Below are 288358 nucleotides of genomic sequence, written 5' to 3' on the forward strand. Positions count from 1 at the left end.
CCCCCTACCAATGAGAAGGCCCCCACCCCAACCTCCCCGCCCCCTGAGGTGCCTGTCCATTTCCAACACAATGTCCCTGAACAGTGGAATCCCGATGTTGTCAGGAGTCAAGTTGGGGCTTGGACTTTGCCCTGTGAGCATTAGTGACTTTGAACTGGCCTTTGGGCCTCCATGTAGATATGCAGTTGTGTATTTTTTGGGATTTTTAATTTTCACCCAACATAATTTCGTTGGATGGAACAGCTGTATGTGTCCTGGCTTTCTTTGTTCCTGGGTACTGCTACTGTCGATTTACTCTGGATCTGGTTCTCGGTATATGCTGTGCGTGTATGGTTTGTGTTGTGCAGGTTTGTGTCACTCTCCCCTCCCTCACTCCATCCTTTGTGTGCTAGGAGGCTTTACTCACCGTTGTCGTCTTCGTCGGCATTGGTGCTCCAGGATGGCCATGGCGTGGTACAGCATCAGGAAGACCTGCAGTTCACGTTCAATGGCAATCGTGGACTCCTCTGTGCCCCGGAGGTGAGTGTCTCCTTTTATATGATGTGTTCCCGACAGGCTTTAGGTGTTGTTGCTACCGCCCCAGAAATCCTGGCAGTGTGCTATGTCATAATATGATGGATGAATCCTTGTTTTTTGCCTGCCTGTTGGTGGCTACCGCCGTGTTCAGTGGTCGTACTGCGCTGGCAGTTGGTGTGGTACATTGACTGTCTGTGGGAGGGATCACCGCCATGGTCATTATTTGGCGGTCAGTACTGCTGGACTGGGGTTGGTACTACCGCCAACGCCGGCATGGCGGTAACCTGGCTGCCAAGGTCATAATGACTACCTATATGTTTTACATCAGGTCGAGCTGCCACCGGCCACACAGAACCACTTCTCCCTGGATAAAGCCATCAGTGATGATGATACTCCTAGATGTCTGGATGTGGAGGACGGTTCTGGCACATTTGGGCAACCTGGTCAAATGCCAACAGTGAGTCTCACTGTGTCTACTACATCACCTCCCAGCCCAGTTGCCTCCACATCACAAGCAGCCCTTCTCTCCCCCAACCTGTTCCCTAGGACAGTGAAAAGCATCTTGTGTCCCCCAGTTCAGGATCCTGAGTCACAGCACAACTCCTCTGACAATGATGGTCCAAAAGCCAGTGGGAGAGGGAATCCTGTGGCAAAGGCACAGAGCAGTGGGGGAAGGGTGCGTGGGAGGGATGCTGTCATCCGGTGGGATGAGGCCACTGGGGATGCTCCTGGCCAACACACCATCAGCCACGCCATGTGGGCCTATTAGGAGTCCCAAGGCATGATTGGTCAAGTACTTGCAGAACTCTGGGAAATGAAGCAGCTGCAGAGGGGCTTTCATTGTGAAATGGATGAACGGTGGGAGGCTCACAATACCAACATGGCCTCCCTACCAAGGGTGCAGAGGGACATTAACACCACCCTGATCAGGGATCAACAACAACACTCTACCCCTTACTTTGGAGCATCTACACCAGGCCCTTCATCAGTGCCAGCCACTGGAAAGGAGGCCCTGTCTGGAGAAGAACACACCGCAGACACCCCTGCATTTCTTGCAGTAGATCCCCCACAACGCAAGGGTTGTGTCCAGCAAAGAATACAGGAGATGCAGATGACAAGACACCCACCACTGCCAGCAAGTGACCTCTTCTAAAATGACTTCCTTTGTGTGACACACATTCGCTCTGGTGACTGTTCTGCAACCACCTTCCATTTGCAATGGGAGGAGTACACTGGACTTTGGACTTCCATTGGTGTGGCATCTACCTCAATGATTTTATCCACCACAACTGAACCATTCACTTTTCCTTTCCATTATGCCCCAATTTTTCTTTATGCACACATTTTCAATAAATCTACCTATTACAAAGCCATTGTCTACTTGCTTCTGTTCCACATTTTGCTATGTAGAGATGTAGGACCACGTGAAGCTAAAGAGAAAGATACAAGAGACTAATGAAAAGATGGATATGTTACAGGTACAGTGTCCTGCTAAGGATTGCTACCTACACACACAGACAAATAGCTACCAGTCTCTGGTCACACCAAACATTTTATTTCACTGTACTGCTCATAGGCTGTTGAAATGTTTGTACTGTCATAGCCAAGAATAGCTGACTTATATTGTGTCAAGGTACACATACCAAGGTAAAGCTCCCCAAAACATGGAAGAAAGGTCCTTGTCAGACATTGTCTTGAAGAATAGGCAAAAAGAAAAGTGGATGGTCTTACCAGCTTGAGCCGTGTCACAACACGCACCAAAGAAAAATCCAACATCACATAAACCACGGTACACACAGAGGGCAGTACAACGGTCCCTGATCACAGGTCCATCATTATCCAATGGCCATGCATCTGGTGGTATGGCACAAACATATGTCAGTGTTGTGGCACTGGCACTGTGGCCTGCGACTATGTGAAGGGTGAATGCCTTGCTTGCAATTGCTGACAACATATTCCATGCCCACATGATCACACATAGTGCAATCGGCTGAACACAGCACACTAAAGAAGTCCAATATGCACTTTCAGACCTTTCACCCAAACACTGTGCAAGCCACCTTGGCACAGGTCTTATATACCCCAAATCTGTGTTCTACATTACCTGGAACAATCCATGTCCACTTCCTATGTCAGAACAGTATTCAATACTTGCCAATATCACAACTCTGAAATGCCCACAGGAAGATGTCATGGTGAAGGTACCTGTACAAAGACAAAACAAGACGTATGGACGTGAAAACATACCTATTACACAAACCACATAGCAAGCATCTAGAGATTGAATAACATTGCAATGAGACTGTAACAAACAAAGCATCATCATCAAGGTCTGGATATGTCAAAGTCTAACTCATCGAGCACCCTTACGCTGAATATTGCAGAGTAACAGAACCCTAGGTGTTGGCAAAACACTAAAGTCCACACATTTTCAGACCTACAGTACGTTGTACAGTCACAGTGATGACATCACATGACATACTTACACTCATGGGAAATAGGTATTGATGAGATCTTCCTGCAAATCATTTCCTTCCTCTTCACTACTGTCATCCTCACTTGGCATTTCAGGAGTCTCACCCGGTGGCACTGCAGGCCTCTCCTCCTCTGGGATGTATGGTATGTTACTCCGCAGTGTGAAGTTGTGGAGCATACAGCATGCCACAGTGATCTGACACACTTTTCTGGGTGAATAGAGGAGAGCTCCACTAGTCTGGTCAAAACTGCGGAATCTGACCTTCAGAAGCCCAAAAGCTCACTCCTCTATCCACCTTGTTCTTCCATGGGCCTCATTGAAGTGGACCGACCCTGGCGTAGTTAGATTCCATATTAGCATCAACCACCAAGGATAGTTTGCACATGCAGAGTCTCCTGTTAAAGAATGGGACATTTGTGCAACATTGAGTCACTCACTTCATCACTGGAGCACCAGACATTGAACCCACACACTCACGACCGATGTGACTAACGAACCAGCCGAGCCCTCTCTGGGTACAGTTGTGACATCAGCTGAGGTATGATGATGTTCTGCATTGTGAAGGAATCATGGACTGAACATGGATAATGGGTACAGACCGCTCAAATTTAGAGATCCGCTAAACCTACAATTTGCACAGTGATGGAATGGAAGTTCTTTATGTTTTGGTATACTTGTTAATTGGCCTGCTGTTGGACCAAACCAACCTTTGTGGCATCAATGTCCCCCACTACATGTGGAATGCATGCAAAACCATAAAAGTCAGCCTTCACATGGGCTAAGTCCCCACGTTGGGGAAACTGGATATAGCTGCCCAAGTGTTTCAACATTTCTGAGAGGGCATTCTTCAACACCAGACTAAACATAGGTTGGGACATGCCAGCTGATAGGGCCACTGTATGTTGGACGGACCCTGTGGCTAGGAAGCGCAATACTGACATGGCTTGCATACTGGGTTGTATGCTGGTTGGATAAATATTAGCTGACATCAGATCTGGCTCCAACTGACTACATAAGTCCAGTACGTTTGCCTTTTCAGACGTAAAGAAGGATAATATGGCATTCTTCCATGGTCTGAAGGTCTGGCAGTGAATGGTCAACAAAAGGTTTTTGCATCCTTCCTCTCCCTAGGTACCTATGTATGACAAAACATGATTTCTAACATTAGTCAGTGTGTCCAAAGCAACATATATTAGGCATGTCAATGATATTATGTGACATGATATTTATGATTGGATAGACTTGGCAACCAGTACACATCACAGCTGCAATCAACACAGGGCGCCCATGTGATGGTGGTGGTTTTCAACACATGCGTCCACAACATGTATATAGACCAAATTTAGGGATGTGCAACACAATGGCCCCTTGAAATGTGACTTGATATCCCTACAGCCAAAAAGACCATTGGTGGTGATGAACTGTGCCCCACTGTTAAATGCCATCTGTGCCTTGTAACATACTACCATGGTGTTTGAGTAATAGGACCTATATGACAAGGTTCGATAAGTACGCCTGTGTGGTCAAAAATCAATTTTCTGAGGTGTGATACACTTTATAATGCACAAATACAGCATTTCAGGCTACCAAAATGGCAGCTGCCTGATCTACTCCACTGGACTTTAGGAACCACTGCGACCGATGAGAGATGTTGTAATGGCGATAGGCGGTTGCAACTGCTGCAGACACAGCCATAGGCTAATGGTGTTGCCAGTGGCATTCACTGGCCAATAGATGTGTCTACCCTCGGTGACAGCCACATACATGGTTGACGTGAATGCCTTGTTCTGCAGATTTATTCTCTTGACTCCTGCCACTGCTGTCAACAAGACCTTCATCACCCGAACTGCTGTGTACCGCCTCTAGGAGCTATCATGCCTCATCCAGCCGGTGGTAGGGCCCCTGCATTTTCTCAAGAGGAGCTGTAAACTATCTAACTTCCCCACTCTCCACCTCCTCCTACCTACCTATCTGTCTATCTATCTATTTCCCTATCTATCGACTTCTCTATCTATTTTCTCTATCTATTTCTCTATCTCTCCCGCCACACCCTCTACTACCTATCTCCCTATCCTCTCACTCTACCTCTCTCCCTCACCCACCTATACAACCCCCCCTCCCCTATCTTCACAACCCTACTCCTATCTCTCTCCCTAATCTCCAAACCTCCTAACACTCACCCTCCTCCACCCTAAACCCCCTCCCCCAGCTCCTCTCACTCTACCTGTCCCCCCCCTCCCTCGCGCTTTCCCGCTGCGACCTCCTGCACGCCCCCGCCCCCCAGCTCCCATTCGCCCCCAGCTGACCTCTCCCCCCCCCTCCTACCTCTTATGGCGGCCGCTGCGCGACAGTGGTAGCGACCCTTGACCCAAGGGTAGGTCGCTCCCCCTGCCGCTGCAGCTCCTCCAAGTTCCCGAGTTCCTGTGTTCCTGAGACCCACCTAACTGTAAGTACCCCCCTCCTCCCAGCCCCTCGCCCTGCCCCGCGCCACTCACCTTCTCTCCTGCTCCTGCTTCTTTTCCTCCTCTCTGTCTCTTCCTCCTCGCTCCCCCTCTGCAATCTTCTTCTGTGTTCTTCTGTTCTTCTCTTCTGTTCTTCTGTTCTTCCCTTCTGTTCTTCTGTGTTCTTCCGGTCTTCTGTGTTCTTCTTCTCTGTTCTTCTCGGTGCTTCTGTGTTCTTCTTCTCGGTTCTTCTCTGTTCTTCTCTGTTCTTCTCTGTTCTTCTGCTCTTCCGATCTTCTGTTCTTCTGTTCTTCTGTTCTTCTGTTCTTCTGTTCTTCTGTTCTTCTGTTCTTCTGTCTTCTGCTCTTCCGGTCTTCTGTTCTTCTGTCTTCTGTTCTTCTGTCTTCTGTTCTCCTGTCTTCGGCTCTTCTACCTCCTCCGTCTTCTTCCCCCGAGCCTGCCCTCCTGCTCCTTCCTCATCCCCCTCCCTCACTCGCCTCCCCCTCTCTCACCCCTAGCTAACCCGTTCGCTATCTACCTCCCTCACTCCTCCTATCTTCCTATCTCTCTAGCTCCCTATCTCACTATCTAACTCCCCCACTCTCCACCTCCTCCTACCTACCTATCTGTCTATCTATCTATTTCCCTATCTATCGACTTCTCTATCTATTTTCTCTATCTATTTCTCTATCTCTCCCCCCCTCCCGCCACCCCCTCTACTACCTATCTCCCTATCCTCTCACTCTACCTCTCTCCCTCACCCACCTCTAAAACCCCCCCTCCCCTATCTTCACAACCCTACTCCTATCTCTCTCCCTAATCTCCAAACCTCCTAACACTCACCCTCCTCCACCCTAAACCCCCTCCCCCAGCTCCTCTCACTCTACCTGTCCCCCCTCCCTCGCGCTTTCCCGCCGCAACCTCCTGCACGCCCCCGCCCCCCAGCTCCCATTCGCCCCCAGCTGACCCCTCCCCCCCCCTCCTACCTCTTATGGCGGCCGCTGCGCGACTGCGCAGCGGGCGCGCGCAGCGGGCACGCCGCTGGCGCGCCGGAGGCGCGCCAGAGGCAAGCCCGTCTGAGCCCGTCCGCGCCTGGCCCGCGCCCAGCGCCATGACCCCTGGTCCCCAGCTCCCCCAAGCCCCGCTGATCCGCTACGACCCCACCACCCTCCACGCCCTCAACCCAGGGCGCTCCAAAACCTGCTTCCTAGCTCACCCCAAACGCACCCATGGACCCTTCGCCTGCAACTCCTGCAAACGCATCTTCCACCACGCAACTACCACGACCACAAGCCCACGCGCCATCAACCACCTCAAGTGCATCCTGATCAACGCTCGTACCGTCCACAAGCACGCCGTTGAACTTTGGGACCTCCTGGACTCCACAGCCCCGGACGTCGCCTTCATCACGGAGACATGGATGAACGCCTCCTCTGCTCCAGACATCGCTACCGCCATCCCCGAAGGCTACAAGATCTCCAGAAAAGACCGCACCAACCAAGTAGGAGGAGGTGTCGCCATCATCTTCAAAGACTCCATCAGCGTCACCACCTCCACCGAAGACCCCCCCCTCGCCGCTGAACACCTGCATTTTCAGATTCGCACCGACCCAAGGACCACCCTCAGAGGATCCCTCGTCTACCGTCCTCCCGGACCTCGCGCCTCTTTCAGCGATGCCATCGCCGACTTCATCTCCCCGCACGCCCTCGCCTCACCGGACTACATCCTCCTAGGCGACCTCAACTTCCATCTGGAACAAAACAACGACCTCAACACCACCACCCTGCTCGACAACCTCGCCAACCTCGGCCTCAAACAACTGGTGAACACCACCACCCACATCGCCGGACACACGCTCGACCCTATCTTCTCCGCCAGCAAACACGTCTTCTTCAGCCACACCTCTGCCCTACACTGGACCGACCACAGCTGCGTCCACTTCACATTCCGACGCGAGACCTCCCACCTCCGCACTCAACCCACCCCTCGTCGACAGTGGAACAAGATCCCTGAAGAGCAACTCTTCTCCGCTCTCGCCGCCAACCAACCCACCCTCACCACCGACCCCAACGACGCAGCTCTCAACCTCACAAACTGGATCTCCAACTGCGCTGACAACCTTGCTCCCCTCAAACGCACGCATCGACAGAACAACACCAAAAAACCTCTCTGGTTCTCTGACACCCTCAAAGAATCAAAGAAAACTTGTCGTGCCCTTGAGAAGGCCTGGCGCAAGGACCACACCGCGGACAACATGACCGCCCTCAAGAACGCTACACGCGAACACCACCACCTGATCCGCACTGCCAAAAGGAACTTTTTCACCGACAGACTAGACAAAAACAGCCACAACAGCAGAGAACTCTTCAGCATCGTCAAAGAGTTCTCCAACCCCAGCGCCAGCGCCAACGCCGTCACGCCCTCACAGGATTTGTGCGAATCCCTCGCCACTTTCTTCCATCGCAAGATCAGCGACCTCCACGACAGCTTCGGACACCAGACCCAACCATACACCACTGAACCCGCTTCCCCGGACATCACCCTCAACAACTGGACCCACATCAACACGGAAGAAACCAAATCCATCATGAACTCTATCCACTCCGGCGCCCCTTCGGACCCCTGCCCGCACTTCATCTTTAACAAAGCCGACGACATCATCGCCCCGCACCTCCAGACCGTCATCAACTCTTCTTTTTCTTCTGCTACCTTCCCCGAATGCTGGAAGCACGCTGAAGTCAACGCCCTACTAAAGAAACCTACGGCTGACCCAAGCGACCTGAAAATCTTCCGCCCCATCTCTCTTCTACCTTTCCCAGCCAAGGTAATAGAAAAGACCGTCAACAAACAGCTGACCACCTTCCTGGAAGACAACAACCTGCTCGACCCTTCACAAACCGGATTCCGAACCAACCACAGCACGGAAACCGCCCTCATCTCAGTCACAGACGACATCAGAACCCTGATGGACAACGGTGAAACAGTCGCCCTCATTCTCCTCGACCTCTCGGCTGCCTTTGACACCGTCTGTCACCGCACCCTAATCACCCGCCTACGCTCCACCGGGATCCAAGGCCAGGCCCTGGACTGGATCGCCTCCTTCCTCGCTAACCGCTCCCAAAGAGTTTACCTCCCTCCGTTTCGCTCAGAACCCACCAAGATCATCTGCGGCGTACCTCAAGGCTCATCGCTCAGCCCGACACTCTTCAATGTCTACATGAGCCCCCTCGCCGACATCGTACGCAAGCACGACATCATCATCACCTCCTACGCCGACGACACCCAACTTGTACTCTCCCTCACCAAGGACCCCGCCAGCGCCAAGACCAACCTACAAGAGGGTATGAAGGACGTCGCAGATTGGATGAGGCTCAGCCGCCTAAAGCTGAACTCTGAAAAAACGGAAGTCCTCATCCTCGGCAACACCCCGTCCGCCTGGGACGACTCCTGGTGGCCCACGGCCCTCGGCACCGCACCGACCCCCGCAGACCACGCCCGCAACCTCGGCTTCATCTTGGACCCTCTTCTCACCATGACCAAGCAAGTCAACACCGTGTCCTCCGCCTGCTTCCTCACTCTCCGCATGCTCCGCAAGATCTTCCGCTGGATCCCCGCCGACACCAGAAAAACCGTGACCCACGCCCTTGTCACGAGTCGCCTGGACTACGGCAACACCCTCTACGCCGGGACCACCGCCAAACTCCAAAACCGCCTGCAACGCATCCAAAACGCCTCGGCCCGCCTCATCCTCGACGTACCCCGCAACAGCCACATCTCCGCACACCTGAGACACCTGCATTGGCTCCCAGTCAGCAAAAGGATCACCTTCCGTCTTCTCACCCACGCACACAAAGCCCTCCACAACAAGGGACCGGAATACCTCAACAGACGCCTCAGCTTCTACGTCCCCACCCGCCCCCTCCGCTCCGCTGGCCTCGCACTTGCTGCCGTCCCCCGCACCCGCCGCTCCACGGCGGGTGGGAGATCTTTCTCCTTCCTGGCGGCCAAGACCTGGAACTCCCTCCCCACCAGCCTCAGGACCACCCAGGACCACTCCGCTTTCCGGAAACTCCTAAAGACTTGGCTGTTCGAGCAGCGATAACCCCCCCTTTTTCCCCCCTAGCGCCTTGAGACCCGCACGGGTGAGTAGCGCGCTTTATAAATGTTAATGATTTGATTTGATTTGATTTAAAGGCAGGTGGCAGAGGTCCTACCCCTGTGTGAACAGCTCAATGGTTCACCAGAAAATCAAGTTAGCACCTCATGTGCACAATTTTCTCTGTACTTAACCATCCTTTCCCTCCTCACTGGCTAGAATGTGGCCATGTGTGCAGTTTGACTACTCATGTGCCTGTTGTTGGAGTCCGTGTGGCATCAAGGAGAGGTACAATGTGCAGGCATTGGTGGCCAGTGCCATATGTTAAGTTCAGTCACATTGTGTTGCGTGAGGTTTTTGGGCTCACAGATCCTCCTTGTGTTCAATGCACATGACTAGGTAAGGAGACATTACTGCCATCCACTGACATCTCTTACCTCATGATTGTTTTAAATGTCACATAACATGTATGTGCATGACAGCATGAGCTGAGTATGCATGTTTTATCAGTCATTTGAGAGTAATGTGAGCAATATATATGATGCCACAGATTACTAGATTACTGAACACATCTGCCTTTGCTAAACCGTTGTGTGGAAGGCATATCATGAGTCACTCTGCCCTTTAGGTTGCCACACACACCACATGCAAAATTGCTGATGGGCATATGATGTACTGTCATGCAAGGAAGTGATGGACATTGAGTGTCAGGTAGGATCTATATGCTCAGCCAGCAAAGACCAGGGCCTCTCACACGTATCTCCCAGTATGGGAACTAGTCTAGCCTGTGGTAGAGTAACTGTGTCTATGTGATGCTATTGATTATGTTTGACCAATGACTTTGTGTTTCACCACTGCGCATATTAGTTGCTCAATGTTCACCAGTAGCACATTGCATGTTTTGTTCAGCCTAGCCGCCTATTGGCTTTGACATGTGTAAAGAAATGGCTCCCTGTTGCAGTTACCCCCCACTTTTTGCCTGATACTGATGCTGACTTGACTGAGAAGTGTGCTGGGACCCTGCTAACCAGGCCCCAACACCAGTGTTCTTTCACCTAAAATGTACCATTGTTTCCACAATTGGCACACCCTGGCATCCAGGTAAGTCCCTTGTAACTGGTACCCCTGGTACCAAGGGCCCTGATGCCAGGGGAGGTCTCTAAGGGCTGCAGCATATCTTATGCCACCCTGGGGACCCCTCACTCAGCACAGACACCCTGCTTGCCAGCTTGTGTGTGCTAGTGGGGATAAAATGACTAAGTCAACATGGCACTCCCCTCAGGGTGCCATGCCAACCTCACACTGTCTGTGGCATAGGTAAGTCACCCCTCTAGCAGGCCTTATAGCCCTAAGGCAGGGTGCACTATACCACAGGTGAGGGCATAGGTGCATGAGCACTATGCCCCTACAGTGTCTAAGCAATACCTTAGACATTGTAAGTGCAGGGTAGCCATGAGAGTATATGGTCTGGGAGTCTGTCAAAAACGAACTCCACAGCTCCATAATGGCTACACTGAATACTGGGAAGTTTGTATCAAACTTCTCAGAATAATAAACCCACTCTGATGCCAGTGTTGCATTTTTAAAAAAAATGCACACAGAGGGCATCTTAGAGATGTCCCCTGTATTTTACCCAATTGTTCAGTGCAGAACTGACTGGTCTGTGCCAGCCGGCTGCTGAGAGACGAGTTTCTGACCCCATGCGGTGAGAGCCTTTGTGCTCTCTGAGGACAGAAACAAAGCCTGCTCTGGGTGGAGGTGCTTCACACCTCCCCCCTGCAGGAACTGTAACACCTAGCAGTGAGCCTCAAAGGCTCAGGCTTCGTGTTACAATGCCCCAGGGCACTCCAGCTAGTGGAGAGGCCCCCCCCCAGGACACAGACCCCACTTTTGGCGGCAAGTCCAGGAGAGATAATGAGAAAAACAAGGAGGAGTCACTGGCCAGTCAGGACAGCCCCTAAGGTGTCCTGAGCTGAGGTGACTCTGACTTTTAGAAATCCTCCATCTTGTAGAGGGAGGATTCCCCCAATAGGAATAGGGATGTGCCCCCCTCCCCTCAGGGAGGAGGCACAACAAGGGTGTACCCACCCTCAAGGACAGTAGCCATTGGCTACTGCCCTCCCAGACCTAAACACACCCCTAAATTTAGTATTTAGGGGCTCCCCAGAACCTAGGAAACTAGATTCCTGCAACTTACCGAAGAAGAAGACTGCTGAGCTGAAAACCCCTGCGGAAGAAGAAAGAAGACACCAACTGCTTTGGCCCCAGTCCTACCGGCCTGTCTCCTGCCTTCTAAAGAAACCTGCTCCAGCTACGCTTTCTCCAGGACCAGCGACCTCTGAATCCTCAGAGGACTGCCCTGCTTCAAGAGGAACAAGAAACTCCCGAGGACAGCGTCCCTGCTCCAAAAAGACTGCAACTTTGTTTCAGAGGAGCAGATTTAAAGACCCCTGCAATCCCTGCAAGAAGCTTGAGACTTGCAACACTGCACCCGGCGACCCCGACTCGACTGGTGGAGAAACAACGCTACAGGGAGGACCCCCAGGCGACTCCAAGACTGTGAGTAACCAAAGTTGTCCCCCCTGATACCCCACAGCGACGCCTGCAGAGGGAATCCCGAGGCTCCCCCTGACCGCGACTGCCTGACTCTAAAATCCCGACGGCTGGAAAAGACCCTGCACCCGCAGCCCCCAGCACCTGAAGGATCGGAACTTCAGTGCAGGAGTGACCCCCAGGAGGCCCTCTCCCTTGCCCAGGTGGTGGCTACCCCGAGGAGCCCCCCCCTTGCCTGCCTGCACCGCTGAAGAGACCCCTTGGTCTCCCATTGACTCCCATTGGAAACCCGACGCTTGTTTGCACACTGCACCCGGCCGCCCCCGCGCTGCTGAGGGTGTACTTTCTGTGTGGACTTGTTTCCCCCCCGGTGCCCTACAAAACCCCCTGGTCTGCCCTCCGAAGACGCGGGTACTTACCTGCTGGCAGACTGGAACCGGGGCACCCCCTTCTCTCCATTGAAGCCTATGCATTTTGGGCACCACTTTGAACTCTGCACCTGACCGGCCCTGAGCTGCTGGTGTGGTGACTTTGGGGTTGCTCTGAACCCCCAACGGTGGGCTACCTTGGACCCCAATCTTAACCTCGTAGGTGGTTTACTTACCTGCAAAAACTAACATTACTTTACCTCCCCCAGGAACTGTGAAAATTGCACTGTGTCCACTTTTAAAACAGCTTATTGTGTTTTATGTAAAAAGTATATATGCTACTGTGATTATTCAAAGTTCCTAAAGTACTTACCTGAAATACCTTTCAAATGAGATATTACATGTAGAATTTGAACCTGTGGTTCTTAAAATAAACTAAGAAAATATATTGGCTGGATTTGTTTCTGAGTGTGTGTTCCTCATTTATTGCCTGTGTGTATGTATAACAAATGCTTAACACTACTCCTTTGATAAGCCTACTGCTCGACCACACTACCACAAAATAGAGCATTAGTATTATCTCTTTTTGCCACTATCTTACCTCTAAGGGGAACCCTTGGACTCTGTGCATACTATTCCTTACTTTGAAATAGTGCATACAGAGCCAACTTCCTACAACATGGCATTAGCCATTATTTTCTGTATTCAGTTTAGCCGCCTATTGGCTTTGACATTGCATTAGCCATTACATTCTGTATTCAGTTTAGCTGCCTATTGGCTTTGACATTGCATTAGCCATTACATTCTGTATTCTGCCTATTGGCTTTGACATATTAGACATTATATTCAGCTTAGCTGCCTATTGTCTTTGACATGATATTAGACATTACATTTTGTATTCAGCTCAGCTGCCTATTGGCTTTGACATGATATTAGACATTACATTTTGTATTCAGCTCAGCTGCCTATTGGCTTTGACATGATATTAGACATTGCATTTTGTATTCAGCTTAACTGCCTATTGGCTTTGACATGACATTAGACATTACATTTGATATTTAGGTTAACTGCCTATTGCCTTTAACGTGGAGTTAGACCTTGCAGTTGAGAATCCAAGCTGTATTTTTCCAAGCTGTGTTTTTGCACAAGATGAACCAAACTGATTTCTTCACACAAGACTAGACATGATAAGAGAGAGTACATTTGGTGTTTTCCTTTCTGCTCAGGCTTGGGAAGAGGAGAAGTCTAGGAGATCTGGCCAGTCTCCAAAGGCTTGCTTAGTTTTCCCGAGTCTGAGAGGAGGGGGCACGCTTTTGTAGGGATGACTCGGGCTTCAGAGAATTAGATTCAAATCTGCTGGACTTCGGGCTGGAACTTGGTGCCAGTTGCCAGTCTCCCGTGTGGGTAGATAATCTCTTTCTCGCAGTTGACCAGACTCATCAACTTGCAGACCCCAGAAAGATGAAGCTGTAAATAGTTTCTCACACGGTGAAGTATTTGTTTTGCTTTTCATTCAATATCTTATAAATATAACCTGCTGTGTACATTGCAACTGAGAAGTACTGTGATATATTTTGTTTTCATTGCTGTGATACTTTTACTCATTTGAATGTGTGCTTGAAATCTAATAATTCGTCTCTCACGAACTTGTGGGTGGGGAAGAATTAACAACAATAAAGGTCTTCTTTGAACTCAGAAATGCATTCTTGATATGTTCTGTAAGCTCTGATAGAAGATAAGAAGGAAAGCAGAACATTTTGGTACCAGAAGTGGGGTAGGGTCGAATTATAGATTTCTACGTGAACAATTTAAAAGTGTAATTGTTTTTTGTTGTTTGGAGAATTACAGAAGCATGGTAGACCATGTTTGAAAATGCATGTGTAGTTAAACTGCCTGATGGTGCTGTGAGAAACATGTTTTGTTGTTGGGATAAAGCATATTTAGAAAATGTGCCTTTTGGAAGCAATGATGATCCTTTTGTTTTTGACAGAAGGGTGTGGATACTTTTATCTGCTTACAGAGAAATGCAGGAGAAATGTAGGCAGTTGGAACATGAAAATAAGAATTTACGTGAGCAAATTAGCCAGAATACATTAATGCAAGATAATGCTGAAATGTATAAAAATGCTGTTTTAGAAGAATCTGTCTTTTCCTATTCCAGTAATGAGGGGGTTAAGACAGCTTCGAGATACTCTGAGCCTCCGTGTGAGCCAGGTTTTTTGGCAGTCAAAGTGCATTCCTTAACTAATAACACGGAGAACGACGGACCGTTGCAAAATGAAGTAAAACGAAAGATTTTAAAGTTTCTTACTGTTTGCACTAAGCAAGAGACACCAAGTTTCATTAGCTTGTTTGATTTTTGGAAACAGAATAGCCCTCATTTGAGTGAAATCCTAACACTTTGGTACAGAGTCACAAGGAAAAATTATATGCAGGTGCGCGCTTGTGATTTGGCAAATGACATAATGCAGACTTTAGGTTTCTGCGCAGTGCAAGAGGGAAATACTGATTTACATGTAAATAAGGAACAGGGGAAGAAAAGAGTGCCCCTAGCTAGGATCATACACTGGATCTGGTACCTGCAAGACAAGGCTAGAGTACCACAGGTAAAAGAGTCACCAGTGAAATTGAGTGCACCATTTGAATTCGTGTTCACTGAAGATAAAAAGCATGTTTGTTTGACTAATGATTCATTGACTGAAATGTTGTTTTCTGGCGCAGGAGAAGGAACAGCGTTGTACAATGTGTGTCAGATTTTAAAGCAAGAGCTGCGTGAGATGTGTCATTTTTACACTGATTTTTGGTTCATTGCCAATGGTTTAGCTGTTTGGTTTTCCACATGGCTTGCACCTAACTGGTTCAATTCCCTTGCAGATGTTAAAGAGAATAATTCAGAGAGAGAAGTGTTCACCCAGAATTCTGACTTAGTGGGGATGGCTAAGTGGGTGCACCAGAAATGTGAACAGCTGGGAGAAAAAGCCACTTACAGGTGGGCAGAGATGAGAGAGACGCACATTCCCCTAGATTTGATAAAAACTGTGCAGTACGCACAAGAGAGATCTGTCCCACAAGCAGTCACAGAGCAGTTGGGGAGAGGAAAGTTACCAGGACAGATTTGGCAAATTGATCAGGTTTTAGGGGGAGTGATTGCTTCAAATTACCAAGGAAAAATTTAAATTATGCTGATAACTGGAAAAGAATATGATTCATTCATACAAATTGGAGACAGAATGGCCCAAATTGAAAAAAGTGCAGTGAATGGAGGTTTGGTAAAGAATGAGTCTGCCCCAGCCCTTCTGACAGTGCAAGAAAAGGGAAGCTGTGGTGCAGCAGATAAAAACCTCAGTGCTGAGGTGTGGGTTGAAGCCTCAGATGACCCTCCAGAACCTTCAGAAAATATAATAAAGGGCCCCAAAAACGTCCTGCTGATTATAAAACAGGGAAATAAAGAGGAAGGGTACATTTCAAATGACAAATGTTATTTGCAAGAAAAGTCATACTTTTTTCTTTTGCAGATCCTACCACGTTTCGCCACTGTCCCTGAGTGTGCTGTGTGGTCCCCCTTCGGGTGTGTGCGTGTGGGGTCGGGGAAGGGACCGAACCCCCAACCTGAACCTGAAAGAGTAAAGTGGCAGCACCATGGATCCATTTTGCGCAAATGGCACCTTCAGTTGAAGTTCAACTTGTTTGATTACATTCTTCCGCTGGAACTAAGCAACCTTAACAGTTAACTGTCTGTGTTTTTTCGTGTAGAACTCTGACTTTCACTTACCTTCCAGCAAACCTTTCAGGTGGACCGTGCACCTTTACATGAGTAGTACTCATGCTACATCAAATTGCTATTTTAGAGACACTATCATCTCAATCAGAGTATAAAAGTTTCAGTCTTTTCTGTGTAGATGTATCTGATGTGAAAGGTTATGAGATCAATATGTTAATCCACTTCCATTGCTTTACAGTGATTGCTTTGATCATTCAAATCTGATTTGCTGATAATGTTTTTTTTTTTGTGCTGATGTTTTTTTCTTGTTTCAAACAAGAGATATGTGAAACAAAAATTCATTGGTCATAGGGTGGAATGTGATGCTATTGATTATGTTTGACCAATGACTTTGTGTTTCACCACTGTGCATATTAGTTGCTCAATGTTCACCAGTAGCACATTGCATGTTTTGTTCAGCCTAGCCACCTATTGGCTTTGACATGGCATTAGCCATTATTTTCTGTATTCAGTTTAGCCGCCTATTGGCTTTGACATTGCATTAGCCATTACTTTCTGTATTCAGTTTAGCTGCCTATTGGCTTTGACATTGCATTAGCCATTACATTCTGTATTCTGCCTATTGGCTTTGACATATTAGACATTATATTCAGCTTAGCTGCCTATTGGCTTTGACATGATATTAGACATTACATTTTGTATTCAGCTCAGCTGCCTATTGGCTTTGACATGATATTAGACATTACATTTTGTATTCAGCTCAGCTGCCTATTGGCTTTGACATGATATTAGACATTGCATTTTGTATTCAGCTTAACTGCCTATTGGCTTTGACATGACATTAGACATTACATTTGATATTTAGGTTAGCTGCCTATTGCCTTTAACGTGGAGTTAGACCTTGCAGTTGAGAATCCAAGCTGTATTTTTCCAAGCTGTGTTTTTGCACAAGAAGAACCAAACTGTTTTCTTCACACAAGACTAGACATGATAAGAGAGAGTACATTTGGTGTTTTCCTTTCTGCTCAGGCTTGGGAAGAGGAGAAGTCTAGGAGATCTGGCCAGTCTCCAAAGGCTTGTGTAGTTTTCCCGAGTCTGAGAGGATGGGGCACGCTTTTGTAGGGATGACTCGGGCTTCAGAGAATTAGATTCGAATCTGCTGGACTTCGGGCTGGAACTTGGTGCCAGTTGCCAGTCTCCCGTGTGGGTAGATAATCTCTTTCTCGCAGTTGACCAGACTCATCAACTTGCAGACCCCAGAAAGATGAAGCTGTAAATAGTTTCTCACACGGTGAAGTATTTGTTTTGCTTTGCATTCAATATCTTATAAATATAACCTGCTGTGTACATTGCAAATGAGAAGTACTGTGATATATTTAGTTTTCATTGCTGTGATACTTTTACTCATTTGAATGTGTGCTTGAAATCTAATAATTCGTCTCTCACGAACTTGTGGGTGGGGAAGAATTAACAACAATAAAGGTCTTCTTTGAACTCAGAAGTGCATTCTTGATATGTTCTGTAAGCTCTGATACGAGATAAGAAGGAAAGCAGAACAGTCTATCCAACTGTGACACTGTGCCCACACCCTGTACCCCATCAGATATTGTCAGGTGGCAAATATGAGGCACTGGTGGCAAATCCTGCCAAGAATTCCTCCTTCCATTGAGTAGAATACGAATGGGTACAGAGGTAAGTCATTAGTCTAGGCCATCTGTGTATTTAGCACCATTGTCTATGTGGGCCTCTGACTCATGACAGGTCCCTTAGTCCCCCAGCTCTGTTGTCACCTTCCAGCAGGTCATATTTGCCCTGTACAGGCTTATTGCACAAATTTCAGTCCCACAGTGCAGACAGTGTCATGATTCCTGGGAGGCCATGATATGTGACTCAGTAGCTTGGCCGCATAGTAGAAACTCTACAATGCATACCTTTATTTGTTGGTTGCAATCTCTGTAGGATGGACACATATTTCTAAAGGAGTGTTCTGTGGTATAAGTACATGGAACAGAACCCCACCCCCTGAAGTGGCATGAGCCTGCATTTGTTATTTCACATGTCCACACAAGGACAGGGAAGATACTTATTGTACACGCCATGCTTGTCGCTTCATTGTTACTCATATGTAATGTTTGAGTTTGTACTCTGACAGTTGCCTGTGGGGACTGCATGCAGTCAGTCATCCTCACAGAGTGTGAATGTGTTGTTCCACTCATGCCTGAGGAGTTTATCCTTCCGAAGCCACATATGTGTGATGTGTGTCATTGTGGCTCACATCACAGTACAGGTTGCTAGAGCATGGGCTACCTGATATTGATAAGCTTGCTTTGTCCTTCTAGGCCCTGCGCAGGGTAGTGGGTTAGTCTGCAGATGAGAACATTTATATCTGTAGTCAAGTCCCTATATTTGTAGGCTTGAATGTGTCACACTTGGGCGTACTTACTGACATGTATGTGACTCAACCATTTGCGATAAAACTTGTGATCATTATCTCTTGATTCATCCTTTCCATCCGTGCAGGTCAATGCCCATGAAAAGAATGGATTATGTAGAGCCATTACCAAGAAGGTGCAGACCCTGGGGGTCATCAGCTGGTGGAGTTCCCACTGCAGGAAAAGGTGGGAGGAATTGAGATGCTGGGCATGGAAGATCTCAGAGGCCCAGCTGGGGATGTCTTGTCAGACCATGGCCCCCCTCAGTGCCTGTATTCTGGTGGTAGCCTATCCAGAGCTTGATGGGCAGTTGAGGGCAGCACAGCAGCCATAAGGGGGTGAGTACAAGGCATATTCCTGCCTATCACATTGCCAAGGGAATTAGTTCTGACAGCTTCCCCTGACAATTAGGGATGTGTCACTTAGTAGTTGAATGTTTGTTTGTGTACACATGTCATGTGGTGTATACCGATGTGCCTTGACTATTGGCCCAGGCACCTAGGACACAACTGGGTAGACTCCACAACCCACTTGCTTTCCAGGGACCACATACCACTGGGAGCATTGATCTTTCAAGTATTGTTTGTTGTTGTAGTGTGTGTAACTTCTATGCAAAAGACCAGTACTCCTCAATGTTACAGGCCAAAGGTAAGTAAGTGATGGATTACTTTTCTTAGCCATGTGTCTGGATAAATGAGTATATTGTCATCTGCCACCAAAAGGCTAGTTGTCCTCAGTGTATGATTGTTGCTGGTGCCACACTAAAGTCTGTAATGAGAAGATGGCCATCACACATGAGACAGAGCCAACATTGTACTTTGAGTGCAGCTACTGATCAATACTTTTCCTTGGTAAGTGGGGAATGTCCATTGACATGATTTATGTGCCATAACATTGTCCAACATTCCTTGTGGCTACATGTCCGCATGTGTCCCTTTCTCTTTTGAGTAACATTTGTATGTTGCTGTTTCATGCATTGTCTAACTGTGTAGATGGGATGATGTCTGTATTCCCTCACATATATGTGCACAACAAACTGTGTGTGGACTAAGCCATTTACAATGGGGGTACATTTCATGTTGTGCCAAATACAGGAGTGTGTCACCATTGTTTAATAGCTTACACATTCCCTCATGCATCTTAGCATGTCATTTGGCATTTACAACTTCAGTAGCAAAGAGGGACATGACAGGTAAGCCTAGAGTTTTTAGATACAATATGCATTTCTATGTTCATGATGTGGCAGCATGCAGCAAAGTGCACTGCACATGTGTAATGGATCAGGTTTACGACCTGAGTGTTGGCCAAATCATGGAGTGACTTGCAGCTATGTAAAAATCACATGTGTTTCGGTAAAAGCATTCATCAACTGACATACATCTGGGTCTGCATGACCACAAAGGAGACAATAATGTTGCCTCCAATTTGCCAACTTGTTGAGGGTCTTATATGAGCACTTGCAAATCTCTAGGCCTCTCCAGAGTATGTCATTGTAAAGGGTGCCAGACATTAGTGGCGATTAGCCTGGTCCTTGCTAATTCATTGTGTTGTGGATTTTGGTGACATCTCTCCCCGACATATTTCATATGATGTCTAATTTGTCCATTTCCATGCGACCTGTGTTGCCTATCTGAGCAACATTAACACTACGTCCGTGACTCTATTGGGACTCATTTCACTTTATGAAGTGTGCAGTGTGGAACTGCTTTCAATGTTACATGAGCATTTCCATGTAACCTTCTCCATGCTATTGTACGTTTGTCAGTGATATGGCCTGGTTTTGAAGCATCATTTCTTATTGTTGGATCATTATGTATTTTTCAACTAGATGTGTGCATAACCTTGTGTGGAATCAGTGGAAATGCATCTGGCATTGGCCTACTATTGTATCCTACTATTGTATGACAATAGGTAACTGAGGTCTGCTCCATGAGGCAATTATTGTGACTGCACAACTTCAGCCATTCAATTGTAGTTGTGTGAGATCCTGATTTTCCTGTGGGCAACTGTTGACAGTTCAGATGGCATGCATTCATGTGATATGGCACATGTATGGGCCACTGAGGTGGAGATTGTTGCTGGGGCCTTTTGATATCATGGTAATGTTTGCAAATCAGAGGTGTTGTTCAAGTGTGATCATGGGCATGTGATGCCCCTATTTCTCTTTGTAGTTGACGCATCAGCACCAGCAAGTGAAGGGGGCACAGCTGAGTAGGGAGAACCTGGCCACAGGACCTTGGGTCAAGACACAACTGGCACAGAGGGACCCGTTGACCTCGAGGGCGAGAGGAGTGACATGGGGAAGACTGGAACATCCTCTTCATAATTATATTCTTCCTCCATTGGCCACTCCCAAGTGGTGGCAGACCATTGGGTCATCTCCCTGTTCCATCTTTGGCCGCCAACCCCCTTTCTATTACCACCCTCCCTTTTGCTCCCCACCCAGTTGGCCGTGCTTACTCACCCAAGAGGGTGTCATCTCATATGTCGCAGGCACTTCCTCCCTGGCCCTTGTTACTACTGCTGCCCTCAGTGAGGAGGCTTTGACCTCCTAAAAAGTATCTCTGTGGGTCAGTCAGCCATCCAGTGAGGTGTAACCCAACTTATCAGACAAATGTATTTCTGGAAGGCATTCATGGTGCAATGGCTGGCCAACCAAGAGCTTTGCAGGCTCTGGCCTCCTCATTGATGGCAGCCAATCTCTCCTATCTTCCGTCCTCCCTCCACCTTCCTCTTCCTACTCATAATGCCCCTTTCCCCTACCTACCCAAAGCACACAGACATATCAGCACACATCCACCGCAACACGCAAGAGATATACACACAGACACAAGCAACACAAAACATACTGGCACACAAACAAACAACAGACACAACAGTCACCACTTCCCAGACAACTCCACCACCCCCTGCGTTACACACACAACATCTAGCATATCCATAGGCACCACAACAACAGTCAGTAACACACCCACCACACTGAGCATACCCGCAGACACCATCACAACAGACACCCAGACATCCACCACAAGCACCATACCCACAGCCACAATGCAAACAGACACGCATACATCCACCACATCCAGCATAAACACAATCACCATCCCAACAGACACACACACATCCAGCACTCCATTCCCTAGCACCTCCACCTCAACCTCCCAGACACCCAAGTCATGCAAGCGCACTCACTCACCCACCCAACAGATGCCAAACACAAGCATACCTCCCAGAAGCATGCACTCACGACATCAATAACTACTCAGCAGACCACTCCCTTCACCTCCAATTAAAGCTCCCAAACCTCTCCGCCCAAGAAGAAGCCCATCGTTCTCAAAAAGAAGACCACCCCTTCCAAACCCAAGACCAAACCCCTTCCAAATCTGATCCTCCCAAGGATGATCCATGAGGTGCCTCTCTGCCCTCTTGATGCCCCTCCCTGGCAGTTAGGAGGCAAGTGAAGGCACAACGAGGTGCCTGTGTACCTATGTATGGACTGGCCTATGGCATTGGACTTTGAAAATGTTTGATTTAATAAGCCCAAACAGTTTTTTTGTTTTTTTTATAAATGTGTTCAGCAATTCCTTTTCTACGTTTATGTTGTTCCTGAGTGACTTGTGTTGTGTGCCTACAGCTGTTCATGTTTCAGCCTGCTTGCTGATCCATTTGCTGTTGGTTGCAGTATCTGGCTTTGTGGGCAGTGTTGTTGTCCCCCATATGCAATGTATTCATATGTGGGTGTAAATGAATTGGTGGTGTCATGGCATTGTGCAGTGTTTGCTATGGTAAGTATTTCATCTTGTGTTGTCCAATGTGAGCATGTGCGGTGTTAGACTTGTCCCCCTGATATGGATTATGTATTAATCTTATATGTGCCAGCTTGAGTTTTGTTTGTGCATACATGGAGTGTATTTAATTGCTCTACCTTTGCTTGCATTTGCCTGTGCACGTGTCCATTTAGCTGTGTGTACCTTGTAGCTAGTTCATGTAGAAGTATGTCCCTTGCAGTTGGAGTGTTTTGCATGTGCTTTGTTGACTTGCATTTCCACATTGTGCAGATAGGCATGTTATTTGAGCCTAGTATTGGTTGTCCAAGAGCGACCTAAAGGATCAGTTCTGAGAGATACTTGAAGTGCCAGTTCCTGTACAATAATTGTTTTATGGTCAGTTGCAGGGTGATGTGTGTCCCAGTGGAGCTTCTGTCCCTGGGCATGCCTACTGGCCCCATCCCTATTCTACAGGTATTGTTTGCATAGTGATCTTTGTAGATTAGTGTTTCAGACTATTGTGTACTTGGTGCCTGTAGCATGACCTCCACCTCATGTAGACAAACACACAATGATCTGTCGAAACAGTTAATAACACAGGTAGGTGTGTGTACTTACGGTCAGTTAGGCCCACATCTGCGTTGATTTTGTGCTCCCTCGATGATCAGCAGCAAGATCTGTGTGATGGGCTCCATAGTGGCACCAGACATGTAAGGCTGTCTGCAGGTGAGTGTCTACCTTTAAAGTCCGGTCCATGGACTGCCAAACTCGTAATGGGGCCCCATGTGCCAAGGTAAAACTTTCAACGAGGCCAAACTTGGTTGGTGTACCTGATCCAGGTTCCCTTGTGGTCAGCCTCAAATCGCAAACAGCAACCAGTCTACTGTGACCACTAAATACCATGGTGGTCCCAGTATTTTTTTTAATGCAAATAACTCCAGTTCCCTTTATTGATTTTATTACATTTGATGTAATTTTATTTAATAAATGATACTCCTGTTTTTATTTCCATCTGGGATGTTTACTGCTTGATGTTATGACTTTATTATTTTTTTGGTACTGCATAGCTACATTACATATTGCTCTAAGTTAGGCCTGTTTGCTCTCTGCCATAGTTACCAAAGAGTTAAGGGCAGGTTAATTGAATGACTTTGACGACTTACTCTGAAAATCATTGTCATTATTCCTTAAGGTGGGCAGTCACCCTTCTCAAATGATAATCTAATTTCTTACAATTCCAAAAATCACAAGATTGTTCTCCACCCTTCTTTTTGAACTACAGTGCTGATTAATTCCCACTCCAGCCTATAGCAATTTATGCAGATGAATGTCTACAACCATTAGTAACAGTCTAACAGAGCCACAGTGGAATTTTGATCAATTCAAATTGGGCAGCTAAATATAAAAACCTAGAACTAACCATGTTCGTCTATGTCAAAATCATGCTTAAAAAGTGCATAATGGCAAACTCAGGAGGTCCAGTGCTTATTTAATGTAAGAAGTAGACTTCACAAATCTCTGTGGTACCTCCGGTGGTAATCACTAGGATTCAACCAGAGCTTCCTGAAACATTGGTAGCTTAGGTAAAATAAAGGTAATAAAGAATGCTTCTATGATACATAACTGTGCTGATTTAACTGAGGGCTACTGTGCTATTGCTAGTCCACTTGATTACTTTCAGGCTTTGGTGGTGGACCAGTAGTACGACACACTGAAGTGAGTGCTAAATGTGGGCATTCAGTTGTGCAAGATATATGTGGCATTATACTTTTTGTACCAGATCTACACAAGTAAAAAGAGCATATGTGTTAGACTTTTCATCCTTGGCGTGGTCTCTGTTAGCTTTTTGCCTCTGTTCCCCAGGTTGTTGATGTGTGCTGGACTCTGATTTTACTGTTTTTGTTACTCTGTGCACTTTACCACTGCTAACCAGTGCTAAAGTGCAAGTGCTCCTTTACAAAATGTGTATGTAACTAGCTTATCCATGATTGGCATATTTGATTTATTAGTACGTCCTTACAAGAAGGACACCCAAAAACACAGACTTTAGAAACCCTTCTGGAAACAAGAGGAACCTCTGCCTGGAGAAGAGCTGAAGTGCTGATAAAGAAGAGCTGCCCTACCTATGACTGTGCTTTGTGGAGCTATCCTGCAGTTGCTGCTTCTGCCACAGTCAGAGGGCAAAGACTGGACTTTGAGTGTCTTCCATCTTGAGAAGAAATCTCCAAGGGCTTGATTTAAAGCTTGACTCCTGTTGTTTGAAGTCTCAGGGACACAAAGACTTCTCTCTGCCAGCACCTGGAGTCTCTGGAGAGACTCCTACTCTGCCCTGTGGTGCCCATCCAGTTCATGGGACGCTGAAAGGAGAAGCTGATAGCCTAAAGACAAGGAAGTCCACGCACAGAGTGCTGTGTGGGGAAAAGATCGACGCTACTCAGATCTGCAGCTGATGAAACGACGCGCTGCTGGCTCCACAGCTGAGAATCAACACTCGCCGGAAACGTGCCCGAAGAATTGACACACTGAGCATAAGAAATGATTTGCAGCATCGCTAACGGAGGCTGGGAGATCGCAACCCACGGTGCAGGGTTTTCGGATCATCGTGCGGTTGGATTTCCGACTCAAGTACTGCTGGACATGTAAAAACAGCGCAAGGCCTGCCGGGACCCGAGAGTGTTGCCCGGATTGACCCATCACTCTCCTGCGGAGAGAAGAAACAACAAGCCCCGAACCAGCAAAAGGAGAAAAAAGCAAGGTCCTGCTCGTGAGAGGAATCAACGCATTGCAAGCCCTTTTTGCTGCGCACTCGCCCGTGCAGGGTTATTTTTGATGCACCCAAGGCACTTTTTCACGCTAATAGTGTTAGCGTGTGTTTAAAACTACTTAAAGACTCTTTGTGCATTTTTATGGATAATGTGACTTGTATATTGTAGATTTGTATCCTTTTGGTCTTGTTTTGTTTAGATAAATATTTCCTATTTTTCTAAACCTGTGTTGTGTCATTTTGTAGTATTTTCATTAAGCTACTGTGTGTGTTGGTACAAATACTTTACACCTAGAACTCTGAAGTTAAGCCTACTGCTCTGCCAAGCTACCAAGGGGGTACGCAGGGGTTAGCTGAGGGTGATTCTCTTTTACCCTGGCTAGAGTGAGGGTCCTTGCTTGAACAGGGGGTAACCTGACTGTCAACCAAAGACCCCATTTCTAACATTGGTGATCAGCGGTTGGGATTTGGACTTGTATTTTTACTTGACATACAGTGATAAAGTGTACACTACTATTTTTAGTGCAGACCACTACGTGAGCACATACTACTTATTTGGTGATCTTTTGATTTCTTTCTCTTTGGGACTGCTTTTGTTCTACTTCCATTTTTTTCACTGATTCCTTGATTGACTTTCTGTAGAACTTCATATGGTAACAATTTTTTCTTCCTTTGGAACTTTGCACTTATTTTTTAATCTTCATCATGTCCCAAGCTGGAGATGCATCAGTTGGAGCTGACTTTGACCTTGAGAAATTGGAGAGTTATACCGAGGCACAGTTGAAGGAGTTCTGTAAATGTTTTGACTGGCCCATTAAGAGCTCATCCATGAAGGAGGAGCTGCAAAAGGCGCTGAGGGCCTGGGTGACAGCCAACAGCACTGAAGGGCACACAGAGGATGAGGGAAATGAGGAGGAGGAGGAAGAGTGTTCCGTACACAATGGTACTGTGCGTGGGCCTGTTATGTCTAGGGAGAAAGTCTCCAGGGCAGGTAGCAGAATCTCATCTAAGGGTCTGACACCTGAGGAGTTATAGGACAGACAGGCAGAAAGGGAGTACCAATTGGAGCAGAGAAAGCTAGCCCTTGAGGAGAGGAAGTTAGCAATGGCTCATGAGCTCAGCTTGAGAACAATGGATCATAGAAGCCAGTCCAGTAGAGATGGTGGCAGCAACCCTACAGTGCAGGCTGAGAGGAGGGGTATGAGTCTGCTCTTCTCATGAATCTGGTCCCTGAAGCTCTTTGGGGGGCGGGTCTGTGGAAGCACTTTGAGGAAGAGGGGAGGGATACACTAACAGCCTTAGGGGATGCTCAGAATCTCACCTACTTAGCATTAAGGATGCCTTGCTTACAAGGTATGGTCTTACCCCTGAGCAGTATAAGGATACGTTTAGGTCCTACTAGAAGAAGGAATCCCAAGCATGATTGGAATGTGTTGATTCTTATTGCAGGTCACTGGATGGTTGGGTGAAGGGCAGTAAGGTAACTACGTATGAGGGGCTTTACAATCTGATTGCTTGGGAGCACTTGTATAGTTTATGTTTTCCAGAGCTGCGCCAGCACTTGATTGCCAGCAAGCTGACTGGCCCCAGGAAGCTTGCGCAGGAAGCGGACCGGTGGGAGAGCCCCAGGGTCCAGAAGAGGTATGGGGTAGACCACGCCAAGAGTAGGCAGGGGCCCTCTCAGAAGAAAGAGGGTGTAAGGGTAAACAGGGGGAGGTCTCTAAAGGGCCCCAAACTGATTCCCAGGATAAGGATTCCCAACCCTCCCAGTGAAAAGAAGCCATGGTTCTCCAAAGGGAAGCCAGTGGCAGGTGATCCCCCATGTAAGTGCTATGCATGTGACCAGGTGGGTCATGTGAGGGGGGACCCTAAATGTCCCAAAAGTAAACTGACACCCACTGGTGCGCCATCCCAGGGTTTGGCCAGTGTAGCGCTTGGGGAGGAGTTGGTTTCAGGTGGGTGGGAACCAGCTGAGATGACCCTTGTCTCACTAGGGGGCAGTGAGATGGTCCAGAGAACCCTAGTGCCTGAAAACACTAAGAAGTACAGGCAGTGGGTGACCATCAATGGACAGAGGGTGGAGGCTCTGAGAGACACAGGAGCCAGTGTGACTACAGTGAGGAGTCAGCTGGTGTCTGAAGAGCAGATAGATCCCCAGGTACTTCACCAAGTAGTTGCAGTGGACAACTCAGAGTGCCTGTGCAGAGTGTCACAGGTTCCCTTTGAATGGGGTGGTCTCAGGTTCCTTGAAGGTAGCTGTGAGTCCAACCCTGCCTGTTAATTGTTTGCTAGGCAATTACCTGGAGAATTCCCCTTGGAAGGAGGTGGAACACAGTTCTCACTTGGAGATGTTGGGTCTGCCTGGGTGGGTATGTGTATCCACCCGGTCAATGGTAGCCAGTCAGGGTAATCAAGAGCCCCTGGAGCCTGAAACAGTGGCCCATTGGACTGCCAAGAAAAGGAAGGGCAGGGGGCGTGGGAAACCAGCCCCAGAAGTTCCCACAGTCCTGGAGGAGGCAGAGCCTGAGGGTGACGTCCCGCAGCCTACAGGGGAACAGGTGGCTGAACTGGGGAGGTCCCTGAGCTGTCGCAATGGCATCTGGAAGGGGGGCCCACCAGGGAAGCATTCTGTGCAGCACAGAAGACATGCCCTACTCTGGAGGGTTTGTGGCAACAGGCTGCAGACCAGGCGGCTGGCAAGGAGCCAGGATCACACCTGATTTATTGGGAGGATGGCCTCCTGTATAGCGAGCCTAAGGTTCCTCAGCCTGGGTCAGCCCGTGTGCTAGTGGTACCCTAGTTCTTCAGGGCCTTCCTACTGGGGTTGGCTCATGATGTGCCTTTCGCTGGACATTTGGGGCAGGACAAGACCTTTGAGAGGCTTGTCACCCACTTTTACTGGCCCCTAATGCACAGGCACTCAGATGCACATTGCCGGTCGTTTCAGACATGTCAGGCAAGTGACAAGAGTGGGAAGAAATATAAGGCTGCCCTCCAGTCTTTGCCTGCTGTCAGTACTCCCTTAGAGTCGGTAAACATTGACATTGTGGAGCCCTCTGGATCCCAAGACAGCCATGGGCAACAGGTTTATCCTGGTCTTAGTGAACCATGCCACCAGGTACCCAGCGGCCATTGCTTGGAGATCAATCACTTCCCCTGTGGTGGGTCCTGCTTTAATGAGGGTTTTTACCCGTATGGGGTTCCCCAAGGAAGTGGTATCTGATAGGGGTACCAACTTCATATCCACGTATATGAAGCCTCTGTGGAAGGAGTGTGGGGTAACCTACAAGTTCACCACCCCTTAACACCCCCAAAGTAATGGTCTGGTTGAGAGATTCAACCGCACCTTGAAAGGCATGATCATGGGCCTGTGAGAGCCCTTGAGGTGGAAGTGGGGCGTCCTCTTGCCATGCCTTTTGTTCACCTACAGGGAGGTGCTTCAAAAGGGACTTGGGTTTAGCCCCTTTGAGCTGTTTTATAGCCACCCTGTGAGGGGACCTTTGCGTCTGGTTAAGGAAGCTTTGGAGAAATCTCCTAGTAAACCACCCTAGGATGTATTCAGTTACATGCTGGCTTTGAGAAACCAGACTGCCCGCTTCACGAGTCTCGCTCAGGAGAACCTGGAAGCAAGCCAGGAGGACATGAAACGCTGGTATGACCAGAATGTCACTCTGGTCGCGTTTCAACCTGGACAAAAAGTGTGGGTGATGGCACCAGTGGAGCCTAGGGTGCTCCAGGATAAGTGGACTGGGCCATTTGAGGTGGTGAAGCGCAAGAGTGAAGTCACCTACCTGGTGGACTTGCAGTCTCCAAGGAACCCTTTAAGGATCTTGCATGTCAACCACCTCAAGCCGCACTTTGAGCGGACTGAACTGATAATGCTCCTTGCAAAAGATGAAAGGGTAGAGGAGGAGAGCAAGCCTCTTCCTGACCTCCTATCTGCAGGTGAAAAAGATGGGCCAGTGGAGGGAGTGATCCTCTCCCCCTCCCTGACTGAGGAGCAGCAGGGTGACTGTCGCCACGTGTTGGACAGTTTTCCTCACTGTTTTCCCTGATCCCAGGACTCACACACTTGTGCACACATGATGTGCACACTGGGGACAGTTCACCCATTAAACAGAAGGTTTACAGGGTGACTGACAGAGTCAGGGCATGCATTAAGGATAAGGTATCCAAAATGCTTACCCTAGGGGTTATAGAGCGCTCCAGCAGTCCTTGGGCCAGCCCAGTGGTATTGGTCCCAAAGGCTGCTGCACCTGGTGCCACTCCAGAACTCAAGTTCTGTGTGGACTACCAGGGTCTCAATGTGGTCAGCAAGACTGACGTACACCCCATCCTCCGAGCTGATTAACTCATTGACCGGTTGAGAGCTGCCAAGTACCTCCGTAAGTTTTATTTAACATCTCAGGTCTGGCAGATTGCCTTAACTGAGGGGGCCCAGGAGAGGTCAGCATTCTCTACCCCAGATGGACACTTTCAATTTAAAGTAATGCCATTCGGGATGAAGAATACCCCTGCCACCTTTCAGATATTATTCAACCAGGTGTTGACTGGGCTGGATGAGTTCAGTGCTGCCTACCTGGATGACATTGCTGTGTTTAGTTCCACATGAGAGGAACACCTGCAACACCTCCGGAGAGTGTTAGAGGCCCTACAGAAGGCAGGCCTCACTATTAAGGCTAGCAAGTGCCAAACAGGGCAGGATTCTGTGGTGTGACAGGACACCAGGTGGGGAGTGGCCAGGTGGCACCCCTACAGCCTAAGATTGACACAATTCTGGCTTGGGAGCCTCCCAAGACCCAGACTGCAGTGATCGCCTTTTTAGGTCTCACAGGAAACTACAGGAGGTTTGTTAAGAGATATGGTACCATTGTTACTACCTTAACTGAGTTTACTTCTAAGAAGCAACCCAGAAAAGTGATCTGCACAGAGGCTTGCCAGAACGCTTTTGATTCCCTGAAGGCTGCCATGCGCACATCACCTGTGCTGAAGGCACATGACTACTCCAAGGAGTTTGTTGTGCAAACAGACGCCTCAGAGCATAGTATTGGAGCAGTACTCTCACAGCTTAATGAAGAGGGCCTAGATCAACCCGTAACCTTCATTAGCAGAAGGTTACTACACAGGGAACGTAGGTGGAGTGCCATAGAACGTGAAGCGTTTGCTGTGGTCTGGGCACTGAAGAAGCTAAGACCCTACTTGTTTGGGACTCACTTCCGAGTTCGGACCGACCACAGGCCACTCAGATGGTTAATGCAGATGTGGGGTGAGAATCCAAAACTGTTGAGGTGGTCCATTTCCCTACAGGGGATGGACTTTACGGTGGAACACCGTCCTGGTACAGAGCACGCCAATGCTGATGGTCTGTCCTGGTTCTTACGCCTTAGTGAAGAGAACTCCCATGAGGTTGGGTAGTTGCTCCCCACTTTCAGCTGGGGGGACACGTATTAGACTTTTTATCCTTGGTGTGGTCTCCCTTAACTTTTTGCCACTGTTCCCCAGGTTGTTGATGTGTGCTGGACCCTGAAACGCGACCGAAGACTCGACGCACGGAGCAGGAGAAATGACGAGCAGCATTGCTGAGGGAGGCTGTGAGATCGCAATACGCGCTTCAGGTTTTTCGGATCATCGTGCGGTTGGATTTCCGACTCAAGTACCACTGGGCGTGTAAAAACAACGCCAGGCCTGCCCAGACCCGAGAGTGCTGACCGGATCGACTCATCGCTCTCCTGCGGAGAGAAGAAACGACACACCTGATCTGGTGAAAGGAGAAACGACGCAAGGTGCCGCTCATGAACGGAATCAACGCATCGGAAGCCCTTTTTGACGCGCACTCACCTGTGTGGGGTTATTTTTGATGCACCCAAGGTACTTACAGTGTTAGTGTGTGTTTAAAACTACTTAAAGACTCTTTCTGCATCTTTATTGATAACTTGACTTATGTATTGTGGATTTTTGTCATTTTGTTCTTGTTTTGTTTAGATAAATATTTCCCATTTTTCTAAACCTGTGTTGTGTCATTTTGTAGTGTTTTCATTAAGTTACTGTGTGTGTTTGTACAAATACTTTACACCTAGTACTCTGAAGTTAAGCCTACTGCTCTGCCAAGCTACCAAGGGGGTAAGCAGGGGTTAGCTGAGGGTGATTCTCTTATACCCTGACTAGAGTGAGGGTCCTTGCTTGAACAGGGGGTAACCTGACTGTCAGCCAAAGACCCCATTTTTAACAATATGTAAGTAATGATATGGGTGGGAACTGTCATAAAGAGTAGCACTACATTTTGCTTTTGTTCATAATGAGGATGTTCTACTTCAACAAAAAGAAAGTGTTTGCTACGCAGTCTGGTATTGCAGCAATTAACAAATTATTCATTTAGCACTTTCTGCATACATCTAGACATGAATGTTTCAGATCTTGAAGGCCTGATTGTTCACCATGAATAATAACACAAGCAGAGATGTTCTCTAGGCCAGCCTTCACATGCCATTTCAGAAACATCTACCATAGATCAAGGACTGATAGTCTAACTTATTTACATCATGAAAAGGCAAAAGCTTTTAAAATATCCAGCCAGAGCTGCCATCAGATCTTTGTGGTCATCTGCATACACAAATCATGTTTTTCTTGATGAACTAAGTATATTCTGGGAATCAAGGAGAATATAGGTAACATTCTAGCACCCACAATAATTAAAAATATTCTCATGCATTTTTCTTGACCTTGGTAAGTTTGATATTGGGCTCTAGTTGTGATTACTTGGGCTTGGCTCACATCTGGCATTTCCAATCTCAGTGCAGTTGAGATGTAGTGGGAATGCTGCACTGTTTGAGGCGTTTCGCATGCCGTAGAGTTTCCATTCTGTCTTTAGGTTCCATGAATATTTCTCACTTTTGCTGCTGATGCATGCAGTATTTCTCTCTGATGCCGCTGTCACAGATTAAACATGGAATGAAGGCTATCGAAGTATCCACACCAACAGCCACGGCATTAGTGCCAAGGTGCACTGCCATATTCTGATTAACAGTCCTGTGTTGCAGCATGGCAGAGACTTCATATTGAGGGATCTCAAGAGAGGGCAACCTTCAGTGATGCATGCAAATTCTCAACATGTAGTTGCAAGTATCCAACAGCCCACAATTCAGCCTTTCTCCTGTCAGACATTGCCTCCCCCAGCTCCCCTCTTGGTAAATCCCAGTAGTGTTCTTTCAGTTTAATAATTTAATTTTTACAATCTAGTGAAGTCTACCTGTGGACATTGGCTAGTGTTTGTAATCTTTAATAAGGTGATCTCTTAAAGAGGATTCCTTTAAAGACAACTCAGCATTCTTTAATTTGGATCACCTGATAAATGTGGACAGACAGTTGGACCTGGGATATTGGCAGAATAGTTTTTGTTCAGAAAGGAGCAACATGAACCTCGAGCTAATGGGATAGAAGAGAAATTAGACTGACAACCTGAATGATAAGATTTGGTGTCCAATCTTGGAGACTCCCTTTACCATCAATTGAGCCATGTCATCACCTGGAAAATGTCAATAGCTAAAAAGGCTGCTCTACATTTTCAAACCAGATTCCACAACCTGTGTATTCACCGTTCTACAGGAAAGAGGGAAAAAGACATGGGTTTGAACAAGACATTGGTAGAAAGGAAAAATCATATTCAAAGGAAATTTGCTGGCCTTAATGCTTTTCCCCTTCTTTAACTATAACCCATCACACACACACATTTTTAACTGCTCCTGGAATGGCAATATAAGCCCAGGGACCTGGAAAGCAAGGAGAAAATAAATATGGTTGACCTCCACTCTCAAATTGAAATTACGCTGCCCAAGTTGATCATTGAAGCTAAGCCTTCATCAGTAACAAACCGATATTCGTTAGAGGCTCACTCATATGTTGAATTGCCACTGATCTGTTGGTCAAAGGCCTTCCCCAGTACGATTAAGCACGGGACTGAGCAATTTTGCAATGGTGACTAGGTAAATTTAAGCTGGTATTTGTAATGCCCATTCATTGAAAAATTAAATTTGTCCTGACCAAACACCCGGTGCAAGAATAACATATTTTTTCTCCCAAAAAATTACATTTTATATGTGTCTGTCCGTGCAAAGTTTGGTGCAAAATTGCCTAGTGGTCAGTAAAATAAACTTTAGTCATTGAAGCAACGCATGCACTTCACCCAAGTGGGTCAGCTGGCAATTCCTTCTTCTATCATGACAGTGATACGTTCCTTGGACTCACCCTACCTGAAAGATTTTACTCTCAGGAGCAACCCCATAGAAAATCGGCCACGTTCAGCGATCAGGAGTTGTTTATAAATCCACACTCTATGTGAAACATAGTGGGCCATCTATTTAACAGAAAAAAACACACAGCGATTCCTGCACTGTGAAAATTTAAGACATTTCGAAAATAAGTGGCTAAGCCCATGTATTTGTCTGTGACACTCTCCCTTACAATGAACAATGTCCTCCCTAGCCTTGGATATTTTCTTTTGCTTTGTTGGACTCAGATATGTAATGAGCCACAAACCTTTTGTAAGCATTTTTTCTCGCAAGTGAAAAAACAGTTACATTTTGTAGTGGTTTGCTGGTTTTGTAGCTGTTGGGAGGGCGGAATACCCAAAACACGACAATCCTCCCCAGAAGACTTGAAATTCTGCCAAGCAAAACACATTTCCTAATAGTGGCAAATTCGATCTGCAAGCACAATTTTCTGTGGGCGAATTATGTTTCACTCACCACTACCGGAACCCCACTATATAAGTATGAAGTTATCAGCCCAATGAAATTCGGGCATATCTGTATGGTCAGCCTGGCTTCGAAAAGGCTTCTCAATTGCGTGCTGCAATTGTTCCTTTGCATTTGCTCCTTTAGAATCTCAAATGTTATTCAATTAAATTACAATTTTCTACCAATTGTATAGCAAAGGCGTAAGTAGCCAAGTGCACACAGAAAACATTGTTACTTAATGAGTCTGTCCTTATTTCTAGCTAGCTTCATTGATTTTCAAGATTCATTAGAAACTGTAATCTTTACAGCCTCAAACCTGAAAAGGGAAATAGCAATTACTCTATATGTAACTAATATGATTCTTTAAATCATATACTGAAACACACCTGTCCTAAGCAATGCTAATAAACTATTCATTAAGAGTCAAAACGAATTTTCAAAATAACTTCCTTAGTCTTTGTTTTTAGAGTTCTGGGAAGCTTGTGAGGTACAGTGTTAACATTAAAGCCGCATTTCAGAAGGGCCTGGAGACAAACACTGTAAAAGGGATGAAAACAAACATTCCTTGGAGAGCCAGTGAAAGCATAAATGTGTTTACAAACCAAACTGTGACTGAAACAAGCTTGTATTTATTAAAGTAGCGAAACAGTACAATTTCCACATCTCATGTAACTCAGAAACATATTTTCCTTCACTGGGCAACCTGATGAATGTGCATTCGTTTTTCTCTTTCCTTTCATTGTTATGTATTGACTGCACATTATAATATGCCTACAGAAGAAGTTACAAAATAGAAGTGAGCTTTAGATGAACTTTGGTAAATATTGCAGACTATCTAAAATATTACTGTACCGAGATATGGAAGATTCCTATCAACTGTAACATTCAAAACCAAATAAAGTAGATTGCACTTGAAAGGGAACCAGTGGGACCTGGAAGCTACCAAGCAGTGTGTTTTTAGTGCAGAAAACCTCCCACTAGAAAACCTCGTAATGGTACTGAGAAATCAAATTATAACTCACAGACAATTCTAACAGAACAAAGAAACACAAGGTAAAAAAAATTGAAAACATATCTGTTAACTTTTTTCTATATTTTATTCAAGTCAACGACAAAAAATATGCTATACTCCATCTCCCCAATACTTCATCACTGAATGTCTATCCTTTCACAACCTATGCAATTGGTCAGCTTGTGTTTAGGCCTGAGCATAGAAGTCTGCTTCTCTGTTGGAGTTTGCAGAATTCAGGTACTTAGCTCTACTTTAACCTAGACATATTTTATTCAGTTTTGTTTTATTATTTTAACAATAGCCACATTTGCGGTCTTGTTTTATTTTCTCTATCTAGCTGTTCTTTGCCTAGGCCAGCACTGGGTTCTTAAACAAGACATTTCTTTCACTCTGTGCTTTTCTCAAGGCTGCAGTAAGATAGGTTGCCGGCAAAAGTGGTACGTTTTTGTCTCTAATGTTCACCAAAACATACACACTCTGACGTGGGGATCCTTTTTGGAACATCAGCTGTTTTATTATAAAAACACTACTTTGACCCGTGTATGTTACAGGAAGATTCCAGCCAGATGACCATGACTGTATGCTGACTGCTGAGTGCTTCACTGCAGCTGCTTATATAGACTACAGGCCTCTTGCTCAGGTACGAGGGATGATGTCTTCCCAGGGGAACCTGAAGGGCAGAATTAGAGCTTAACATGCTGTGCTCTAACATAGCCTAGATAGGGCTAGTCTTAACGATTGTAGTGACAATATGGTAGCGTTATTTTTATGCTTTACTCTCCTTGTCACAATTTTTATCCTGTCATGCTTCATCGTCCTAGTTATTGCAATCCATGCTTTATTATCTAAGATGCAGTTACTTCAATAAAAGCTTATTGAACTATGTTCTGCCTCTGATTGCCCTTGCTTATGTGAGACTAATGTAACTGAGAGAAACGGATGAGATCTGAGTTACCACGATTTCCCTGAGGAGACAATTGTGTCATGCGCTTGGTAGCCCAATAATCCCTGCTCTTGGGTGGAGATGAAGCACTGCTAGTGAGCCGAAACAAAACCCGGATTAGCCCGACAGGTTTCACCTGTAGTGGGTTCAGACTCAGTCACCCTCAGTGCAAGAGATTCTGTCAACCATATCCAGTAGTCTCATTAGGATAATGAGAACCTACGCGACAGCATGATCTTCACATTTACCCTCACTGCTTCTGGCTGTGACAGCAGCCAAAACAGTCCCACTCACGAGGGTGAATGTACCTGGGGTAGATTTGCTATTCCACCCACATCTAAATGTAGTCAAAATGTTATTTTGGAGTGGATTTTCTTCTCCAATGGGCCGTTCAAGTTGTTTTTTTAGATTTAGAAGCCTTTTTTTCAAACATGAAGGGAGTGCCCCAGAGACTCCTACTTCCTGTTCCTGTCCAGAAGGCTACTCCCGGTGCTTTGTCCATCTCCTGGTCACTCTTCACTTGGATGTCAAGGTGGAAGTATCACTCTCTTTGTCTCCTGGATATACCTTTGTATTTAAGGGCTTTGTTTTAATGAAATCACACATGTAAGTTCAAAGCTATTGAATAAGCATGTTGCTTGTTTGCTTGGGCATGCATCATTATTTCTTTGTACTTTAATTTGGTTTTAAACATTTTCTAGTGATGTGTGGCCTTGAGTTGGGCCTAGTTATTTTTTATTTTGCATTTCAATGGTTATTCATCTTTTGTAAAGGAAAATTGTTGCATAGCTTTATACCTGTCCTTTTCTACATGTTTGTAACATTTGCATAATTACTTTACTATGTTGCCTAGAATTCCAAAGGGCTATCTAGCCAGTAGGCCCAGTAGTAGTAGCCATCGGTAAATGAAATAAAAAATATTTCAGTGGTATATTTTTAAAACTTAATTTACGGCAGGGATGGTCATGGTTTAAAGTGAAAAAAGGTAAAATTTTCTGCATTTCTTTTTTTTTGCAAAAAGTGTATACGTTGTGTGGTAGTATTTGATGGCATAGGAGGATATGTGTACTGTTGTTGTCAAATGTTTATAGCTCAGTTAATTTTCATGTTTTGCATTGCTGAATAAATGTTAGTGTTTTCTTCAGTGTTACCACCATGTTCCCTTGTGGCCAGTGTGTTTGCATGTGTGTGGGTGTGTGTGTGCGTGTGTGTGTGTGTTTGTGTTTGTCATTATCCATCATTTTTCTTTGTTCTCCATGTTGTGTAGCCAGGGGAGGGGACATTTTGTGTATTCTATGTCCATAAACATGCATGTGTCCTTTGTTCGCCATGTCTCCTTATTGGTAGTTGTTGTTTGACCATGTGGTTGGCAGCCATTTTGTGCATGCAGCCAGTGTTCCTTAGACATAGGCTTGCATGTGTTCTTTCTTTGCTCCCTATGCCTCCTTGATCATTGTTGCTGCTGCTTGACCATGTGGCTGGCAGCCATTTTGTGCAGGCAACCAGCGTTCCTTTACCATCGGCTTGCATGTGTACTTTCTTTGTTCCCCGTGGGTCCTTTCTCCTTATTGCTGTTGTTTGACCATGTGGCAGGTGGCCATTTTGTCCATCTAACCAGTGTCCCTTTGCTATAGGCTTGCATGTGTTCTTTCTTTGTTTCCCATTCCTCATTGCTTCTTGTTGTTTTTGTTTGACCATGTGGTTGGCAGCCATTTTGTGCCTGTAACCAATGTTCCTTTTCTATAGACTTGCATGTGTTCTTTCTTTGTTTCCCATGCCTCCTTGCTGTTGCTGTTAGACTATGTGGCTGGTGGCCATTGTATCCATCCAGCCAGGGTCCCTTTGCCAGAGGTTTGCATGTGTTCTTTGTTTGCCATGCCTCCTGGGTCCCTGTTGTTGTTTGACCATGTGGCTTGCAGCCATTACGTGCATCCAGCTAGTGTGTTTTTGCCGTAGGCCTACATGCAAACATAATTAATTATTGATCATCTTCTAGCTTTTTTTTTTATTTATATATCTTATTTAAATTTTTATTTTACTTGTTTGTTCTATTAGTTCTTAATTCAATTGTTTATTTAATTTTAAATTTTAATTTCATTTTTATTTTAGTTTTTCATTTAAGTTTTTATTTTATTTGTTATTTTAGTTTATTATTTTAAATATTTATGTTAATTTTCATTTTTTTTTTATTCTTGCTTTTATTAGAATTTTTATTTTAGCTACTTTACATTTATTATATTTTTAAATTGTAATTTTATTTAATTCTGCATTTGGCCTTGAGCCATCTACATCCATTCTTCCATCCATCCACCAAAGATGCACAGCCGAATGTGTGTATAATAAATCCATTTCCTTCTGGACACCCTGGCTGTGGAGCACTGCAGACAAATCAGCAGCATAATTAATATATTTAATGATTATTCCTTTCCCCTTGGACCACCTTGCCACCATAGATTTTGTAAAGGATTATTCCTTTTACCCATGCACCTCTCTCTGACTACCCCAAGTGTCTCTTTTAAAACAGATGGCGATAAAGCAAAGACATATATCTGCATGTTGCGCTGCCTGATTTGAAATAACATTTTATGGTGTGGTTTGACTTTCCAATGTTGATTAAATTGGCATTTATTACATGAGTAACCAACCGCACTATGATCCCATTTTCTGTACTATTTCAACCTGCAACAATGCCATGATTCACTAACTACATGTTTTTCTTGCTTGGTTGCTTTTAGGTGCACAGAGAAGAGACCTTACTTCACCAGCAGTACTAGCATTATTTTGTTACACAAATGTGGCACTTTATAACCCCTTGTTCCACATTATGCCTGTGCCAGGTATAATGTATGCAATAGGGGCATTTCCACACAGAAAGGCCTCAAGAAATGGCACAGTGAAATCTGCAAGATTTCACTGCAACATTTCTTCTGTCATTTTTTAAGCCTGCTCTGGACAGACCTTAAAGTGACCAGCCTATAGTATCCTATGGGCCTCCCTACTTCTTGCCTCACTAGCACCATCGTTTATGGTGCCAATCCATCAAAGCACCACAATAGCATCATAAATTATGATGCTATTGTGAAAACGAGCACCATGGTGCACCATATTGTAAATATGAAGCAACCATGGTGTTGTTTGTGGGGTAGGGGTGGAGCAAGAAAAGTGGCGCATCGGGACCGACATGCCACTTTCTTGTTTCTGGCCCTTAAAGCTTAAAATGGCCCCAAAGAAAGTTGCTTCCAAGAAAGTGGCCAGTGGGAAGAAGCAGCTTTCCACCAGTGGTGTGCCAACCGCAACCTTTTTCAAGTGACGTGTGCATGCCACACCAGCCTCCAGGGAGGAACCCGGAAGCAGCATCCTAACCTAGGCCCAGTAACTTGTCTGTTAGTGAGGCAGCCACTGCAGTCATGGCGATGCCGATGAGCAGTGAATTAGATTTGTCCCTTCCACAAAGTAGTGCCCAATCATTTCAGGAAACAGAGCAAAGTGGACTGCAGTTGCTGCCAGCAATAGTAGATCTTCTGGAAGTAGAAGCAGAATAGGAGGTCAAGCTTTCTGCTAAACATGAACCTCCTATTTTAGACTCAATGGCACCAAGATCTCCAGCAAGAAAAAGGAAAGGTACTCCTCCACCATTTTCTCCAAGCACCACTTCTGATGAGGATAGGGACATGGAGTGTACCCCAAAAGAGTCCGAGTGATGCCAGAAGAGGCAAAGGAAAAGACAAATTCCAGAAACAATCATGGAAGGGGATGATGATGAGGAGGATGATGATAATGAACCAGTCATTGTGGAAGGTGGCACAGAGGAATCTGACATTATTATCCAACCTGCTCCGAAGGATGTGGAACAGGTAGCACCGGAAGCTCACATAATTGCAAGGCACCAGCCGAGACCTGCACCAACCTGTACCTCAGTAGAAGTATGCACTGCAGAGATGCAATCAACATACCCACCTACCTCCGGTCCATCTTCAGACTTTGGCTCAATAAGAAAGTACATCTCCCAAGTTTGAGATGTATTTACAATTAGCAAAGAGGAGAAGAACATTGCAATGTTCGATTTGCCACACAAGTGTTTGTCGAGGGATGCCTGGTTCACATTATGGTTCTTGTTAGAAATGGGGCCTTTGGTTGGCAGTCAGGTTACCCCCTGTCCAAGCAAGGACCTTCACTCTAGTCAGGGCAAAGGAGAAACACACCTGGTTAACCCCCACTAACCCTCCTGGTAGCTTGGCACAAGCAGAAAGGCTTAACCCAGAAGCAATGTGTAAAGTATTTGTACCAATACACAGAGTAATAGAGTGAAGACACTACATAATGGGCACCACACCAATTTAGAAAAATAGGCAATATTTATCAAAATCAAACAACACCAAAATAACAAAAAATCTAACATACAAAAGTCAAGATATGAATTTTCAAAAGAATAAGGCCCTCATTATGACATGACTTACCGCCATGGTGACTGCCGCCAACATACCGCTACTGCAGAGGTATACCACTACCCATATTGTGACCCACACATAGCAATCCGTCACTATACGGACACAAACACAAGTCCTCCAGCCCAAATGGTCAGTGATAAAATGGCGGTAGCAAAACTCACACCATTATGCCAACAGAACTACGCCCACAGCATTATGACCCATGAATCACTGTGGTGGACATTCAACCGCAGTAAACCATTGGCGGTACATACTGCTGCACTCAAAATACACACACATACAAAACAACACTACATTGGACAATTCAAATTACACGCACCAGAGACACATACACACACCACACCCACACTACCCACAACCTCTTACGACTCAAAAGTTTTGGCAACTAAGAGAGACAGAACAACAGCACCAACAGAACCAGAGCCACAAAACACCATCACCCATACACCATACACGTACCTCACAGCACACACCCCAACACATCACCCCACACACCTGCACACACACCACTCACACTACATCCATGGCACCACAACGACACCCCAGATTCTCAGAGGAGGAGCTAAGGGTCATGGTGGAGGAAATCATGCGGGTAGAGCCACAGCTATTCGGATCACAGGTGCAGCAGACATCCATTGCCAGGAAGATGGAGCTATGGCGGAGGATCGTGGACAGGGTCAACGCATTGGGACACCACCCAAGAACAAAGGATGACATTAGGGAGAGGTGGAACGAACCACGAGGGAAGGTGCGTTCCGTGGTTACAAGACACCAGATAGCAGTACCGAGGACTGGCGGTGGACCCCCACCTCCTCCCCCACAACTAACAACATGGGAGGAGCAAGTCTTGGCAGTCATGCATCCTGAGGGCCTGTCAGGAGTAGCAGTAGGACTGGACTCCGGTAAGTAAAATCTTTACTACTTTCACCCCCTACCTGCATGCCATCACATACCCCCATCCTCACCCTCGCTCCCATCACTCCACCACCTCCCACACACCCCACCATCACAACCCACTCTTCACAGTACCCAGAACTGCATGCACCACCAATGCATGGATACCACTTACAGCCCTGCATGGACACCCATCACCACAGCATGCACACTAGAGAGAATCACCTAGCCCACAAAATAACTACTCACACAAGGCTAAACTAACAGGGCACTCACAACCGTAGAGACCAGCACCCCCATGCACAAGATGTCCCACGCAGAAACAATAACACTGCATTTACATCCCCACAGGTCCCCCACACAACGTCACCAGAGAAGAGGTGCCAGCAACATCCAGTCCCCCCACAGAAGAGGCCCATAGTGATGACAGCAGCTCTGCTCGCCTGGATCAGGATGACCAACCTGCCCATCAGGGACCTCCGGACAGTCGGTTACCCAGCCACAGTCCCATACCACCACAGAGCCTCCCCCCTCAGGAAACACCAGCACAGCACCCACTCTGTGGCCCATACCTCTGTCCCCAGGACATGTCAATCAGCAGTGTGTCCACCAATACAGGGACCCCAGGCAACCCCACAAACACAGGACGTTCAGGGACCTGAGGTCAGTGGCAGTGGGCACACGTTTCAGGGGATAGAGGCACAGGACAACAGGGAAGCTGGAAGGACTGCTGTGCGACAGGAAGAGGGCAGGCCCAGGGAACTGACTGTCCAAGAGCACTCACCAACATCCTGGGAGCATGCCACCATTCCCAGGAGACCATGGGCCAGATACTGGCCAAGTTGCAGGAAACCCAGCGGCTGCAGGAGGGACAGTACCTGGGGATCAGGGAGGACCTGATGGGCATCCACACCACCCTGGTCACCATTGCAGGGTTGCTGGCAGACATGGCCAACACCATGAGGGAGGCAGTGGCACATCAACGGGCCCTTGACACTAGCCACACTGATGAACAGCCCTCCACCTCTGCTGTCGCTATTGGACAGGAGGCCCCGCCACAGGAACAACAGGCCATCAGCACCCCTCCCCCTGCAGAAGGAGAACCACCCTGCTAACAGTCCCTGCGATCCAGGCAGAAGCCAGAGAACATTGCCAAGACCCCCGCCAGGAAATACGACTTTCCTGATTGTGACCCTTGTGTCCCACTCTGTCATCCTGTCCACCTTGAACTGCCATTGCTCCACTTCCTATGCCCCCTTGGACAATGCACCTGTGATACAAAGAGACTGGACTCTATCCTGGACTATCCGCCACCATCACCATTAAATTTTCAGCAATTAAATAAACACCATTTGAAAAAATTCAAGTATGCAGTATGTCAAATGATTTAAGTGTGTATTCCTTTAACAATCTGTAGACATTGCAAATAGACTGTACAGTAATGTATGCATAGGTATGACCTGTATTGTGCTGCAGTCAATACAACAGAAGACACCATAGGGCACAAATGTCTGTGAATAGACATGTCAAAGGGTGCAGTATGAGGCCATAGTAGTTGGAACCGCAGCCTGCCAGTGAACATTTTCAACACAAAACTGCAAGGGAAGGTGAAGTTACATGGTTTTACCTGTGTGTCATTGGAAGTACTGTTGAATGATAGATGTTCTGTTGTCCACATCCTCATCCTCTGCCTCCTCTTCGTCACTGTCCACAGGCTCCACCACTGCCACAAGCCCATCTGAAGCCTCATCTTCCTGCAGAAAAGGCACCTGGCATCACATAGCAAGGTTGTGCAACATGCAACATGCCACGATGATCTGGCACACCTTCTTGGGTGAGTACCACAGGAATCCACCCATTAGATGGAGGCACAGAAACCTGGCCTTCAGGAGGCCAAAGGTTAGCTCTATAATTCTTCTTGTTCGCCCATGTGCCTCATTGTAACGTTCCTCTGCTCTTGTCCTGGGATTCCTCACTGGGGTCAGTAGCCATGAGAGGTTGGGGTAACCAGAGTCATCTGTAAATATAGAGGGATACCTGTTAGCCAGACACTAACCCTTTGGGCCAAACCCACACCCATATACCAATATACACTGGGTGTGGACCATGGGCTCACCTATTAGACACACTCTGTGACTCTGGAGTTGAGCCACCACATATGACATGCTGCTATTCCTCAGGATAAAGGACCCATGCACAGACCAAGGATACTATGCATTCATATGGGAGATGTACTGGTCTGCCAGACACACTATCTGCACATTCATAGAATGAAAGCTCTTTCGATTTCTGAACATCTGTTCATTTCTCCGGGGGGGGGGGGACAAAGGCAATATGTGTATCATCAATTGCCCCAACAATGTTGGGAATATGTCCCATTGCATAGAAGTCAGCTTTCACTGTGGCCAAATCCTCCACCTGAGGGAAAACAATGTAGCTGCGCATGTGTTTCATCAGGGCATACAACACTCTGGTCAGCACAATTGAGAACGTTGGCTGGGACATTCCTTCTATCATGGCAACTGTCATTTGGAAGGAGCCACTTGCCAAAAAATGGAGCACAGATAGGACTTGCACAAGAAGGGATATCCCAGTAGGATGATGGACAGCTGAGATCAGGCCTGGCTCCAATTGGGCACAAAGCTCTTGGATTGTGGCCCCATTAAAACTGTAGGTGAGGATAATGTGCCTGTCCTCCATTGTTGCCAATTCCACCAGGGGCCTCTACACGGGGGATGTCTCCATCTCCTATACATCCTCAGCTGTTGTAATCTAGGTGGCAAAATGATGAGCAACAGGTCAGTTTCCGACATTTCCTCAATGTACAATTCATTGCATGTTGTGAAGGAAACAGTATGTTGATGTTTAGTCAGGAAATGTGCTTATGTCTGCTATGACACAGTTAGGTGCCATGGCCTGCCCTCCCCTGAAATGGCGGACCCCTGTCCTCTGTGGAGGGACAGGTGGAAATGAGGTAATGCCGCTGATGTTGTGCGCTGTTGCGGGAGGCGGTCGAGTACCCCCGTGCAACTCCTCATTTGTTATGATTGGGCCTTAGGGGTTACAGTAGCCAATGGTGATGTACGCCGGCGGTGACGGTACGCATCACTGCGGACGTGACCACCATTTTCTATCTGTTCACTCACTTTCTACCTGACCTTCAACAGGAGAGGACCTACACCGCAAGTGCTGCTGTGACCTGTGTCTGAAACCGACCATGGCTTAAATCACTGGGGAAAGGGCCCCTGCCTTCACCGCTGCGGAGTTAGAGAAACTGGAGGATGGGATCCTACCCCAGTACCGATTGATTTATGGGCCTCCAGACCAACAGGTGAGTACACTGTAGGCATGATGCATGGGGCATGAATGCATGGTGTGATGTATGTGAAGTCCTCATGCGAGCGGGAGGGGTCCTGGGAAGTGTGCAGCATGTATGGTGGGCAATGTATGTGCGTAAGGGGAGGGCTATGGTGGGCCGTGGGTGCAACAGGCCGGACGGTATGACTGATCCCTTTTCCATTTTCATTTTTCTGCAGGTCAGCGCCCATCAGAAAAAAGGTATATGGTGTGCCATCGCCAAGGGTGCTTGGATCCTGGAGGTCTACGGTGAGAGTACCTGAGATGCTCGGCAAAGAAGACAGCGAGTCCCAGCTGGGGATGGCGTCTCAATGAGGAAGCAGTGCTCGTCGAACACTGACCCCCTGATATTCCACATACTGGCGGTGGCCTATCCGGAGCTGGATGGGCGCTTCAGGGCATCACAGCAGCCACAAGGGGATGAGTACAGTTTCCTAATCTGCAAGTTGCGTGTGGTGGGGGGGGGTCTCTGGGTGGGGGATGTAGGCCTGTTTGTGTGCTTAGGCCAGGCCGGACATTGCAGGGTAGGTTCCATTTTGGGCAGGGGCTGATGCACTCCACCCCCAAACATGCTAGTGGGCATCTACTACTGGGCAGGGATCTGTGGGTCACATGTATGCTGCTATTGACGTTAGGTTTTAGTGTCCATGGCCTGGTGACTAGCACTGTGAGTGCTTGTGCATCACCAAGTGCATAGGGCTGTGTTCTGCTTTCCTACATATCTCATATCAGAGTTTACAGAACCTCTCTGGAATGCACTTCTGAGTTCAAAGAAGACCTTTATTGTTGTTAATTCTTCCCAACCCACAAGTTCTTGAGAGACGAATTAGTAGATTTCAAGCACACGTTCAAAAGAGTAAAAGAAGTCGCAGCAATGAAAGCAAAATACATATCACAGTACTTCTCAGTTGCAATGTACACAGCAAATATATAATATATTCAAAGCAAAGCTTAAAAGTCAAATTCATCACTGTATGGGCAAGGCGGCAGGGCCTAAATATTCAGCTTCATCTTTCTGGGGTCTGCAAGTTGATGACTCCGGTCAACTGCGAGAAAGAGATTATCTACCCAAACGGGAGACTGGCAACTGACATCTAGCTCCAGCCTGAAGTCAAGCAGATTTGAATCTAACTCACTGTAACCCAGAGTCATCCTTACAAAAGCGTGCCCCCTCCTCTCAGACTCGGGAAAACTACACAAGCCTTTGGAGACTGGCCAGATCTCCTAGACTTCTCCTATTCCCAAGGCTGAGCAGTAAGGAAAACACCAAATGTACTCTCTCTTATCAGGTCTAGTATGGTGTGAAGAAAACCGCTTGGTTCATCTTGTGGAAAAACACAGCTTGGAAGAATACAGACATCTGCGATGTTTCAACTGCAATGTCTAACTCCACGTTAAAGCCAATAGGCAGCTAACCTAAATATCAAATGTAATGTCTAATGTCATGTCAAAGCCAATAGGCAGCTGAGCAGATTACAAAATGTAATGTCTAATATCATGTCAAAGCCAATAGGCAGCTGACCTGAATACAACATGTCAAAGCCAATAGGCAGAATACAGAATGTAATGGCTAATGCCATGTCAAAGCCAATAGGCAGCTGACCTGAATACAACATGTCAAAGCCAATAGGCAGAATGCAGAATGTAATGGCTAATGCAATGTCAAAGCCAATAGGCGGCTAAACTGAATACAGTAAGTAATGGCTAATGCCATGTCAAAGCCAATAGGCGGCTAAGCTGGCCAAAACGTACAATGTGCTACTGGTGAACATTGAGCAACTAATATGCGCAGTGGTGAAACACAAAGTCTTTGGTCAAACACAATTAATAGCATCACAGGCTGTCCCCTGTGTGTTGTTTACGCCAACGGTGGTGTTGTTGCTGGCATTGACCAAATGTATCCTCTGTCTTTTCCCCCCTTTTTTGTTTTATCACCCTTTCCTTAGCATTATCTGGCGGAGGAGCCGAGGCACCGGCGACAGAGGGAACTGCATCCCACATGGCCCTGGAGGCCAAATCCACTGACCGTGAGGACACAGTGGGACAGAGGGTGAGGGGAGCACCACGGAAGAGACAGGAGGGGACAGTTCTGGCAGTGATACCTCCTCCGATGGAAGGTCCCTGCTGGTGGTGGACACCTCTATGGCCACCCCAACTACAGGTACAGCCGCCACCCCCTATACCAGCACCTCCCTCCCAGCAGCCCCTCAGCGAGTTTTCTGTGCCCGGTCATCTCCTTCGTCCCAGGCACCTCAGGCCCTACACCAGTTAGCCCTGTTGCCCTGAGGGATGAGGCTATTGTCCTCCTGAGATCCATCTCTGTTGGGCAGTCACCCATTGTGAATGCCATCCAGAGGCTGGCAGGGCATTTGAAACATACAAATGCATTTCTGGAGGGCATTCTCTCTGGCGTGGAGGCCCAGCATAGATCATTCCAGGCTCTGGCCTCCTCCCAGATGACATTGTCCCTGTCTCTAGCATCCCCCTTTCCAACCTCCTCTACCCAGTGCCATTCCCCTGAACCCCAACCTATCCCAAGCACACAATCAGACCAGCATGCACCCAAGACAACACACAGGAGTGACTCAGGCAAACACAAGCACCACACATCATCCCACAGCACTCACAAACACCATCCAGATGCAGATACACCAACATCCACTGCCTCCACGGTGTCCCCCTCCACCTCCTCGTCCCCTTCCGTCCCAGCAGCGTCTCCACTCACACCTGCATTCACTACATCCTCATCCACTACCTCCATCAACAGCACGCCTATCACTACATGCCCCTCACTGGCAGTCACCACCCCCACATCCATGCACACGTCCCCTGTGTCCTCTCCCACTGTGTCTGTGCCCCATCTTCCCAAAGTACACAAGTGCAAGCACTCAGACACCCAACAGCCATACACCTCACAACACCATCCAAACCATGCACCTGCACCCAAACACAGCAGACAGACACCTCCTACAACCACTCCTTCTTCCTCCACTACCAAACCTTCACCCTCTTCCCGCACCTGTGTCCCTAAGAAGCTTTTCCTCACCACCCTTAACCTCTTCCCTACCCCTTCCTCGTCCTTCACTTCGGGCCCGGGTGGGGAGAACCCAGTCCAGCACCTCACCCACCCAGTCTACGGCCCATGTAGTTTCGGCAGCTACTGCAGGTGTGAGAGCCACCAAGGAGACACCCATCAGCACTGGCAGTGTGCTGGAACCAGCTGCCAAGGGTAAGGCCAAGGATCAACCACCAGCTGCCAAGGGCAAGAAGGGACCACCAGCTGCCAAGGGCAAGGAGGCACTTCCAGCTGCAAAGAATAAGGAGGCACCACCAGCTGCCAAAGGCAAGGAGGCACCACTAGCTGCCAAGGGCAAGGAGGCACCACCAGCTGCCAAGGGCAAGGGCAAAGTGCCTGCCCTGCAGACAGGAGGGACAGGATGCATGGTGCTGTGACAGGATCTGAGCCCCTACCACCAACCATGCCGCTTCAGCCATCCAAGGCTTCAGAGGAAGAGCTGGAGCCTCCCCCACCACTGGCAGCACAGCCACCAGCACCGCCAGCAGTACTGCCACTAGCATTGCCACCAGCACCACCAGCAGCACCGCCAGCAGCACCGCCACTGGCACAGCCACCAGCACCACCGGCAGCAGCAGCAGCCCCTGTGGGCAGCTGTCCGAGGCTGCAGAGGAAGGGCTGGAGCCTCCCCCCACCAGTGGCAGCACCGACACCAGCACCAGCACTGCCACCACTGTGCAGCCATCGCCACAGGTGGGCAGACATCCAAGGCTGCAGGGGAAGGGCTGGAGCCTCCCCCCATCACTGGCAGCACTGACACCAGCGCCGGCACTGCCACCACTGTGCAGCCACCGCCGCCGGTGGACGGACTGTAGTCCTGCCTCCATGGAGTGTCATGCATCCTGCCTAGAGCAAATCTCATGGATCTAACACCCAGGTGAGAGACTGTGACCTTGCACTCCTCAAGAGCTGCATCACAGGGCACAAAGCCCCCTCCAGAACCAGTGGAAGAAGGCATCCACTCACCCCCTCCTTGCCAGGATGAGGCACACTGGGCACAAGGCCCCCTCCAGAACCAGTGCAAGAAGCCATCCACTCACTCCCTTGACAGGATGAAGCACACTGGGCACAAGGCCCCCTCCAGAACCAGTAGAAGAAGCCATCCTCTCACCCCCTCCTTGCTAGGATGAAGCACACTGGGCACAAGAGCCTCTCCAGAACCAGTGGGCAAACTGTCCTCTTGAGAGACTGTGGCTTTGCACCCCTCCAGGACCAAGAAGTGGGAAAACCACCCACTTGAGAGATTGTGGCTTTGAACTCCCCAGGATCAAGCAGTGGGCAAACCACCCACGTTAGAGACTGTGGCTTTGCACTCCCCAGGCCATCGCCAAGGGCATGTAGCCCCCTCCAGGACAAGTGGCGTTGTACCATATTCCGGCTAAGGTGCCCCCCATTCCCCCTGAGGTACCTGTGTATTATCAAACTGATGCCCCAGTAGTGTTCTCTCCGTATTGAGGCAGGAGTCAAGTGGGGCCTTGGACTATGTGATATGGCCCTGTGCCCCACAGACATTATGGACTGGGCAGTGTCCCTTCATCTGTACATCTGTAAATACTGTTTTGATTTTTGAGGACGTATTTCTAGTATTTTATAATATTACACTCACTTTCTTCAAATCATATTTTCCTTGCATTATTCCTGAGGGGTGGGGGTGGGGGTGAATATGTAATGTTATTGCATCTGGTTGTGTGTATGGTATTGGGGGTGGGGTGTTGCGTGTTGTGTGTGTGTGTCACTCTCTTTTTCCTCCCCCCACCCGTGTGCTAGGCGGCAGTACTCACCATGGTTGTTGTTGCCGGCGTTGGTATTCCTGGTGTAGGAGGAGGTATACAATCATGGGAAATATGTGCAACTCAGGCTCCATGGTGTTGTGGTTCTTCCCTGAGTGTCAAGAGGTGAGTACTTTGCCTTCTGTGTGCTGTTTCTGCCGTGCTTTTGATGGCGTTGGTACCACTCCAGAAAAGGTAGTGGGTAGGCCAGTTATAAGATTGTGGGCGGTACATTGTCTTCCGCCTGGCTGTTGGTGGTTACTGCCTCTGTGCTTCTTGCTACCGCCGTGGCGGTCGGTGTGTTAATGTGGCTGTATGTGTTGGTGGTTTCCACCATGGTTCTAATTCAATTTTTTTTACCGCCGGCCTGTTGGCGGTATTACGCCCACTTTATCACCGACTGCCAGGGTTGTAATAAGGGTCTAAGGGCCAGATGTAGAAACTTCCGCATTTGCGATTCGGAAATTGCGAGTCGCACAGACTCGCAATTTCCGAATCGCAAATGTGGATGCAGAACAGTGTCTCAGACACCGTCTGCAACTCGCTATGGGGTCGCATGTCTGTGACTGCTTTTTAAATAAAGCAGTTTTATTTTTTTATTTTTCAGCCCGTTTTCCTTAAAGGAAAACGAGTTGCAAAATAAAAAAAATAACGAAACCATTTGGTTTCGTTTTTTCAGAGCAGGCAGTGGTCCATTGGACCACTGCCTGCTCTGAAAGAACCTTTTGGGCAACATTCACAAAGGGGAAGGGGTCCCATGGGGACCCCTTCCCTTTTGCGAATGAGTTACCACTAGTGTGACACTGGTGTTAACTGCGAATTGCTTTGCGACCGCATTCGCGGTCACAAAGCAATTCTGCATTGCGATGCGAGTCGCAAATAGGAAGGGAACACCCCTCCCTAGTTGCGAGTCGCATTCACAATTTGCGAGTCGGTACCGACTCGCAAATTGTGAATGTGCATCGCAGAAGGCTGTTTGCACGGCGCAAACTGCGATTTTCGCAGTTTGCACCATGCAAACAGCTTACTACATTTGGCCCTAAGAGTCTCACTCCATAGAAAACAATGGAAACGTTGATTTTACATAAAGTACCTGGTTTGTATTAAAAATTAAGCCACACAGTTGAATGTGCATTGAAAAAGTCTGCAATGCGTCAATTCCTTACTGGCAACTAAGGCCGTGTGTCGTTTTCTTCTCCGCCCGGGTCGGCGATACATCATTTTTCTTCCTTGCAAGAGAGCGATGCATCGATTTTGGGATGGGCACCTAGAATCCGCGCAGGTTCACGAAGACTCTGACGCCCAAGGGAGATGTGCGTGAAATCAGGTTGCACAGTGTTGGAAAACTGTGCTGCGTGGAGTTTGCATCGTTATCAGCAGCTGCAAGTGGGTGTTGCGTCATTTCTCCAACCGCTATGCATTGATCTTCCAGTCGTGATGCAGGTGGAGCATCGATTTTAGCTGTGAGGCCGGAGCAGCGTCGTTTATCAACCATGTTGCAGATGTACATCGAAAATTTCCCTGCATGGTGTTCTGTGCTTGGATTTCAGTCCTTGTTCTGCCAACTTCACCTTTTAAGGGCCAGGGACTGGACAGGGCACCACTTGAAAGGGCAGGAGTCTCAGCAGAGAGTCCAGGTGCTGGCAGAGGAAGTCTTTGATGGCCCTGAGACTTCAAAACAGGAGGCAAGCTCAGCTCAAACCCTTGGAGATTCTTCTCAAGCAGGAATGCACAACAAAGTCCAGTCTTTGTCCCCTTTTTCAGGCAGAAGCAGCAACTGCAGAATAGCCCACAGTCACAAGCAGGGGCATCACTTCTCCTCAGCTCTTCAGCTCTTCTCTTTGGCACAGGTGCCTCTTGGTTCCTGAAGTGACCTTGAAGAAATCTAAAGTCTGAGGTTTTGGGTCCATTACTGATACCCCTTTCAGCCTTTGAAGTAGGCAAACGTCAAAGGAAAGTCACTGTTGCTTACAGGATCCTGCCTTGTCCAAGCCAGGTCCAAGACACACACCAGGGGGTTGGAGACTGTATTGTGTGAGGGAAGGCACAGCCCATTCAGGTGACCACTCCTCCCTCCACTCTAGCCTAGATGGCTCATCAGGATATATACCCCAGCTCCCTTTGTGCCACTGTCTAGAGGAGATTCACAAACAGCACAACTGTCAGGCTGACCCAGGCAGGGAATCCACAAACAGACCGAGTCACAGAATAGTTTAAGCAAGAAAATGCCTACTTTCTAAAAGTGGCATTTTCAAACTGACAATTTAAAAACCAACTTTACCAAAATATATATTTTTAAATTGTGAGTTCAGAGACACCAAAGTCTGCATTTCTATCTGCTCCCAAAGGGAAACTGCACTTAAAAGTTATTTGAATGCAGCCCACATGATAACCTATGAGCGATAGGCCTTGTAACAGTGAAAAACAAATTTGGCAGTATTTCACTGTTACGATATGTTAACCACATCAGTACATGTCCCACCTTTAAAATACATGTCACTCTGCCCATGGGGCTACCTAGGGCCTACCTTAGGGGTTCCTTACATGCATAAAAAGGGAAGCTTTGAGCCTGGAAAGTGGCTACACTTGCCAGGTGGAATTGGCAGTTCAAAACTGTACACACAGACACTGCATTGACAGGTCTGAGAAATGTTTACAGGGCTACTCATGTGGGTGGCACAATCAGTGCTGCAGGCTCACTAGTAGCATTTGATTTACAGACCCTAGGTTCCTTTAGTGCACTTTACTAGGGACGTACTAGTAAAACAAATATGTCAATTAGGGAAAAGTCAATCACACATATAATTTCTCACAGGGAGCACGTGCACTTTAGCACTGGTCAGCAGTGGTAAAGTGCCCAGAGTAACAAAAACATCAAAAAACAGAGTCCAACACACAGTCAACAATCTGGGAAGCAGAGACAAAAAGTTAGGGGAGACCACGCCAAGGATGCCAGGTCTAACAATATTGGAGGCCAGATAACGCATACATAAAAAAAATCACACAATCTTCTGGGAGGAGCACCTTAAAAAATTACAGAAAATGGTCGTTGTGGTGAAGGTGAGGAGAGCGAGGAACCATGAGCTTCAACTGGTTAAATCATGATTGAAGGTGAGAAAGAAGAGGCTGACATCGTCACTCAAAGCAGCCCTGACCCCAGCAGCGTGCTAGAATCACCCATCTCAGTTACCTCACTATGGCAGAGGATGACTCGGAGTCAGATACAGTGACTCCACCACAACGCATATTGTGCCTACCACCACCTACATCTCAAAAGTTACATGAGTCAGTGGCTCCACAAAAGAAGTAAATCCGGGCTACAATTATGGGCATTTTTAAGCAGTAGGGCCTCCATGACCGTAACCACCCAATGGCACGTTTGTACAATGGGAAGTTGGCAAACACGTCAGCTCTGAGCCTCCTCCCTTTTTCTTTTTTGGAAGGAGTGGATTTCTTAAAGTCTGTGGCAGCCATCTGCCCGAAATGGAAGGTTCCAAGTCGGACCTACTTTGCCACAGTTGCTGTTCCAGCACTGTATCATGATGTGCTGCAATCGTTTGGACAAGCTTTGCAGCAAAGTGTTCTCCACACTATCCACCTGACGACAGACATGTGGACCAGTTGTCAGGTGATGGATTACATGTGCATCACTGCGCACTAGATTTCTTTTGTGGGGGTAAAGCAAAAGCTATCTACTGGTCATGGCCCTGGAGAAAGTTTTAGAGTGTTTAGCAGCATGATGTAGTAGCCATGTACTCCATGGAGAAATCACACACAGCTGCAAACATTTTGGACAAATTTAATAGCAAGGTGTCAGAATGGATGTGACTGAGAGGTATCCAAATTGGATTTGTTGGCACGGACAATGGTAGTAACATAGTCAAGGCCTTTGCAGACGGTGGCTCTTTTAGCATCCTATGTTTGTAGAACTGCATCAACCTGGTTGTGCAAGAGTTATAAAAAAATACATTGGTCCTCATTATGATATTGGCGGTAAGTCCCGCTTACCGCCATGCCGACTGCTGCCAACATACCACGACCGCGGAGGTATACCGCTACCCATATTATGACACACACATTGCAATCCGTCACTATACAGACACACACATAAGTCCCAGCCCAAAGGTCAGTGATAAACTGGCGGTATCAAAACCCACACCGTTACGCAAACAGAACTACGCCCACAGCATTACAACCCAAGAATCACGGACATTCAACCGCGGTAAACCATTGGCGGTACATACCACCCCACTCAAAATACACACACACATACAAAACAACAACACATTGGACAATTCAAACTACACACACCTGACACACACCACACCCACACACCCACAACACTATAAAACACACACACACATTACTCCCAACCCTTTACAACAAACAAAAATTGCCACTAGAGAGAGATACAGCAAGAGCACCCACACAACCAGAGCCACAGAACACCATCACCCATACACCATCCACGCACCACACAGCACACACCCTAACATATCACCCCACATACCCTCACACACACCACTCACACTACACCAATGGCACCACAAAGACACCCCAGATTCTCAGAGGAGGAGCTAAGGGTCATGGTGGAGGAAAACATCAGGGTAAAGCCACAGCTATTTGGAGCACAGGTGCAGCAGACATCCATTGCTAGGAAGATGGAGCAATGGCGGAGGATTGTGAACAGGGTTAACGCCGTGGGACAGCACCCCAGAACAAGCGATGACATCAGGAAGAGGTGGAACGACCTATGGGGGGAAGGTGAGTTCCGTGGTTGCAAGACACCAGATAGCTGTACAGAGGACTGGCGGTGGACCCCCACCTCCTCCCCAACAACTAACACCATGGGAGGAGCAAGTCTTGGCAATACTGCATCCTGATGGGCCTGGCAAGAGTAGCAGGAGGACTGGACTCTGGTAAGTCAACTTTTTACTACTTTCAACGCCCTACCTGCATGCCATCACATACCCCCACCCTTACCCTTACTCCTATCACTCCACCACCTCCAGCACACCCCACCCCACCTCACCATCACAGCCAACCAATCCCAATACCCAGCACTGCATTCAACAACAATGCATGGACACAACTCACTGCCCTGCACGGACAACCAACACTAGAGCATGCATACTAAAGAGAATCACCTATTCCACAAAATAACTACTCAAACCAGGCAAATCTGACAGGACAGTCACAACCAGAGAGGGCAACACACCCATGCACAAGATATCACCTGCAGAAACAATAACACTACATTTACATCCCCACAGGTCCCACACCCAACGTCACCTGAGAGGAGGTGCCAACAACAACCAGTCTCCCCCTGAAGAGGCCCACAGTGATGACAGCAGCTCTGCTCACCTGGATCTGGATGACCAACCTGCCGATCAGGGACCTCGGGACAGTCGGTTACCCAGGCACAGTCCCATACCACCACAAAGCCTCCCCCCTCAGGAAACACAAGCACAGTACCCACCCAGCGGGCCCATACCTCTGTCCCCAGGACACGTCAATCAGCAGTGTGTCCACTACTATAGGGACCCCAGGACACCCCACAAACACAGGACAATCAGGGACCTGGGGTCAATAGCAGCGGGCACACGGTTCAGGGGACAGAGGCACAGGACAACAGGGAAGCTGGGAGGACTGCTGTGCGACAGGGGAAGGACAGGCCCAGGGAACTGACTGTCCAAGAGCACTCACCAACTACCTGGGAGCATGCCACCATTCCCAGGAGACCATGGGCCAGATACTGGCCAAGTTGCAGGAAACCCAGCGGCTGCAGGAGGGACAGTACCTGGGGATCAGGGAGGACCTGATGGGCATCCACACCACCCTGGTCACCATTGCAGGGTTTCTGGCAGACATGGCCAACACCATGAGGGAGGCAGTGGCACATCAACGGGCCCTTGACACTAGCCACACTGATGAACAGACCTCCACCTCTGCTGTCGCTATTGGACAGGAGGCCCCGCCACAGGAACAACAGGCCATCAGCACCCCTCCCCCTGCAGAAGGAGAACCACCCTGCAAACAGTCCCTGCGATCCAGGCAGAAGCCAGAGAACATTGCCAAGACCCCCGCCAGGAAATACGACTTTCCTGATTGTGACCCTTGTGTCCCACTCTGTCATCCTGTCCACCTTGAACTGCCATTGCTCCACTTCCTATGCTCCCTTGCCCTTGGACAATGCACCTGTGATACAAAGAGACTGGACTCTATCCTGGACTATCCGCCACCATCACCCAAGCCCACTGCACATCACCATTACATTTTCAGCAATTAAATAAACACCATTTGAAAAAATTCAAGTATGCAGTATGTCAAATCATTTAAGTGTGTATTCCTTTAACAATCTGTAGCCATTGCAAATAGACTGTACAGTAATGTATGCATAGGTATGACCTGTATTGTGCTCCAGTCAATACACCAGAAGACACCATAGGGCACAAATGTCTGTGAATAGACATGTCAAAGGGTACAGTAAGAGGCCATAGTAGTTGGAACCGCAGCCTGCCAGTGAACATTTTCAACACAAAACTGCAATGGAAGGTGAAGTTACATGGTCTTACCTGTGTGTCATTGGAAGTACTCTTGAATGATAGATGTTCTGTTGTCCACATCCTCATCCTCTGCCTCCTCTTCGTCACTGTCCACAGGCTCCACCACTGCCACAAGCCCATCTGAAGCCTCATCCTCCTGCAGAAAAGGCACCTGGCATCACATAGCAAGGTTGTGCAACATGCAACATGCCACGATGATCTTACACACCTTCTTGGGTGAGTACCACAGGAATCCACCCGTTAGATGGAGGCACAGAAACCTGGCCTTCAGGAGGCCAAAGGTTCGCTCTATAATTCTTCTTGTTCGCCCATGTGCCTCATTGTAACGTTCCTCTGCTCTTGTCCTGGGATTCCTCACTGGGGTCAGTAGCCATGAGAGGTTGGGGTAACCAGAGTCATCTGTAAATATAGAGGGATACCTGTTAGCCAGACACTAACCCTTTGGGCCAAACCCACACCCATATACCAATATACACTGGGTGTGGACCATGGGCTCACCTATTAGACACACTCTGTGACTCTGGAGTTGAGCCACCACATATGACATGCTGCTATTCCTCAGGATAAAGGACCCATGCACAGACCAAGGATACTATGCATTCACATGGGAGATGTACTGGTCTGCCAGACACACTATCTGCACATTCATAGAATGAAAGCTCTTTCGATTTCTGAACATCTGTTCATTTCTCCGGGGGGGGGGGACAAAGGCAATATGTGTATCATCAATTGCCCCAACAATGTTGGGAATATGTCCCATTGCATAGAAGTCAGCTTTCACTATGGCCAAATCCTCCACCTGAGGGAAAACAATGTAGCTGCGCATGTGTTTCATCAGGTCAGACAACACTCTGGTCAGCACAATTGAGAACGTTGGCTGGGACATTCCTGCTATCATGGCCACTGTCATTTGGAAGGAGCCACTTGCCAAAAATTGGAGCACAGATAGGACTTGCACAAGAAGGGATATCCCAGTGGGATGACAGACAGCTGAGATCAGGTCTGGCACCAATTGGGCTCAAAGCTCTTGGATTGTGGCCCCATTAAGACTGTAGGTGAGGATAATGTGCCTGTCCTCCATTGTTGCCAAGTCCACCAGGGGCCTGTACACGGGGGATGTCTCCATCTCCTATACATCCTCAGCTGTTGTAGTCTAGGTGGCAAAATGATGAGCAACAGGTCAGTTTCCGACATTTCCTCAATGTACAATTCATTGCATGTTGTGAAAGAAACAGTATGTTGATGTTTAGTCAGGAAATGTGCTTATGTCTGCTATGACACAGTTAGGTGCCATGGCCTGCCCTCCCCTGAAATGGCGGACCCCTGTCCTCTGTGGAGGGACAGGTGGAAATGAGGTAATGCCGCTGATGTTGTGCGCCGTTGCGGGAGGCGGTCGAGTACCCCCGTGCAACTCCTCATTTGTTATCATTGGGCCCTAGGGGTTACAGTAGCCAATGGTGATGTACGCCGGCGGTGACGGTACGTATCACTGCGGATGTGACCGCCATTTTCTATCTGTTCACTCACTTTCTACCTGACCTTCAACAGGAGAGGACGTACACCGCAAGTGCTGCTGTGACCTGTGTCTGAAACCGACGATGGCTTAAGTCACTGGGGAAAGGGCCCCTGCCTTCACCGCTGCGGAGTTATAGAAAGTGGAGGATGGGATCCTACCCAAGTACCGATTGATTTATGGGCCTCCAGACCAACAGGTGAGTACACTGTAGGCATGATGCATGGGGCATGAATGCATGGTGTGATGTATGTGAAGTCCTCATGCGAGCGGGAGGGGTCCTGGGCAGTGTGCAGCATGTATGGTGGGCAATGTATGTGCGTAAGGGGAGGGATATGGTGGGCCGTGGGTGCAACAGGCCGGACGGTATGACTGATCCCTTTTCCATTTTCATTTTTCTGCAGGTCAGCGCCCATCAGAAAAAAGGTATATGGTGTGCCATCGCCAAGGGTGCTTGGATCCTGGAGGTCTACGGTGAGAGGACCTGAGATGCTCGGCAAAGAAGACAGCGAGTCCCAGCTGGGGATGGCCTCTCAATGAGGAAGGGGTGCTCGTCGAACCCTGACCCCCTGATGTTCCACATACTGGCGGTGGCCTATCCGGAACTGGATGGGCGCTTCAGGGCATCACAGCAGCCACAAGGGGATGAGTACAGTTTCCAAATCTGCAAGTTGCATGTGGTGGGGGGGGTCTCTGGGTGGGGGATGTAGGCCTGTGAGTGCGCTTAGGCCAGGCCGGAGAGTGCAGGGTAGGTTCCATTTTGGGCAGGGGCTGATGCACTCCACCCCCAAACATGCTAGTGGGCATCTACTACTGGGCAGGGATCTGTGGGTCACATGTATGCTGCTATTGACGTTAGGTTTTAGTGTCCATGGCCTGGTGACTAGCACTGTGAGTGCTAGTGCATCGCCGAGTGCGTAGGGCTGTGTTCTGCTTTCCTACATATCTCATATCAGAGCTTACAGAACCTCTCTGGAATGCACTTCTGAGTTCAAAGAAGACCTTTATTGTTGTTAATTCTTCCCCACCCACAAGTTCTTGAGAGACGAATTAGTAGATTTCAAGCACACGTTCAAAAGAGTAAAGTTGTTGCAGCAATGAAAGCAAAATACATATCACAGTACTTCTCAGTTGCAATGTACACAGCAAATATATAATATATTCAAAGCAAAGCATAAAAGTCAAATTCATCACTGTATGGGCAAGGCGGCAGGGCCTAAATATTCAGCTTCATCTTGCTGGGGTCTGCAAGTTGAAGACTCCGGTCAACTGCGAGAAAGAGATTATCTACCCAAACGGGAGACTGGCAACTGACATCTAGCTCCAGCCTGAAGTCAAGCAGATTTGAATCTAACTCACTGTAACCCAGAGTCATCCTTACAAAAGCATGCCCCCTCCTCTCAGACTTGGGAAAACTACACAAGCCTTTGGAGACTGGCCAGATCTCCTAGACTTCTCCTATTCCCAAGGCTGAACAGTAAGGAAAACACCAAATGTACTCTCTCTTATCAAGTCTAGTATGGTGTGAAGAAAACCGCTTGGTTCATTTTGTGGAAAAACACAGCTTGGAAGAATACAGACATCTGCGATGTTTCAACTGCAATGTCTAACTCCACGTTAAAGCCAATAGGCAGCTAACCTAAATATCAAATGTAATGTCTAATGTCATGTCAAAGCCAATAGGCAGCTGAGCTGAATACAAAACGTAATGTCTAATATCATGTCAAAGCCAATAGGCAGCTGAACTGAATACAACATGTCAAAGCCAATAGGCAGAATACAGAATGTAATGGCTAATGCCATGTCAAAGCCAATAGGCAGCTAAACTGAATACAGCATGTCAAAGCCAATAGGCAGAATGCAGAATGTAATGCCTAATGCATTGTCAAAGCCAATAGGCGGCTAAACTGAATACAGAAAGTAATGGCTAATGCCATGTCAAAGCCAATAGGCGGCTAAGCTGGCCAAAACATACAATGTGCTCCTGGTGAACATTGAGCAACTAATATGGGCAGTGGTGAAACACAAAGTCTTTGGTCAAACACAATTAATAGCATCACAGGCTGTCCCCTGTGTGTTGTGTACGCCAACAGTGGTGTTGTTGCTGGCATTGACCAAATGTATCCTCTGTCTCTTCCCCCCTTTTTTGTTCTGTCACCCTTTCCTTATGTGCATTAGCATTATCTGGCGGAGGAGCCAAGGCACCGGCGACAGAGGGAACTTCATCCCACATGGCCCTGGAGGCCAAATCCACTGACCGTGAGGACACAGTGGGACAGAGGGTGAGGGGAGCACCACGGAAGAGACAGGAGGGGACAGTTCTGACAGTGATACCTCCTCCGATGGAAGATCCCTGCTGGTGGTGGACACCTCTATGGCCACCCCAACTACAGGTACAGCCGCCACCCCCTATACCAGCACCTCCCTCCCAGCAGCCCCTCAGCGAGTTTCCTGTGCCCGGTCATCTCCTTCGTCCCAGGCACCTCAGGCCCTACACCAGTTAGCCCTGTTGCCCTGAGGGATGAGGCTATTGTCCTCCTGAGATCCATCTCTGTTGGGCAGTCACCCATTGTGAATGCCATCCAGAGGCTGGCAGGGCATTTGAAACATACAAATGCATTTCTGGAGGGCATTCTCTCTGGCGTGGAGGCCCAACATAGATCATTCCAGGCTCTGGCCTCCTCCCTGATGGCAGCCATTGTCCCTGTCTCTAGCATCCCCCTCTCCAACCTCCTCTACCCAGTGCCATTCCCCTGAACCCCAACCTATCCCAAGCACACAATCAGACCATCCATGCACCCAAGACAACACACAGGAGTGACTCAGGCAAACACAAGCACCACACATCATCCCACAGCACTCACAAACACCATCCAGATGCAGACACACCAACATCCACTGCCTCCACGGTGTCCCCCTCCGCCTCCTCGTCCCCCTCCGTCCCAGCAGCGTCTCCACTCACACCTGCATTCACTACATCCTCATCCACTACCTCCATCAACAGCACGCCTATCACTACATGCCCCTCACTGGCAGTCACCACCCCCACATCCATGCACACGTCCCCTGTGTCCTCTCCCACTGTGTCTGTGCCCCTTCTTCCCAAAGTACACAAGTGCAAGCACTCAGACACCCAACAGCCATACACCTCACAACAGCATCCACACCATGCACCTGCACCCAAACACAGCAGACAGACACCTCCTACAACCACTCCTTCTTCCTCCACTACCAAACCTTCACCCTCTTCCTGCACCTGTGTCCCTAAGAAGCTTTTCCTCACCACCCTTAACCTCTTCCCTACCCCTCCCTCATCCTTCACTTCGGGCCAGGGTGGGGAGAACCCAGTCCAGCACCTCACCCACCCAGTCTATGGCCCCTGTAGTTTCGGCAGCTACTGCAGGTGTGAGAGCCACCAAGGAGACACCCATCAGCACTGGCAGTGTGCCGGCACCAGCTGCCAAGGGTAAGGCCAAGGAACAACCACCAGCTGCCAAGGGCAAGAAGGGACCACCAGCTGCCAAGGGCAAGGATGCACTACCAGCTGCAAAGAATAAGGAGGCACCACCAGCTGCCAAGGGCAAGGAGGCACCACCAGCTGCCAAGGGCAAGGGCAAGGGCAAAGTGCCTGCCCTGCAGACAGGAGGGACAGGATGCATGGTGCTGTGACAGGATCTGAGCCCCTACCACCAACCATGCGGCTTCAGCCATCCAAGGCTTCAGAGGAAGAGCTGGAGCCTCCCCCCACCACTGCCAGCACAGCCACCAGCACCGCCAGCAGTACTGCCACTAGCACTGCCACCAGCACCACCAGCAGCACCGCCAGCAGCACCACCAGAAGCACCACCACCAGCACCACTGGCAGCAGCCGCAGCCCCTGTGGGCAGCCGTCCGAGGCTGCAGGGGAAGGGCTGTAGCCTCCCCCCACCAATAGCAGCACCGCCACCTGCACCGGCACTGCCACCACTGTGCAGCCACCGGCGGATAACCTGTAGTCCTGCATTCATGGCGTGTTATGCATCCTGCCTACTGCAAATCTCGCGGGACTGACACCCAGGTGAGAGACTGTGACCTTGCACTCCCCAAGATCTGCATCACAGGGCACAAGGTCCACTCCACAACCAGTGGAAGAAGGCATCCACTCACCCCCTCCTTGCCAGGATGAAGAACACTGGGCACAAGGCCCCCTGCAGAACCAGTGGAAAAAGGCATCCACTCACCCCCTCCTTGCCAGGATAAAGCACACTGGGCACAAGGCCCCCTCCAGAACCAGTGGAAGAAGGCATCCACTCACCCCATCCTCCACAGGATGAAGCACACTGGGCACATGACCCCCTCTAGAACCAGTGGAAGAAGCCATCCACTCACCCCCTCCTTGCGAGGATGAAGCACACTGGGCGCAAGGCCCCTCCAGAACCAGTGGAAGCAGGCATCCAATCACCCCCTCCTTGCCAGGATGAAGCACACTGGGCACAAGGCCCCCTCCAGAACCAGTGGAAGAAGGCATCCACTCACCCCCTCCTTGCCAGGATGGAGCATACTGGGTGCAAGGCCCCCTCCAGAGCCAGTGGAAGAAGCCATCTACTTGAAAGACTGTGGTCTTGCACTCCACAGGACCAAGCAGTGGGAAAACCACCCACTTGAGAGACTGTGGCCTTGCACTCCCCAGACCCAAGCAGTGGGCAAACCACCCACTAGAGAGACTGTGGCCTTGCACACCCCAGGACCAAGCAGTGGGCAAACCACCCCCTACAGAGTCTGTGGCTTTGCACTCCCCATGACCAAGCAGTGGGCAAACCACCCACTTGGGAGACTATGGCCTTGCACTCCCCAGGACCAAGCAGTGGGCAAACCACCCGCTGGAGAGACTGTGGCTTTGCACTACCCAGGAGATTGCACAGGGCATGTAGCCCCCTCCAGGACAAGTGGTGTACCATCTTCCGGCTGAGGTGCCCCCAATTCCCCGTCCCCCTGAGGTGCCTGTTTATTTTCAACCTGATGCCCCAGCAGTGTTCTCTCTGTGTTTATACAGGAGTAAGATGGTGCCTATTTCTCCCAACTCCTGTGTGTGCTAGGCGGCAGTACTCACCGTGGTCGTCATCACCAGCGTTGGTATTCCTGGTGTAGGAGGGGGTAGACCAGCACGAGGAAGACCTGCAGTTCGTGCTCCATGGCTTCGTGGTTGTTCCCTGAGTGTCCAGAGCTGAGTCATTTCCCTTTTGTGTTCTGTTTCTGCTGTGCTTTTGTTCTCATTGGTACCGCCCCAGAAAAGGTGGCAGATAGGCCTCTTGTAATACAATAGGTGGAACCTTGACTTCCGCTTGGCTGTTGGTGGTTACCGCTGCGGTGCTTGTTGCTACCACCCTGACGGTTGGAGTGTTAAAGTGGCTGTCTTTGTTGGCAGTTTCTGCTGTGGTCATAATTCCATTTTTATTACCGCTGGCCTGTTGGCGGTTTTACCGCTGCTTTATCATCAACCGCTAGAGTTGTAATGAGAGTCATAGTCCGCATCATACTGACCACCTACAGACAAATCCACACTCATTTCTACCATTATTTTCAAGCCCAGAAACAGTTACAGACTATTCAGTGCACTAACAGAGTACCAGTCAAAGCCTTGATAAGGGAGGTGCCAGCACACTGGAACACAACCTATTATATGTTGCAAAGTCTGTTTGAGCAGTGTAGACAGATCAATGGCTGCGAGGGGATGCAATTGGGAAAGCTATGACCATGCATGTGGACAATTGGGGCCAAGTCAAATGCCTGACATAGATGCTGATCCCTTTTTTAGGTTTTCATGTGGGAGATTTGAAAAGAGGACAGTGCGATCGGCCATACCATCCCTTTGTTGCGCCTTCTACAGGTCCAGCTAAAGATGATACCTTAAAGGTTCGAACTTGGAGGATGCCTTTGTTAAGAGCCTAAGCTATTGCTTGACTTGTAATGCAAGGCTAGAAAGTGACATAATCTTTGTCAAAGAGTACATCTGTACCAACCTACTTGATCTACGCTGCATAAAAAATATTTTCTCTTTCATTCCTTTTTCTGGAGGGGATGTTTAAAAAAACAAGAGATGAGGTGGAGAGCTGGCAGAAGATTGGCTGGAACTTAATATCCCACTTCTCAGTTCTGGGGTGCCACCTTCAACTTCCAGAGAGGGATGTCTTGTCTCACAGCAGCCAACACCGGCAACACGAACACTGGCAGCAACAGCATCAGATGTATCTGACCCAGCCTCTGCATTGGCTTGGTTACAAGTAGCAGGTCTTAAGTCCAGTGCAGAGGCAAAGGCAAAAGAGGTATAGCAAGTTACAGCACCAATGACACTTCACATGATGTTCCAGGAGTATCTGCATGGCCCAAAAGAGGTATTCAGATCAAAAACAATTGGTATATTGGTATGGGAAAACCCACCAATTGCCAGAGCTCAGCAAGCTTGCAATAAAGTATCTAGTGTGTTTTGTGGCCAGGGTGTCTGCTGAACGTGTGTTCAGTGTAGCTGGTGCAGTTGTTGCAGTGAGAAGCACCAGTCTCTCACCTCAAAACGTGGGAGATTAACCATGATCAAAATGAACCAGCATTTTACACAACCTGATTACAGTGCTCACAAAACAACACAATAGGAGAAAGAGGGTGATTGGTCCGAATCAAGTGTGTTTGCTGACCAATTTCTGGGTGAACCACCTGAGTTTGAACATGAACTTTATTACCCAGGCTGAGTATGCCAGTGCCACAATAGAACTTTTTAATTATTTCTGATTAAACTTCTTTCTTCCTTTCTTTCTTTTCAAAAGAATAAAATTGCTAGTAAAACATCATGTTTGTGTCAAATGTATGCTGCTCCACCACTTTTTAGTCACATATTATTATATAGCTGGATTGGAGTTGGACCCATGTGCAGTGAAGAAGCCCCACATTTTGTTCAGGACATTGGAGACAATGCCTGCCTCCCTCACATGCCATTGCCTATCCTATTTTTTTAGGTCACCTAGCAGCACTGTCCCAGAATATCATTAATTAAAAGACTGCCTGTGCCAATGCCAAATTTCAATGTGTTGCTACTTGTTACTAATGGAGGAGGTAATATTTTGTTCAACCACATGCTTGGATTGGAAGAGGTAACTACTAACTATTGCACCATTGACTGGTGATATATTGAGTGATTGTGAGTGATGATTGATGATGCATGTGGTGGCTGAGAGTGAGGGAGGGAGTTCAGCAAATTTGTAAACTTGATTCTGATGATTTGCAATGCGTTGGGGCTGATGACTGATCATTTTGTCCTGAAAGTGATTGGCCTTTCAAACTTAGTGAAATTTACCTGCAGGGTCCACTCCTTTTTTCTCATTCCTCACACCAGACAAGCCACTTTAGTTACCAAACACAAGTCTGCACAAAACATTCCAATTCTCTTTCTCTATTTGTTCTTTAACAGCAGTGCACTTGACTACACAGATATACCTATCTCCGTTTGGAACTGTGATGGAGGTCCTCCAAATCAGGAGGAGGATGGAAAGAATCAAAGTGGGATTACCTCAAAGAAGAAAATTATCAAATTCAAAGAGAAACCTTGAGGATGGGGAAGACTTTGAGGCCTAGTACTCACTCAGATCTGTGGACTGGAGAGAGGTGCTGTTGAGTGTGTGTTTGCTGCATTGCTGGCTCAAATGTGAAACTCCTCTTTTTTTTTCTTGTTCTGCCTCTGAGTCTTCTTGGAATACTTCTGACTCCTCATGACCATTACCTTGATCATCTTGTCCTTCTTCTTTACGCAATAATACAGATACTGTCTTTTTCAATACATAGGGGGTCATTCTAACTTTGGTGGGCGGCGGAGGCCGCCCCCAAAGTTCCGCCGCCAGAACACCGCAGCGCGGTCAAATGACCGCTGCGGTGATTCTGACTTTCCCGCTGGGCGGGCGGGTGACCGCCAAAAGCCGCCCGTCCGCCCAGCGGGAAAGCACCAGCAACGAGGATGCCGGCTCCGAATGGAGCCGGCGGAGTTGCTGGTGTGCGACGGGTGCAGTTGCACACGTCGCGATTTTCAGTGTCTGCCACGCAGACACTGAAAATCAATGTGGGGCCCTGTTAGGGGGCCCCTGCAGTGCCCATGCCAGTGGCATGGGCACTGCAAGGGCCACCAGGGGCCCCACGACACCCGTTCCCGCCAGCCAGGTTCTGGCGGTGAAAACCGCCAGAACCAGGCTGGCGGGAAGGGGGTCGGAATCCCCATGGCGGCGCTGCTTGCAGCGTCGCCGTGGAGGATTCCCTGGGGCAGCTGGAAGCCGGTGGGAAACCGCCGGCTTCCCTTTTCTGACCGCGGCTTTACCGCCGCGGTCAGAATGCCCCCGGAAGCACCGCCAGCCTGTTGGCGGTGCTTCCGCGATCGTTGGCTAGTCCTTCTCCTAGTCCCCTCCTGCATGAACAAAACTTAGTGAAAGCTCAAGACTCCAGCATACCTACCAGACAGGTTCAGCCAGGCACCCAAGAGTGACAGACACTCCAAGAAGAATGGAGATGGGCCACCCAATTTGTCAATTACAGTATCATTTTTCTTCTAACAATCATAATTTTTAGAACTGGATAGGTTAACTTCAATCCTCTATAATTTCTATTTTCCAAACCTACTGTCTTGGCAAGAAGGACTGTTTGTAATGTATTTAAATTAACTTTGTTGTACTAATCTCTTCATTGTTTCCTTCTACAGCAGATTGATGATGAGGTGCTGCTTGGTACCCTGATGAATATTTTCATGGTTTCCATGTGTAGTGTTTGTCTTTGTGACACTGTGGGATTATTGGAAAAGACAGGTAAGTACCTACACCTAAAAATAGGGCACTAACCCCCACTAGGTTCAGTTAGGTCTCAATAAATTAACCCCAGCTCAACCCTTGGTAGCTTGGCAAGGAGCAACAAGGCTTAAATTAGGAGGTAATGTTTGTAAAGCATCCAAGTATCAGAAATTGGAATAAAATAAAACAGTGGAAATCCAAATCCAATTTATAATAATAGGAAATACTTGTATGTTTAATTTGACACCTAAATGACTAAAATCAGACAAGAGGAACCAGAGATATTATTTTTTTATAGTATTAATGTTTTCTAGCATATAGAAACAAAAAGGGCCAATATGATCATCTGGACGCACCTCGACCGCCGCAAAGTCAAAGTTTCAGGCCTACCACGATGGAGCCCTGCTTAGCTACAGCAAGCAGGAGGCCTCGGTCAAAAGTTTACCTTTGGACTTAGTTGTTTTCTTCAGTGGGACAAAATCACCAATCTGACCCGACCTCCCTGGAGCCCTCTTCGTGTACACGTCGCAGGAGACCTTGTTGAAGATTTCTATGTTCGAACTTGGACAATTTTTTGGGATGAAAATCTTTGTCCGGGCCAAAGCTGAATCTTGATCCAATGTCCCTAGATCCCTCCTCAAATATGTGCTTGGGGAGTCCCGGTCAACGTTTTACCTTTGGACTTAGTCACTTTTTTGGAACTTTTTCTCTCTGACATCGTACAACCCTCCACCGCAAGCTGATTTTGAGTTGATGTCATTGGATTGCCTTTCCAGGAGCCCCTGGTGAAATTCTGGAAGTTTAGGACTCAGGAGCTTTTCAGCCAAACAAACCTCCAAGTCCAGCTGGGTGGCAGTTGACATAAGCCGGCTTGACTCTCGACGGCTGGTTGGTCCCTTTATGGAGATTTTTCCAAAAAGTTCTCCAAACTTCTCCAAACTTCTGGATCTTTTTCTAGAAGGTCTTTGAACGTCCTTTAGGAGTACACAGCTCACCACAATGTTCTAGAAGCTCTGAGGTGCTCTTTGAGGGTTAGGACTCCAATTCCCAGAATGCACCTGGCTCAAACTCAAAAATTACCACTGGACAGTGGTCAGCTGGTCAGTTTCTTTAGAATTTGATGCAGGGAATTCTGGTTAGCTATTTATCACCTGAAGCAAGCCGGGAGTCCCTTCTTGAACCACTTGAAGCCAGCCAAAGCCCTTCTTGTGGTGAACTCCAAGTGTGCAGCTAGTGCAGTCCTTCAGAGTGCATTGTCCAGGTGTAGGTCATGGGTCTAGCAGGGCAATCCTTTTTCTTCTGATATTCTTCTTGTCTGAGGTGTGGGTACAGCTCTGCCATATTTATCCTTGTCCATGGGGTGAAAAGCAGGGGGGCTCGACTGTCCAATCACAGACAAGCCACTTCCCTTGGATGAGCCGTTCATGGGAGGTGTGGCAAAAATCAATCCCAGACAGCAACATTCGTCCAAAACCTAACATGGCTGAAACTGATTTTCGGAGGTTAGATCTGACTGAGCCGACCAACGGGTATGGCTACAATCCTAAACACACACCTTTCCTTACATCTCTTAATGTAATCAAGAAGGCAATTGTCTGGGATTGCAGGAAATAGGGAAGGCCCGGAGCTGCTCCAAATGTCCTTCCCTGCCTTTGAAGACCAGTTTGGCTGCTCCCCCAATCCTGTTTCACCATCTGCTGAGGCAAATATCCTCTCCCAGGTACATCCTTTGTACATCCTTTGTGTTCAGCCCAGACCACTTCACACCTCACCAAGGAAGCCTGGACAGGCTTCCAGAGGCTGGCCTATCAGAAAAGGGCACCACAGAGCTGAAGTTGGCAACTTTCAGGTAGAGTGCTAAAACTTTTGACCTGAACAAGTTATATTAAATCTAACAATGGCAAGTTGTGGGATTTGTTATCACAATTAATTTGATACCAAACCCAAGGTATCTGTTTTCTATGGGGACTTTTGTCAATTAAAATACAATCTCCCCATTTTAGCTTATAGAGCCCATTCACTACAATGAGGGAAAAACTAATTTGGTGATTTTACTTCACCAGGGTTTATAAAACAATGTATATAAGGTCCCTGTTCATAGTTACATGAGACCCAACCCTAGAAGCACTTAGTGCACACCTTAGGGGTGATTTATGTGTAAAACTAAGGTAGTATAAGACTTTGGAATTACTTTTAATTCCAAAGTCATATATTTATGTTCTTTTAGTTTAGTTTAAAAGCACCCAGCAAGGCAGGCATGGCTTTAGAATGATACCTATGGCTGTACTATCTATGCAGGGGTACCTACAGCAACATGTCCTACCATACACTAGGGACTTATAAGCAGCTATATACTGCCAACTATAATTAGCCTAATTTGCATATCCACTTTAGACAGAACACTGGCCCTGGGGCTGGTAAGCAGTACCCAGGACACAGCCAAGAGTCAGTAACCACCAGTACCTATCCAGAAGGGCTGGGGGTGACCAGGGCAAAAAGGAGGTCTTTCCTACAGACACCTTTCCCCAAATCCCCTTTCCCATCCATTCATCCAGCACCATAACTCTCTTCCCCTGGGCTGTGTGATATATTGAGGTGTGACTTAATTTTGCTCCATAAATTGATCACACATCTGCTGGGGTGGATGTGGTGAAAGCAACAGCAACTCACTGCATGACCTTCTATCACCTTAGCAATATTCCAAATTGTCCCCATAAACATCATCATTAAGGCCTGTTGCGCTGTGCTTTGCATAAAGGCATAAACTTGTCAATCACTCTTGACTCTGAGCAAACTTCTCCTTACTCCATGATTTAGTTTTTAAATACTAGCTCCCCACCATTGCTCAGAAGAATTTTATATTTCTACTTTTTAGTATCAGATCAGGCCTTCTTTGTTCTGTGTCAAATATTGTCATTGTAGTAGTCTGGTCTCAGTCATCTTAAAGCTTTGATATATTATGGCCCACTAACTCTCTGTTGTCTTTCAATCTAGTTGGCAGTGATAGATAACCCTTTGATTAATCTTGCAGTTTGAGTTTGCCTAGGTTGAAGTGGCACCCTCTTTCTTCCTCGTTACTACTACTACCTACTACTCCCTTAAGATGTCACCTGGGGAAAAACTCTGTAGTAAGAAGGCTCCCTCGTTTCATATATTCAGGTGAGACAAGAACTATGTTCTTGTTTAATTAGTAGTTAACTCCTTCTGAAGAAGATGTCTATGTTTATCTAGGTTTTTGTAGGCAAAATAGGCAATGGCAATAATCCCCTAATGGTCAATATAGTTGCAGAGGGCAGTAGTGCTGTGGTATAAGTAAATGACATACACTTTTGCAGATGTAGAAAACAGGCTATACTGAAAGACAGTTGTGCAGACTAAAACACTAAAATAATCATTTGAGGCATACATTAAGTTAAAATAACCTCCTTTTTATTTTCAGCAAATACAAATACCCACCCTTTACACCCACAAGAGACCCACCCCTCTCCCCAAACAAAAATCCCTGTCTCTGAAAAGTCCAACTAAAGTCCAAAGTGAAGCCTGATCCCAACTCCCTCCCCATCCTCTGCTCTTTACTCCCTAGCCAGCTTTCGAAGCGGCTGAGCCTCTGCAGGACACAAACCTGAATATCTTGTCTAAATGGGAGGAGGTGGCAGCAGTGGCAGTCAGGACCCTGACAGCTGACAGCGGCACTGATGATGTAGTGGCTTAGAGGCTGAAGGCTAGTACTGACAAACTGCTGAACTGGGTCAGGGGTCCAAGGCAGCTATCTCACCCTCTTCCTCCAGGACCCCAAGCTGCCGGTGTTCGGCCTGGATGTTCTCTAGTCTCAGCCGCCGCAGGTGGGCAGCTATCTCCTGCCTGATTGGTGGTCATCAAGCAGGCGTAGTTATATTGAGAAAAACAAAAATAAAAAAGACAAATTGTAAACAATGTTCTGCACAAACACTTCTTCAAAAGCAGATGCTTGGTAGCACAGTAGCACTACATTGCTGGCACCCTAGGGAAATTGGAATTTGATGTGATTATGATTAGGAGAGTCACGGCCAATTTTATTTGTTTACCCACACATGCCTCAAATAAAAAACATGGACTGTCTGTGAGAAAAGAACTAAGGCAAAACAACACCATATTAAAAAAAACAGTGAATTGTTTTCTTTTAAAGGCTTTTCTAGCAACTAAACCAACACTTTCAGTAGAAAAATAAAAATTAATTACCTCTCATTTAGGAGTAAGGCATTATGCACTATGGAGTACAAGTTTCTGTGCCAAATTAGTGGAGGCATGCTAGCCAGTACTTTGAGTACTTTGTTACTGATTGCATCTAGGGCACCTGTAGTTCACAATTATCTATCTTTAATTCCAAAGGCCATACTCTTCTTCAAAAGCCTTTCGCTTAGTTTTTACTTTGACTCCAAAGAGGCAGATGAATAAATAGGCAATGTCACATGTAGGTGGTGAGGAAAATGATGCACCGTACTACAGGGAAAGGAATGGGCTATATAGATTGCCTTTGGCATGCTCGTCACAGAGTATTGCTTACACTAAGCTTGAGATCAAATCGGGCACTTACTAGTCCCACTTTACTCACTGGTCTCACCCACCACTATAAATTCTTTCCAGCAAATTCATTCACTGGGCAGTAAGGAAAGGAAACTTGACTTACTCCACTGCAGAGGTAGAGGGATTAGGTGTGTAGGTAGAGCTTTTTCTAAAGAAAAGAGGGGTGTCAATGATAATCGATTCTTCATGTACCTAGGATTTGGCTTTTTCAGTCGCTTTGTAGATGAAGACCTAAAAGGAAAAATCTGAACAGGCATAAAAGAGGTCTGTTCTTGGAAACCATGAAAAATATTTTGGAAACACTTCACTTAGTGAGACAAATGAAGCAAATGCCAGGAATGGAGTTTATCAATTTACTTAGTAGGCTGGAAGAACTTAGGAAAGAATGTAAGAGTGAAGCACTAAGAGGTTACTGGGTGGGTGAAAGCAAAACATTACACCTTGTGTGTTTGGTTTGCAATGCATTGAAACTTTTGTAAATGCAGCGTTAACTAAAGCAGACACACATTGCACTGCCAACACTTCAGGCCCAAATTGAACCATACTGCACTTCTTCGGTCATGGGTGGCAAAATGCCATGGGCAGGGAGGGGGTTGATGAATGATAATGGTGTGTGGGATATATATATCTGCCTTGTTTAAGAAATACAGTGAGTCAAGGGATTAGAACAGAAATTAAAATACCCCACATTTTGAACCATAGCTTGATAACCACAAAACATTAAGTAAGCAAAGCAGGTGAGCAGCATGCTACTCTACAGAAGATCTCTCTTGTTTATTTATCCAAGCCAATATTCAATCTATCTTTCATTCTTCCCACCATATTATTTACCCATAACCACCATGATTTAGGCTTTACTTTCTCTCTTCCAGTTTGTCGCAAAGATTCACAATTCATTATTCATCCATTGAGTATCCACTACCCACCCTTTCTTTCAATCAGCCTTCACTCATCCATCCATTTACCCAATACTCACCCACGCATCCTTTCACCCGCCAACATATCCTTTCCTTTTGCTCATTTCACCCATCCTTTCTTTTAACCTTCAGTTCTTTCCCATTTCCATCAATCAATCATTTTTACCCTACATTATGTGTGATTTTTCTGATTTGCAGATAGAAGAAACCATAAGTAACCCAACCACTGCTGTAGCTGTAGTTCGGGGGGTTCACAATCACGGCAAAGCCCTTGTAGCCAGTGAGTAATAGTAGTTGTCAATAAGCAATCAATGTGCCTTACCATTCCCAGTTCGGCTGAAGCTTCTCCCCCTTCACCATCTGGTCCTGCATCAGAAGTTAAGCCAGCTCCACTGGTGGTTGGTGTGGCTAGAATAAATGACTATACTGTTTTTAGATGTGAGCTACACCTTCCTTTAATTTTTTAATAAAAAAGTGAAACCCCAATACAGAGTTGCAGTTCAGTTAGCACTGTAGTATCTGCCAACAAAATATCACTCTGGGCATTTTGCTGGTTCAGAATGTTAGAAAAGTCAGGCAGTCAAGTGAACCAAATGCATTGCATAATGGAGGTGCAGAGTTATAGCCTATGATGATGATGATGATGACGAAGAACCATTGAAGAGCAATGAAGGGTTGGAATAAAATAAAATAAAAATGGTCAATGAAAGACAGAAAGATAATGCAGGGATAACAAAAATTAAACAAAAATTGGATAGGGGAATTGGAAAAAAGTAGACTTGAAAAAGTAAAAAAGGCAAAATTAAAAGTAGTATAATAGTAGACAGAGGTAAAAGTCAATTAAATATCAATGATATTCAAAAATAGGACATACTGGGGTGGGAAGAGCCTGCAGAATTGGCACTGGTGGTCGGTGCCTCCCCAGCTCCTGCCAGTCCCTCCTCTGTGGTGCCCCTCTTCTTGCCCTTGGGTGCTGATATAAGAAGTAAAGAAGATACAAAAATAGATTAGTGGGACAGTTCATCTCCACAAAATTTGTATAACAGGCAAATGCAGTAACATTGTACTTAACTAAATCAGATCGCCTATGGTACTAGTATGATCGACTATCGTTGAGTTGGCTATACTTGAGTTACTATACTAAAATCTCTATCCCTACTTTCCTTAGCAAAAACTAGACTTGAGGTAATGGATTGGAATTAATCATCTTTGATCCGATTCTTATTTCTCAATCCCTTTGATGGTCCAACTCGGTTTCCCATTTTAGCAATGCATAGATGCATACTAGTACTACACATCACTGTGAAATTGCTTGGGGCTGTGCAAGCTAGATGAAGAAAGTAACAGGGCACTAACTCACTTTGGTAAAGCTGAGCACCTGCCTAGCTCAAAGTGGATCACATAATAATATTCTTAACATAAACTAAACGCAATTCACCTCTGAGGGTGAGCAGCATGCTATGTGGAAAAAAGCTTAGCACTGTAGAACACAAACACAAAAAATAATATAATACTCACCAGCCCCAGAAATTCAAAGCCTAGCAGATCAAACAGGTCCTGCTCGCTGTCAATGACATCTGCCCAACGGTGTGTGAACTGATGGGTGGCGCGCTGGACCTGGGTTGTGCGTTGGACACACTAGCACACCCTAGCTCAATGCAGCCAATGCGCCCACAGGGGATAACCGATACTAGACTGGTCATCTACGGCCAGCATGGTGGGGAGGTGGCGCTGCACATAAAAAAAACAGTGCTGACACCTTCTCCTCACTAAAGATGGGTTGATGATTCACCCATAGGTGGCTCCACTGCCCAAAAGGTGGGTGGCTATTGTTGGTTACCCAGAGTGGCCTGATTCTGCTCCTCTCCTATTCCCCATGGTGCTGGATGGTGGGGTGAAGAATAAAAGAGATAGGAGGAGAAGAAAGGAAGAAATGAGGGCAAAATAAAAAAAGTCACAAAAGCAGGAGAAATGGGGAAAAAAACATAAAAATAGTCGGCCACAAAAAGACACACTGATACAATAAATAAAAATGAAGGGTAGATTAATTAAAAGGATGGAAGATTAAAAATATTATTGAGAGGTGAAAAATACAGGCCCAGCACCATCAACAGAGTAAAAAAGTAGATGGCCACATTAATGCGATCCGTATGGTGCCGTTCACCTGTGATTTTGAATGTGAGAAGGTACTTCACGTGGCATTTGACGTAAAACACATCATATATGGGTGCGACAGGGAGGGAGAGAAGCAGATGTCCAGTGCACCAGAGTTACGTTGAAGACATCTGCCATGTTATCCTGTTGCTGAGAATTACTCGATGAACGTTTTCTGATATGGTAAAGGAGTGAGCAATGGGCCAAAGAATTTGTGATAAGGTTTGAATCAGAATAATATTAATCTTGAATTATCCTGAAATATACACAGGGACCATATTGTGTTTCTTGATGTGGATGTTTGTATTAAAGAAAGTAATGTCACCACTATCTTACATGGAAGTCTACCGCAGGCAATAGTTTGCTTCATGCTCAAAACAGTCACCCAAATTCATAGAGTGGAGTATCCCTGAAGGAAAGCTAGTTAGGGCACAAAGGAATTGTAGTGACAACACAGGCTTCCTCTTAGAACAACAGCTATCTGTGGCTTCTTCAATACAGGGATGACTAAAGCTTTCTTCCTGGTGCATGGTACTTTACAGGAAGATAAGGATTGATTACATACTTTCAGTAGGCCTCTACAGAGTTCTTCTTTGCGTTCTTTCAGGAGATTGATTGGAATTGGATCAAGTAGGGAGCCCACAGAGTTAGACAAAGCTAATGGCCTAACTCCTCTTCTCCAATAATTTCTATGTTATCTAGCATAGTAATAATTGAATCTGGTTGTGCCGTTATGTTCATTAGTTTCTCATTAGACCAAGGATCAGTCATCAGGGAGACATTTTCTATATCGTTTATGATTAGTTCAATCTTGTTATTGCACAGTTCTTGTGAGGGTTCACAGTTTGTTTTAGACAATCAGGATTTGCTAAATCTTTCACTATGCTAAAAAGTCTCCTTGCTTTGTTAGCTGCTTCCGTGATAACTTTAGTGTAATAATTTTCTTTAGCTTTCCGAACATCATTTTTGTATTTATTTAGTGCAATCTTTGGTAGCAGCTTATCCTTTCCTGATAGGTCCTATTCCATTGCCTCTCAATTTTCATTCAAGTAATTCTGCTTTGTTTCAGGATAATTGAAAACCATGGTGCTGACGGTCTGGATTTCTGTGTTAGGGTTTTTAACAGAACAATTTTATCTAGGGTCTCTTTAATGGCGATCTATAAGTGTTCATAGTTTTCATCCACTCCATCTTCCTCTTGGTATCCGTTTGGATGTTTTGTCTTCCTTCTGTAGCTTTATCATATCTAGCTCAAAATGGAGTTAAGGAGTGGTCAGACCAGCTTACCAAAGTCAGATCTCTAGGGGCCAATATCAAGTCAAGTGTATGTCCTCCTTGAAGGGTTGGCCCTTCCGACAATTGTTCTCTACAGTGACTCTTAGCAGTCACCTCCACCCATATGCTAAAATCCCCTATTATGAAAAGTTGACAGTGGCTTAGTGCCCAATTTTTAACCACTTTTATAAATGGCTAAATTTCTTATGTACCATTGAGGAGGTTTCTGGGATTTGTGATTTGCATTATTTATGTTTTGCCTTTTCATACACATTGATCCGAAGGCCAATGGGAAAAAACAAAAATCACCTACTCACACACTATAGCCCTACTGTGCACGACCAAAGGCCATGTGCAGTGTTGGGTTGGGGGCATGTGGAGGAATAGGCCACAGGCTCTGTGGCCAAGTACCGCAGTAGACGACTGAAGGCTGTGCAGTACAGTAATGTACAGTATATATATATATATATATATATATATATATATATATATATATATATATAGCAAACATCTACTTTATGTTAAAAAATGGAAAATCACTGAAAAAAAACAAAGGTTACAGGGACGTTATAGCTAGGTTCACATTTTACCCACACAAAACCACACGAATTCACTATAAATTATAGTTATTTATACTAAAGTAGCTGTAACTCATGCTGCAAAGTAACTTTAGGCTAGAAGTTGCTGATACTTTCTATGGTTTTGTTTGCGTAAAATGTGACCATATGTATAGATTCACTTAAAAAACCAAAGGTAACAGGGGTGTTATTGTTAGGCTCACATTTTAAACGTACAAAACCATATAAATTCACCTGTTATAATTAGAGTTATCTCAAGTGAATATCACTAGTGCCCTAACGTAACTATAGCTCACTCCCCCACCATAATGTTTTTTTTTTGTCAAAACCTTTACTTCAGATATTACATTGATATTATCAGTGATGTTTTCAAGGATTTCATGAGTGCCATAGTTTATGGTGTAATTAGCAGTGCATTGCAATGGCACAAGTTGTAATTACCTTAGGGCACGAGTTATAGTTACTTTAGATAACTCTAACTAGAACGGACACATTTCTGTGGTTTCGAACATCTGAAATGTGAGCCTAACTATAACGTCCCTGTAACCTGTAAATGTCTATGTTTTTTTTCAATTCTATTTCCTAACTTTAAGGTCCCTGAAACCGTTGTTTTTTCAGTGAATTTCAATGGTTTTTGTAACATAAATGATCTTTTATTGCTATACGTTAGTCCAATCACTGATGCGCATGGCTTTTGGCCATGTGTGCAGTGGTTGGCCACAGGGCCAAGCCTGTGCCCAGACCCTGCGGCAAATCCCCTAATCACCCAACCCCACCCTGAGCATGGCCCTTTGGCTGTGTGTGGTGGGAGTTAGCTGTGGCCTGTCTCTCTGGGTGTGAAAATAGGTGTGAGAGGGTGCATATGGGGTGAGAGTGTCTGTCTGGGTGGGAGAGTGGGAGCATCAGTGCCTTGAAGGGTGTATCAGTGTCTGTGTGGGTCTGTGAGTGGGTGAGTGAGGGTTTCAGTGGGTCTGAGAGTGGGTGTGTGAGAGTGTGAGTAGGTCTGTGAGTAGATGTGGGAGTGTCTGTCTGGGTGTGAGAGTGTGTTTATCAGTATCTAACTGGGTGCGTCAGTGTCTGTGGGTGTCAGGGTCTGTGTCTGTGGGACAACTTAAAAAACAAGCACAGGAGCATTGTTGAAGTGTTGGCAGCCAATCAGATCTCCGCATGATATCTGGAGGGTTCACGGAGCCTTTGCATTCATATATATATATATATATAAGATATACAAATTTGGATTTTCTTTGATTTCTCTAAAACTATTGAATGGATTTCCACTAAATCCCAAAAGGCTGCCTTCTGGTCCAGGCCCTAGCTTTCTGCCAATTTTGGTAAAATTCCGTTCAGTGGTTTCTGCACTATTGCTGTTCAAAATCCCTATGGGAAAAGGAACAGGGAAAAAGCGTTTTAGGACCCCCCTCCTTTTTCTCAGTCCCTGCTGGACACATTACCTCGAAACTTTCCAGACAGCAGCTCACATGAGCGTCAAATTTTGGGGAAAATTTTGGGTAGACTCCTCAACTGACACCAAGGACATAGGCAAGTTAAAAAGCACTTCTTCCATAGAAACAAGGTACTAATTATAACTACCTATCTGCCACTAGGCAATATATATATAGATACATAGATATACAGATATAAAACATAGTACAGAAGCGCAGATTGGTCTTTCCATAACTGATTGCAGAAAAGGCAGATTAAAATCTGTGCAAAAACGCATGACTTAAAAACATGAAATCCAAGCTTCGTTGACCACTGAGCACTGTAACAATAGCACCCGTAGCCCCTGAAGCCCCAGCAATGCGAGGGGGTCCGAGGTCCAGGGGACCCCCTAAGCACAATACACTATGCACGGGCGATGGCCCCCTGGGTGAGGGAGGGGGCCCCTACATGTACTTTGCAAGGGGCCTCCTCAAGTTTCATTACGCCACAGCCACTGAGAGGCCATGGATCACAGCTTTGGTTTACGAGCAGCATAAAATAGGGTTATATTGTTCGCATTCAGTGTGCGTAAATGTACTTTCCTTACATACATATGCCATCACCTCAAAGGTACTATAATTTCCATTGCACTCGAAGGTCTCCTGCAGCATTATTCCAAATCCTTCAGTAGCCATTGAGAGTGCCCATTTTTGCTGCTTAATACGTGTTTTGTGACCTTTCAAAATAATATCCGTCCACGCTTCAGATGACTGTAACATTCTCACGTTTGAATCAACGCAATCAAGAAAAGGAACAGAGATGCCGAAAAGATCCAATTTATAATAAATCCCCAAAGAATTCCGTGACGCATGTTCGAGAAAAATTTAACACATTCTACTCTACAGTGGATTCTTCAAGGAAAATAGCTGTAAGCAGCAATGTTCCTCCTTGGTGGGAGACTGGTTGTTGCTGGATGTAACTGTTTTATTGACTCTGAGCTCTCAGAAATTAGGAGTATGCAAATGGAGTAATAATGGGTACAATGGACCATCGTCAGGGCTGGAATAAAGTGTTAACCGGGGTACATCAACTATTCTTGAGCCACAGCTGATCTCTTGGCTGTCCCTGTAGTCAATGTTTTCTGCGTTAAGGTGAGGTTACAGGTCGGATTACGCACACCTGGCACCTCACACCCAGCAACCTATGGAGCTACTTCACGAAGGATGCATATAGGTAAGTTGCATGTTAGAGACGATGCTCTAAAAAATACATTAACTCTATATGCTGCTTTTAAGATCCAAGGTTGTGATTAGAAATTGCATACAACTCTCGCAAGCATGTGCATTAATCACCTGAGCTAAGTAGTTTCATACACAGTATCATACACTGAAAAGTGCTGCATACATATAACTCTAGATCAGGTGCTATCAATACTTAAGCTTTGGGATCAATTAAGTGACCCAGACAGCTTTAGTAGCTTTTGCCTTATTGACAATTTTTTGAGGAGCATTTGTTGTAAAACAAAAAAATAACACTGGCTAGTTACTTACATACCATGAGCTGTCTTTGACTGACTCACTGAATGTTCTCCTACTCACAACACTGCCCTTCATCATAGCAAAGGCCCTCAGGATTCCACAGGTCAAGTCTGTAAATCTTATTTGCCTCTCCTCCCAATTTCTGTTTCCGGAATATATTATTTTCCATTCCAAGCAGTAGTTTAATTACATTGGCCTGCTCTGGTTTTTTCAAACTGTGGTAGTTCTGTTTCTTGCTATCTTCAAAACAGATCCTCCTGTGTGTTGCTCAATGGCAGCTCTTAAGTGGAGTGCACTTAAGAGTGCATGTCAGTTTGGCCAACCATCTTAGGCAGGCCAAATAGACATGCACACTTAGATTTCTCAAACCTGGCTGTGTTGCACAGCCAGGTTTGGAGAAACAGCTCAGACGTCCATGCACTTTCAGAGCGGCAGACCAAGCCACTCAGGCCAATCTTGGTGCTGCTCCCATTCAAGGAATAGCATGAGAGCAGCACCAGGACTGCATGGGGAACCTGTGCTGGTTGGTGTCCCATCCCATCAACCTGTGCTGGTTGGGACACCATCCCATCAAGAGCGAGAAGAGGAGTGAGGAGGCCAGCAGCGACAGGACATGTATGTTTTTTAAAATTATTTCTCCCATCCTTGTTCTCCCCCCCATGCACCTCTTTGAGATTTGTAGTGGCTGCCACTGGTTTTGCTACTAAGGTCAAAATGCAAATAAGAAAGAAAATGTAAAATGACTCAGAAGAACCTACAGGACCCAGAAACAATCCAACGAACATAGGTGGTCATTACAACCCTGGCGGACGGTGTTAAAGCTGCGGTAATACCGCAAACAGGCCGGCGGACAAAAAAAGGGAATTATGACCGTGGCGGAAACCGCCAACATAGACAGCCACTTTAACACTCCGACCGCCACGGCGGTACAGACAAGCAGCGCGGCGGTCACCGCCAACAGACAGGCGGAAGATAATGTACTGCCCACAGTATCACAACCCGCCAATCCGCCACCTTTTCCGGGGCGGATTCACCGTGGATAAAAACACGGCGGAAACAGCCATTTCAATGGGAAAACGCTCACCTTAACACACTCCACGAGGAAGAAGGCCACCATGGAGCCCGAACTACAAATACTCCCTGCGCTTGTCTTCCTGCTCCTCTACAATCACCAGCAACGTAGGCGCCGAAGACAACGGTGAGTACTGCACCTACGACATAGGGGAGGGGGGAGGCAAAAGTCAGGGGGACACACACGCAACACCCCCACCCCCAACCCGACCCTCACCCACTACAACACACACACCAATGCATTTCCAAACAGCACAGTAACAACCCACAACCCCCCCCCTGGAAGAATGCAAAGACAAAAGGAAATCAGTTCAAACATTGTAATGTATCAAAATACAGTGAGCAAATATATACATATATATATATAAACATTCTAAAAATCATACATCACAATTAGTATTGCAGGTATGCACATATCAATGTCCGTGGACCACTGGGCCCAAAATGCATTGGCGAGGCCCACACTAGATACCTGTCCACAAACGGAGAGTACACTGCAGGGGCATCAGATAAAAATACAACAGGCACCTCAGGGGGAAGGGAAGGGGAGGGCACCTCAGCCGGATTACAGCACCACGCCACATCCACGACGGGGCTCCATGCCCATTGATGTATCCTGGGGAGTGCAAAGCCACAGTCTCTCAAGTCTCTACATTGGGTGGTTTGCCCACTTTACATCCTGGGGAGTGCAAAGCCACAGTCTCTCAAGTCTCTACAGTGGGTGGCTTGCCCACTGTACCATCCTGGGGAGTGCAAAGCCACAGTCTCTCAAGTCTCTACAGTGGGTGGCTTGCCCACTGTACCATCCTGGGGAGTGCAAAGCCACAGTCTCTCAAGTGGATAACAGTCTCCACTGGTTCTGGAGGGGGACTGGTGCCCAGAGTGCTTCATCCTGTGAAGGACAGACAGAGTGGATGCAGGTCTCCACTGGTTCTGGAGGGGGACTGGTGCCCAGAATGCTTCATCCTGTGAGGGACAGACAGAGTGGATGCAGGTCTCCACTGGTTCTGGAGGGGGAATGGTGCCCAGAGTGCATCACGCTCCCCGTGACGGTCCCAGTTCTGTCACTGTCCCAGCTGAACATGGGCTAAAGATGCTTGATTTGGCGGTCTTTGCCCTGTTCAGCAGTCTTCACTATGGCGGTCTTTGCCCTGTTCAGCAGTGCTTGCCTTTGCTGTCTCTGACCTGTTCAGCGGTGCTTTGCCATGGCGGTCTTTGGCCTGTTCAGCGGTGCTTGCCTTTGCTGTCTCTGACCTGTTCAGCAGTGCTTTGCCATGGCGGTCTTTGCCCTGTTCAGCGGTGCTTTGCCCTGTTCAGCGGTCTTCATCATGGTGGTCTTTGCCCTGTTCAGCGGTGCTTGCCTTTGCTGTCTCTGACCTGTTCAGCGGTGCTTTGCCATGGCGGTCTTTGGCCTGTTCAGCAGTGCTTGCCTTTGCTGTTTCTGACCTGTGCAGCGGTGTGTGGCATTACGGTCCCTCAGTGCCCAGCAGGGCTGTGGCCCTCCAGGTCACTGACTCTGGCGGTGGTCTCCTGACCAGTGACGATACTGCTGCCCTCCAGGGCACTGACTCTGGCGGTGGTCTCCGGACCAGTGACAATACTGCTTCCCTCCAGGGCACTGACTCTGGCGGTGGTCTCCGGACCAGTGATGATACTGGTGCCCTCCAGGGCACTAACTCTGGCGGTGGTCTCCTGACCAGGGACGATACTGGTGCCCTCCAGGGCACTGACTCTGGCGGTGGTTTCCTGACCAGTGACGATACTGTGGCCCTCCAGGGCACTGACTCTGGCGGTGGTCTCCTGACCAGTGACAATACTGCTGCCCTCCAGGGCACTGACTCTGGCGGTGGTCTCTGGACCAGTGACTATACTGCTGCCCTCCAGGGCACTGACTCTGGTGGTGGTCTCCTGACCAGTGACAATACTGCTGCCCTCCAGGGCACTGACTCTGGCGGTGGTCTCCGGACCAGTGACGATAGTGCTGGCGGTGGCGTCCCAGCCGGCAGGGAGGATGGCGGCCTTCTCTGCCGTGCTGCTCTTACCAGACTTTGGATACTTCTTCTGCCCCTTCACCTCCTTGGGAGGAGTCACAGCTGACTCGGCACTCCCCCCGGGACCCTTGTAAGCTGTTTTGCCGGCAGGAGTCTTCACCCTCTCCCGTCGGCCACTTTCCAACTTAAAGTGCTTTACAGGGGGTGGACTGGCAGTGCTTTGGCTCCGTGTCACACTGGCTGCCCTGGTGGCTGGTGCACTCCACACACCTTTAACACGCACCACTGGTACTGTACTTTTTTGGCTGAGGTGCTACTACGGGATCTATGAATTGGAGGGGTGGTGGTAAAGAGGTCAATGTTGCTGAGGAAGAGTTTCTGACGAACACTGGGGTGGGTAGCTGGAGGGGGTCTGGGATTGGAGGAAGAGGATGTGGCTGTAGGAGGTGTAACTTTAGGTGATTTGGGTGCAGGTGCAGGTACTGGAGGTTGTCGTGAGGTGGATGGATGTTGGGTGTGTGGGTGCCCGTGTTTGTGTACTTTGGGAGGGGGCGTCACAGACACACTGGGAGTGGACACAAGGGACGTGTAAATGGTAGTGGGGATGGTGAGTGCAGGTGAGCGGGTGTGGTGCTGGGTGTTCTGGTGCGAGTGCTAGTGCCTGTAGATGTAGTGCATGCAGGTGAGAGTGTAGACGACACTGGGAGGGAGGAGGGAGACGACGAGGAGGGGGACACAGTGGAGGCAGTGGATGTTGCTGTGTCTGTATGTTGGTGATGCTTGTGTGAGTGCCTGTGGGTTGTGTGGTGCCTATGTTTGTCTGAGCTACTTTTGTGTGTTGAGGTGTGTGCATGCTTGTCTGATGGTGTGCTTGGGATAGGCTGGGGTACAGGGGACTGGGTTCTGGGTGGAGGAAGTTGGAGGGGGGAGGCTAGACACAGGGACAATGGCTGCCATCAGTGCTGAGGCCAGAGATTGCAGGGTTCGATGAAGGGCAGCCTGACCAGAATGAATGCCCTCCAGGAATGCATTACCGTGTTGCAACTCCCTTTCAACACCCTGGATGGCATTCACAATGGTAGACTGCCCAACAGTGAGTGACCTGAGGAGGTCAATGGCTTCCTCACTGAGGGCAGCAGGGGTGACTGGGGCAGGGGCTGAGGTGCCTGGGGCGAAGGTGATGCCCACCCTCCTGGGTGAGCGGGCACAGAGCGAAGGCTGAGGGGCTGCTGGGAGGGCGCTGCTGGTAGGGGGGGTGGCGGCTGTACCTGTAGAAGTGGGGGGCATAGATGGTGCAGCCACCACAAGGGAGCTCCCATCGGCGGACGAGTCTGTGTCGCTGTCTGCTGATCTGGTGACCGACGTGAAGCTCCCCTCACCCTCCGTCCCACTGGTGTATTCAGAGTCTGTGGTGTGGCCCTCCATGGCCATGTGGGATGCAGCTCCCTCGTGCTCCGGTGCCACTGTACCTCCGCCTGATGATGCTGATGCACAAAAGAACAGGGAGAGCACAAAAAGGGGGGGGGACGACAGAAGAAAGACAGGTTGAGTGCATGGCTTACCGCTACTGTTGGCGGACAATACAGACACAGTAGCCCCCTGCACTACGCCCTGCTCTTGGCCTCTACAGATGCAATTCCTGGGATCTGGCCTACACGGATATGGTGGACATCTGCACACATAGATGACACAGGGGCATGTATACCTGTACTTGGCACTCTACAGAGGTGGGGTGGCGTGCCACATGGCCTGCATTACGGAGGGGCCTAGCCTACGGAACTCGCCCTGGCCTAGGGAAACCCACAGCCCTCCTTCCCCACCAGACCCCTCCACTGCACGCAAAGTCCGCAGAATGAGAGTGTACTCACCCCCTTGTGTCTGCTGTGATGCCCTCAAGCGCCCATCCAACTCCGGGTAGGCCACCACCAGGATCCTGAACATTAGGGGGATCATGGTGTGACGGGCACCCCTCCCACGTTGGGAGGCCATCCCCAGCTGAGCCTCCGGCATCTTCTAGCTCCAGCGGCGAATGTCCTCCCATCTTTTCCGGCAGTGGGTGCCTCATCTCTGGTGGACCCCCAGGGTCCGGACGTCCTTGGCGATGGTACGCCATATGTCCTTCTTCTGGTGGGCGCTGACCTACATGACATGTACAGGGGAAGAAGAGAAGTCATTACCAACTGCACCGTCGAAGTGAGTGGCCCCCATCCCTACCCTTGCCATGTGGCACATGCATTCACAGTCCTTCATGGTAGCTGAACTCTGCCCCCTTCCTACTGACATCCAGCCCTCTCCACCCAGCATAGCCCATACAACGTGCTCCCTGTGTACTTACATGTTGGTCTGGAGGACCATAGAGTAGCGTGTACTGGGGGAGGACCCCGTCGACTAGCTTCTCCAACTCCTGAGCAGTGAAGGCAGGGGCCCTTTCCCCAGACGCAGCAGCCATTGTCTCTTCCAAACCGAGGTCACAGCAGCACTTGCAGTGTAGGTCCTCTCCTGTCGAAGACCAGGTATCGAGTTTTTGAACAGATAGAAAATGGTGGTGACGTCCGCAGCGGTGACGTCCGCGGCTGTGTGTATCATCACCGCCGGCGCACTTCATCATTGGCTCCTGGGACCCATAGGATCCAATGTTAACCAATGCAGCATTGCGCCGCGGTCTACGACCGCCTACCACGACGGTGTACAACGCCAGCGCAGATACCTCACATCCCATTGTCCCACTTTAGAGGTCAGGCAGCCGCCATTTCAGGGGCCCACATAGCTTCATTTACTACTGCGTCACACATACCTAGGCCTACACTCAACACACATACAGGAAGAGTTTTGTATTTTGTGTCGTGTTCTGTGGGAATTTGTTGACCCTGTGCTCGCTTTTGTCGTTCTTACGCACCGTCAGATGGGACATTTGAGGAGATGGCAGAATCCTCCGGTGTACCGACCGCTGGTGGACCTGTTAACAATGGAGGAGAGACATTTGATCATCACCTACAGTTTTGACCGTGTCACAATCCAGGAACTGTGTACCCAGTTGGAGCCAGACCTGATGTCACCAATCCGCAATCCCACAGGAATACCCCCTGAAGTGCAGGTGCTATCAGTGCTCCATTTCCTGCAAGTGGATCATTTCAAACAACTGTGGCCATGGCATCAGGGATGTCCCAGCCTATGTTTTCCAACGTGTTGTCCAGAGTGTTGTCTGCCCTGCTGAAACACGCAAGGAGCTACATCGTTTTCCCTCAGGTGGAGGATTTGGCTACAGTGAAAGGTGACTTCTATGCCCTGGGACATATCCCCAACATCATAGGTGCTATTGATGAGACCCATGTATCTCTGGTCCCCCCATCCCGCAGGAGTGAACAGGTGTACAGGTACCGGAAGAGTTATCATTCGATGAATGCACAGATGGTATGTTTGGCAGACCAGTACATCTCCCAGGTAAATGCTATGTTCCCTGGCTCAGTGCATGACGCCTACATCCTGCGGAATAGCAGCATCCCGTATGTGATGGGTCAACTGCAGAGGCACCGTGTGTGGCTATTAGGGGACTCTGGTTACCCCAACCTGTCATTGCTATTGACCCCAGTGAGGAATCCCAGGACCAGGAGGAACGCTACAATGAGGCCCAGGGGCGGACTAGGAGGGTGATCGAACGCACCTTCGGCCTCCTGAAGGCCAGGTTCAGGTGCCTCCATATGACAGGTGGTTCCCTATTTTACTCACCTAGGGAGGTGTGCCAGATCATCATCACCTGCTCGATGCTTCACAATCTTGCTTTGCGACGCCAGGTGCCTTTTCTGCAGGAGGATGGTCCAGATGACGGTGTTGTGGCAGCTGTGGAGCCTGTGGACAGTGATGAGGAGGAAGCTGAGGAAGAAGACATAGACAACAGGGAGTCAGTCATACAGCAATATTTCCAGTGACACACAGGTGAGAACAATTGTTTTTCTATTACATTCACTTTCACACTTCTACCTCTATCCTGTCTGTCAATTAGTAGCAGTATTTGGTAACTGAGTTGTACATTTCCATTACGGTTTCACAGGTGTGGTTACCAAAGTGTGTCATCTGCTTAGATTCCTCATGGACTTGAGATGTGTGACATAGGTATGTTGGCATTACAATTGAAAATGCATTTTGTCACTGTCATTGCTAATACACATTTTCTAAATCACAGACTGACTCCAGATTGTTTTGTGGTTCAAGGGTATTTATTGATGTGCTAATTATTGGAGGGGGTGGCAAAATGGTGATGGGTGATGGTGGAGGAATGTCCATGGCAGAGTCCAGTCTATTAGTCACACAGGTGCACTGCCCATATGGGCATAGGAAGTGGAGCTGGGGCAATTGCAATCTGGACAGGGTAACATAGTGAGACAGTGGGAGGAAAATCAGGGTGGTCTCATTTACTGGCAGAGGTCTTGCCATCTTGCTCTGTCCTGTTCCTGGATCTCAGGGACCGCTTGCGGGGTGGTTGTCCGTCTGCAGGGGGTGGGGTGCTGGTGTGGTGGTCCTGTGGTGGGGCGTCCTGTCCACTAGCGCCGGTGGAGGTGGTGGGCAGTTCATCATCCATGCTAGTGTCAGGGGCCCCTTAGAGTGCCACGGTGTCCCTCATGGTCTTTTGTATGTCCTTCAGCACCCCTACGATGGTGCCCAGGGTGGAGCTGATGGTTCTGAGCTCCTCCCTGAACCTCAAATACTGTTCGTCCTGCAGGCGCTGGGTCTCCTGAAACTTGGCCAGGACCGTAGCCATTGTCTCCTGGGAGTGGTGGTATGCTCCCATGATGGAGGAGAGGGCTTCGTGGAGGGTGGGTTCCCTTGGCCTGTCCGCCCCCTGTCACACAGCAGCCCTCCCAGTTCCCCTGTGTTCCTGTGCCTCAGTCCCCTGGACCGTGTGCCCACTACCACTGCCCCCAGGTCCCTGTTGTTGTTGGGGTGGTGGGTTACCCTGGGTTCCCTGTAGTGGTGGACACACCGCTGATTGACGTGTCCTGGGTACGGAGGTATGGGCTCGCTGGGTGGGTGTTGTGCTGGTGTTACCAGAGGGTGGAAGGTCAGTGTTGGGCTGTGCCTGTGCAAGGGGAATGGACTGTCCCGAGGCCCACGATGGTCCGGGCTGGTCATCTGGATCCAGTTGGCAAGAGCTGCTGTCGTCACTGTGGGCCTCTTCTGTGGGTGGAGTGGAGATGTCTGGACCCTCCTGTGTGGTGATGTTACGTAGTGGTCCTGCAGGGGTATAAGAGCATGATTATTGCATGTGTGTGTGTGTCATGGTGTGCAATGGGTGGGTGTGCGTGTACCCCAGTGCAAGCATTCCTGTGAGGGGGCTTGTGTGATGATGGTTGGGGGGGTGTAATGGGTATGTGCAGTGGGCATGCTTTAGTGCTGGGTCTCCATGCTTAGTTGTGTCTTGCAGGGCTTGGTGTTGGGATGTGTGGTTTGTGTTATTAGTACATTAGTGAGGAGTTGGAGTGATAGGGGAGGGGGTGAGGATGGGGGTGTGTGATAGTATGCAGGTAGGGTGGGGGATGTGAAGATTTGACTTACCAGTGTCCATTCCTCCACTAACTCCTCCGAGCCCTCTGGATGCATGATGGTCAAGACCTGCTCCTCCCACGTTGTTAGTTGTGGGGGAGGAGGTGGGGGTCCGCCGCCAGTCCGCTGAATCGCGATGTTGTGCCTGGAGACCACTGAACGCACCTTCCCCCGTAGGTTGTTCCACCTCTTCCTGATGTCCTCCCGATTTCTTGGATGCTGTCCCACAGCGTTGACCCTGTCGACGATTCTTCGCCATAGCTCCATCTTCCTGGCTATGGAGGTGTGCTGCACCTGTGCTCCAAATAGCTGTGGCTCTACCCGTAGGATTTCCTCCACCATGACCCTGAGCTCCTCCTCGGAAAACCTGGGGTGTCTTTGGCGTGACATGTGGTGGTGTAGGTGATGTGTGGGGTGGTGTATGTGTTGATGAGAGTGGTGATGTGTGGTGGTGTGGGGTGTTTTGAGCGTGGATGTTGTATGGGTGATGGTGTTGTGTGCCTCTGTGTGGTGGGGTTGTCTATTGCTGTGCTCTCTCTCTGTCGCCTTCGTCTATAGTTTTTGGTCGTAGGGGTTTGTGGGTGATGTGGGTGTGTGTTTTATATTGTATTGGGTGTGTGGGAGTGGTGTGTGTATGTGTATCAGGTGTGTGTATTTGGAATTGTCCAATGTGGCGGTGTTTTGGAGATGTGTGTGTATTTTGAGCGCGGCGGTGTGTACCGCCAATGGAATACCGTGATTGAAAGACCACCGCGTGGATTCCTGGGTTGTGATAGCATGGGCGTGTTTCTGTTGGCGTGACGGGGGAGGTTTTGTTTTCGCCAGTTTATCACTGACCTTTGGTGTGACGGACTTGTGTGGGTGTCTGAATTTCGGCGGATTCCGAGCTGTGGGTCATAATAGCTGTGGCGGAATTCCGCGGCTGCGGCAGTGTATTGGCGGTCTTCTGTACGGCGGTAAGCGGCTTTTTCCGCCACTGTTGTAATGACCCCCATAACGCTGAAACAAAGTCTCTTAAAATGTATGTATCTATATATCATCCATGGGAACCTGTAATCCTTAATCTCTCATTTCCTAGTTACATTCAATTTGTACTAATGAAACCATGTAGCTACATAAATGTACTCAATTATTGCACCTGGGTTGGCATGTCACAATGCTTGCTGCCCAAACAAATAAAATGGATGAAGGGCAGACAATAGAGGTAAAATTACAGCTACATTTCAAACGATAAAAATGAGAATTGGATTTCATTATTCTGGTCCCTTTTTCTAAAAGTAGCACAGATCAGAATAATGGAAATGTTTAAGACAGCATTTAGATTTGTTTGCATGCTACAGATCATTATAGAAAAGAGAATCTGCTCATACACATTATGAGCTGCAGCATTTTTTAAACTGACTTACTTTAAAATGATTCTAATAGTTTTCACAACCAACTACCAACTGCTTTATGGTGTGTTTCATTTTGCACAACAGATTGTATTTGTATTGCTCATTTCTGCAACTGTGCTATCACTTTCATATGAAAGAGCAAGACACCAAGAGGCACATTTATCAAAAAGTCATGCAGCACAGCAAGTCACTTTGCTACGCTGCATGACAGGGAAAGGGTAGGAAAGTGCCATTTCTAGTAATATGGGGCTCATTCCTGCCTTTTGCCAATGCTGGTGCACAATGCCCTAGATATCGCTTTTGCTGGCACTCCTACACTATGGTGCAATGGTGCCTGCATTGTAAGCAGGATTATTTCTGTGCAAGATGGGGCACCTTCTTGCACAAAGACAATTTCCTGAGGCATTCTTCTCTTTCTGTGTGCTGCAGAATGCAGCACACATAGAAAGAGGGAAAAATGAAGAGAAGTAAACATATTTTTCCTCGCTACGCTTCACCTGGGAGGCATTATAGTTTTGGCGCATTCCCAGGACTATCACTTATGGTAAATCTGGGAATGCATCAAAATTCATGTGTGCCTCATGGGAACACAATGCGGGGATATGCGCTGCCTTGCATTACTCTAGATTAATCAAGCCACTCAGGGCCATGTATGGTGGCCTTGCATGGCTTGATAAATCTCACTTCAAGGGTTGTGTTGCAGTTGCACCCCGTTGTGGGATGCAAAAGTGGCACAACCTTTTAATAAATCTGCCACCAATAATATGAATAGTCTGTGGGAGGGATGATAGTGTGATCATGTATTATAAGTAACAAAGGACTCTGCTGTAAGTTAAAATACCTCTCTAACCATAATAAGCTGGCTGGGAAAATGCATTGAAGATGATCAGATATGTAAGGATTTCAATAGGTTTGAGCAGGGATCAACATTCTAGACATCAGGAAATATTTGTGAAGGTAGGCGCTTCTAAAAGGATGTCCGCAGTATTTGGGTACAAGGTCAGCTGACCCCAAGAGTAACCTGCTTACCTTAGACATTTCTAAAATGGAGTGAACCAGTGGAAGGCAGGTTGATGTGATCCCAACATGATTGCTTCCCAGAATGCCCTAAAATTCCAAAGTATAGAAAAAGAAACCACAATTTCTTCAATTTCCTATTACAAAAAACTCTAGAGTGTCTGAAGAATGCAAACACCTCATCATCCAGCGGTCCTACACTTCTAATAAAAATGGTAACTCACATGTATGGGTGGGCCTCTTGCACATGACAGGGATATGCCAAATATTTGACCATGTGAAAATTAAATTGACACTACAGTGTTTATTCATATTTTTGTATCTGTTCCTGCAAAATATGATAGGTACATGCCCGCATGTGAAGCACTGATAGATGTATGATAGCGGTGGGTGGTGGTGCATTTACTGCAACCTACAAACTCAAATACTTTCCAACACTGGAATATAAGGAAATTCAATTTCTTGAACCAAAGTATAAACTTTGCAGGATAACTCCCTAGCAAAGGGTGGTGTCACCCACACAAGACACAGGCGCACACACTTTTTGTGACCTTAAGGGAGTGTAGCACACAAACTGACGTCATGGACTTTTTAGGAACTCTATATTGGCACTTTTGTGAAATCACCAACATAAAAGACCACCCACATTGGAGAGGGGTAATTCTATTCCCCTTGCAACGAGTTTCATAAAGTAGAGAAAAGCAAAAATGGAAGTATGCAGAAGCCCTGTAGACCATTTAGAAAGCCTTCAACATTTTTGTAATAAATATTGCTTGAACAACAAACTTAGGGAGCACAGGTTAGCCAATGGACTTTGATGCACTAAAATGTCAAGGCAAGAGGAAGAGAAATCTCTCACATTTTCTTTTTTTTATGCTTTCAAAATTGATGCAGGGTCAAGCTACAGACAACAGTTATCACTCAGTTTACATGCATTTTGAAGATTTAAAATCTGTGCAGTCACTGAATGGATGTGAATGTTGTCATAATTTTAGGTAATATTCAATAATATTTAGAGACCGGTGAAATCTTCACAATTCAAAGATACACTAAGTACATAGCTATTAAGGGGCATCATGGAATGCATGGCATAAGTAGCAAGTCCTTGCTGTTTTATCCCCAAAACTTTGTATTTGACTTAAGCTTGAACCTATAATCAGAAAACATGAAACAATAGAACTTCGAATGCAAAGTTGACTAAAGAGGCACTACTGTCTTATTGTGTCAGGCATGGCTTTGTCCAGCTTGGAAGCATACAGTACATTATGGTGATCATAACAGTAAACATATTTATTCATTTTCCGATAGCAGTATGGAAAACCTTAAATAATCAAACTTCTTGATGATAGCATTTTGTTGACTCAATAACCTATGGTAGGTTTTCATTCCTTTTTTCTTTCTGGATAACATTGCTCTCCACCGTACAAAGGCCCTAATAAATAAGGAGCATCTGTACAACAAATTGGCATAGGGAAGCACTGTAAGTCTTTTTGCTGTGCTGCCCTATGCCAATTTGAATGGGCAGGAATGCACCATATTTACGTGGTACAGTGCATTCCTATCTCTTCAACCAGCGCTGGTGCACAATTTGTTCCCAGCACCAATGCAGGCACCCCTTGTTGGCAGGATTGTTTTTGTGCACCTTCCTGCACAAAAACAATCCATGGTGGCATTTTCCTCTTTCTATAAGTGCTGCATATTGCAGAACACATAGAAAGGGGAAAACAAGGCAAAATAAACATATTTCTCCTTTATAGGCACCCCTGGGGAGGCGTATGGTTTTATTGCACTTCCAAGTTTACACATACTTGTAAATCTGGGAATGCATCAAAACCCATGGGTGTTGCATGGGAAGCCCATGCAATGTCTATGGAACTCCCCCCTGATTACACCCTATCTACCAGGCCATAAAAAGCCACGCAAAGTGGCTTTGTAAGGCCTAATTGTTATGGGTCTGCTCTCTGCACCACTGGAGCGTAAAAGAAAATGATGCTTCATGGCTCAAGGGGCTTTTAAATATGCCCCTAGGTATACGACTTGTCAACCTTAGGGTAGTCTTCCCACAAAAGATTGCCTTACTCGTCAATTTTTTTGCTGATCTTGTTTTTGTTGGTCTTATGACTCTGTATGCTCCACCACTGCTTTCCAGTGCTAACGTGCATGTGCCCACTCCCTAAAACAGTGTAACATTTGCTTGCATCCAAATGGAACATTTTTAATTCAGTTGCTAGTAAAGTGGTACTACCTGTACAATCGGCCTGTAATTAAATGCTACTAGGAGTCCTGTTACCCTGGGCCCGTAATTAAATTCTACTAGTGGGCCTGTTACCAACTTGTCTCAGGCCTGCCATTGCAGCCTGTTTGTGCAGCTTGTAAACTAACATTTCGACCCGGCAAAATAAACCTATCTGCCAGGCCCAAACCTTCCTTTTTAATAAAAAGTAATCCATCCCTGGGCTAGGCCCTAAACACTTTAGAGGGAAGGATGCAGTTGTTTAAAAAGTTGGTGTGTACTTTTGAGTTGTACATGTCCTGGTAGTAAAAAAGCCTTAAATTTGTTGTTCACTACTGCAAGGCCTAGCGCTCCCATAGGATAACATTGGGCTACTTAATTACATTTAATAAGTGCTTAATTTCCATTGGGAGCAAATAGGAATGTCGAGTTGTGTGTCTAAAGAATTGTAATATAAAACCCTCCGAATCGTAGAGTCAGATTTTAAGTTACAATTCCAAAAATGCCACTTTGAGAAAGATGGCATTTTCTTGTCCCAAACATTTGGTGCCTTAGCCTGTATTCTGGGTTACATGACTAGATGTTGCTGGCAGTTGATCTTTGTGTATTACTCCTAGACACTGAGATTTTTCAACACAGGTGGTTGATGCAGGTCGCAACCGCATTGAAAAAACTGCCTCTCATTTCCAAAATCTACTCGGGCGACAGGAAGAAGCAGCACTCATATGACAATCTGCATTTTGCCATTCATGCTGATTTTACATCATGAAACAAGTTCCGGGTGCTAAAAATCAGAGTGAGCAGTGTTACATGCCCGAATTTCACCTGCTTGCGGAACTCCATGGATTCTTGCAGAGGTTTAATGTAACTCTGTGGAATTCTGTAGAGTTAACCTCTGTGAGTTCCCACCATCCTTGGTTTCACACCATTCTATTGTATCCCCAGACAATATGGAGGCAGGAAATTCCAAACACATCTGGGGGTGGTAGAACGTTTGCCAATTTCGTAGCTGGCACCATGTAAAAATATTGGACCCTCAGTTTCAACCCTTCCGTTCACGTCTGAACCTGTGGAAGACTCAGATGAAGTACTGCTGTGCTGTCAGAAGTGTTGGTCCTCTGCTGCCCAGCTGCCCTAATGCCCTGCTGCCAAAGTGAGAAGGACTGGACCTGCATCTTGAACCCAGGACTACAGAGTGACTCCAATGGCTAGTTGACTAGTCTCTTGTTAAGAGCCTTAGCGACAGAAAAGGCTCCATTCAACCAACCAACAACTTGAACCTAGCACATGGACTCTGCTTGCAGGACGTCTTGCCCAGAGGTGATGCCACCCCAGTCCTGGACCTTTGCAAGTGGGCCTAAAGGTGCTCTGCCATCCCAGCTCTGGTCTCTTGGGCATAGCCAACTCAGCGCAATGCATCTCCTCACAGCTTCACATCGGAACCACCTCTGCAGAATGCATCCTTGGCGATGGGTCTCTTAACACTCCGCAACCAGGATTTAAGGCACTTTGTTCAGCAAGCCTTACTTGGTCCTTGTTTCCAGCCCACACTCCATCATGGTCGGCCTGAACTTATGACTTTATTCTAAACCAGGGAACCACATAACCACAGTTGTTGCTTTGTGCTTCTAAACACTGTTTTCACTGGAATATTTAAAATTGCATGTCTCCAGTTCTACTGACTGGATTTTTGTTGGTGTGGTCTCAAATAATTTGTTAAATTTTACCCTATTTTTCCAAAGTGGTGTGAGGTTTTTCTTGGGTTGTGTAGTCACTTTATTACTGTTTAAAGTGCTGCATAAATATTCCATTATCTCTATTTTAAGCCTGACAGTTTGTGCCAAGGTACCAGCAGGTTGAGCATAGGTTATATTGTGGTTTGCTTGTGTTTTGCAGTGCATGTATTGTGGTTGCTGCTTTAGTAGGGCTTCACTTGTATCAAATAGTAACCTAACTTCTTACAGTAAGGGATCCATCCTTTCTTCCATGACAGGTTGTTGCTGCTGAACATTGAGTTACTACTAAAATAAACCTCTGCTTAGCCTTTACTGAGGGGTGGAAGAGTGAGATAAAACTCCCAAAGAACATCAGTCCCACTTCCAAAATATTCAGCCTTTCTTACAACAGAGATGCGTAACAAGTCTGTCAACATTGAAGGTTTCATTGTAAGAGAACAGCATGCATTAATGTTTGCTCATGTGTCTTTGTTTTAATCTCTTGAGTGGCCTGTTAATATCTATGTGTCTTAAGATACTTTTGTGATTTAATATAAGCTTACCTATATCTAATTTATTTGTAGAACTAGAGGAACATACATGGTTCATTTCTATTTACTTAGGAGTGGTGAAATCACATTTTGCTCCTTTTCATTAAATAGCGCTTGTTAAGCCCTATTTTAATAAATGGTTAAATATGATATACAGTAACCAAGTATCTGAGATTTAACAATTTTGAATTTTTTTAAAATACATTTTGATATGAAACCGCAAGTTTCTTTTTTTTCAAAATTAGCTCACATTTTTTGTGTGACTCTCTATACTTTGCAATCATTGTGAAGGGCATTTCAGTCATAGTTAAACAGAATAATAAGATGTCACTTTATACTTTGCCAATGTAGACTCTAATTTAAACATTGTTCTCCCCACCTGGAGCCCTATTGTGAATATGGTACACTTAACCTGTATATGCCATGGCACACCTTTCAAAAGGTGCAATGGGTGCAAACAGGGAAAGTGTGTTGTATCACTAAGAATTTGCTGCCACCAGGGCAACTGTGAACTGACCCTGCCCAGCTGATTAAAAGCTGCTCTCTGTTTCACAGTAAGAAAGGCAACCCCCTGCACTTTCAATAGGGGAGAGAGGTCCTCTTGCAGATGGGTGCAGTAAGTAATTGCACCTGTCTGCAGGGTGATATCTGGGAGTCAATGAGACTCATTTTCTCCCCTCAAGAGAGCTGCCTTTAGGAGGTGCATTGAAAGTGCATCACAATTTTGTGGCCTAAAGGCATGCTTGCCTCAGGCCCCTTGTCCATAACACTGTGACTGCTCAGAGGCAAAGTGATTCTTTCATTTACATGGGGCCAGGTCCCAATGCAAATGAGTGAATACCCATGTGTGAAGCACTGGAGCAACATGTGTGCCAGTGTTATTAGTATTGCAGAACGGGACGCACAACTGTCTGCTTCCCATTCTGTAATAACAATGTGCCCCGGGGTGCACAAAGAGGGTGCACATGCCCTCTATGCCCCCGGGGCACAGTGTATAATTTGACCCCAGGACAGCAGACATATAGATACTGTAGGTATGCATGATTTCTTGGTCATTTTCAGAAGTAATACATGCACTTTGACTCATAAGCCTGCAGTACACTGGGAGAAAAACTGCTGACACTGAGCAGAGATGTGGGCATGGATAATGATAAAAGAAAATAAACAACCATCTTAAAGCCCTATTTACATTCTGGTTGTACTCCTTCTGCCTCTGAGGCCAGGGATCTCACTGACTGTGGGAAGGGTTGCAAAAGGCAAGCCATGAATAATAGCTACTACCCATGGTGCAACCTAGTTAATGCCCATGGCAGACCCACCAACTTGTCTTCCAGTACTAGAAAACAATCATAGCACTACCCCACTCCACATCATTGACATGCAACACCCACTATTGTTCCACCTGTGCTGGGGGACACCGACAATGGTAGAGTGCACCTCAATTGTGGCCAGCAACACTCCAACATGTTCCATTACTTCTCGGACTCACAGATGAGTGCCCAGCAAGCCAGGGCTGCATCACCTTACCAATGGTCATGCAGATCAGGGGCACACATGCAATGCACATTATTGCCAGCATTGAACTGACCTTTCAGGCAGTCTTGCTTTATCAGATGTCCAGAATTAAAGGGCCAGTGTGTGATATTTTTGTAGTCCCATGGGCCATGATAGGACCAAAAAATCAGGTCACATATTGGTCCTTTAAAGCTGGCCCAACTGGCAGTGCTAGACTGCCTGAAAACCTAGTCCTGTACTGCACAGCCCTGTTTCCCCAATACTAGGAACCACAAGCTGAACTGTCACTGACCTTCAGCACCCACAACTGTACTCCAGTACTAGAACACACATTAAACTATGTCATACTCTGTTATACACTATATACCCACCTTCTGTTCTGCCAGAACAGGTACCCAGATGCAGATATATCATATACCTCAATACTAAACTGCAACACTCTCCTGCAGCACTTCTAGTGCAGATACGCAGATTCAGCATATACCTTAATCCTGATATACAGCACCCGCACACCTGTCTTCTTCTACTGAGAAACACATGAGCTCCCCCATACTCTTCATTACTGACAAGCAACTAGTACTGGATCTCCTAGCAGTACCCCAATACATCTTAATCCTGACCTGCAGCCCTACCCCCTGCGCTTCCATTACTGAGACATACACATAGCTCTGTCACACTCCTCAATCCTGACATGCACCAACATACACTGTTATTTCAGAAGCAGTGAGACCTACAAGCAAATCTACTATGCACCAGCTGCAGCTCCTCCGTTTGGGAGGAGGAGCGTCCCCCCCAGCAGCAGCAACCGCTGCAAATCCTTTTACAAGGGAAAGATAATAAACTCTGTTCATTATCCTTTCCTTGTGAAAGTGGCGGGGCATTGGAGTGACGAGTAGAGGGGAGTCTTTTCCATTCGTTCACATCAATTTCGACGGACAGCACCAGTGTGTGAGTTTCTAAAGAGTGCACGTGGTCAGTGTATTTCAGTGCACCAAGGCCCATATTTATACTTTTTTAGCACCTCATTTGCGCTGCTTTTTGACGTAAAAGCGGCGCAAACATACAAAATATAATTGTATTTTGTAAGTTTGCGCCGCTTTTGCGTCAAAAAATGACACAAATGTGGCACAAAAAATGTATAAATATGGGCCTAAGTGTTTTTTGCTAACACTCTGCTGAGCCACGAGATTTCTGTGTTTGGAAGAGTGCATTCGGAACGTGCACCCATCCAAGAAGTTTAAGACAACCGGACTCCTCTACCCTTTCTATCAGCCTCATCCTTAATTACCAAGCCTGGCCCCTATAAAGCAGCACTTTCTGCCACATTCTCATCCTCTCCCTCCTACTCTGAGAACCGTCATCTGATCTATGCAGTCAAACTCCTCCCAGTCCAGTGAGTGTTTTGTGAAAATATACGTGACTAGGCAAACAGCGATGGCCGAGCAGCTATCTTCCTTACTCCGCAGTGGGCAGAACGCCACAGAGTACTGCAGGGTTTTTACATAACTCAGCGGATTACTGTGGAGTAAAACTCTGCTATTTCCACCCACCTTTAGAGTACATGTGATATACATTATTTATTTGGTTTACCTTTCTGCTGTTGCAGGAAGAGATACATTCATGCAAGCCCCATAGATTATGAAAGGCGTTTTACTGGTCTTATATTTGTTTACTGAAGAATGTGGCTTCTGTTTTTTTCTAGGTGTAATTTATGGAGCAGCACCGGGGCAATCTATTCCTATTTGTCATGAATGAGGCTGACATGCAGCTATTTATGTTTTTCTGGCTCTAAACAGTCCTAGATGCTATCAGTCAGTGGTCAACGGCTGTGTTGTGGCACTTGAAATGGCTAGAGAAATTTATTTGGTTTTGTTGCCATATTCTTTGTGTGTCTGCTGGAGGTCTAGGATGATTAAGGGGACTTTTGTTGGCAAATTATATTTTGCTTCTCTTTTCTTGTGCTCTTTTAGGACTCACATTAGCCAAGAACCTCTGATTTTACTGAAATTATATACATAATATACTTAAATAAAGAGGCTTTCAGCCACCTCTATTTATTCCTTGGTCTCTTCTTATATTAAGCGCTTCTTCCCTCTGCCCACTGAGACACACAGCATGGGGCAAAGGGCAAGCCTAATTCAGTCACTCGCTAACTTCACTTTGAGTGACTACAATTAGCCCTTTCACAAGGCGCACATCCATACACAAGGTACTTCCCTTCAGTGCCAGTGTTTTTGTGTTAATATTATTATTAATTTAGTGTTATCTTTGTAAAATCTGATGAGGTAGCAGAAGGCATCCTACCATATGAGAGCACAGGGTACATTACAGCTATATCAGATCTGTCTCCTGCCCGAGCTGCTGTAAATGTGTCTATCAGGCTGGTAATTTTTCACACCATACCAGCAGCTCACCTGTACTCTGAATGTGTCGTCACATGTACTCAGAATATTGCAATCCTGTCTGTTACTCATTCCTTATTTCTGTCCTTTCCTTCTTTTCTTCCTTCCTTCTTTAATTTGTTTTTTTATTTCATTCCACTTTCTTTCTTGTCTTTATTCTTTCCTTCTTTTTTCCTTCTTTCCTTCTTTCCTTTCTCATTTCATTTACTTATTTCTTCTACTATTCTTTATTTCATTCTTCCTTTTCCATCCATCTTTCTCCTTCCTTCCTACCCCCTCTTTCTTCATTTTTTTCCCTTTTTCTTCTTTTTTCCGTCTTTCTTTCTTTCTTTCTTTCTTTCTTTCTTTCTTTCTTTCTTTCTTTCTATCTTTCTTTCTTTCTTTCTTTCACCAGACCGATTGGCTTTTTTAAAAGTCTTTGTTAGACAAAAACTTTTGATTTTACCTATAGGGATGTTCAGCTGGACCTTGTCCATTAATCGGGTGTCATTCACTTTTTTTATCCACCCACATCAGCATGCATCAAGGGGCAATAGGTCGGCCCCCTTCAGCTATAGGCAGACTTCCCTATGAGCTATGGCTCGCTGCCATTTCAGAAGCAGCACATCAATACACAAATTATTTCCCTTCAGTTCCAGGGAGTATTATGGCAATATGTGTTTAGATTGATTGCAGCATAGCAGCTTCCTGAACAGTAAAGTTTTGCAAAAACCATGATAAAACAAGAATTGTCAAAATGCTGGTGGTCAATCAAGACCTATTGGCTTTGCTAGTGCTTTTTTCATGTATGTATTAGGGCTCTGTTACACCTGACAGCTTTAGGGTGGTCATCCCCCAAGTGTTTGCCTCCCTCCCTCGACTCTTCTGACACTGATTTTGCTGGTTTAAGGACATGGTAACACTGGTTCATTCCCAATTTACATATCTGATTTACTTGTAAGTCCCTAGTAAAGTGCACTGCATGTGCCCATGGCCTGTAAATTGAATGCTACTAGTGGGCCTGCAGCACTGGTTGTGCCACCCACTTAAGTAGCCCTTTAACCACGTCTCAGGCCTGCCATTGCACAGCCTGTGCGTGCAGTTTCACTGCCACTTCGACTCGGCATTTAAAAGTACTTGCCAAGCCCTAAACTCCTATTTTTCTAAATATACATCACCACAAAGGTAGGCTCTAGGTAACCCATAGAACAGGGTGCTATGTAGGAAAAAGGACATGTACCAGTTTGTTTTATATGTCCTGGTAGTGGAAAACTCCTAAATTCATTTTCCACTACTGTTCGGCCTACTCCTTTCATAGGATAGCATCAGGACTATCGTCATATACAGTTTGAGTGGTAGATTCTGATCACAAAGGGGTAACCAGGTCAAATTTAACATGGCCAGAATGTTAATAGAAAATCCTGCTTATTGGTGAAGTTGGATTGTATATTACTATTTTAGAAATGCAATTTTTAGAAAGTGAGCATTTCTTTGCATTTAAAATCCATCTGTGCCTTACAGCCTGTCTCCAATCAACGTCTGGGCTGGTTGACAGCTTCCTTGTGCATTTCACCCAGTCAACCACAAGCACAGGATAGTCAGTCACACCTGCACTCATCCTCATACTGAACGTGTCTTCCTGGGCTGGAAGGGTGGAGGGCCTGACACTTACATTCAAAGGCTAGTGGCCTGCCCTCACACCATGGACTGCCAAACTCCCTATTCGGACCCTGGCAGACAGACCTGTACTGAAAGGGGAACCTATGCACTTTAAAATCACTCCTTGAAGTCTCCCCCACTTCAAAGGCATTTTGGGTATCTAATCTGGGTCTCAGACCCCACCAACTCAGACACTTCTGGACCTGAACCTGCAACTTGTCAAGAGGAACGTCCTGGCTGAGCAAAGGACTCATCTGGACTGCTTTGCTGAGAAGGACTGCTGCTGCCCTGCTACCTTGCTGAGAAGTGCTCTCCAAAAGCTTGGATTGAGCTTTCCTCCTGTTTTCTGAAGTATCAGGGCCAAAAAAGACTTCATCTCGTCAGGAAAGTTCTTGTGCACAAAAAATTGATGCACAGCCTGCCAGAAATCACTGCACAGCTGAGCTGGAATGATGCAGCCAGACTTCCGGAGTGAAGATTCAACGCAGCTCCTCTCTTGCGACTGAAAATGCGATGCACAGCCCCACCAGATCAACGCACAGCCGAACTGGAATGACACAGCCGATTCCCCGAGTGGAAGTCGACGCAGCGCCTGTCATGCAACAGAAAATTTGACGCAACGCCATACTGGATCAATGCAATTCCTCTGACTTCTTCCCACATGCCCAGGATTTCCTCGCATCGTCCCTGGGCACCAAAAAGATCCTGCACCGCAGTGAGGAATGAAGACGAGTGCTGAAAAACTATGCAAAGTCCCTTTCTGCATGGAAAGAAATGATGCATCATCTGTACCATGTTGGAAAATGCAATGCACACCCTATGTTTCCACACATCTCCTCCTCTTTGATCCCCATTCGTGTTATTTTTTATGCAAACAAGGTACTTTGGCCTATATTTATACTCCCTTTGCGCTGGATTACAGTTTTTTTTACACTAATCCAGCGCAAACTTAACTCCATATTTATACTTTGACGCTAGACCCGTCTAATGTCAAAGTATCCTAGTGTGCACCATTTTCTGGATGCATGAAATCACCTTGCATCAATGATATGCAAGGTAGGCGTCTAAAAAAAGACTTAAAACTTGCGCGCCATATTTATCCAACTGTGCAAAAATGGCACACATCTGGTAGGCGGGCCGGTAAATGGCGCAAATCCTGATTTGCGCCAAATTTTAACACCTGGGTCAGGGTAGGCATTAAAATGGGGCAAACACACCACTACTTAAGGAAAACTCACACAAGCAACATCATTACTCAAAAAGGAAGACATGGAGGTGCTACTCATGCAGCATGCACAAAGACAAGGGCACAGGAGCAACAGCAGCAGCTACCAGCACACCAACATGGACGCCAAAGGCAACACAGAAGGCAGGAGAGGATATTCAGGACCAGGAAAACCCTTCAGGGCCTCAGGGAACATGACATCATTCAGAGGTACAGACTAAACTGGCAAGCCATATAGCAGCTGCTGCAGCACATTGAGCCACAGTTGGCAGCCAGCTTGTAGACACCCCATATCATTCCACTGGAGACCAAGCTGCTAGCTGTCCTACACATGTTGGCAAGTGGCTCTTTTCAAACCACTGGTGTCCTGGTTGCCGGGATCTCACAACCCTCATTCTCGGCCTTCCTTCCCAAAGTACTTGATGCCATCATCTACCTCACACCCCGCCACATCAGCTTCCCCAACACATGTGCAGGCCATTGTGGATCACCGGAGATTGTCCACCAACATCATGGCAAAGTATCCTCGGAGTGTACAAGATTCATTCATCTTCCGCCACAGCACCATCAATTGGCACTTCCAGGATGGACGATATGGCAATGGCCTACTTGTTGGTAAGTACAGAAACCTAGTAATTTACACACAGCACAGCAACCCTGTAGGACACCCAACACACACACCACTACATTGATACGTGGCCAGGAAGACACTGAGGTGTGACACTGTTAGCCATGTTTGATATCTTGACCCAATGGGATACATACCTATGGACAAATGACAGAAGCAAATAACAAGAGATGCCACTCTAGAGCCACATGGTACCAATTTAAATCCACACAGTGACAATGACATGGCCTTAACTGGCAGTACAACTTGGAAGATGAACTTTCAAAATCACATCAGTAACACTCAATCTCACAACCTTTCAACCAATACGTACTGTGTAAGGGGTTTGTAATGTGTGTTGCTGCAGGTCAAACATCATGAGACACATAGCATGATGACGCTGACTCTAATGAAGGTGACTTGGAATTAGTGAGGCAGTACCAACATCTCACATCACTCCTGGGGTGACATTACCAGTTACAATAAGGAAGTGGACTGTGCTATGAAAACATGTGGATGTGACACTAATGCAAAGTGCACACTGCTACACATACAGATTGAGACAATTCCCCATATACATAACAGATGTGCAGGCAGATGGACCTTCCTACTCTAAAACCTTCACCCTCACAACCAAGTTAGCCAGCTTACCTAGAGCAAGTTCAGTAGTGTAGGTACACGTTTTCACATGAGCCAACTCAGTGAAGGCACAAAAATAGGTTTACATAGAAATTGTCACACGTGGGATAATTGTGCATTGTCAATTGTAAACAGTTCAGTACTGCCAACTTATGGAGATGTGTTGTGCATTGTCACCGAGCCAAATCAAAGGGCCTCACTGTTGCATTTCACCTGCATTATATATGTCAAATTGGATGGGATGTTCAGGCCATATAGTCCAACCATGTTACCACCACAGTGGAATCGATTGTGTGTGTGGAAGTATCATGTCACCTCCAGTGAAGGCACACGGACACTTCTTTCACATTACATAACGCATAGGTGACACTGAACAGTAAGTTTCTAAATATGCCAATGATATCATGTCAATCAGCCAAACACCAGTTTTGATAGTCAAACAACCCAATACAGAAAGAACATCACAGAAGCCTAGGATCCCACATAATACCACAAAAACAGATGAGTCACAGACGACACAAGATGACATCTGCTATGCAAAGTTACAATCTCGGTGCAACCAACAACAAAACACTTACCCTCATTTTCTCTTTCAGCTTATCAGGATTACAGGATCCAGCCATGGATCATGACCCCAATTGCCAACACAAGCACAGCAGCAGAGCGTGCCTATAATGAGGTACATCGTAGGACACGCACCATAGTTGAGCGGACTTTTGACATCCTGAAGTTTAGATGCAGGTGCCTGGACATCACCGGAGGCAGCCACCTATATTCCCCTGAAATAACCTGCAAGATAATTTTGACCTGTGCCATCCTGCACAACATTTGTGCGAGGAGAAACATTCCTCTCTATGAACCGGATCCACAAATGCCTGAAGAGGAGGAAGAGGAGAATGCTGTCCGTGAAAATGAGGGGGAACATACAAACACAGCTGCAGGATTGCGTTGGAGACAACACATCGTACAAAACTTATTCTAACATAGTCCCCATCACTACTTTGTTATCATATTTAATTAAACACCTCACTTCATCACTCAATCATGCTCTGGGTAATTATTTATGCATCACATGATCTCTAGGAATCATAATCAAGAGTTTTGCCTCATGGAGCATTGCAGAAATACAAATTCCACACAGAAAAAGCCACATCACAAGTGGTGGGTATGAATGTACAGCAAACATCACACACAGTGTTAATTACATATATCTTGTCTATTTCACATTTGAAGGGCAATATCAGAGAACCACAGCTATGAGACACATCCATGTTGCCAACATGGTCCATTGCAGCATATGACATCCAACTAAGACACCATCAATCATAAGGTAAAAAAGTGCATCATACATGAGGCAGTGGATGTGCAATTGCATTAGTAACAGGAATGTATGACCAGACCCTTGACAGCAGTAAGTGTGACATCAGCTATCTCTGCAAGGAGTATGTGTGACAAGAAGTGCTTCAAACCTGAAAATGGATAGCACAAGTGCCCCAGCTATGACAAGCATTGCTCACAAGACATGCCCTCCACAGTCCATCCCAGGTAATAAGTCCTGCCACTGCCATCTTTTAAGTCTCTACCCACCCTTTTCTAGGGGGCACTGTAAATGGATTATCAGTACCCTGAGAATCTTCATCTACACTCACCCGGACTCACACTTCTACTCATGTGTGATTCCCTCTTCAGTGTGGCATGCCATAGTCATAGATCATTAGTCTGCATGGACTTCAGGTCCGATAATGCACTGCCTGGTAGTCGGTAAGACCTGTAATCAGCTGTCCATTGCTTCCCATGTGAAAGGACCAGTTGGCCCTTTGAACTTGATTCTCAACTCCAGGACTTGTGAGAAACTGAAGGTGCATACACCTGTGAACACTTCCATGCAGACCAGCCATTTCAACCTGCCCTGCCCTTGCTGCTGCCTAGAACTGCTTAGAAGCTGCCATTTTCTGAATCTCCTTGTTGTGCATTGTTGTACAAAACACTTGTGTACTAGAGTCCTTGTGGGATTGTGTAACATTGCAGAGCATAGCACAAACATTTTTTTGGTCCCACAGTGTTGTTCCTGCTTGTCCCAGTCAGAGTCTGCTCACTGTGTATTTGCTTTGTTCCAGTTTGTTCCTGACAGAGCCTGCATCCTGTTAGCCAGACAGGTTCCAGTCTTTGCGTTAAACATAGAGGTTCCCTGTGGCTACATTTGTCTTATAGTTGCTTTCATGCCCTTTGTTTCTTCCTGGGGTATTGTGTCTGGTAGGTCTAAGATGAATCCTCAAATGTATAGTATAGTTTAATCAGTTTACTTATCATATTCTGTTCTGGGACATGTATTCCAATGGCCTAATCCAGCCCCCATCCCTTGTCTGGTTTTGCATGTATTCATTAGTGCCAAACAGTGACAGTGTGCTATGGATGTATGTCTGGATTTGGTACTGTGCCTCTAGCACAACAAACAAGGGTTGCTGATGTGTATGTAAGGACAAAACATGTTTGTGCCTTGATGGTCTAGACACAGACTCACTTCTGCCACCACCTTTTGATGAGGCTTGCGTTGTGACTAGCTGTGAGATTAATCATCACAGAGGCACTGATGTTCCCTGTTGCAGTGGGTATTTTAGAGCCCACCCTGTGTACAAATGTTGTGATGAAACCTGCCTGTTTCCTATTACTGATCCATAACGTATTTGAGCACACCAAGGTTGCTCTGTCGTCAGCCTTCGAAAAGTTCCTCTGTGTCATAGCTGGACTATCCCCATGTGTGTCGTTAATTGATCTTTGGCCTTTGGTCAAATCTGCTTTGAAGGATACTCTGTTAATTTAAGGGTTGGCTCCACTGACTCATGACTAGACCTGCATGTAACTGTGACAACATGGAGGCCAATACTGACATGGGGTACACATGGCCACTCACTTGAACTGGACACCTTTGTGAAGTGAACCACTGGAAATATGTGAACACATGCAGCATGGTCTGCTGCTCCTCCACAGCAACAGGAGAAACCTAGGTCATTTACATGACTCAAACTGCGGTGTACATAACAATTTGAGGATTGGATTTGAGACTCTGTGTCACAAACACTGTACCTACCTAGCATGTTCAAATGCCTGACTCAAGGGTAGTACACACAAGAGACCATGAAGTGGTATCCTACATTTCATGTGAGAGGTAACATATCCGACATAGCCATTATCAACTGTCCTCATTATTTCCTGTGTATAGTTTGTCATGGGAAATGCTTTGTCCCCAAAGTCAAGGAAGTATACACAGCATAAGACGCAACAGACATAACAAGCACATATCATGACTGATGTACCTCAATGAATGGCATCTGATGGTTATACACATTTCTAACACATTCATACATGCACATTACGCCAAAACTTTCTCATGACGTTCCCACAGAGGCACAACAATAATTTGAACAGACAATTCATAGACTTAAACACACAGGCCATGAGTCTATTTGTTTAGTAGCGTAGCCTTGCTGTCCTTTATTGATGCAACACCTACTCAAACTAGAAAATATCTATTTTATTTCCAAAGTTTATGTTGCTGTTGCGTCAGTTAAGAGTGCTAATCCTGCACAACAACATGAGTGTCATGGGCCACAGTAGTATGGCCTGCCACATGTGCCCAAACACTAGAACACACACTGCAGGTCATTCTATCTTTGTATAGTTATAGGCTGCATAAACGTAAAAAATTGGAAAATCACACAAACACAGGTTAAGACAGATCGCTTGACGCTAACGTGTAAAAAAAAGACGCATATGCGTCAAAATATAACGCATATGCGTTAAAAAATGACCCTCACACACGTTATACATCTATTGGTCCCTAGCGTTAATTCTAACACCGCACCCCAGGAAAGTGTTTATCCATTTAAAATGTATTGATCCTTGAATGCAGGGGAATTTTCATGCATATGCGTCAAAAAATATTGACACAAACCCCGTAAGCATCATAAAATTACACGCAATATAACAAAAACGGCCCGCAATTGAGACAGGAAGTGATGTAATAGGATATCCTGTTTACAGAAATGGTACAGTGGGTGTACTTTCACTTTCACTTTGCAGTCTGTGACTATTCTGGACTGTGTGGCTGTGTCTTGAGTTGTCTCTGTGAATATTGTGCATTTGTCTCCTGTGTACTATTGATATTGTATTTTGGTGTTTTGTAAGTGCCTGTGGTAATCTGTGTAAGCGTTTTTTGTCATTTATTGTAATTTGATTTGTCTTTATACTGTTGGGAGTCTGTTTGTGGGTATTGTTAGTTGGGGTATTGTTGGGCTGTCTGTGGGTTAGTTAAGTTTCCTTTACCTACCTCCTTTCCCTGTTTTTCCCTCTTTACCCTTTTCTCTCCTAATTTTGTTGATATGTTGGGAAGGCCACGTCTGGGGTGAGTTGGTGAGTAGGAGCTAGGGGCATTTGTGTGGCTGGTGTGCCACTTCCTCCCCCTGATGTTGGAGGCTGGGGGCCAGGTGATACAGGGTTATCGCACAGAGGCAACAAGCCTCAGGTGGGCAAAGGTTCTGTTCCACCTGCGGCACATATTCAACAGGACCTGCTGGACCACCTGGGTGTGGTGGCCCTATTGGTGAATACAAATTTAACTAATGTGTACAGCACAATGCTCTGGAGTGACAGTAGCAGATTTTGTGACATGCTGCATGCAATGTTTGTGGACATGTGGAATGCAAGTTGAACAAACTGTGGCACTGATATATACAATTTTTGCCATGCATTACCGTCATCGGTTGAAGCAAAAAGCTGCGCAAACTTGCAAAAGACAAATTTATCTTGTAAATTAGTGCTGCTTTTGTGTCAATAGATGGTGGTAATGCGGCACAAAAAAATTATGAATCAGGGCCTGTGAGTGTACCAGGAATGGGATGTATTTCACATGCTAATACAAGGAACCAATGTAGTTACCAGATTTTTTTAACCATGTCTGAACAGTATTCATAGCCATACGTACAAAGCTCTTCCTAACCTCTGCTAATATCTTAGGTCGATATTTCTACTTTGTTTGTGCTGCATTTGCATTATTTCTGGATGCAAAAGTATAGCACACTTGCTACATTCACATTTATTTTGCTAATTTCCATAGCTGTAGCGTAAACAAATGAAGCAAATGCAACACAGAACTAATGACACATCTGGCCCTAAGTTCATTAGTTCTGTGTGTTTACAGAAAATCATTTGCATGGCCAAACCCAAATGTGCCAGGATGCTACCAGATTGCAGTAGCACAGAACAGGTTAATCTCATGGCTTTTCTGAGTAGGCATTGAAATCCTATCATTGAGTAGCAGGGCCCAAGAACATTTTTTGGCTTGGGCGCAATTGCTGTTACTGAGCTAGTGCAGTTACCATCTGTGTCACTTTATAGCCAAACTATTTTGTAAAGTGAATGGCTCATCATGGAATCCCTGCTCTTTGTGAATGCATGGTCACAAAATATTTATTAGCATGATGTTGTGCAAGGGACCACTGACTGCTTCCATTATACCATTTAAGTGACGAAATAGACTGTTATTTTACTTTTTGTACCAGTGCTGATATAGTGCAGCATATGTACAATTATTAACTTCTCAGTATGAAGGCTGCCACAGATATGGTGGTATGCTAAGATCAGCAGGCCAGCATACCTGTGAGTGCTGCCATTCCCAAGGTGCTTTCAAATATAGACCTACTTCATCATGATTGCAGAGGTAGGACATTTGCTAACCCATGTTTTAATTAGCGGACAGTGTCAGTTCAGTTGTACTACCACTGATCACCCAACTTGGCAATTCTAAGTTAATGAATCTGGCAAAGTGTGATTTACAATACCTGATATAGGTATACAGGGCCCAGAGTAACACATTTCATGTGCAATGACAAAACCTGTGCCCATGCATTCGGTCAAGGATGATCAAATTAGACACTGTCAGCATACATCTTTTTGTTGTTTTGAATCAGAAAAGTGGCCAATCCATGTTTAGCGTAACATTGTCATCAAGCAACACACAGGATCCCTGCCATCATGTTGTCATAGGGGGCATGTACGGCTCTGGGTACACTGCCAATGTGGCATATGTAACCTACATACAACACTGGCACACATATAATGGACCAATGAAAGCACAATAATTCCTGAATGCAAATCAACAACATCACACTGTTACTCATTGTCCCTTGATGCACAAGCCACAATACCTGAGTCACTGGTATTGCAGTGCACCAGGAATGTGGCATTGCATGTGTCTCAATTACAAATGATGAAATGGAGTATCCTCTGGAATTAATTAAGCACAATATTGAGTAATCATGTTTGGCACCACATGATTGTTAGCGACTGTGCATGTGTGCATATGTGTGTCTATCACTCACTGGAGTGACAATGTCAATGCATGTTTGCAGTGGTATGTCTGTTGTTGTGTCTACATGCCTGATGTACACTCTATCATATAAAATGTCACACACAGTGATTTGTTGTTCCAAGTTTTGTACAGTGAGCAGACATTGAGCACATATCATCCTTCCATGTTTTACAGGTTGACCACCCCACTACACAGTTGGTAAAGTGGCTCGATTTGCGGACCCAGACTTATCCAGTAAGTGTTAATATGTTTGTTCTGTGTTGTGTTTGCAGCTGTTGTGTGATTGACTCCTGTGTGTTGGACTCATTGCAAGGTATGATGTACAGGCATGTGATCTTATATGTGACTTCAGTGGAGGTTGACATTTTGTTCCATGGTAGAGTTAGACATTCTGCGGCAGAGAGTCATATATTGGGAGTCGAGTGCTGTACAATAGGCAAGGGCAGGTGAACAAGGTGATTTGTTGCTACATGTATGCCAAAAATTGATTTGGAGGTGTCCACTGTCATAATTTAGTCAGCAAATCATACCCTAATTCACACAGACCAGTGATGCAGCAGTTTTACACACAGACTTGTGTATCCCTTTTATGTAATGAACATGTAGGACTGTATGGGTCACTGTCATGAAGCATCTAGCCCCACATGTTGTACTCCATTTGCGTGGCACTTGAGAGAAAAATGTCATGGGCGTGCATGCAGGTCAAGGCCAGATGGGTGCTTGCATTAATGTGCTTGATTTTGGAAATGTGCCAGTGAGATCTAATCATGTTGACAATTCTCTGCAATTAGAAAAATAAATGTAGATGTGATTGTCTAATGGTCGACTCAATCCTAGTTGGCAGGCCTCCTTACCTGTGGTGGACTGACTAAAACCCATGGACAGCTGTCCAAAGCTTTAAGGTTGTCCTTGATGTTTGAAAGTATGTGTTGCATGCCCATCCCCCCCGAGACACAGGGTTAGGGGTAGAAAATATATGTACCTACTTGTGATGATCACAGTGTAGATGACAGTTATGTAATTCAAGCATTCATGTGTTCCAAACACCAAGGCCCTCTCATGATTAGCAACTGCATACCATCCTAGCAGTTCCATATACAAATCACAGGTCTTGTGTGCCTTGATTTTGATCCTGAAGATAGTTATTAGTCAGCCTGGCACATGTTGAGTACTTGCAGCATTTGTTATGTGACTAATAGCAGTACAAATATGCACAGATCATTTAACTAAGTACACACCTTGTTGTGCATTGCTGTGCTGTTAGATAGTTTATGGGTAGGCTGCATTGGCATGTCATTCCTCAGGGACATTCTATCATCTGTTCTGTGATTTGGACTGTGTGTGCTATTTTTGATGAAGCCACAGGGGTTTGGAGGGCATTTAGCCAAGGGGGGGCAGCATTGCCCACAACTGCTGCCACCACCACAGCTCAGACCACAGTGGCCCCAGGGATGACAGCCACTCCAGCAGGTCCCTCAACCTCGTCTGCCGAGGGCCCGTAAGCAGCACCTCCTGCATCTCCCCCTCCAACCACGGCACCAGCACCAGCTTCTACAAGAGCCACCCAGACGACCTCAGCTGCTGTACTGGACATGACTGAATTCCAGACACTAAAACGTGACATGCAAAGTATGTTACACCGGATGAAAAGGCTGCAGCAGGAGGTGGCCTGCAAAAGGAGGAAACTGCGGGGGATTAAGAAGATCCTGTAGAGGGCCAATTTGTGACTTTTTGATCCTCACCCATAATTCCCTCCCCTCCCTCCTCTTTCCTCATTCTTTTCTTTAGTGGGTTTAGGAGGCTTAGTGTTAGGTTAGAGTAGGTTATTAGTTTAGTTAGGATAAGTTGATTGGGGGGTGGAGGGTGTTATATTATTATATGTTTGCTTGTGGGTGGAGGATGATGTTGGGGGTTAAGTGTATATAAAAAAAATACAAAAATATGTATTGGTTTAGGATAAGTTAGTATGTGTTTAGGTTAGTATATGTTGTCCTACACATGTCCCATCATATAAGGGGTGTGGGGGGTTGATGTTTAGAGTGTTTAGGTAAATGTGGTAAATAAGTTTAGCTTAGGGTAGTTAAGGCCAGTTGTGGGTAATGTATAGTTAGGATAGGTTAGGTTAGTTTAGGTGTTTCCCATAGTTTAAGTTTCCTTTCATATTGATATAATAAAGTTTTATGTACTCCTTTACAGTATGTGTCATATGTTTGGGGATCATGGCCTTTGCATGAGTGTACAGTGTAAATGTAGGATTCACAGTTGTGTTCCATCCTGCATCCAAATCCCAATCTTGACATGTTTCTTCCCACTTCCAAATGAGCTGTCACATTGGCAGCTACAACAAAGCTACTTCTCTATGCATCTGCCATTCATTGCACCCACCACTCAAGGTAACTATGGTTCCCAATGTGTTGTAAAGGTTGGTGTGATTTTAAATCTGTCATTGTTTGAGTCCTGTGTTGGAATCTTGGGCACTGTAGGACATCTGCCTTCAGCCTGATGTTCATGTGAACCCTGATAAGCCAAGTGACGTCATAATCTTATGAAGTTCTGTATACATAACTCACACCTATATTTCTTACATTGTACTCCCAGGTCACATAATTGTCTATACACTCATACACATCCATTCCTGCTGTATGGTGTGTGAGTGTGATTAAAGTTTAGAGTCAGATGTCACATACATAATGATTGTCTTGAAGGGAATGTGAGCCACATTGAGTTTCATCCTGTACATACTTTGGACCTGACATATTCAGTTCTACACAGCATTTTACTGTTTGTGATCTTTTAACTTCAGATATAAGCCTAAGGAAGCACAGATGATGATAAAATCCAGACCCCTGTGCATAGTTATCAGCCCACATTCTTTCTACACTGTTGTATTGACATTCTGTGGTCATAGACATGTTACATACATCGCAAATCTCCTACACAGTTGATGTGTCAAATTACACAGAGACAAAGTGGTTGTGTAAGTGCTATTTATTTTAAAGTGGTGTAGTGCAATATTTACATAGTCCTGGATTGCAAGTCCATTAGTGTGACGCCTTCTATTGTGATGCAACAATGACATTATCCACATGCGCATCCCCTGAAGGCTGGCTGCCATATTTTGCATCTTCACCCGCACCTCCTTGGCCAGCTCCTGCTGTACTCCCACTACTGTCCTCTCAAAGGTGGTACCAGTGTCATCAGAGTCCTCAGCTGGGTTGGAACAGGCAGGTCGTACTATTGGGGTGGTGGGTGGGTACTCTGTGATGGCTGCTGCAACTGTGCTCCTCCTTGCGACTAAAAGTGGGGTCTGCAGGGTTCCAAGGACATCTTGGAGCATTTGCTGGCTAATGGTTGTCAGCTTGTCATCCATGTCATCAGGGAGGTCTAGGACAGGAATATCCACAGGAGAGCCATCGTCCTCTGCAATGAGATATTGTACAATTAGTGTGTCTGTGTTGTGGCAGTTGTAATGTGACGTCACTGACTTCCTATTAGTGATACATTGTAATCTTGGTTCATGTTCATTGTTCCTGTAATTAATATCAGCATTCTCACAGGCCTATGCCCCACCTGCATGTCACATGTAGTGTGGGCAGTTTGGGGAATTGTCTGCGTCACAACCTCTAGGTGTAGGTTCTGTCCAAATTGTGTGTTTTCACCTTCTTGTTGTCCTACTCAACCCTCCCTCTACTTCCATTAGCATGGTGAAGCCTTGCAATGGCTGTGGGTGTTCTGATGCCACTTGCACCTCGCCTTAACAATATGGGACTGACCCAGTCTCTGATATTTCACATACACCTATACGTTGCTGAGACCAAGCACATACTATGTATAGCATTGGCATTGCACGATACAGGTGTCAGCAATGGTAGTGTGTCATGTTGATGTTTGAGAATGTGTGCTACATTGCATTGCACTGATGGGCCTGGCAGTGTTCAATTTCCTCTTATGACTGTGTGGGTGTGTTTAACTAGCTAGACACATATGTCCTCCCCCTCAATGCTGTTGTCTTAGCAGTATGACAATTTGGATGTTGCAAGGTGGCATTGCAGCTATTGTAACACAGGCACGGGGTGGACCCTGGAATGCTCAGCATGGGTATGACATTCCCGCTGTCTACTTCATAATGTAAGTAACAATACCTGATGTTTATTGAACCTATAGACATGAACATTTGACAGGATTTGCACTTTGGTAGGAATTAAAGGGGATTGATATCGTTGTCATCCTGAACCCTCTATTTTGGGTGTGTTCGATGCATGGGCTCCTAACTGCCATTTGCTACTTGACCAGCACACAGACCACAGGTGGTAGTGGTAACTGTTGTTAATGGTACATGCCACTTGTGGATATGGTCTGAGACTGAAAATTGAGCCCTAGTTCATGTTGTGACATTACCAGCTGTCCTGTGACAGCAGGCCAGTTTTACGTTCTACCCTACCCTCCTGGCCGGGATTGGCCTTTCAAACAGCCTTGGCATGGCAGAGTATCCCCATGCAAAGGTTGTTGGTGCAGTGTTGTGCTGTGCCCCTGGTTTTCCCTGCACAGCCCATGCACCCGTGCCATGCCCCTTTGCCCTTTCCACTGCCTGATTTCCCGTATGTACCTCCCCCTGCTTGCAGTTAAGATTTAGGCATTTTTGTCCCCCATGTAACTTACCCTGCATCAGTGTTGTTTCCTGGTAGTCTGCACTGTCCTGTCCTTGAATTCCTGTGATGATCTCCTCTAGGATGACGGCTGCCATCATCTCCGCCATCTGGTCCAGGGCCTCCTGTGGTGCTTGACTCCCACCTCCAGTCTGCAATGCTGCCTTCCTGTTCCTTGCCGTTTTTTCCTTGGTCCTGCGCTTGCAGTCATGCCAGCTTTTCTTGCACTTAGTGACTGTTCTCTGTACCTCTGCCACACTGTTGATCTTGTCAACAATGTGTAGCCAAATTGCCTTTCTCCTCACAATTGGCAAATTTTAAGGTGACAAAAAGTTGATGCTGGTGTTCTGTCACCTCTCTGACCAGTATTTCCTGCTCCTCTGCACTGAAACAACACTTCCTTTTCTTCTTCTCCCTCTCCTGGGTCTTGTCTTTGCCCTCCTGGTTGGTTCCTGGTCAATTGGGGTCTCCCTGGAGTCTCTCCTGGCTTCTGGGATCCATTTTGGGGCTCCTTAGCACTGTTTGCTGCGTTTGCACAGATTTTTGATGCTATTGTGGGGAAAAATGGCGCGTATCCGGTTTGCAACATCGTAAACCGGATTAGATTCATTTTCTTTGCGTTAACGTCATTCTGCTTTATGATGTGGCGCAATGGTTAGAGTAAAAACAAGCATTTGCAATGTAATGGGTATCACGTTTGCTCTAGTTAGAGCTACTAGCGCTGTAAATTCCTAACTGGACATTTCTTGCCATATAAATTGAAAATGAAAAGTAAAACAGTTGACATAAGCAAGCCATTTCAAAGCACCACAGCTGCTATCAGGGTGAGTGTGAAGGAGAGACAAAAAAAGGAAAAAGAAGTTTGCTTTCAGTGAAAAGTATTGGCAAACGTGCAATTATCCATGTAACAGGGTCGATGCCAAGGCGATAACAAAACTTCCCCAAGAAGGGACAAACATAAAGCATTTACCAATGAAGATAAAACATTTTAAAAGGCAAGCCCATGTTCTTGTAGCTCTGAGTTCCACTGTCCTGTGCCCCTCTGCTGCATTCTACCCGTGTGCTCTTTTCTACCCCCTGCCCTCGCTGCTCCACTTTGCCCCTTTCCACTCTCTGTCTTAGTCTCCCATTTGTCCTCATCAACCTCTGTAGTGGCTTGAAGCACCAGTAATATCATTAAAGACATAAATATTAAAATGTCTGCTCATTGAATTCTAGCAAGGTATTGTAGGATATTCAGTTTTCCGGACGTAGTAAGTAGGCCGGACAAAATGTGCATAATTTCCTTTGCAACCAACATGGTATAATGATGTAATTTGGGCATTATTTGTAATGAAAAATGCTAGAAATTATGCGAGATAACACTGGTACAAACACAATTTTGCCTGGACTTTGCAATAACAAAGTAGAAGCCTTTTACGGTGCAAACGTCACATTGAAAGGTTGTTGGGTTGGGAGGGCTTGACAGGCCCCGTCTGTCCTCGAATGCTGCGCTTCTGTGAGGCTCAAAGCAGCTGCATCTCGAAACAGCCTCTCAGTTGCCAGTAGAAGTGGGCAGGAGGGACTGTTGAAAGATAAGTTATTTTGGGCCCCTTCCCCGCGCAGCATTAAAGCCCCTGCAGGCCGGGCTCAGATGCCCCCTTGATGTGTGGGGCAGAAGAAGCCTGAGTGGCCCATAATTGGCCGCAGTGAGTGACGGCGGGGCACTGGCATGCCGCCGGTAAACCGGTGCCCCCGTGGGCGAGGCCAGGTGGGATTAGGTTGCGGAGGCACGGAAGCCATGGTATCCTTTCTAGTGGCGTTGTGTTACCCGCCACAATTCGCCGTCTCGAAACCGGAGCTGTGCAGAATGACTGCGGAGGACTCATCCGGCGTGCAGCGGCGCAAAAACAACAAGCATTTGAAATGCAATAGTCTCAAGTTTGCTCGAGTTAGAGCTCAGAGCGTTGTAAATTACTGACTGGACTTTTATTGCTACACAGATGGAAAATAACAAGAGGAAGAGAGCGAGAGCGAGCTGGCCCTGAAAATGCCCCCCTCTGGTGTTGGTTTATGTTTAAAGAGGGAGCTGGTGGGGAGGAGGGACTGAACACGCACCCACAGTGCAAGGCAAACAGGCCAATACTGAAAGAAAAAGTCCCTTTCAGAAGAGATAAACAGGACATAGCGTAATTACACAGTACTTTGTGCTTGCTCCCAAATGGAAAAAAGGCAGAACAAAGAGGCAGAACTGACCACTAGCAAGCAAGGATTTTTGAAGGACACTGCAACTAACAACTCAAAACGCTGGAACTCACTCTATTATATACTTTAGTATACAGCAGGCTGAATGCTAACGCTTGACCTAAAAATGCCTCTAACCCATGGTTTGCTCCACGGTCCGTCAAAGTATAAATTTGACGCTCGGGTGGCGCAAAAAATGGTGTTAGCCGGTGTTAAACTTTTTGACGCAAAACTGCCAATGGGGGTTGGGCTTGTGGAAACATGTGTCAATACTTGGGAGGGACACACTTCTTATACTGGAGGTTAGGGATCTGAACAAGTATGCCCCTATTAAAGCCAGTTGACTGTCAAATTTGGACTGACTCCTGAAACGTATTGCCAAAGATTCAGGGACAGTACCAAGCACTCCAACCAACACTGGGTAGACTTTTTTTTAACTTTTCTAGCAAAGCACTGAATAGATGGGTGCAGGGCAGAAAAGTAAATGATTATGTGAGGTTATATAATTTGTTCCTGAGAGAGCATATGCTCGGTATTTGCTTTACAGTGGTGTGCCAGCACCTGACTGACACTAAGCTGACTGATCCCAGGAAGCTTGTTGAGGAGGCGGACCTCTGGGCTAGCACCAGGGTGTCCACAAAGGTATCTGGAGGGGGATGCCCACAAAGGTGGTAAGGGTTCCCGCCAGAAGAAAGAGGGGGGATAAAAACTTAAAATAAGAAGTTTTAAAAAAGGCCCCCAAAAATAATTTCCAAGGTAGTAGTGGTAACAAGCCCCAGTCTGATTTCAAGAGAAAAGGGTTTCTTGACCATAAGACAGGAAGGTTTGTACCCTAATGTGCTGAGGGCTCCAAGTATGGTCACTCTAAGGGTCACTTCAAGTGTTTCCAAGAGGGCACAGCCCCCCACTGGAGGGCAGACACCTGAGCTGGCTAGTGTAGCGCTCAGGGAGGAAGTAGTCCCAGTTAGTTTTGGGCAACAGATAGAGGTAACACTATTGTCCCTGGGGGATGCGGAGATGGTGCGCACATGCCTGTCATTATTTCTTTGGGGATCACAATCAATGGGCAACAGGTAGAGGCGCTGCATGACACAGGAGCCAGCATGTCTACTGTCAAGGGTCAGCTGGTGTCAGCAGAGAAGGTCCTCCCGAACACATTCCACCAAGTCATAGTCACTGACAATTGAGAGAGCCACCTACCAGTAGCTCTGGTTCCCTTTGAGTGTGGGGGGGTCTCTGGTACTCTAAAAGTAGCTGTGAGTCCTTCCATTCCTGAAGATTGTCTGTTAGGCAATGACCTCGAGCACACTACCTGGAAGGATGTAGAGCTACTTGAAAAAATGTTGGGATTGCCTGAGTGGGTCTGCATGACTACAAGGTCCATGGCTGCCCGGGAGGGGAGTCAAGGGTGTCTGGAGCCTTGAAGAATGCCCGGACATCTACCAAGGAGAGGGGCAAGGGAGACGGGAAACCGGTCCCAGAAGTTCCCTCTGTGGTTGACAGGGTCCCTGAGGAAGAGGCTTCTAAGCCACCTGGGGAAGACTTTGCTGCCCTAGGTGACCTACCTGAGCTTGCTGGCTGGCAAGTTGAGGGTGGGCCCACAAGTGAAGAATTCTGCAACGTGAAAAAGGAATGCCCCACTCTTGATAGTTTGAGGCAACAGTCCTGAGCTCAAGCACCAGGTGAAGCTTCTGGTGATCACCTTATTTGTTGGGAGAATGATCTCCATAACAGTGAGTCTAAAATACTAGAGGCTGGGGCAACATGTGTACTGGTCTTCCCCCAGTGTTACCAGGCCTTTCTACTGGGCCTGGCTCATGACATTCCCCTGGCAGGACATTTAGGGCAAGAAAAGACCTTTGCAGGCTTGTCTCCCACTTTTATTGGCCCCAAATGTGGACAGCCTCAGATATATTTTGTAGGTCCTGTCCTACCTGCCAGGCCAGTGGTAAGACAGGGAAAAGGCTCAAAGCCCCCTTGATCCAATTCCACATCATTGGCACCCCCTTTAAAAGGGTGGGCATGGACGTTATTGATCTATTGGACCCCAAACCTGCACTAGGCAACAGGTTTATCCTGATTTGGGTGTACCATGCCACCCGCTACCCAGCGACCACCCTGGTGAAGTTTTAGCCTGGTGATGAAGTTAGGGTAGAAAGAGCCTGTAGAGCCTAGAGCTCTCCAGGACAGCTGGACTGGCCCATTTGGGATCAAGGAACATAAAGGGAGGCCACTTATTAAGTGGACCTCCAGTCCCCTTGGAACACCCTAAGTGTGCTCCCTTTAAACTAACTGAAGCCTCATTTTGAGAGGACTGAGTTCAACATGCTTCTGGTGACAGATGAGGGTGTGGAGGAGGAGAGTGAACCTCTCCTGGACCTCCTCTCTGCCAGCGAAGGTGATGGGTCAGTGTAGAGGGTTAGTGTCTCTGACTACCTGACCCTGGACCAGTGAGGGGACTGCTACCAGTTACTGGAGCAGTATCTTCCCTGTTCTCCATCACCTCTGAACTCACACACTTGTGTGTTCATGACATTGACACAGGAGACAGTCTCCCTGTAAATAACAACATTTACAGGTTGTCAAATAGGGTGAAGGCCAGCATCAAGAAGACAGTTGCCAAGATGCTGGCTCTTGTGGTGATTGAAAAGTCCAGCATTCCCTGGTCCAGGCCTGTGGTGCTGGTACACAAGGCTGCTGCCCCCATTGCTAAGCTAGAACTTAGGTTCTGTGTGGACTACTGGGTTCTCAATTCTGCCACAAAGACAGATGCTCAATACATCACCCAAGCTGGTGAACTTGTAGACAGGCTAGGAGCTGCCAAATTCCTCAGTACTTTTGATTTCCCATCAGGTTACTGTCAGATCGCCTTGACTGAGGCGACCAAAGTGAGATCTGCTTTTTCCACTCCTGAGGGACATTACTAGTTCATGGTTGAAACATGCCCTCGTTACCTTACAACGTTTGGTTAACGGGGTCCTAGCTGGTAAGAATGCGTTCTGCACTGCCTACCTAGACAACATTGCTCTCTGCAGTTCCAGCTGGGAGGAACAACTGCTCTACCTCCATAAGATGCTCCAGGCCCTGCAACAGGCAGGCCTGACAATCAAGGACAGTAAGTGCCAGATTGGGCAGGGTTCCTTGGTGTACATGGGACACCTAGTAGGTGATGGCAAGGTGCAGCCCCTACAGGCCAAGATTGAGACAATCACGGCCTGGCAACCACCTGGAACCCAAACGGAAGTGAGAGCCTTTCTGGGCCTCACTGGATACTACCATAAGTTTGTTATGAGTCATGGCACCATAGTGGCCCCCTTAACAGAACTTATGTCCAAAAAGCAACCTAAGTTGGTGAATTGGGCAGAGGCTTGTCAGATAGCCTTTGACTCTCTAAAGGAAGCCATGCGCACTGCACAGCACCCATGCTCAGGGCCCCTGACTACTCCAAGGAGTTTATTGTGCAGACAAAAGCTTCAGAGTATGGCATAGGGGGGTTCTAGCACAGCTGAATGAGGAGGACCAAGACCAATCAGTAGCCTTTATTAGCAAAAGGCTATTACCATGGGAACCAAGGTGGAGTGCCATTGAAAGAGAAGCATTTGCTGTGGTTTGGGCACTGAAGAAGCTGAGACCATACCTGTTTGGGGCTTCTGGGTTCAGACAGACCCTAGGCCCCTCAGATGGCTCATGCAGATGAGGGTTCTCTCCCGAATGTTCTGCCTTAGCAATCAGAGCTCCCAAGGGGTTGGGTAGCTCTCCCAACTTTCAGCTGGGAGGGTACCTGTTAGACCTGACAGTCTTAGGGTGGTCATCCCCCAAGTTTTTGCCTGCCTGCCTCCCTCCCTCCACTTTTCTGACACTGTTTTTGCTGGTTTTAGGACTTTGAGCACTTTACCACTGCTAACCAGTGCTAAAGTGCATATGCTCTATCCATTAAACATGATAACTTTGGTTCATTCCCAACTGGCATATTTGATTTACTTGTAAATCCCTAGTGAAGTGCGCTGTATGTACACAGGGCCTGTAAATTGAATGCTCCTATTGCGCCTCCAGCAATGGCTGTGCTACCCACTTAATTAGCACGTTAACCATGTCTAAGCCTGCCATTGCAAGGCCTATGTGTGCAGTTTCACTGCCACTTCGACTTGGCATTTAAAAGTACTTGCAAGCCCTAAACTCCCCTTTTTCTACATATAGGTCACCTCTAAATGCATGACCTAGGTAAAAGGCAGGACATGTACATGTGTGTTTCTATGTCCTAGTAGTGGAAAACTCCTAAATTTGTTTTCCACTAATGTGAGGTCTGCCCCTTTCATGGGATAACAATAGTAAAACCCTCATATACTGTTTGAGTGGCAGATTCTGATCAGAAAGAGGTAACCAGGTCATATTTATTATGGACAGAATGATGATAGAAAATCCTGCTTATTGGTGAGGTTGGATTTTACATTACTATTTTAGAAATGCCACTTTTAGAAGGCAAGCATTTCTCTGCATTTAAAATCCATCAGTTCCTTACAACCTGTCTCCAATCGAGTCTGGGCTGGGCTAGTTGACAGCTTCCTTGTGCATTTCACCCAGACAACCACAAACACAGGACAGTCAGTCACACCTGCACTCATCTGATTACTGAACGGGTCTTCCTGGGCTGGAAGGGTGGAAGGCCTGACACGTACATTTCAAAGGCTAGTGGCCTTTCCTCAAACAATGGACTGCCAAACCCCCTATCGGGACCCTGGCAGACAGATCTGTACTGAAAGGAGACTGGTGCACTTCAAAATCAACCCTTGTAGTCTCCCCCACTTCAAAGGCATTTTTGGGTATATAAACTTGGTCACTGACCCCACCAGCTTCTGGACCTGAACCTGCAACCTGTCAAGAGGACCTGCCTGGCTACCCAAAGGACTCATCTGGACTACATTGCTGAGAAGGACTACTGCCCGGTTGTTGCCCTGCTGCCCTCTCACTTTCCTGAGAAGTGCTGTCTAAGGTCTTGGATTGAGTGTGCCTCCTGTGTTCTGAAGTCTAAGGGCCAAAAATACGTTGACCCTCATTACAACCCTGGGTGCATACGCTGCTTACTGCTGTGCTGATGGCCGCCAACATACCATGTCCGCGGCAGTAATCCGCCACGGGTATTATGACCCACATATAGAAATCCGCCACTATACAGACACCCACACAAGTCCGCCATGCCAAAGGTCAGTGATAAACTAGCAATAGCAAAACCCATACCGTTACGCCAACAGGAATACGCCCACAGTATCACGATCCACAAATCAACACAGTGGTCTTTCAACCGCAGTAAACCATAGGCGGTACACACTGCCACGCTCAAAATACACACACGTTTACAAGACACCACCACATTGGACAATTCAAACTACACACACCTGACACACATACACACACCCACACACCCAATCCAATATAAAACACGCACACCAACATTACCCACAACCCTTTATGAGAAAAAAAGATTGCGAACAGAGAGAGACACAAGCCAAGTGCACCCACTCAATCTGAGCCACAGAACACTATCACCCATACACCATCCACGCACCTCACAGCGCACACCACAACACAGCACCCCACACCTCACCCCACACATCCTCACACATATCACTCACACCACATCTATGGCACCCCAAAGACACCCCAGGTTTTCTGAGGAGGAACTAAGGGTCATGGTGGAGGAAATCATCCAGGTAGAGCCACAGCTATTCGGATCACAGGTGCAGCAGACATCCATTTCAAGGAAGATGGAGCTATAGCAGAGAATCGTGGACAGGGTCAACACCATGGGACAGCATGCAAGAACTAGGGATGACATCAGGAAGAGGTGAAACGACCTACGGGGGAAGGTGCATTCCGTGGTTTCAAGACACCAGATTGCTGTACAGATGACTGCCAGTGGACCACCACCTCCTCCCCCACAACTAACAACATTGGAGGAGCAGGTCTTGGTGATCATGCATCCTGAGGGCGCCGCAGGAGTAGCAGGAGGACTGGACTCTGGTAAGTCAAAGCTTTACTACATTATACCCCTCTACCTGCATGCCATCACAAACTCGTACCCCCACCCCATCACTCCACCAACTCACAAATATCCCACTAACACAACCCACCCATCCCAATACCAAGCCCTGCATGCACCACCAATGCATGGACCCCCATCACAGACCTGCATGTGCACACATCACCCCAGCATGCCCAATAGAGAGACTCACCCAGCCCACAAAATCACCACTCACACAAGGCCAAGCCGACAGGGAAATCACATTCATTGAGGGAAACACAGCCATGCACAAGATGGCACATGCAGATACATTGACAATGCATTTGCATCCCAATAGGACCCCTACCCAACGTCCTGGGACAGGAGGTGCCAGTAACATCCAGCCCGCCCCAAAGAGGTCCACAGTGATGACAGCAGCACTGCATGCCTGGATCACGATGACCAACCTGGCTCATCAGGGACCTCCGGACAGTCGGTTGCCCTGCCACAGTCCCAAACCACCACTGAGTCTCCCCCCTCAGGAAGCACCAGCACAGCATCCACCCAGCGGGCAAATGCCACTGTAGCCAGGACACATCAATCAGCAGTGTGTCCACCACTACAGGGACCCCAGGCAACATCACAAACACAGGACGATCAGGGACCTGGGGTCAGTGGCAGTGAGCACACGGTTCAGGGGACAGAGGCACAGGACAACAGGCAAGCTGGGAGGACTCTGTGTGACAGGGGGAGGACCGTCCCAGGGAACCGACCCTCCACAAGGCACTCTCAAACATCATGGGAGCATACCACTATTCCCAGGATACCATGGGCCAGGTACTGGCCAAGTTACAGGAGATCCAGCAGCTGCAGAAGGGACAGTACGTGGGGATCACGGAGGACCTAACAAAAATATACACCATTCTGGTCACCATTGCAGAGGTTCTGGCTGACATGGGCAAGACATTGAGGGAGAAACAACAAAGGGCCCCTGACACTAGCCAAACCGAGGAACAGCCTTCCACCTCTGCTGGCGCTAGTGGACAGGAGGCCCCACCACAGGACCAACAGGCCACCAGCACCCCACCCCCTGCAGAAGGAGAACCACCCCGCAAACAGTCCCTGTGATTCAGGCAGAAGACAGAGAACATTGCCAAGACCCTGCCAGGAAATAAGACCCTCCTGATTGTCACCCTTCTGTCCCACTATGTCACCCTGTCCACCTTGAACTGCCCTTGCTCCACTTCCTATGTCCCATTGGACAATGCACCTGTGACATCAATAGACTGGACTCTAACTGGACATTCCTCCACCATCACCCCAGCCACTTGCACATACCCCCATATTTATTGGCACAAAAATAAAACACCCTTGAAACAAATACCATACTGGAGTCAGTGTCATTAATCAAAAAATGTATTAGTACAACATAATCAAAGCACTGCAACATATATGTTCAGTGAAATATACTACAGGATGACCTTTGGTGGGCAGCAGTACATATAGCAGGAGCCAGAATGGGACACACAGATCTGAGCTTAGAGAATTCAAAGGGTACAGTTAGTGTCCATAGACAGAGAGTAAGAGGCTGCCATGTACAATGTCCAAAAGATCACTGAAAAGTAAAGTTGAGTTACAGTCTCATACATGTGTGTCACTGGAAGTACTGCTGTATAATGTTTGTTCTGTTGTCCACACCTTCTTCATCTGCCTCCTTTTCTTCACTGTCCACAGGCTCCACCACTGCCACAAGACCATCTCCAGGCTCATCCTCCTGCAGAAAAGGCACCTGACATCTCAAGGCCAGGTTGTGCAACATAGAGCATGCATGTCACGATGATCTGGCACACCTTCTTCGGTGAGTAGTACAGGGATCCACCTGTCAGATGGAGGCACCGGAACCTGGCTTTCAGGAGGCCGAAGGTTCTCTCAATTATCCTCCTTGTACGCCCATGTGCCTCATTGTAATGTTTCTCTTCCCTTGTCCTGGGATTCCTGTCTGGGGTCAGTAGCCATAAGAGGTTGGAGTAACCAGAGTCACCTGTAAATATTGAGGGACAACTGTTAGACACACTCTAACCCTTAGGGACAACCCCATACCCAGACACCTACTTATAGTGGGTGGGGACCTAGGGATCACCTATTAGCCACACCTGGTGCCTCTGGTGTTGGCCCATCACATAAGGGATGCTGCTGTCCCTCAAGATATAGGTGTCATGCACAGAGCCAGGATATTTGGCATTCACATAGGAGATGTACTGCTCTGCCAAACACACCATCTGCACATTCATCGAGTGATAGCTTTTCCTGTTCCTGTAAACCTGTTCATTTCTCCGGGGGGATCAAATGCCACATGTGTACCATCAATAGCACCAATGATGTAGGGGATACATCCCAGGGCATAGAAGTCAGCTTTCACTGAGGCCAAATCATCCACCTGGGGGAGCACGATGTAGCTGCGCATGTGTTTCAGCAGGGCAGACAACACTCTGGACAACACATTAGAGAACATTGCCTGAGACATTCCTGATGCCATGGCCACTGTAGTTTGGAAGGAACCACTTGCCAGGAAATGCAGCACTGACAGAACCTGCACTAGAGGGGGTATTTCCTGTGGGCTGGCGGATAGCTGACATCAGGTCTGGCTCCAATTGGGCACACAGTTCTTGAACTGTGGCACGATCAAGTCTGTATGTGATGAAAATGTGTCTGCCCTCTATTGTCGCGCAGGTCCACCAGGGGTCTGTACACCGGAGGATGCCGCCATCTCATCATCTTCCTCAGCGGTTGTAGCCTATGGAGGAGAATGGTGAGCAGAAGGTCACATTTCCAGATACAATGCACAAATGTTGCTGAATTTAGGTCACACGAGCAGTATGGGAAGTTAAGAATCAGTTGATGGTCCAATGTCTGCTGTGATGCAGTTATGTGCTATGCCATGTGACCCCCTGAAATGGCGGCTGCCTGACGTGTGAGGAGAGACAAGTGGAACTTCGAATTGGTTATCTTTGGGCCCTATGGGTTCCAGGAGCCAATGGCGATGTACGCCAGCAGTGACGGTCGGCACCGCGCGGACATCACTACTATTTTCTAAATATTCACTCACTTGCTAACTGACCGTCAACAAGAGAGGACCTACACTGCAAGCGCTGCTGTGACTAGAGTCTGGAAGTGACAATGGCTACAGTGTCTGGGGAAAGGGCCCCTGCCTTCACTGTGGAGGAGCTGGAGAAACTGGTGGATGGGGTCCTACCCTAGTACACGTTACTCTACGGTCCTCCAGACAAACTGATGAGTACATTGTGAGTATGATGTATGGGGAATGCATGTTTGGAGTGGTGTGGATGTAAGCCACATGTTGGGGGGTGATGATGTGTCATGGCCTGAGTGGTGGTCAGTGTATGTGCATCAGGGCATGGGTGGGAACTGGGGGGCAATGAGTATGCCGGTCCGGACGGGTGAGTAATTCTTTTTTCTGCTGTATTTTCCCTCTAGGTCAGCATCCACCAGAAAAAGGGTGTTTGGCGTGCCATCGCCAAGGAGTTGCGGACCATGGGGGTCCATCACAGGTGGAGCACCCACTGCGCAAGAGATGGGAGGACCTGCACCGCTGGACCTAGAAACCTGCGGAGGCCCAGCTGGGGCTGGCCTCCCAACGTGGAAGGGGTGCCAGACGCACCATGACCCCCCTGATCTTCCGCATCCTGGCAGTGGCCTATCCAGAGTTGGATGGGCACTTGAGGGCATTGTAGCAGCCACAAGGGGGCGAGTACAGATTCTGAATCCTGACTTTGCGTGCTTTAGTAGCTAGCTGGGTGGGGATGTGGGCTGTGGGTGAACCTAGGCCAGGGTGATCAGGGCCAGGTAGGTCCCTTGTGTGCAGGCTCTGAAGCACTCCAACCCCAATGGTGTAAATGGGCATCTACTACTGGGCAGGGTCCTGTAGGTATCAGGTGTACAGATGCTGGTGTTAGGCATTGTACCCCATGGGCTTATGACTACTTTAGGTGACTGGTTGGGCATGTCCCACAGCTCCCTGTGTGTTGTGTGTGGCAACTGTAGTGTTGTTGCTGGCATTGACCAAGTGTATCCTCTGTCTCTCTCCCCCCTTTTTGTTTTGTCACCCTGTCCTTTTGTGCATTAGCATAATCTGCCGGAGGAGCAGAGGCACCAGCAATGGAGGGAGCTGCATCCCACATGGCCCATAAGGCCAAATCCACCGAGAGTGAAGGCACCAGTGGGATGGAGAGTGAGGGGAGCACCATAACGGGGACAGGAGGGGAGACCAGTGACAGCGACTCCTCCTCCGATGGAAGCTCCCTAGCGGTGGCGGACACTTCTATGCCCACCCCAACAACAGGTACAGCCGCCACCCCACTACTAGCACCACCCTCCCAACAGCCCCTCAGTGTGTTTCCTGTGCCCTTTCGCCCCAGGCACCACTGGCCCTGCCTCAGTCAGCACTGCTGCCCTCAGTGAGGAGGCTATTGTTCTCCTGAGATCCCTCACTGTTGGGCAGTCAACCATCCTGAATGCCATAAAGGGTGTTGAGAAGCATTTGCAACAAACAAATGCATACCTGGAGGGCATTCATTCTGGCATGGCGGCCCAACAGAGAGCATTTCAGGCTCTGGCCTCAGCACTGATGGCAGCCATTGTCCTTGTGTCTAGCCTCCCCCCTCCAGCTTCCTCTACCCAGTCCCAATCCCCTCAACCCCATCCTATCCAAAGCACACCTTCAGACCAACAATCACCCAAATCAACACACAGAAGTGGCTCAGGCAAACAAAAGCACCACACTTCATCACACAGGCATGCACACAAGTACCATTCCCATGCAGACACACCAACATCCACTGCCTCCACTGTGTCCCCCTCCCCCTCGTCGCCCACCCTCCTCCCAGTAGTGTCTACATTCACACCTGCATGCACTACATCCTCATCCACTATGTCCATCACCAGCACGCCCATCACAACACACCCCTCACGAGCAGTCACCACCCCACAACCATGCAAACGTCCCCTGTGTCCTCTCCCAGTGTGTCTGTGACCCCTCCTCCCAAAGTACACAAATGCAAGCACCCACCCACCAAACAGCCGTCCACCTCACAACAGCCTCCAGCCCATGCACCTTCACCCAAACTGAGCAGAAAGACGCATCCCACAACCACCCCACTTCCTCCACTCCCAAACCCTCTTCATCTTCCTGTCCCAGTGTGTCTAAAAAACTTTTCCTTGTAAACGTTTACCTCTTCCCTACGCCTCCCCCTCATCTTACCCCTCGGGCCAGGGTGTCAAGATCCCAGGCCAGCACCTCAGCCACCAAGTTGGTGTCCGCTATGGTACCTGCAAGTCCCAGGTAATCAAATGGGGCACCCATCAGGGCTGCCAGTGTGCCACCGACCCCTGCAAAGGACCAACCCATTCTACCACCCGCCAAGGTGAAGAAGGTGCCAGCATGCACCACAGCCAAGAAGCACGACCCACCCAGCAAGGCCTCCTCCAAAACTGCATCTGGCAGTGCCAAGGTCCCAGCAGCGTCTGCAAAGGTGGGGAAGGGGAAGAAAACCCAAGGCAAGGCATTTCGGGCCTCGGAGCCTCCAGGTGAGGGACTGGTGGCCACCATCAGTACCGACAGCCCAGCAACCTGTACCGCGGAAAGCACTGCATCACTGGGCACAAGGCCCCCTCCAGAACCAGTGGAGATATGCATCCACTATCACTTTCCTTGGCAGGATGAAGCAGACTGGGCACAAGGTCCCCTCCAGAATCAGTGGAGATATGCATCCACTATCACTTTCCTTGGCAGGATGAAGCACACTGGGCACAAGGCCCCCTCCAGAACCAGTGGAGATATGCATCCACTATCACTTTCCTTGGCAGGATGAAGCCCCCTCCAGAACCAGTGGAAGGAGGCATCCATTTGAGAGACTGTGGCTTTGCACTCCCCAGGACCAAGCAGTGGGAAACCCACCCACATGAGAGACTGTGGCTTTGCACTCCCTAGGACCACAAAGTGGGCAAACCACCCACTTGAGAGACTGTGGCTTTGCAGTCCCCAGGAGCAAGCAGTGGGCAAACCGCCCACTTGCGAGACTATGGCTTTGCACTCCCCAGGAGCAAGCAGTGGGAAAACCACCCAATTGAGAGACTCGAGAGACTGTGGCCTTGCACTCCCCATGACATCGCTGTGGGCATGTTGCCCCCTCCAGGAGCAGTGGCGTAGTACCATCTTCTGGTTGAGGTGCCCCCCTCCCCTTCCCCCTGAGGTGCCTGTGTGTTTTCAACCTGATGCCCCTGCAGCGTTCTCTCCGTTTTGAGGTAGGAGTCAAGTGTGGCCTTCACCCATGTTTTTTTGCCCACTGGGCCATAAACATTTGCAAAGGACAGTGTATGGCCTTCTGTACATATTGTTAATATTTGTATATACTGTTGTTTACAATCGTTAACTTTATCTGCATATTTCTAATTATCACTATTTGCACTCAATTCCTTTTGTTCTTGCATTCTTCCCGAGGGTTATGGGGTGTAAATGTAATGTTGATGCATGTTTTTGTGTGTATGGTGTTGTGGGTGAGGGTGGGGGTGTTGCATGTTGCGTGTGTGTGCCACTCTCTTTTTCCTCCCCCGTGTCCTAGGTGCAGTACTCACTGTGGTCATCGACGCAACCTTCTTTGATATTCCTGGTGTATTAGCAGATACACCAGCATCAGCAGGATCTGTAGTTCGGACTCCATGGCATTCTGGTTCTTCGTTGAGTGTAGAAAGATGAGTGGTTTCTGTTCTGGGTACGGTTTCCACTGTGCTTTTGATGGCGTTGTGATAGGGTGGGCGGTACATTGTCTTCCGCCTGTCTGTTGGCGGTTACCGCTGCAGTGTTTGTTGCTACCGCTGTGGCGGTCGGAGTGTTAAAGTTGCTGTCTGTGTTGGCGGTTTCCGCCGTGGTCGTGATCCCATTTTTTTTACAGCCGGCCTGTTGGCGGTATTACCGCCGCTTTATCTCCAACCGCCAGGGTTGTAATGAGGGCCTCAATCTCTTCAGGAACCTGCTTGTATGCCAAAAATTTACGTGCAGGAAATGATGCACAGCCATTTTGCAACTGAAAAATCAACACACAGCCGAGCTGGAATGATGCAGCCTGACTTCCCAAGTGAAAAATTCAACACAGCGCCTGCCTTGTGACCGGAAATACGATACACAGCCATTCTGGATTGATGCACAGCCAAACCAGAACAACACATCCGAAAATTTGATGCATTGCATACTGGATCGACACAATTCCTATGACTTTTTCCCGTACACCCATGTTTTCCCCACATCGTCCCTGGGTGCCAAAAAGATCCCTGCATCACATTGAAGAACCAAGACTGAGCGACAAAAAATTACGCAAAGCCCCTTGCAGCATGGAAATAAAGGACGCATCATCTGTGCCGTGTCGAAAAATCCAATGCACACCTATTTTTCCATGCATCTCATCCTCTGCGGTCTCCGTGTGTGTTATTTTTTAAACAAACCTGGTACTTTGTGTAAACAAGAGACAACTGTGGATTTCTAAAATTGAAATCTCTTTTTAAACCTACAAAAGTGATAGCTCAACTTGTGCTTATTAGATCTTTATTGTTTCAACCTTAATTTAACCAGATACATATCATATATTTTTCTAAACTTCCTTGGTGCATTTTTGTGGTGTTTTCACTATGTTTCTGATGATTTATTGCACAAATACTTTACACATTGCCTTCTAAGTTAAGCCTGACTGCTCAGTGCTAAGGTACCAGAGGGTGGGCACAGGATAATTTGGATTGTGTGTGACTTACCCAGACTAGGATTGTGGTCCCTATTTGGACAAAGGTGAATACCTCTGCCAACCAGAGACTCCATTTCTAACTGCCTCTGATAATGTTTAGAACATGGGGAGCACCAATACTTTATTATATTTTTCTTACATTTTCTCTATGTGCCAATTAAGATCCTGTGGCCGACTTAGGGGACTTGAACTGTTACCTTTTTTTTTTTTTTGTATTTTTCCTACATACCTTTCTTGATCTTGAGAAGTTTAGTGGGAATGAGATGGAAAAGTTCTCTTCTTTTTTAATAACACTTTCACGTTTGTTGGCTTTGGTTGATAGGTTTTAGTGCACCTGACATTGCCATTTTTTACCCATGTTTAATAAGATTTTACGCAGAATGGCATAATTGGTATTACTGTCACACAGTTGTAAAACAGCAGTATTGTCAATGTGGTGTGATGTGACTCATTACATACAAACAAATGCACATCATGTCATGGCAGTTCAAATTTAAGAGAAAAGAACAAATGAAAGGCATGAGCATCGAAAAAAATGTAAATGTCATTTAGTGAATAGCGGTGGCACTGGTGGCTGGTAACATATGACAGTGGTAGGGTGTAAACATTGGGTATAACTTTTAGGTAGTGAGTGAAACAAGCAAGCCTAATGGACAAACATGGAGTCCAGTGTGGGTCCTCTGCCCAAGAGAAAAGTGATTTATTTTTACAAATGGTGCATTTGAAAGCAAATTAATTCCGTGAGAAAACAAGGTTTATAATGCAGTGTGAATGTATAGCCTTGAAATATTAAACACATTAAAACTGACCCATATCTTCCTGCAATAAGTGAAACAGTTATTTTAATGTGGGAATTGTACAGCGTGACAGCTTCAGCCCTTTTGAAGTGTGTACTTGTGCAGTGCATGTACCATCAACATTGGGAGAAAATGTTCTAACCAGGCATTGGGAAGCACCAACAACTGCTGGCTGCAATCAGTCATATAGAAATATGTGCAGACAGGTCTTTAAAGGGGATGAAAAAAGTGGGGGCTTTCTAAAAGGAACATGTAAAATACATTTCTGTGATTCCCTTAGTGTGTCACCCGACCTGTATTTTGGTTTCTCTCTGTGATGTTATTGCATCCAAAAATTTAACGTAACAACTGACATACACCTAAAACTTGTCAGTCCTATTGGCTTTGTCAATCTTTATCTGTTTAAAATAAATGAATAACAGCAATTATTTCTTATAACTAATTAACAATGGAAATGTTTTAATTTTTAAATTGTGGGACTATGAATTAATTATTATTGATTCCTGTGGAAGGAATATGGCTTTTGGTTAGGTGTGTTTTATGTTAGATAAGTATTCCCTTTTTCTCTGCACCCCTCACCCAACTGCACGTTTTCAATTTTCTCTCTTTCCTCTTCAGCACCCTCTTTTCACTGATGCCTGAATGTACTTCCTTGCATCTCCCTCATTTTACTATCTCACACATGCACTGCACTCATACACATTTGAACACTTTATTTCCTTTTGCCTTCTCAATACTTTTACCTCTTTGCACAAACTTCACACACATTTAAACTGAATTTCAATTGTAACTGGAATATATGACCAAAGTTCTGTGTACTCTGCAGAGACCCCAACACACTGACAGGCACTTTGCTTTGCCTTCCGCCTCAGCACCAGCACTCTCAATCAAAGCCCCCATAAACACCTGGCACAAGTCAAAATATGCACTATACAAGAGTAATTAAATGCACAAAAAGAAATACAGAAACACCATGATGAAACAGCTATCTCTTTTGGTGAATGCAACATTAAGTAAAACGTAAAAAAAGAGAGGAACAAAATCATTGACACACATTACCTTGTTGTTTTTAACATTCATTGTTCGTAAATCAATCCATGCTTTTAGCATTAATGTTAAGGGCATTAAGATAGGGCCAGTTTTAGCCTGTACAGAAGATGATTGTCTTTCCTGTAAGCACATATTTCTTGCTTTGAGGTTGACTTGTGGATAAGCTTTGTAAGGGAAATCAGAACCCTGAGCATCTTTTGGAACAATTTAACTGAGGAATAAATACAACAGCTCCACTTCTGAAGGGGCCAGCGATCTGCAGTCAGGGTCTGGGTGTCAAAGTGGGGGAGATTAAGGTGACAAAGGGTCTTAGCACAATGTAAACAGCCCAAGATTAACATTATAAACACCTACCATTACCGAGTACAAGGCACTAAACCAAATGTGCTAGCATTCACTCCTACTGCGTGACCAATGGAAAAGGGTGGGATCCATGCTTGTCAATGACAGATGCCTGCCCTCACTCAGGGATGAAGACTCTAACGTCCGAACCATGATGCTAAAAGCCGTAGACCACAATGAAAATGAAGGGATTTAGAAAGATAAGTCCTGCGCCCAGCGTCAAATGGCAGAGAAGTTGATTTACTGCCTGGCTTCCATCTCCTACTTCAAAGCGGGGTGGGGAAGGCAGCCTGGGACAGACAGCCCAGGGTTAAATACATTGATTTGTCTAGAGATACGATCGTATCTCTAAACAAATGGATCTTTTAAAATATTTTTTTAATGTTGATGTGCAGGAATTTTAGAGGTGCATAGCCCCTTAGCCCTAGAGGAGAAACTGCCCCTGAGTGGTGGTATGTTTACTGCCTGCTGGCACGTTGAAGCATCCCCTTATACTTCTCCAATGTGCTTACAAGAGTTCTGGGGGTAAGTAGACACATTTTCCTTAATTATTCTTATATGTTCCTACGTCTTCACTATTATTCAGAGGCTGTTTGGATTGGGAATTTAGGGAAATTGAGATGACAACTGTGTATCATACGTTGTTATGTGTTTCATTTTAAACAAATTCGTATTTAGCATTTTTCTGCAAGTTTTATGATCCCGCCAATACCAACAACATCTGGGCTAATGTCAGGAAAGAATCATGCTATTGGGAATGGCTCGTAGTGATGCGGCCAATGTTTCACTGTATTCAGTGAAAAGTCTATGCATCTCAAATGAAAAGTAATGTGTGAGGAGAGGATGTTGAAAAGGCAACACCCATCGCTGACAGCCTTTGTAAGAGGCTTCTCTTAAAATCATTAATAAAATGAAAACATTCTCAATAAAATGATGACTTCCTTTTTCTCATTTCAGTGCCAGTTTTCTTGTGTAGACTGTATTTTTTATCATCCGTTTTAGAAATTAAATGCCTGCGGGCTTGGCTTTATAGTGCATTAATAAAATGAAGAGAAACAGACCTTTAAAAAGTAATTGGCAAAAGACTGCCATCAACCATTGGAGTCATGTCTGACATTCTGATGGGATAAAATGCTGTTCAGAATTCATACTGAATACATTGTCCTTCTTCCAGGTACATCTACATCTGTGTGTGCGAAAGGGAATATTATAAGACGGCCATGTATATCATAATTCATGCATGCATTATATATCTCATCAAAATGCCGGATGCCAGTGAAATGCGGTTGGAATTGCAGCAATGCACTCGAATAGTGAACATATCTAGGCTTTACCAGCGACTTACCATGTGAGAAACGAACATCATTGTTTACTCACACGTCATATAATACAATGAAGCTTTGAAATAATTGTAAAATATGTGGTATTTCTTACAGGGACAAATGTGATGTCAGTCGTAGACTTTAGAATCTGATAACTATCTAGGTTTGTTGTGAGAAGTATCAGGTAATAATATATAGCAAACTAGTGTACATATCAGAAGTATCCAGTTTGATGTCAACCATAACTTGTAATAGAATATAATGAATTAGTTCAGATGTGAGGTGTAGCCTAAATAACCTATGTCAAGCTAGGAATCAGACAGTGATGATTTCTTTCTCTCAAATATGGGTTTTCAAAATGTTCTATTTTTCTGGGAAATGCGCATTTTGGTGCAAAAATAAATATTATGTGAAACGTTCGTCCGCCTGAGAGGGTATACCTCATACAAAAAAGTTATACCAGTAGTAAACTGGCAAAGCATTCTTACCTTGAAATATTCTTCGAAGGATAATAGTCATGCAAAATTGTACTTCTTGCAAAATGGTGAGCTTTTCAGATATTGCATAATGCGAAATTCAGAAAGTATGCAAGGTTACGGAGACTTAAGAATTTAAAACAGGCCTACTTTTGAAGTGGGTGCCTTGTGGAATAATGTGCCTCTACTGCACAGATCTACATTTGGCCTCATGGTCATGGGTTCTAATCATGACTAGTCCACTCATCCTTTCATCTTTCTGGGATAGGTGGTTATTTCTAAGATGGGCTATACTGGATGCAAAGGTAATGTTTTCTGCAATCCCTACAAACACTACTGTGTCTACCAAACTCTAGATCAGACCGTTAGTGAGCCTCTGCTTTGCTTTTTTACTACATTCCCAATAGGTGGTCAAGACAGAGAAAGACACTCCTCAATCTTCTTCCTTAAGCTTTCACATTTACCATTGGAGCATGTGAATAATACATTGTCCATATCACGGAAAATCTGCACTCGAGCACTGACCTCTTAATAGTGAACAGAGATTTAAACTCTAGTTGTCAAAGTAGGAATTTGGAAGTGCAAAAATGGAAGAAGCCCATAGAAACGCATTTTTGTTTAACGTAGTCAGACACACTATAAGAAAAACGTGTTTCAAGTAATCAGTGAGATTCATTGTTAAAAGCCTAATCATTTGATAAAAAAACTAGTTGAGCATTAATAAACAATAATAATACTTCAGAAAGTATAGGTTGAAAGGATAAAAGACAATATGGTACGCGTGCGGTATATGTAGTAGATGTATCTATGTGCTACACATGTTTCATGCATTTCTTAATAGCAAAGCTGAGGATATTTTAGTGTAGTTTTCATGGGCTGGTCAGCTGCAATCTGTGAATCGTGCATTTTGCACACAATTTAAGAATAAACTTTACATTAATGCAAATTAGATTACATTCTGTTGTGCCTTGAATATTTTGTGCATGACTTCATTATAAACCACAATAAATGTATATTTTAGGCGCAGGCTGAGTCATGTGTGTCTTCACTGCACATTTTTCTAATTTTCCTATTTCATTTTGAATCTAGCCCTTACTGTTTACATCCATTATATGGCTTTCTCAGCACCACTGAACTGCTTCCAACATTTGATTGAAACATGTGTATTTGCAGTATGTTCATATGTGATATCTGTAAGTTAAATGTGCGATACTTCGAGCTATACCTGCGAGTGAGCCGGATGATGTTTTGCGATTTATAAAATAACCGTATTTTTTAGAAACTCTCTTTTAACAATGTATCAATCTAGAAATTGCTTGAAACTATATTAAAATATCTACGATCATGGGGTCGTTGCAAAGGGAAGCTGAACTAATCCAGTTCACAAAATAGCATACTAACTCCAGTGTAAGCAACACGTCTTCTAGGGGCTATTTACAAACATAACTACACTTGTTAGTAATTTATGTGTTATTTACTCCTTCATTTTTGAGTAACTTTACTATTTTTGGCTGTTCACAAAAACAGTGCAATGTTATCAAAAGTTTAGACTTACATGTTTGCAACCTTTGCAAATGGGACTGAGCTAGATTTACGAGTGTAAGTTACTACTGCCAAAAAAGAAACAGTATTAACTACAGCACTACACTTTGCCAACCACTTATACTGTAACACCTTCCCCTAGACTATAATGAAGGTAGAGAAAATAAAGACTGGTAAGAAATGTTATTAAATTTAATTAAGCTATTGAAAAGATCTAAAAATATAAAAGATATACGTTGATCTTAAAACATTCTAAAAATAAAACATTATTTAATTAGAAATTATTGCAGCAAACAATTTTAATGTATAAAGTAATGTAAAATTAACTTTTAATAAAATATACTTAATTAATTTTATTTACTTCTTTGCAACTTTTTAAATAATTATTAATGCATAATACAAATATTGGTGTAACAATATTTCATAGCTTGAACATCAGAAAAATATAATTGTATTAATTTAATACATTTGAATGATTGAATATTTAATTAATAATTTAGTTAACCATCATGTAGTATTTTTTTATTTTGTTCTACCTTTAAAATAAATGTATATAATTTGTTTATATCAATAATTAGCATAAAAATATTTTTACTAGTTTGTGATAAAGTTTAGTAAACTTTTAAAATATCCCTTATACTTTACCACGGGGATCTCCACTCAGACTGTGGGGTCACCCTACGGTAAAAAATAGAAAAAAGTAAAAATGTTGTTATCAGAAATAAAAGTGATAGGTATTTTACTATTTCTGGTTATTGTTAATAGCAGACCTTTAAGGGAATCTAGGTTATTTTAACAACAGGACTCCGAGTGATTCGCTGTACTTTAAGCATAAAGTGAGGACTGAATATAGGTATTAGCAAGAACATAAGCAATTTTATAGTAATTTAGAAAAAAGGAGAAATGTAATTGTAGCAGGTTTAACCCTTCCAGGCGTTGGTCCTTTTATCTCAGCCTACATAAATAAAATGAAGAGGCAGCATCGAAAAAAAGGAACATTTTTATTTGGGAAGATTACTACTACCTGGCTGTTCCACTAATAAGTGTCAGAGGTGACTGTGCACTGTCTGTTTTCGGTGATTTACCATCAGGATCAAGGCATAATTTCAATGGAGAAAGTGCATACTGTATAGGACTATAGACTACTAACAACTATCACAATTCACTTAGGTGTTCAAGAATATGTGCTTCTAAATGTATATTATTTGACCACATTTTTGCAAACTATTCTTGGAATATCACATCTTCATTATTCAATTCACATCTCATGCAGACAGAAAGATGTGCATTTAAAGGTTTTATTCAGTGGTGACACGTTCACCTACAGTAACACTGGCATGTTTAGAAATCTATGTTATTTTTGTGAACAATCACTACTTGTCAGCACTCTCACCCCGAAAATAGTTCCAGCTTCAATGATGATGTAGGAGTTTAACCTCTTATACAAACCCTCTAACGAAATTCAGCGCACTGTTGTAAGCACATACCCATCAGCAGTGGCTATATGCAGGGTCCTTGAAATGGCAGGGGAGGGCCAATATATTGGGCAGGCTTGAGTAAATTAGGAGGCAAGAAATGTCAAATTATGCAGTGTAAAGCAGCCCATTTTGTGATAGTATTGCTTCATTATTTTGGCATTTTTAAACTTGGTAACACTGTCTAGGCATTTGTTGCACCTCAATAGTAACAGTTTAACTCTCAAATACAGCAATAAGCAACAGAAAGGTGACCAGTCAACCTTTGCAAAACAACTTACACTGCTGCAGCTACACATGCTGCTGCAGTGTTAGTAACCTTTGAAATGTCTGAGTTAGAAACATATGTTTTTGTTAAAATCTGCAGATTATATGGTGGATCATGGATTATGTGGCAGCAATATCACATAAATCCAGTATCTCTAGCTATAAGACTTTATTTTAATGGTGCAAATCAATGTGCTCTATTTTTTTTAAAGATTTTGGCCCTCATTACGAGTTTGGTGGTCACCAGACCCTCAATGCCGGCAGTGGCGGTCGCACCACTGCCAGACTGGTGGTGCAGACCGCCATATTATGACCATAATGGTGATCCCACTGCAACACAGATAAGTCATCACCAGTACCACCAGTGAGGTTGGACCTTCGCCAATGGCAGTAGCCATCCCCAGGCTGACGGGACCAAATCACCACCCACCATATTACAAGTTAGCAGACCACCAGGGTTTCTAGGGCAGTCCAACTGCCACAAAAAGCCTGGTGTAAATTGCCTGTATAATCGGAGACACTCACCTCCAGGTACACAGATGCGTCTGCCATGGAACCTGAACTATAAGTCTTCCCACTGCTGTAGCTAGCCATACACCTCCAGGACCAGCGATGACGATGAAGACGACAACTGTAAGTACTCCCACCTAGCACACACTGGAGGGAAGGGAAGTATTACACACACAACACCCACACCCGGCACGGACAGTGAGAGCCACATACACACACACACATCAAATACACAAACGCATACTCTAAATACACACACCACGGCCAACAGACATGTGCCATTCACACAGCACACCACACACGCACACCACCGCCACTGGTAAACACATCCATACACAACACACAATGATAACAACATCACAAACACACAAATGCATTGTCAGAAAGGTACATTGTTGGACCTGGCTTTTTGACAGGGTCATCCCCAAACTTTTTGCCTCCTTCCTCCTATTTTTTCTGACCTGTTGTTGTTGGCTTTTGACCTCTGGGCACTTTACCACTGCTAACCAGTGCTAAAGTGCATATGCTCTCTGTGTAAATGGTACTATTGATTGGTTAATCCATGATTGGCTATTTAATTTACTTATAAGTCCCTAGTAGAGTGCACTATATGTGCCTAGGGCCTGTAGATTAAATGCTGCTAGTGGGCCTGCAGCACTGGTTGTGCCACCCACTTCAGTAGCCCCTTAACCCTGTCTCAGGCCTGCCATTGCAAGGCCTGTGTGTGCAGTTTCACTGCCACTTCGACTTGGCATTTAAAAGTACTTGCCAAGCCTAGAACTCCTCTTTTTCTACATATAAGTCATCCCTAATGTGTGCCCTAGGTAACCCCTAGAGCAGGGTGCTGTGTAGGTAAAAGGCAGGACATGTACCTGTGTAGTTATATGTCCTGGTAGTGTAAAACTCTTAAATTCGTTTTTACACTACTGTGAGGCCTGCTCCCTTCATAGGCTAACATTGGGGCTGCCCTCATACACTGTTGAAGTGGCAGCTGCTGATCTGAAAGGAGCAGGAAGGTCATATTTAGTATGGCCAGAATGGTAATATAAAGTCCTGCTGACTGGTGAAGTCGGATTTAATATTACTATTCTAGAAATGCCACTTTTAGAAAGTGAGCATTTCTTTGCACTAAAATCTTGTTGTGCCCTTCAATCCACGTCTGGCTAGGTTTAGTTGACAGCTCCTTGTGCATTCACTCAGACACACCCCAAACACAGGGTACTCAGCCTCACTTGCATACATCTGCATTTTGAATGGGTCTTCCTGGGCTGGGAGGGTGGAGGGCCTGCCCTCACACAAAGGACTGCCACACCCCCTACTGGGACTCTGGCAGACAGGATTGAACTGAAAGGGGGCTTGGTGCATTTCTTAGACACTCTTTGAAGTCACCCCCACTTCAAAGGCACAACTTAGTATAAAACAGGGCCTCTGCCCTACCTCATCAGACACTTGCTGGAGAAGAAACCTGAACCAGAAACTACATCCTGCCAAGAAGAACTGCCTGGCTGCTCAAAGGACTCACCTGTCTGCTTTTCTACAAAGGACTGCTGCCTTGCTGTTGGCCTGCTGCCTTGCTGAACTGCCTGGCTGCTCAAAGGACTCACCTGTCTGCTTTTCTACAAAGGATTGCTGCCTTGCTGTTGGCCTGCTGCCTTGCTGAACTCTTGTCTGGCTGTAAAAGTGCTCTCCAAGGGCTTGGATAGAGCTTGCCTCCTGTTCCCTGAAGTCTCAGGACCAAAAAGACTTCTCTCTTCCTCTTGGACGCTCCGTGCGCTGAAATTTTCGACGCACAGCTTGTTCCGCGGCAAGAAAAACGCCGCACACCGACGCTGATCGACGCGACGCCTTTGGGACGACCGAAACTTTGACGCACGGCCTCGCAAGGACAACGCCGGCCGACTTCCCGGGAGAAATCGACGCGACGCCTGCCGTGAGATCGAAACTTTGACACACGGCCTCGCTAGGACAACGCCGCCCGACTTCCCAGGAGAAATCGACGCGACGCCTGCCGTGAGATCAAAACTTTGACGCACGGCCTCGCAAGGACAACGCCGCCCGACTCCCCAGGAGAAATCAACGCAACGCCTGCCGTGAGATCGAAACTTCGACGCGCAGCCCCGCAGAACGACGCGCAGCCGGAAAACAAGCAGGAAAATCCACGCACAGACCCGGGACATCTGGTACTCCCCGCGAACCACAGAAAGAGACTGTCCGCGCGCCGGAAAACGACGCACGACTCCCCACGTGGAAAATAACGACGCAAGTCCGTGTGTGCTGAGGAGAAATCGACGCACACACCAGTTTTCCACGTACATCTTCTCCTGTGGCCCTCTGAGGAGAGTTTCCACCAGAAACCAGGTACTTTGTGTTTGAAAGAGACTTTGTTTACTTTCTAAAGACTTAAGACACTTTATATCACTTTTCAGTGATATCTTTACAAATTCATATTGCAACTTTGATCGTTTTGATCTGAAGATACCCAGATAAATATTATATATTTTTCTAAACACTGTGTGGTGTATTTTTGTGGTGTTATGCTATGGTGTTGTATGATTTATTGCACAAATGCTTTACACATTGCCTTCTAAGTTAAGCCTGACTGCTCGTGCCAAGCTACCAGAGGGTGGGCACAGGCTGATTTTGGATTGTGTGTGACTTACCCTGACTAGGGTGAGGGTTCTTGCTTGGACAGAGGGCAACCTGACTGCCAACCAAAAACCCCATTTCTAACACACATCGACAACTCCACCGACAACACATACTGGTAGCAATACATAGCAACATCAGACAATCAGTACAGACATCCTAACAAAGCCATAGGTAACATGCCACATCCAATCAACATAAAAAGAACATCACAAAAGCATCACTTCACACACGGGGGCACACACCACTACCAAACAATGCCACACACAACCATAACAACACATTACTATGAGCACATGGCGCAAGTCATTAACCCAGCGCATGCAGCAGCACACATACATCCCATACACATACAACACAAACATCAAAGTATACAGATAGAACACAACCATGTTGAAGGAAATCCAGAACAATTTCTCAACCTTGACATCCACATCTATGTGGGCAGATGTATTGAATACATAATTGAAAGCTAAAACTATGTACAAGTGAGGCCTACTGGCCAGTTTAGCAAATGTTTTAAGTACCCCAGTCAAATTGGGAACAGTCACATGCCCCAACTTGACTCCTGACTACAAATTGGCCTCCACGTGGCAGGGGCTTCAATGGGGCAGACAGGCACCTCAGGGGTTTGGGGTGGGGGCTTGGGCTTGGAATGGGGGTCCTTGGGATTAGGTTTTGGAGGGGTGGTTAGTCTTGGATTTTGATTGTGGGGGAGGGGGTTTGGATTTTGGAGTAGGACTAGTGACCTAATGCTTTGGAGGGGATGGTTTCTTTGCTGGTGGAGGGGCATAGGCACAAATAGGTGGGTTATGGAAGGACTGGGAGGTGGAAGGTCTGGGTTGAGGCAAGGAGACATGGCGCTTAGGAGCATCACGGGTTGGGACAGGAGCAGGAAACAGCTCAAGACTGGCATGGAACATTTTTTTAGGTACACGGGTGCGGTCATGGGTAAGAGGTTTAGGTAGAGGGAGTGATTATAAGAGGTGTTGGTGTGCTGGACGTGGATGTAGGTGTGTGCAATGTGTGCTTGTGTGTAGTGGGTTTATGTTGGGTGGGTGAGTGAGGGTGTTTATGTTTTTTGGGAGGGGAAGAGATGCAGGGAGATGGTATGCAATATGTGTGAGTGTTTGTTGGGGTGGTGGCTGCAAGTAAGATGGATGTGCTGCATGTGGTTGTGATGGTTGTCGTGGTGAGTGCAGATGTGATGTGTGGTGTGGATGTCTGCGGGTCTGCTCTTGTGGTGTCTGGGTATGACAGGACTGGTGGCAGGATCAGGGTGTGTTGGTGTCGTGATAGCTGGTGTGAGTGGTGATGGGACTGTGATGGAAGAGGTGGTGGGGAGTCAGGTAGTGACTGTCGTAGTGTCTGCAGGTGTGTGTTGACTGTGTGCATTCTTGTGGTGTGTCCTGTGATGCCTGTGTTTCTTTTTCCGCACCTTGTCTGTTGTAGTGGGTAAAAGCTGGTTTGTATGTGTGCTCTGGATGGGTGAGGGGAGAGGGGTGTTGGATTGGGCACAGGTAGCTGTGGAGGGACGGGATGTCAAAGAGGAAGCCAGAGCCTGAAACGACCCAGGTAGGCATTACTTTGTTGCGTCTGGGATGCCAGTCCCTGGATAGTATTCCCAATGGTTGACTTCCCTACAGAGATGGACCTTCGGAGGTCAATAGCCTCCTCAGTGAGGGCAGCAGGCCTGGCGGCGGTATGGGCAAAGGTACCTGCAGTGAAGGAGATGCCCATACTCCTGGGTGACTGGGCACGGCAACTGGGTGGGGAGCTACAGAGAGGGCGGTGCTGGTAAGGGGGCTGGCAAACAAGGATGGTGCTGGGATGGACCCAGATGGGTCCACCACCAACAGGGAGCTTCCATCAGAGGAGGAATCCAAAGATGATGTTGTTGTACTGGTCTCCCCCATGGTGCTCACCTCGCCCTCCATCCCACTGGTCCCTTCGGCATCAGTAGACTCTGCCTCCTGGGTCCCATGGGCTGCAGCTTCTCCACTCCCCCTTCTCCTTCGCCTGATGATGCTGATGCACACAAGGATAGCAGCGGACAGGGAGAGAGAGGGTGGGAAGAAAGAAAGGGAGGAAAAGGTCAATACCTACCCATCTAGTACACATACCCATCTAGCACACATACCAAAAAATAATCTACTCCTCCTCTGGCGTGGCAAGGAATGGCTATGATACATTGTCCTCAAATATTGGTCATTAAGACATAACCTTATATTCAAGCTGTTACCTCCTAATTCCAACAAAATGACTAGTTTGGACATTCTGCAGTCCATCATCACTCGTTCTATAATGGTAAAAACTACCAACTACCCACCAATACTTACCAATCTGACACTTTTGACACATTGCTTTACAAATGTCCTGGGTAGGTACATTGCACAAAAAATATAGAACAGGTTGGTAAAGGACTCATGATGTACAGACGTCCATTGACAATGCAATGATATCGCAATTGAAGTTCCCTTCTCACAGGACTTATTACCCAATATCAGCCCTAACTAGATGATATTAGCTATCTAAAGCAGACTCAGGGATAGGGAATTAAGGTTTTGAAATCTCTCAACATAGGAATGTGTTACTGTTTGCATGATAACACCACAGTGGGTACCCCTCCCTCGTTGGGAGTATATCCCCAGCTGGGCCTTTGCGGTCTTCCAGGCCCAGCGTCTTATGTCCTCCGATCGCTTTCTGCAGTGGGTGCTCCTCTGGCTATGGTCCCCCAGGGTCCACACTTGCTTGGTGATGGCTCTCCATAATCCCTTTTTCTGATGCACCCACTGACCTGCATGGGAGACACAGACAAAAGAAGATATTCATGTAGAGTTACAGTACACCTATTGCAGCGGTCTACACACAGCATGCACAACACATGCTCATACAGAGTCCACAATACGCCATTATCATTCATATGACACAACCCGAGCAGTCTATCATGCCATGTCTATATTAACACACTTGCACTGTCAAACATCACCCAGCTGATAAGTATTCCACAGTGTACTGACCTGTTTAACTGGACCTCCGTACAACTGTCCATACAGGGGTAGGACCCCTTCCACCTGTTTCACCAGTACCTCCGGGGTGAAGGCTCGGGGGCTATCTCCTGCAGGACGTGCCATTGTCACTTCCAGATACAGAACACAGCAGCTCTCACAGTGGAGGGCTTGCTTGCTCAAGTGTTAGGAGTCACATGAGCTGGGCTATAGAAAATGGAGGTCACTGCTGCCGCAATCATGACTGTCACCGCCGGCGGTGATCATCATTGGCCCAGTGTCCCATAGACATCTATGTTAACCAATGAGGAGCTGCACAACGGTTCTGACTCCTCCCGCCATGACGACTAACGCCAGTGGAATGAGGTCACTTCCATCTGTCCTCTGCAAGCAGGACAGTTGGCTGACATTTTGCATAATTTTAAGATCTCTATGTCATCCTAGTGCATCATAGCATGAAGTTAATCACTAGTTCTTTGATGTACGATGTCAACTCATGTTAAATGCACTAGTAAAGTGAGTGCCACCTGCCACAATATCTGACGTATTATCTTTTCAATGTGTGGACATTTGATAACTGTATCCAACTTACGGATGAGTTTACTATGTCTGACTTCCATCTCTGTGCAGAACCCTTGTGACAAGTAGAGACAGCCAGGATGTTGCAGTTGTATAGTTTGTGAATAACTGTTTCCCTGTGTCAGGTTTCAAATACCTTACATGACTTGTCCTCTTTAGCACTTCTAGTGTGTACTTTAGAAACAACAGTGTAACAGATCTCCTGAAATGTGTTCTGTCCTATTCCTAGATATCGTCCAATGGGGTGATTGAGAAATGCACTGGTCTACAGGCCCCTAGTCGACCTTGCTACCATGGAAGAAAGACACATTATACAGACGTATCGTCTGAACCAGCAGACCATCAGGGAACTGTGTACCCAGTTGCAGCTGGATCTCCTGCCAGCCATACGTAATCCCTATGCCATCCCACCAACAGTACAGGTGTTATCTGTCCTGCATTTCCTCACCTCAGGATCTTTTCAGGTGATAGTGGGACTGGCTGCAGAAATGTCACAGCTGATGTTCAGTTTTGTGTTACAGGATGCACTAGATGCCTTACTTAAGCACTTGAACAGCTACATCAGGATTCCACAACATGCTGATCTGTACACTGTGAAGTCTGCCTTTTATGACATAGCACACATTCTGCATGTCATAGGGGCCATTGATGGCACCCACATGGCTTTAGTTCCTTCCAGGGCCAATGAGCAAGTCTACAGGAACAGGAAGAATCACTATTCGATCAATGTGCAGGTGGTGAGTCTTTCCGACCAATACATACCCCATGTGACAGCAAAGTTTCTGGGATCTGTACATGATTCTTACATCTTGAGGAACAGCAGTGTCACACAAATTATGTTGTGATTATAGAGAGAGAGGGCCTGGCTTATTGGTAAGCGTACCACTGTCTGTGTCTAACTACTTCACAGTCAGCTCTATGCCTCTCATTGCTCCCTAATGATTTGTACCTTTGTGCACACAGGTGACTCCAGCTACCCCAACCTGCTCTGGTTCCTGAAACCAGTGATGTACCCTACAACAGATGGGGAAGACAGTTACAATGAGGCTCACAACCAAATGGGGCGTGTAATTGAGAGGACATTATGGCTACTGAAAGCAAGATTCAGATGCCTACATGGGTCCCATGGTGCCTTACTGCACAGATGGCAGAAAGTCTGCCACATTTTTGGAGCATGTTGCATGCTACACAATCTTGCCCTGAGAAGACACATTCTACTGTTGGATGAGGAGGAGGTGGAAGCTGGACCAGTGGCCAGGCTGAGGGCTTTGGAACTTACGAGAAGGCAGATGAGGAAGATGCAGCTGACTCTAGGACTTAGTTGATTTGACAATTCTTCCAATGAATGCCAGGTATGCGTGGTCTAAAGTTAATGGAACCTCTAACCCTGTCTGCCTAGTGACATTGTCCCTCCATGTGTTTTGCATCAGGGCATATGATTGCACTACAACCATCCATCTGTGTTATACATTTTGATGGGAAGCTGACTTACCATCAGGGGAGGTGTAACTGCTATACTGCCAAAGCCATGTGGTACTTGCTGTTGGCATGGCATGACTTTCCCATGTTGCATGATTTCAAAACTGCAGTTTGGATGTCAATGGTCTGGCCTAATCTTATCACATAACAGCCCAGCTACTCATCCACACTGTTCCCAAAGCTGATGTCTGGTACCTACCTGTTTTAGATATTGCAATATAGTTTTTCTGTTGCTGATGTTAGCAATGAGGAAGGGTTATTTTACTCTGCATGTGTGTGACCTACAGACCTACCTTGTAGATATGTGGTGACCTCCCCACTGTAACATGATTCCTGTGGATTGCATATCTTGTATGTGTTAGATGGGGAACATTGGATAAATCATTGAAGCTTTACCCTATCTTGATCTATCGTCAGGTCAGATGTGTGGTTCCACTCTGCTTTCTGACTTGACTATTGGCACCCTTGGCAAAGGATTACAGTACAGGAAGGAGGTCATGTCACACCTACTGGACATTCCTGCCACAGCTGTCCATCTTTTAGACTTACTGACATCTATATGTGCATTTCAATTTCTATTTTTTACATTAAATTGTACTGGTGACAAAGATGACACGATAGCCATTACTTTGCTGAAATCTATTTATTGTGATTCAAAGTGCAGTTGCTGAAGAGTGGGGTCATGGGGTTTGAAAGTATCAGAGTAGGTGGTCCAGCTGTTGGTTTGACAGGTCCAGTCTCCAAGGGCCAAGGAAAAGTAGACTTTTGGCAGTGGACAGTCAACTGGGTGCCTCAGTGGCACACAAAGGATTCCCACTGAGTTCACCCTGTTGATGATCCTCCGTCATAACTCCATTTTCCTGACTATGGATGTTTGCTGGATCTGTGCTCCAAACAGTTATGGCTAAACTCTGATGATGTTGTCTACCGTGACCTTCAAATCCTTGTCTGTGAATCGTGGGTATTACTGTTGTGACATGGTGGATGTGTTGAGGGTGGTGGAGTGTGCAATGTGCAGGTGTGCAGGGTGTGATGTTTGGTGAGGTGGGGTTGTGTGGTTTGGTGAGCTTGTGGTATGTGGTGGTTGTGTGCAGTGGCAACGTGTTGCTTGTGTGCATGGGTGCAGTTGTGTAGCGTGTGCTATGCATTAGGTGCGGTGGTGCCTATGTTATCCAGGTGCACTGTCTTCTATTTGTGCGTTCTTCCCTTTCTCGGTAATTAATTCTGGATGCAAGGGGTTGTGAGTATGTGTGGGGTGTGTTTTATAGTGGAGTGATCAGGTGTTTCTGGTGTGTGTATGTGTGCCAAGTGTGAGTTATTCGTACTGTCCAATGTGGTGTTGTGTTCTGGTGGGCTTGAGTTTTCGACCGCAGCGGTTCGGACTGCCAATGGATTACCGTTGTGCAAAGAACGCTGTGCTGATTTGTGGGTTGTAACCTGGAGGGTGGGATGTTGCCGGTGTGGCGGTGAAACCGCCTCTCTCCCGCCCTCGGTCAGGCTGACGGTGTCAGATTTTGGGCTGCTTTTAGGCAGTCCACAGTTTGTGACTCACAAACAACGGTCTTGATCCTGCCAACCTTGGTGGTATTTTGGCGCCCGCCACCACGCCGGTCTTCTGAGAAGTCCACCAAACTGGTAATGAGCAACTTTGCGTCTTTATTAAAATCTCTGGGTAACTAGTAAAATTCTTTATATGCAAAAATGAGTCTACAGTAATGATTTCATAACTGTTCTTTTCATTTTTGCTCTGGCACAACCATCCTTCTATAATAAGGACTGGGACAATTGCTTGCTCCATTCTATCTTAAAGAAGCATGGAAATAATGCAGATTGTACTTGCATCAGTGACACGCTTCTGTAACACCCTCCTTGCCATATCACCTTTAAAACAGTTAAACAAGTTCTCCTTCTTTTGGATTTTGAACTCTTTTTGACAGGACCACAGTGCCTTGTTTCTGAGGTAATTCTCACCAATAACTCAACTTCCTCAGGAATAGCTTTCAACATCCTATATGTTATAGTCCACATCAGCGGTTCGGACTGCCAATGGATTACCGTTGTGCAAAGAACGCTGTGCTGATTTGTGGGTTGTAACTTGGAGGGTGGGATGTTGCCGGTGTGGCGGTGGAACCGCCTCTCTCCCGCCCTCGGTCAGGCTGACGGTGTCAGATTTTGGGCTGCTTTTAGGCAGTCCACAGTTTGTGACTCACAAACAACGGTCTTGATCCTGCCAACCTTGGTGGTATTTTGGCGCCCGCCACCACGCCGGTCTTCTGAGAAGTCCACCAAACTGGTAATGAGCAACTTTGCGTCTTTATTAAAATCTCTGGGTAACTAGTAAAATTCTTTATAAGCAAAGATGAGTCTTCAGTAATGATTTCATAACTGTTCTTTTCATTTTTGCTCTGGCACAACCATCCTTCTATAATAAGGACTGGGACAATTGCTTGCTCCATTCTATGTTAAAGAAGCATGGAAATAATGCAGATTGTACTTGCATCAGTGACACGCTTCTGTAACACCCTCCTTGCCATATCACCTTTAAAACAGTTAAACAAGTTCTCCTTCTTTTGGATTTTGAACTCTTTTTGACAGGACCACAGTGCCTTGTTTCTGAGGTAATTCTCACCAATAACTCAATTTCCTCAGGAATAGCCTTCAACATCCTATATGTTATAGTCCACATCATGATTCTAGCACTTCAATTAAATTAGGTAACTCACAGCAGAGTCAAAGGTCAGATTTCAAAGGTAACAAAGCCTTTGAAGCTGACCGTTTGTGCAGAATGCTTGCCTTGGGGAGGAGGTGTGAAAACTCCGGCCAGGAAAGTCTTTGTGATCTGGTTCCTGAGAGCGCAGGCTTCCACCACAGGAGTCCAGAATCATTTCTGGTGGTGGCATGCTGGTTAGGACCAGTCAGCAAGTGTGCCATGGCTGTTTTACAGGGGGCACCTCTAAGTTGCCCTCTGGTTACATTTTGTAAAAACTCCAACATTGGCATCTGTGTGGGTTTATCATTCTGAGTTGTGTGATACCAAACAACCCAGGATTCAGAGATGTCATTGTGTGGCTGGGGTACTCATAATGGGCAGTGTCCAGCACATGCATTTGCTATGACTTCCCTGTGCACTTACTATGTCTACGAATTAGCAAAGACACAGTTGGGGCATACTGGTTTCTGCACACTTATGCATTATAGTGCATCCTGTTGTGGGGCTGCCAGGCTGCAAGAGGGGTGATTTCTCTATATTGCATGCAGTGTTAGTAGACATGACACTCTTAGTGAGTGAGAGGTTGAGTTTGCAACTTTGGATACACCTAGTCATGCACTTATAATGGCAGACTGCACAAGGCTGCTGTGTGGCGTTTCAGAGTAGCACAATTGGTGCTTCAGCTCTGGGGTCCCTCTTCAGTACCCATGCCCTCAGTACCAGGGGCACCATTGTCTAAGGACTTACAAAGGTGGGTGAAGTACCAAATATAATTCAGTTTTAGGAAAGAGATCGGGCTCTGGGCACCTGTTTAACAGAGGTCCAGGGCACTTACAGTCAGAAACCACATCATTTTTCAGGAGGGCTAACCATGTCAGAAGAGGCCCTTTTCATACTACCCCACCCCAATGAAAGGGGATGAAATTACCGTTTTCCTGGGTAGTCTTCATTCTCTCAGTTGAAGAACCTGGAAAGGCAATCTGCATTGTCATGGGTGGTCCCAGGTCTGTGTTCCACTTTGAAGTTCATTCCCTGTAGAAATATGGACCACCTAAGCAGTTTGGGGTTTTCACCTTTAATTTTTTTAAACCACCTGAGAGGCCTGTGGTCTATCTGAACTATGAAGTGAGAGCCAAATAAGTATCGCCTCAGCTTCTTCAAGGCGCAGACCACAGCAAAGGCTTCCCTCTCTATGGCCCTCCATTTTTGTTTCCAGGGGAGCCGTCTTCTGCTTATAATAGCAGCAGGGTGGACATGTCCCTCATCATTGGTCTGGGCTAGGACTACTCCTATCCCAAGCTCAGAGGTGTGTGTTTGGACAATAAACTGCCAGGAGTAACCTGGAGCTTTCAGGACTGGGGAGGAGCACATTGCATCCTTCAGAGTGTCAAAAGCCTTTTGACAACTCACTGTGAAGTTAATCATTTTGGGCATTTTCTTAGAGGTAAGTCCTGTGAGGGGGGAACTATGGTGCCATAATCCTTCCAAACCTCCCATAGTATCCAGTCAAGCCAAGGAATGCCCTGACATGAGTCTGGTTGGTTGGAGCTTCCCAAGCCTGAATTATCTGGACCTTGGTTTGGAGTGGCTGAACAGGAGCTCCACCTACCAGGTGGCCCAAGTATGTAACCTTTCCCTGCCCTATCTGGCACAAACTGGCCTTGATAGTAATGCCTGGTTTTTGTACAGCCTCATGGACCTTTTCCAGGTGGATCCGGAGGTCCTGCCAGCTAGAGCTGTAGGCAGCAGTATCATCCAGATAAACTGCACTTAAGGATTCCAACCCAGCTAGGACTTGGTTCACCAACCTCTGGAAGGTGACAGGGGCATTCTTTAAGCCAAAGGGCTTTACAGTGAACTGATAGTGCCCACTTGGGGTGGAGAATGTTGATCTTTCTTTTGCTCTAGGGGTCAGGCCAATCTGCCAGTACCCAGGTGTAAGATAAAAGGTACTCAGATATTTGGCTGCCTCTTATCTGTCCATTAGCTCATGCACTCTTGGAATTGAGTATGCATCAGTTTTCCTTACCGCACGGAGGCCGCTATAGTCCCTTTTCCCTCCATTGAAGTGTGGCTTGGGGTCTAAAACTACCGGGCTGGCCCAGGGGCTCTCAGAAGTTTCAATGACAATCAAATCCAGCATCTTGTTTACTTCAACTGAATGCTTTCTCTGACATGGTCTGACTGTCTATGCATTTTGTGCAAGATGTCTCCAGTGTGCACATCATGGGTACACCAGCTAGTCCCACAGTGGTCAGAGAGAGTAGCTCAGAATGCTGGTTGAGGACTTGCCTGTAATCAGCCTGTTGTTGTCTTGTGAGGATGTCTGACAAGACCGCTCCATCAACAGAACTGTATTTTGGGTTGCTGAAGAGGAGATCAGGGGGAGGTTCACTCTCTTCTTCCTTCCTCCCATCTGTAACCTTGAGCATGGTCAAACAGCTCTGTCAAAATAGAGCTTCAGACGGTTTACATGTTTTATTCTTTTGGGATTCTTGCAACTGCCAAAGTCAACTAAGTATGTGACCTCCCCTTTTCTTTCAAGTATAGGGTAGGGCCCAGTCCACGTATCTTAGAGAACCCTAGGATCCACAGGCTCCAATACCCAAACTTTCTGCCCTGGTTAGAATTCCACCATAGCAAAATTTTTGTCATTCCAGTGCTTCTCGAGCTCCTGGCTGGCCTGGAGATCTTTTTCCATATACTCAGCCATCCTGGAACAAAGGCCAAGTTCATAGTTCACAATGTCCTGTTTGGGCTCTTTGAGAGGCCTTTCCCAGCCTTTCCTCCCAAGGCTCAATGGACACCTAACAAGATGCCAAAACAAAAGTTCAAAGGTGGAAACCCCACTCCCTTGTGTGGCACTTCCCTGTAGGGAAAAAACATACATGAACATAAGACATCCCATCTACTTCTGAGTTTCTCAGGGACTTATCTAATCATGCCTTTCAATTTTTAGTTAAATCTTTCAACCGACCCATTGGTTTGTGGATGATATGGGGTATTGAACTTATATGTCACACCGCATTCCTGCCATATGCTTTTCAAGTATGCAGCCATGAAGTTTGAACCCCTGTCTGATACTACCTCTTTTGGAAAGTCAATCCTAGTAAAACTACCCAGGAGGGCCTTGGCCACTGGCGAGGCAGTGATGGTCCCAAGAGAACTAGCATCACTATATCTAGTTATATGATCCACTACAACTAGGTTATATATATTTCCTGAGCTTGTTTGAGCATCAACGGGGCCAACAATATCAAACCCTACCATTTCAAATAGTACCTCACTCACAGGTAGTAGGATTAAGGGTACCTTCAGGTGGCCTCCTACCTTACCACTGGCTTGACAGGAAACACAGAACTAGCCAAAGTCTTTCAGATTTTTGGACATCCCAGGCCAATTTCCTTTTGCTTGAATATTTTTATTGTTTTAGTTTTAAATTCAAAGTTGCAGTACAACATGTAATGGAATGGTAAACCTGTGCAAACAGCTTCGTCACATAACTGCATTCTGAGGTAGATATTCAGCATTAATTGTGTGCAATAACAGCACAATTACAAAACAACAGTTAACAACTTGAAGTCTGTTTCGAATGTCCCCGCCCCCTCCTGCCCCGCGTACCCCCCCACAGTCCCAGCATATCTCACACGTCCAGCATCCACCTCCACCGGTCAATGGGGGTCTGCCCCCTCTACTCACTCACTGCAGGGCCAGTCCCTGTAAGCAGGGACAAAGACAGTACATGCACGTTTCAACAGATGCAGTAATTAGCTCTTGGGGCAGACAGTTCATTCAGTGTATCATTGGCCACAGTAGTGCCCATGTTTCTCAGCTGCCCCTTCTCTCTCAGTTTATCAAGCACTGCATCCGAACTGGCGGCCAAGGGATATTTTTCGGAGACCCAGGCTGTCTACTCTATGCAGCACCATCCCCTCCGCACCGCCCGTAAAACAGGATGAGGCGGAACTTGGAGTTGCGGGGAATGTTAGTGTGGCTAGACCGCATAGCAGCCCATTTTGTGTCAGGGCAATGTCTAGTCAAGTATGCCTACCACTTGGCACATAGTGCAGCACAATTCTGAGCTGTATGTGACCAGATGGCATCGGTAAATCACCATACTGGGTGTCTGCCTTGCCCCATGACGTGCATATATTGTAGTAGTACGTGTGTTGGTGGTTCAGCTGTTATGTCTCCCCAGTGTCTCCTCAGTGTCGCTATCAGAGAACTATGCAGTAAGAATTGCCGCATGGGTAGACCTGCCTCCGCTGCCAACATGGTAAATGGGATGAGTGTGCCCTCCTCGTATAGATTGCCTAGTGTATGTATCTCTGCAACATGCCTGGATCTCAGCTCAGTGCTCCTTGTGGACTGTGGGCCATGTGGCATGCCCAGTAGTACCATGGCAGGTGCGTAAGGAATGCTGAAGTGCATGAGGTTCAAGCTTCTGCAGTAGTAGTGGTGCACTACGCCCAATAAAGGAGCTTCAGGTTGCTTTGGTTTTGTAAGGGGGTGGAGGAGGTGGAGGATTTCGGGCATTGTCCAAGACGGTGCTTTAGTCGCCGTGTCTGCCAGCTGGCCACCACACAGCCATCACGCCACCCACTGAAGCTGGGAGGCCAAATAATACTACTCCATACTCAGAACTGCCAGACTTCCCCTGCCCAGGAGCAAGTACAGCTTCTTCAGTGCTACTCTACAGCAGCCCTTACCCTGGAGGAATTCTTTGATCCTAGTTTCCACTTCCCTAAAGAATTTGGTAAATTAGAGAAATAATAGAGTAGCCGTGGGAGAACTACCATTTTTAGGAGGGCAATTCTGCCCATCACCGAGAGGGGCAGGGTTTGCCAGAACGTTATCTGGAGATCACTGCCTACTTAAGGTTACCATTGTGAAGGTCATCTTCTGTGGGAAATATGTTGATACCGAGATAGTGGAATGTTCTAGGCTGCCAGGGGATCAGCACACTGGACAGTCAGAGGCCTGGGTGTCAGGCATGTCAGGACCATGACTTCCCCCAGTTGACCCTAGCCCAGAAAGTGCAGCAAAGTTTTTTAACATATCTGCAATATCAGCTGGGATGTTTTCAATGCCTCTGAGGTATAAAAGGAGGTCATTCGCATATAACAATACAGTATGGGAGCCGTCCCCTAATGGGATGCCCCCAAAGTACCCCCTTCTGGTGAAGTTCTACCGCCAGAGGGTTCCATTGCAAGTGAGAATAGTAACAGAGAGAGGGGGCAACCTGATGGGGGTCAGAGATGTTTGCGCCAATCTTAACTCTGAGCTGTGGTCGGGTGTATTGTAGTCTCACCAAGCACAAGAAATGAGGGACCTGTCCGAAGCACAGCAGTGCCTCAAACAGGTAGGACCACTCCAGGGAATCAAAGGCTTTTTCTAGATCCAGCACTAGGCAACCCACCAGGGTCATGTATCGCATAACTCTGAATAGGTGCCAGATATTCAGAGACGTGCCGCAGTCCGTCACAAATCCATTTTGGTCCGGGTGGATCAGTTGGGATACTAATGGCACTAATCACATCACCAGGGTTTTTGCCAGGATTTTACAGTCTGTGATGAGCTTTGCAAGATGTCTGTAAGAGCCCAGTGTCAGATCCCTACCAGGTTAGGGGAGTGAAACCAACAGTGCCTCCTGCTTCAATGCAGGAAGAGTTGCGGTCCTCAGCACCTCTTTGTAAAGGCTGAGGAGGCGGGGCGCGATGGCAAAGGTGAATGTCTTATAGAATTCTGATCGAAGGTTGTCAGGGCCCAGAAGTTTGCCTGTGGTCAACTCACAGATACTGCCTTGTATCTTGAGAAGTGTCAGGGGTGCATCCAATTCTTATGTGCTCATCTGTCAAACAGGGGAGAGTGTTCAGGGAGAAGAATTAATTATAGTCTGTTGAGTTTGCTACCGCTAAAGAGCAATACAGAGTTCTATAGTAATGGGTGAATTCGGTATGTATCTCACTTGGGGTGTGGAGCCCACCCTCCTGAGCAGGTTTTTAGGGGCCTGATGAAGACTCTTTGTTTTGGTTCCCATCTTTCCCTTGGGGGGGAATTTTTTGCCTTTTTCCTTTGGTCTCCCCCACCAGTGGTAGTTTTGGTCACCCTTGTTATGACCCAGAGCTCAGCCTTCTTACCCAACTCTAGAGGAGAGAGTGGACCTAGGTCTACTTGGAGCTGATGTAGTTTCTCATTGCAACAATTACTCAAAAGATGTTCTTTCACAATCAAATAGTCAAGACCATCAAAATATAGGCGGTCATTCTGACCGCGGCCGGCGGCGGTCGCGGCCCGCCATGCGGTTACCGCTGATTGACCGCTCCGCGGTCGGGAGACCGCGGCGGCCATTCTGGCTTTCCCGCTGGGCCGGCGGGTGACCGCCAAAAGGCCGCCCGCCGGCCCAGCGGGAAAGCCCCTGCAACGAGGATGCCGGCTCCGAATGGAGCCGGCGGAGTTGCAGAGGTGCGACGGGTGCAGTGGCACCCGTCACGATTTTCACTGTCTGCCAAGCAGACAGTGAAAATCTGTATGGGGCCCTATTAGGGGGCCCCTGCACAGGGCCCTACGACACCCGTTCCCGCCATCCTGGTTCTGGCGGTGAAAACCGCCAGAAACAGGCTGGCGGGAAGGGGGTCGGAATCCCCATGGTGGCGCTGCTTGCAGCGCCGCCATGGAGGATTCCCTGGGCCAGGGGAAAACCGGCGGGAAACCGCTGGTTCCCCTTTTCTGACCGCGGCTTTACCGCCGCGGTCAGAATAGCCCAGGAAGCACCGCCAGCCTGTTGGCGGTGCTTCCGCTGCCCTCCGCCCTGGCGGTCAGAGACCGCCAGGGTTGGAATGAGGGCATAGTACCTTGTTACCGTCTAACCAGCGACCCAGCATTTGTAGTGAAAAATCCATAAATTCTACCCAGGACTGACTCTAGGTTTTTAAAGTCTCCCTGAATTTTATTCTGTATTATTCAGTGGTACGTCCAAAGCTCTCAAAAAGGGTAGCCTTCATGAGGTCATAGGGCTTAGCATCTGCTGCATTCAATGTCAGGAGTCTATCCCTCCATTTAACTGAAAACAGTTCCCACATTAGAGAGCTCCAATCTTTCCTATCTACTTCCTTGGCTATGCAGGCTATCTGATAGGCAGAAAACCATGTAATGATATTATCACCTTCTCTGAGGGGGGACAGATCCTTTAGGGAGTTTTAGATTCAAAAACCTATCCTTCCCTCTAGTTATTTGCATGCCGCCACCAGAGATGGGTCCCTGGCCCAATTCTCCTCTTTTCATCTGTATTTCCAAAAGTTGAGCATTTAAAACCAGCCTTTTGATCAATTTTGCCAGAGCTAAATCCTCCTGTGTAGGAAAGTACCCTCTTTTTGACATGTTACCCACAATTTCTGTCTGATGTCAGTGTGTTTGACTGTGTCACTGGGATCCTGGTAACCAGAACCCCAGTGCTTATGCTCTCTCTCCTCTAAATGTTGTCACTGCTTACTGGTAATTCAGTATTTCACCCAAAATTGGCATACAGGTCAAGCCTTATAAGTCCCTAGTATGTGGTACTTATTGAAGTTCTATGGGATCCCTATGGGCTGCAGCATTTCTTTTGCCGCCCGTAGGAATCCCATGCAAAGGCTTCGACAGGACTGCCATTGCAGCCTGTGTGAAATGGTCCATGCACCCTTTCAGTGCCATTTATACTGCACCATTTCACTTTTAAGTCACCCATATGTCAGGCTTTCCAATCCTGAAGGCAGGGTGCAGAGTACCTGGGTGTGAGGGCACCCATGCACTAGCAGAGGTGCCCCTACACCATCCAGGACCATTTTCGCAGACTTCGTGAGTGCGGGCACGCCATTTTACACATGCACTGGATAAAGGTCACTATCCCTGTGCAGCTTCATAACTGTAACTCCAAATATGGCCATGTTTGGTATCAAACATGTTGGAATCATACTCCAAGACTTTTGTAAGCATTGTTTGTATGATTCCATGCACTCTGGGGGATCCTTGGAGGACCCCCACAACTGTCATTACAGCCTTTTGAGATTTTCCAGGCAGCCCCGGCTGCTGCTCCCTCACAGACAGGTTTCTGCCCTCCTGTTGCTCAAGCAGCTCGAGCCCAGAAAGGCAGAACAAAGCATTTCCTTTGAGAGAGGGGTGCTACACCCTCTCCCTTTGGAAATAGGTGTTACAGGCATGGAAGGGGTATCCTTCCAGAGCGAAATGCTTTGAAGGGCACAGATGGTGCCTTCCTTGCATAATCCATTCTACACCGGTTCAAGGACCCCAGTTCCTGCTCTGGCATGAAACTGGACAAAGGAAAGGGGAGTGACTACTCCCCTGTCCATCAATACCCAAGGGGTGGTGCTCAGAGCGCCTCCAGAGTGTCCCTGGGTTTTGTCATCTTGAATCCAAGTTGGCAGGGCACACTGGGAAGATGATTGTGACCAGTGCCTGCAGGTGATGTCATAGCCCTCCCCTGATAGGTGCTTACCTGTGTGGCTGACCAATGCCACTTTCAGGGCTATTTAGGGTCTATCTCTTGGGAGGTTCTTCAGATTCGGATTGCAGGACCCCAGCAGGAATCCTCTGCATCCCTTACTTCACCTTCTTACTGACAGAACTGCATCTGGACTCTCCAGGAACTCCACAAACTGCAACAAAGAAGCAAAGATGACTTCTGGAACATTGAATATTCAGCTCCTGCCAGCAACTGCAACTGTTTCCAGGTTGTGCATCCTCTGAGGACTGCCTTTCTTCAGCCTGCACCAGAAGAAAGAAGGAATCTCACTTGAAGTGAAGGAGTCACTTCCCTGCTTCAGCAGCCACCCCTCTGCTGCAATGACCGGTGGCTTGGATCCATTCTCTCCTGAAGAAATGTTTGGATCCAGCAACACTTGTGGTGGACTGAAGCGGTCCCGACAGTCCAGACGTCCAACTGTCCAAATGGAGTGAAGGTAAGAGCTTGCTTCCCCACACTAGACAGTACCCCTGTGCACCACGTGTTTTGCAGTTGCCAAGGCTTGTTGGCACCCTTCCACAAAGTTCGTCATGCACCATGCAGCTACAGCCCCCAATACTCCTTCCTGTGATGCACAGCTTCCTGCGTGGTTCTCCGGTGGCATGGGATACCTTTGTGTAGTGCTCCATGGGCCTCCTTTTGCACCTTCTTTGTCCCTATGCTGTGGGACTCCTGTGCGCGCTGCCTGGTCTTCTGAGGGCTCGCTGAGTTGCTGAGAGTTCCCACTGTCTTCCTCTCCTGGGTAGAGGCCACCAGGTCCCTCTTGGTTTCGGGCAGCACCGTTTTCTGCTAACCAGAAGCCTTGCGTGTGCCAAGGCTTGTTGGCGAAATCAAGCGATGCAAGCCAGACTGCAATCGCCCATCCAGCGTGGGACATCATCTGCACCAACCAGGAACCCGCATCCATCTTCCTGGCTGCAGTTCTCACTGTTGTTCTTCACCGGTTGTTCTTCTTCTGCACCTTTATCTTGGGTAGCAGGGGCTCCTGTTCTCCCTGGACTCTTCAGTGCGTCTTGGACTTAGTCCCCTTCTTCCACAGGTCTTCAGGTCCAGGAGCCCATTGTTGGGGTCTTGTAGTCTCTTCTGGTTCTTGCATTATTTTCTTTCTCGTGTTCTTGCCTGTTCTAGGAATGTTACTCTGATTTACTCCTGTTTTCCTGGGCTCTGGGGTGGGTTCTTTTACTTACCTTTGGTGTTTTCTAAGACTCTCAGCGCCCCTCTACACACTACACTTGCCTAGGTGGGAAACCGACTTTCACATTCTACTATTTTAGTATATGGTTTGTGTTCCCCTTAGGCCCATTTCTAACTATTGTGATTTTCATTATTTGCACTGTTTTCTAACTGTTTTTACAGCTAATTCTGCATTCTAGTGAATATACTGTGTATATTACTTACTTCCTAGGGGAGTATAGTCTCTAGGGTATTTTTGGCATTTGTAGCACCAAAATAAAACACCTTTATTTTTGTAACACTGCGTATTTTCTTTCATGTGTGTGAGTACTGCGTGACTACAGTGGTATTGCATGAGCTTTGCATGTCTCCTAGTTAGGCCTTGACTGCTCCCCAGACTACCCCTAGAAAGAAAGGCTTCTAGATACTGACTACATTTCACTAAGGGATAACTGGACCTGGTATAAGGTGTAAGTGCAAACCAGGCCAGCCTCCTACATCCTGTGAGGAGGTTCCGACTTCTGAGACAGAGGATCCCATCTCCTCTTCCTCAGCTTCATTGTAGTTTTCTTGATTTTTTGTTTCAGAGGTTTCACCCTCACCCACTGAGTGTTCAGTCTCATATTCTGCCACAAGCCTCCAAAGAGTTTCTGTGGTAGCATGAGCACCAGTGTGAGTTTGATATCCTTTGCAGAGAGCCTTAGTCTGGGGTACTTCATTCCCATCCAAGTGGTCAGGTCGAACTCTTTAGTCTGGTTCGCTGCATCAGACCTTTTTCTTTCTAAACTTGGAACCCTTTCAAAACTTTAGAAAAGCTTTTGGAAACTTTGGAAATCCTTTTCTGTAGTAAAGACTTTTAAATGTTAATCACTATTTCAGGGACCTAACCAGGGCCTTAGCAATTAATTTTAACATTTTGAAAAATACTCCAATTGAAAAATACAATTAGGCTCGAGTCAATTATAGAGTTATTCATGCGATCATTTAGTGACAGAGTAGTATCAGCAAATACAAAGTCTTATATTCCAACGCGGAGCCACCAAATGTAGGAAGCTGGCTCACTATATAGTGTACAAGAGTCCCACCTTGGTTTCTAGAGGTAAAAAGCAGACCAACTAATGCTCTGTTTTTGTGGTATTGTGCGTGAGCACCTCGGTTAATCCAGGAGATGTGCTAAGCATCTGTTGTACTCACGGTATCAATAATGTGGACACACACTTGGAAGAATAACTCAAGACCAATTTACAAAAATACTTCAGATTTTTCTAACATTTTTAAGATCAAGTTCATCTACATATGGTGAGTATTTCTTTTGTTATGACTTTTCAAAGTTTAGAAAATGTTCTGTTTTTTTGTGTGATTACGCACTATATGAATCAATGGGAAAAACTTAAAAAAAAGGCATATAAAATCATCAGGCAATGCTCTAAAAAATGTCATCTTCTGTTTTTAGGTTGAGGTCATCAGAGTGTCCAATGGGTCAGCAAGAGAATGTTGAGCAGTTCCCAGTTCAAGCAGGAGTAGCGGCTGAAGTTCTGGGAGCTGGTGCCCAAAGGAGAACGGGACCACTTGAAAACACACTGAAAAGTTGGAATTAAAGGTAAATCCCCTGGGGCACCTTGCAGGGTGGAGGTTGCAAGGCATTAGGGACCTCTAGGGCACAGCTGGTTGGTCGATGCAAGGGCCAGGGAGGTCAGGTGCAGTGCAGGTAGGTCATCCAGGAGTTGTACATCTTTGAGCCTTTGAAGTCAGGAGCAGGCAACTTTGAGGATAGATTGCTTGTCAGAAGGGCTCTTCTGGGGGTGGTTCTTGGGTGTCCTAAAGTCCCTTGATTGGTGCCTGCTTCTGGGCTTTTGGGAGTCCAGAGTGGACTTTTCTTGTGGGTGTCTGATGCTGGGGGTATGGTACACCCTCTAGTGGTACGGCACAGACCTGGACAATTGAAATGCCACCAAAATTGGCACTGTGGCAGGTCTTGTTCTTAAGGGCTGTTGTATGGAAATTGGCTGGGCTGCTGGGTCCAGGTCATTGGTCAGTAGTTGGTCACTTTGCCAGACTTTACAGTTTCTTGCTTGCAGGGTGCAGGAGAGTGATACCTTCACTCAAATGGAGGTTCTTGGCAATTTTTAGAAGGCTGGAGGTGCTCTGACGTTTTGTAGAGTCCTTCAGGTTTCCAGACAACAGCTCAGCAGTGATTGTCTTGTCCTGGGAGCAGCAGCCAGGGTTTGGCACTTTTTTCTTTGTGCAGCAGGACTTCAGTTCTCTTGTCTGAGGTCTTCTGTGTTCCTGGTCTTCTTGTGTCCATTGAATCTAAAATCTTGGTATAGGGATGCCCTATAAACACTGCATTTAGACGGTGTTAAATACATGTGGGAAGGGGTCACATCCCTAATCCTGATAGGCTAGTTTTCTGTCATCCGATTGGAGGAAAATCAAATGGAGTGGTCACCTTGCATTCCAGACTTGAGAGGTGGAGCAGGCTGGGGATCACCACTGCTCCTATTCTTGCTAGGTTTGCACTTTTTTTCCCCACCTAAAGTAAGGATAAAACCATTGTGCGGCCATCTGTATCTAGCAGCAGAGGTGGAGGTCAGATTTCAAAGGTGACAAAGCCTTTGAAACTGACCACTGGTGCAGGGTGCCTGCCTAGGGAGAAGGTGTGACATCTATGCCCAGGAAAATATGTGTGTTCTGGTTCCTGAGAGCACAGGCTCCTACCGCAGGAATCCAGTATCATGTCTGATGGTGGCAGGCTGGTTAGGACCAGTCAGCAACCCTTCTCGAGCGGTTAGCTTTTGCAGGGGTCCTCTAATGTGTCTTCTGGGTACATTTTATAATAAATCCAACACTGGAATCACACTGAAATCAGTGTGGGTTTATCATTCTGAGTTGTTTGCTACCAAACAACCCAGGGTTTACAGAGGCCATTGTGGAGTTGGGCAACTCATAATGACCAGTGTCCAGCAAATGCATTTGCTATTGCTTCCCTGTACACTTACTATGTCTAATTATTAGCAAAGACACAGTAGGGACATACTAACTCAGGTACACTTATGAACTCACATACTCTGCCTGGGGGCTGCCAGGCCTGCCAAAGGGTAGACTTATCCATATTGCATGCAGTATTAGTAGACATGGTGTTAGAAATGGGGTTTCTGGTTGGCTAGGGTATGCACCTAAGCCAGGCAGAACCCACCCACTCTAGTCAGGGCAAGGAAGTTACAAGTCCAAGATAACCCCTGCTCACTCCATGGGTAGCTTGGCACGAGCAGTCAGGCCTAACCCGAAGGAATCTGTAAAGTGTTTGAACAGCACACGCAACACACGTGACACACTATCCTCACCACAAAGGAAACACAACACTAATTTATTTGAAAATATACTGTATTGTGCACAACACAATTATTAGACCAAACATCACATATAAGTAATATCCTGCTACCTTAGCAGTTGTCAGAACATTACATATTAGTTACTCTGCAAAACTAGCAGTAGTCACATATAACACACAGGTTACTTAGTATTCTGCAACATAAGCAGTAGTCAGGAAACACGTTATTACACCCAAGCACTTGTCATAAGAATATCATAAACGCTAATATTAGGAACATTATAAAATGTATGGCAAGTCAGAAAAACATATTAGCATTTTATGCACATAAAAGGAACATTTGAATACACCTAAGAAAAGATCATAAAAACGGGTAGGCAACATATACACCAATAAAGTCTCTAGAAAGAACTTATATCATATACATTGTCTCTAAGTAGTACCTGGTTTCCATAATGAGGCACCTCCAGAGCCAGTGGAACAAAAATGGGCCCCCGGTACTCCTCTGCGCCAAACGGGGGCCTCCTGATAGTTCTGGGGTAGAGGGGGGTGGCATGCACCCTCTGGATTAATGGCAGGCCCCTCCTGGGACCTGCGATTGCTGCGGGCCCCCCAGGCCTCAACCGTCCCTCACAAGGGGGGCCAAAGTAAGCCAATAATGATTAGGGAGGAGGGGGGTGCCACGCACCTCCTCCGATTTGTAACAGGCCCCCCCCTGGGGCCTGCGATTGCTAATGGACCCTCCCGGGCTTTCACTGGCCCTTCCACTCGGGGGGGCACCACAATGGCACTGGCCCACAAAGGGCCGTAAAATTAGACCGGTGGCGCGGGGAACCTCCGGCAAGACTTCTGCCCGTGATCTGGCAATAACTCGCTTTCTTCTCTCCTGCCCTTCCCAAAACAAGGAAAAAGGGAGCCTGGTGGGGGAGCCTCCGATGAGGCCTCCTTCCCCACCTGACGTCTCCAGGAAGACGCAGCGGCCTGCCCGGCCGTCAGAGAGGGCAGGCACCAGAGTAGCTGCCTTCCTGTGCCCTGGAGGTGCTCCTCGGAGCGCGCTTCACCCCGGGGGCACAGTAGGAGTGCGCTCGCTCCAATCTTCTTTTTGAGCAGTTTTCCCCATGCCCCGGGGGCACAAAGAGTGGCGCGACTCTGGTGCTTCAGAGGATGTAGCCCGGGTCAGGGCAGTGGTCTTGCTACAGCACCACCGCTTCACAAACCTGTTTACTCTCCTGATAAGCTCTGATCGCGGTGGTGATCCCCCACCGCTGTAGCTTATGAAGCCAGGGCACAGCCTTTACAAATGTAGGTGTGCCCGCCTCACCCTTCTCTCAGCCCAGGAAGACTATTCAGTATGCAGATGCACCTCTGTGACACCTCCACTCTCCCTGTGTACAGGCTGTATGAAAAATATGCACAAAGCCCAACTGTCACTCTGCCCAGACGTGGATTGGAGTCAAGCAAAACACCGGAGTCATAAGCACAGAGAAATGTTCACTTTCTAGAAGTGGCATTTCTGTAATAGTAGTAGCAAAATACACCTACACCAGTGAGCAGCATATTTTATCACCATTACAACCATGCCAAACATGCCTAAGCTACCCCTCATAAATCAGACAATACCCCTTACACATAAGGCAGGGCATTTCTAATGCAATCTTATGAGAAGGCAGCACTCACAGCAGTGAGAGACCAAGTTAGGCTGTTAGTCACTACCAGGACAGGTCACGCAACCTGGCACATGCCCTGCCTTCTACATACATGGCACCCTGCCCATAGGGCTACTTAGGGCCTACCTTAGGGGTGACTTACATGTATTAAAAGGGGAGTTCTGGGCCTGGCAAGTAAATTTAGATGCCAGGTCCCTGTGGCAGAAAACTGCGCACAAAGGCCCTGCAATAGCAGGCCTGAGACAGGTTTGAAAGGCTACTTCAGTGGGTGGTGCAGACCCACTAGTAGCATTTAATTTACAGGCCATGGGTATAGAGATACCACTGTACAAGGGACTTATAGGTAAATTAGATAAGTCAATTAGGTACAAGCCAATCATACCAATTTTAGATTGGAGAGCACCTGCACTTTAGCACTGATCAGCAGTGATAAAGTGCTCAGAGTCCTAGAGCCAACAGCGAGAGGTCAGAGTCCTTCCAGCCTTCTGTGTCCAGTTCCAAAATGTCTCCAAGAGTCTCCCAATTGTGGAGAAAACTCCCCTGTACTTATACCCAGTCTTTACAGTGTTTTACAATGGAAGGGGAGAGGAGGTTCCAAACCAGTTACAACTGGTTCTGGGAGTACCCCCTCTCTCCTCCAGCACAGGCTCCAAACATCAGCTGGGGGTAAACAACCCTATTGTGTGAGGCCAGGGCACAGCCTTTACAAATGTAGGTGTGCCCCGCCTCTCCCTTCTCTCAGCTCAGGAAGACTATTCAGTATGCAGATGCACCTCTGTGACACCTCCACCCTCCCTGTGTACAGGCTGTATGACATGTATGCACAAAGCCCAACTGTCACTCTGCCCAGACGTGGATTTGAGTCAAGCTGCAAAACACCAGAGTCATAAACACAGAGAACTTATAGGTAAATTAAATATGCCAATTAGGTACAAGCCAATCATACCAATTTTAGATGAGAGAGCACTTGCACTTTAGCACTGATGAGCAGTGATAAAGTGCTCAGAGTCCTAGAGCCAACAGCGAGAGGTCAGAAAAAATAGGAGAAATTAGTCAAAAAGTCAGGGGGTGTACCTGCCACAAGGGCCAGGTCCAACACATGGCATTCTTGGTGAGTGCCAGGTCAAGTTTGCAACTTTGGATACACCTTGTTCTGCACTTGCAGTGGCAGACTGCATGAGGCTGATGTGGGGCCTCTCATGGTGGCACAGTTGGTGCTACAGCTCCGTGGGCCCTCTTCCCATGCACAAGGTGCCAGTGGTAGCATTTACTAGGGAATTATAAAGGTGGCTGAAGAGCAAACATAGTACTGTTTTGGAGAAAGGGATCTGGCCCTGGGGACCTGTTTAGCATTGGCCACGGGCACTTTGTTTTCTAGGCAAAAAGGTTGGGAGCTAACCATGACAAAATAGGTCCTTTCTAATGGTCAGTGTCTGTGTTGGTCTGTGAGTGGGTGGGTAAGGGCTTCAGTGGGTGTGTGAGTACCTGAGTGGGTCTGTGACTGGGTGCAGGAGGGTTTGAGTGGGGCTTTTTGCGAGTGTTTGCTCTGCCTTGGTGGGAACTGTTCCTGCCAAGTCAAACAGCTATGTCTCTGGGGTGGGCGCCCCAGGACATAGAAGGAGCTGGCCCTGGGGGGTGGTGGTCCCCAGGGACAATAGTGGCTCCATGAAGGGGGGCCTTGCAGCCCCCTTTCAACAAAAATATCCCTGGGAAGTGGTGTTCCCCAGGGCCCAAAGGTCTGCAACCGACATCCTTAATTGCTTTATTAAAGGTGGTGGACCCCAGGGCTGTCGGGGGGGAGCTCCCCTCAATAAATTTGTTAAACCCCCGGGCGGTGGCTGTCCCTGAGGCTGTGGGGGACTAGGTGACCTACCTGCATTTTATTTTTTAGAAGCCCTGGGGAGGTGGAAGTCCCCAGGGCTGCAGGGGGCCAGGCCCCCCGGGTTTTATTTGTTTGAAGATCTGGGGAGATGGTGGTCCCCGGGGCTGCATGGGGAGCCAAGCACCCCATGTTAGATTACTTTAAAGCCCCAGGGAGGGGGTGGTCCCCAGGGCTGCGGGGGGCAGAGCTCCCCCCGGGTTATATTAGATGGATGCCCCAGGGAGGTGGCAGTTCCCAGGACTGCAGGGGGGGGGCCGGGCAGGCTAAAGCAGAGTCCCAAGATGGCTTCCAACACTTCCTGCTTGAAGTTTTTAGGGTTTGGAGTGGGTGTGGGTTTTTGGGTAGTAGGGGGAATTCCAGAATTTTTAGGGTTTATGGTAGGTATGGATTTTTGGTTAGTAGGGGAATTTTTAGGGTTTAATATGGGGGTGGATTTTTGGGTTGTAAGGGTTTTTTAGAGTTTATGGTGGTTATGGGTTTTTGGGTAGTAGGGGAATGCTTAGGGTATTGGAAGGCTATGGGTTTTTGGATGGTAATGGAATCTTTAAGGTCTATGTTTATAATCCCCTATTGGCTTTTGAGTGGCAAGGGAATTTTTAGGGTTTAGGTGAGTATGGTATTTTCAGTTGCAAGTGGTATTCTATGGTTTAGGGTGGGTATGTCTGTGGGTGGTAAGGACAAATTAGATTTGAGAATGGGTATGGGATTTTGAGTGGCAAGGGGATTTTTAGGGTTTATGGTGGATATGTGTTTTTCAGATACAAGGACAATTTTAGGGTTTGGGGTGGGTATGTGTTTTTGGTTGGCAAGGGAATTTTAGGGTTTAGTTGGGTATGGGTTTTTGGGTTTTATGCCATTTTTAGGATTTAGGGTGGGTATGGGTTTTTGGGTAGTAAGGTTTTTTAGGGTTTTGGATGGGTATGAGAGGTGGTTAGATTAATGGATGAATTTAGCAGAACTAAACCTGTAAGGGAGGGAGAATGGAACTGAGAGTGAGAAGAGACAGCTACTATGGCAACATCATTGCAATCTTCCTGAATTTGATGGTGTGGATCCCAGAGAGTTCTATTTTTAAATGAGCTAAAATCCTTCTTATGTAGTTGCATTGTTTTAATACCAAAAAATGCTTCACAAATTGGGAGCCATCACCAACAGTACCTTGAATTGTACCTTGCACCCTTTTGGTCAAACAATGGAATTTTAACCTAAATTTGTCAGGTAGCAGAACCACCATAGTTTACCCATGGTAATAACATGGGCAGCAGAGCTAACACAATTCTTACCCACATCCCACCCCAAGAGAAACACCTAGCAGGTCATCACTTATGCTCCAATGAAGGTAAGCTTGGTAGATTTAGGGAGTAAACAGCTACTGATGACCTGACCCAGAACTCAGAAAGTGTTCTGTTTTTTTTTTCTCCAAGTTTTAGGTTCGCCTAAGGGAAGTGCAATTTTCCTAGGATGGGTTGCTGTCTTTGTTGTTTTCCTGACTCAGCATTCTATAAATGAAGCAACACCTAGCAACAGCAGCTACCAGCAACCACTTTACCTTCCTTCATCTGTGCTGCTGTTAGGAAAAGCATCACTGATCTCCATCCTATTTCTCTTGCTTCATATGCTTTTCTGGTTACTTAAGCAACTACTTTGCCTTCCCTCATCTGTGCTGCTGTTGGGAAACGTATCACTGATCTCCATCCTATTTCTATTGCTTCATATGCTTTTCTGGTTACTTAAGCTACCTGGGGGCATATTTATAGGCCCCTAGCACCACCTTGCACCACAATAACGTCATTTATTTTTACCTTAATGTGGCATAACAAGGCCAAAATCCCCACGTTGTATTTACAGAGTTGCACAATGCATGCATTGCTCCACCCTGTAACCCTTTGCGCTACATTATGCCCGTGCCAGGTATAATGTATGGAAAGGGGACGTTCCTCCGTTAAGGGAGCTGGAAAAATGGCGTTAGGAAATCTATGAGATTCCATTCTTTATAATGGGGCTCTATGTACTCTGCAGGAGTAGCGCCAATATTTTGGTGCTACTCCTGCAGAGTACATCATTGCCCCCTACCCTGCACCATGGTGCACCGTATTTTAAATGCAGCACACACATGGTGGCGGTAGGGGGGTGCTAATGGGTGCAGGGAAAGTGGTGCTGCACTTGGTGAAGCGCCACTTTCCATAAATCTGCCCCCTGTCTGGATGTGTAGCGTTCTCTCTGGGATACCTTGCCTTCTTCATTTTTGGGAATTTCTCTGAGTTGCCTGGAAAATGCATCGCTCAGTTATTGCACCTCTGGGTTCCAATTATAACATGACTTTGTTAAGTTCAAGGTCCTTGAAGTTGAGGTACACTGGGTTTTAAAAAGAGTTTCCGAGCACGTCACAAGTAGTTTCCAAGCACTCTACTCCATCATTCATTTCACAGTACAATGAAATCACAACACAAGCACACCTAAGTGGGGCGGTAATGTTTGTGGATTTGCATTTCTAAATGAAAGATCTGTTCAGTTGCAGCAAATTTAACCACACTTTGATAACATTAAGTTCACGTTCACCCCTGGGAGCACATTGGTGCTAAGTAGCAGATGTTTATTTTTACCCAACTCAAGAGAACTAGTATCCCACTCGGTACGATGCAAGGCCGAGTGATTCCACCTCAATTTGAAACTGCATCTATGATGTTGAATACAGATTTCTGAAGTGAATGTATTAGTCCACCCAGCCACAAGACATCGCTGTGTGCCACACTGAGCAGCTGAGACCTGTGGCAGGGTTTCAGAGGCATAACTATACTCTGGTTGCGCTGAATTAGCGTCATTTTTTTAATGCTAATTCAGAGCAAACTTAACTCCATATTTATATACTGGCGCTAGACATGTCTATAGCCAAAATACTGGAGTTAAAGTCATTTTATGCCTGCGGAAAACTACCTTGCGTCATTGAGATGCAGGGAAGGTGTTCCTGGACAAAAAGTGACAATATGGCCTCATTGCCATATTTATCCCCCTGTGGTAAACGGGGATGGAGACCTTAAATAATGGTGCAAATCTTGCTCATCACCATTATCTAACACCTGGGTCAGGGCAGGCGTTAGGGGACCTGTGGGCCTTTTTCAATGGTCACAGACCATGTAAAGAGCCCAGAGGTGCCCTTCACTAGCTCCAGGGACAACCCCACCCACACCAGGGGATGCGGGACCCCATCCCAGTTAAGTATAGGTGAGTAGAGGTAAGTATATTATTTAATTTTATGTAGTGCCATGGGGGCCTAATTTGGGCCACCCTACATGGCACTGGGCCCTAGGGCCATGCCCAGGGGACATATGTACCCTAGGCATGGCCACTGGGGTGGTGGGCATGATCCTGTCTTAACTAAGACAGGAGTCATGTCCATGGGCTTTTAATGTCAGAAAATGACACTACTCTGGTTAGAGGAATTATTTATGCCTCTGCCCATACTAGCGTCATCCTTTGATGCTAAACCCTCTGTTCCCCCTATGCCTCCACCACCCAGCTAGCAACCTTTTTATGGGCGAGCACAAAGAGCTCCGTCCTATGCTGTAATCTCTCTTTGGGCTTCTAACCACGCTTATGTCATGTCAGTCACTTTCATTGGCTTACACTTACACAGCACCAGTAAACTACTGAAACCATTCAAGGCTCGATGTTCTCAGCATGGTTTCCGGACTACTTTATCTTGTTATTGTCCACGCAGAATGATCGCGCTGGGGTTTATGTAGCACAATTGCACTCAGCTTTTCAGTTTTCAATTTCAACAGATTGCGCTGCATTTTTTCTTGTAATTTATGTGGCATGAAAAGTCAGGTTAGGAGTTTACAACGCTAATAGCTTTCACTCGAGCAAATGTGAGACCCGTTGCATTGCAAATGCTTGTTAATGATTCTAGCCGGGCCTTACTGCCGGCTACCGACATACCATAAATATGACACCCGGCTTGCATCTTGGGATGGCGCTAGCTGGCGGTATACTTTTTGATGCTAAACTGCATTAGCGCAGTTAAGCATCAAAAAGTACAAATCAGGGCCTTTATGCTTTTGTTTTGTAATGTGCCCATGTCTTGTTTGTGAAGTCGTCTCATTAGAGAGGATTATTGGGCCTAGCTCTTTAGAGCTTTCAGGCATCCGAACAATGTTGCAATGTAACCTGGGCTGCCAGAGTCCTTGAAAAGCAATCATTACTCTATATTATCATTTAAACTTTAAAGCGTTCTGATGGCTTGTTTTAAAGAATTACAGGTTCGTCATTGTCACTCAAAAAAAAGTTTTGCATAAAAGTGAGGGGGTTTCTTAACGAAGAATTAATTACAATTAATGCCCAGCACCTCTCTGCACTGTCAGTCTAATGCTAGGCTTGTGCTCTATAAATAGCCCATGTATGTACTTACGTAAAAGCAATTCTCGTATTGCACTTTTTAAAAATGAATAGCCATATTGTCGGAACAGTAAAGCTCCTTACTTGTTATTTGTCTCAACTCTCATCTACAGAGGAGCATTTGCATTAGATTTGGTCAAATGTCACTGTAACTTATAAAACACCTTAATAGCAAACATGGTTACCTACTACTAAATAGGATAGGCTGCCAGAGTGGAAGACTATGGAAATGAAATCAAAATTATCTGCTATGCTGTTCTCCCCCGGCTGCAGTTTAAGGGAACAGTTTCTATGATTAAGCCCTTTCCAGAAACGTTTCCGAACAAAATCAGAATTCCATTAACTTACAGGACCACAAGGGTACAAGCTGTGTCTGGTTGGCTAGATGTGATACATGAAACATTTCCTTGCCGAAACTTTATTTCAAGAATTTCTAGATAGATAGATAGATAGATTTCTTCTATTCCTTCCTCTTTCAGTACAGCTTTTCATATAAAGAGGGTTGCAAGAAGTTAAACTGTGGTAAAAGTGGATTTAATTCACCACTCAAAATTGTAGACTCCATTTCTACCTTTGCTTCAGTATTGCAATCACTGATGTTGTCTCTTTCTAGGAATGTGCCATGAATCTGAGCAGTATAGCTTTGTTCCATGTGCCTTCCTCTCTGTGAAATGGAGGGTGGTCATATACTTGGTGCAAACATACATAGGTGAGCTAATTCCCTCACTACAGCCATTGTCAATGCCTCCTCTCTCAAAGCATCTTTCCAGAAGTTCTCAGGACAGGCCAGAGTCTTTAGCTCTTAAATGAACCTAGACTAAACCCTGAGGAACTTGCCCACTAGAGGCCATTATTCACCTATCATTTACTTGCAAGATCATTGAAAAAGTAGTCTGTGTTCAACTCCAAGATCACATCAATGCTAACCACCATTTGCACAGCTACCAGTCTGAGTTCAAATCATGCTGCAGCATGTAAACAGCTCTGATGCACATAATAGACAATGCCCTCCTGACCACAGATAAAGATGACCCCTGATTCCTGATACTATTGGACCTGTTAGCCTTCTTCGACAACTTCCAGTCTCCCACCATCATGCACACCCAGCACACACAGGTGGTCATTGCAACCCTGGCGGACGGTGTTAAAGCGGCGGTAAGACCGCCAACAGGCTGGCTGTAAAACAATTGCAATTAATGACTGTGGCGGAAACCGCCAACAAAGACAGCCACTTTAACACTCCGACCGCCATGGCGGTACAAACAAACAGCCCGGCGGTCACAGCCAACAGACAGGCAGGAGACAATGTACCGCCCACACTATTACAACCCACCAATCTGCCACCTTTTCCGGGGCGGATTCACCACGGATAAAAACATGGCGGAAACAGGAATTTCGAAGGGAAAACGCTCACCTCTACACACTCCACGAGGGACGAGGACACCATGGAACCGAAACTGCAAATTCTCCCTGCGATAGTCTTCCTGCTCCTCTACCAGGAGCACAAACGCCGGTGGCGAAGACCACGGTGAGTACAGCACCTACGACACAGGCGAGGGGGGAGGCAAAAAACAGGGACATACACACGCAAAAACCCCCACCCTCACCCACCACAACACACACACTAATGCATATCAATACATCACAGTTACACCCCCCAAACCCCCTCAGGAAGAATGCAAAGACCAAAGACAATGAGTGTAACCATCGTAATATATTAAAAACAAGTATGCAGAAATATATATATACACAATTTACAAAATAAATACCAGGCATAGTAGTCCAGGTACGGCACAAAGAAAGTCTGTGAAACACTGGGACCACACGGTATGGGTGAGGCTCACACAAGATCCCCGACCATGATGGAGAGAACACTGCAGGGGCATCAGACAGGAAGAAAACAGGCATCTCAGGGGGAGGGTAAGGGGGGCACCTCAGCCGCTTGAGTGCACAACGCCAAATCCACAAGGGGGCCACATGCCCACTGTTCAATCCTGGGGAGTGCAAAGCCACAGTCTCTCAAGTCTCACAAGTGAGTGGCTTGCCCACTGTTCAATCGTGGGGAGTGCAAAGCCACAGTCTCTCAAGTCTCTACAGTGGGTGGCTTGCCCACTGTTCAATCCTGGGGAGTGCAAAGCCACAGTTTCTCAACTCTCCACAGTGGCTGGGTTGCCCACTGTTCAATCCTGGGGAGTGCCAAGCCACAGTCTCTCAAGTCTCTACAGTAGGTGGCTTGCCCACTGTTCAATCCTGGGGAGTGCAAAGCCACAGTCTCTCAAGTGGATGACAGTCTCCACTGGTTCTGGAGGGGGACTGGTGCCCAGAGTGCTTCATCCTGTGAAGGACCGAGGTAGTGGATGGATCTCTCCACTGGTTCTGGAGGGGGACTGGTGCTCAGAGTGCTTCATCCTGTTAAGGACAGAGGTAGTGGATGACAGTCTCCACTTGTTCTGGAGGGGGACTGGTGCACAGAGTGCTTCATCCTGTGAAGGACAGAGGTAGTGGATGACAGTCTCCACTGGTTCTGGAGGGGGACTGGTGCCCAGAGTGCTTCATCCTGTGAAGGACAGAGGTAGTGGATGGATCTCTCCACTGGTTCTGGAGGGGGACTGGTGCCCAGAGTGCTTCATCCTGTGAAGGACAGAGGTAGTGGATGGATCTCTCCACTGGTTCTGGAGGGAGACTGGTCCCCAGAGTGCATCACTTACCCCATGACGGACCCAGTTGTGTCAGTGCCACACCACTCATGGGCTAGCGGTGCTTGAGATGGCGGTGCCCTGTTCAGCGGTGCTTGAGATGGCGGTGCCCTCTTCAGTGGTGCTTGAGATGGCGGTGCCCTGTTCAGCGGTGCTTGAGATGGCGGTGCCCTGTTTAGCGGGGCTTGAGATAGCGGTGCCCTGTTCAGTGGTGCTTGAGATGGCGATGCCCTGTTCAGCAGTGCTTGAGATGGTGGTGCCCTGTTCAGTGGGGCTTGTCCTGGCAGTCCTTCATGGCCCAGCGGGGCTAGCGCTGGCAGTCCTTCATGGCCCAGCGGGCCTGGTGCTGGCGGTGGCCTCCTGGGCAGCTGGGCTGGGGCTGGCGGTGGCCTCCTGGGCAGCTGGGCTGGGGCTGGCGGTGGCCTCCTGGGCAGCGGGGATGATGGCGGTCTTCTCCCCCGTGCTGCTCTTCCTAGACTTGCTGGGTTTCTTGTGGCCCTTCTCCACCTTGGAAGGTGTCACAGCTGACTCCACACTCCCACCTGGACCCGTGGGAGCGGCTTTGGTGGCTGGAGTCTTCCCCCTCTCCCGCCGGGCACTGACCAACTTCTGATGCTTCACAGGTGGGGGACTGTCTGTGCTGTGGCTCCGTGCCACACTGGCTGCCCTGGTGGCCGGTGCACTCCACATACGGTGACCACAGGCACCACTGGTCCCGGAGATGTTGTGGCTGAGGTGCAACTTCGGGACCTATGAGATGGACGGGGTGGGGGAGATGTGGGAAAAAGGTCAAGGGTGGACAGGAAATGTTTTTTGGACACACTGGGACGGGTAGCTGGAGGGGGTTTGGGAGTGGAGGAAGAGGAGGTGGTAGTAGGAGGTGTACGTTTGGTGACTTTGGGTGAAGGTGCAGGCGCTGGAGGCTGTCGTGATGTGGATGGCTGTTGGGTGGGTGTGTGCCTGCGTTTGTGTATCTTGGGAGGGGGCGTCACAGACACACTGGGAGAGGACACAGTGTGAATGGTAGTGGGGGTGGTGACTGCACGTGAGCGGGGTGTGCTGGTGGGTGTGCTGGTGAGGGATGTAGTGGCTGTAAAGGTAGTGCATGCAGGTGTGAGTGTAGATGAGACTGGGAAGGAGGAGGGAGACGACGAGGAGGGGGACACAGTGGAGGCAGTGGATGTTGGTGTGTCTGCATGTGTGTGTTGCTTGCGTGAGTGCTTGTGGGATGTGTGGTGCTTATGTTTGCCTGAGCTTCCCATGTGTGTTGAGGTGTGTGCAGGCTGGTCTGATGGTGTGCTTGGGATAGACAGAGGTACAGGGGATTGGGTCTGGGTGGAGGAAGTTGGAGGGGGGAGGCTAGAGACGGGGACAATGTCTGCCATCAGTGCTGAGGCCAGAGTCTGAAAAGCTCGGTGAAGGGCCGCCTGACCAGAATGAATGCCCTCCAGGAATGCATTTGTTTGTTGCAACTGCCTTTCTACACCATGGATGGCATTCAAAATGGTAGACTGCCCAACAGTGAGGGACCTGAGGAGGTCAATGGCCTCCTCACTGAGGGCAGCAGGGGTGACTGGGGCAGGGCCTGAGGTGCCTGGGGCGAAGGTGATGCCCACCCTCCTGGGTGAGCGGGCACAGGGCGAAGGCTGAGGGGCTGCTGGGAGGGCGGTGCTGGTGGGGGGGTGGCGGCTGTACCTGTAGATGCAGGGGGCACAAATGTTGCCGCCACCACAAGGGAGCTCCCATCGGAGGACGAGTCCGTGTCGCTGGTGTCAGCTCCTGTCCCCGCCGTGGAGCTCCCCTCGCCCTCCATCACACTGGTGAATTCCAAGTCCGTAGTCTCGCCCTCCAGGGCCATGTGGGATGCAGCTCCCTCGTGCTCCGGTGCCACTGCTCCTCCGCCTGATGATGCTAATGCACACAAGAACAGGGAGACCACAAAAAGGGGGGGACGACAGAAGAAAGACATGTTGAGTGCATGCATTACCAATACCGTTGGCGGACACGAGAGACACAGAAGCCCCCTGCACTACGCAGCGCTCCTCGGCTCCACTGTTCCATTCCTGGGAAATTGCCTACAAGGCTATGGACGACATCTGCACACATAGATGACACAGGGGCATGAATAGCTGTACTTGGCACTCTACAGAGGTGGGGTGGGGTGCCACATGGCCTGCCTTACGGAGGGGTCTTGCCTATGGAACTCGCCCTGGCCTAGGGAAACCCACAGCCCTCCTCCCCCACCCAGACACCTCCACTGCACGCAAAGTCAGCAGAATGAGGGTGTATTCACCCCCTTGTGTCTGATGTGATGCCCTCAAGCGCCCATCCAACTCCAGGCAGGCCACCGCAGGATCCTGAACATCAGGGGGGACATGGTGCGAAGGGCACCCCTCCCACATTGGGAGGCCATCCCCAGCTGAGCCTCCGCCGTCTTCTTGCTCCAGCGGCGAATGTCCTCCCATCTTTTCCTGCAGTGGGTGCTCCGTCTGTGGTAGACCCCCAGGGTCCGGACGTCCTTGGCGATGGCACACTAGGGGGGTCATTCCAACCCTGGCGGTCATCGACCGCCAGGGTGGATGACCACGGAAGCACCGCCAACAGGCTGGCGGTGCTTCCCTGCCCATTCTGACAGCGACGGTAAAGACGCGGTCAGAAAAGGGGATCCGGCGGTTTCCCGCCGGATTTCCCCTGTCTGGGCTGAATCTCCATGGCGGCGCTGCTCCCCACCCTGTTTCTGGTGGTTTTTACCGCCAGGAACAGGATGGCGGGAACGGGTGTCGTGGAGCCCCCTAACAGAGCCCCAGCATGATTTTCACTGTCTGCTTAGCAGACAGTGAAAATCGCGACGGATGCAACTGCACCCGTCGCACCCCTTCAACACCGCCGGCTCCATTCGGAGCCGGCTTCTGGGTTGCAGGGCCTTTCCCGCTGGGCCGGCGGGCGCTCCCTTGGTGGGTGCCCGCCAGCCCAGCGGGAAAGCCAGAATGGCTTCCGCGGTCTTTTGACCGCGGAGCGGCCAATTGGCGGTTTCCGCTTGGCGGGCGGCGGGTGCCGCCCGCCAATATTGGAATGACCCCCTAAATGTCTTTCTTCTGGTGGGCGCTGACCTACATGAAATGTACAGGGGAAAAAGAGAAGTCATTACCAACTGCACCGTCAAAGTGATTGGCCCCCATCCCTACCCTTGCCATGTGGCACATGCATTCACCGTCTTTCATGCACGCAGCACTCTGCCCCCTTCCATCTTACATCCAGCCCTCTCCACACAGGCATAGCCCATACACCATGCTCCCTGTGTACTTACCTGTTTGTCTGGAGGACCGTAAAGTAGCTGGTACTGGGGGAGGACCCCATCCACGAGTTTCTCCAACTTCTCTGATGTGAAGGCAGGGGCCCTTTCCCCAGACGCACAAGCCATTGCCTCTTCCAGACCGAGGTCACAGCAGCACTTGCAGTGTAGGTCCTCTCCTGTCGAAGATCAGGTATCGAGTGATTGAACAGATAGAAAATGGCGGTCACGTCCACGGCGGTGCCTACCGTCACCGCCGGCGTACATCGTCATTGGCTCCTGGGACCCATAGGGTCCAATGTTAATCAATGCAGTATTGCGCCGCGGTCTTCGACCGCCTACCGCGACGGTGTACAACGCCAGCGCAGTTACCTCACATCCCATTGTCCCACTTTAGAGGTCAGGCAGCCGCCATTTCAGGGGCCCACATGGCTTCATTTTCAACTGCATCACACATACCTAGGCCTAGACTCAACACACATACAGGCCACCTTTTGTGTATGGATGGTGTTCTGTGTAAACTATGGGTACATACATCTGAGTTGGTTGACCCTGTGCTCGCTGTTGTCCTTCATAGGCTCCGTCCGCTGGGACATGTGAGGAGATGACGGCATCCTCCGGTGTACCGACCGTTGGTGGACCTGTCGACAATGGAGGAGCAACATTTGATTATCACCTACAGGCTTGACCGTGCCACAATCCTAGAACTGTGTACCCAGTTGGAGCCAGACCTGATGTCAGCAATCCGCCATCCCACAGGAATCCCCCCTCAAGTGCAGGTGCTGTCAGTGCTCCATTTCCTTGCAAGTGGCTCTTTTCAAACAACTGTGGCCATGGCATCAGGGATGTCCCAGCATATGTTTTCCAACGTATTGTCCAGAGTGTTGTCTGCCCTTCTGAAACACATGCAGAGCTACATCGTTTTCCCTCAGGCGGAGGATTTGCCTACAGTGAAAGGTGATTTCTATGCCCAGAGACATAGCCCCAACATCATAGGTGCGATTGATGGGACCCATGTGGCTTTGGTCCCCCCCCACAGGAGTGAACAGGTGGACAGAAACCGGAAGAGTTATCATTCTATGAATGTACAGATGGTATGTTTGGCAGACCAGTACATCTCCCATGTGAATGCCATGTTCCCTGCCTCAGTGCATGACGCCTACATCCTGCGGAATAGCAGCATCCCTCATGTGATGGGTCAACTCCAGAGGCACGTGTGTGGCTATTAGGTGAGCATCTGGAAGCAAGTTGGGAATGGTTGTCTGGGTCTGGGGTTATCCCTACAGGTTAGTGTGTGTCTAACAGTTGTCCCTCGCCATTTGCAGGTGACTCTGGTTACCTCAACCTGTCATGGCTACTGACCCCAGTGAGGAATCCCAGGATCAGGGGGAAGAACGCTACAATGAGGCCCATGGAGGGTGATCGAGCGGACCTTCAGCCTCCTGAAGGCCAGATTCAGGTGCCTCCATATGAAAGGTGGATCCATATTCTACTCAGCAAAGAAGGTGTGCCAGATCATCGTGGCCTGCTGTATGCTTCACAACTTGGCTTTGCGACGCCAGGTGCCTTTTCTGCAGGAGGATGGTCCAGATGGCGGTGTTGTGGCAGCTGTGGAGCCTGTGGACAGTGATGAGGAGGAAGCAGAGGAAGAAGACATGCACAACAGGGACTCAGTGATCCTGCAATATTTCCAGTGAGACACACGTAGGAATCCAAACCTACCCACTACATGTACTTTGACACTACTACCTCTCTCCTGTCTGTCGTTTTCACCCAGTGTATGGTCACTGAGTTGTCACTTTCCCTTACGATTTCACAGATGTGGGTCCCACTGTGTGACATCTGCTTAGATTCCTCATGGACTAGAGCTGTGTGACATAAGTATGTTGACATTACTATTTAAAAAACATTTTAGCACTGTAATTGCTAATACACTATTTCGAAATCACAGACAGACTCCAGATAGTTTTGTGCTTTAGGTGTGTTTATTTAAATGCTCAATATTGGAGGGGGTAGTGAAATGGTGAAGGGTGATGGCGGAGGAGTGTCCATGGCGGAGTCCAGTCTATTAGTCTGACAGGTGCATTGCCCATATGGGCATAGGAAGTGGAGCTGGGGCAGTTTAATTATGGACAGGGTGACAAAGTGGGACAATAGGATGACAATCAGGGTGGTCTCATTTCTTGGAGGGGGTCGTGGCATCGTTCTCTGTCTTTGTCCTGGATCTCAGGGACCGTTTGTGGGGTGGTTCTCTGTCTGTAGGGGGTGGGGTGCTGGTGTGGTGGTTCTGTGGCGAGGCGTCCTGTCCACTAGCGGCGGCGGAGGTGGTGGGCAGTTCATCGTCCATGCTAGTGTCAGGGGCCCCTTGTAGTGCCACAGTGTCCCTCCTGGTGTTGAGTACTTCCTTCAGCACCCCTACGTTGGTGCCCAGGGTGGAGCTGATGGTTCTGAGTTCCGCCCTGAAGCCCATATACTGTTCCTCCTGCATGCGCTGGGTCTCCTGAAACTTGGCCAGTACCGTTGCCATCGTCTCCAGGGAGTGGTGGTAGGCTCCCATGATGGAGGAGAGGGCTTTGTGGAGAGTGGGTTCCCTTGGCCAGTCCGCCCCCTGTTGCACAGCAGCCCTCCCAGTTCCCCTATGTTCCTGGGCCTCCGTCCCCTGGACCGTGTGCCCACTACCACTGCCCCAAGGTCCCTGTTGTTGTTGGGGTGGTGGGTTATCCTGGGTTCCCCGTAGTGGTGGACACACTGCTGATTGACGTGTCCTGGGGAAGGAGGTATGGGCCCGCTGGGTGGGTGCTGTGCTGGTGTTTCCAGAGGGTGGAAGGTCTGTGGTGGCCTGTGCCTGTGTGAGGGGAACCGACTGTCCAGAGGTCCCCGATGGTCCGGGCTGGTCATCTAGATCCAGTTGGACAGAGGTACTGTCATCACTGTGGGCCTCTTCTGTTGGTGGTGTGGACATGTGTGGACCCTCCTGTCCGGTGACGTTGGGTAGGGGTCCTGCAGGGGTATAAAAGGATGTTTATTAAATCTGTGTGTGTAATGGTGTGCAATGGGTGGGTGACCGTGTACCCCAGTGCTAGCATTCCTGTGTGGGAGCTTGTGTGATGATGGTTTAGGGGGGTGTATGGGTATGTGCAGTGGGCATGCTTTGGTGATGGGTGTCCAGGCTTTGTTGTTGCATGCAGGGCTTGGTGTTGGGATGTGTGGTTTGTGATGTTGGGACATATGTGAGGAGTTGGGGTGCTGGGGGTGAGGGTAGGGGTATGTGATAGCATGCAGGTAGGGTGGGGGATGTAATAGTAAAGTTTTTACTTACCAGAGTTCATTCCTCCACCTACTCCTGCGAGGCCCTCAGGATGCAGAATCGCCAAGACCTGCTCCTCCCATGTTGTTAGTTGTGGGGGAGGAGGTGTGGGTCCGCCGCCAGTCCGCTGAATCGCCAAGTGGTGTCTTGAGACCACGGAACGCACCTTCCCCCGTAGGTCATTCCACCTCTTCCTGATGTCCTCCCGATTTCTTGGGTGCTGTCCCACTGCGTTGACCCTGTCCACTATTCTTCGCCATAGCTCCATCTTCCTAGCTATGGAGGTGAGCTGCACCTGTGATCCGAATAGCTGTGGCTCTACTTGGATGATTTCCTCCACCATGAGCCTGAGCTCCTCCTCCGAGAACCTGGGGTGTCTTTGCCGTGCCATGGGGTGGTGTAGGTGATGTGTGGGGTGGAGTGTGTGGTGATAAGTGTGGTGATATGTAGTGGTGTGTTGTGTCAGGTGCGTGGAAGTTGTGTGGGTGATGGTGTTGTGTGCCTGTGGATGCTGTTATTCTTGCTGGTGGTGTCTCTCTCTGGCCTTCTTTCGGAATTTTTTGTCGTGGGGTTTGTGGGTGATGTGGGTGTGTGTTTTATATTGTATTGAATGTGTGGGAGTGGTGTGTGTATGTGTATCAGTTGTGTGTATTTTGAATTGTCCAATGTGGCTGTGTTTTGTAAGAGTGTGTGTATTTTGAGCGCGGCGGTGTGTACCGCCAATGGAATACCGCGGATGAAAGACCGCCGCGTGGATTCGTGTGTCGTGATAGTGTGGGCGTATTTCTGTTGGCGTGACGGTGGAGGTTTTGTTTTCGCCAGTTTATCACTGACCTTTGGTGTGGCGGACTTGTGTGGGTGTCTGGCTTTTGGCGGATTCCGAGATGTGGGTCATAATAGCTGTGGTGGATTTCTGCGGCCGCGGCGGTGTGTTGGCGGTCTTCTGCACGGCAGTAAGTGGCTTTTACCGCCAATGTTGTAATGACTGCCATAGTCTCAAATGGGATTACTGGCAATGTCCTTCACTTGTTTGCCTCCTTCCTTTTTAACAAACATCATTTTTTTCAAATGGACAGTCCAAGTCACAAAAGATCTCCATCACTTATGGAGTCTCCTCAAGCTCCATACTGTCTCCTGTCAGCTTCCACCATACACAGAGCTGCTCTACTTATAGATAACAGAAGGATTTACTAGTATGCCAATGATACACTAGTCTGCTTGAAAGATATTTCTGCTTCAGCTATTCAACACCTGAAACACTGCTTGTAAACTATCCAAAACTGGAAGTACTGAGCCTAACTGATTCTCAATCCAATCAAGACAGAATTTCTGCTTTTGCAAAGAACAATGAGCATGGTGTAGTACACAACTAGCTTAATGACATGAACCTTGATTGATGAGAACCCCAACTTTTGCCAAATGCCAAAGTCACTTGGATTCACCCAAGACACCAACCTCACTCTCAAAGAACACATTGCCAAAAAACAATGGTGTGTGTAACCAGTTCTCTCTTCTATAGAAAGTTGAACCATTTCTTCCAGAAAGTGATTTCAGAACTTCTGTTCAAGACCTCTCAGTCTTGCATATGGATGGTGGTAATGCCCTACTCCATGGCCTCATAGATGCCACACTAGCACCTATTAGGGGCATCCTAAATGCTGTGGTATGACTCATCCAGGACCTGAATAAAGAGGATCACCCCCATCCTGATTGAACTCTATTTGCTCTCCATGCCAGCCTGCACCATCTTCAAAGACAACTGCAGCAATTACAAAGCCAGAACGACTAGCGCCCCGCTTATTTTGCAGACAAACTGGTGCACCTCTAGCCAGGACACCACCAGACTGAAGAATAAGAAGTGTAAAAAAGAAAACAAGACAGCAGGCCTTTTCCATATAGGCACCCATGATCTGGAACAACACCCCTATATGAATCAGGGCCTCTCATACACTGCTCCACTTAGAAAAGAGTTGAAGGCTCACCTCTTTAAAGAACACTATGGCCCTCATTCTGACCTTGGCGGTCTTTTCGCAAGACCGCCGAGTTACCGCCGCGGTAAAGACCGCCGACCGCGGCGGTATGCCGCTGTGAGTATTCTGACCGCTGGGAGCATTCCGCCGGAATACCGCCAGCAGCCACACTGGCGGTCGGCGGGAAAGTGGAGACTGGTCAACCTCCACCGCCACGATAGCAGAACACCGCCCCCAGAATTACGACCCACATTTCTGTGTGGCGGTCTTCTGTTGGCGGTCTTCTGTTGGCGGTCACGTCCCTATGGCTCCCGTCGCCTCCCGGAGGACCAACGCACAAGGTAAGTTGATCGTCCGTGAGGGGAGGGGGTGGCGGGGTGTTGTGTGATGTGTGCGTGCATGGGGGTGTGCGTGTGAGTGTGTAGAGGGGGTGTGTGAGTGCGTGCATGCGGGCGGGGAGTGCTGCTGTGCCTATGGGCAATGTATGTAGTTCGGCGGGTGCGCATGTCGGCATATATGTGTGCGGGTATGTGTCCCCGTTGTGTATGTGTGTGTGTAGGGGGTGTGTATATGTGCATGTTGGGGGTGTGTGCATGTCGGGGTGCGTGTATGTGCATGTCGGGGTGGGGGTGGGGAGGGGGTTCGTACCACCTCTGGGGGGTGGCAGGGGGGTGGAGGGTGTGGGGGGAGGACTCGGGGGGGCAGTGGGGGGTGGGGGAGACCCCTATCAGTGCCAGGGAAGGAATTCCCTGGCCCCGATAGTGCCTACCGCCATGGTTCGCATGGCGGTTCCCGAACGCCAGAAACCGCGGCGGTAAGCAGGGTCATGATACCGTTGGCGGTCTTGGGTCGACCGCCGGACCGGAGTGCGCAGACTCCAGCCCGTCGGTCATGACCGCCGTGGCTGTCGGAGTGGGGAAGTGGCGGTCGGTCGCGGCGGTGACCGCCGCGGTCAGAATGCCATTTTTAATACCGCCGGTCTGTTCGCGGTCCGACCGCCGCCTCTCCGCCGACCGCCAAGGTCAGAATGAGGGCCTATATCACAATGCATTACCATCCTCACCCCAGATCCATCTCCTTCTACTTGTTGACTTTATGCTGTTTTTGACCATATACAGTGCTCTGCGGCCCATTGGCTAGGTTCACGCTGTAAAAGTACCATACAAATACATACATATATAAATACATACATTGTTCACTTGGGTATAGATTCTGTGATACTCTTGCTGCTATCTGTCATTCCAGTCTCTCCTACTATTGCGTAGGTGGTCTCCATCTATATATTGTTCAGCTCACTTGTTGAAGGATACCTTGGAGTATTTGTACTTTGCCTACATATGAAGACCCAAAATTAGTGTGAATGTGTTCTTGACTTTGGGCACCATTGTTACAGCAGGTTTCTTTATCATGACATTTCGATATTCCTCACAAAATGCTGCCATTATGGATAAAGTGGACCTTTAATGCCAGGTAGGATTTGATTGCGGCTTTGCTTGGAATTTGTAGGTACCCTTGGCTAAATTATACTGAATCCCTTGATTTTTCGTTTTCCCTAGTGGACAGATTAGTTTCATACATTGATCTCCTTTTCATGGCTATGTGATATCATTTTTGGTGTTTCTTCTGAACGTTCATGACTGTTAAGCAGGGCACATTTGAAATTAATTGCACGTGTGTTGTTTGCTGGATTTTTCCCATTTTTTTCCCTCTTTGGGGTTCCCTAAATCTCACAGATCATTATTGACCATACGTTGACTGGTACTGTATTATAGTTATACTTACCACACACATCTGTTAACTGAATTGGTATAGCCAGGAGAGTTTGCTAAGTATTTCTGAGAACTACCTTAGTGATCAATCAGTCTATTAATAAAGCGCACTACATACCCGTGAGGGGTTCAAGGTGCTGGGGGGAAGGGGGTGCTGCTACTGCTCGAAGAGCCAGGTCTTGAGGTGTCTTCTGAAGGTGAGCAGGTCCTGGATCTGTCTTAGGTCAGACCGGAGGGTGTTCCAGGTCTTGGCGGCGAGGTAAGAGAAAGATCTGCCACCGGAGGATCTGGGCCGGATGCGGGGGATGGAGGCGAGGGCGAGGGCGAGGTTGGCGGAGCAGAGTTGCCGGGTGTGGGTGTAGAAGCTGAGTCTGCTGTTCAGGTAGGTTGGTCCGGTGTTGTGAAGTGTTTTGTGTGCGTGGGTGAGGAGCTTGAAGGTGATCCTCTTGTTGACGGGGAGCCAGTGTAGGTCTCTTAGGTGTGGAGTGATGCGGCTGCGGCGAGGGATGTTGAGGATGAGTTGGGCGGATGCATTTTGAATGCGATGGAGGCGTTGCAGGTGTTTGGGCGGGATGCCTGCGTAGAGTACGTTGCCGTCGTCGAGCCTGCTGCTGACGAGGGCTTGAGTTACTGTTTTTCTTGTTTTGGTTGGGATCCATTTGTAGATTCTGGGAAGCATGAAGAGGGTGTTGGAAGAGGAGATGGTGTTGACTTGTTTTGACATGGAGAGGTATGAGTCGAGGATGAAGCCGAGGTTTCGTGCGTGGTCGGTTGGTGTCGGTGGGGTGCCCAGCGAGGCTGGCCACCACAAGTCGTCCCAAGCGGAGGGGGTGGGCTTGAAGGATGAGAACCTTTGTTTTGTCCGAGTTCAGTTTCAGCCGGCTGCTTCTCATCCAGTCGGCGACGGCCTTCAAGCCCTCGTGGAGGTTGGTTTTGGCGGTGTGTGGGTCCTTGGTGAGGGAGAGGATGAGTTGGGTGTCGTCGGCGTAAGAGATGATGTTGAGGTTGTGTTGACGGGCCACTTGTGCGAGGGGGGCCATGTAGATGTTGAACAGCATCGGGCTGAGGGATGAACACTGGGGTACGCCGCAGATGATGTTGGTGGCTTTGGATTGAAACGGAGGGAGGCGGACTCTCTGGGTTCTTCCGGAGAGAAAGGATGTGGTCCAGTCGAGGGCCTGGTCTTGGATCCCTGCTTCGAGGAGGCGGATTTTCAGAGTGTGGTGGCAGACAGTGTTGAAGGTGGCCGACAGGTCTAGGAGGATGAGGGCTGATGTTTCGCCACTGTCGAGATGGCTTCTGATGTCATCTGTGGCGGCGAGGTGGGCGGTCTCGGTTCTGTGGTTTCGTCTAAAGCTAGACTGGGAGGGGTCGAGTATGTTGTTGTCTTCGAGGTACCGGGTGAGCTGTGTGTTTACGATTTTCTCAATGACTTTGCCGGGAACGGGAGCAGGGAGATGGGCCGGAAGTTCTTCAGGTCTTTGGGGTCCGCCTTTGGCTTTTGAGTAGAGCGTTGATTTCGGCGTGTTTTCAGCTTTCCGGGAATCATGCTGTTTCGAAGGAGATGTTGATGACCTTCCTTAGGTGTGGTGCGATGGCTGCATCTGCTTTGTTGAATATGTGGTGTGGGCAGGGGTCTGATCGTGATCCGGAGTGGATGGAATTCATGGTCTTGCGAGTTTCGTCGTCGTTGATGCTGGTCCAGGAGGTCAGGCGGCTGGAATGGGTGGAGTTCGTGTAGGGTGGGGTAGGTGTGTCCGAGGTGTGAGGGGTGGTAAAGCTGTTGTGGATGTCTGCGATCTTTCGGTGGAAGGCGGTGGCTAGGGCGTTGCATAGTTCTTGGGAGGGGGTTATGTCGTTGACGGTGGCGCTTGGGCTGGAGAGCTCATTTACAATGTTGAAAAGTTCTTTGCAGTCGTGAGGCGAGTTTTGAAGGAGGATCTTTTTGCTAGCCTGATGAGTTGGTGATGGCTGCGTGTGGCATCCTTGAGAGCTGTGTGTTTGTTAGGTGTGCATTCGAGGAGCCATTTTTGCTTGAGTTTACAGCAGTTACGTTTTGAGGCTTGGGGGTCGTTGGTGAACCAGGTGGCTTTTTTGTTGATTTAGCTGTTGGAGGGTTTCTTGAGTGGTGCGAGGCAGTTGGCGCAGTCGTTGATCGATAGCTTGAAGTTGTGGGCGGCGATGTCTGGGTCAGTGGGGTTGGTGGGTGGTTTCTGGGCTAGGACGTTGGTTAGCTGATCTTCAGTGACTTTGCACCAGCGTCGGCGGGGTGGTTGCTCGGTGAGGTGGTGTTCGGTTTGTTTCTTGAAGGTGAAATGGATGCAGTGGTGGTCGGTCCAGTAGAGTTCGGTGGTGTGATTGAAGGTGAAGTGGTTGCTTGTGGAGAGGATGGGGTCTAGAGTGTGACCGGCTGTGTGGGTGGGTGCGTTGACGAGCTGTCTGAAGCCGAGGTTGGTGAGGTTGTCGATCAGGGTGGTGGAGTTGATGTCGTTATTGTTTTCGAGGTGAAATTTCAGGTCCCCGAGGAGGATGTAGTCCATGGAGGCGATTGCTTGGGTGCTGGCGAGGTCGGCGATGGCATTGCTGAACGGCGCCCTGGGTCCAGGAGGTCTATAGATGAGCGTTCCTCTGAGGGCGGTGTTGGGGTCGGTGTGGATTTGAAAGTGCAGGAGTTCGGCAGAGCTGAGGGAGTAGTCCAGGAGGGTCTTGACTTCGAGGGTGGCCTTGTGAATGATGGCAATGCTCCTCCGATTCTGCTGGTGCGGTCTCTGCGAGAGAATTTGTTCCCTTCCTGAATGGCTATGGCAATGTCAGGTGCTGAGGAGTCGTTCCACCAGGTTTCGGTTAGGAAGGCTACTTCCGGGGTGGTGGAGTCGAGCAGGTCCCAGAGCTCGATGGCGTGCTTGCGTGCGGAGCGGGTGTTGAGGAGTATGCAGCGGAGGTAGTTGGTACTGGTCCTGGGAGGTTTGTGGGCTCTGACGCAGGTGAAGCTGCAGTTGTGGCAGGAGAAAGGCCTGTGTGTGCTCTTTGGAGTTGCCTGGAAGCAGGTGGTGTCTCGGCCAGTATTGAGTGCGCGGAGGGTGTCGGCGTCGTAGCGGAGGCTGGAGGTGTGGCTGTTGCAGGGTCCAGGGGTTCTGGTGCTGGGCGTGGTCAAGGCACAGATGGGCGCAGACGGGTGCAGACGGGCTTGCCTCCGGCACACCAGCGGCGCGGTCGCGCAGCGACCGCCATTAAGAAGGGAGGGAGGAGCAGCTGGGAGACAGGAGGTGCGGGTGAATGGAGGTGCTGGGGGTAGGGGGGAGCCGGAAAAGGAGGGAGAAAAAAGGCGCAAAAAGTAAAAGAGGGGAAAAAGGCCTGAGATTAGGAAAAGTTAGAGAAAGGTTGAAAAAGGCAAAGAGAAAAAGGTTGAAAAAGGCAAATAGTAAAGGTTGAAAGAGGCAAAGAGTAAAAGGTTGAAAAAGGCAAAGAGTAAAAGATTGAAAAAGGCAGAGAGTAAAAGGTTGAAAAAGGCACAGAGTAAAAGTCGAGAAAAGGCAGAGAGAGCAGAGAAGGACCGACAGAAAAAAGAGGAGAAAAAACAGAGAGACAATCTAGCGGATCGGGTCCCGGAAGGCCTCGATCCCTAGAAGCAGCGAGGGCGGGGAGGGGGAGACACGGGCACGACTTGGTGATGCTGTGCGCGCGGGGAGTGTATTACCTGGCCAAAACAGGTCAGGAGACACTCACCTAAGCACGCAGCGACCTCCATTAAGAAGGGAGGGGGCGGGAGGAGCAGCTGGGAGGCGGGAGGTGTGGGCGAATGGGGGCACGGGGGAAGTGGGAAAATGAGCGGGAAAAAGGCGCAAAAAGTAAAAGAGGGCAAAAAGGCCCGAGATTAGAAAAAGTTTGAGAAAGGTTAAAAGAGGCAAAGAGTAAAAGTCGAGAAAAGGCAGAGAGAAGGACCAACAGAAAAAAGAGGAGAAAAAACAGAGAGACACTTGAGCGGATCGGGTCCCGGAGGGCCTCGATCCCTAGAAGCAGCGAGGGCGGGGAGGGGGAGACACGGGCACTGCTTGGTGGTGCTATGTGCACGGGGAGTGTATTACCTGGCCAAAACAGGTCAGGAGAGGACTGAGGCTCCTTTTCAATACTATTTAAACATAAGAGTCTTAGCCTGAGCTACAGGGTCTACTAATTGATTTGATGGCATGTTCTCCTCTTTTCTATTTAGAAATCAGATCCCACGAAAAAACACTTATTACTATTGGAACATGGTACCCTTCTTTATTACAGATAGTCTGACAGGTACTGTCAACCTGTTGGCTGATATCTGCTTTTCAGTTTCTGGAGGCATGACTTTTTGCATTGTTTTGTTGACTTTCACAAAAAAGCTCAGTGTTTTTAAAGAAAGCACTATCTTAGAGCTGACTTACCGTTTTTCTACCTAAGGTGTCTGGTAATTGTATTGGTGCTCCTGACATGCCTGGATGGCTTTCCTATGCATTATATCCAAATATAGTTAGTAGTGTGACAATAGAAAGGCAGAAGGCGAAAATATCTCAATTGTATACAATAATCCTTATTATACTGAACCCTACTCTTCTTTGTCAAGGTCCGAAAACCTTGCACCTGTTAAAGATGCACCTGTTAAATAGAAAACAAAAAACACAGATTCAATAACATATAATTGTGAAACGTAGGCCTAACCAAAAGTCATATTTAAATACTCACTTTCCATTCTAAACTTTGCATGACCCCCGTTTTGCTTGACTTGCTAACATTGACTGAAGTCCAGCATATTTTCACAGAAATGTTTCTATCATAACCTTTGAATGTCCTATGCATGGCACAAACATCCTCTTATAACTAAGGAAGTTATATCATTTTATTCTTTCCATCCGCCTAACCTGCATTGAATTTCAAAACTTCTCAGATTAATCTGAAAATTTACTTTTTTATGGATAAGCTTATGGTGTGAAGTTATTTGAGGATGGAAATAATGGAATGACAATAAGCATAACATTTATATATGTGTCTTGTTTTTCAGAGAATGAGACACATGAGAAAATACTCCAATGTTTCCATATTAATGTTAAATGAAATAAAATATGTGAGCTTCTTAGACTGCTCTTTGTGAAAATCTGCTATATGGACAGCAATTGTTCAATTCTCAAGGAACCGCGGCTCCTGATTGGCTATCTAACATCTTGGATGCAACACATTTTCTCAAATGTATTATTGATGTTTCATGTATTAAAAGTGTCCCAGGGAACAGTTACTCAGCTCTCAGCTTTTTTCTAGGACTTTGATATTCATTCTCAGACCCAGACTCTCCGATCTCTAGACACAGACAGATTTACTTTCTTCCAAGACTATTCTCTATCAGGAGTCAGTTGCAGTATTCTTTATGAGTACTGATATCTTCGCAGACTAGACTGCCTTTCAAATATGCTTGCTCTGTTATTCATTGACTAAAATGTTTAATTTAACTGATTTAAATTATTAGAATAGGGATAGATTGCAGGATACACTTTATGCGATGTTCTGTAAACTATACTGACTAATAAAAAAAGAAACATGATAAAATAAAAATTTAAAACTATAACTAAAACTCTCATCATTGACTACTGAAATCATATTAAATGTATTGTTCTTAAGAATTGCAGCTTGTACCTAATGCTCATTTCCAAGATCCCCTGCTGTGGCCTTAAGAGTTGTGAAGTATTTTATAATTTTAGGATTCTCCACTCTCCCACAACTAACCATTGAGCAGATCATTCTAGGAGTAATGCTGAATGAGGAGTGATCCCTTCCTAGAGATAATGACCTATAACCAATGACAGATGAGTCTTATAAGTTGGTTTAAATTAAAGCACAAGGGGCCAGATTTATGAAGATTTGGGTTTGCAATTACCTAATAGCGAATCTTAGCGATTCACTAGTAGTACATCGTAAACTGGGATGTGTAAGTGTGTTTAACACTGTTTGCAATTACCAATGGGGTCACAAATGACCTACCTCATCAATATTCATGAGGTAGGTTGCAATTGCAACCCTATTGGGAATGGCTGCACCCACAGGCATGGTGACCTGCTGGGGACAGCAGACCACCATGTCTGTGACTGCTTTTTAAATAAAGCAGGTTGTTGTTTTATTAAATGCAGCCAGTTTTCCTTGAAAGAAAAAAGAATGCATTCCAAACAAAAAATTGAAAAGATTTCTTTTAATTGTTTCAGAGTAGGTAGTGGTCCGCTGGACCACTACCTGCTCTGAAAAAGTATTTTTGCTTCCATTCACAAAGGGGAAGAGGTCCTGATGGATTATCACCAACTTGAAGTTGGTGGCAACTGCGATTGTTTTGCGATCTCATTCACAGTTGCAAAACAATCTTCCATCCACCTGCAACTCGCTACGAGGAAGGACACCCTTGGCACGTCCCTTCCTAATGGTGAATTGCAAACCTATTTTGCAAGTCAGTAACAGGTTGCCGACTCACAGAATAGGATTGTTACATGGGGAAAATCCTTTTGCGACAGGGAAAAGGCTTTCATATATCTGTCCCAAGGTTGTTTGCTAGCCTCTAGGCAAGAGCTCACACTCTATTATTTCAGGACTATGTAAAAGTAGAGATCAGAATCTTGAAGATTACCGGAGAGTTTTGCACGTAATTATTAAAATTAACAATACTTACACTTGTTTCCTCTTGAGCGCATGCCGCATCACCATTTGTAACTCGCTGACTGGAGTTGCCTAAAAATACGAACACAATTCAGCATGCTACCTAGGTCAATTATGAAGTGAAGCTAATTTTCAACAACAAGGAGATGATGAACGAATTTTGGTTTGCTCGTTTTGATTAAAAAGTGCAGGTGTGTGAAAGATATTAAACACAGCATCTGCTGTCACTTTCATAACCATTGGGTTACAGCGACATGACAGTTGGCGACCTTTTTATGATGTTGCAGCACTGAAGCTTGCCGTCGCTGAACCTGACATACAGAGTCCTTTACATATCAATCTTTAATGCACATATTGAAAAAAGCATCAACATGCTTAAGTGTAAAAACAAGACAAAAGTGACTCCGACGACCTTCAAACGCGAAATCGCCGTGTGATGTGCTCTTTTCGTGTAAAAATGTCACCTTTTCTGGTTTGATATAAAATCTTGGCTACTGTCCATATATCTTATGGAAATTATGAAGGGAATGGTTACTTTTATTTGAAGCTTCTGGATTTTTTTCAAAATAAAGATATTTTGGTCCAATGTAAAGTAAAGAAACAAAAAACATGATTGTGAAATTGCAATTTCATACCTTCTTCAATGTGCTCATATACACTGTAATAGTACATTTTGAAAAAAATGTCCAATGATCGAACAAAAAGCAGTCCTGATTTGCAATTCATTCATTTATCAATGCACTTCTTTTATACAAATGCCACTTATTTAAGTTTCCATGGGTATTTGTGGTCAGATTTGGCATATTCCTGTTGTTACTTCTATCGACAACTACTACCTGGAAAAAATTACAATTGTGTCCGTGCATTCAGAGTTTTGGCACTCCATTGACACATCTGCACAACGGATGAGAACTTTCATGGCCAAACTCTATTAGTTTCTCTTTTGCTTGTAATATTTTTGTACTTTTCCTGAAGTACGTCTCTAGTTTCAATTAGCAAGAAGCTGGTGGTCAGTAAGAAGCTTAACCTGTGAGTAAGAGAGATTTCATTTTAATAGAAAAAGACTCTAAAATGGAGTCAAATTCTATTTGCATGCATTTATATACTCTTGTCAGACTCCCAATGACCCAGCAGGTCCTACAGCTACAAAGCTGCAAGCCTCTGTGGAGACATTAGGGTATTCTTCCTTAACAGTGGAGCAGTTAGTGGACGCAACCGAGATGCATGAGACCAGGGAAAGCCCCATGTAGTTGGTAACATGTGTATAGGCCGACATATGCATTTACATTGAGAGAGGCATGGCCACTACTCTGAGAGTTTCCATTAGCAACTTCGTCCTATCTTTATTGGAGGGAGCAGAAATAACTAAAAAGTAGTGCATTATAGGCTTGGGTGTGCCAACAATGTCCAAGTCAAGACTTCTATCTGACTTCTAAAACCATATCTGTGATAAAGTGATTAAAAAAATTGCTGTCCTTCGATCAGTGTGCAGTCACTGGCACATTGTATGTAAATCTGGATTCACAATGTGACCATGATTTAGATCAATTTAGTATCTCGATTCTCAAATATCTGGGTTGCTTCTTTCCTCTCAGGCCCCACATAGAGCATCCACCTTCCTCCTTTCACTTCAACACCCAAGAACATCACCTGTGGCATACCCCAAGGATCTTCCTTCAGCCCAACCCTGTTCAACATCTACATGACCCTCCTCGCAGACACTGTCATATCGTACAAACTCAAAATAGTCTCCTACACTGACACTCAACTAATTCTCTCACTTACCAAAGACCCCAACAATGCCAAAGCCAACTTCTGCAATGCCATGACCAACATAGCAGCATGGATGAAAAACATTTCCTCAAACTAAACACCAACAAAACGGAAGTCCTGATCTTCGGGAAGAACCCCTCAATATTGGGCCACAGCTGGTGGTCAGCAGAACTCAGACTAGCATTCTCTCCATCAGATCACTAAACCTCAGCATCATCCTCAACTGCCAACTATCCATGAATCGACAAGTAAACTCAGTTGCGTCCTCCCACTTCTATGTCCTCGGTATGCTCCGCTGAATCTTCAAATGGATTCCTACCAACACAAGAAAGACAGTGACGCATGGCCTGATTACCAGCTGCCTCAACTATGGAACACCCTCTATGCCGGAGAGTCCTCCCAGCTACTTAAAAGACTCCAGACTTTACAGAACAACACAGCCAGACCCATCCCGAACCTCCCAAATTGCTCAAGCATCATCCCACACCTCAGGAACCTCCACTGGCCCCTGATCCAGGAGAGATGCCGATTCAAAATCCTCACACTTGCATACAAGGCTCTCCACAACATAGGGCCGTCCTAAATCAACATCGACTGAGCTTCTACGTCCCAGCAAGACAACTACACTCTGCCTTGCTAAACCTTGCACACACCCCGCATCCATCACAGCCGCAGCAGAGGCCACTTCTTCTCCTACACAGCAGCCAGGTCCTGGAACAGCCTGCCCCTCCACCTCCGAACAGCTCCCTTTCCGGTGGACTTCAGAAGAACACTCAAGACATAGCTTTTTGATGAGACACAGCACCCTCAGCACCTTAACACCCTTATGGGTGATAGTGCTGCAAATTAAAAATGGTATGATTGATTGATTGATTGATCTGCATGGGAAAAGAAAAAGAGTGCATTATTTAAAAATCCTCCCATCAAACCTCCCCAAATCACCCAAGGTTAGACCTTATAAAGGTTTCCACTTTTAATGCCTCGTCTCCCTTTGGGCTGTCTTTTTGTGGAACAGTTTGCTTCTAATAATAGACCCACACCGTGGGTGCATAGGAAGTCTTCTAGTGGTAGGTGGAGAGCTAATCTTTCCTTTGGCTCTGTCAAAAAACATCCTAACTACTTCCTCTTCTGAGCCTACAAAATATTGGATGGTGGGGACACCAATCAGCACACCAAAACAACAAAATATCTGCATTTTCATTTTGTTTTTGAGATCTGGAGCAACACTGCAGCACTTCTAAAGTACAGTGGGCCTCATTTACAACTTTTTGCGTCAAAAAGAAAGGGCAGGGATTATTGAAATATAATGCATTCCTGTGCTTTCTGTCTGTGCACAAATTGGTGCCCAGCACAAATGCAGACTGCCTTGCACCAATGTGCAGGGGTGTCTGTGTTGTTGGCAAGAGTGTTTTTGTGCAAGAAGGGAAAACTTCCTGCACAGAAACAATCAATAAAGGTGATTCCTGTATGTGTGCTGCAATATCTAGCACACATAGAAAAAGGAAGATAACAAGGAGAAATAAAGTTATTTCTCCTTGTTATACCTCCCCAGTGAAGGCAAACACAATTTTGAATCATTCCCAGATTTAAAGATCACTGTAGATATGGGAATGTGTCAAAACCCATGGGTGTTGCATGGGAAAAGCCACCGCAATGCCAATGGAATGCCTCCTTGTCGCAGAGTAAGGTAAGGCAGCACTTTGCACTGCCTTGCCTTACTCCATATCTATGAGGCCATGCAAAGCCACACAGGGTGGCTTTGTATCGCCTCATATATATGATTGAGAGGCCTGTGCCACTGGATCATCCTAAAAAGTGAGGCTTCCGCAGCACAGGTGTCCCTTGTCTTTCAGTACTTGTTCCAAAATGCCAGGGGCCTCATTTATGAGACCCTATCAGCACACTGAGCCACTGCAGCACACTTATTTTGATTCTCCGGTGGCATAGTGTGCCATCCCATATTTACAATACCATGTAAAGCCACCTTGCAAGTCTGGAATGCTTCAGATTCCTACACCACTTCAGAGGTGGTGCAGAAGTATCGCAACCGGGAAAAATATCTATATTTCTCCCTGTTTTTAACTCTTTCTATGTGTGCTGCATTCTGCAGACGCATAGAAAGAGGAAAATACCTCTCTTTATTGTTTTGCTGGAAGGTGTCCCTTCTTGCACAAAAAAAAACATAGTGCAAGGGCTCCTGTTTTGGTAATAGGCAGCAATTTGTGCACCAGATCAGGGGAAGAGGACAGAAATGTGGCGTATCTTGAGGATACAGCACATTTCTGCCCTTTCCCAGTGGCGCAGGGAGGTGCAGCAATACACTTGCTGGGCACTTGTAAATAAGCCCCAAGAAGTTTTGTCACTCAAACTGAAAATACAGACAGCTAAATTAAAAACACACATGCAAATACACAAATACAATACTAATTTGTTCATATCTTTGAATATGCTTATCACTCACACCATACGTTTGAACCTGCAAATCATGCTGTTGAAGACAATTTTAGAAATATTTCACATAATGTATCATTAAAGTCTAGCATGAAGGAAGCCTTGAGTATGTGTGAAGTTTCTCCCATTGTTTTATTTTCCTTATTGTTTTCACTAATCTGTTTAAGAGGAGTACACATTGTTCATCACTCCATTTCAACATATCATTAAATGCTTTTGTTTGATAATGTTCTAAAAATAACAGACACAAAGAAGTAGCTGGTGGTCAAACAGACAAAGACAAAGTAGCCGTGATTTCATTGCAGTTTTGCCTGTTGTGTTGGGTGAGATATTGGACCCATACCTCCTTCCTGCTTCACTTGTCCAGTTGTATCATTAGATAAAGACTTCTTCACTCAAATATACTGAGGTGGATCTTGCAGCCATTGAAAACTAGATCTCATTCTGACTTCTGATGCCCCTGTGTAGAAGAGGTCACTATCGCTTTACAGTAGGAAATTGGGGTCTAATGATAAAGGTCAAATTGGTAAAGACGCATACTATTGCCTGTCAATTCATTTCCCTGGGGCAGAGCCAGAGACAAGAGTGCCTCCTTTGCTGTGGTAAGAAAATATCCAAGTAATAGCTCTTACGAACAGAACAAATTCTTGTGCATTAAGTACAATCAGGGTTCACCTGTACTTTTTTTTTTTCATCCCACTACCATAAACTCAGAATGTGATCACATTTTGCCCCTTTTTAGAGCAGTACAGGGGCAATAACAAAAAGTGGGGAAAAGCATTAGGTTAATTTAGCTGATCACAGCCAATCATAAGACCATGTTGTCTGTACATATACAGGGGTATTTATACAGTGTGTGGCTAACTGGGAAGCAATGGAGATTAGAACAGAAGAGTGAAGCCATGGCACATTAAATGATGTGCACAAACAGACAAGAGTGAGTGAGTGTGCCTAACAGGTAAAAGGGCGGTGTATTATGAAGAGATGTGGCGTCACTTTATTTTGAATTACAAGTGGGTAAGTTCTGATGTTGATGGGATGCTTTTTCTCATCCTGGATTTGTAGAATGAGAAGGGCCACCTTCTGCTTTTTCTTTCCTGCATATTGTTCTAGTCTGAAAAAATATAGGTGTTGGACTTGGCTCTTTCTGCAGGGTCATCCCCAAAGGTTTTGCCTTTACCCTTCTGGTTTCTGAAATTGGTTTTGTTGCTTTAAGACGCTGCACACTTTATTACTGCCAAGCAGTGCTAAAGTGTGAGTACTCTCTCCTTCAAACATGGTAGAACTGACTTCCACCCAAGTGTTATTTTCAATGTACTTGTAAGTCTCTAGTAAAGTGGTACTACATGTGCCCAGGACCTGTAACTTAAATGCTACTGGTGGACCTGCAGCACTGATTGTACCACCCACTTCAGAAACCCGTAAACAATTTTAGGCCAGAAACTGCAGCCTGTGTGTGTGGTACTAAACTGCCATTTCAACCTGGCAATATTAACCTTTTGCCAATCCTGAACCATCCTTTTTAACACATTTAAGCAACTCCAAGGGAAGTCTCTGAACAGCCCAGAGGGCAGGGTGCAGTGCATATACAAGGTTGGACATGTACTTTTAAGTTTACATTCATTTTTTACTACTGTAAGGCCTACCTCTCCCATATAATACAATTTGAGTTACCTTATTACATTTAATAAGCTGTAACCTTCAAATGGAATACATATCCAGTTAAAATTCGATGTCTCTGGAATTGTAAAGAAAAACCTATGCTATGGTAAAGGCAGATTTTAAATTACAAGTTTGAAAGTGCCACTTTTAGAAAGTTGGCATTTTCCTGCCTTAACCATGTACTACCTGCAGCCTGTCTCTAGTTCACGACTGGGTGTAGCTGACAGTTGCACTTTGTGTATTCCTCCTAAACAGCCACACACAATAAAGAACATAGGTGTGCCTGTATGGACCATCACTGGCAGCATGGGAGGGCAGAGCTGGGCACAGCCCCATTTACATGTGAATAGGCTGTGTTCTGCTTACATACAAAGGGCTTCATATCGCCATAGTTGGTCTAGGGGCAGGGGATGCAGAAAATCTCTGCACTTCAAAAGAAACCTCTAGATGATTCTTCCACTTCAAATGAGTCACCTGGTATAAATTGTGAACCTCAGGCACCAAATCTTCAGTGAACTTCTGGACCTGTGGAGGCTCTGCCAGGAAGAAGTACTGCTGTACTGCTGAAAGGACTACCAGTCTGCTGCCCTGCTGGTCTACCCCTTGTTGGACTGCTGCCTTGCTGGATTTCTGCCCTCCTGCCTGAGTCAGATGGAGTGGGCCTGTACCTGAACCCGGGACTCTGAGAGTGACTCTACGGGCTAGTCTGCTGACCTCCTATTCAGAGCCATAGGGACATAACAGGCTCCCAAACATCTAAACAAGCACTCAGATCCAGCTGTAGCAAGCCCTTGACCCCAGGTAGAGGACTTCAGGTCCCAGACCCATGATGTGGCGTCACTGGAGCTAAAGTGAAGTTTTTGAGCTCTTTGTGACTATGAGAGAGCCTGTTGTAGCAAAAACTATCCTACTTGCACAGCCCACCAAAGTGAAGTTCCATCAACCTGACCCTTCATGTTACATTATCGACTTCCCATAGGGAGTGCCAACGTGAACCTCTCGCCAGATCACCTGCAGTGACAACAGGAACCTTGTGCTACAACGACAACTGCCCACGATGCCAAGTCTGCTCTTTGCGCCACATCGACGACCACCTGCAACAATTCCCTGCTCCTCGTGACCCCCCTCCACTACCAACTCTTTGTGCTGGACTGAGTAGGTAAGATTTCAGGAGGATTAGAATTGTCCCTGTAATCACCACATTCCTCATCATGGTTGGCCTTGATTTGTGACTTCCTCCTAGTCTTGCTTGACCACACAGCTGTGAGTGGCGCGTTGGGCTTTTTTCTGCTATTTTCACATAAATCTTTTAAATTACATATCTCTGGTTCTACTGATTGCATTTTTGTCATTTTACTCTTGCTTTTTTATTTAAATCTATTCTATTTTTCTAATCTGGTGTGGGATCCCTTTTGTGGTGTGTTTTCACCGTATTACTGGTTGAAATGTTGCACAAACACTTTAAACATTGTTTCTGAGCTATGCCTGACTACTCTGGCTAAGCTATCAGAGGTTTCAGCACAGGTTAATTTGGGATTGGCATGGTGCTTTACCTTGACAAGGATTTTGGTTGCTGCTTAAGTAGGTGTTAGACCTGACAGCCTTAGGCTGGTCTTCCCCCACCATTTTGCCTGCCTCCCTCCATTTTTCTGACTCTGTTTTTACTGGCGTTAGGACTCTGCACACTTTACCACTGTTGACCAGTAGTAAATTGCATATGATCTCTCCCCCAAACATTGTAACATTGGTTCCTACCCAAATTACATATTTGATTTACTTGTAAGTACCTAGTAAAGATTCCTACAGGTGCCCAGGGCCTGCAATTTAAAAATGCTACTAGTGGGTCTGCAACACTGACTGTGCCACCCACATAAGTAGCCCCTTAAACATGTCTCAGGCCTGCCATTGCAAGGATTGTGTGCACAGTTTCACTGCCACTACGACATGGCATTTAAAACTTAAAACTACTTGCCAAGCATTAAAATCCCCTTTTTCTACATATAGGTCAGCCCTCAGATAGGCCCTAGGTAACCCATAGGGAAGTGTGCTATGTAGGTAAATTCCAGAACATTTACTGATGTGTTTTACATGTCCTGGTAGTGAAAGACTCATAAATTTGTTTTCCACTACTGTGAGGCCTGTTTCTCTCATAGACTAGCATTAGAACTGTCCTCATATTCTTTTGAGGGGTAGATTCTGATCTGGAAGGAGTAGCCATGCCATATTTAGTGTGGCCAGAATGGTAATAGAAAATCCTGCTTATTGGTGAAGTTGAATTTAATATTACTAATTTAGAAATGCGACTTTTAGAAACTGGGCATTTCTCTGCACTTACTGCCATCTGTGTCTTACAGCCCTGTCTCCAATCCACATCTGGTCTGTGGTGGTTGACACCTCCCCTTGTGCATTCCACCCAGACACTCATAAACCCAGGACACTCAGGCCCTCATTACAAGGCTGGTGGTCATCAGACCACCAGCCTCGCTGTGGCGGTCTTACCACGGCAAATCCAGAGGTAAAGACTGCCATATCACAAGTTGTGGGCTTTGGCAGAAGCCAAACGTCCCCAACGCCGACTGGAACTCCGGTGCTCTCTCACTGACACAGCCGACGGTGAGCACCTCCAACCAGGCCGCAGGCCTCAGCCTACCTGCCGGATTACAAAACTGCGGACTGCCAGGTCACCTCACCGTGAAAACCCTGGCAGAAATACACCCGGTGACAGAAATCCCCATTCCTGTTTCTGGCACACACATCCCCACACGCCCAACACATGCACACATGCACCCACACACGTCCACTCTCTTACAAACATTCATCCCACTCACCCACGCATCTGCTACTTACTCCCGCTCACTCAGAGACACACACTCAAACATGCACACTGAAACACGCATTCACGCACTGACATGCACTCAGACACACCCATGCAAATGTGCACAGGAACACCCCCTTCACGTGCACACACGTACACAAAATTCACATTCAATTGCATACATGCAAATATTCACAACCCCCTTCCGCATACTCGCACTCCTAGTACTCCCCCTCTGAACACTCGCACTTACCCCCTCCGCATATTCTAACTCATGCACGCAGACATGTACACGCAGACACCCCCCTCACCGCATATATGCACCCACAAGCACCCCTGAACTGTACACTTCCATTCACGCACTCACACATAAGCACCCCCCTTTTCCGAACACTTACACCCCACTTACTCCCTCACAAACATGCACTCATGCACCCCATTTGCACAAATACACGCACCCATACACACACACACCAAACACATGCACTCAACACTCCCCCCCTTTCAGATGATCACCTTACCTTTTCTGGCGAGCTGGTCTTCGGGAGGGGATGGGTCCTGGCTGTTTTGCACCACCAGCATCACCACTCCAGCAAGACTCTGCAAAGACGTATAACGGCTTGTAATATGGCAGGTGGAGTCTTGCTGGGGTGGTGTTGCTGGCGATGCAACCACATCTTGGGAGTCAAACTTCTGCCTATAAATGGGCAGAAGTCCTCCAATAACTCCTAACATGGCGGTCAGAAGACCGCCAGCACTGGTGGTCTGGCTGCAGCGGATTTGGAAGCCTTTGAAAAAAGACCACCAAAGTCATAATGATTGCCTCAGTCACATCAGCATTTATTTGCATACTGAATTGCTCTCCCTGGGCAGGAAGGGTGGATGGGCTGTCTTTTACAGTTCAAAGGCCAGTATCCTGCCCTCACAGAAAGGACTTACAACCCCCCCCACAGGGAGCTTGGCACACAGGAGTGGGGTAAAAAGGGGAACATGTGCACTTCAAAACCGTTATTTGAAGTCTCCCCCACTTCAAAGGCATTTTGGGGTATATAAACTGGGTATCTGACCCCACCAAATAAGACTCTTCTGAATCTATACCTGAACTCTGTCAGAGGAGCTTCCTGGCTGCCCAAAGGACTCATCTGGACTGCTCTTCTGAGAAGGACTGCTGCCCTGCTTTTGTTCTGCTGCCCTGCTGGCCTCTGACTTTCCTGGAAGGACTTTACCTTTCCCACAAGTGCTCTCCAAGGGCATAGATTGAGCTTGCCCCCTGTTCTGAAGTCTCAGGTCAACAAAGACTTCACGAGCTAGCTTTTAGCTAGTTTTCCGACTCTAGAGATGCCAGCAACGGCTTCCGCAATGTCAGCACTGATGCTGTAGCCTGCTCCCACTCCATGGACCCCTCAGCCTGCTCCCACTCTGCAAACACCACTGCACGCAACGACCGTGGCCTGCAACGCAAGTCCGATGATGCAGCAACACCACTGATGTCACACAGGGTTATTGTGCTAATGGGAAGTTGACACATCATGTTTTGACCAACTGAACCATTGACCCTGCCAAAACACAAAGAACTGACGCATCTCCACCAATGCCTCGCCACTGACAATGCACCTGCTCCCACTGCAACTGTCACATCTCCCCAGCCGCTGCGAGAGACTGACGCTGCACTGACCCCAGCGGCGCATCCTCTCCCTGACTCGGTGCAATGCCTTTGCTTCTTTGTGTCCAAAAAGTACTATACCAGGGGGTCCTTTCGACTCCGTGGCCTGTGGCATTGGATTACTGGGAACGCCTCCGTCAATGACACTGTGATAGCATCAGCTGGAGGGATAATGTTTCTAAGAGCTCTATTGGGATTTTATCATAACTTTGATTGTGTACATTGGATTTTCATTGTTTTGACCTTATTTTATTCAGATACATATTATCTATTTTTCTAAACTTTTGTGGTGTTTTCACTGTGTTACTATGTGAGTTATTGCACAAATCCTATACACATTGTCTTCTAAGTTAAGCCTGCCTGCTCTATGCCACTTTACTCGAGATTGAGGGCAGTATAATTTGTGTTGTGTTGTGACTTACCCTGATAAGGATTGTGGTCCCTACTTGGACAAGGGTGTATTCCTCTGCCAACTAGAGACCCAATTTCTAACAGTAGGGTTTCATCCCCCTCAACCAGTAACTCAAATTCTTATACTAGGCTTCTCATTTTATGTATGGGTGGGACTTCCTTCTAAATCTCACAGTTTGGTGCATGGCTGAATTTTCTTTCCATTGCCGCATGCAAGACTTGTTTTGGTGCACGTAGGCGAGTGCTACTATACTTGTAGGCGCTAGCCTGGCTTCTGGCTGCGATGGAGCCTTCCGGTGTTTTTTTTTGGGACACTGCAAACGACTGCAACTGAGCTTCAAGCATATTCTATATTCGAGAAACAGATAAATCTCCTTGAAAATATGTTTTCGAGTTGATATTCTACTCCTTTGGACCTTTCAAGTTGTTTTTTAGAGTGAGAAGCCTTTTTCATGGTATTTTTTTGCAACAGGAAAGAAGTGCCCCAGAGACTCCAATTTCCTGTTCCTGTCCAGCAGGCTCCTCCGAGTGCTTTGTCTATCTCCTGATAGAGGTGGAAGGATCACTCTCTCTGTCTGCTGCATGCATAACATTGGATTTAAGGACTTTGGGGGTCATTCCGACCCTGACGGTCATGGACCGCCAGGGCCGGGGTTGGAGGATGCACCGCCAACAGGCTGGCGGTGCACCAAGGGCAATTCTGACTGCGGCGGTAAAGCCGCAGTCAGAAAAGGGAAACCAGTGGTTTCCCACCGGTTTTCCCCTGCCCCTGTGAATCCTCCATGGCGGCGCTGCAAGCAGCACCGCCATGGGGATTCCGACCCCCTTCCCACCAGCCTGGTTCTGGCGGTTTTTACTGCCAGAACCAGGCTGGCGGGAACGGGTGTTGTGGGGCCCCTGGGGGCCCCTGCAGTGCCCATGCCAATGGCATGGGCACTGCAGGGGCCCCCTAACAGGGCCCCACATTGATTTTCAGTGTCTGCCTAGCAGACACTGAAAATCTCGACGGGTGCCACTGCACCCGTCGCACACCAGCAACTCCGCCGGCTCCATTCGGAGCCGGCTTCATCGTTGCTGGGGCTTTCCCGCTGGGCGGGCGGGCGGCCTTTTGACAGTCGCCCACCCGCCCAGCGGGAAAGTCATAATGACCGCAGCGGTCTTTTGACCGCGGTACGGTCTTCTGGCGGTTCTGACCCTCTTTGTGTTTGCCATTTCACAAGTAAGTTAAAAGAATATTGTGCAAGGATGTTCTTTGTTTGATAGAGGGTATGCACCAGTAGTTCTTTGTGCTTTTACTCAATTTTTAAACTTGATTGTGATTGTGGTTGGTGGGCTGGACTTCCGGTAGGGGCCCAGTTATTTTTTTTGCATTTAATTCTTCCTCTTTTGTAAAGGAAAAATATTGCACAGTTCAGTACATATTCCCCATGTTTGTTATATATGCAATATTCATATATTTTAATATGTGGCCTAGTCTGCCAATAGGTCATCTAGTCAGTAGGCCCAGTACTAGTCAATAGTGCATGAAAGAACTGTTTCTGTGGTATATGTTGTTTTAACTAAAATATAATTTAGGGCAGGTTAGCATTGGATTAAATTAAAAATGTGGGTTATTTTTCTCATCTCACATTTTTTTCTGAAAAAATTGTATATGTGGGGTAACAATCAATGCCTTGGAAGGATGTGGGTTGCTGTAAAATTGTTATAGCTCAGTTAATTTTCTTTTTTGGCATTACTGAGTTAGTAGTGTTTTCTTCAGTATTACCGTTCCTCCTTTGTCTGGCCTGTGTGTGTGTGTGAGTGTGGTTGCCATAGGCCAACATTCGTCTTTGATCTCAATAACATGTGGCTGGGGGCTTTGTGTGGTGTGTCAATAGGCTTAAATGTGTTTTTTTTCTATGCATCCTTCTTTGTTGGCTGATGGCTATTTAGTGTAGCCAGCCAGTGCGTTTCTGACACAGGCCTGCATGTATTATTTTTTGTGATCATGTCTCCTTGCTTGCTGTTGTTGGTTGACCATGTGGCTGGTGGCCATATTGTGTAGCCATCCAGTGTGCTTTTGCATTAGGCATGTATGTTTCCTTTGTTGTGGCCATGCTTCCTTGCTTAATGTTTTTGGTTGACCACATGTCTGGTGGCAATTTTTGTAGCCAGCCAGAGAGCCTTTGCCAAATGCCTGCAAATGTTTGTGGTTAAGGCCATGCCTCTTGCTTACTGTTGTTGCTTGACCACGTGGCAGGCAGTCATTTTGCACAGCCAGTCAGTGAGCTTTTGCCATGTGCTTGCATGTGTTCTTTGTTCTCGAAACCTTCATGCTTGCTGTTACTGGTTGATCATGTGGCCGGCATCCATTTTGTGCAGCCAGTCATTGTAAATTTGCCATAGGCCTGCATGTGTTCTTTTTTGTGGCCATGCCTCCTTGCTTGCTGTTTTTGGTTGACCATGTGGCTGTTGGCTATTTTGTGTAGCCAGCCAAAGTGCTTTATCCAAAAACCTCCAAATGTCATTGTTGTGGCCAACGTGCTTGCTGTTGGTGTTTGACCACATGGCCGCTGGCAATTTTGTGCAGCCAGTCACTGTGCTATGCCATAACCTTACAGGTGTTCTTTGTTCTCCATACCTCCTTGCTTGCAGTTGTTATCTGACCATGTGGCCAGTGGACATTTTCTGCAGCCAGTCAGTGTCATTTTGCCATAAGCTTCCATGTGTTCTTTGTTCTCTGTGTCTCCTTGTTTGCTGTCGTTGGTTGGTTCACCATGTTGCTGGTGTCCATTTTGTGTAGCCAAGAGCCAGACAGTGTGTTTTTGCCATAGGAATGCATGTGTTCTTTGTTGTGGACATGCTTCCTTGCTTGTTGTTTTTGATTGACCATGTGGCTGTTGGCCATTTTGTGAAGCCAACCAATTTGCTTTTGCTATAGATATGCATGTGTTCTTTGTTGTGGTCATGTCTCCTTGCTTGCTGTTCTTGGTTGACCATAGGGCTGGAGGCCATTTTGTGCATCCAACCAGTGTTTTGTTTTTTGATAGGCCTGCATGTGTGCTTTGTTGTGTGCCTCCTTGCTTGCTGTTGTTGCTTGATCAAATGCCAGGGACCATTTTGTGCAGCCAATCAATGTGCTTTTGCCATAGGCTTCCATGTGTTGTTTGTTGTGGCCATGCCTCATTGCTTGCTGTTTTTTGTTGACCATGTGACTGGTGGCAATTTGTTTGTACCCAGCCAGTGTGCCTGCATGTTTTCTTTGCTGTGGCCATGCCTCCTTGCTTGCTATTGTTGTTTGACCATGTGGTCGATGGCCATTTTGTATAGCCAGTCAGTGTGCTTTTGCCATGGGCTTGCATGTGTTCTTTGTTGTGGCCATGCTTTCTGTTGTTGTTTGACCAAGTGGCTAGCAGCCATTTTGTGTAGGCAGTCAGTGTGCTTTTGCCATAGGTTTGCATGTGTACTTTGTTCTTCATGCCTCCTTGCTTGCTGTTACTAGTTGACATTTTCAAAGCCATTTTCTACGGATCTTTATAGGAGAGGGCTATGCCTTTTTGATTTTGTTCATTTTTTCTCCTTTCCCTGATATCAGTTTAATATTATGCTAGAAGGTCATTGTAGTATTTGCATATCATGATTATGATGCCTAGTGTTTTATAGTGTATTCCTTTTTTTTGCATTTTTCACCTGCACCTACTTGCCTCCAAATGGGTTTTTCATAGTCCCCTAGTACACCAGCAGTTAAATGTTGGTTTATTTTTTTATTTTAATTATTTGTATTTGTTTTTTTAATTCATTTTTTAAAAAGATGTAAAAACATTTTGAAATGTATTTTTGCATTAGGAATTCATCTAGTCAACCCCTACCTGCCATAGATGCACAACTGCACAACAGCATTCAATTTTGTACTTATTATTCCATTTGTCTTGTCTGCTGGTCAGTGTGTCTGCTGAGTGTGTGTTCACTGCAGCTGGTGCAGTTGTCACAGTGAGAAGGACCAATCCCTCACCTCAAAACATGCAGAAGTTGATTGACCATGATCAAAATGAACCAGCACTTCATACCACACAATTACACTGTTTCTGAAATGCCATAAAAAGAGGATGAAGGTGATAGGTCAGATTCAAGTGAAAGGTGTTAGCTGACCAACTTCTGGTTGAACCACCTGTGTTTGGGGATGATCTCTACTTCCCTGACTCAGTAGGCCACCTTACAACGCTTAATTATTTATCATTGAACTGTTTTGAAAACAAGAAAAAAAGAATGTAGCTAGTAGAACATTATATTTGTGTCTGAGTTGTACAGCCCCACCATTTTAGATACATTTATAGCCAGATTGTAGTTGGACTGGTGTGCATTGTGCAGTGAAGAAGCCTCCCCATTTCCTTCGGGACATTGGAGGGGATACCTGCCTCTCTCCCATGCCAATCCTTAATTCTTTCATCAACTAGCAGGGCTGCCCCAGCGGATCATTTGATTTACAAGACTGCTAAAGTCCAATGTGTTTCTTGCAAAATACTTACCTACCACCATGTTTGGATTGGAAGAGGTAACTATTCCACAAATGAGTAATGATATAATAATGAGTGATTGTGAGTGATGAATGATGTGGTGGCAGACGGTAAGGGAGGGTGTTCAACTAATTTGTAAACTTGATTTTGATGATTTGCGATGTTTGGGGCCTGATGGGTGATCCTTTTTTCTGACTGTGATAGGCCCTTTCACAGATATCAAAATTTACTTGCAGAGTCCACTCTTTTTTTCTGAGACTTCAGAGACCAGATCAGTAAGTTTAGTTAACAAACACAAATCTACACAAAGTACTGACATTTTGTTTTTCTTCTTGTTCTTTAACAACAGTGTACTACAGGTCTATCTTGCTCAGGTTGGGAGGTCTGAGTAACAAATCAGGAGAAGGATGGAAGGACTCAGGGTGGGACTACCTCTACAGCCAGAAGAAGAAGGTTAAGGATTTCAAAGGGAAACCATGATGTCTCTGAGGCCTACTCAGTTCTGAGTATTGGAGATAGGTGTGTTGATTTGGGAAATGCTGCTCAGTTTGAGTGCTAGCTCAAATGTGAAACTCCTCTTATGTGGTTGTGGTTGAAGGTGCCTGTTGCTGGTAACTGGGGATAGACTTGTGATGCCACATCTTCAAAAGATGCACACACTCAAATAAATGTTATGACGATGACAGCTGTGAGCTTGATCACTGATTGGTAGTAAATTGCTTTCACTTCTCAGCTCATCAATGACATACATTATCAATTTCAACAGTCAATGGTCTTACTCTGCATATGAGTTTACTTGGTGCACTCCTCGTGAAGCTTACCTTTTGGTTTCCTCTTGACTCTACAAAATCATTTCAGTTTATAATCCGCAGGCCTCCTTTTCTCCTGCACAAAACACAAAAACTACATAGCACTCCTTCTTAGCTTGCTGACTGGTTAAGCCAGGTACCCAAGAGTGACGTACATTCCAAGAAGAATGCAAATGCACAGCACAGTTTGGCAACAGTATTACTTTTCTTCTAGCAATCATAATTTGTATAACTGTGTGGGTTCACCTCACTCCCAACTGCTGTTGGATGTACTGGACCCCAATGTTCCAGTGCACAGACCCCGCAGCCTCCTCAACAGCAGCCAATGCTCCAGCATTGCATACCCCCTCCAAGGACTGCTGCCAGCATGGAGGGGAAGTGAGGCTACATGTAAAAACAAGTGCAGCCACCTCCACCTGTGAGAACAATGGAGCAGGGCTGCACCCCTTTGCGGCACTGGTTGACTGCAACATATGCGGTTAGCAGCCGCACTGGTGCTGGGTGAAAAAAAAATGAAAAAATAGGAAAAGGAAACAAAAAGAAAGGAAAAACTAAGGAGGTAAAGGAAAAACCAACTAAAAGTACAAAAAATGTCAAGGGAAAAAGGAAAAAAAGACAAAAACGTAAAATACACAAACACAAAGACAGACATTAAAAAAATAAAAGTAATTGAGGAACTGGATGAGTGGGAAAGAGGGAGGATTGGAAATAATTTAGAAATAAGGCCCACCACCATGCATAGAACAGGAAAGCAGATTTAACAAAAAGATGGTATGGTGGAATTGGGGATGCATATAAGTAGAGTAATATTTGCATTGATTGGGGAGAAGAAAAGCGATTTCTCTGTTGATCTCAAATTTATATGGGTAGGAACAGTTTTATCTTTTTCAGGCTGAACAGCTAGTGCCTTGGTTTTCTTGTTGATGGTGTCCTGCTGTGGTGTCAAGGATACATCCTAGAGATTTTGTATTAGTTGTCGTTTGCAAATTTAAGGTGTGAAGGATCATGACTGTCTGCCAGGTTTAAATCAAAGTTTGTTTTGCACTGTTGGAGAAAACAAAGAATTCTGTCTCTGTCAGGTTTAGTTTGTGTAGTTGCCAAGATCTTTAATGGATAATAATATTGAGATTTTCTTTAAATTAGTATGGCAAGATCTAGATAAGGAGGAGAAGAAGAGGAGATATTTGAGGAGACCTAACTTGAAGCAATCAGAATATACTGCACTGAAGACGCTAAAGTCGGATATGGATATAGTTATCAAGAGAACAGACAAGGGTGGAAATATTGTGGTTATGAACCGCACAGACTATGAGCAAGAGATACATAATCAACTGAGTGACAGTAACTGTTATGAAAAAATTTCATATAATCCGATACCAATACTGACAGGGAAATTGAACAGGATGTTGAGAGACTGGAGGGATAGGAACTTACTAGATGAGGATGAATATCAATATCTACTGGTACATCGTCCTAGATTCCCATGTCTATATACCCTACCGAAGATACATAAAGATTCAGAGTTTCCGCCTGGGAGACCGATTGTCTCCGGTATGGGGGGACCCACCGAGAGGCTTTCCGAATTTGTAGACATATTTCTTCAACCTTTGGTGTCTAATTTGCCCTCTCATATTAAAGATACGAAACATATATTGAGTTTATTATCAGACATCCAGTGGGAACCCGGAATGATTATGGTAACTTTAGATATAGTAGCATTATATACTAGCATACAACATATATACGGATTGAAAGCTATAGAATACATTTTGAATAGAAGATCTGTGAGCTTACTTCAACATACGCAAATGATACTGAGTATGATAGATTTCCTATTGAATAACAATTACTTTTTAGTAGGAAATAATTGGTTCAAACAGAAACAGGGAGTAGCAATGGGCTCCAGACTTTCCCCCTCATATGCCAATTTGTATATGGGGTGGTTTGAGGAACATTGGATCTGGGGCCCTGGAACAGCGGAATGGCATCCATATATCTTGTACTGGGGTCGATATATCGATGACTGTTTTATGTTATGGACAGGAGATATAACAGCTCTAAATAGTTTTTGCAAATATCTTAATGAAAATGATGAGAACATTAGATTTACATATAAGTACAGTGAATCTAGTATAGAATTTTTAGATGTGAAGCTATTTGTGAGTAACAATAAGATTGAAAGTAGATTATATCGAAAGCCGACATCCTGTAATACTTTATTACATGCATCTAGTGCACACCCAAAGCACCAAATAGAAGCTATACCATTAGGAGAGATGGTTAGAGCTCGAAGAAACTGCAGTAGAGATTCAGATTTTCGTGATGGCATTAAAAACTTGAGTCAGAGGTTTGCTACGAGGGGATATTCCAGGACGGTGATAAACAAATCTTTAGAGAAGATTTTGAAGATTCCTCGCTCGCAGACACTTAAGCCATGCACTAAGAAAGATAAGGGAATAAAGAAGGACTGTACTCAGAATGTAAGGATTGTATTAGATTATACAGAAAGCTCGCAGAGACTATTGAAGATAATGAAGAAGCATTGGCCATTACTTATTCATGATGGAACACTGAGGAAATTTATTAGCACTAAACCAGATGTTTCATTTAGGAGGGGAAGTACCCTTAATAATATTTTGAGCCCTAGCTATTTAGTGGATAAGAAGAAATCAGATTGGCTTACAATACGGAATACAGGTTTCTACAGATGTGAAGCCTGTGCAATGTGTAAATGGGCCTGGCAAGCCAAAAAAGAATTTTTAGATATGTATGGGCAGAGAGTGATTATAAAAACACATATAGATTGTAATACAAGATATGTTATATATATGATTATCTGTAGATGTGATAGAATTTATGTGGGAAGCACGATACGTCCCTTGAAAGTTAGAATATCTGAACATTGGAGAGCGATTAGACAAGAAGATGAAAGATACCCAATTGCTTCCCATATGAAAATATGTGATGCACAAGGGAACCAAAAAACATTTAAATTTTTTGGTTTTGATCATTGTGAATTAAATCCGAGAGGGGGCAATAGAGAATTGGCCCTACGTAGGAGGGAATCAACATGGATAATGCGATTAGGGGCGGTGGAGCAAGGGCTAAATACAGATTATGAGATGGAGTACTTCCTTGGAGATAGTTAAGATGAGACATATAATCTGATACTATGTTAGATTTTTAAGTGAATCGTAATTTTTAACTCTAACATATTATGTTAGCATTGATCCAGACCAAATAACAGATATTGACTTACCAAGTTCATTTCATCTCATTTCTCTTTGATTATTAGTAGATATGTTATGGGTTTTATATCAATAGTGGGGAATAATTGTTAAAAACATACGTAGGTTGTATAAATCATATGGTGAAATTATGGGTTGTATGGAGAATATTTATTATTATGCGGAGGAGAAGTTAGTAAAACACAATATATGCAAATATTAGGATTGGCAGATAACTAATGTGAGAAAGACTGATTATTTTATAAAGTATACAATAATATAACGAATAAGGAACACGTGGTGCTCCTAAGGATGTTGACAACCTTGCTATGGCTATTAGCTTATATTTTGATAATCTGGCAGATAGAAAGTAACTGAATAGTTTAAATACTTAAGAACACTTGGTGAAATAATGATTGAAATACGTAATGTTAGTACGTTAGGAAATAGTAAGGGAAAGGCAAAAGAAAAACGGTAGTCCGTTTTTTATGTTAACAGGACACGGACGCAGAAGAAAATATAGTCCGTTATCTGTTTTGACTAATTACGTGTACTTTAAAGGAAACCGAGTCGGGTGCACTCGGTTTGACAAGGAAAGATACGGCGAACCCGCGAAGATGGAGCACTCGCTGAAATCTGATGACACACGGCGTATTTAGAGGTGGGAAAAAGGTTTGGGATTGAGAAGGGAATTGTGGTTTAATGATATTATGGGGCCATAATCTGACTGGCACGTTATATTATGACAGATACCATTTCACATGTGGCGAGTTGCAGATATTTAAATATACATGGAATCATCACAGGAGAGTAGGTGAGTAGAATACTAACGAGAAAATAATACGAATGGGTCGTGAGGTAAAGAAAGCATGATTTTATATATACAGGCACATTAAGGTATTTATTTTCAGTTATATTTTTAGTTATAACGGATTCGCGTTATAGCGAAATACAAGGATGTGATTTGTAGCAGGTGATATAGTTAGGAGAGAAAAAGTTCTCATGGCACTATGTAAATCGTTTTGGTTATTTACATTTTTAGCCAGGAAGGTTGTACATAATGTAACTGGATTATTTACATTGAGGGACAGAGGAAGGCTGTTCTAAATACATTTAATAGAACTTATTATGTTAGGTGTTTTGAGACTAGATTATTTTGACTACAACGATATATAAAGGTAAATATTTCAATGTAATATATATTATTTTTCACTAGGAGAGATGAACATTTCCCACTATTGTTTGCTGATTGAATGTTGCAGTATTGGTATTCTAATTTGGAATATATTGTCTAGTTTGATTTAGGTTATATGATTCTAAACTATATCACGTTGGGAGGTCCTGAAGAAGTCCAGGGGTACTCCCCGGATGAAACACGTGTTATCTGATGACACACGGCGAATTTAGAGATACCATTTCACATGTGGCGAGTTGCAGATATTTAAATATACATGGAATCATCACAGGAGAGTAGTTTGATTTAGGTTATATGATTCTAAACTATATCACGTTGGGAGGTCCTGAAGAAGTCCAGGGGTACTCCCCGGATGAAACACGTGTTGAAGGACATTTATACAAGTAAGAAAGGAGAGAACACTAGGAACGGGTAAACAAAGAACTTTTGGGAACTTCAACAAATGAATATATGAGTGAATTTATGGAATCTCTTCACAAACGAATTGAAACTTTTTGAACCATGAAGGAGTGAAAAGCATATGGAATTTTGAACTAGAACAACCGAAATAGATTTTGAATTTGGACAGCTGATTTCAATTTTGGGATTGGATCCGGACTTAAGTATAAAGAAATGAACTGTATTGAATAAGGATAGCTGATTTTGATTTGAGATTTGATTCGGACTTGATTGCAAAATAATTAAGCATCGTATTCACAAACTATTACTTGGTTTTGAAATATATTAGTGGGACACTTCATATTGAGATTGTTAATTGTGTCTTTTTCACGTGTGCCTTCACTTTTTTCATGTTTATTTTTGGTTAATTAGTTTAACCTTTAGGGGTATTTAGAGGGTGTGACCCTAGTGCAGAGCACCGTGACATAACAGATTTGAGTTTTAGGCTAGAGAGTATTGGGGCGCCATCACTCCTTAGTATCACCCTCCATTAACGATTAGTTTGTGTAGTTGCTAGATAGCCTGCTTCAAATGATCTGAAGACAGATTCTGAGTTGTGTGTCATTCGTGTGCTGGTGAATCTTAATTTTAATGAGAGTCATCAAGGTCCCCAAGGGTGTTTCTAGATGTAGAATATAATGGGGAGAGGATGAATCCTTGGGGACTCCATAATAAATAGGTCCCTGCCATGTGGCAAACCCATGAGAATGAGCTAGTGATGATTGGTCAGGTAGGAGATACAGACAGTTTGGGACTGTATTTGAAAAATTCATACATGTTGTCAAGGTGGTGATGAGTGCTTTATGGTCCACTGTGCAGCTGAAAGGTCAAGCTGGAGGCACAGGACATTTTTTTCAGTGAGAGAAAAAGCGTTATGAACAACCTGTATGTTAGCTATCTCTGTGCTGCAGAAGGTCTAAAGCCAGATTAGTAAACTTGCAGGAAGGTGTTTTTGGTAATCTGTTCATCTCTTTTTATTGATACTTTTTCCATTGGTAGAAATGTGGCCAATGGGACTGTAGTTACTGATGTGTTCTAGGTTTAGGGTGGGATTCTTCAGGAGAATGAGGATATAGTAGGGAACAGATGCAGAATGAACCATTCTGAGTGCAAGATAAAGAAGTCTAGAAGTCCGTCATTTATTCAATTTATACAACCCACAATACAAGAACAGTAGAAGGCACTGGTCACAGTGGCAGCCAGGATCAGAGTGCCTTTTTATAGAATTCATCAGAACTAAATGACCATTCTGAGTTCTAATGACTAAACATGTAGGATTAAAGGAACAGTGAACTAATAGTAATATTAGAATAATTGGTAATATACTACATTACCTCTACTTTTCCATTAAAAGAAGATGAAACAAACACATAAGAAAAATACACCAATAAATATTTAAACATACTGCTAATTAATAGAATTATGAATATATATCATAATCTAATAATCTGGTTGTCAATCTGATCTCGTGCAAACACAAGAAGTAATACAAGATCACTTTGATGAGTATTTGCATCAGAAGATGTCACTGAGACCTTTGTATCAACCCATGTACCACACCCTCTGGTTTCAATATTTGGTGGGTTTTGAAAAATCATAGAGCCACACTCCAAAGAGTGGTTGTCTCTTAAAAGGTTAACAGCATGTATTACATCCAAATCATTTGATAACAGAGAGTCATTAGCAGCATTTGTGAAATCCAAATCAATAGATAACACAGGGTCAGTTCCATCATTACTAACTCTTGCTTTGCTGTAAATTTCAGCTTGAGTATTAATGATGGGAACCAACTGCTTTTCATTCCACCATCCTTTTTCAGAAAGTAAGACAGAACTTTTACCCAACCTTAATATTTCCACAAATGCTAAAACTTTGATTCTCGTTCTTTTTTTTAGTTGTTTTATTAAAATCCAACCACCAACCGAAACTCTAAAGTCTCTTACATGTTTGCTAGCATCAAAATGTTTGTTCTGCAACAATTGTTTGTATGATACTCTATCACATGTTTTATTGAAATCTGTTCAGAATGTTCCCCATGTGAACTCTTTAATCAATTGAGAACTAACTTTAAGTTTGGATTACTACCCCTGAACAGTTTGAATGGAGAAATCCCTGTGGTGGCATGTCGAGTAGTATGGTAAGCCCCCACTTTTTCTTTCAAAAGCAAGAAACCTCCATACCCAAAGTTAGTGCTGCTTGTACCCTCTCTTTTACAAATCAGTTAGCTCTCTTTGCCAAAACATTTGAATCAGGACTGTGCAGTGCTACTTGAAGATGACTAATATTTGGTTGATCCGAAATAATATTGCACCTCTCTTGATGTAAAATGTGAGCTGTTACTAGTATCCATTTCCTTGGGAAATCCCTCGAGGAAAAAGCTTTCTCCAATAAACTAATCACATTTATAGAGTGATAGAAATTAACAAAAGCAAAATTCATTTTGAGAAGTAATCAACTTGTACAATTAAAAATCTATACTTAGATGGAAGTAATTGTAAAGCATGTGAGCAATGTAAGTCTCACATTTCCCAAGAACACTCAAGTAAATGAACAGTATACATAGGTTTTTGTCAGAGTCACCAGATCCTCGGGGTCTGTGCACGTTCCCAACACTTCCACCACAAGACAGCTCCAATACTCTGATTATATTTATCACAGAGTCTAAGAGAGTCCAAGTGGGGAAAAGGGGATTAGGACGGGAACAGCTGGGAAGGAGACCTGTAGGAAGCAAAAGGTTAAAACACAACATCAAAATTACATCTCATGAAATCAGTACCATGCTACAACTTTAAGCTTCATCTTTTCCGAAAAACATGAACAACCCTAGAATAGTCCTAAAACTTACTAGGCTTTAGATGACCGAATGCCTGAGGAGGAAACAGGAAAAGGTAAATAGGACTTTCAGATTCAAGTACTTTCTTTAGCATGAGAATCAGGAAACACTCTGAGCAATTTCTAAACAACCATATGAATCTCCTTTTAAGAATATATATCAGGAACACACAGCATTACATCTAGAACTCTGGTATTGTTGTGTTCATCTCAGAAAAAACATTGGGAAGTGAATTGCGCACATTGCAGATTTTTATATGAGTATTAAACACCATAAAGGATTGTGCACCATGAAATCACACAACGTAGATTCAAGGAATAAATCACCCAACGTGTCAACTTGAAATGCTACCAAGAAAATGTCTTAGAATAGTAGCGCACAGTAATTTACATTATTTATACACAAGGAAAGAATTGCGCGTCTTGCCTATTCAAATGCCACCATACAAATGCCAAGAAATAGTAGCGCACAATGAACAACATGAAAAGCACTCAGGGAAAGAATTGCGCGTCTTGTCGATTCAAATGCCACCATGCAAATGCCAAGAAATGGTAGCGCACAATGAATAACATGAAAAAACGCTCAAGGAAAGAATCGCGCATGTTGCCGATTCGAATGCCACCATGTAAATGCCACAAAATGGTAGCGCACAATGAACAGCAGGAATTACACACGAGAAGTGAATCGCGCGTTTCACCGATTCGAATGCCACCACGTAAATGTCAAGAAAAGGTCGCGCGCAATGAACAACAAAGTTAAATGCTCATGAAACGAGTTGCACGTCTTGCCAAATCATAAAACATCATGTAAATGTCAAGAAATATCAGCGCGCAATGAACAACAATGTAATAACGAAGTCAAATCTTTATGGAATAAATTGCGCGTCCTCCCTATTTGCAAACCACCATACAAATGCCAAAAAATGGCAGCACACAAGTAATCTGTTATTCATTTAAGAATTAAAATCAAGAATATGAAAATTCTCAATTACGGTGTTGGGAAATGTCCAAACACCGTCTTACCGCCTGGAAACAGTGATCACCAATGAGAGATGAGTGCAGAAGACTGGAAAATCCAAATAGGCTGCCGGGACCGAGCTCAGGAAGAAGCTGCTGCTCTGCACCGGGACCTCTGAATAGTGAGCACTGGAAGTTGGGCTGACTCTCTTTTATAGAGTCTTGGCCCAGCCTAGAACCACGCCCAGGCATGTTGCAGGGAAAGTCTCTAGAAGGCCCTGGAAAGGGACCACACCCTAACACACTCTGAATGTCTGCAGCTATACATTGCAAATGTACAGTATTTATAAGCACCTTATATATGAATCTTTTGGATGGAATTCTGCGATGCAAAAGGTTAAACAATAACATATCATCACAATGCATAAATTACATTATCTTGCGAGTGTTGGGTTTTTTCATTCTAGATGCCCGTAGAGGGCGCACTGTCCTGGTGTTGACAGTTTTTCATATGTCTTCCAATGTTTGTCAGAAACAATGCATTTTGGTCAAGCATTGATTAGGGTTCGTACCTGATCATCCAAATCAGGCCACCGGTAAAACTGACATAACCATTCTCAAGTAGTGGAAATGCCCAAATGAGAAATGTTCATGAAGGCCTTGTGGTGTTACAAATAAATCACTTCTGAGGCAAATTTTATTCTAGCAAGTCAATTCAGGCCCAACTTGCACAAAACTTTGCAACTCTTTAGTGATGTGCTTAACATGTGGCTAACCCTCTATTATGTAATCAACTTCGTTTTGCAGAATGGGATCATGTGATGAGGCCAGCTACCAGTCAGCCTCAGTAAATGGTCCATTAGTTCCATACACCTAGTCAACAGTAGCAGCAATATACTCAGTCATTCTCGTTAGCTACATCTTGTTCAGACACTTGTAAAGGCAATCAAGATAAGAGGCCTGGTCTGAAACTCTTCCCTCCTTGGATATACTTCAAATGTATATCAAAGTCTTGCAATTTAGATAGAAGATGAACAGACCTTGCAGATGCCTTTCCCAACCCAGTACCAGAAAGAAGGTACACCAGTGGCTTGTGATCTGTAAATACATCAAACGTCTTGCCCCAGAAATATGGTTTACATTTCTGTACACATAAACACAGGCTAAAGCCTTCCTCTTGATGGTGCTTTATTTTGCCTCTGCATCCTTTAGTGTCCTGAAGCAAAAACTACAGGTTCCTCCTCAGCACCCACAAATTGGCTAAAAACTGTTCCAACTCCCTTTAAACTAGCGTCTATAGAAATTAAACTTTTGCCTTCAGGACTGTAAGACCATAAGGCTGAAGCATTAACCACCAAGCTCTTAATCTAAAAAAACACTTTATTAACTTTTGTTGTCATCTCAAACTTTACGCCTTTATGAACAAAATTTCTCATGGTTGGCATAAGCAAAGTCTGGAACAAAATGTGCATAATATTTACACCAGCCCAACAATAATATTAAAGACTCTTTATCACTTGGTTGAGGAGCCTTTTGAATTACTTCCAAATTGTCAATCCTAGGTTTAAAACCTTCTCATGTAATAGTGTAACCCAAATAATCGACCTCAGATGTTAATAGTTTTCAGGTCTTATTGTCATACCTCTATCCCTTAAAATGGACAGGACTCTTCCAAGAATAATGATGTGTTCTCTTTTATTTTTCGTAAAAATTAAAATGTGATCTTGAAAAGGATGAACGCAGTTCAAGTCTCCAAATTGTAGATCCATTATCTTTGGGAAGACACTGGCAGCTGGTCCCAGGAAAAAAGGTAGTTTCAGATATTTCGATATTTGTATGATCCATGTCACGTTACAATTGTGGTACACTCTCAAGACTGTTTGCGTAAAGCAATCTGGTGATATGCAGAATGAAGATCAATGGTGGGAAAATACTTTGCTTCCCCAAAATTGGCTAACATCTCTTGAATATGGGGAAAGAAAAAGAAATCTACAATATTTTGGTTCACAGCCCTTACATCCACACATAGCTGCAATTCACCAGACTTGTTTTGAAAAACAAGAGATGAAACATACCCTGAAGAAACAAGGGTTGAACTATTCCTCCTGTACACACATTTTTAAGCAATTCCTTATGGTCCTTATGAATCCTAAAGGGTATGGGTCTCACCTTATGAACAATGGAATAGGCATTTTTCTTTAGTATGATGGAATGTTCGAAACCATTAACTGTACCTATCTCATCCTTGAATATTTCAGCAAATTTCTCAATCATCAATTGGTCTCAATAGCACATATTGGTAATTCTCCAAGCACAATAGGTTAATAATGGTCTGGCCTCAAACTAGTTCGGAACCAGTCCTTCCAACCTAGAGTATCACATCTCTTAACTGCCATTGATATTTTGGTGCTAATGTTCGTATCAAAACACTTAAAATCTTTAGACCAATGTTTACAAAATGTTTGATCTGTTAAAATTGTCATCTTGGCTTGCATCAAAGAGCCCTTGATCCTTGTTGACATATTATTACACTTGGTGTCCACTGTTAATAAAACATCACTGTACTGCTAGGCATAATCTTGTATTTCTATGTTACTTATCTTTACTTTTTGACCTCCAGTTCTACAAACAGGCTAGAAATGTTCCTACTTTTCTGCAGTCATTACATTTGTTATTAATAGCTGAACAAGATGAATAGTAACTGTTCTGTGTATGCAAACTTCAACAAAAACAAAACATTTGCCTTCTTTTTTTAACCCTAGACTTGACAGCATATGCTAAGTGTCATCCAAAAAGCAACAGTGGGAGTCAAGCCATAATTTCCAGACAAGACCTGTGAGGAAATGATGGATCACTCAATGTTTTTCACCATTATTGACTTCAGTTAAGCTAGGGTTTCTACACGTTAATAATATCTCTTGAGCTTTCTTTGAAAGACAATACAATACACATTGATGTCTGTTGTAGACATTAATCAGGTTCCTAAATTTACAGGTTGATGCTAGAGCACTCAGAGCAGCAATAAATTCCTCAACAATTTCTATACTTGCGCTTGAAGAAATTATGCTTCTACAATAAAACACGAATTTCTTCTGAATATTGTTCACATAGTTTTTCTTTATCCTCCTCATATACATTCCAACTAGTATCCTCATCATTTGGAGGAGTAACTGTGAGAATATTATCAAATATGCTTTGGCCAGTGACCCCCAAATGCTAGCATTTATAGCCATGACAAAATTCTTGAAAATACAAAGCCATTGTTTCGGTTTAATCTCAGGTTTGCCGAGACTTTGAAGACACGGAGGAGGCTGAAATACTTTGCAACTAGTAGAGATAACAATTGAACAAATATTACAGCCAAGAGAGAAGGGCATCAGAAATAAAATATCACCAAAATACTTAAAGTAGGAAAATATTTATATAATGAATCACCTTTGAATGTCACAGATTCAATATCATTCCCACCTTTAGGTAATTCAAAACTAGTGTTTCCTTTCAAGAATTACTGCCCGAGAAACAATGCAGAAGCTTTTACAGGCAACTACATTGCTAAACTAACAAAGAAAATGGCCACCAATGCATTTCATGTCAGATGGTAATGTAGTTGCTAATGTTGTCCTAATAGGTCTACATGCTTATTTGTCTAATGAAAAATGGCTCCTATGCGTCCCACTTCAAAGTCTGTGCCAGCATAGGATGTTCATGAAACAAGATCTTACACTTCATAACTGAATGGTGCAGGCAGGAGGTCTCATGCAGGAGCTGCTGCAGATAATGAGTAAGAGTCCACACTATGGCCATACTCAGCTGTTGTTAACATTCAAAGCCAAACACTCTGGTAACAGACAAGAACAACCATACCAGTTAACAGTACCTTAGGATTTCTTTTGTTATCTTTGCGATTTATCATTACTCCACTCTCACGGACGGTGAATACTTCATGCAGGGAAATCAATACAACTGTTCCCTTTTTTCCTCCTTCCTTCATCAGTGGGTTGTCGGTGGGCAGCAACAATTAATCAAATGTACCCCATTCCTGGTACCATAATATGTAGTAGGGCAAATATGTAGAATGATTCAGTATAGTTCTGGATAAAGAGGTCTAAAAGTTCATAGTTTATTTAATTTATGCAACCCACAACACAAGAAAAGTAGAAGACACTGGTCACAGCAGCAGACAGGATCAGAATGCCTTTTTTCAGAAGTAATCAGAACTAAGAGGCCATTTGAAATTCTGAGTTCCTGATTGATATAGGTAAAGGTAAACCAAAAGTTTTACTTTACAACTTTCAGTGTTCACAAAAAGACTTATAAGTCGTACCTTTATAACTGCAGAGGTTCCACACTCGGGGCACATATACTGTACTCAGGGTGGAAGCTCCACAATGGCGACAGAATCTATGTACTTAGGATGGAGACTCCACACTTCAGGCAGAGACTCTTCATTTGGGATAAAAGGAGTATAATTTTATGCAGCTGCAGACGATTATTGCCACCTTAAAACCATGCACTGCAAACCACATAAATGAAGCATACTTCCAAGGCTCTGGGTTTCCACATGTCACAAGCCTGTAGTGAACCTTGCGATCACCATGCTACCTGTGAGGATGAAGAAACACTACACCAAGGAGGCGACTACTATGATTTCGACCTTTGTCTACCGTCATACCTTAGCAGTGCAACACAGAAGGTATACCTCTGGCCGCAGTTAGCTACTGCAGGCAGTGCATTGGGGGGTGACTGGTCTGTCACAGACATCGAGAAGAAGTGGCAGGATGAGAAGAGGTGGGTGAATGAGATATTCACCAGTATAGAGGTGGCTAGAGCTCTCACTGGAGGACTAACTGGAACCCATCTCAGTCTCACCCCACTTAAGAAAGAAGTCCTCTCCACCATGCACTCCAGCTGCTGCATGGGCTGCCTGTTGATGATGACCCTAATGTGATGCCAGGTAATATGTGCTGTTTCAAAAAGTTAGTTAAAGTGATAAATGTGTGCAGGATACTGCAAATGTGACTTTGTAAGACACTTCAAGTTTGTGCAATTATTCATTGTAACGTAGATTTGCATTTTGTCACATTGGGTCTCTTTTTGTCTTTTCCATTACAAGTCCAAGAAGCCTTTGTGTTAAAAATGTTATCTTTCAAATCACAATTTGCATCATTATGTCCCATTTTGTCTTTTATACTACATGTCCCAGAATCCTGGAAATGTTAACTTACAATTCTTCATTCACAAACAGTGGCCATTTTAGACTGGTATGTGAACCTAGAAAATGTGCCTGGATTAGCAACCATCACAGGTATCTTGCAATTGTAATAGAACAAATATGAGTTACATTCTATATAATCATCATCTGTTGGTATTGTCTCTTGACTTCTTCTTTCTATTGTCACATACAGCCAGATCAGATTCACTCATTGGAACAGAGTTCACTGGACTTGCAGGCAGTTAACGTCATGGGACACATCAATTCATAACACTTGCACAAACTGGTACATCAATATGGCCAGAACAGGGTCCCATTTACTACACTGAGGTCAGATAACCCATACATTCTTTACACAGAATAAATCAAGAGCCTCAAACATGTGAACTGAACTTGGATATGTTGTTCAAAACATGTTTCAACTAGAATATGAATTAAATATACACATAATTTTGGGCTTTGTGACGTTAACCGGAAAGTCACCTACTAGAGCAATCTATGCTCCAAGTAAGGGTGTGACATATGGTCAGGCACCACACTGGGTGGATGGTACACCCTGGTGAGTACACTTAAAAACTACTTATTACTGGCTCATAATCTTAAATATTGGATGATATGTAGGCAGTGTGTGGTGTGTGTCTTATATCCCTGTTGTCACTTATCTTCATCTGCTTAGATGTCACTCATAAGAGTATACTGTTTCAGAACATGTTAGCTAATGAAAGGATGCCTCTGCTTTTATTTGTAATATAAATAGGCCTGGGTGAAGTTCACAGAGTTATGCTATGTGGAAGACAGAGAAGTGCTGAAAAAATGCTGCCACACCACACAGAGTCCCTCATTATATCATTGGTGGTAAAAACTGCCTACCGCCACGGCTGCCAAAAGACTGTCGCCACAGCTACCAGACGTCCGCCGTATTATGACCACAGCTGGATTTCAGCCACAAGAAGGGCAGAAATCTAGATGTGGCCATGCCGTCAGGTGGTGAGGAGGAGGCTCTGCTGCCACCAGCAGCGCGAACGCCAGTAGACCACTGCCAGCCCTATTATGACCCATAATACAGGCTGGCGGTGTTCTGCTGGCTGGCGCTGCTGATAGCAGCAGCGCCCGTCCCATCTTCTGCTGAAGGACCCCCTAAACACAGGTAAGTGGGTGCTCTGACGGGGGTGTTGTGTGTGTGTGAATGTTTGAGTGTGCGTGTATGCGTGTGTGTGTTCCGTGTTGAATGTGTGTGGATGTATGGAGGTGTGAGTGCATGCATGTTGTGTGCTATGAATGTCTCTCTGCGTGTATGTATGAACGTGTGTGCGGATGTGTGTATGAATGGATGTATGCATGCATGGATGAATGTGGGAATGGGTGTGTGTATTCGTGTGTGCATGTGTGAAGGGGCTTGAGTGTAGGGGGCGTTTTGAGAGGAATGGGGGTGGATAGGAATCTGGGGAGGGGGTGGGGTGGAAAAGACCTTTATCAGTGACAAGAAAGGGATTCCCTGTCACTAATAGTGCCAACTGCCATGGTTTTCATGACGGTAAGGGAGCCACGGAAACTATGGTGGTAGGTGGGGTCATAATCCTCCATAATATGGTGGGAAGTACTTTCCACCATATTACCGCCGACCACCAGGGTCATAATGAGGGCCAGAGTTCCTGTGAGTGGCGGAGTGTGGGTAAGTTGCGCTGTTTGCGCTGATTTTCAGCCGCAGGAATCTCTCCCATGCTGTAAAATCAGCGAGAACAGCATCACACTGAGTGCCAGAAGGTCCTAACTTCTTTCTGCCGCTCAAGTAGATTTTCTTATCGATTGTCAACTTCCTCAATGCGAGTGGCAGCTATCTCAACTTTAGCAGGTGCGACCTCCCGTGACAGCCCGAATTCACAAATCGTGCTTGCCAACATAGTAATTTCTCTCATTTGTGTTCATCAACTTAACATTGGCAAGCCGCTCGAGAGAAACAACTCCATTGGCCACGCTGAGTTTTTTGGAACTCTGTGTTCCGGGTGGAACGCAGAGTGGACAAAAGTAGGGGAATTCTTTGCCCACTCCTAAATATAAACATGTACCAAATTGCTTATATTTAGTAAAAAGTGCTTTGAAAGTCTTTACCAATAAATATACATGAAAAATGATTCGCATCATCCTTTGTTTTAAAATATGGATATGTGTGGTACATTACAACTGCCTTCAACACATCCTTCGTCATACAAAGTACCACAACTAGGGATTTTGCTGCAGTTTTGCGGCAAAATGTTCAGCGCTGTCTAGCGCCATTTCTTACGCCACCCATGCGTCATATTTATACTATGACGCTGGATGGCGTTAAGAATAGGTTAAAGTAATTTTTCCTGACTCTAACCATTGCCACCTTGTCGTAAGGCAAAATGACGTTAACGCAGGAAAAATTACTCTATTCCGTTTTACGACATACAAACATGCCGCAAAACAGAAATGCACCATTTTTTCCCGCAATACCGTCGAAAATTTACTCTAATGGAGCAAACAGTGCAAAGGAGAGGCAAGATGGATCCACAAACCCAGGAGAGACTCCAGGGAGACCCCAGACAACCAGGAACGAGCCAGGAAGACATTGACAAGACCCAGGGGAGAGAGAAGAAAAAGAGGAAGTGTAGCTTCAGCGCAGAGGAACATGAAATAATGGTGAGAGAGGTGAAGGAGCACCAGCATCAACTCTTCATCACCTCTAAATTCCCAATTGGAAGGAGAGAGGAAAATCTAGCAGCAGTTTGTGGACAAGGTTAACAGTGTGGCAGAGGTCAGGAGAACTGTCACTGAGTGCAAGAAACGCTGTCATGACTGTAAGCGGAGGACAAAGGAGAAAATGACGAGGAACAGGAAGGCAGCACTTCACACCGGAGTTGGAAGTCCAGCACCACAAGAGGACCTGGACGAGTATAGGAGATGGTTGCAGCCATCATCCTAGAAGAAATCATCATTGGTATCGCAGGACAGGACAGCGTAGATTACCAGGAAACAAAACATATGAGGGTAAGTTGCATGGGGGACCAAAATGTCTAAATGGGGAGTGCGAGAAGGGGGAGGCACAAAGCGACTACACAATGCATGTTAGCCCTGCAAATCAGGTGCATGGGCTGTGCAGGGGCATCCAGGGACATAGCGCAACATAACAACAACAACCTTTGCATGGGGGTACACCGCCATGCCAAGGCTGTTGGAAATGTTGAAGCAGACCAGGAGAGTAGGATAGAACGTAAAAATGGTCTGGTGTTACAGCTGGTATTGTCAGTATGAAAACTATAGGAAAATGCCCAGCCTCAGGCCATTGGCTCAAGTGGCATTCCCCATTGACATCAGTTGACACAACTACCTGTGCTGTTTGCGCTGGTCAAATAGGAAATGGCAGTTAGGTACCCATGGAACAAACACACTTGAAATGAGGGTTCAGTATGACTACGTGATCAATCCCCATCAATCCCTATCCAAGTGCAACTTCTGTCAACTGGTCATATCCATAGACTCATTAATCACAAGGCACTGTCACATACATAATGATGTACGCAGCAGTAATCTCATACCCATGCTGGTCATCCATGGGTTTACCCCTGTGCCTGTGTCACAATAGCTGTAATGCCACCATGCCACATCTCAGGTATCATAGTGCAAAGACAACTGCATTGAGGGGGAGGACATATGTGTGTAGGAAGGTGAAAACACCTGCATAGTCACAAGAGGAAACGGAACTCTTCCAGGTCCATCAGTGCAATGCAATGTAGCACACATACGCAAACATCAACATGAGAAACTACCAATGGTAACACATGCATTGTCTCATGGAAATGCCATGCATGGTGTGGTGCTAGGTCTCTGCACCGCATAGGTGTATGTGAAAAATGCAAGACTGGGACAGAGGCATATTGTCATGTGTGGTGCTGTGGCATCAGCACATTCATTGCAAGGCCTCACCATGCAAATGGAAGCAGAGGGAGGGTTGATGAGGACAAGAAGGTGGCTATCCACAATTTGGACAGAACCCACACCTAAAAGATGTGAAGCAGACAATATCCCAAACTGCCCTTCACTACATGTGACATGCAGGTGGGGCATAGGGCTGAGAGACTGCAAACATTAATGACAGGAACAATGCATGGGAACCAAGATGATAATGTACCACCAATAGGAAGTCAGTAACGTCACATTACAACTGGCACAACACAGATACACTAATTGTACTTATTGCAGAGGACGATGGCTCTCCTGTGGATCTGCCTGTCCTGGACTACCCTGATGACCTGGATGACCAGCTGACAACCATCAGCCAGGAAACCCTCCAAGATGTCCTGGGAACCCTCCAGACACCACCTCCAGGTGCAAGGAGGAGCATTCATGTAGCAGCAATCCCAGAAGACCCACCCACCACCCCAACATTATGACCTGCCAGCTTAAACACAGCTGAGGATTCTGATGACACAGTGACCCCCCTCTGAGAGGACAGTAGTGGGAGTACAGAGGGAGCTGGCCAAGGAGGTACGGGTGGGGATGAAAACTATGTCAGCCAGCCTTGAGGGTGTGCGCATGTGCATGATAACAGCCACTGAAGAGACAGCAGCCAAACAAGGCACACAATCCCCACTGCATGAAGTCCAACAGTGTGTGAGGGACCTAACCACTGCCAGGAGCGAGGTGCCACAACACCTGCCCTCCCACTCTTGCTGCTGCATGCATCACAACAAGCAAGACTCCATGCATCGGGAACTGGTCTCCTTCAGGGCAGACATGGCTGCCTACCACAGGGCTGTTGCTGCCACACTCATTATTCAGCAGCTCCTCCTTGCTTCAGTGATGCCATATGTAGTTCTATATGTAGTTCCACAGATGGCAGGAATTTGGTGTCCACTTCTCCAACCACTGAAGTGTGTGTGGCCCACTCAAACCCACCACCACCACTATCAAAAGCAGAGGAGACAACACGCACATCAGAGGATGAAGATGTAGAACAGATCATCTTCACCCGTAGGAGTAACCAGTAGCATCGGCCCTTGCTACATGGGCAGTGATTTTCCTTTGTCCTGTGCTTGACAACATGCTAGTGTTGCTATAGTTGTTGACATTCACTCTTCACTGACACACTGTTAACTTTTCGACTATGGACTGAAATTGTCTCTCACTACTCCATTGGCAATTTATGTTGCCCTGCAATAAACAACACTTCACCTCAGCATGTCCAATGACATGTCCATCAACCCTGCAATTGTGTTGTGTCACAATAGAATGGTTTACACTAATGAGGTCACAGACCTGGACAATGTAAATATTGCACTACAGCACCTTAAAATAAACAGTACCTACACAACCACTTTGTCTCTGTGTAATGTGACTCAACTTCTTTGCTGGAGATTTGTGATGTGTGTAACAAGTCTATGGTCACAGATTGTCAGTACAAGAGTGCAGAAATATTGGGGGCAGATATCTACGCACAAGGTATCAACATGATGAACGTCAATGCTGGCCACAAGCAAGTCACTGTGTATGTGACATTTGTTTTAAAACATACATGCCCCACCCGCTACATACAGCAGGAATGGATGTGTAAGGGTGCGCAGCCAATAACGTCAGCTGGGAGTACAAGTGAAACACATTGATGTGAAATTGTTATTCTTGACTTCCTCTGAAATTGGCACTGCTCCGTTTAGCAGTGTTGACAGGAACTGCAGGCAGACGTCCCACAGTGCCCAACATCCCGACACAGGATCCAAACAATTACAGCTTAAAAAGCACACCTACCTGTCCAATACATGGGAACCATAGTCACCTTGAGTGGTGGGAACATTGGATGGCAGATGCATTGAGAAGTAGATTTGTTGCAGCTGCCAATGTGACAGCTCAGTTGGAAGTGGGAATTAACATGTCAAGAGAGGGATGTGGATGCAGGATGGAATCCCCAGGCCAACAGACAATTGGGATTGTACACTCATGCAAAGACCCTGAGCCCCAAGCACATGACACATGCAGTAAGGGAGTACCCACATTTTTATTATCTATGTATGGAACTGAACTAAACACAATGTAAAACACCTATACTAACCTAATCTATCCTAACTATACATTACCCACAACTGGCCCTAACTACCCTATGCTAAGCTTACTTAACACATTTAACAACATTGGCCTCCCCATCCACCTTATATGACGAGACACATGCGGGACAACATATAGTAACCTAAACCTATACTACCTAATCCTAAACAAATATATAGATTTTCTTTTTCATTTATGTTTATTGTTTTCTTTTTTATATACACAAAAGCCCCAACATTAACCCCACACAAACACAAACTAACATGTAATAATATGAAACGCACCCCCTAACCTACTTATCCTATCTAAACAACTACCCTACTCTAACCTCTCACTAACCCCCTTAAACTCACTACAAAACATGATGAAGAATGAGGAGGGAGGGGACTGAACTATGGGTGAGGGGAGGCAAGAGTTCAGAGGTTGGCCCTCCTGAGTGTCCTCTTGATTGCCTTCAATCTCTTGGTATTCTGGTCCACATCCTTCTGTAGGCTGTCCAGCTTTTTGAGGACCTGTTTCATGTCCCTCTGTAGTTCCCTTATTGCTGACATGTCCATTGCAGCAGGTGGTAGGCTGTGGTGCTGATGTTGATGGTGCAGCAGGTGGGGCCGATGTGACAATAGTGGCTGTGGTACCTTGTGTAGATGTGGTGCTTGTTCCACTCTTTGTGGCCAATGTGGGATCCCCTTTGGTTGAATGCCCGCCATTCCCCTGTGGCTCGCTCTTTTCGATAGGATTGTGCCATCTTGTCGTACCTAGTCTCAACATCCAATATGTGGCGATATCGCACTGCCCGCTTTAGGAACACCTTGAGTTCCACGACATCCTTATTGGCAGCTGTAAAAATGAGACAGGCAACCATCAGTGTCATCATTGTGTGATGCATGTACAGATGATATTCTAACACTCTGCCTCGATTTGCACATGCAGTCCGAATCACAGTCCAGATAATACAATGTCCCTGATGAATGTAATGGCAATACTGCCTACACTTCATATCATTTACACCAAAGCAAAGCACAACAAGAGTTGAACCAAATAAAGTGATCTGTGCATTGATTTAGTGCAATGTGCCACAAGGCAAAGTCAGCAACTACTTCACATGGGCCAGGCCCACTAATCTTTATCATCTGAGTCAACTTCAAAGCACACAACACCAGTGACTAGAAGTGCAATTAACAGTATGGTATGAGGTTGCTAATCATAAAGGGGTCAGTGTTGTTTGGGACATATGCACCCTTGAATGATATGACTGTCATCAACACTGTGACACATCTACCTGCATATATGTTGTTCCCCTACCCCAGTGCCTCAGGGATGATGGGCATGTAATACATCATCACAACTGTCGAGGTCAACCACAAAGGCATGTCCACTTATACATGGATTTAGTGAGTGGATCACATGTGAGGAGGGCTGCCACCTAGGAATAAGGTATCCATAGGTCATTTACATTCATGTGTCCAGGTGTGGACACCCATCAACACCTTATCTGCCAACACAATTCCCAAAACTCCCACACTGATGCCAGCACACGTCTGGCCTTGACATGCATGCATGCCTATTACATACCACATAAGTGTCATGTAAATGGAGTACAACTTCTGGGTCTGCATGCTGGGGGACAGTTACTCATACAGTCCTACATGTACATTAAACTACAGGGATGCATCAATTTATGTGGATAACTGATGCATCACTGTGTTGTGAGAATGACGGTATGACCCAGTGCCACTATACTGACACTGGTGCACTTCCAAGTCACATGTGGGCCTACATGTGGCTAATAATCACCTTCTTCACACGCTGCTGTCTATTGTGCAGCACAAGGCTCCCAAGATATGACTCTCTACTTGTGAATGGGTAACCCTTGCACGGAACACTATGTCACCATCCAGCCTACTAAGATATCTGATCACGTGCCAGCTCATCATATCTTGCAATGAGTGCAACACACAAGAGTCACTCACACAACAGCCGCAATCACTACACAGGACAGACATTATCACACTTACTAGATACTTCTGGGTCCTGAAATCATGGCACTCCTCCCATAGCAGGTCCACCTGTAAGGCATGGATGGAAATATATGCTCAATGTCATATCACTGTACATACGTGTGGACAACATATCACAGTGTGTAACATTTTACATGAGTGAGCTGGTGATCCTGCATGAAGACAGTACAACAGACCTACCACTGCAAACTCACATTGACACTGACACTCTGGTGAGTGATAGCCACACATCTGCACACATGCCCTTGGCCTAACAATCATGTGGTGCTAAACCATACTACAACCATATGTGGCTAATCCATTTCAGATGGTACTCCATGGCATGATTTGTATTTGGGTGAAAGTTTCCATGGCACTTCCCTGGTGCAGTGCAATACAAGTGACTCAGGTATTGTGGCTTGTGCATCAAGGGACACTGAGTTACTGTGTGATGGACATGTGGCTTAATTTTCAGTCTGCAATTATCATGCATTCAGTGGTCCATGACAGATATGGCACAGTTCTATGTAGGTAAAAAATGGCCCATTGGCAGTGTCCCTAAGCTGGGTATGCCTCCTTTGCCAACATAATGTCAGGGATCATGTGTGTGTAATGATGACAATGTAAACATGGATTGCCAACTTTGCTGTCCGGAGCCAGTGAAATGTGGTATGCTGACAGTGTCTTACCTCATCATCATTGACAGAATGCATGGGCACAGGTGTTGCCATGGTACCTGAAATGTGTGACAGAGGGCCACATGTACGAAGATCAGGTTGTGTGAGTTGCAAGTTGTGAGATTTAGCGGCTCTCAATTTCCGAGTAGGAAAATCTGATGTAGAACACTGTCAATGACACTGTTTGCAATTCACAAATGCGGTAGCAAATGACCTATCTCATGACTATTCATGAGGTAGGTTTCAATTTGCAATCCCGTTGGGAATGGCGGCACTCACAGGGATAGTGGCCTGATCAGCTCAGCAGATCACCATGTCTGTAACTGCTTTTAAATAAAGCTATATTTTCTTTCTTTAAATGAAGACTGTTTTCATGAAGGGTAAACAGAATACATGTAAAAAACAAAAATCATTACTTTTATTTAAAAAAATGTAAAGCATTCAGTGGTCCTACAGACCACGGCGTGCTCCAAAACAACATTTTTGCATACATTCACAAAGGGGAAGGGGTCCCATGGGGGCCCCTTCCCTTTTGCGAATGGGTTAGCACCAGCTTGAAACTGGTGGTAACTGCAATTGTTTTGTGACAGCATTTGCGGTCACAAAACAATCATACATCGGACTGCAACTCGCAAATAGGAAGGGGATGCCCCTTCCTAAATGCGACTAGCAAACCCCATTTTGTGATTTGGCAATGTGATTGCAAAATGGCAAAATTGGGTTTGTGCATTGGAAAAATATTTTTTTATCTATGAAAACGAACCAATTCTACAGACTGGGACATTTGTGGCGATAAAAAAGAGCTTCCTACATTTGTCCCTGAGTGATAGTCGTACATGACTCAACAAACCTCAGACCTGCATTGTTAACATGTATAGACATGTGGACTCCATCTCAGTACTGGGACACTAATACTTTGTTCTGGTTGCATTCAACCTGGCCACAAACATTGCATGCAGCACACCAACACATCTGCTACTGTCACTGAGGAGCATTCTACTGTACACATTTGTCAATGTGATAACAACAGGGCCACCGATCACCACACCTAGGTGGTCCAGCAGATCCTGCTCTTTCGCCACCAGGTCAGCCCAGCGATGCTTTCGCTGATGCTCATTCCGGCTGGTATGGTACATCTCTCTTCAGGTGGTAGAGCACCTTGCCCCACCACAGCTGCCTCGAATCTGTGTGATACCCCTCTATCATCCGCCCACCCATCTTGAGCATCATGGCTAGGAAGTGGCACACCAGCCACACAAAGCCCCCAAGCTCCTCCTCCCCCATGCGTGTCAGCCTCGCCCTTCCTGACATGTCCCTCAACTAGAAATTCAAACAGTAAATGTAGATAAAAAAGGAAAATAAATTAAAATAAAGGAAAATTACTGCCCAAACCTAAGAACCCCAACTAACCCAAGTAATCTAACACCCAGACAGACATCCGACAGTACAAATACAATGTGAAAGACACTCAACTACACAAAATCACATACACTGGTACAAGAAACAAAGAGATTTCGCCACAGACACAACAAGAGAGACATCACAAGATACAATAAACGCAATCAACACACCAGCAACACCGAGACACAGCCACACAGTGAACAAATTGCACAGACTGTAAAGTGAAAGTGAAAGTATACCCACTGTACCATGCCTATAAACAGGATTTCCTATTACATCACTTCCTGTCCACTTGAGGCAAGTTTTATGTCATGTGTGTATTTTTCTTGATGCATACGATGTTTGCGTGAATATTTTCGACCCATCACCTGCATGTGTGGTAAAATACCATGCATTACCTGTATACTTCAATTTCAATGGATATCCACATGAGTGTGGTGCGTGGGTGGAATTCACACTAAGGGCCCATGTATGGTTAGTTTGCGTTTGCGGGTGTTTTCGACGCATTTGAGTGAAAATGTTTGACTCTATCTGTGATTGTGTCATTTGATTTTCTAATATTTAACATGGATGTACCCTGTATCAACATGAAGATAGGATGGTATGGCCTGCAGTGTATAATATAGTGTATGGCCACATGTGGTAGAGCATGCTACTTTGTGATTTGAGTGGGAATGATCTGTAATAATGATGTGTGTGCGTTTCTGAAGGAATGGCATGCATAACTTTGAACGTCATGCACATGTATGAATGTTTGCCAAATGTGTACCTACATCTGATGGCAATCAGTGATCTACAACAGTCATGGTATGTCTTTGTAACATGTGTTGACTCATGTGATGTATGTAGTTGTTTGACTTAGGGGACATTACATTTCATACAACAAACAAAACTCAGGTATCATTGAAGATGGCTAATGAGTGCTATGTAGTATATGTTACCCCTCATATGTAATTCATTGTTGGTTACGAGTTCATGGTGACTTGCTAGGGGGGCGGCCTTATATGGAGCCGAACTTTGGGGCCATTGTAATCTGGTGAATCTGGCTAGGGCGCAAAATCAGTTTTTAAAAATGATGCTAAAGGTTCCATCGAGTACCCCATCCTTGCCCATTCACCTGGACCTAAATCTTTTTTCAATCTCACAGATTGCTGCCCTAAGGCCCCTGCTGTTTTGGATTCGGCTGTGGACAACTGATGCCCTAACCCCTTTTCAGTGTGGCCTCCTAAATGTGGTAGGCCGTGATTTTAGTATTAAATCTAAATGGTGTGCTTTTGTTGAACAATCTTTTTCCCGTCTGGGGTTAGGTTCCTATTGGCATGATCCTATTTCTATTCCTAAAAATGCTGCACAGCTGTTAAAGGGTGCTTATTGTCATAATGTCAGGTTGGACAATTTGCTGGTTCTATTCCATTGTCCATGTCCGACAATTTTTTACTTGTTAAATGTCATTACGAATTTGAGCCCTTTTTGGATGCAAAGTTATCCCCATTTGCTCGTGCCCTCTTTATCAGGTTTAGGATTGGGTCTCTCCCTCTGTGCTGCCTTACGTACAAATGGTCCAGTTCAACTAATAGATCTAAAGGTTGCCCGATGGGTTGTAAAAGTGAAGAAACTGTTTCACACGTTTTCTTCCACTGTCAAGCATATCACAAACAAAGAGCACTTTGGCTCATCCCGCTTTTCAAACAATTAGGGGTTAGATCCCGTCTCCATGCTGAGAGAATTTTAAAATGCGACCCGTCCGTCCAGATAGCTCTACCAGTGGCAAGTTTTCTTGAATCTATCTGGCGGTTGAGATTAGCAAGTTTAAGGGACAAAATTGTGTAGTTATTGTTTAGTTTTATCTATGTATATTTATCTAACTTGGATGTATGATTGTAGCTTTTTTTTGTACAGGACATAGACCTTGGTTTGGTTCCTTATGGATTATTTATAGACCTATGGAACTGATCCCTTACTTCATGTCGTGAGAATTTTAAAGCGAAAATCATCCACCCAGACAGTTTTTTTAATGGGAGCAAAAAGGGGAACATTTTTGTACTATTATGACATCTGAGATCAGCAATTTTAAGGAGCAAGAGTGGGGAATTAATTTTTAGACTTTGGATGTGTGATTGCTCCACAATATACAGATATTGGTGTATTATATTTTTAACCAGTGCTGATTCATGGAATTATTCTCATTATTGAGTATTGCCTTTCATTATATTAAGTGATGTTTATCTGACTGCTTATTTCTTGTTTGTTTTTTAAAACTTGTCTTGTCCCTTTTAACTGTGCTTTTACCTTATCTTTTTAGTACCTCCCTGCTTTTAGAAGTCCTCTCTCTTTTTGTTGTGTATTGTACTTTAATGGTTTGTTTTTACTCACCGAAATAAAGTTAAATGATGATGATGACTTGTGTGTGGACTACACAAATGTCTAACATGTGTACATATTTGGGACGTACTGTGTTTGAGACACTGGGGGTCATTCCTACCCTGGCGGTCATAGACCGCCAGGGTAGGTGACGGAGGAATCTGGCGGTGCTTCCGGGGGCATTCTGACCGCGGCGGTAAAGCCACGGTCAGAAACGGGAAACCGGTGGTGTCCCGCCGGTTTCCCGCTGCCCCAGGTAATCCTCCATGGCGGCGCTGCTTGCAGTGGGGATTCCGACCCCCTTATCGCCATCCTGTTCCTTGCGGTTTTCACCGCCAGGAACAGGATGGCGGTAACGGGTGTCGTGGGGCCCCTGGGGGCCCCTGCAGTGCCCATGCCACTGGCATGGGCACTGCAGGGGCCCCCTAACAGGGCCCCACATTGATTTTCAGTGTCTGCTTAGCAGACACTGAAAATCGCGACGGGTGCAACTGCACCAGTCGCACCCCTTCTACTCCGCCGGCTCCATTCGGAGCCGGCATCCTCGTGGAAGGGGGTTTCCCGCTGGGCGGGCGGGCGGCCTTCTGGCAGTCGCCCGCCAGCCCAGCAGGAAACTCAGAATGACCGCCGCGGTCTTTTGACCGCGGTACGGTCTTCTGGCGGTTCCCGCTTGGCGGGCAAATTCGACCCATAAAATGTTTGGTACACGTCAGTTTGACTTTTTACAATTACCTATGATACTTGTGTTGCTGTGATGGACCTGCTGCCCTGGCTGCATGTGTTCAGTATTTTCAGATGTGCATTCCACAGAAGTGTCCAGTTCAAGTGTGTGGGCATGTGTACCCTGTGTCAGGATTGGGCTCCATGGTGTCACGGTTTCGGGTGGGTCTAGTCAGGACTCTGGTAGGGGCACCCCTTGAGTTTATAGAGTATCTCCCACGGATGTAGTGTACCGAAGCAGAAGAGCAGCTAAAGGCATACAAGGGGAAATGACAGCTATGGTAAGGCAGAGCATCCTTAGTGTGAGCAAACATGTAACAGATCAGTAATGGACAAACATGCTCAGGTTATCACTAAGGTTGTACACAGGGTAGGGCTCAGAACTTCTCACAGCAACAGTGAACGTCAATGCATCTGTGCAGATTACTCTTACATATAGTCACCCCGCAAGCCCCATAGAAAGGAGGCAGCAGAAGTGATTTTGTTTCTGGACCCTTAGGGCACAAACAAGGATTGTACTTACATACACAAGACTAGCCCTTGTGGGTCCAGCTGGAGACACAGTGGCAATTCCTGGAAAACAGCAGTAGCACACTGTCACTGTTAGGCACAAAAGACTACATGCAACACTTGACAAAGGATGGGGGCTGGACTTGCCTCCTGGAAACCAGGGGCCAACCCCAAAACACAGGAAAACACTTATACACAGGGGAGGACTGATAGTACACTTACCAGACACAATAACCCAAGAGGAAACAAAAACAGAAGGAACAAACTAGGAGGCAAAGCCAGGAACAGGGAATAGGCTCAGGTTGACGCAAAGTCAGGAACAGGACTGGAAAACAGAGAACAGGCTCTGACTGGAACAAGCAAGAACAGGACTGGGACACAGAGAGCTGGAACAAGCAGGGACATGGCTGGGAAAACAGAGAGCATGTTTATGCTGAAGCAGGACTGGAACACAATCCAACAAGGGTTCTGGAACAGAAAAGAATCGAACTACAATGCACAACGAGGAGCTTCAGGGAATGGCAGCTCATAAGCAGTTCCAGGCAGCAGCAGGCCAGAGTCACATGGCTGGGCTGCACAAAAGAGGTCACAGGTGTGTGCACTGTCAGTCTCTCACAAGTCCTGGAGAAGATAATCCAGTATAAAGGAACAACCAGACTTTTCCCATAGGAAGCAATGGACATAAGATTATAGGTCTTACAGACTACCAGGCAGTGCATTATGGGACCTGAAGGCCAATGTAGCAAACGTAGTTCTTCTATAGCATGCCATATCGAAAAGGGAAGCAAACAGGAATCAGAAAGGGAATCAGGGTGAGTGTTAAAGATCATTCCCAGGCTACAGATAGGCCATTTACAGCACCCCCTAGAGATGGGACAGCAGAGACGTAACACATGGCAGTGGCAGGACTGATTTCCAGGGATGTACTGCACAGGGCATGTGTTGTGAACATTGCTTGTCATACCTGGGACAATCATGCTATCCATTATCACAAATGATGCCCCCTCTTGTCACGCAAGGTCCTTGCAGACATTGCAAGTGTCACACTTAGTAATGTCAGGGGTCTTTTATTACATTCCTGGACTTCTGATATTTCACAACCACTGTTTCATGTATGGGGCCCTTATTTACCTTATGATAGGAGATGTCATAGTTGTGTGTCATGTGCTACAGTTGAACATGTTGGCAACGTGGATGTGACTCATATGTTGTGGTCCATTGACTGTGTCCTTCATATGTGACATTCAAGAGATGAGTATTTTTTATATGTGTGTGATGTTTGCTGTACAATCATATGCATCGCATGTGATGTTGCATCAGAAGTAGTCAGATATGTCTTTGTAACATGCTCCCTGAGGTAATACTCACATTCCTAATGTACATGTGATGGAGAATGAAGACACCAAACAAGGATTGTGTGATCAAGTAAGGTGTTTATTTACATAACTTAATAAGGTGTGTGGAGTCACTATTAAGTGAATAATTTGTGTACAATTTGCTGTCTTGGGCACATTTCTGCAGCTGTGTTCTGCTGTTCCCCCTCATTTTCCCTGCCACAATCCTCCTCTTCCTCCTCAGGCAGCTCTTGTTCCGGCTCATATAATAGGATGCTCATCCTCACACAAATGATGTGCAGGATAGCACAGGTCAGTATTATTTTACACACAATGTGTGGGGCATATAGGAGGCTGCCTCATGTGATGTCCAGGCACCTGAATCTGGACTTCAGGATGCAAAAAGTCCTTTCCACAATGGTACTTGTCTTCCGAAGTGCCTCATTATAGGCACGCTCTGCTACTGTGCTTGGGTTGGGGAATGGGGTCATGATCCATGGCTGGATCCCGTAAACCTGATCTGCTGCAAAAGATAATAGGAGTGAGTATTTTGTTAGTGCTTGCAACAGGAATGCCATGCAGCATGGCAGTTGATATCTTGTGTCATCTGTGACTCATACGTGTGGTATTGTGTGAGATCCTGGGCTTTTGTGAGGTCTTCTCTGCACTAGGTTGTTTAACATGACATCTTGTGTTTGGCTCATTGACCTGGGATCTATGATTTAGTTTCCGAACTGTTGGTCAGTATGTATGTACCATGCGTTGTGTAGTGTTCCACATGTTTTAGTGTGCTTTCACTGGAGGGGACATGATACATCAACACAAGCAATGGATTCAGATGTGGTAGTAACATGGTTGCATCACATGGTGTGGACATCCCATTCATTTAGACATATGTCATTGCAGATTAAATGCGTTTCTGAGGACCTTTGAACTAGGTAGGTGACAATGCACAACACATCTATATAAGTTGGCAGCAGGAGATGTTCAGTATTGACAATGCACAATTTTCCCATGTGTGACTTGTTTCTAGGCAAGCCTTTGTTGTTCCGTCTGCCAGTAGCTCATGCGCAACTGTGCACCTACGCTACCGAACGTGCTCCAGGGAACCTGGCTAACTGCCTTGTGGAGGTGGATGTATCTGTGCAGGAAGGGTCATCTCCCTGTACATATGCTATTTTGATGGACAATTGGCTCTTTCAGTGTGTACAGCAGTGTGCAGTGTGCATTGGTGGCACATCAATATGCGTTCCTTGCACAGTCCACTTCCTTATTGCAACATGGAAACAGCACCCCAGGAGTGATATATGATGTTGGGACTGCCTCAGTATTTCCGTGTCACCTACATCTGAGTCTGCATCATCATGCAACGTGTCTCATGGTGTTAAACCTGCTGCAGTACACATTGCACACCCCTTTCACGCTACATACTGTTTGGGATGGTGGCCGATTGACTATGGGCCCTAATGTAATTGTAAATGGTTCATCTTCCAAGTTGTACTGACAGTGCAGCCCATGTCATTGTCACTGTGGGCTTTGACATTGGTCCGTTGGTGCTCTAGAGTGGCAGCTAATGTTTGTGGCAGCAGTCACTTATTCAGAGGTGTGTATCCCATTGAGTCAAGGTGTACAACATAACTACCAGTGTCACACCTCTGTGTCACCCTGCCCACGTGTCAATGTAGTGGTGTATGTTTTATGTGTCCTACAGGGTTGTTGTGCTGTGTGTACATTGCTAGGTTTATTGACTTACCAACAAGAAGGCCATTACCATATTGTCCATCCTGGAAGTGCTGATTGATCCTGCTGTGCCGGAATATGAATGAGTCATGGACACTCCCAGGATACTTGGCCAAGATGTTTGTGAACAATCTCTGATGGTCAACTATGGCCTGCACATTGATAGAATGCGCATGCTTTCGGTTCCTGAGAAGGTGCTCTGTTGCTGCAGGTGGGACGATCCGGATATAGGTGCAGTCAATTGCACCAAGCACATGCGGGAAGCCATGGATTTGATAAAAGCCCTGTTTTATCTCCTGCTGCTTCTGCTGGGTGTTGGGGAAGTTGATGAAGCGGGGTGTGAGGGTGAGTATGGCATCTAACACCTTGGGCAGAAAAGCCAAGAATGAGGGCTGTGATACCCCAGCGACCAGGGCCCAGGGCACCCATTGTCTGGGAGGAGCCACTTGCCAACATATGCAGGACAACTAGCAGCTTGGTCACCGGTGGTATGTTGTGTGGTGTCTGCAGGCTAGCTGTTAGTTGTGGCTCAATATGGCGCAGCAGCTGCTGTATGGCTTGCCAGTTGAGTGGATACCTCCGAATGATGCCCTGTTCCCTGAGGCCATGGATGGTTGTCCTGTTTCTGAAAAGTCTCTCCTGCCTTCTGCATTGCCTTTGTGGGCCGCGTTGGGGTGGTGTTGGCTGCCGCCGTTGGTCCTGTGCTTGGTGTTGTCTTGCAAGCTGCATCAATAGCACTTCCATGTTGTCCTGTTGGTCTTTAATGTTTCTTGTGTGTGTTTCCCTTAAGTAGTGGTGTGTTTGCCTCAGTAGTGGTGTGTTTGCCTCAGTTTTAAAAAAATAACACAAATCCAGCGCAAACAGAATATAAATATGGGCCATAGTGTTGTGTTGCCTGAGGATTAGGATTAGGCCTACTGGTTTTAGGTGCTTTAAGGCCCTAACAGGACAAACAGAAATTGCCCTTGCCCCCGTCTGCCCTTCTCCAATGCTTTGAATTTCATTATAAACTAATGCATTACAACTATGCTGCAGTGCACATACTGAATCTGATTCTATTGCAGTTGTCTGTCCATTGGGATTTGTATTCAAAGGGTATGCCTTAGTCCAAATCTTATGCTGGACAGTAAACATTTACCATGGAACCATGGTGCAAAGCAGTATGTGGTGCAAAACGGTTTGCTTACGTGGCAGTGCAGGTGATAACACCAACTTATTCTTAGCTGGGTTTTCTCCTTGGCTGCTGCACCAATAATTTGAGCCTTAACATTTTGACCATCTGTAAACTTGTACCATGGAGTTTCAGTGAATCTCAGGTCCACGCTGCCCAAGAAAAAATCATAATTGGTTCATGAAATAGTTCCAAATAAATCAGGAGTAAACTTTCTTTTCTTGTCTGTCACCCCCAAATCCTACCAAAATTCCAATATTTATTATTTCTGATGAACCTCTAAGTAACATATTTGTAGTACTGAAGCACATCCTTAGACGGTGGACCTGATAGAAACAAAACATTTGTTTTTAAGAATTGCTTCACTGTCAGGCATTCTGGGCATGCAGTGCCTCAAGAGTCAATGTAAAAAAACATAGAATCAAATATATTGTTCCATGAATATCATGTCAAAAATATAGTGAATATTGCAGAGATACTTTGTATCATGAAGAGCTATTTTATGATTGAATCAGAGGGCTCCTTTTGAAAATGAATTAAAGTGCCCCCATTGGTAGGCACAGAAGAAGGAATGGATGAAAAGCTTGTGAGCCTTCTCCTTGTCTATTAAATCCCCTAAGTACCCCTCTTGGAAATTGAAATTAGGTTGCTCCATTCTATACATCAATCTGTCCTGATGAAGACCTGTTCAAAAGGTATTAATTGATCTCCTATGTTTAGGATCGAAACGTCAACAACCTCCTATCTTTACAGCCTGAACTGACTATATAGTCCACAAGGAGATTATTAAGACTCACGCATTGTATCCACACATTATTGATGGCTACTGATTAACCCAAAGGTAAGACTGCCAGGCTTGATATCAGTGTTTCCAGTTTATGGAATGGACATTGTGGCACTCATTACAATCCTGGCGGATGGGGGAGAAGTGGCGGTAATACCGCCAACAGGCCAGCGGAAAAAAAAATGGAATAATGACCATGGAGGTAACCGCCATGGTCATCTGCCACTTCTCCACTCCAACCGCCAGGGCGGTGATGACCGCTGGGCTGGAGACATCCGTCTCCAGTCCGGTGGCCGTCACCAAACCACCAGTGGTATCACGACCCTGCATACTGCCATGAAATCCATGGTGGTAGGCACTATCAATGCCAGGGAATTCCTTCCCTGGCACAGGTAGGGGTCTCCCCCACCCGCTCCCCCACCTCTGAGTCCTCCCCTCACACTCCCAACCCCCCTGCCACCCTCCAAAGGTGGCAGAACCCCCCTCCCCAACCTCTACCCCCAACATGCACAGACACACACCCCTACACGCACACACACACTGCAACAACACATACCTGCTAACATACAAACAGACATGCACACAGACAGACCCACACACATTTCCCATACACACAACACATCCCCGCAAGCATACATGCACTCACACACCCCCTCTACATACTCACACGCACACCCCCATGCACGCACACAACACACAACATCCCCCTGCCCCCCTCCCCTAACGGACAATCAACTTACCTTGTCCATTGATCCTCCAGGAGGGAACAGGATCCATGGGGGCTGCTCCACCGCCAGCTCCCCGTCACCAGAACACTGCCACACCGAATCATTGGACGTGATTCGGTGTTCTGATGACAGGGCGGTGGAGGTGGAGCAACTTCCACTTCCCCGCCGACCGCCAGTATGGCTGCTGGCGGCTCTCTGTCCGAAAAAAGAACAGAGGGCTGCCAGCAGTCATAATACGCTGCGCGGAAAACAGCCTGCACTGGCGGTCTTTAGCACGCGGTTCCTCAGCGGTCTTTGAAAAAGACCGCCGAGGTCATAATGAGGGCCTGTGTGTTTTCTTCTTTTTTTACATATGCACAAGCACATCTTTTTGTGCACTTGTACGCTACAAAATGGAGCAACAATGAAATGTAAATAATGTATAAATACTATTAAATTTTAATACAACTGTAAGTCCAGTTTTATTGTTTTCGCTGTGTTTTGTAATGTTATTGAACTCTTCATCTTTTTACTTTAGGTTTGACATACTCCCTCTGGTTAGAGTTGAGGGCTTGTGACTACTTTTATAGTGTCAGGATTGCTCAATTTATTTAATATGTCTTTTGCAATATCCGTTAGCACAATTCTTGTTTCAAGCCAAACCACCAGTAACATTTAATTTGCAGGCCCTGGGCATATGTAGTATCACTTTACTAGGGACATACGATTAAATTCAATATGCCAATTGGGTATTAGGCTAATGTTGCCATGTTTGGAGGAGAGAGCACAAACACGTTCTCATTGGCTATCAGTGATAAAGTACACAGAGGCCCTCATTCTGACCCTGGCGGTCCTAAACCGCCAGGGCCACGGGCAACGGAAGCACTGCCAACAGGCTGGCGGTGCTTCAGTGCCCATTCTGACCGCAGCGGTAAAGCCGCGGTCAGAAAAGGGGATCTGGCGGTTTCCCGCCGGATTTCCCCTGGCTGGGCTGAATCTCCATGGCGGCGCTGCAAGCAGCGCCGCCATGGAGATTCCGATCCCCTTCCCGCAACCCTGTTTCTGGGGTTTTTTATCGCCAGGAACAGGATGGCGGGAACGGGTGTCATGGGGCCCCTGGGGGCCCCTGCACTGCCCATGCCACTGGCATGGGCAGTGCAGGGGCCCCCTAATAGGGCCCCAGCAAGATTTTCACTGTCTGCATTGCAGACAGTGAAAATCGCGATGGGTGCAACTGCACCCGTCGCACCCCTGCAACACCACCGGCTCCATTCGGAGGCAGCTTCAATGTTGCAGGGCCTTTCCCGCTGGGCCGGCGGGCGCTCCCTTGGCGGGCGCCCGCGGCCCAGCGGGAAAGTCAGATTGGCCTCCGCGGTCTTTCGACCGCGGAGCGGCCAAATGGCAGTGACCGCCAGGCGGGCGGCAACTTCCGCCCGCCGCGGTCAGAATGACCGCCAGAGTCCTAAGGCCAGCAAAAACTAGGTCAGTAAAAATGGAGGAGAAACGCAAAACAGTTGTGAGGAAGCCCACCCTAAGGCTTGAATGTCTAACATTTCATGCATCAATTTATTGTTTTTCCTCTTCTGAGAAAATTGTAAAGTATTCTAAAATTAGTACACCAACTATTTTTATTAGCCTTGAAAAAGAGACCAAAAAAAGTAAATGACTACAAGACGAAAAAAGATAAAGATATCCTGACAAAGGTATTTTCATTGAAATGTCCCTCAGTTCTAGATCACACATATTCATTCAAGGTAGCTACTAGTGAAATGAAATGACATTTAAGGTTGCTTAATATATTGTTACGTTTTACTTCACAAGTTTAAAAATGATCAACTAAAAGGGCAGCTGTTGATTACCTTCAATTTACTTTTTAAGCAGAAACAGTTAACCTTTAGGAATAATGTAATTCTAATATGCAGTAAGTGAAGATATTATACCCCTCATTTCATACTGAGTATTTAAAAGGCTAAATTCAAGATGGTAATAACCCATATTACAACTGTCTTGAAGTGTGACGATCTTTAGCTAGTGCAATCATATAAATGACCTTTTACTCACTAAGAATACTTCACCTAAATCTCTGAACAGGCATCTGGAGCCTGGAGGACCCGGCACTCATGATGGATAAAAGTGATCATTAATCATTGTGTATGAAGTACACACAGGGGTCAAGACTCTTAACTGTGAAATCAAAATTAGCCTGCAAAAATATGTGCCTCATCCTCAACATTTCCTTTTAAATACAATGTGGGTTCATACAGCATCTAGGTACTTGAGCCTGGTGTACCAATAATGTACAAAGCATAATTCTGTTGCAAACTCATTTCCGACCACAAAAACTGCACCAAGCAATACATAAAACAGCAAACAAAACACATTGTAGAAATAAGGCAGCTCATCCAATGAGGAAGCAGTCCACAAACGTTAGGCTATGAATTACGTTTGCAGATACCGATTAAAAAATTACTATGTTTATGTGTGAGACATTTAGCAATAGTGAGCACTCACAAAACAGAAAATTGCACTCGCCATGATGTGGAAGAGGTTGGTAATTGTCTGTAACCCAAAAAAAAACACATGCAAAAGGGAGCCTGGACCATCATAATAACATTCCTCTCTGCTACGTGGCATGGTGTGATGCATAACGGCGTTAGGGGCACAACACAGACTGAGAATTAAAAGTAAGAGCATGATTCTGAAAACAATATTTGTCAATTGCAAAACTAGGGCAGCTGACTTTGCATACACAAAGTAGACAAGCATTGTCAATGCCAATAGATCTGGTTTTAAAGAAATGTTGTAAGGTAATTTGATGCATTTTAAGTAGATAGCAATGGAATCATTATGCATTATTATGGAAGCAAGAACTGCAGAAGAATATCGGTGTACGTTAACAAATCAGGTGACAATTGCAAGCTAGATCTAAAAATTCATGTAGGGGAATGTCTTCCTTGCATCTGTGCTGCTGCAAGAGAAAAACTTTATAAATGATCTGTTTAGCCAAGACGTATTCATTGCATTACAATGTTTTGTGTGGTTCCTTGACAGTTCAAGCTCAGGCAGCTGGGTAAATAAGCAAAAATGATCACAGCTATATAGAGGGCAAGCACTTTTTGTGGCAGCACACAACTTCTGCCAAATCAAGACGTGTACTTCGACTTCCCAACATGTGCATGGAGTGAACATTTCTATTCCAGCAATTCTCTCATAACTGTCTGGCAATAGTTTTGCTGTCAAGCCAGACCATAACAAGTGCAATGCAGAAAGGTCCATTGTAAAGCAAGGTATGTACAGTCTGTGCAGCAAATCATGAACCGTTATACTTTCTCCTGCCTGCAGAGTACTGTAGTTTGACACACCATGGCAGGAACATTTAAGTAATTCATTCAACAATACCACATTGTACACAATCAGTTACACTGCCAATCACCCTTCCATTCATGTAAATAAGTCATGTTCAGGACTCCTCAGTGTGCATCCTTTGTCACAGCAAACAATTCCTAACCTCCTTGTGAAGCAGCAACTGCAATTGCTCAGATGGCCCTTGGAACAAATACTACCAACAGCACCTTGTGAGGGGAGATAAATAAATCTTGCATTGTATTGTGTGATACTGTACTGCAGCGTTTATACCTAGGATGCTGAAACCTTTGCCTAAATGGGTAGCATGCTACACTGTGTGGGCTGTGTGGATGGAAGGATAATGTCTTTGTTTTGATCATATGAGAGAGATGTTTTCATGTTGTGTATAATGATGACAAGGTGTGTTTTTTATGTTATGGAATGGTGACAGACGTTCAGTTTGTTGGCAGATTTGAAAAACTCTGCAAGTCTGTTTGTGCTATTTCTTAAGGCTAGCCTGCTTAGCTGGCTGCTGTACTGGGTTGTCCAATCAGATTTTTTGTATAATCATGGTCCTGAGCTGTAATGATTGAAGAGCGAGAGAGGTGGGATAGGAATTTTTATTATCATCCCATATCTGACTGACTTTGTGAGAGGAAGGAACTGGTCAGATTGTATAGGTATTTGTGATCTGCAGTGGTGGACTATATTAAAGTCCTTTGAATTGTCCAGACATGTAGAACAGATCTCTTCAGTTATCCGATGCCTGTTTATTTGGTGATGTCTATTTTTGGGCTGTTTAGTGCTGGTGATGGACAACCCTTGTGGCAGAGGTTTAAGTTACAATTAGCTGCTGACTGCTGCAAATTATGGGTTTTGCATTGTTGTGTTCATTCAATGTTATAAATGAAAATACAGGAAACTATAGTTCCATGGTGAACCTTATGTCATCCCTTGTTAACTTATCTTCAGAATAAAAGCAGTTTGCTGGTTGAGCTGTTTCCAATTTGTGGGATGTAGGCTGAAGATTGGGCTTGAGGATGCAACTGTTTTCTGGGCTCTGTTGCCGAAATGTGGGTGGCACTGTTACCTAGGAAATAGCCATGTGTTCAACTGCCTTCAGACGTGCATATGCTCTGGGTTCCAATGCTGCTTGGTAGTGGCTTCCAGAGCTTGGCAGCTTGTACTGAGAAAGTAGTGACTCCTACGGATTTCTTATGGTAAGGTGGTATGATGCTAAGTGGTGTAATCCTGGAGTGCAGTGTTAAGGTTGGTTTGTATTGCTTGAATTTAGATTGTATATATAGTGGTCCTTTTCTTTCGAAGGCTCTGTGGACAATGCAGAGTGCCTTGAAAATTGCCCTTTTAGCTATAGGTAGCCACTAGAGTAATTGCAGGACTGGAGTCATCTATTCTCTTGGCAGAAGACAGAGAGATAGCCTTGAGGCATCATTTTAGGTGAGTAGTATTTTGTGTATGATGATTGAGTTGCACAAAGGAATAGACTGTTGGCACAGCCAAGCTTGGTGATTATGAGTGTGAAGATGGCTTGCAGTTATGTTGGCATTCAAGGTATGGTAATATGTGACACTGTATTGAGTATAAAACACATGGATGCTACATGACTAACTTTTATCCTCAGCAAAGAGACAAGAGGTACAAAAAAACATATGTTTGTCTGAATTTATACTCGTTTATGAGATATCACTCTGAGGCTCACATAAACATATACAAAAATAAACCATCACATGTACATGAAAAAAGCAAATGACAAGCTCTTTCAGAAAAAATTACTGAACTATAATATTATGAGACTTACTGTTGGCGTTGACTGCTGCTTAACACGGAGAGAATAAACCAATCCCACCATTCATACACCAATGCACCTAGTTTATTTTTTGTCACAAGATTGTCCTCCTGTCTGTATCCAAAAGGAATAGTCATGCGCATCAGCACATTATATGTGTCTACTGTAGAGCTGACCATATGAATTTGGGTATTTAGTACCTATCAGCATTTGTGAGTTACTCCACAGAATAGCTCAGTGTGATATATCCACTCTATTCCTATATATATATATATATAAATATATTTACATATATATATATAATTTTAATACCTGTGGCTGAACAATATGTCCCAGGAAACATTGGTTTTCAGATGTTATGTAACCTAACAGTCCATACTGCTATCACTTCCCACTGCCCCATAAGGCCCATCACGCTCCGCATCACAAATAATGTATTTCATCATGATATTCCAGCGTGATAGTTGGGAAATTTGAAGCTCACACACCCACAACCATACTGACCAAGGTACTCCCCTTATAAGATACTACCTTAGATTTATCTGTTCAAAAATGTTGTAATATAATAGGAAGTAAAGATGCATTCGGTTCTCAATGGCTTTAATTGTCACTCCCTTCCCAATCACTCACTTGAAATTAATGAGCTACTCATGAAAAAAAGTGTGACCTTCTTTTTCTGACATGGCTCTCGGTTTGTTCTGGCCCTGATATAGCTCTTTCTGCACCATCAAGCTTTAGAATCCAGCATATTGACAAATCAGAAAAGTAGGTGGGGGGCTGGTGATGGTGCACGGAGACACCTATCATTGTTCCATTTCCCAGCCTCCTAGCTTGGAGGCCATTAAGGCTCTCTCTTTCACAAACTTCCTCAATCCTTCTTTTTCAATATCAGGGCTCGTAGTATACAGACTCCCTAATAGTAAGTCTGGTACACTTCATAATTTGGTGGATCTTATTGGTCAGCTATCTATTCTGCACTCAAATGTTCTTCTGTTGGGAGCTTTTAATATTCAGGTTGATGATCCTAGCTGCAGTATGGCCAAAAGATTCCTGGAGACTCTTGAGGGCTTTAATCTTGCCCAACATATGCTGGGTTCAATCTATTCTGCCTGTGCTACTTTGGATGTGGACTTCTCTCACTCATTCACTATCCAGCTGATTCCTACCCTCAAAGTTATGTGATCAGACCTTTTTTTATCCCATTCAGGCTTGCTGGGGCATGTGGTAAAAATGTGCAACCCTCATTCCAGAAAAGTGCCAGACCTTGGAAGCGCCTGTTGGCTTCTCAGTTATTAGAGGCACCGCAAAGCACGCTTTTGGAACTGACGGGAGCAGTATGCACTGACTTGCCTAGGGTCAACAATTGGCTTTTTGCTGCAACGGACCTCATCACTCCTATGAGAGCAGTGTCCCATCAGAGAGTCACACCTTCTGCCCCTTGGTTCTCTGATGCATTGAAAAAGGAAAGAGCTATCTGTAAAAAAACTCAAACACAGATGGAGGAAATTCTATCATGCGGAGGCATAAGCTGTGTAAAAAATAGCGCATAATAATCTACACAGTGAAGTGTGCAAAGCACAGAAAGAGTTTATTGCAGCTTCTATCACCACAGCAACCAAAAAACCTTGTGAACTTTTCAAGGTGGTGAGTTCCTTTGTGGCACTCAGCGCTCTACATAGCTTTTGTTATGACCCCCTCCCCCCACCACATCACTGTGTGAAGAACTCTGTGAGTTCTTCTTCAACCAAATTCAATTCATTTGTGAGAAATTTCCTGCCCATGTTATGCCTGGTCAGATGACTGATAAGGACCCTCTTTTAAGCACCGTATTGGAGGGATTTGCTCCTCTTCCTCTTTCTGTTATTTTCACTTCTTTGGCTAGATGCAAATTGGGGTCTCCAACTGATCCCTGTCCTCCTGACATTATGAAGTGGGTGGCACCTCTTATTGCTCACATTTTGCTTAAGCTGCTAAATGCTTTGTAAGAGACAGCCATGGTGCCACAGAATTGGAAGGGGGCAATGTTGCTCCCACTCTGGAAGAAATCCATTGCTGACTCTCAGGTGTTAGCAATTTTCATCCAATCTTCCTAATCCCTGTGGCCATTAAAATATTGGAAAAACAGATTAACAGCCAAATTTCCACCTTCTTGAAAAGTAATAATTTACTCCATGACATCTAATCAGGCTTGCAGGTGGGCTAAAGCACAGAATCTGTCCTTTTGGAGGTTGCTGACTTCAATAGGGTCAGCCTTGACCAAAGCTCGGTGGCCATGGTTATCCTTCTTGATTTGTCAGCGACCTTCAATATGGTCTCCCACTCTATCCTCTTGCATTGACTCAGGGAAGTGGGTATTCAAGGTTCTGCTTGTGCATGGTTGAAGTCCAATCTGGAGGACCACTTTCAAAGAGTTTTTCTCCCTCCATTTACATCCTCAACCAAACCCCTTGTTTGTGGGGTTCCTCAGGTTTTGGCTTTGAGTCATACCCTTTTTTATATCTATCTTGCTCCCCTACCCAAATTAGTTGAGACATGGAGCAAAAGCATTTTCTCTTATGCTCATGATAGACATCTGATGCTTGCATGTAAGGAAAAGGAGTTGAGCACATTGGCTGCATTTAAAGACTACCTGAGGACAGACAGTGATTAGATGAGTGTGAACAGCCTCAGATTGTATTCAGATAAAACCAAGTTTTTTTGGGGTCCACTCCAGACGCCGGCAGCTGGTGGTCACCTGAATTGAGGTCTCCTCCTTCCCCACCTTCAATGATAAAAAATAGAGGGATTAAACTTGATTCTTCCCCTTAAGTGGTACCCCATATTAAAGCAGTGTCTTCCAGCTGCTCCCTCATTTTGAAAATGGCTAAAAAGTGTTGTACCTGATTCTAGTGGACTGCCAAAAATAATGGGTTTGTAACATCAAAACTAGATTATGCTAACAACCTCTATTTGGGCGTACTGTAGTACCTCCTCTGTCGCTTACACATCATTTGAAATGCAGCAGCCCAGTTGAACCTGAACATCCCCACTCATGTCTCGGCAGCACCCTCTCTACGGAGTCTTCACTCTTTACCTATCAGCAGCTGCAATAAATTTTAAAGGCCTCAAGTTTGCTTTCAGAACCTTTGAGCAGAGAGGCCCTGGTTATCTAATGAAGCATTTGCTGCCCTATGGTCAGCTTAGATCATTCCAGTCCAAAAGACAAAGACTTCTCTTGGTGCCCAGGATCTGTAGGGCTAGAAGAGGTGGTCGGTCCTTCTCCTATTTGACCGCCAAACTTTGGAATTCCTTGCCTTCCTATCTTTTCCTCACTCCTTATGAACAGGCCTTCCGTAGGCTCTTGAAGACCTATTTGTTTGATAACTAGGCATTTAGGATTTGTAGCCTGTATGCGAGTTAGGGCCTCCAACACCGGGTCTCTTTCATGTTGGCAGCCATGTGCTATATAAGTTTATTGTATTATATTGTAAAGAGGGAGAGGGAGAGAATGAGAAAGAGAGTGAGAGAGACACACGAAGGTGGGTTGTTTTTAAGAAACAAACAAAATTAGTTTTTAGGCACATTATTCACTGTGTACTAGAAAGTATGTACATATTGTCTGACACTTTACATGTATTAAATGTAACTTAAAACACAATTTAATCAAAAAGACATTCAAGCAGACACAACACAACACACCATGACAACAGCCGGAGGTTAACCCTTAACCTTGAGTCTGAGAATGAAAGACCTGAACTGAAAGCCACAAAGATGCTTTTATGACAGTGAAAATAAAGAAACAACATATGCCACATTTTGGACTGTTAATTAGATGGGGGTAACCCTTACCATATTAATAAACAACATTTATTAGTGTCACAACACAGGTCTATGTGAATCTGTACTCAGCATGTGGTAACTTTGGCACAGTCATTGGGCTACATTCAAACACTAACAAGAAATATTAAAGTTGAGAATACACCACAATAAAATTCCTAAACTAATTTATATAAATCAATAAAATGAGTAAGACCACCTAAATATGGTTGAAATCAGATCAGATACATTTGAGATATTGATTTCTTAAAGCATAAACTGATCTGAAATGGCATAATGCCAGTCAGAGTCAATGGTAATGTTAAACTGAGACCTAGGCTTTATTTCTGACTGACCGTAATAGAGCAGGGGTTGTGTAACCCTAAAAAGGCACAACAGTCAAAGATTTTACTATGGGATTTTGTTACGCAAAATAACAGGATGCTGAAGTTTGAGAGGCTTCCTTGAAGAATGATACTTTGCCATTGAGCTCTTATGGAAAATTTGTAGGAGCTTTGAAAAATAAAGTTGGATTTAGTGGCCATCGAGGAAGTTGCACAATTGGGATGGAGTCTTAACCTCTCTCCAGGGCCAAGTCATATGTTTAGACTTTTTGATTCTCAGAATCCTCCAGCATGACTAAAGATTGTAATTGGATACAGCTTCACAATACCAAATAGTATCACCAGGGGGACGTAATAATTATTGCTTTCATGACAAAATGATCAGAGCAGGACAAACATGGAAATCTTGATAGCAGAAGCTATACCATTTGTGTAGCCTTAACACCTTGTCCAGGTCCTATGGAGGATGATTTTTTTATATTGGGAATGTCACTTCTGCTATCTCATTCTGCCCTCAGACACTCACAGCATGTGGGAGGCAGAATGTCTTTCTCCAGAAAGATCTATCCCAAGATCCACTACAGCCCACTCCTAAATGGCCAGATGAATCTATTTAGGAGGAAGAAGCCATTCTGACTTTTATTCACCTGTAGCAGTGATAAGGAGGCCAGCGTAATGACTGTTTGAGAACAGTTCAAGTACCTTAGTGCCAACAGAAACCAGAAGTCCTTCAATATTTGTTTTCCCAGCTGTCGGGCAGAACCATCATTTTTCCTTCAGGTCCTAGAAGGTTGTGGTGATATGACACTCATCCTCTGCACTAACCAGTGATTGTAGAATTTCCACACTAATTCCTGGCAAAGTTCTGATGACACAATAGGACAGGCCTATCATTTTATGAACAGAGGTCTCCGCCCGACTGTGAAGTCTCGGTAGTCATCAAATTACTATTAAATCATAAATCATAAATTGTGAATGATAACTTGTTACAAATATTTCCTGGAACTAGAGTGTAGAGAAATCACCAGCCCGCACCACTTTTATTAACAATTTATCCTAAAAATACTATGGCCCGTATTTACAAGAATCTGGCGCATTAGTAATGATATGTCAGATTTCTTGCACCCCCCCACACAATGATGCAGGTTAGGCCAACAGCGTCTACATTTTTTATGCTGTTGTGCCTCTTTGCTGCACTAGTGTAATAAATGTTGGCACTAGTGCAGCAAAATGCAAGGAGTCCAATTGATTTTAATGGGTGCACCTTTTAACACCTGCTTTGAGCAGGGGTTAAAAATTACACCAAAAATGGCTCAATCAAATCTTGTACATTTCATTGCACCATTTTTGTGGGCCTCCTAACACGGTAGCGCCCCTTTGCATACAATATGCCAGGCACAGGCATAATGTGGTGCAAGGGGTCGCAAAGTGGCGCAGTGCATGCATTGTACCACTATGTAAATATGGCACATCGATTTTTGTCTCGTTGAGCTTCATTAACATAAACAAATGTCGGTAATGTGGCATAAGGAGGTGTTAAGGCCATGTAAATCTAGCCCTAAATCTTATATTTTCTTAATCAACCTCTTGTCACTACTACGATTAGCAAGCAGTCCATATAAATAGGGGGATGAGAAAGAAAAGTGCAATGATCTATTCAAAATGTTTGAGTGTTATACTATTAATGTAAACATATCTGACAATAGCATAATGATACAGACACATTTTTCTAGAAATTGAGAACAAATCACTGTTTTTAATCCTATATATCCTAACCAAAATTAATTTGAAAAACAAGAAAGGCAAGTGGCCTAGCTGTCTGCATTTTCTGATGACAGTAGGGTGACCACCTCACTCCAGGTAATGACAGACACTGTGTCCAGTCCTGAGTTTTTCTGCTACAGAGCATTGATTCCAGTTGTTTCAGTCAAATTAGTTCAAAGGTAGCATGACAAGACCTCGAAACTCAGAATGTATTAGACTATCACACAAACATTCAAGACTGGAAACAGTGTCCGTAATGACCTGAAGGTAGGCTGTCACCTTAGATGAGGACAGGACCAAGAATGATATGCATTTTGTTCTTCTCTGTCTGGAGTAGCACAGTGAGCAATAAAAAGGAGTAGAAATGAGTTCAGAGTAATTAGCAGTAGCTGAGATTAGTTCAAGCATTCCACCCATCACCAATGTGTGATGTGTATGCTCAGATCAAAGTTCTACTGCTCACAGAGATGTAGGACTCTGCATCTCACTAATGAGGCCCAGCAAGGCTGTAAATAGCATAATTGTTTATTCCAATCTACTGGGATGTGGGCTGGCAGTTAAGGCTGGACTGTCCCTTTTCAAGCACAACCAAGGTCGACACAAATAATCGACTGGAATGCTGTCATAGTAATTACTCTGGCTCATAGTAATGAAGGTGTTCCACATTTCATTTTTTGTGTTTTACTTAGTGAGATGTTTTATGTACAATGAGAATATGCATATGTGTGTCTCATAGCTCTTGGTGCCTTACGATTCAAGATGTTCTTCCCTGATGGACCCCAACATAGCTGAAACCAGCCTGAGTTTACTTATGTTACTTTTCTGTGGGCTGTTTCTATTGAAGCAGCATCAAGGCTGATTTGCATGTTGGGCCCCGACTGGAGGGGCACGGACCGCAAAATATAAAGGGCACGAATGTGTCCCACGATAAATACCAGTGATTTTGAGTAATTCAATGATTCCTCTGATCATTTTTTGTTTATCACATTATTGTGATTGACACCAAAACAGGTAGAAGTTTCCATTAAGGATGTAGATTTGTGTTCATTGAAGTGTAGGAGGCTTGTTCATTAATAAAGCACTCATGGAAATATAAAAACCCTCCATTTCTCAGCAGGATCTCTAAATATGTTGTAGGAGTTTATTTCCCTTCCAGTGCAACTTGAAATTTTACATCCAGTAAATGCAAATATTTGGCTGCAGTATTTAATGGGTACAGGTACACAATTACCACTCCTTTTTAAGTTACACACCAGAAGGGAGGATACTGAAGTAATACTGCATGTTTTTTTACCCCATCCGAAGGGCACAAATTCAGAACAGACTATGCCTTCCAGCATGATTTGTGCCAGGTTTGATGCAAACTGAAGTTTGCATTAGGATCAGGATTGGCATAGGATTTAGAATTAGAGACTAAGCATTAATGATTGAATTGAAAAAATTGATTTGTATGGATTTAGCTCAGAATTATGGTTTTTTAAAACGCATCTTGAGTGATCTTTAAAACTTTAACTTTTTAATGATGTAATCAGGTGCTGTGCCACAACATTATACTATCCTATTACCTATGTTTGCATTTGTTCAACACACTATTTTGGTATGATATTTCAAACACAATTTTCATTGTTTTTCTTAGTTGCTAAGGTATGTATTGTGCTCCTCTAAACCCATCAAATTACATTTTGATCACAATTCAACCTGAATTAGGAAAGGTGGTTTGCACATTTAAGTCCAGGTATCAATGTGAAATTGAACAATCAGATTTATAGGCTATTGTCAGGATTCCACACCAACACCCTTTTTGTTTGATCTTAGGTTAAAAAGGTTCACTCGTGTATTAAATACCAGTTGAGAAGAGTAGTGATAATAGAGACCAATAGCTCTTATGATTCTAATTCTGCTTTCATAATTTCTTTTTCAACTCATCCATTGAGGTTCCAGGAATTTTCAGCAAAACAATGTCATCCAAACGTTGCTGGATATGCGTTCCATTGAGTCTTACTTGTCTCTTTAAATTAACTGATCTTTATTAACCCAAGCGCTTCATGAGGGCTGCATAGAAGTACGGGGTAAAGGACCATGGGGACTGACACAAAAAGGAAACTGTAATAGAAGTGCATTGCCAGAATAGAAAATGGGTGAGTGGAAACTCTAGGTACGTGAACAAAATGTCTTCTTCTGATGGTCTCGTAGCATTTCTGAAGATTTAGTTGTAATATTGTCTGTCCTAATGTAGGTCTTTTACTCATCAACCAATTTCACAATATTGAATACATGTTATTATAAAGCAGTTCTGAGATACTATAATCATACCAGATAATTTACTATGCTAGAAGGTTATTTCCCTACAATGCTACTGTTTTGGCCGACCTTTATTAGAAGTATTGACAACCCAAATCAATCTGGTTTTGATAATGCATGCTGGCTGCCAGTATTGGAATTGCCAATGTTCATACAGCTGTAGTGTCAACACTAGCCAAGCTAGCAACAGCTATGGGTCATCTTGGATATTTCCACAATGGCTATCACATTGTGTAGAGACACAATGTGGCAGCAGTTTTTAAAGTATGGAAAATACTTTTGGCTAAATGTTCTTTCTGTACTTTTAAGATTGCCGCCATTCTAAGTATAGGTGCAACATGGTGGCCATCTCAGAAGTAAAGAGAATAAACGTTGAAGAGGCCAGACATATTTTCTGTACTCCCAATATGGCTGCCACTTTGTGTCTAGAAGGAATATGGTGATTGTCATGCCTTGTCACTGGTGATCCATTGTTAGTCACCTCAGGTTCTGGGCATTATTGCCTACTCCTTCTGCCCCCTGCTCAGAAGACTGCCAGTGAGGATACCATCTGTGCTGCATGACAGGAGCCATCCCACTCAGGATTGTGGTGCTCATGTGTACTGTCAAGTTGTTAAGTGGTTTATCCCATAGACAATCCTGTTCCCATGAGTGTACCCAAGAAGCCATGTCCATACACCTCACTGGCAGACTACAACAGCATTGTAGGATTAATGAATGAGCAGCAGAATCCAATGGTCCCAAGACTGGAAGAGCTACTGCAGGATTAGAGGATCATGGAGTCAAGAAAGGCTACGAAAAGGGTCTGACCAGGTGGGTAGCTCTCCTTATTGATAAGACGCTTCTGCTTGTACTCTCCTCTTCACCTCTGTTCCTATACTCGCGCTTTGATCTTTGACTGTATTCCAGGCTCTCTAGTCAAGTCAACCTTCAAGACTGATGTTGAGAACATCTTCCTAGAAGGTTTCTGTTTGTTGAGCATCTTGAAATGTCTTCAGCAGCATCACCTCAAAGACATTCCTTGCATTCTATCCTTTGAATTAAATAATGACGTATTCCAGCACTATCTTCAGAAACTTAAAGTTAGTGAGAGCAAGGCAGACAACTCCACTCCTTTTTAAGTTACACACCAGAAGGGAGGATACCGAAGTAATACTGCATGTTTTTTTCCCCATCCGAAGGGCACAAATTCAGAACATACTATGCCTTCCAGCATGATTCGTGCCAGGTTTGATGCAAACTGAAGTTTGCATTAGGATCAGGATTGGCATAGGATTTAGAATTAGGGACTAAGCATCAATGTTTGAATTGAAAAAATTGCTTTGTATGGATTTAGCTCAGAATTATGGTTTGACACGACATATGGAGCATGTCTGTGATCATCATCTTTTGTGCTGTACAAGTAGCTTGCATGTTACCAAGTAGCAAGGTTGCCCGTGTAGTGGAAATGGTTGGTGTCGTGCACAATGGGATACCTTCATGCATAACATCAGCTACAAGTGGTCTCATTGACTCACCAGGGGAACATATTTATAAGACCTTACTGCAACATTAGCGTCATATTGATTGATGCCAATGTGAACTCAAGCCACCCATTCCCCTTATGCTACCTTGTCACACAATAAATGCATCGATCCAGTTTGAACATCCTTACACCACAATATACCTGTGCCTCATCTGATGCATGCAAGGAAATATTTCTTATGCAGGGAGGAAAGTACAAATGGGGTAGACATTCTATAAAGATTGCACTGTGCTATCTGTTAACCTTATTTGTGAGTCCTGCCAAAGGCATATGTGAAAGTGATGCAAGTATTCTAAGCAATGATCATCCCTGTGCTTTGCTGCACTAGTGACATCATTTGTGGTGCCAATGCAGTAAAGCACTACAATAGTGACAAAACTCATGAGGCTACTGGGGAAATGTCCACCATGGTGACCAGTATTGTAAATAAGGTACTTCCATGGTATTTTTGGCTGGGGCACGGGGGCTGCTGGGAAAATGGTAGTTTGGGATCAATGTACCAAACACACAGAAAGTTTGCCATATGTGTGATGCACAATGCAACACACAATAAACACTACAATCTTTGGAAATACAAACTTGTCACACACCCACTTGCCAATCCCACACCACCATTGAGTTCCTGGACTACACTAAACCAAATAGCGATGTGAAATATTTGTAAAGGCATCAGAATCTGGGTGAGTCACATGTGTGGCATGGGAAGAGCCCAAATATACACATGAAATACCTTCTACATGCAGTGTCAGGTGTGAGAGGGGGCGTGAGATTTGGGACAGGATAAGGTATGCAAGGTACCCTACCTTGGCATGGTAATTATGAACTACTACTATCCACCACTGTAGTGTAAGTAAAAAAAATATGCATTGGTAGAGTACTATGATGTCTGTGTCAGGATATTGTGGCACATATTTACCCATTCATGAAGAAAGACACAGTGCAACAGTTCAGATTGCTGTGCTGCATCATTTTATATGTACAGGGATGTGTAGTTTTCACAGAAAGTCAATGCATCCCTTCATTAAGCTTGGTTAGGGCAAAAGATAGAACAGACAATACCAACTATGCCAAACAATCTGCATGGTGTAGGGGTATCCCTCTTGCCAGTGCTAATGCACATGTGCAATAAGGTACACATCCTGCTAAATGAACTACCAGGAATGCTGTCTGCCACTTACCATGATTGATGATGATTGCAACACACATTAAAAGTACTCCAGGATTACAGCAATGTCAGTCCTTAGTACCATGACTACAATGCCACCTCTAATGTGGTGGTCCAATATGATGCATCCACACATCAACAAGCCTCAAAATGTGTCAAGTCTGCATGCCACCCCATGTGTATTGTTAGAGTGATGGAAGTTGGTGGGCTTTCAACATGCGTTGCCTTTGCCACTTTGAGTCATGTATTCAGCATCCTTCACCACACAACATAACAATGAATCATCTCATGTGTATGTGTGCAAACAGGAAGGTCTACCTTCCAGCAAAACAACACTCAGTCCATCAATGCAGCCATCCTTGCAGCTGTGCAGGAAGGAAACCTGTGATGCACGGATGAGTGTTGCTCTGCAGGATGGGAGAAATTCCTGTTTGCACACATACACACTAGGTGGTTGAATCTCACAATGGGTGGTGCAAGATGCTGGACACATTACTCAAAGTGACTAGGAAGATGCATGTGGGCAGCTCACACCCTTCCATCACTCCAGCAACACTTGTAGGGTGGCAGATGAGTCCGTTACTTACTCAAATATCTGTAAGATGAAATGCTAAGTTTTTCTGTACATCTCCATTTGTGATGTGTGCACAAATCCCTAAGAATGCCCATGGCATCCATACGTAACAAAGTTGAGTCAATGAAAGGGGGACATATGCAGAAGACCATGAGAAGTCAATCAAGGTGGGTGTAGCACACTGAGAAATGTGGACTGGAAGTTTGTGGCAATTGTGACTCCACAGAAATGATGCTCAGGTGGCACAGTGTGCCACTAGGGGTCCATACATGTGTGGCTTGATGTGGGGGTCAGTACCATGTCACTAAGACAACAGTAGCAAGTAAATGATGACTCATGTCAACTGCCACTACAGTCCAAGATTGATCTTCCACTATCCCATGGCAGAGGATGAAGCCTTACCTCCTGCGGAGCTTCCTGCCCTGTATTTTACAGATGATCTAGATGACCAGCTGGAGACCATCAATGCTGACACTCTACAGGATGTCCTGGGTTCCTTCCAGACACCATCTCCAGTCACAGGAAGGACACAGAGTGTTGCAGGATCTCCACATGAACCACCCAACAACTAATGCACAACACCGACCAGTCCGGACACAGCCCTGGACTCCGAGGACCCAGACATCACTTTTCAGAGGACCGTGATAGGAGTCCAGTGGTAGCTGGCACAGCAGGTTTGGGTGGGGATGAAGACCATGGCAGGCAGCCTAGAGGGAGTGCAGAGGTGCCTTGTCGGAATAAGGGCAACTCTGCTGCTGTCAGAGGCACCCACTCTCTGCTACATCGAGTCCAGCTGTCCTTGGCTGACATAGCTGCTGTCTTGAGGCAGAGGCTGGAATAGTTGGCCTCCCAAAAAGGTAAGTGCATGATTGATAACAGGAAGGGGGCTATCTAAAATGTCCTGGAGTCCATGCAGCAGAGGCTGGCCTCCTTCCTTGAAAACATGGCTGCCTACCACCGTGATGCAGCTGCTGTGTCGCAAAACCAGCAGTTCCTCCCTGCTGCAGTGGTGCCTTTTGCATTCCCTAAAATGGCAGTTGCCAGGACCTTTAAATCCACATCTCTATCCTTTGATTTGTTTGTGTGTGTTCCCCTCAGCTTCAACATTAGCACAACCTATGCCACAGTAGGAACCTGCCACATCAGAGGATAAAGATGTAGAAGGAACAACTTTCACAAAAAAACCACGCTGTAGCTGCAGTCTGTGGCATATGGACAGTATCTCTTTAGTTCCGTGCTTAAGATCATGCCAGTGTTGTGATAGCTAACAATGTGCCTTCTTCCTTCTAACACTGTTGACTTATCATGCATGGGCTGTCATTGTCTACATTTTTCCCTATTGTCAATTTGAACACCTCCTCATTGATGCTTATATCTCCTACACATGTCTTATGACATGTCCCTCACCCTTGGACTCTGACAGGACATTCAATGGATTGGGATCTCTCATGGGGTCAGTAAACTGTAGATTGTAACCAATACTTGCACATATGAATAAATCACCATAGTCACATGTGTGTTGCTTTTTTCAGTGATCCATCAACTGTTACAAATGTATGCATTGTGTGAAGCTATGTCAATGAGTACAGAACAAAAGGGCACATGTGGCTTTCTATCAGACTCAAAGCCACACACTTGGCCTCAAACATGATTAAGGTGACTGATAGCATTGTGGACTATAACCACATTTCATAGTCTTCAAAGCGTATATTAAACAGGTAGCAATGAAAGTTTACATTTAGCATGTTTGGTTCAGAACACAAGCGTCTGGAAATATCCCTGATGATTTTACCAGTACAACATTGATGTGACCAACAAAATAGGCATATATAAGACTGTTAGGGGCAGCCGTTAGTGTATCAGTATCCAGTCCCCAAATGAGGTGGAGTACAATGTGCTAAACTTTTCAAGAATGAACGTCACAGAACGTAGCACTAACAACAGATGTTGCATGATTATCTGTTGTAGAATTTGTGTTCATACACAATCAGAGTGTCAGGAACTGCGCTGAAAAGTGTATTGAGTAAGTGTATTGAGTAGCTGATGTTGTACCGCTGCCAATCAGAGAGGTCCTTGGTCATAGGGGATACACATAGTCACACATGTAAATCAATACTGAATGAACACCCCAAGGCATTTGTCTAACGTGGCTGGTGCAGCCATGATAACACCCAGACAGTCAATCAATATGGACACCATATTGTAGAAAACTAACAAGATGCATTTATAATAAAAAGACACTACCTATCAAAAACCTAAACTATACACCAATCTCCACTAACCTAGCCTATACTAACTTATCTTAACTTACCCCTACAACTAACTATCCTAATTTAAACTTATCTTGTACATGCAGTGCCACACAAATAGCATTGGCCCCCCACCCCTTAAGAGACAATAGATGAGAAGGATAACATGACCTAATGCTAAACATAGACCAACTAAACCTATTGGCTAAACAAATATATACTTGTTTGTATTTTTGAAAATATTTTGGGGGGGTTGTATTTTTTTAACATATACCCCTATACATAACTCCCACTAAATCCCACCCCAACTATACTACATTCTAAAACTAACTTCCTCTATGCTACCTAACCTATGCCTACCCACCTAAAACACACTAAAGCTATTTAGAATGAAAAACAGGGGAAGGAAAGGTACTTGTAAGAGGAAATTGTCCAAAGTTAGAGCTTCTTCAGCTTTTTCTTCATTAATTTCAACAGTATGTAGTTGCGCTCATTTGCCTCTTCCAGTTTGGCCAACCTTGATTTCATCTCCGCCATGTCCTTGTGCATCTCGTGCTCATATTTTGAGTCAGTGGCCGCTGGTGGTGGCTGTTGCTGGGATGCTGATGTGGTAGGTGCTGTGGATGTTGAGGGGGCAGAATCTGCAGACTCAGCCCCCACCCCTGCTATTAGCTTGCTCTTTTTGGTACGTTTTGCAGTCTGTTTGGCTGCCCTTCCATGTTGAATTGCCTGTCACAACCCCAATGTTGTTTTCTCCTGTCTATACTGTTTGTCCACCCTGCAGTACCCTCTCTGGAACTCACCGATGTGCCTAAATCCCTCAGCCCTCTTTTCAAAGGAACGCTTCTGTGCTGGAGTCATTGATGCCACTAAAACATGAGGAGAACATGTCATTGAAAACTGTGGTGGGTAGAGGAAGAACAAGCATAAAGTGGAAACAGCATCTTCAGATGACACATGTTGTCCACCAGACATCCTAAAACAATGTAAAGCCCCAAGTCTATGCCAATCTGCCTCCCAAGCATCTATAACATATTGTTCATGTCGCAGGGATAACGGCTATCTAATATTGCACACTATCTGTGCACAAGCTTGAAACATCTAAGTACGAGGTAAACACTCAGCATGCACATCTCATACGCACATGATGTGACCATGCTCGCTCACACTCATCATGATGGGTAGATCATGTAGGTTAATCTGCATACATCTTGTTTGCTACAATCCATAGACATGTCCCACATCCATCTGGAGAAGAGCTGAAATCTCTGTGTACTCAACTGACTATTGGCCTTTTCAAAAAGCTCCTTGCAAGGCTGGTGCCTCACTTAATTTCCGAAGAGTAGTGAAGCACTGGTGTTGCAAGTGTCTCACTAATAAGCCTCTTAGCGATCTCAGCCCAGGTATATAACTTGTACCATGTCAGAGTAAATTTGTGCAACATGTGGCATAAAGTGCAATAACGTGCTGTGCAACATCCCTTAATTTCTGAAAGCTATCACCTCTGGCACATATCCCGACTGCCATCCCTGTGTTTGTGTGCATAGTTACCTTTTCCAAAGATCATTTAACTCATTCCACATCCTCAAAATTACATCAGACATGATGTCGATACCCAAGGATAGATGATGGTGTCTTAATTGACACACATGCCATTTGAACATCGCATTACACACACCATACTCTCTCACACACAACCCTTGTTCTACACATTTAACAAAGAATGTAACACTTACTGGCTGCATCAGTCTCTTAATAACGGGAAACCTCGCCAATGGTGTAGGGTGGAGGTCCACCTGCAAGACATGACAGGAAAACATAGCTTCGTGATTGTTGAACAAATAAAAGCATGGACAACTGTTGCACATTCCACTTGTTTAGCTGAGTGATCCAGTCAACTTAGTTTTAGGAATGACAAACTGGCATCTATAACATGTACTTCAGACAAACATAACATAGTTAGCCCACAAAAAACATGCATAGATATGGAATTCACCCATATATATGTCTCAGATACATACATTACAATTTCTTTCGCATGTTAGGATACTAACGTTGTATACTATTAAATTACGGTGGCACTTGGCATGCTTTGTGCCATACATTAAGGTGCCAAACCTGCTAAATGAAATTAGGCATGTTGAAAACAATGGGAGTGTCATTTAACCAACATGCCATTCAAGTTAACTCCAAAAATGTCACAGTGGAAACTAGTTGATTTAACTTCTCAGGTTTTGTGTGCCTCTTATCACAGAAATACACCCCTTGCATTCATCATGCCTGGCACAGGAATCATGTGGCACCAGGCTTTCAAAGTGCCACAATGCTTGCATGTTCACACCAACCAGATGAACCCTCCCAGTTCATCCCCTGTCATCCTCTACACCCTTCTCTTCTCTGACATGTTGCAGTTTCCCTCCACTGTAACCTCAATACCCCAAAAATAATATAAAAAACTATTCTCCAACAAACTTAGCTATCCCAAGGCAGACACCTGACAATACTTACACAATACCAGGGCAATGCAATAAAATGACAAATATAGCAAGATGGACAAGACAGGACACAGCACAAAATACTCAAAATCCAACTCTCTTCACACCAGCACAAGCACCATATAATCTCTCCCAAGTACAGACTACAAGACTGTAAAGTAGAAGTGACAGTAAGTTCACTTTACCATGTGTGCAGCAAGGAAGACCTATGGCGTCACTTCCTGTGCATAATGCTCACATTTTCTGATATGCGTTGGGTTTTTTAACTCCTGAAGGCCATGCATGAAACTTTGTATGAAGGCTGACAAGTCATGGTGCTTAGATTAGACGTGCAGGTGCTAGGCGTCATTTTTGGTAAATGCCAGGTTTTAAGTACTACCGTATGCATCTATTTTTGACGCATGAGGACCACGCGTGGGTTCTTGCATGAAGGCTGACAAAGCATGACGACTTACATTAGACACGCATGGTGCAAGGCACCATTTTTGGTATTTGTGATGTATGTAAAGCTATCGTATGCATCATTTTTTTGAAGCATGACAGGCATGTGTGGGTTTTAGATGGAAGACTGACAAGGCAAGCAGATTCACATTCCTAGTTACAGGGGCTATGCATCATTGTTGTTTGTATGGTAGGGCAACATGTGTATACATGAGTATTTCACTGTGCACTCGTAACATAGGAATGTGTTTCCACATGTTTGTAGGTGTGTGTGATGCATGGGAGGACTGATACTGTTTGCAAATGTGCATGTGTATGAAGACTCTTTTCCGCATACTAGTTTCCACATGTATACAATGTGTGTATTGTGAGTGTACATACGTGATGGAAATCATATTGTTGGTCTACCACACTGTTTTGTCTGAATTCCCACTGTTCATTTCACAACACAGCATAAAATAGGATGGGCCATGTGCAAAACATTTTCCATCATATGATACCCTTGACAAATCTTTAGCAAAGGATGCTGTTGATTAAGGCTGGGTTAAGATCTGGTAACCCATGACAATGTAAGTGCAAGTATGTCTCACACTCTGGTGTGTTCTAAGGGCCTGCCTTCGTGATGGGACAAGTGTGCAAAGATTTAGGAATTATATGTTTAGCACATACACTTGGAATGTACAATGACTTACCCTTTTGTTTTATTGCCAGATTTCCCTATTGGCTTACAATCTGTATGGCAGGGCTGCTCTCAGGCAGTGATGTCACCCTACTCATCAGTGCTCCAGTGGCACTTTGTATGCCCACACAGACCCGTTGTTATATGTATTGACACAGGTTGACTGTAGTAACCTCGGCTCAGTTCACTGTGCACAGGCAGCAGGGCCCTGATTGTGTCAAGAGTCAATTTAGCCTCCTCTGGGGATTGGGGTGGGGGTCTGACATCCTCAAGATCAATCATCAGCACTACAATGCAGAGTCACCTGTGACATAAACCTGTACAATTATGGTTGCATGGCCAGGTATGTTTTATTAACTTTGAGGTTGTTGATATCAGACTAGCCCTGTTATACACAAGGGACTTGCATCTTGTTAGTGTTGGAAATGTCTCATCATTTGCTATAGTTTGACATGAATTGGCATACATAGGTGAGAATATTCCTATGATATTTAGTTAGGTCATTGATAGATTGTGGAACTCGTCATATCTGCAGACCCAAGGTACAAATACTGTAATTTGTCAGTTGCTTCTGTAACACTAGGTTGTGCTGGCCAAGCCCATAGTTGTAGTCATTGGCAATGTGACTGGAATATGTATGCACCTACCCAGTCTCTGTAAATATGTGTCTGGTGTTACATGGAAACATTGTTGTGTTGAACAATGAGTCTTAGGGGGTCATTACAACATTGGCGGTGAAAGGCGCTTAACGCCCTGCAGAAGACCACCAATACACCGCCGCGGCTGCGGAATTCCGCCACAGCTATTATGACTCACATCTCGGAATCTGACGAAAATCAGACACCCACAGAAGTCCGCCACACCAAAGGTCAGTGTTAAACTGGCGAAAACAAAACCTCCACCTCCACGCCAACAGAAACACGCCCATGCTATTACGACCCACGAATCCACGCATCGGTCTTTCAACCGCGGTATTCCATTGGCGGTACACACCGCTGCGCTCAAAATACACACACATCTCCAAAACACCGCCACATTGGACAATTCCAAATACACACACCTGAGACACATACACACACCACTCCCACACACCCAACACAATATAAAACACACACCCACATCACCCACAAACCCCTACGACCAAAAATTAGTCACGAAGGCCAGAGAGACAGCACAGATTAGACAATCCCACCACACAGAGGCACACAACACCATCACCCACACAACATCCACGCACAAAACACCACACACCACTACACATCACCACACTCATCAACACATACACCACCCCACACATCACCCACACCACCCCATGTCACGCCAAAGCCACCCCCGCTTTTCCGAGGAGTTGCTCCGGGTCATGGTGGAGGAAATCCTACAGGTAGAGACACAGCTATTTGGCTCACAGGTGCAGCACACATCCATAGCCAGGAAGATGGAGCTATGGCGCAGAATAGTGGACAGGGTCAACGCTGTGGGACAGCATCCAAGAAATCGGGAGGACATCAGGAAGAGGTGGAACGACCTACGGGGGAAGGTGCGTTCAGCGGTCTCCAGGCACAACATCGCGGTTCAGCGGACTGGCTGCGGACCCCCACCTCCTCCCCCACTACTAACAACATGGGAGGAGCAAGTCTTGACCATCATGCATCCAGAGGGCCTCGGAGGAGTCGGTGGAGTCGGTGGAGGAATGGGCACTGGTAAGTCAATTCTTAACTTTCATATCCCACACCCTACCTGCATGCTATCACACACCCCCACCCTCACCCCCCTCGCCTATCACTCAAACTCCTCACTAATGTACTAATAACACAAACCACCCATCCCAACACCAAGCCCTGCATGACACAACTAAGCATGGACACCCATCACTAAAGCATGCTCACTGCACATACCCAGAACACCCCCCCAACCATCATCACCCAACCCCCACACAGGAATGCTTGCACTGGGGTACACGGTGAGCCACCAATTGCACACCATGACACACACACATGCAATAATCATGCCCATATGCCCCTGCAGGATCACGAAGGACCGTCACCACCCCAGAGGGTCCAGACAACTCCACTCCACCCACAGAAGAGGCCCACAGTGACGATAGCAGCTCTGCCCTACTGGATCCTGATGACCAGCCGGGACCATCGTGGGCCTCAGGACAGTCAGTTCCCCTTGCACAGGCACAGCCCAACACTGACCTTCCACCCTCTGGTAACACCAGCACAGCACCCACCCAGTGGGCCCAAACCTCCATACCTAGGACAGGTCAATCAGCGGTGTGTCCACCACTACAGGGAACCCAGGGTAACCCACCACCCCAACAACAACTGGGACCTGGGGGCAGTGGTAGTGGGCACACGGTCCAGGGACGGAGGCACAGGAACACAGGGGAACTGTGAGGGCTGCTGTGTGACAGGGGGCGGACAGGCCAAGGGAACCCACTCTCCACGAGGCCCTATCCTCTATCATGGGAGCATACCACCACTCCCAGGACGTTTCAGGAGACCCAGCGCCTGCAGGAGGACCAGTATTTGGGGTTCAGGGAGGAGCTCAGGACCATCAGCTCCACCTTGGGGACCATCGTAGGGGTGCTGAAGGACATACAGCAGACCTTGAGGGACACCGTGGCACTCCAATGGGCCCCTGACACTAGCCAGGACGATGAAATGCCCACCACCTCCGCCGGCGCTAGTGGACAGGAGGCACCGCCACAGGACCACCACACCAGCACCCCACCCCCTGCAGACGGACAACCACCACGCAAGCGGGCCCTGAGATCCAGGAACAGGACAAAGCAAGATGGCAAGACCCCCGCCAGGAAATGAGACCACCCTGATTGTCCTCCCACTGTCCCACTTTGTTACCCTGTCCATACTTAAACTGCCCCAGCTCCACTTCCTATGCCCATATGGGCAGTGCACCTGTGAGACTAATAGACTGGACTCTGCCATGGACATTCCTCCACCATCACCCCTCACCATTTTACAACCCCCCTCCATTTTTTAGCACTTCAATAAACACCCTTGAACCACAAAACAATGTTGAGTCAGTCTATGATTTTGTAATATGTATTATCAATGACAGTTTCAAAATGCGTTTCTTCTTGTAAAGGCAACATACCGATGTCACACATCACAAGTCCTTGAAGGATGCATGCAGATGACACACGTTGGTAACCACACCTGTGAAACCGTAATGGAAAGGAACAACTCAATTACCAAATAATGCTATGAAATTACACACAGGATAGAGGAAGACGTGTGACAGTGAATGTAATGGTAAAAAAGAAAATGTTCTCACCTGTGTGTCACTGGAAATATTGCTGTATGACTAACTCCCTGTTGTCGTTGTCTTCTTCCTCAGCTTCCTCCTCATCACAGTCCACAGGCTCCACAGGCTCCACAGGCTCCACAGCTGCCACAACACCGTCATCTGGACCATCCTCCTGCAGAAAAGGCACCTGGCGTCGCAATGCAAGATTGTGAAGCATCGAGCAGGCGATGATGATCTGGCACACCTTCTTCGGTGAGTAGAATAGGGAACCACCTGTCATGTGGAGGCACCTGAACTTGGACTTCAGGAGGCCGAAGGTGCGTTCGATCACCCTCCTAGTCTGCCCATGGGCCTCATTGGACCGTTCTTCTGCCCTGGTCCTGGGATTCCTCACTGGGGTCAATAGCCAGGACAGGTTGGGGTAATCAGAGTCCCCTAATAGCCACACACGGTGCCTCTGGAGTTGACCCATCATATCAGGGATGCTGCTATTCCGCAGGATGTAGGCGTCATGCACTGAGCCAGGGAACATAGCATTAACCTGGGAGATGTACTGGTCTGCAAAACATACCATCTGTACATTCATCGAATGATAACTCTTCCTGTTCCTGTACACCTGTTCACTCCTGTGGGGGGGGACCAGAGCTACATGGGTCCCATCAACAGCACCTATGATGTTGGATATATGTCCAAGGGCATAGAAGTCACCTTTCACTGTAGCCAAATCTTCCACCTCAGGGAAAATGATGTATCTCCTTACGTGTTTCAGCAGGGCAGACAATACTCTGGACAGCACGTTGGAAAACATAGGCTGGGACATCCCTGATGCCATGGCCACTGTTGTCTGAAAAGAGTCACTTGCAAGGAAATGGAGCACTGACAGCACCTGCACGTCAGGGGGGACTCCAGTGGGATGGTGGATTGGTGACATCAGGTCTGGCTCCAACTGGGTACATAGTTCCTAGATTGTGGCAAGGTCAAACTGGTAGGTGACGATTAAATGTCGCTCCTCCATTGTCAACAGGTCCACCAGCGGTCGGTACACCGGAGGATTCCGCCATCTTCTCAAATGTCCCAGCTGACGGCGCCTAGGAAGGACAACAGCGACGACCGAGTCAATTTATGTCAAGGTATGTACCCACAGTTACACAGAAGACGACACCAAACAGAAAACCCTTCCTGTATGTGTGTTGAGTGTAGGCCTAACTATGTGTGACGCAGAAGTAAATGAAGCCATGTGGGCCCCTGAAATGGCGGATGCCTGACCTCTACAATGGGATTGTGGGGTAACTGCGTTGCCGTTGCACACCGTCGCGGTAGGCGGTCGTAGACCGCGGCGCAATGCTGCATTGGTTAACAACGGACCCTAGGGGTCCCAGGAGCCAATGAACAAGTGCGCCGGCGGTGATGATACGTACCACCGCGGACGTCACCGCCATTTTCTATCTGTTCAATCACTAGATACCTGATCTTCGACAGGAGAGGCCCTACACTGCAAGTGCTGCTGTGACCTCGGTCTGGAAGCGACGATGGCTGCTGCGTCTGGGGAAAGGGCCCCTGCCTTCACTGCTCAGGAGTTGGAGAAACTAGTAGACGGGGGTCCTCCCCCAGTACACGCTACTCTACGGTCCTCTAGACCAACAGGTGAGTACACAGGGAGCACGTTTTATGGGCTAGGCCTGGTTGGGGAGGGCTGGTTGTAAGAGGGAAGGGGGCAGAGTTCAGGGAATATGAATGCATGTGCCACATAGCAAGGTTAGGGAGGGGGGACACTTACATCAACGGTGCAGTTGGTAATGACTTCTCTTCTTCCCTTGTGCATGTCATGTAGGTCAGCACCCACCAAAAGAGGGACACCTGGCGTGCCATCGCCAAGGAAGTCCGGACCCCGGGGGCCCACTAGAGATGGGGCACCCACAGCCGGAAAAGATGGGAGGAATTCGCCGCTGCAGCAAGAAGACGGTGGAGGCTCAGCTGGGGATGGCCTCCCAACTTGGGAGGGGTGCCCGTCGCACCATGAACCCCCTGATGTTCCGGATCCTGGCGGTGGCCTACCCTGAGTTGGATGGGCGCTTGAGGGCTTCACAGCAGACACAAGGGGGTGAGTACAACCTCATTCTGCAGACTTTGCGCGCAGTGGAGGGGTCTGGGTGGGGGAGGAGGCCTGTGGGTGTACCTAGGCCAAGCAGAAATACGTAGACTAGGCCCCTCAGTATCGCAGGCCATGTGGCAGTCTACCCCACCACAGTAGAGTGGCAAGTACAGGTATAGATGCCCCTGTGGCATCCATGTGTGCAGATGTCCACCATAGCCATGTAGGCCAGATCCCAGGAATTGCATCTGCAGAGGCCAGGAGAACGGCGTAGTGCAGGGGGCTGCTGTGTCTGTATTGTCCGCCAACGGTAGCGGTATGCCATGCACTCAACCAGTCTTTCTTCGGTCTCCACCCCCCTTTTTGTGCTTTCCCTGTTCTTTTGTGCATCAGCATCATCAGGCAGAGGTACAGTGGCACCGGAGCATGAGGGAGCTGCATCCCACATGGCCATGGAGGGCCACACCACGGACTCAGAATGCACCAGTGGGACGGAGGGCGAGGGGAGCTTCACGTCGGCCACCGGATCACCAACCAGCGACACGGACTCGTCCGCCGATGGGAGCTCCCTTGTGGTGGCGGCACCATCTGTGCGCCCCACTTCTACAGGTGCAGCCGCCACCTCCCCTACCAGCACTGCCCTCCCAGCAGCCCCTCAGCGTTCGCCCCGTGCCCGCTCACCCAGGAGGGTGGGCATCACCTTCGCCCCAGGCACCTCAGGCCCTGCCCCAGTCACCCCTGCTGCCCTCAGTGAGGAGTCCATTAACCTCCTCAGGTCACTCACTGTTGGGCAGTCTACCATTTTGAATGCCATCCAGGGTGTAGAAAGAGAGTTGCAACACGGTAATGCATTCCTGGAGGGCATTTATTCTGGTCAGGCTGCCCTTAAGCGAACCCTGCAATCTCTGGCCTCAGCACTGATGGCAGCCATTTCCCTGTGTCTAGCCTCCCCCCTCCAACCTCCTCCACCCAGACCCAATCTCCTGTACCCCAGCCCATCCCAAGCACACCTACAGACCAGCATGCACACACGTCAGCACACAAGGGAAGATCTGGCAAACATAGGCACCACACAACCCACAGGCACACACACAAGCATCACACACATGCAGACATACCAACACCCACTGCCTCCACTGTGTCCCCCTCCTCATCGTCTGCCTCCTCCCTCCCAGTGTCGTCTACACTCTCACCTGCATGCACTACATCTACAGGCACCAGGAATCGCACCAGAACACCCAGCACCACAACCCGCTCACCTGCACTCACCACCTCCACTCCCATTTACACGTCCTGTGTGTCCTCTCCCAGTGTGTCTGTGACGCCCCCACCCAAAGTACCCAAACGCGGGCACCCACACACCCAACATCCATCCACCTCACGACAGCCTCCAGTACCTGCACCCAAAACACCTAAAGTGACACCTCCTACAACCACCTCCTCTTCCTCCACTCCCAGACCCCCTCCAACTACCCATCCCAGTGTTCGTCAGAAACTGTCCCTCTGCAAAGTTGACCTTTTTGCCCCCCCCCTCCAATTCATCAGTCCCGTCGTGGCGCCTCAGCCAAAAAGCCTCCAGTACCAGTGGTGACTGTTCAAGGTGTGTGGAGTGCACCGGCCACCAGGGCAGGCAGTGTGACCCGGAGCCAAGGCACTGGCAGCCCACCCCCTGTAAAGGCTCTGAAATTGGAAAGTGGCCGACGGGACCCTGTGAAGACTCCTGGAGGCAAAACAACTCACAGGGGTCCCAGGGGGATTGCAGAGTCAGCTGTGACTCCTCCAAAGGTGGGGAAGGGCCAGAGGAAGTCTGCACAGCCTGGTGTGAGCATCACGGCGGAGAAGGGCGGCATCCTTCCCGGCGGTCGGGACGCCACCGCGAGCACCGTCGTGACTGGTCCGGAGACCACCGCCAGAGTCATTGCCCATGAGGGCCCAAGTATCGTCACTGGTCAGGAGACCACCGCCGGAGTCAGTGCCCAGGAGGGCCCAAGTATCGTCACTGGTCAGGAGACCCTCACCGGAGTCAGTGCCCAGGAGGGCCCAAGTATCGTCACTGGTCAGGAGACCACCGCTGGAGTCAGTGCCCAGGAGGGCCCACGTATCGTCACTGGTCAGGAGACCACCGACGGAGTCAGTGCCCAGGAGGGCCCAAGTATTGTCACTGGTCAGGAGGCCACCGCCGGAGTCATTGCCCAGGAGGGCCCAAGTATCGTCACTGGTCAGGAGACCACCGCCACCGCCGGAGTCAGTGCCCAGGAGGGCCCAAGTATCGTCACTGGTCAGGAGACCACCGCCACCGCCGGAGTCATTGCCCAGGAGGGCCCAAGTATCGTCACTGGTCAGGAGACCACCGCCGGAGTCAGTGCCCAGGAGGGCCCCGGCTGCCACAGCCCCGCTGGGCAATGAGGGAACGTCATGCCACACACCAATGCCCAGTCCAGAGAACGTCATGCTACACACCAATGCCCAGTCCAGAACTGCCATGGCAAAGCACCGCTGAACAGTCCAGAACTGCCATGGCAAAGCACCGCTGAACAGTCCAGAGACCGCCATGGCAAAGCACCGCTGAACAGTCTGGAGACCGCCATGGCAAAGCACCGCTGAACAGTCCAGAGACCGCCATGGCAAAGCACCGCTGAACAGTCCAGAGACCGCCATGGCAAAGCACCGCTGAACAGTCCAGAACCGCCATGGCAAAGCACCGCTGAACAGTCCAGAGACCGCCATGGCAAAGCACCGCTGAATAGTCCAGAGACCGCCATGGCAAAGCACCGCTGAACAGGGCATGCACCGGAGAAGAATGAAAAGGCTGCCACATCACGCATCGTTATCCCATGTGCAGCTGGGACAGTGACGGGACAGGAACTGTCACGGGGAGAATAATCCAGTCTGGGCACCAGTCCCCCTCCAGAACCAGTGGAGGCTGTTATCTACTTGTGAAACTGTGGCTTTGCAATCCCCAGGATGGTCCAGTGGGCAAGACACCCACTGTAGAAACTTGAGAGACTGTGGCTTTGCACTCCCCAGGATAAAGCAGTGGGCAAGCCACCCACTGTAGAGACTTGTGAGACTGTGGCTTTGCACTCCCCAGGATGGTACAATGGGCAAGCCACCCACTGTAGAGACTTGAGAGACTGTGGCTTTGCACTCCCCAGGATGGTCCAGTGGTCAAGCCACCCACTGTAGAGACTTGAGAGACTGTGGCTTTGCACTCCCTAGGATAACGCAGTGGGCAAGCCACCCACTGTAGAGACTTGTGAGACAGTGGCTTTTCACTCCCCAGGATGGTACAGTGGGCAAGCCACCCACTGTAGAGACTTGTGAGACTGTGGCTTTGCACTCCCCAGGATGGTACAGTGGGCAAGCCACCCACTGTAGTGACTTGTGAGACTGTGGCTTTGCACTCCCCAGGATACATCAATGGGCATGGAGCCCCGTCGTGGATCTGGCTTTGCACTCGTCCGGCTGAGGTGCCCCCCCTTCCCTTCCCCCTGAGGTGCCAGTTGTATTTCTATCTGATGCCCCAGCAGTGTTCTCTCCATTTGTGGACAGGTATCTTTTGTGGGCCTCGCCCATGCATTTTTGGACTAGTGTTGCACGGACATTGATATGTGCATATCTGCACTACTTCTCGTAATGTGTATACTTTTGACTGATTTTATAATATATCTGTATATTTTTGAGACATTTAAATTGATACATTACAATGTTTGAACTGATTTCGTTTTGTCTTTGCATTCTTCCAGGGGGGTTGTGGGTTGTTACTGAGATTTTTGTAAATGCATTGGTGTGTGTGTTGTAATATGCGAGGGTGGGGGTGTGGGTGTTGCGTGTGTGTGTCCCTAACTTTTGCCTCCCCTATGTCGTAGGTGCAGTACTCACCGTTGTCTTCGCCGGCGCCGCGTTGCTCTTCGTAGATGAGTAGGAATACAAGGGCCGATAGGATTTGTAATTCCGGATCCATGGAGTCCTCCTTCCTCGTGGTATGTGTTCAGGTGTGCGTTTTCCCATTGCAGAAACTGTTTCCGCCGAGTTTTTATCCACGGTGAATCCGCCCCGGAAAAAGTGGCGGATTGGCGGGTTGTGATACTATGGGCGGCACATTGTCTTCCGCCTGTCTGTTGGCGGTGACCGCCGCGCTGCTTGTCTGTACCGCAGTGGCGGGCGGTGTGTTAAAGTGGCTGTCTTTGTTGGCAGTTTCCGCCAGGGTCATAATTCCCTTTTTTTGTCCGCCGGCCTGTTTGCCGTATTACCGCACCTTTAACACCATCCGCCAGGGTTGTAGTGACCACCTTAGTCTATGTATGCTCCTTCACGCACATTGATGGCATATTTTGTCAGGTATGATACTACTTCAACATTGCTGGCATAATTTCTGCCTATTACCCTTAGTACCCACCTCTGTCATCAATATTCTCCCTTCATTCATGCACAGCATAATAAGTCAGACCTGTGAACTTTGTAGATGGATGCAGCTACTTCTACAGGTTAAGCAATATTTTCACTTCCATTTCCAGGCTTTGCTACATCACATGACTGACCCCCACCCATTACAGAACACCAGCCACAGCACTTGTGTAGTTTCTGAGTGACCTCCACATATTGGATCTCAAAGTGACACAAGGGAGTCTCTCAGCTGTGCTTCCACATCATTTATTCGACATGGGCATACACTCACATCTGCATTCTACAACCTATGTCACATTCACACTGTGTGTATTTAGTATGTGTGATTACTAATGACAGCTATGAGTAGAGAAGATGTGACATTCAACCTATCTGTTTCCTTCATCACATGTACCCCTTGGCAAGGGTCTGTGACTTGTTTGGACATTGCTTGTCTTACATGCACATTCCAAACTGGATTGAGTGTGGGAGACCTAGATATTTAGGTGTTTTTGTCCCTGTATTTCACTCTCTCTTGGTCAAACATGTGAGTGTCACTGAGGAGTATATTTTAAGTTATCACGTGTGATAGTGTCATTCAGACTTTGCTTGTTACCTAACAGACACAAACCGGGCATTGTAGGTGATACTACTCTTTTCCTACCTAGGTCATACATCTGTACAGAAGTCTTCACATGTATTTCCAGGATTGCTGCAGGCATATGTCAAGCCAATACACTTGCATGATAGGTTTGTGACAATATAAATTGTAATTGCTACAGCCTATGCCTTCATATCAACTACAAATTCATGTGGTAGCCCATTCTTTTCATTTGTTTTTGTTTCCTGACTACAGTCCTAAGTTATTTACATCTGTTGTGGTTTAGTCAAGCTTTCTGAGATATGGGCAAGTTAAAAATGGTATTTCATGGTGATAATGAGTACACTATGAGAAATCAGATTTTAAGGTATTTTATTGCAATATTTAAAGGAATGATTATTGTAGTACAGTGTCTAAGAGAAAATGTTGTGCACAATTTGGTCTCTTCTGTGTGCTCCAGCAGCAGAGTTTGTTTGTTCCCTAGCCTCCTGTTCTGCATCATTGTCCTCATCCTCCTGACTGGGAACATCTACCTGTTTGTTCCAGGGGACATTTGTACGTACACAGATGTTGTGCAAAGTAGCACTCACAAGTATAATTTTGCACACAAGGGGTAGAGGATATAAAAGAATTCCTCCTGTTAGAGCTAGGCACTTGAACATAGATTTGAGTAGGCCAAAGGTACTCACTACCACATTCCTGGTCATTTTGTGAGAGGAAATCATTTTTAGCTCAGGAGCTGAGTGATAAGGAGCTGAATCTGAGGAGCAGGCCTAGCACAGATGGTGGCAGCATTTCATCAGTGCAGTCTGAGAGAAGGGTGCACCTTCCCAAGAATCTAGGGAAAGAGTATGCTAAGGAGGATGACATACACAGGTGGTTCCAGGGTTATGAGGCAGCACTCGACATGCACGGGATCTCGAAAAGTGCTGCACAGCTAAACCAAAATAGCGCAGCCTGACTTCCTGAGTGAAGATCGATGCAGTATTTGTGTTTCAATGGGAAATTCGATGCACATCCCTACCAGATTGAAGCACAGCTGAGCCGGAATGATGCAGCCTGACTTCCTGAGTGAAGAATCAGCACAGCGCCTGCCGTGCAACAGAAACTTCGACGCATTGCGTACCGTATCAATGTAATGCCTGTGACTTCTTCCCGCACACTCGGGATTTTCCCTGCATTGTCCTGGGGTGCCAAAAGATCCTAGACTGCATGCCGGAAATCGAGGCAATGTCCCTTGCAGCACGCATCGTCTGTGTTACATCAGAAAATCTGATGCACGTCATATTTTTCTATGCATCTCCTCCTCTGCAGTCTCCATGCGTGGTAATTTTGAAGCAAACCAGGTACTTTGTGCAAGCAAGAGACAACTATTGATTTTTAAGATTTAAGACTCTTCTTAAAATTGCAAAAGTGATCGTTCAACTTGTGCTTATTGAATCTGTATCATTTTGACCTTAATTTACCTAGATAAATATCATTCTTAACCCGTGTGGTGTAATTCTGTGGTGTTTTCACTGTTTTAGTGCATGGTTTATTTCACAAATACTTTACACATTGCCTTCTAAGTGAAGTCTGACTGTTCAGTGCCAAGCTACCGGAGGGTGGGCACAGGATAATTTGGATTGTGTATGACTTATCCTGACTAGAAGTGTGGTCTCTACTTGGACAAGACTGTATACCTCTGCCAACTAAAGGCCCCCGGTTCTAACACAGTGGGCATTCCATTGCAACACCCCTTGCTTTTGACTCTGCCCTAAATTTACAAGAAATCGTAAATCTGTGGCAGTGCCACAAATGTACACCTCTACACGGGTGGTTGTTAGCATGGCAAAATGACAAGGAATGCTTTTATTCCTCCTCGTTTTTTGCTTTCTCTATGTGTGCTGAAGAATGCACCACACATAGAAGAAACAAAGGTGGTCATTATGACATTGGTGGTAAAAGCCTCTTACCGCCGTGCAGAAGACCGCCAACACACCGCCGCAGCCAGGGAATTCCGCCACAGCTAATATGACCCACAGCTCGGAATCCGCCAAAATTCAGACACCCACACAAGTCCGCCACACTAAAGGTCAGTGATAAACTGGCGAAAACAAAACCTCCACCATCACACCAACAGAAATACGCCCACACTATCACGACCCACAAATCCACGCGGCGGTCTTTCAACTGCGGTATTCCATTGGCGGTACACTCCACCGTTCTCAAAATACACACATATTAACAAAACACAGCCACATTGGACAATTCCAAATACACACACCTGATACACATACAGACACCACTCCCACACACTCAATACAATATAAAACACACACCCACATCACCCACAAACCCTTACGACAACAAATCACGAACGAAAGCCAGAGAGAGACACCACCAGCAACAACACTAGCATCCACAGGCACACAACACCATCACCCACATAACTTCCACGCACCTCACACAACACCCCACTAAATATCAGCACACTTATCACCCCACACACCACCCCACACATCACCAAACCACCCCATGGCACGGCAAAGACACCCCAGGTTCTCTGAGGAGGAGCTCAGGGTCATAGTGGAGGAAATCGTCCGGGTAGAGCCACAGCTATTCGGATCAGAGGTGCAGCACACCTCCATTGCAAGGAAGATGGAGCTATGGCGAAGAATAGTGGACAGGGGGACAGCACCCAAGAAAACGGGAGGACATCAGGAAGAGGTGGAATGACCTACGGGGGAAGGTGCGTTCCGTGGTCTCAAGACACCACCTGGCGGTTCAGCGGACTGGCAGCGGACCCCCACCTTTTCCTGCACAACTAACAACATGGGAGGAGCAGGTCTTGGCGATTCTGCATCCTGAGGGCCTAGCAGGAGTAGGTGGAGGAATGGACTCTGGTAAGTCAAATCTTAACTATTACATCCCCCACCCTACAAGCATGCTATCACATACCCCCACCGTCACCGTCACCCCATCACTCCTACTCCTCACAAATGTCCAAACATCACAAACCACACATCCCAACACCAAGCCCTGCATGCAACACCAAAGCATGGACACCCATCACTAAAGCATGCCCACTGCACATACCCATACACCCCCCTAAACCATCATCACACAAGGTCCCACACAGGAATGCTAGCACTGGGGTACACGGTCACCCACATATTGCACACCTTGACACACACAGATGCAATAATCATGCCTTTATACCTCTGCAGGACCCCTACCCAACGTCACCGGACAGGAGGGTCCACACATGTCCACACCACCAACAGAAGAGGCCCACAGTGATGACAGCACCTCTGTCCAACTGGATCTAGATGACCAGCCCGGCCCATCGGGGACCTCGGGACAGTTGGTTCCCCACACACTGTCACAGGCCACTACAGAGCTTCCCCCCTCTGAAAACACCAGCACAGCACCCACCCAGCGGGCCCATACCATTGTCTCCAGGACACGTCAATCAGCAGTGTGTCCACCACTACAGGGAACCCAGGCTAACACACCACCCCAACAACAACAGGGACCTGGGGGCAGTGGTAGTGGGCACACGGTCCAGGGGACGGAGGCCCAGGAACACAGGGGAACTGGGAGGGCTGCTGTGCGACAGGGGGCAAACAGGCCCAGGGAACCCACTCTCCACAAGGCCGTCTCCAACATCATGGGAACCTACCACCACTCCCAGGAGATGATGGCAACAGTACCGGCCAAGTTTCAGGAGACCCAGCGCCTGCAGGAGGAACAGTATTTGGGGTTCAGGGAGGAACTCAGAACCATCAGCTCCGCCGTGGGCACCATCGTAGGGGTGCTGAAGGACATACAGAACACCATGAGGGACACCGTGGCACTCCAAGGGGCCCCTGACACTAGCCTGGACGATGAACTTCCCACCACCTCCGCCGGCGCTAGACTGGACGCCCCACCACAGGACCACCACACCAGCACCCCACCCCCTACAAACAGAGAACCACCCCGCAAGCGGTCCCTGAGATCCAGGAAAAGGACAGAGCACTATGGCAAGACCCCCGCTAAGAAATGAGACCACCCTGATTGTCATACCACTGTCCCACTTTGTAACCCTGTCCATATTGGAACTGCCCCAGCCCCACTTCCTATGCCCATATGGGCAGTGCACCTGTGAGACTAATAGACTGGACTCTGCCATGGACATTCCTCCACCATCACCCATCACCATTTTACCACCCCCTCCAATAATTAGCAATTCAATAAACACCCTTGAACCACAAAACAATCTGGAGTCAGTGTGTGATTTAGAAAATGTGTATCAGCTACGACAATGACAAAATCCGTTCGAAAATGTAATGTCAACATACCTATGTCACATATCACAAGTCCATGAAGGATGCAAGCAGATGACACACATTGGCAACCACACCTGTGAAAACCGTAATGGAAATGTACAACTCAGTTACCAAATACTGCTTGAAATTGACAAACAAGATAGAGGTAGAAGTGTGAAAGTAAATGTATTAGAAAAGAAAGTGTTCTCACCTGTGTGTCACTGGAAATATTGCTGTATGACTGAGTCCCTGTTGTCAATGTCTTCTTCCTCTGCTTCCTCCTCATCACTGTCCACAGGCTCCACAGCTGCCACAACACCGTCATCTGGACCATCCTCCTGCAGAAAAGGCACCTGGCGTAGCAAAGCAAGATTGTGAAGCATAGAGCAGGCGATGATGATCTGGCACACCATCCTTGGTGAGTAGAATAGGGAACCATCTGTCATATGGAGGCACCTGAACCTGGCCTTCAGGAGGCCGAAGGTGCGTTCGATCACCCTCCTAGTCCGCCCATGGGCCTCATTGTAGCGTTCCTCTGCCCTGATCCTAGGATTCCTCACTGGGGTCAATAGCCATGACAGGTTGGGGTAACCAGAGTTCCCTAATAGCCACACCCGGTGCAGCTGGAGTTGACCCATCACATAAGGGATGCTGCTATTCCGCAGGATGTAGGCATCATGCACTGAGCCAGGGAACATAGCATTTCCCTGGGAGATGTACTGGTCTGCCAAACATACCATCTGTACATTCATCGAATGATAACTCTTCCGGTTCCTGTACACCTGTTCACTCCTGTAGGGGGGGGGACCAGAGTTACATGGGTCCCATCAATGGCACCTATGATGCTAGGGATATGTCCCAGGGCATAGAAGTCACCTTTAACTGTAGCCAAATCCTCCACCTGAGGGAAAACGATGTAGCTCCTCATGTGTTTCAGCAGGGCAGACAACACTCTGGACAACACGTTGGAAAACATAGGCTGGGACGTCCCTGATGACATGGCCACGTTTTTTTTAAATGACCCAATTGCTAGGAAATGGAGCACTGATAACACCTGCACTTGAGGGGGGATTCCTGTGGGATGGTGGATTGGTGACATAAGGTCTGGCTCCAACTGGGTACACAGTTCCTGGATTGTGGCATGGTCAAACCTGTAGGTGATGATTAAATGCCGCTCCTCCATTTTCAACAGGTCCACCAGCGGTCGGTACACCGGAGGATTCCGCCATCTCCTCACATGTCCCAGCTGATGGTGCCTAGGAAGGACAACAGCGACCACAGAGTAAAGCAATTCAGAGGTATGTACTCACAGCTACACAGAACAGGAAACAAAATCCAAAAAGCTGTCTGCATGTGTGTTGGGTCCAGGCCTAGGTATGTGTGACGCAGTTGAAAATGAAGCCATGTGGGCCCCTGAAATGGCGGATGCCTGACCTCTAAAGTGGGACAATGGGATGTAAGGTAACTACGCTGGGGTTGTACACCGTCGCAGTAGGCGGTCGTAGACTGCGGCGCAATGCTGCATTGGTTAACATTGGACCCTATGGGTCACAGGAGCCAATGACGAAGTGCGCCGGCGGTGATGATACGCACCGCCGAGGACGTCACCGCCGCAGACGTGACCGCCATTTTCTGTCTGTTCAATCACTCGATACCTGATCTTCGACAGGAGAGGACCTACACTGCAAGTGCTGCTGTGACCTCGGTCAGGAAGAGACAATGGCACGTGCGTCTGGGGAAAGGGCCCCTGCCTTCACTACACAGGAGTTGGAGAAGCTTGTGGACGGGGTCCCCCCCCAGTACACGCTACTCTACGGTCCGCCAGACCAACAGGTGAGTACATAGGGTGCAAGTTGTATGGGCTATGCCTGGGTGGAGAGGGCTGGATGTAAGAAGGAAGGGGGCAGAGTTCTGCGAGCATGAAGGACTGTGAATGCATGTGCCACATGGCAAGGGCAGGGATGTGGGCCACTCACTTCGACGGTGCAGTTTCTTAATGACTTCTCTTCTTCCCCTGTACATGTCATGTAGGTCAGCGCCCACCAGAAGAAGGATATTTGGCGTGCCATTGCCAAGGACGTCCGGACCCTGGGGGTCCACCAGAGACGGAGCACCCACTGCCGTAAAAGATGGGAGGACATTCGCTGCTGGAGCAAGAAGACGGCGGAGGGTCAGCTGGCGATGGCCTCCCAACGTGGGAGGGGTGCCCGTCGCACCATGACCCCCCTGATGTTCCGGATCCTGGCGGTGGCCTACCCTGAGTTGGATGGGCGCATGAGGGCATCACAGCAGACACAAGGGGGTGAGTACACTCTCATTCTGCTGACTTTGCGTGCAGTGGAGGGGTCTGGGTGGGGGAGGAGGGCTGTGGGTTTCCCTAGGCCAGGGCGAGTTCCGTAGGCTAGGCCCCTCCGTAATGCAGGCCATGTGCCCCTCCACCCCACCTTTGTAGAGTGCCAAGTACAGGTATACATGCCCCTGTGTCATCTATGTGTGCAGATGTCTACCATAGCCATGTAGGCCATATCCCAGGAACTGCATCTGTAGAGGCCAAGAGCGCGGCGTAGTGCAGGGGGCTGCTGTGTCTGTATTGTCCGCCAACGGTAGCGGTAAGCCATGCACTCAACCTGTCTTTCTTCTGTTTCCCTACCCCTTTTTGTGCTCTCCCTGTTCTTTTGTGCATCAGCATCATCAGGCGGAGGTACAGTGGCACCAGAGCACGAGGGGGCTGCATCTCACATGGCCATGGAGGGCCACACCACGGACTCAGAATACACCAGTGGGACGGAGGGCGAGGGGAGCTTCACGGCGGTCACCGGATCAGCAATCAGCGACACAGACTCGTCCTCCGATGGGAACTCCCTTGTGGTGGTGGCACCATCTGTGCCCCCCACTTCTACAGGTACAGCCGCCACCCCCCCTACCAGCACCGCCTTCCCAGCAGCCCCTCAGCCTTCGCCCCGTGCCCACTCACCCAGGAGGGTGGGCATCACCTTCGCCCCAGGCACCTCAGCCCCTGCTCCTGTCCCCTCTGCTGCCCTCAGTGAGGAGGCCATTAACCTCCTCAGGTCACTCAGTGTTGGGCAGTCTACCATTGTGAATGCCATCCAGGGTGTAGAAAGGGAGTTGCAACACACTAATGCATTCCTGGAGGGCATTCATTCTGGTCAGGCTGCCCATCATCGAACCCTGCAATCTCTGGCCTCAGCACTGAAGGCAGCCATTGTCCCTGTGTCTAGCCTTCCCCCTCCAACTTCCTCCACCCAGACCCAATCCCCTGTAACTCAGCCTATCCCAAGCACACCATCAGACCAGCCTACACACACTGCAACACACAATGACAGCACAGGCAAACTTAGGCACCACACATCCCACAGGCACTCACACAAGCATCACCCACATACAGACACAGCAACATCCACAGCCTCTACTGTGTCCCCCTCCTCGTTGTCTCCCTCCTCCCTCCCAGTGTCGTCTACACTCTCACCTGCATGCACTACTACTGCAGCCACTAGGACTTGCACCAGAACACCCAGCACCACACCCCGCTCACCTGCACTCACCACCCCCACTACCATTTACACGTCCCCTGTGTCCTCTCCCAGTGTGTCTGTGACGCCCCCTCCCAAAGTACACAAACGCGGGCACACACACACCCAACATTCATCCACCTCACGACAGCCTCCAGAACATGCACCTGCACCCAAATCATCTAAAGTTACACCTCCTACAACCACCTCCTCTTCCTCCACTCCCAGACCCCCTCCAGCTACCCGTCCCACTGTTCGTCAGAAACTTTTACTGAGCAACGTTGACCTCTTTCCCACCACCCTCCCTCCAATTCATAGGTCCCGTAGTACCACCTCAGCCAAAAAATCTCCGGTACCAGTGGTTGCTGTTAGAGGTATGTGGAGTGCACCGGGCACCAGGGCAGCCAGTGTGACACGGAGCCAAAGCACAGCCAGTCCACCCCCTGTGAAGCACCAAAAGTTGGACAGTGCCGGACGGGAGAGGGTGAAGACTCCTGCCGGCAAAGCCGCTCACAAGGGTCCCGGGGGAAGTGTCGAGTCAGCTGTGACTCCTCCCAAGGTGGGGAAGGGGCAGAAGAAAGCACCAAAGTCTGGGAAGAGCAGCAGGGCGGAGAAGGCCGCCATCATCTCCACTGCCCAGGACGCCACCGCCAGCCCCATTGTCACTGGTCAGGAGACCACCGCCAGAGTCAGTGCCCAGGAGGGCAGCGCAATCGTCACCGGTCAAGAGACCACCGCCAGAGTCGGTGCCCAGGAGGGCAGCGCAATCGTCACTGGTCAGGAGACCACCGCCAAAGTCGGTGCCCAGGAGGGCTGCGCAATCGTCACTGGTCAGGAGACCACCGCTAGAGTCAGTGCCCAGGAGGGCTGCGCAATCGTCACTGGTCAGGAGACTACCGCCAGAGTCAGTACCCAGGAGGGCAGCACAATCGGCACTGGTCAGGAGACCACCGCCAGAGTCAGTGCTCAGGAGGGCAGCACAATCGTCACTGGTCAGGAGACCACCGCCAGAGTCAGTGCCCAGAAGGGCAGCCCAATCGTCACCGGTCAGGAGACCACCGCCAGAGTTAGTGCCCAGGAGGGCCCCGGCAGCCACAGCCCCGCTGGGCAATGAGGGACCGCCATGGCACACACTGCTGCACAGGTCAGAGACAGCAAAGTCAAGCACCGCTGAACAGGGCAAGCACCGCTGAACAGGGAAAGCACCGCTGAGCAGGGCAAAGACCGCCATGGCAAGCACTGCTGAACAGGGCAAGCACCGCTGAACAGGCCAAAGACCGCCATGGCAAGCACCACTGAACAGGGCAAGCACCGCTGAACAGGGCAAAGACTGCCATGGCAAGCACCGCTGAACAGGACAAGCACCGCTGAACAGGCCAAAGACCGCCATGGCAAGCACCGCTGAACAGGACAAGTACCGCTGAACAGGGCAAGCACCGCTAAACAGGCCAAAGACCGCCATGGTAAGCACCGCTGTACAGGGCAAGCACCGCTGAACAGGGCAAGCACTGCTGAACAGGGCAAAGACCGTCATGGCAAGCACCGCTGAACAGGCCAAAGACCGCCATGGCAAGCACCGCTGAACAGGGCAAGCACTGCTGAACAGGACAAAGACCGCAATGGCAAGGGCAAAGACCGCCATGCAACCACCGCTGAACAGGTCAGAAACTGCAAAGTCAAGCACCGCTGAACAGGGCAAGCACCGCCAACTCAAGCACCGCTAGCCCATGTGCGGCAGGGGCAGTGACGGAATTGGGACCGTCACGGGGAGAGTGATGCACTCTGGGCACCAGTCCCCCTCCAGAACCAGTGGAGAACAGCATCCACTTCCTCAGTCCTTAACAGGATGAAGCACTCTGGGCACCAGTCCCCCTCCAGAACCAGTGGAGAACGGCATCCAGTACCTCAGTGCTTAACAGGATGAAGCACTCTGTGCACCAGTCCCCCTCCAGAACCAGTGGAGACTGTTATCCACTTGAGAGACTGTGGCTTTGCACTCCCCAGGATGGTACAGTGGGCAAACCACCCACTGCAAAGACTTGTGAGGCTGTGGCTTTGCACTCCCCAGGATGGTACAGTGGGCAAACCACCCACTGCAAAGACTTGTGAGACTGTGGCTTTGCACTCCCCAGGATGGTACAGTGGGCAAACCACCCACTGCATAGACTTGTGAGACTGTGGCTTTGCACTCCCCAGGATGGCACAGTGGGCAAACCACCCACTGCAAAGACTTGTGAGACTGTGGCTTTGCACTCCCCAGGATGGTACAGTGGGCAAACCACCCACTGCAAAGACTTGTGAGACTGTGGCTTTGCACTCCCCAGGATACATTAATGGGCATGGAGCCCCGTCGTGGATCTGGCATGGTGCTGTCATCGGGCTGAGGTGCCCCCCTTCCCTTCCCCCTGAGGTGCCTGTTGTATTTCGATCTGATGCCCCAGCAGTGTTCTCTCCGTTTCTGGACAGGTATCGTGTGTGGGCCTCGCCCATGCATTTTGGGCCCAGTGGTCCACGGACATTGAATGGTGCATACCTGCACTACTAATCGTGATGTATAATTTTAGAATGTATATATATTTCTGTATATATTAGCTCACTGTATTTTGATACATTACAATGGTTGTACTCATTTCCTTTTGTCTTTGCATTCTTCCGGGAGGTTTTGGGGGTTGTTACTGTGATGTTTGGAAATGCATTGGTGTGTGTGTTGTAGTGTGCGAGGGTGGGGTTGGGGGTGTTGCGTGTGTGTGTCCCTGACTTTTGCCTTCCTCTCCCTATGTCGTAGGTGCAGTACTCACCGTTGTCTTCGGCGCCCTCGTTGCTGATGTTCGTAGAGGAGGAGGAACACTATCGCAGGGAGTATTTGGAGTTCCGGCTCCATGGTGCCCTCCTTCCTCGTGGAGTGTGTTAAGGTGAGCGTTTTCCCATTGAAATGCCTGTTTCCGCTGTGTTTTTATCCACGTGAATCCGCCCCGGAAAAGGTGGCGGATTTGGCTTTTGTAATACTGTGGGTGGTACTTTGTCTTCCGCCTGTCTGTTGGCGGTGACCGCCGCGCTGCTTGTCTGTACCGCCGTGGCGGGCGGTGTGTTAAAGTGGCTGTCGTTGTTGGCAGTTTCCGCCAGGGTCATAATTCCCTTTTTTTGTCCGCCGGCCTGTTTGCCGCATTACCGCACCTTTAACACCATCCGCCAGGGTTGTAATGACCACCTTAGTCTATGTATGCTCCTTCACGCACATTGATGGCATATTTTGTCAGGTATGATACTACTTCAACATTGCTGGCATAATTTCTGCCTATTACCCTTAGTACCCACCTCCGTCATCAATATTCTCCCTTCCTTCATGCACAGCTTACTAAGTCAGACCTGTGAACTTTGTAGATGGATGTAGCTACTTCTACAGGTTAAGCAATATTTTCCCTTGCATTTCCAGGCTTTGCTACATCACATGACTGACCCCCACCCATTACAGAACACCAGCCACAGCACTTGTGTAGTGTCTGAGTGACCTCCACGTATTGGATCTCAAAGTGACACAAGGGAGTCTCTCAGCTGTGCTTCCACATCATTTATTCGACATGGGCATACACTCACATCTGCATTCTACAACCTATGTCACATTAACGATGTGTGTATTTAGTATGTGTGATTACTAATGACAGCTATGAGTAGAGAAGATGTGACATTCAACCTATCTGTTTCCTTCATCACATGTACCCCTTGGCAAGGGTCTGTGACTTGTTTGGACATTGCTTGTCTTACATGCACATTCCAAACTGGATTGAGTGTGGGAGACCTAGACATTTAGGTGTTTTTGTCCCTGTATTTTACTCTCTCTTGGTCAAACATGTGAGTGTCACTGAGGAGTATATTTTAAGTTATCACGTGTGATAGTGTCATTCAGACTTTGCTTGTTACCTAACAGACACAAACCGGGCATTGTAGGTGATACTACTCTTTTCCTACCTAGGTCATACATCTGTACAGAAGTCTTCACATGTATTTCCAGGATTGCTGCAGGCATATGTCAAGCCAATACACTTGCATGATAGGTGTGTGACAATATAAATTGTAATTGCTACAGCCTATGCCTTCATATCAACTACAAATTCATGTGGTAGCCCATTCTTTTAATTTGTTTTTGTTTCCTGACTACGGTCCTAAGTTATTTACATCTGTTGTGGTTTAGTCATGCTTTCTGAGATATGGGCAAGTTAAAAATGGTATTTCATGGTGATAATGAGTACACTATGAGAAATCAGATTTTAAGTTATTTTATTGCAATATTTAAAGGAATGATTATTGTAGTACAGTGTCTAAGAGAAAATGTTGTGCACAATTTGGTCTCTTCTGTGTGCTCCAGCAGCAGAGTTTGTTTGTTCCCTAGCCTCCTGTTCTGCATCATTGTCCTCATCCTCCTGACTGGGAACATCTACCTGTTTGTTCCAGGGGACATTTGTACGTACACAGATGTTGTGCAAAGTAGCACTCACAAGTATACTTTTGCACACAAGGGGTAGCGGATATAAAAGAATTCCTCCTGTTAGAGCTAGGCACTTGAACATGGATTTGAGTAGGCCAAAGGTCCTCACTACCACATTCCTGGGCATTTTGTGAGAGGAAATCATTTTTAGCTCAGGAGCTGAGTGATAAGGAGCTGGATCTGAGGAGCAGGCCTAGCACAGATGGTGGCAGCATTTCATCAGTGCAGTCTGAGAGAAGGGTGCACCTTCCCAAGAATCTAGGGAAAGAGTAGGCTAAGGAGGATGACATACACAGGTGGTTCCAGGGTTATGAGGCAGCACTCGACATGCACGGGATCTCGAAAAGTGCTGCACAGCTAAACCAAAATAGCGCAGCCTGACTTCCTGAGTGAAGATAGATGCAGTATTTGTGTTTCAATGGGAAATTCTATGCACATCCCTACCAGATTAAAGCACAGCTGAGCCGGAATGATGCAGCCTGACTTCCTGAGTGAAGAATCAGCACAGCGCCTGCCGTGCAACAGAAACTTAGACGCATTGCCTACCGTATCAATGTAATGCCTGTGACTTCTTCCCGCACACTCAGGATTTTCCCTGCATTGTCCTGGGGTGCCAAAAGATCCTAGACTGCATGCCGGAAATCGAGGCAATGTCCCTTGCAGCACGCATCGTCTGTGTTACATCAGAAAATCTGATGCACGTCATATTTTTCTATGCATCTCCTCCTCTGCAGTCTCCATGCGTGGTAATTTTGAAGCAAACCAGGTACTTTGTGCAAGCAAGAGACAACTATTGATTTTTAAGATTTAAGACTCTTCTTAAAATTGCAAAAGTGATCGTTCAACTTGTGCTTATTGAATCTTTATCATTTTGACCTTAATTTACCTAGATAAATATCATTCTTAACCTGTGTGGTGTACTTTTGTGGTGTTTTTACTGTTTTAGTGCATGGTTTATTGTACAAATACTTTACACATTGCCTTCTAAGTGAAGTCTGACTGTTCAGTGCCAAGCTACCGGAGGGTGGGCACAGGATAATTTGGATTGTGTATGACTTATCCTGGCTAGAAGTGTGGTCTCTACTTGGACAAGACTGTATACCTCTGCCAACTAAAGGCCCCCGGTTCTAACACAGTGGGCATTCCATTGCAACACCCCTTGCTTTTGACTCTGCCCTAAATTTACAAGAAATCGTAAATCTGTGGCAGTGCCAAAAATGTACACCTCTACACGGGTGGTTGTTAGCATGGCAAAATGACAAGGAATGCTTTTATTCCTCCTCGTTTTTTGCTTTCTCTATGTGTGCTGAAGAATGCACCACACATAGAAGAAACAAAGGTGGTCATTATGACATTGGTGGTAAAAGCCTCTTACCGCCGTGCAGAAGACCGCCAACACACCGCCGCAGCCAGGGAATTCCGCCACAGCTAATATGACCCACAGCTCGGAATCCGCCAAAATTCAGACACCCACACAAGTCCGCCACACTAAAGGTCAGTGATAAACTGGCGAAAACAAAACCTCCACCATCACGCCAACAGAAATATGCCCACACTATCACGACCCACAAATCCACGCGGCGGTCTTTCAACTGCGGTATTCCATTGGCGGTACACTCCACCGTTCTCAAAATACACACATATTAACAAAACACAGCCACATTGGACAATTCCAAATACACACACCTGATACACATACACACACCACTCCCACACGCTCAATACAATATAAAACACACACCCACATCACCCACAAACCCTTACGACAACAAATCACGAACGAAAGCCAGAGAGAGACACCACCAGCAACAACACTAGCATCCACAGGCACACAACACCATCACCCACATAACTTCCACGCACCTCACACAACACCCCACTAAATATCAGCACACTTATCACCCACACACCACCCCACACATCACCAAACCACCCCATGGCACGGCAAAGACACCCCAGGTTCTCTGAAGAGAAGCTCAGGGTCATAGTGGAGGAAATCGTCCGGGTAGAGCCACAGCTATTCGGATCACAGGTGCAGCACACCTCCATTGCAAGGAAGATGGAGCTATGGCGAAGAATAGTGGACAGGGGGACAGCACCCAAGAAAACGGGAGGACATCAGGAAGAGGTGGAATGACCTACGGGGGAAGGTGCGTTCCGTGGTCTCAAGACACCACCTGGCGGTTCAGCGGACTGGCAGCGGACCCCCACCTTTTCCTGCACAACTAACAACATGGGAGGAGCAGGTCTTGGCGATTCTGCATCCTGAGGGCCTAGCAGGAGTAGGTGGAGGAATGGACTCTGGTATGTCAAATCTTAACTATTACATCCCCCACCCTACAAGCATGCTACCACATACCCCCACCGTCACCCCATCACTCCTACTCCTCACAAATGTCCAAACATCACAAACCACACATCCCAACACCAAGCCCTGCATGCCACACCAAAGCATGGACACCCATCACTAAAGCATGCCCACTGCACATACCCATACACCCCCCTAAACCATCATCACACAAGGTCCCACACAGGAATGCTAGCACTGGGGTACACGGTCACCCACCCATTGCACACCTTGACACACACAGATGCAATAATCATGCCTCTATACCCCTGCAGGACCCCTACCCAACGTCACCGGACAGGAGGGTCCACACATGTCCACACCACCAACAGAAGAGGCCCACAGTGATGACAGCACCTCTGTCCAACTGGATCTAGATGACCAGCCCGGCCCATCGGGGACCTCGGGACAGTTGGTTCCCCACACACTGTCACAGGCCACTACAGAGCTTCCCCCCTCTGAAAACACCAGCACAGCACCCACCCAGCGGGCCCATACCATTGTCTCCAGGACACGTCAATCAGCAGTGTGTCCACCACTACAGGGAACCCAGGCTAACCCACCACCCCAACAACAACAGGGACCTGGGGGCAGTGGTAGTGGGCACACGGTCCAGGGGACGGAGGCCCAGGAACACAGGGGAACTGGGAGGGCTGCTGTACGACAGGGGGCAAACAGGCCCAGGGAACCCACTCTCCACAAGGCCCTCTCCAACATCATGGGAACCTACCACCACTCCCAGGAGATGATGGCAACAGTACCGGACAAGTTTCAGGAGACCCAGCGCCTGCAGGAGGAACAGTATTTGGGGTTCAGGGAGGAACTCAGAACCATCAGCTCCGCCGTGGGCACCATCGTAGGGGTGCTGAAGGACATACAGAACACCATGAGGGACACCGTGGCACTCCAAGGGGCCCCTGACACTAGCCTGGACGATGAACTTCCCACCACCTCAGCCGGCGCTAGACTGGACGCCCCACCACAGGACCACCACACCAGCACCCCACCCCCTACAGACAGAGAACCACCCCGCAAGCGGCCCCTGAGATCCAGGAACAGGACAAGAAATGAGACCACCCTGATTGTCATACCACTGTCCCACTTTGTAACCCTGTCCATATTGGAACTGCCCCAGCCCCACTTCCCATGCCCATATGGGCAGTGCACCTGTGAGACTAATAGACTGGACTCTGCCATGGACATTCCTCCACCATCACCCATCACCATTTTACCACCCCCTCCAATAATTAGCACTTCAATAAACACCCTTGAACCACAAAACAATCTGGAGTCAGTGTGTGATTTTGAAAATGTGTATTAGCTATGACAATGACAAAATCCGTTCGAAAATGTAATGTCAACATACCTATGTCACACATCACAAGTCCATGAAGGATGCAAGCAGATGACACACGTTGGCAACCACACCAGTGAAAACCGTAATGGAAATGTACAACTCAGTTACCAAATAGTGCTCGAAATTGACAGACAAGATAGAGGTAGAAGTGTGAAAGTAAATGTATTAGAAAAGAAAGTGCTCTCACCTGTGTGTCACTGGAAATATTACTGTATGACTGAGTCCCTGTTGTCAATGTCTTCTTCCTCAGCTTCCTCCTCATCACTGTCCACAGGCTCCACAGCTGCCACAACACCGTCATCTGGACCATCCTCCTGCAGAAAAGGCATCTGGCGTCGCAAAGCAAGATTGTGAAGCATAGAGCAGGCGATCTGGCACACCTTCCTTGGTGAGTAGAATAGGGAACCACCTGTCATATGGAGGCACCTGAACCTGGCCTTCAGGAGGCCGAAGGTGCGTTCGATCACCCTCCTAGTCCGCCCATGGGCCTCATTGTAGCGTTCCTCTGCCCTGGTCCTGGGATTCCTCACTGGAGTCAATAGCCATGACAGGTTGGGGTAACCAGAGTTCCCTAATAGCCACACCCGGTGCCGCTGGAGTTGACCCATCACATAAGGGATGCCGCTATTCCGCAGGATGTAGGCGTCATGCACTGAGCCAGGGAACATAGCATTTCCCTGGGAGATGTACTGGTCTGCCAAACATACCATCTGTACATTCATCGAATGATAACTCTTCCGGTTCCTGTACACCTGTTCACTCCTGTGGGGGGGGACCAGAGCTACATGGGTCCCATCAATGGCACCTATGATGTTAGGGATATGTCCCAGGGCATAGAAGTCACCTTTAACTGTAGCCAAATCCTCCACCTGAGGGAAAACGATGTAGCTCCTGATGTGTTTCAGCAGGGCAGACAACACTCTGGACAACACGTTGGAAAACATAGGCTGGGACGTCCCTGATGACATGGCCATGGTTTTTTAAATGACCCAATTGCTAGGAAATGGAGCACTGATAGCACCTGCACTTGAGGGGGGATTCCTGTGGGATGGCGGATTTGGTGACATAAGGTCTGGCTCCAACTGGGTACACAGTTCCTGGATTGTGGCATGGTCAAACCTGTAGGTGATGATTAAATGCCGCTCCTCCATTTTCAACAGGTCCACCAGCGGTCGGTACACGGGAGGATTCCGACATCTCCTCACATGTCCCAGCTGACGGTGCCTAGGAAGGACAACAGCGACCACAGAGTAAAGCAATTCAGAGGTATGTACCCACAGCAACACAGAACAGGAAACAAAATCCAAAACGTTGTCTGCATGGCATGTGTGTTGGGTCCAGGCCTAGGTATGTGTGACGCAGTTGAAAATGAAGCCATGTGGGCCCCTGAAATGGCGGATGCCTCACCTCTAAAGTGGGACAATGGGATGTGAGGTAACTAAGCTGGTGTTGTACACCGTCGCGGTAGGCGGTCGTAGACCGCGGCGCAATGCTGCATTGGTTAACATTGGACCCTATGGGTCCCAGGAGCCAATGACGAAGTGCGCCGGCGGTGATGATACGCACCGCCGAGGACGTGACCGCCGCGGACGTGACCGCCATTTTCTATCTGTTCAATCACTCGATACCTGATCTTTGACAGGAGAGGACCTACACTGCAAGTGCTGCTGTGACCTCGGTCAGGAAGAGACAATGGCACGTGCGTCTGGGGAAAGGGCCCCTGCCTTCACTACACAGGAGTTGGAGAAGCTTGTGGACGGGGTCCCCCCCCAGTACACGCTACTCTACCGTCCGCCAGACCAACAGGTGAGTACATAGGGTGCAAGTTGTATGGGCTATGCCTGGGTGGAGAGGGCTGGATGTGAGAAGGAAGGGGGCAGAGTTCTGCGAGCATGAAGGACTGTGAATGCATGTGCCACATGGCAAGGGCAGGGATGTGGGCCACTCACTTCGACGGTGCAGTTGGTAATGACTTCTCTTCTTCCCCTG

The sequence above is a fragment of the Pleurodeles waltl genome, chromosome 4_1 (assembly GCF_031143425.1).
Source record: "Pleurodeles waltl isolate 20211129_DDA chromosome 4_1, aPleWal1.hap1.20221129, whole genome shotgun sequence".
In the NCBI taxonomy this organism is placed as follows: Eukaryota; Metazoa; Chordata; class Amphibia; order Caudata; family Salamandridae; genus Pleurodeles; species Pleurodeles waltl.